The 214664-nt window shown below is 42.1% G+C and overlaps 2 protein-coding genes across 2 annotated transcripts; one reads left to right on the plus strand and one right to left on the minus strand.

The window, feature by feature from the left end:
• Positions 1 to 22310: 22310 nt before the first annotated feature.
• On the plus strand, positions 22311 to 162349 carry PHLPP1 (PH domain and leucine rich repeat protein phosphatase 1). Its single transcript, XM_075744901.1, has 17 exons — positions 22311 to 23734; positions 98531 to 98727; positions 100666 to 100791; positions 115403 to 115569; positions 126889 to 127035; positions 127569 to 127799; positions 128837 to 129039; positions 130647 to 130707; positions 132616 to 132711; positions 136538 to 136693; positions 145565 to 145765; positions 146776 to 146938; positions 151688 to 151818; positions 155336 to 155440; positions 156376 to 156570; positions 158743 to 158971; positions 160932 to 162349. The coding sequence occupies exons 1-17, from the start codon at positions 22363 to 22365 to the stop codon at positions 162063 to 162065; spliced, it is 4914 nt and encodes a 1637-aa protein (XP_075601016.1). The 5' UTR covers positions 22311 to 22362; the 3' UTR covers positions 162066 to 162349.
• Positions 162350 to 173304: 10955 nt separating this feature from the next.
• Positions 173305 to 194385, minus strand: LOC104644005 (MARVEL domain-containing protein 3). The gene is made up of 4 exons (XM_075744902.1): positions 194342 to 194385; positions 192954 to 193106; positions 189365 to 189534; positions 173305 to 175610 (listed from the first exon to the last, which is right to left on the minus strand). Exons 2-4 carry the CDS (start codon positions 193064 to 193066, stop codon positions 174904 to 174906), a joined length of 990 nt encoding a protein of 329 aa, XP_075601017.1. The 5' UTR covers positions 193067 to 193106; positions 194342 to 194385; the 3' UTR covers positions 173305 to 174903.
• Positions 194386 to 214664: the final 20279 nt, after the last annotated feature.

Consider the following 214664-nt stretch of genomic DNA (forward strand, 5'->3'; position numbering starts at 1 on the left):
GGCCAGAGGCTCCATGCATCCTGGGCATAGACTACCTCCGGAAAGGGTATTTCAAAGACCCAAAAGGTTACAGGTGGGCTTTTGGAATAGCTGCCTTAGAAGCGGAGGAAATTGAACCATTGTCTAGTTTGCCTGGTCTCTCGGAGGACCCTTCTGTTGTAGGGTTGCTGAAGGTTGAAGAGCAACAGGTGCCGATTGCTACTACAACTGTGCACCGGCGGCAATACCGCACCAACAGAGACTCCCTGGTTCCCATCCACAAACTAATTCATCAACTGGAGGGTCAGGGAGTGATCAGCAGAACCCACTCACCCTTTAACAGTCCCATATGGCCAGTGCGGAAGTCCAATGGCGAGTGGAGGCTGACGGTAGACTATCGTGGCCTGAATGAAGTCACACCGCCCATGAGCGCTGCTGTGCCGGATATGCTGGAACTTCAATATGAACTGGAGTCAAAGGCAGCCAAATGGTATGCCACAATTGATATAGCTAATGCATTTTTCTCGATCCCTTTGGCAGCAGAGTGCAGGCCGCAGTTTGCCTTCACTTGGAGGGGCGTCCAGTACACCTGGAATCGATTGCCCCAGGGGTGGAAACACAGCCCCACAATTTGCCATGGACTGATCCAGACCGCACTGGAAAAGGGTGAAGCCCCAGAGCACCTGCAATACATTGATGATATCATTGTATGGGGTAACTCAGCAGAGGAAGTTTCTGAGAAAGGGAAAAAAATAATCCAAATCCTGCTGCAGGCTGGCTTTGCCATAAAACGAAGTAAGGTGAAGGGGCCTGCGCAGGAAATCCAATTTTTAGGCATAAGGTGGCATGATGGGCGGCGTCAAATCCCAATGGATATTATCAACAAAATAGCAGCCATGTCCCCACCAACCAACAAAAAGGAGACACAGGCCTTCTTAGGTGTTGTGGGTTTCTGGCGAATGCACATTCCGAATTACAGTTTGATAGTAAGCCCTCTCTACCATGTAACCCGGAAGAAGAATGATTTTAAATGGGGCCCTGAGCAACGACAAGCTTTCGAACAGATTAAACAAGAAATAGTTCATGCTGTAGCTCTTGGGCCAGTCCGGGCAGGACCAGATGTAAAAAATGTGCTGTACACCGCAGCCGGGGAGAATGGCCCTACCTGGAGTCTCTGGCAGAAAGCACCAGGGGAGACTCGAGGTCGACCCCTGGGGTTTTGGAGCCGGGGATATAGAGGATCCGAGGCCCGCTACACTCCAACAGAAAAGGAGATATTGGCAGCCTACGAAGGGGTTCGAGCTGCTTCAGAGGTGATTGGCACTGAAGCACAGCTCCTCTTGGCACCCCGACTCCCAGTGCTGGGTTGGATGTTCAAAGAGAGGGCTCCTTCTACACATCATGCAACCGATGCTACGTGGAGTAAGTGGGTTGCGCTGATCACACAACGGGCTAGAATAGGAAGCCCCAATCGTCCAGGGATTCTGGAAGTGATCACAGACTGGCCAGAAGGGAAAGATTTCGGAATGTCGCCAGAGGAGGAGGTGACACGTGCTGAAGAAGCCCCACCGTATAATAAACTAACAGAAGATGAGAAGCCATATGCCCTCTTCACTGATGGGTCCTGTCGCATTGTGGGAAAGCATCGAAGGTGGAAGGCCGCTGTATGGAGTCCTACACGGCGAGTTGCAGAAGCTGCTGAAGGAGAAGGTGAATCGAGCCAGTTTGCAGAGGTGAAAGCCATCCAGCTGGCTTTAGATATTGCTGAAAGAGAAAAGTGGCCAACGCTGTACCTCTACACTGACTCATGGATGGTGGCCAATGCCCTGTGGGGGTGGTTACAGCAGTGGAAGCGGAGCAACTGGCAGCGTAGAGGCAAACCCATCTGGGCTGCCCCACTGTGGCAAGATATTGCTGCCCGGCTAGAGAAGCTGGTTGTAAAGGTACGTCATGTAGATGCCCACGTACCCAAGAGTCGGGCCACTGAGGAACATCAGAACAACCAGCAGGTAGATCAGGCTGCCAAGATTGAAGTGGCTCAGGTGGATTTGGACTGGCAGCGTAAGGGTGAATTATTTCTAGCTCGGTGGGCCCATGACACTTCAGGTCATCAAGGAAGAGATGCGACATATAGATGGGCCCGTGATCGAGGGGTGGACTTGAGCATGGACGCCATCTCACAGGTCATCCATCAATGTGAAACGTGTGCCGCAATCAAGCAAGCCAAGCGGGTAAAGCCTCTGTGGTATGGAGGCCGATGGCTGAAATATAAATATGGGGAAGCATGGCAAATCGACTACATCACGCTCCCACAAACCCGCCAAGGCAAGCGTTATGTCCTCACAATGGTGGAAGCAACCACTGGGTGGCTAGAAACATACCCTGTGCCCCATGCCACTGCCCGGAACACTATTCTGGGTCTTGAAAAGCAAGTCCTGTGGCGACATGGCACCCCAGAGAGAATTGAGTCAGACAATGGGACTCATTTTCGGAACAACCTCATAGACACCTGGGCCAAAGAGCATGGTATTGAGTGGGTGTATCACATCCCCTACCACGCACCAGCCTCTGGGAAAGTTGAAAGGTGTAATGGGCTGCTAAAAACCACCCTGAGGGCAATGGGTGGTGGGACTCTCAAACACTGGGATACGCATTTAGCAAAGGCCACCTGGTTAGTTAACACTAGGGGATCTGCCAATCGAGCTGGCCCTGCCCAGTCAAAATTCCCACGCCCAGTAGAAGGAGATAAAGTTCCTGTAGTGCACATGAAAAATATGTTGGGTAAAACAGTTTGGGTTATCCCTGCTTCAGGCAAAGGCAAGCCCATCTGCGGGATTGCTTTTGCTCAGGGACCAGGGTGCACTTGGTGGGTGATGAGAAAAGATGGGGAAGTCCGGTGTGTACCCCAAGGGGATTTGATTTTGGGTGAAAATAGCCAATAAATTAAATTGCATGATATTAATAGTGATCTACTGTATCAATGGTATGACCATAAGAATCACCCAAAACTAATGAAGGATGGACTTTGAAACTGAGCAAAGTGCCACGATGATGGAACTAGAACTGCCTTCAACTGGTGCCCAGAAACTTCATCGAAAAATCACATCTTTGGCATCCAGACTGTGAGCATGGACCATACCAGATACACCGGCTGTGGAGACTCCGGATGCAGCGTGTAACAATCCAGCTGCACGCACCATTGCTCCTGCTCTGAGAGACTGTAATGGCAGATGGAACCCAAAACCCTGGACTAAATGAACTCGACAGACATTTTAGAGCAATAGCCCATAGAGTAAGGCAATGAGTTCTGTAAAATAATCTGGGCATGACGTAGATGGTATGGAATAAGGGGTGGATAATGTCCTGGTTCTGGCAAGGATAGAGTTAATTTCCCAAGGAGCCAGGACAGGTGAGCCAAGCTGGCCGGGGGCTATTCCATACCATGTGACATCATGCTCACCATAAAAGGGGGCCAGTCGGGCAGGGGCGGGTTCGGCGTGTCGGCGTGGCTCCGGGACGGGTCGAGCGTCCGGTCGGTCGGTCGTTGGATCGGTAAAATCGTTCTCTGTTATCACCCATTGTTACTATCTGTTACCAGCACTGTTGTTGATTGTTCTCCCTCTCCCTTGCTGTCCCAGTAAACTGCCCTTATCCCAACCCTCGAGGCTTTGCCCTTGTTTTTCCGTTCTCCTCCCCATCCCGCCGGGGGAGGGGTGAGCGAGCGGCTGGGGCTAAACCACGTCAGAGGAAAAAAATAGATTAAGGAAAGAGTGGAATAAACAAGAGGAAATGCACTGACTGTTTTATAGTAAGAGCTTATGAAGGTTTACCAGCCCGCGGCACAGCCAAGGCGAGCGGGGGGCCGACTGCTGGGCTTCCGCTTGCGCGAGGCTGCGGGCACCTTGGAACAGGAGCAAAGCCCTCTTCCAAACCTGGCTTTGCTGTTTGGGGAAAGACGGTCCCATGCGCCATGCAAAATGTAGGTCAGGGCCACAGGTAAGTCCTGGGGTGCCCTGCAGGGACTTGTCTGCTGAGGACACCCCCGAGAAACTAACCAGGTTGTGCAAAGCAAAACCGCATCAAGATCCCATATAGCTGACCTCCGTTTGTATCGCTTATTAAATATTTGATGAATGTTAACTGCCTAACCTACTTTAGCCCTTTCGCCTACCACGGTGTTGACTGGCTTCTCCGTTTTTCTCTATTATTGATGCATTTTGAGGAAGACGGTGTCTCGCAACAAAACAATGATCTTAGATCTGAGGAATGAAAAAAAATAAAAAATAAAAAGAGATACAAAAAAAAGAATATAAAACAGAGGCAGGTCTGGAAAGAGCAAAGTGATATGCGGGCAAAGGAAAATATAAATTGAGTAGCAGGACTCTATCAGTAATTTACTGTAGAGAGGAAACCAGCAATGTCTGGGGATGAAAGTGCATGGAGAATCATGTTAATTTTCTATCCCCTCCTAAAATAAAAATCAGATTTCACCCTGGGAATTGCACACGCATGAGTTTTATTGATACAAATATATGGAAGAATTACAGAGGAACTTCATTTTATATGAAATTGTTCATTGTCAAAATTTAAAAATTTCATACTAATTCAGAGTATATCTAGTTTTACTGCCATAAATATCCATGAAGGAGGAAGAAAAGGGGTGTAGGTAGGACCCCAGATGGCAGGAGGGTTTTTATGTTGCAGGGACCCCAGTAAGGTCAGTCGATGCAAGGTTCCCTTTGTACCATTATGAGCAGAGATCGCTGAGCCAAGGTGCTCTCTGGCCTTATCAAAATCAGAGAAAACAGATGAGGAGCAATAAAAAATAATCCACAGTTCTGTTAGACGAAGCCTCACAGCCCTCGATCCGGTATTTCGGAAGTCAGGGTTCAGTTTAATCAAGTGTAGATCTCCTGAGCGGTGTCGCTCACGACATGTAGCTGTGGCTCCGTGAGCCGTTTTTCTTCCCTTCATTATTAACGAAACATAGCGTTGTGGGAGACGTTTTTTGTCAGCCAAAGAGAAGAAAGAAAGAAACAGTGGGTAAGTGGCAAAGAGCAGACACTGGCCTTTACCAAAGATGTTCACAAATACCTGTACGTCAGCATTCCCGTCGCCCACTCCCCACCTCTCCCTGCGCTGCCTCGGGGTGTCCCTGCTCCCCGGATCAAAGGGGCACCACAGCTCCAGCGTCGGTCATACAGCTGAGCGCCACGTTTCCTTAGGGATGATTTACGCTGCCCTAGAAGAGCGTTTTTCATTCTGAACCAACTCCTTTCAATGCAAACAGCCCTGTGAAAAATTGGCCTTGTGGGTCCCGCGAGCTAGGGTGGGCATCGCACCTCTGAGACGACCACATTCGTGCGGATCCGAGGACACCTGCGTCTGTGGTGCTGGCTCTGCGAGCAAAGCCCGGGCCGTGGTGCTTCTGTGAGCCCCCCCATTGATTGCTTTATTTTATTTATAGTGACAGGACCCAGGGCACAATTCACTTATTTGCTCTCTAAAAGCTCCACCTTTTATTCTTTAATTGTTGTCATCTTCCATCCCAGCACGAGAGGGAAGCACCCGGGAAGAGAAGACTTGGCAAGCCAACGGGCAGCGCGTACAAAGCATCGCCCCGGCACGCATGGACAAGAAAGGGCCACGGCGCAAGCTGAGATGGGATTAGCAAGGGACACCAGGGAGGCCAGGTATCCTTCTGTTCTACTCATTGAAATATGAAAGCTTTCATCACTTTCCTTTCTGTAGGAACACCTTTTAGTTTCTGTTTCTCTTCCCCAAAACACCGGTTGCGTGTGGGTGGATAACGCAAACGTCAGCAGTGGCAAAAGGGTAAGATAGGTGCCTCTAATAAGGAAGGGACAGGGCAAAGAGTTCATGCAGAAGTTAATTATTTGCAAATTGGCAGCTATACTTCGACCTCAGATACTTGAAGACCTGGCTAATGACACCTCTGGGCCATGAGTAGTTCCCTGTAAGACTTGATGGAGGATGAGTCAAACTGTGACAGTTGAGAAGGACAAACAGGGTGGCTGCCTTTAAAACTGGGGGGGGAAGGAGAAGGGAATTAAGGACTAGCCAACTTCATTTCAATGCCCAGGAAAATATTGGAGCAAATAGTCAGACTAGCTCCCACTCGATGATAAGAGGAATGAGCACTAAATGAGCGAGAGCAAATTTATTTCCTTTTCCAGCCAGTGACCAGTCTCACAGAGTGGAGAGAGGCCATAAATATCATGTGTCTTGGCTTCCGAGTACTTTTGACAGTGTATCTGATGTCATAAGTAAGCTCAAAAGAGAGATTTACGAGAGAGTGAGACAAAGCTTGTAGGAAAACCATAGCAAGAGGGTGAGCGGCAGCGGGCGCGGTGGTAAGACATACCAGGAACAACAGGGCAGGCTGGCGCCAGGGCTGGCACCGCTCAGCATCGTCGCTGGTGCCACCGAGGGCGGCAGGGATGCCGCGCTGGTCTGCATGCCCACCCTGTGCGGTGGGACAGGCAGGAACAGACGCTGCAGTTCAGAGCAGGGACAAGTTCGTTACGAGCTGGTGCTGTCAGGCAGGAACGATGGACAAATCCAGCCAGGCAATAGCTGAGCTGGACGGCCGGGCAGGATCCCGGCTCACCAGCTAAAGCCTGGGAACACGGTGTTTCTGAGACACAGGCAGACGCCATGCTGGGATGTACAAATGAGAATATAGCTTGCAAGGCATGGGCAGGAGCCCTTTTCCTCTACCCCACAGGGACAGAACTGCAGCTGGAGGTTAGGCAGTTGGTTTTGGGGTATGGCAGCCTGAGAAGGAGTGTGTCCAGACACAGCGTGGGGGCAGCCACGGGGCTGACAGGGGGCCTGGAGATCATCACCTATGAGGAAAGATCAAATGCACAGCAGTTGTTCTGCCTGAAGAAGGAAAGAAGAGTATTTATTTCAACATGTGGGGATGCAAAGCAGAAGGGAATTACTCTACTCTCTGCCTGTAGGGCAGCAAGGAAGTTTCTGGTTAGTCATTGGGAAATAATTATAGCTGGTAAGGGCAGCGAGGCTGGGGACAGATGACAGCGAAGGAGGCAATGGAGCCTCCATTACTGCATATCTTCAAAGACAAACATTCTGTTAGAACAATGTGGGTGCAATTTATATATCATTATTTGCATTATAGTATAAGCAATATTTTTACATGGTATGTATAATACCCTAAGTCAGTAAGAGACAGTAAACAGCCCAGTGAGGTCCTTTCCAGCCTGTATTCTTTACCGAGCACAGCTCAGGTTGAAATTCTACACATTACACGTCATTTGTAGGAGAAAAATCACCCATGCAGAGTGCAGCGTGAGCACCAAGTGGGAAGCATCCCCCACTGCAGTGCATTAGCCTGTGCTGTCCAGGCCATGGGACACATCCAGCTTTGGGGTGTCTGTCGGAGGCTCCAGCAAGTCAAGATCTGTAGAGAGTGAACTGCAGCAAGGCAAAATCTGAACCACCCCTGAGTACTAAAGCAGCACAGGCCAGGAACCCTGCAGAGAGATCTGCCTATGGATCAGGGAGGTAGCAAAACCGGTATCGTTTCGGGTTTGGAGCTCTTAGGGCAAGCTTTGCACGTGGAATTTAGGTCCTTACCTAATCACAGGACTCCAGGAGCTGGAGCTTTAAGAGAAACAAAGTAATCTGTGACTTGTGCCATAGCTGTGGCTGCTGGATGTGTCTGTGGTTGTCTCTTCTCCTGCCTGTGTGCCTGGGGCAGCCCAAATTTGAAACTTGATTTGGAGGGTGGCCTTAGATGCTCCAGTTTGCTTCTAAGGGGCTGCTGGCAAGAAGAAATAAACTGAGAATCTTTTTAGCTGTGGGTGCATAGCTGGCCTGTGCCGCTCTGATTTGTACGCCACTACAAACAGCAAATTTCATTCTCAGAATTACGCTTTGAGCGTTAACGTTTTCACCAGCTAATGAAAGGCATTTTGAAAATTATGTCAAGCATAAGGGAAACATCTCTATAGTTACTCAGTAACTAAGATACTTTGTCAACACAGAAGTGACGGGGTCCTTATTGCCTAGTTAGTTACTAAGAAAATCTGAACTATTTACAACAGAGGCATTCAATATATTGTATTTGCTATGCTGCATTTCAGTGGCACGGCCATGGAAATCAAGACTCCTTAATAGCCTAGCGTTTGTCGCGTTTGAATCACATGGAGTCCCTTTAAAAAAAAATGCTTGCAGGGAACATTTCATATGTGTAAAGGGTATTGTATGGGATGGAGAATTCAGTTGACTTAGTGAATCAGAGGACACCGATATTGTAAAGTTTCTGATCTTCAGCTCCCAATTTATTTCTAAAGACATGCACCGCTGTGCAAGAGCCTACTCCCTCAGGGGCATTTGAAGGCCTCTGAGTTTATTCAAGTCAGGGCAAAAAAGAAATCTCTGGTAAACAGGGCAGAAGAAAGAGTAAAGGTTATTCACAGAGGCCACCTTCTGTCTGCGGATCGGCAAAGTCACCCCCTCCTAGAGCAATAAGAAAATGAAAGCTGAGCTGTGAGAAAACAGCTATTTAGCAGGATCCTTTTAAACATGGATGCTGGCACATTGCTGGGAGGTTGGCTCTTTTCAGTGTTTCTCTATTGGCTTTTAATTTATTATACGTACGGTTCTCTCTGCCCTTATTTTTCAAAACGAATGAAAGAGATTAGCTGTGACAAGCAGTACAGGGAACGCATGCACGAAAGAGGTGAACCTTTAAAGTATGAAATAAACCACACTATTTGATAGTCCGCAGTTGGATTTAATTAGAATAATTGTTGCTCTCCTGCAAGAGGACTGAAGTGTGCAAAGCCACGGGCCAAATACGAGTGGCTTGATGGGGCTGGAGGGAGGGGGAGGAAGCCACTGGCTACGCCATGGGCTGGCGAGGAGAGCTCCCCTCGCCGCGGAGGGCGGCATAAACCATCGCTGCCTTGGCGCAGCTCGCCATAACCGCACGCTCCTCGTGCCAGCCTGCCGCGCCGGGCCTGGCCTGCGGCTTCCGAGCGTGCACACGCCTTCCTCTGCCCCAGCGGCTCCCGAATCGCGGCCACTGGCCACCCGTCCCAGCGGCAGCTCGCCTCTTCAGAGGGACGAGACGGGGGGGCTCCCTTCATTAAAACTCCCTTTAATTGGGAGCAAGCACAGAGTATTATGCAAACAATTTTCACTGAAAAGGGGAAAAAGAGGAAACCGTAGGAAAAGAAGTGACAAGATCCCCTGCTTCTTGGAAGCAATTCCCTTGCTCTTTCTAAAGTAGGCTGCATAAATATTGATCTAGCCGGGATATGCCCTACACTCATTTGCACAGGCATTACAAATGTGCTTAAGAATGAGAAATCAATCTTGTTTTCCTGTGCGGTAAACATCTACAGCCAAGAACGTGCACAGATAATGCAAAATCACGGCTCTCAGGCTTGCCACTTGAACACTGAGTTGGAAAAGATGTTCTTGGGGAAGGCACGAGAAAAAGATCTTCTTACCTATTTGCTTATTTTCAGGTATTTCCATTAGTCGCTATACAGACCATTTAAATCCCACTGGCACTCCAATTCTACTTCTAATCTATCATCTAACTAGTTTCCTGTATTTTGCCTGCTGAATTTGTTTTTCAAAACCTTCTCCGAGCAAGGCATGGTATAACCTTAGGCATCCCTATACCTTTATCACTCCCTCTGCCATTAGCCTTCCATCTAGTTGAGCACTGCAACACCGCAACTGGGAAAATCATATCATTAGGTTGCAAAAGCAGTAGAGTTCCTGCACGAGAGAGCCACGGGGTGGCTTCTGAATCACCGGGTGATTAATAATTAATACGTAATTGTTGGATAATCTGTTTAGACAGTCACAGTGTAGGAAATTTATTAGCATTTTCTCTGGAGAACACTGCTACTAAAATAATAAAATTTTAACCAGTCCCCTCTCATTATAATCCTACTGAATTACTGAAACAGGGCAAAGCTACCTCGTCTTGCTATACATTGTAGTGAAGGATTCTGCCTTTTTACCAAGCAAAGTATACGTGCGTATATAAAGTGTAGGAAGCAGAAGACGTTGCAGATATGTTAGGTGACAGAGGTAAGGATTTGCGTGTTTAGCTGGATTTTAAAAGAAAATGATTCAGCTCTTTTTTAAGTGTTTGATTTACCTTGTTTGAGCTACCATTTGGCCAATTCCTCTGCCAGTTTTATTGGCTTGACTCATTATTTTCAGTTATTTTTTACTTCATTTACGCATTCTAAATTATATATGCTCTTCGGAAAGTGTTCAAAATGTTTCTGTTGTTGCAAAGAGAAAAAAACCTTTAAATTAAAAATGCAGAGTCCCTTTACATAAACATAACTCCAGCACAAGGTGACGCAGTAAATGAACGGAGTAGGCTTTAGACGGTGAAAACGGTATGTTTAAAGACTTGGCAAAGACAGGAAGAAAAAATGAGTCAAGTGATCCCTATTTCTTATAATCACTCGCCACACTGACAGAGCTCGTCACCGTTGGCCTCGAAATGAAATAATTGTCTTGCTGCATTTCAAGGCTGTGATTCAGGAGCTGCGGGATGCGTCTTTCTGTTTTACAACGTTGTTATTTAGGGAGATACTCACCTGTAGTGTGAGCATGCTGAACCTAGAATATTCCTGCGTTACACAAGTGTGGTTTATTTGAACACTGGCCGAAATATGCAGGCCTTGATAATTTATCAATTTACTCTTGGTGACTAATGATCCTGTGTTAAAATGCTGGATATTCTTATAATGGGCAGAGACTCCATATTATAAAACATGTTTTGTTCAGCCGGATCTTAATGTGATTTGTGGCTATGCTGCAGAAACAATCCCAAAAGATAAATTTGCTTACTGAAGGTAGCTGCCAGGCTCTACTACATGGAGGAGCAGAAGCACCAGCTTCCAGAAAGCAGCGTCTTCCAAAACAACAGTTTCAGCCAAAGAAATGGAGCTTAGAGAATAATGCAGTGTTACAGCTGAAGTACCAGGATAATTGAGCCTGTAACATCTGCTCAAATGCAGTGACACCAAAAATAAGCACTTCTGTCCGTGTGTTATTCCTTGTTAAAGCAGAGTGTAAACATGTGACATGACCCCGGCACACCAGGGAGTTTGGGAACAGAAGGATCTTGCGATCGCAGTTACCTTTCCCCTGCCAAAGAAAGAACTTTCCCAGCAAAACTTTAATGAAGACATTGTTTGGATTGCTTTCCAACAACTTTTAGAAGAAGGAAAAAGGACCATGTACTTAATTAGCCCCTTTAATAAGGGGTGTTCTTGTGTCTGTTTTACAAATGGAACAAAGGGTTAGGGTTAGGCTGCTTGCTTAATTTTTGCCTTGTAGTAAGAAATTGTATTGAATCCTTCCTGGAAGGAAAATAGTGAGAGAAGAAAACAGAAACAAATCTTTGATGTGTTATAAGGACTAACTTTCCCAAGAAATTGTTCAAGATTTTCCTTCTGTTGCAAATTACTGTTGAGTTTGATTAACCAGAACCCTTAATTTGCTGCTCCTACCCTGTCGTGATTTCCCCTGGTTTGAAGCCAGCTGGGAAGCCGGTCCTAGCCCCTGTCCAGCAAATCTGCTCATAAATACGTGCTGCTAGTTCTCCTTCCACAATATAAACACAAGGGAATATTCAAATAAGTTGAAAAGGAAGACCTTTAAAACTGATAAAAAAGAAGTACATTTTTTGCACAACATGCAATTACCCAGTCGAATCCCTTCCTTCCTAGTATCATCACAACCAAAATCTTAGCAGGAGTCAAAAGAGGTAATACATGCATAAAAATAAACAAGACCTTTGGAAGGGATTTACACTCTCCTGCTTCTGTGGGGAGGCCAGCATCCAGCCACTGCCATTTTGGGAGGGGTTTCTGAGGCTGGTTATCCCACACCATCTACCATTACGCTCCTTGCATCTTTCCTTGAAGAGTGTGGTAACAACCGCTTTGCAGCAGGACTCTATCTAGAAGGACCTGTGGTTTAATCCACTTATATTCCTGAAAAGATGTAGGTAGGAAATCTTACAAATTATTTACGAATCATTTCTATACATCAACTCTCGCAAAAAAAGAGCCGTTGGTTAGGTATCTGACAATCTGTCGTTACGCTCGTTCGACAGCAACCACATCAACAACCAATTTCTTGCCGTGTGACTCAGACTGCTAATTTCAGCCTGTCAAGTCTTGCCTCCCTTAGGTTTTGTGTAGGACGAGGGCCTGGGTGATGTGATCTCACTTTGACCTTCGCCCTGCTCCGAGAAGGATGATCTCCAGAGGAGGTCCAGAGGTCATCCACCTTAACGCACCTTACTTATCAATACTTGCCCTCCGCAATGAGATGTGTTCCTTGTAAGCCTCATATAGAGGCTTTCTGAATTCCTTGGCTCCCTTCAGCCCATGCATCCCTTGAGGGCTACACATTGGCCGTGGAGCAGCGTGCCTTTCTACCTACCTGACCTCCGTCACTCCATGGTGCCTCCAGCGCAGTGTGACTGCTTCCCTTCGAAGCTGGTCCATGCCTCCGAGGACAGGAGGCGAGTCAGCAGAGCCTTTCTCGTCGCTGCTTTCTGCATGTCCCTGCACAGCTCCCCTGAGAGCTCCTGAGTCTGGCTGCTGGTTTTGGAGAGCTACGTGGTCTGCCTGATTTGGAAGAGCGTTTGTTCTCAGAGTATGCGACGAAGAGCAGGCATACCTGAAGGTAAATGCTCCCTCAAGGCAGCAGAGCTCTGGCTAAAGCACCTGAAAACAAAGCCTCGCACACTGAGAATAAGGATACTTGCTGCGAGCAATACCACCATGTGGGGTATGATGTGTTGAACGGTTTTCCACCAGTCACCTATGGATCCACTGCAGGTTCCTTGTACACCGCGGCATCTGATGTGGAGAAAGTACAAAAGAGCAGCCAAGAATGGTAGGACACAAAATATTTGGCTATCGCACAGAAATGCATGCAGCCCAGCCGTGCTAAGTCATGATGGATGTGAGCCCTGCCAGCAGCCCGTCTGCAAATGCTGTGGGGAAGAGCTCTATGGCTAGCTCTTATTTGCTAGAGACCAACCGCATGGAGAAAACATCACCGCTGTTGGTGGGTTTTTTTAAAAGCCTGATTGCTCACAGTCATAGATACCAAGCTAGCTGCCTCCCGCTGCCTCTTCAACTCTGCAAGGAAAACCTTCACCGCGTGCTCCAGGCGTCAACTTTGTCAGAAAACACACACTTGGAAGCTTCAGGTCCCGGCAGTATTGAATCCCAGACCCACTACTGGCGCGGGACTGATCTGTTTGGTGAGGCAAAGAAACGTGTCAGGTAGGTGGAAGCTGAAGTTTGCGATACTATTATGAAAACAGCTTATCGCTATCTGTTGGCAGAAGCAATGTTCCTAAAAACCCAGCTGACTTTCAGAGCATGGCATTTCCCAGCTGCATGGGGACCACTGATCGGTTTCCACATGTTCATCGCCTATCTTCTCAAGAGGTCAATGAATATTTTAACCACAAAACACATCTTGATCTGTGGAACAGGTAGGTCACAGGCACCGAATATCTGGGAGACCGTGCTACCGGTCGCAGTGCCTTGGTATTTATGTGCGTGGAAAAACTAAGACCTTATTCTGCCCTAGCAATGAGAATTCACCTCAGTTTGGAGACCCTGGTTTATCCTTGCTCTGACTGCAGTAGGTGGAGTCTCACAGAGCATGCAGCAGTTCTTGGCACTTACAGAACAGCAGAGGACACACCTTTAGAAAGCTGAAAGAAGGATGATGCTGCCTCTGAAACAGTTTGGATACCAAATAAATACACGTGACTGTAGTTTGCTGTGCCCTGGCCAACATCTGTAAAGCTAACGGCACAGGTTTTGACCTCGGCGAAATCTGGATGCTAAAATATTAGCTGTTCCCCCTTTCCTATGGCTTCCCTTGCGCCCGGTCCCAGGGTAGCTTCTGCACAGACTGACAGAGAGCATGGAGCAGGGCCTTACAGTGACCTGTGTTATTGCGTGAGGAGCCGTACCACCTATCGGCTAAATGGCAGCCTCATTTTCCTGGAAATTTTGTTTACACTCATCCATGAATACCGGGATCATTCCCATCATTCCAGCTATTACTAAGCGCAATCTTAATCTCATGCAACAGCACAGTCCAGCCCTATGACTACGCAGTCATAGCTGAAATGGCCAAGCAAGTGAGCAGGGGAGGGATGGAGATGTTAAGCCGAGGCACCTTTGGTAGGCACGCTCACGTGCTGCTGACATGGCACCGGAGGTCGATTCCGCGCACAGGTACGTACCTGCCCGCATAGAAATCAACGGGCATTTTGTCACTGTAGTAGCCAGAGAAAAAAAAAATCCCACTTTCCTAGATTTAAGTCCTTCTGGTCCTGTTCATCAGAGCGCAGATGTGTTGTTCCCTACCGATTTCCTGAAAGCCTTTCTGAGAGAGCTGCTGGGGAACTGCAGATGTGACAGTGAGTTATTCTAGTATTAACTTCTAGGTTGATCCTGCAGGTATTTTAATTGTTTAAGGCTTTATTTAATTAATCTCCTTGGAGGATATCTATGTTTACTCTTAACAAGATACACCTTTGGTGTTGAAGAAATAGTTAAAACAGCTCCTTCAAAGGGCATAATGTGCATCTTTGTTTATACTTCCAGTAAATTACTGTAGATGCAACTGTTGCTAGCACTCTGTACTAGGATAAACCATCAGTAATACATATTTTGAGAGTTTAGCTTCCACTATGCTATTCTCATTTCAGTGCTTATGCCATTCACAAATAAATAACGTGTATTTGTGTGATATTTGTGTATCTTACTGTATTAAAAGCAATACCTGAGATTCTTAAGTGTAATTCATTTTACTGCAGAGCATTTCCATTACCCGGCTGACAGTGCAGCTCCAGTCATACCAGCACACCGGAGTGGGCAACCCACCATGCAGAAATGGCAAATGCAAGTGAATACGGGTATGAACTTCCTAAACCAACTTTGTTGCCCAACCTGCTGTATGGTGGAAACATATCCTCAGTCTTGCATGAAAGGCCTTTATGTACAGCCTTTTAACAGCAGACAGTACCCTCTGAGATATTTACAGGGGAATTAATGGGAGATGACTAACCTCATGAAAAGCTGATACCAAAAATGTCTGAATCTCCTGGGTCACTTCAAATGTGCCGGTCATGCTATTTACGGCTATATATTATGTAAAACCATTGCATTCAACTCACTGTGTTGGCTGCAGCTTAATGAATCCACATTAATCCATCTCTATCGGTAGTGAGGAATACTGTAGCTTGAGGAGTTGTGGGGCTCTAAAACAAAAAGGACTTAAGATGCCATATGAGCATGAAAGATAAAAAGAAATAATTACAAGGGAAGATTTATAAAGTTCTGGAGCAGAATCTTTTAGTGCATTAATATCTAACAAGCAATGAAACTCTTATTCTTTTAAAGAAAAAGCAAACAAAACACATAGCTTAAAACGGAAGAGCTGAAGACACAGTAAGAGGATTAGTGTATAGGGGTTGCTGAGTCTACTGGCAATTACAAGGTCTGGCTTTGCAATTAGTATCAACACAAATTAAAAACAAAATCTGTAAAATACTGCTTTAATTTTAATACAGTATTTAATATGACTCTAGAATATATAACACAGACCTGTAATCAATCCGGGTAACAAAGCTGGTGTTTCTTTTTCTCAAATTTGTCTCCCTGTGTGTGGCTTTCAGCCATATGGTTAACTAGGTGTCAGCTGCTCATTACCTTGAACAGCAATGGAGAAGCTGCTATTTACTTCTGTAAATTGCCTTCCTACGTGATGGGAACAAGAAGTTTGTGCTGGAGAAGAAATTCCAAAATTTGCTAACGAAGCTGTACCTCCCAGCTGTTTAACTGCGATGCTAACACAACTCAGCCTGTGCGTGTCGTAACAGGAAACATTTGTGTAATCGAAGGATCTCCACATCACGCCGCTGATGATGGCTTAGGAAAACCTTACCTTCCTGGAAACAGTACAGGTTAGCTCTACGAGAAACTGAAATTCAAATGGCCACGTACTGCTAGCAAGTTAATGCTGCGTGTCAGTCAAACCACTTAACAGCGGGATTCTGCACCCAGAAGAAGCTGGGACAGGACTTTCGTTCAGCAAGAAAGGAGCTTCACAGCCTGGTGTTCCACTTTTGGGACACGGAGACCTGACCTCTGCCCATCTCCTCCAGAGGGGTTTAATGCGCAGCCAAGAAGGTACTTGCCTCTTTTCTCTTCTCTTGCTGTTACAGAAATAATTATATTTACCCACATTTGCGAAGTACTTTGAGGTGCACTGCTGAAGAACATTTAGTAGTGTCGATATTACCTGTATGGAAGTGGTTTTGGATTCAGAAATGCAGATCAACCCTTGCTGAAAATTATTTAGGGGGCTGTAGGTACAAATAACCTTCCAGGCAATGCCACTCCAGGGTTCCTGAATATATAAACGCAAGTGTAACCCGTAAGATAATTTACAGCCTAATTCTATTTCAGGCATCAATTAATGGCAACTTCCCAGATCAAGAATGGTCCTTAATCCTATGCTCAATCTAAGAACACATTAAAATTAAGAGTTTCCTTGAATAAGCACCATCTTAAATGCTTTACTACACGGAAGGCTTTACATGCCAAGTTAAGCGCAACTAGCACAGAACATTGTGCTCACAGCTGGAGCAGCAATCAACATAAATTTTCAGTTATCTGCATATCCAATTTGCTCTTGCAGTTGTGACAATTGCCCATATGGATGAGGGATACAGGTGCATACCTAGCATTTTAAAAAATTAAATTCATCCCTACTGATAAAATTAAGCATGATTTTGAGAACAGTTTCCATATGATGACATTCAGTTTCTCTTTAAAAAGAAAGATATTATTATATTGTTTAATCTGAAATGGTTCCTTTGGTCATCCATCTCCTGTCTTTGAATTATTTTTACAGTGGCAAATGTTTTGTCTTTGGCTTCAGCATTTTGACATTGAAATAAGTCTCCTGCTTCCTCATCTGTAGGGAAATTCTCCCTTACTAGAAAAACAGGCTACTAAAGAAGGGAGCTGAGTAAGCTCCTTAACATTTTGCAGGGTTGAAGGACATTAAATTCCTTCTTTCTAAGCCCGCTCCTCACCTTCGCGTTAACTGGAATCACTGAAGTGATTCATACCTTCTTAAAACACAGATGAACATTTAACAGCACCATTGATCATGACTTAGAACAGAGAAAGTATAAATATAATCTTTCCCACACTAGTATTCCTCAGCGCTCATCAACTTTTGCTCCAGAACTGACTTGTCAGTCAAGTTTTCTGTAGTCAAGGATTGGGGATTAAGCAATTCCTGTTCAATGAGGGCACACTATTCTGAAATATCTTTGACAACAAAAATCAAACTGGGTAATCATTGCATATTTGATATAATTAAAAAATTCTCTTTAAGTATAATTCATGATAAAACTCATTCTACAAAGGCTGTGTGCTGTTTGTACTATCCCATGGCAACAGACATTTTAGAAAAATTAGACGGTACCAATAAGCTCTCGTTGAATTGCCCAGCAAAATATTAATTGCAGCTAAACCAAAGGGTTACACAAAGTCAAGTGGTATAATGTTGATAAAGATCAGAACAGAACTGGCAGTAATATGAACTGAAGCTGGACCTGGTCCTCTCTTCTACATTCACAATGAAAGAGTAGGGAAAACTACAGTCATCAGCTGATGCCCATAATCTGCCCCTTCTCTTGTAGAAAACAGCTAATCAACAGCACAGCATATCCCCGCGGGTTTTAGAGGAATTTGTGAGAATCGGGGGAGGCAGATTTCAGCAGCAGCTGAACAGGAGTTAACATACTCCAAGCACCACTGCAGTTATTCAGTCAGCTCCGCGGCTGGGTACAGCAGCCTGATGCCTCCTGCCGTAGCTGTAGCAGCTGCCGGCAGAGGTGCAGGCAGTAAAGATCACAACAGCTCCATCCTCTGCGAGGATTTCGGCTCAGCTTTGGTCTGCTTTGTTGCTCAGGAGACCCTTTGGCTCTGGTAAGTCTGGATGTAACATCATCCACAAAAGTAATTTTGTAGTTGCAAGACCTTCTGGCATTTTCCTGCCACTGTCTCTGGGTGTGTATAATCTGTTCATTCAGTATAAAGCATTTTGGTATGGAGTCATTTATAGTAATCTGCAATAAGTTACTTTTTATCCCCTCATTTTTTGTTGACAACTCCTATAATCAGAAAACTCTTCTTCAAGATTGCCGGATTCTGGTTGGAAAACTGCAGATTGCAAACCATCCTGTTTCATTTTACCTGTCTTCCAAACAGCCATCATCAATCAAACTTCAGAAAAGGGAAGTGTGTATTTCACCCTTCCACTTCCTCCTGACAAACATCAATTTCATAAGCTCTGTTCCCACGTCTCACAACAGCAGTAAATCCCTATCAAAATACACAATTCCAGGAGAGTTTGAGAGTATCTATCAGTACTGGGAAATGGAGAAGAGCCTTGTTTTCTCATAAGCCTGAGAGTTCAATTTAAATACGCATATACTTACAGATTTCAAGCGTACTTCCCTACATAAAGCAAAAATAACCAGGCTTGATACGATTAACATTTCGAGATGCTGGGTCACTACAGAAACTGCCATCTTCACACTCAGGAAACTATGCGGAGCTACAGTGCGGTCCCTTTTTACCTCATTGTGCAACTCAGGGCTTCACAGGATGCTGGGAACCTCATTGCAGCCTTCTGCTCCTCAACAAATTTCACAGGGCAGTGATAAATCCAACAATTTTTCCATCCTCGGGCCTTCAGTACCACTATTTTGTTCTTTAATTGCATAAAGGCCTTTCATTAGCAAGGCCGCTGGCAGTGGCAAGTTAGCCTGGCGAGAGGGAGAGTGAGGTCAGCTCAGTCCCTGGCCGCTTCTCCAAGTTGTATCGCAGATGGCGGCTGCTCTGTGTGGGCTGACAAAGCTGCGGCATAAATCCAGAGCTGGAGCCGTACCAGTCAACCCCACTGAGGATCGGAGACCCAAGGCTATTTAAATGACCTTAACTCCATGTTCCTACACAATATGGACTATCTTACCAAAGGAGACAAAAAGGGCTTGTTTAGTCTAGCAAAGACAGAGAGAATAGGAAGTGTGCCAGGGGACACAGTTGCTGCCTCTAAGTACCTTGGGGCTAAACACTCTGGAGGTAGAAAAAAAAAAAAGTGCTATTTAAGTCAAAGGGCAACGCTGGCATGTGAGCAAATGGGTATAGACTACCCATGTGTAAACGGAGACTGAAAATTGGAAGAAGTTCCCAACAGCGAGGGCAGGGTGGCTCTGGGACAGTCTTCCAGTTAGAGCTGAGGACAAATCAGCTCAGCTCATTTCAAAATGATGTTCAACTTGTTTATCTACCATGTTAGGAGGGGCTCACTAACAAGCAGCACTGTAGGATGCGGTATCTCCAGCCACAAGGGACAAAACTGGATGTCCCAGGAGACCTCACTTCAGTTCCGTGTTCCTAAGGAACATTCGAGAATCTCTGTGTTCTGGATTTTTTCTGTGTGTGTGTGTGCATGAACATTCAGGTCTTTGAACAATTTGAGAAAAGCAGAGCTTCTCTCTCCCTGCTCCCTCCAAAAGAGATAAGGTCTGGAAACTGTTTTCTAGAAACTCTTTTATTTCAAGTATTACTGTTAACAATAACGTCCCTAGAGCTTGCTATCTCCTTCTTCTGAGCGTGTCTCTGTGCGCGTGTGTTTGCACGTTGACTATCTCTCTCACACATTTAAATCAGGAGACCTGAAGTAACCTTCGTGAAGTAGGTGGCGTGAGGGTGATGCAAAACAGTAGAAATAATTAAACCGGAAGGTACGAAGGAGCCAGAACCCGACCACAATATACTCAGTGCTGCACTTCTTCTGTGCTGCTACTGTCAAATGAGTTTTTGGGCACCAGGTTAAGCATTCAATGACCAAGCGCTGCCATCATCTTCTGTCAGCCCATGCTCTGGACGTGGTCCTGGCTCTCTCGCGCAGCAGGAATTCCAAAGACGCTCTTGCTGGTGATTGCAACTCCAGATACGGGCCAGCGAACTGCACAGTCAGACCGTAATTAATTTACAGATTGTTCTGTTCAGAAAGTGGGTGCTTTCCATATAAAGGTAAAACATCAGCTTCGTTGTTATAAAGCCTTTTAAAAAGGTAGTCACATATTTCCATTGCAAGTTCCTTGGGGAACACTTTTGTTTTCTGCGATGCGTTTCACCTGCTTGTACAGGGTATGAAGATAATAATGTGGAAGTTTGGAGAAGTGTTTTATTAGGAGAGGTAAACTTTAGTTTTATGATGTTTCTGGTTTCTTTATGGTTCATATACTAAATGTATGCACTAAAAAACCCCACCAACTAAAAATACTGTTTCACTAAAAGTTTATCTCGGGGTTCTCAGTGATGATTTATCTCCCCTAACATTGACGTAACTGGTTAATTGCCCAGAACTCCCACTTTATTGCTGTCTGTAGCATTTTTGATGAATATCTGGCAAGACGTTTCACTGTGATTTTACAAGATGTATCAAAAAAGGAAAGATCTCAGGCAGTCATAGCCCTATCCAACTGGCATTACTCAGCTAAACCATCCCAGGAGCATAAGAGATTTCTCTGAATAAACATGATAGTATGGTGTCCTTACAGTATGGAAACTCACGCTTTCACACTGCTAATTGAACTTATCTGATTGTAATTTTCCTTTTCAGACATTCATTTAAAATCACATTTGAGGGGAAAAATGTTGCTATTTAATGGCTGTTTCTAAGCAATTTTCAAGAAGTATTTTCAGTAATTTCAGTCGCTGAAATACAGTGACAGACTAATAGCCCAGAAACTTTCTCTGTGAGTCTACGCACAAAGCAGCTCTTTCTTGGTATTTGTGTATGTATAAATAGATTTGTATTTCCCACCCACATTTCCATGTCTCTCTCCATCTTGGATCTGAAGAGATCATCTTGCTCCTCGGATGAGAAGGTTGCTCAAGCTCAGTGCTTGGGTTCTGTGCTGAGACAGCCAATGGGGACAACACGTCAGATTGGAAAGAGTGGAACAGGTACGGTCGCTGAACCTGTAAAATCGTTTCATGTATGCTGCCAGGTGGCTATTAGCCAGCAATTACTGCTAAGCACCGACGTTCCTAGTGAGGCGCAGCACAAGGGTGACTGCGCACAGGTCTCATTATCAGCGCTCCAGGCCATACGGTTTCCCTTCATCAGCTGTTTCTGTAAAACCTTCTGATAACACTTAAGGGATATAACCATCCAGCACAGGACAAAGTCCTGGAATAATTTTAAAAAGGAATCAGCCCCGTGCCGTAAAGGGTGACGGCACGCTACGCCTCCCCGGCCTCAGCGAAGGGAAGCGGTGTAACTTCCAGCATGCTCCGGGCTCCCGCCTTCACGCTCGGCCGGTCAGCGGGCCCTGGCACCGGAGGCCGCAGGGCCCTGGCAGGCGGCAGGGAGGGGGAAGGGACGCTGGCCGGCGGATCAGGGGCAGGGCCGTAAGAACCACGGGGCACAGGCCGCGCGGAGCTGCCCGCAGGGCCTCCTCACCAGCGCGGGCGGCGGCCGTCACGGCGGGACGGCGCGGCGCTGCCCGCTCGGACGGCCAACCCCACCGTGCGGGGGCGGGCGGGCCTCAGACACGCAGAGCAGCGACGGCCCCGCCTGCTTTCAGTGAAAGAGCCGGGGGCCGGCCGCGCCGGGGGCGCCCGTCTGAGGAAGGGAAGGCAGCCCGCCCTCTCCCCGCCCGCCCCGGCCAACAGCAGAACCGCCCGGCGCGGCGGGAAGCTGCTCGGCACGGCGCAGAGGCTGCCGGGACCTGCGGTGGGTGGCCGGCCAGTCGGGCGGCTCGGGACTACACTTCCCAGCGGCCCCCGCGCTCCCCCGCCACCGCCCCCTTCCCAGCCCCGGGCGCGGTCACGTTGTGTTTATCGGAGAGGTCCCGCCCTGCCGCGCGAGCGGTGGCGTCACCCTCGCGAGCCTCCCTTGCGCGGCGGCCCTTGGCAGCAACGAGGCGGGGGCTGCTTAATATTCATGAGGCGCGGGGAGCGGGCGGGCGCGCGCGGAGCGACGGCTGGCTCACTCGCTCTCTGCCTCCCTAATGGCGCTCGCGACAGCTGGGGAGCGGGGCTGAGCCGGGCGTGCGGCGCGAGGGCACCGGCGGAATGCTCCCCGCTGCTACGTAATCCCCTCCGGGACCCGGCGCCGCGCTCCGCACGGCCCCCCCCGCGCCGCGCCGGGCCGCCGAGCGGCGCTCCCAGCAGGGCGGCGGCGGCGGCATCCCTGGCCCCGCGGGCAATGGAGCCCGCGCAACAGCGAGCGAGAGAAGCCCCGGCGGCGGCGGGCGGCGGGCGGGGAGAGCCCGAGAGCGGCTCCCCGGGCAGGAGGAGTCAGGCAGCGCCCGGCGCGGAGAGCGGCGTGGAGCCGTCGGGAGGCGGTGGGCAGCTGGACGGCAAAGGAGCCGGCGGCCAGCGGCGGAGGCGAGGGGTAGCGGGCGGCTTCGCTCCCCCCGCGGCGCTGGCGGCCGGCGGGACTCCGGCGGCCCCCGGCGGGGCCGGCAACGCCAACTCCCTGCTCCTGCGGCGGGGGAGGCTGAAGAGGAACCTCTCCGCCGCCTCCTCCTCGCCCGCCGCTGCCCCCGGCGCCTCGCTGGGTACCCGCAGCTTGGACAGAAAAGCGCTGCTGCTGAAGCCTCCCCGGCAGCTGCAGCCCCTACAGCCCCCGGAGCGGGACTGGGTGCGGCGGGACCTGCAGCGGGGCTGCGTCCACGTCTACGAGCGCCACATGAACTGCTACCTGCGCCCGGTGCTCTGCACCTTGGAGACCACGGCGGCGGAGGTGGCCGCCCGGCTGCAACAGCTCGGCCACCGGGGCGGCAGCAGCGTGGTGCGGGTGCTGGGCAAGGCGGGCGTGCCGCCGCAGCCCCCGCCTGAGCCGGCGGCGGCTCCCGCCGAGGCGCCGCCCGAGCCCGCGGGGGAGGGTCAGCGGCCGGAGCCGGAGGAGAGACCGAGGAGCCGGCGGGGGACGCGGAGCGGGCTGGCCGGAGGAGACTGCGGGGAAGCGGCGCGGCCCGGCCGCTTGCCGCTGGGCGGCAGCGCCGAGGAGACTGACTTGGCCGGCGGCCGGCCGAGCCCGGCGCCCTCCGACTTTAGCCCCGGGGCGCCGCCGGCCGAGCTGTACCTGGCGGGGCCGCCGCTCTCCTGCCCTTCCCTCCTGGGGGAACTGGGGCCGGCCGGCTCCGACGCCGAGAGCTTCAGCCCCAGCGCCGAGAGCGTCTCCGACCGGCTGGATCCCTACAGCAGCGGCGGCGGCTGCGGCTCGTCCTCCTCGGAGGAGCTGGAGGTGGAGCCGGTGCCCCCCGACGGGGTGGAAGCAGGTGCGGGGCCGGGCCGGGGCCCCCCGTGCCCAGGGGAGCTGCCCCCAGGGCGGGCGGGGGGGGCGCCGGCGGGCGCGGCCGGCGGGCGGGAGCTGCCGGCGGGGGCCACGCCGCCGGGGCCGCCCGCCCTGTACGTGCAGCTCCACGGGGAGACCAGCCGGCGGCTGGAGGCCCACGAAAAGCCGCTGCAGATCCAGAACGACTACCTCTCCCAGCTGGGCTTCCGGGACCTGTGGCGGGTGCAGGAGGAGGGCATGGACTCGGAGACCGGCTGCCTCATCCGCTTCTACGCCGGTGAGCGGGGCGGCGGCCGGGGGGGAGACCGTTTGGGGCGGCGGGGTGAGGGGATGGGCGGGCGTCTGGGCGCTGCCTCTCCGCCGGCGCCGGGGCTGCCTCCTCTCACGGGGAAGGTGGCCGGCGGGTGTCTCCGCGCCGGGGAGGGGCCGTGCGGGGAGGTCCCCGGCCGCGGCGGGCAGGGCTGCCCCGAGCCGGCTGCTCTGTGGGAAGCCGGGGTGATAGCGGCGCTCGGAAGCTGCGGGCTGCCCCAAAGCTGACGCTGTGCCGGGGTAGCCTCCTCTCCCTTCAACGCGTGGTTAATGGAGGTCGTTCTTGCGGTGTTTTCCGTTTCCAGCAGCGGCACCGGGCGTTGGAGGTTAAATCAGCCTTAATCTACTGCTTTCCCTAGTGACGAGAAACGCATCGGTGCCGCTGCTGGGGACGGAAGGTCGAAGGCTGTTTGAAGTGTTTGCAGGGTGCCGGCAGCTCAGTCACGGTTTAGTGGAGCCGTGTGCCCCGCCGTGCTCCCAGACCGCCTCGTAACGGCGCCGAGGGCAGGGCGGGCTTCTTCACAAGGGGAAACCTCCGCGCAGTTTTTGCTCCTGAAATAGGTTGCAACTGTGCTGGGGTGCGCAGATTTGCTGAGCTGAGAACGGTGCATCCCTGCAAACAAAATCCTGTACTTAGTTTTCCGTGTCCTGAGCGCTTGCGAACTATTTTCCCGTCTGTTAGAGTAGCGGGACTGCACTGAGAGGCTGAGGCAGTAAGCGAGGAAAGTACCCAAGTACAGGACGTAGCCTTTGAATACAAGGTAGTCAGAACCTTTGTAATGGAAAGGCAGAAGCTTTTTAATGCAGCTTTGCTGTTACAACTTGCAGTACAGAATTTGGGGAGTGTTGCGTGGAAAAGTTAGCTCCCACGTTGTAATTATGCAGCCTTCTGCAGGTTGAGAGAGGTTTAAAAATACCTTGTGTGTCAGTTGAATTGGTTTGTATAAAATACTTACTGTAATTTTGGAATTCCTTGGGTTTTAACTGTGCTGTCAGTATCTCTGAGGAGGAGAAATTTTTTAATGTCCAAGTAAACATTGAAACACCTAGTAAGTTTTCCTGTGAAGCAGGTAAATGTAGTATCCAGAGGTAAGATCATGCTAGCAAAGCAGTGAATGCCATCCATCCCCTTGCCTGGTTGGCTGAGCGGAGTGGTCCTTCACTGAACCGTGAGAATTCAGTGCTTGAACTCCCTGAAAAATACAGAGATTCTTCTCTTGAGTGAATTCCACTGAATGTCAAATAGAGGCGGTAATGGCAGGGTGGGAACGAGAGCAGTACACTAGATAAGTGCCCTGCTTTATTTGAAAGAGAATGTGGGAGTGGTGGTGAGTGGTCAGTTCAGCTTTTCTTCAGATTTCTTGATCAGTTGTGTAATGACCCCAGCATAATGAGTGCAGAAGTAGTATTCGTTCAAGGGATTGACAGAAATAGGTTAGATATGTTTGGGTCAGAAAAGATCTAAAATATTTTTTTAGGTGAGGATGGTGGTCTGCGTGTTTCTCCTCTGTGCTGTTGAGGGTGGAAGTCAGCAGGTGATGCTGGAAGGGATGTTGCTTCCTTTATTTTCAGTCTCACCGTTAAATGGGGATGCACAGACTCATTTTAAAATGGGACAACCATGTGCCTCCTTTTCTGACAGGATATATTTTAAAGAAAACACAATCAGGAAACGTAGTTAAGTCTTACACACAGTTAAGCCTGTTTGCATGTAGGTTTTATGCATTAAGTGATTAATTCTGTGTTAAATGCAGATGTTCAACTCTGTTTTAGTTCAGTGTCTCAACTTGATTGCTAACATAGCTCACACGTTCTGGACTTCCTTGTTCAAAACTACTGAATACAAATGTGTTTCTAGAAGCATACATAGGATTAAATTAATGCAAATTTCTTACGCAAGTTCATATGCTAAGAAGTATGCCTCTGTACTTCAAAAGTGCAGTGTTTTTTGAAATCCTTATCTCTTTGACGGGATCTGTGATCAACATCTGAAGCACCCGTGATCAGGTGCTTGTAGCAGAATGGCTGCAGCATCTGATGTATCAGACCAGCCAAAAACAGCTAAGAAAATATTACTGACATGTAATCATACTGATTTTATGTAACCATCTTGGCAACTTGTCTCAGTTTCCTTATTTTATCCCTTCCCCCCCCCCCGAAGATGAAAGGGAGGGAAGGAGGGACACTTAAAAATAATACACATCAAATTAAACTGGAAGGGGGAGTGGGTTTTGGTCCCAAAGTTAGGTTTTTTTGCTTAGGAGAAGTACCTTTTTCATAAATGATCCTCCAGGATCATACCCTGAGGAAAGCTTTAAAACAGTGATTTCCTGTTTGCCTGGGACTTCATTGGTTTAAGCAGCCTGCCTTGTCCCAATGGATAGAGAACCACTAGCATCTCTATCCCTGTAATTTCCTGCAAGCTGTCTCAGTAGGATTTGGCCATCCTGGTCTTGTACTGATGTAAAATGGCACAAACTTAGGCTGGATTTATTGCGTTGCTTCTAAAAAGAATTCTTTCACCTAATCCCCTTGGAGTGGGCAGAGAAGACGAGAACACAGTGGTGACTTTTGGGCTTTTTTTTATTTCTGAGGAGAGACGGTTTTAAGACTGGAAGATTACTGTATTGAAACTTAATGTTACAAATTCCAAATAACTTGATATAGCCAACAATTTTATTGGTTACTGTAGGTTGATAATTTCTCTAGTTGTGCAATCTGGAAAATACATACATTTAAAAAAAAAATTGCTAGGAGAACTGCAGAGGATCAGGATTTTTCACTGTGACAAAAAAGCTGTTTTAATAAGTAAGCAGTTCACAAACATTCTGTAAATGGAATATCTGCTCTTTAAATGCAGAGTTCCAAATGTAGAAGTTCCCAAAATCAAAATGTGGCACTAAGAAGGAAAAGTGCTTCATGTACGTTGCCTTGGTTCATTTCCAAATGTAGTTAGTGCATCTTTATTCCGATATCTCCTCTCCTTTTCTTACTCAGAGTAAGTGAGTGTGGGTGATTTCTTCAATCTCTTGACTCTGAGCATTAAACAGATAACACCGTTGCTAAAACAAAATCCCTTATAGCTTTAAGAGTCTGATCCTATTCCCTGTAACATCAATTAGAGCAGAATTGGGTATTAGTGACTGGTCATGCATGTCAACTTTCCTCTCTGTTGAAATTTATCTCAACAAAAGATACTGTCCTCAAAGTTTGAAATACTTAATCTCTATTTAAAAGGATAGGGTTGAATAGTTTTCTGCTGAGATATTACGTTACTGGGTTATGGAACTGTATAAGAATCCATCGTGCAATTACAGTCATGATATTGTCGCTGGGAGACCGATTAGGTCAGACTTACTAAACTATTTCTAAAACCATAAGAGTGGCTGTGATCCAGAGGGTTTCTTGCAAACAAGTAATAGTATTTCTTATTGCTCTGTAAAAATAATTTTTGTAAAACATAAGTTGTCCCAGTGGCCTTGACTTCTCTATAATTTGCATGTAGAAGGAAAAAAATAGACTAATACACCAATCTTGTAATTTAAAAACTGCAAAACAGCTTATTTGTTTTGAGACTTTAGATCGAAAATAAGCATGGAATCATATTCAGTGCTGTGTTCTGGAGCATGGCAAGGAGCACGAGTAACATGATCTTGGTCTTGAAGGCTGGTTCAGTACAATGGATGTTTGAGGCTTTTTTGTTGTACTACTGAAAGGTGATGTTATTTGTGATTCTGGTACTTGGCCACCATTAAATTCTCTGCTCTTTGATGTGACTTAGGGCTTCTGCACCTGCCGGTGTCATCAAATATATCACTTTTCAGTAGATGATTGAGTATAGGCCGAATACTAAGAAATGCCAGATGTAATTAGGGGTGTTAATTTTGCAACTGGCTGCCAGATTTTACTTGGGAAGAGATGCTTCTTGCTCCTGTGACCTTTTAGAAAGCTGTGAGGAGAAATGAATCCAGCTTTGTCTTAAAGTTCATTACAAAAAATGTTGTATGAAGATAATGAATGAATGATACTGAATGCAGTATGAAGATAAGAGTGGAAAGATCTAGTGTGACGATCTAAGCAATTGTTTGGTTGGTTTTTTGTTTTTTTTTTTTTTTAAAGTACACTTGGTAGCTGGGGTCACGCTAAGACTTCAGCTGTATGGATGGAAACATGGGTTTAGATACTTACTCTTACATGATACTTACTCCCTTTTTCAGGGAGTGTAGGTGACAGGACAAGGGGTAATGGGTTTAAGCTGAAGGAGGGTCGATTTAGATGAGATGTTAGAAAGAAATTCTTTACTGTGAGAGTGGTGAGACACTCTAACAGGTTGCCCAGAGAGGTTGTGGATGCCCCATGCCTGGAAGTGTTTAAGACCAGGTTGGATGAGGCTTTGGGCAACCTGGTCTAGTGGAGGGTGTCCCTGCCTATGGCAGGGGGGTTGGAACTAGGTGATCTTTGAGGTCCCTTCCAACCCAAACCATTCTGTGATTCTATGAAAACACTGTAGTCCTGGCAGTGCTGAGCATTGAGGAATGTGACGTGTATTGAATCACTAGCTGCTTCTTGGGCTACTTAGTGAATAACTCTGTTCAGCTATTTAATACATTGGTAAACTCAATTTAAGATGAGTAAGTGCTATTTAAGGGGAGAAAATGTGCCAAAGACAGACCTGCTTCTTAACTGAGGGTAGGAGAACAGCGGTGCCACGAAGAGTTTCTGCCTTTGGAGCATTGACTTAGTTCTGAAATCCAGTATTGTGTATAACATGAAAGAAATTAATTAACGTTAATGTGAATGGATGTATTTTTACAAATGTCTCTATAAACTTGTCTGAATCCAAAAGGAAAAACAACCTCTGCCTAGGGCTGCCGTGATCTTGATTTTTTTTTTTTTTTCTTCCCAATGTGACTTGGATGTATGTTCTTTTACCTTGTAATCATTTGTGTTGGCATCTCCTGCAAAGAGAAGTAATAGCTAAAACTTGCTGCTTTGGGAAACACTCACGTTCAGTTACATAGTATGTTTAAATCCCGGCTTGGTCCTTGGTGGGACCCAAGTGGTGAAATTTCTAGTTATGTTCTGCAGGAAAACTTAAAACGGCTGCGGTGCTGTTGGCTTGCCCCACCTGTCTGCGTGCAAAGCCATTTGCTTATCTCCTTGCAGTTGGAATGGGGTCTTTCTAAGGTAGGCAGCTTTCGGGGGGCTCTGAGGGCGCAGCAGCCTCTCCTCCTGCGCAGGAGGAGCTGTGCAGATAATGCTGGAATGCTGGCGAAACCGCAGCTGAGCTTCGGTATGTGACAGCTGTTAAGTACAATGGGCTTTGCAACTTAAATTCTGTTGCACTCATGGCTAGCATCCATAATTTAAGTACGTGTGAAGTACCAACATGGGAGATTTCAGTGTGATGTACATAAGAGTTACTATATATACTAAAAACATAGTACCTAAATTGGTACATCCAGGAGCTGAATTTTCTCGCTGCCGCAGCACAGAATGCAGCATTCTTTTTTATTTTTTATTTTCTGTGTATGTATTTTTGATACTATCCATCTTTCCATATCTCACCAGCTATTTCCTTCTTTTTTTTTTTGCTTTGTTTTTGAAAATGTGCATAAATATCTTCTTCACGATGGAACTGCTGATACACCTAAAAGCCCTTGTGCAGTTAAAACATCCATCTGTTCTGTCAGGACGCTGACAGACTGCTATGCATCTAAAGCACTACGTGGTTCTTGGTAAGATACTACTTAATAGTACAAAAAAAAGAAACATTAATTCAAAACAGTGTTAGAACTGGAATGTGCTTAACTACCAAAAACTACTTTGTAGTTTTATAAAACAATAGAAAGAGAGATTTCTTCATTATCTAAGTGATCATCTGGAAGAGAAGCAAGTACAAAACGCCGTGTCTGAGAAGGTCAGTTTGGAAACTATATGCATACAGAATTCTGTAGAATAGAAGCTTAGAGATAGAAATCCTGAAGAGTTGTTGTTACACTCAGCTTTTTCACTTGGAGGGAACCTGTAACTCACATGCTTACAGCTGTATTTCCCTCTGGGTTTAAGGGATGGTAATTTTGAATTAACTGTCTAAGCTATTAGTATCTTGATTCAGGAAAAAAAAAAATCAAAGACTGATTTTCTATTTGCCTTAGACAGTAGAAGCAAAGACACTTTAACTTAGTCTTCAGTGTTTCATTATTTCACTGCTTGTGGAATGGGGCACACTGGCATTTTTAGATTGGATAAAGCTGCGCGTGTACTTGTTTTCAGCCTCCCTTGACTCAATTTTATTGCTTTATTTTAGAACTTTTGCTTAAATGAGGATTTGCACTCTGGGAAGCTGTATGTCTGAAATAGCCCTGTAATAACTTTATTCTTTGACCCAGAGAACTGAATATTGCGTTTACCTTTGAGGCTTTTTTGGTCAGGTGTCTCTTTTTTTGTGTGTGTGTGGATTCAAATGGAATAGACTTTGGTTGGAGTCAGTTGCAGTTTGTGTGGGGAAACTAACTGAAGTAAAAGGGATGGGATGTACTGAAGTCTCTTTTGTTTTGTAAGCTTCACTGTCTTGGCCATGCAATTCCAGCTTATTTTTTCCTTCTCAAAGATGTTTAAGAAAAATGCAACCAATCTTTGTAAACAGCTAAAAAGTTTTAAACTCACTAAAAACTGAATGCGTCTTAACTTCTTCTAGATTTGGCTCTAAGACAGGAATTCTGAAACACTAAGCTCTTGACAAGATATTTAAGAAACTTCACAGGAAGACAATGTCCTCACTTTTAAAATAATGTCTTGCTTACGGTAATAATCTGTGAGATTGGAAACCTAAGTTAAAATTCCAATTGATAGCGTTGTGTATAGATTTGCGGTAGTTAAGCTCTACAAATTTTATGTCAGAAAGTTTCTGTGAAAAGTCTAGATTTGCAGCTTCATGCTTCACTCACAAGTGCCTCGTTTTATTCTTTCTGTAACTTTTGTCCTTCAAATAGCTTTTCTGGGCAGTTCAGTAAGCCACAGCATTACATTTTTAGAGAGAATAATTTTTACATTTTTCACTATAAAATAACTGGTATTTGCTGTAGAATAATTTTTTTCCAATTAGACTGGCATTTGTCCAGTATGCTACGCTAACATAGATATCATTTTCCAAAAATAACTAGTGGCAAATTCTAATTTGAAGTTTCCATCTGATTGTTGTTAAATACTGAAGCCATCTTGGGTATTGGAGAATTTTAAACTTAAGTTTTTTTGTTTTTGTTTTTTAATTTATTATACGTTTTAATTGACTGTCAATTTACTTTCATATATGTGTACTATATGATAAAATGTTACATACAAAGAATAGACATCACTTGCTTGTTGGAATGCAGCAGCTGTCCTAACAGCACAGAGGGACGTATGTGGGTTGTAAATGAATAACAATATTGTGTCCTGCTGAAATTCTATTCAGGATTTCAGGTAGGCAAAATTAATAGTAAAACCAGTTTTCTGTGGTGTCCATGCTGACACACCCACTTTAGTGTTAGCTTTTTTAAAAAAAAAACCCACAAAAAACCCAACGCTGGCAATAATAACCACTTGGAGTCCTGTCTGTAAGTCACCCCCCTCCATACCCTTGACCACTGTCACATAAAATCATTTAGTTACGTAAGTTGATAGTCCAAATTCTTTATGCCAGTTGCCACAATCAGGATTCCTCTTGCTTCCCTGTTTAGCTAACTAGCTAGTCCTGACCCTTTTTGTCTGTCTCATGGCTGAGACTTTTTCAGCTCCTGTGGTTGTGGTTAGAATATGTGGAAGAATGGGAATGTTGCGGAATCTCTTGGGGGTTTTTGGCCCCCCATTATTTAAGGGACAAAAATTACTCTTTGAAGAATGTTGCATTTAAAAATGACAACTGTTAAATCAGGAAGAAAGACCTCCTGGAGTGAAGACTCATTTAATTTCACAACATAAGCATACTATTCTTTGAAGCTTTTTCTGTCGATGGGGAAGTAAAATTTCTTCCAGCTGGCTTTGACTTATTTGGAGGGATGCTGAAAATACTCATTGCCCAACCAACTGTGTTCCTCGATTTGACAGCTAAGAATAACTATTTACATATTGATGTAAAATACTGAGTTTCAGGGGATTTTTCTCTCCAGTTTTATCTAGCTTAGTTCTTGGTGTAGAAGGAAAATGAAATTGTATAAGTGGAGATTTTTGAAGTCGTAACTCAACCTTTTTTTGGGCCAGAGGTAAATTTGGCCCTTTGCAGGGTATTAATTGTTCCTGGTCTTGTCCAATGGCAATGACGATCTTCAGACCAACTTCACTAGGCTCTGGATTGTATTCGTAATTCTCAAAACCCCATAATAGCAGCATGAACCGGTTCCTCTCATCTGCAAGCACTCCAAGTGCTGTGCCAACTTATTTAAATAAAGACAAAACAATGGGCCTTGGTCCAAGGGGTAACGAGGAGCTGGAATGCCTTTGAAGTTCAGGACCCTAGGCTGTAGGTGTGATTTACATAAACCTCATTATGTAGTCTGAATGCAGTTTCTCTTCCTGTTTGTTCAATTTATGAAGCTTTGTGTCCAAAGAGAAAGAGATAGTAAGACCTGTAATTAAGATAAGTAGCAGGCCACTCCTTTTCTGAATGTGTGCTCTGGTGAGGAGAGAATTTTAGATGCAGCATTAAGGATAGAACAAAACCTGTGATTCAGGCACCTTCAGTTGATGAGAATAATACCAATCCTTCCCTTTGAAAAAGCTGCATGCTTCTTTAAACAATATCTATGCCTAGTTCAACCTATTATTTGCTTTGAAATAAATGGTACAGAAAAGCTTAAAGTTCCTACCAGCAACGATTTTGCTTTTGTATAAGCCACAAATGGTCTTTATCTAAGCAGCTCTCATCAGTTTTAAAGCTACCTTGAAATGAGTAAGTTTGGAAGTGGACAGTGTGTTTTCTGATCAGAATTGCATACAATGGCATTTTGTTGTTCTCAATCAAACATTTGCTTTTTCTTCCTGTCTGATCCTCTCTAACCTTTTTTTTTTTTTTTTTTTTTCAAAAAGCAGATAATAAGTAGTAGTACTGGCTTTGCGATAAGAGTCCTGCCAGCAGCAAAGTTAACTATATATGCGGTCTGCTTGCTCATAAGATGACTGGTCAGATCTACGACTGACTTCTTATCACTAGTTATTTTATGAGTATTGACTCAAATTGTAAGTGATGGAGGAACGTATATTTCCTTCCACTGTGTGTTACTTAGTGGGGCAGACAGACCTCTAGGGGACAACAGTCTCTGTTAGCAGTCATTTTATTTATGAAACTTAATTATGTCCGAGAGAACCTAATACTGGATGTCACTGTTGGCTTTCTGCATCTATGTATATTTGCTTTCATGCTATGAAGCTTACCTGTTGGAATAAAAAAGCTAATGACAAAAACTGTTACGAATGAAGTGGTGGAACACCTGGAAAAAGGCTAGTGTGCATAGTGTGCTGAAGTTAACAGAGCAGGAGCTCTTGGTTTCCTCTGGTACCAGTATTATGTGACTACAAAGACAAAGGCAAGATAGCTTGCAGGTTGCAAACGGGATGCTTCTCAAAGTGAAGTTAATCACATGTGTGGGAGATGCAATTTAATGTTTCAGAAATACCAACAGGGGCTTGTTGAAAGCTGTGTTATATGTAATTATATGAAAGGGTTTTTTCCCCCTGTTTCAGTCCTAGAGTTGAGGATTTTTAATGTACTATCTTGGTAAAATCACGGAGCTCATAATGTGGTTGTGCAGATTAAAATTTCAATGGTTAGAAGCAGACCTGAGTCTATATGCTTTCAGAGCAAACAGTTAACTTTTTTTTTCCTTGGGTGTCCTAGCTAATAAAAGAAAGGACTGGCTGAAAATGGGAATCTGAACTCTTTGAAGTGTCCAAGCTCTGTGAAGTGGCTGTGGACATGTCTTATCTATTGAGGTTTTTTTGGGTGGATTTTTTTTTGTGGCAGGAAAATCATGTCCCCATATCAACTGAAATAGAAGCTGTGGTCTGTATATTCCCTGTGAATAAACCAAAGATTAATGTGGTACATTTCAGACTATTAAATACAGAAAGCAGTTCCATTTCATAACTGCCAGAACAATGGTATCATCTGTATAAGTATATTCACTCCCCTTAAGATTAGACTATAGTACTGAGAACTGCTTGGTTTGTGTCTTTTTAATCTTCTTAATCAAATGACAACTTTAATTCCTTCTAATACAAGAAGAGTACATTAAATTATTTTACTTCATTTTGCTTTACAGATTCCATCTTGGAAGTGTCTCTTGTAAGAAAAATGTTTCAGAATGTTTCTTTTCTGAATCCATGTGATAAAAGATGTAGTTTATTTTTTTTAAATTTCCATCTTTTTACTTCATAATTGAAACCTAGAACCAAAACATGTTGATCAGTATTGCTAGATATTGTAGTACAAAGATTAAGAGGCTTTGTAGCCTGTAGTGGACTGAACATATTCCTTCTGTCAGCGTCAGAATGAGTGTTGCTCTGGAGAAAATGGTTTACTAGAGCCTGGGGTGTATATATATATTCAGTTTGCAACACTCTTTGAGGTGTGATCCTTTGTATAGTGCTCCACTGGAGTGTGAGCAGTTTCAGCACCTCTTGCTGCTTCAGTTTTCCATTAATAGGAGGTGTATTTTGAGTTCCTGGCAAATAACTGGTATTACTTATTTACACTGTGGAAATAGGGGAATGCAGATTTGTCGCCTTAGTTATGAACAGCACTGTCCTAAGACTGTCAACAGATCACAATGCATAGATCAACTGTAGATCCTTTTAGCCTAGAGTATGCAGCTAAACTCTTCCCCTCCCTCCCTTTTTTTTAATTTGTGATCCCTTCTCCCTTTTTTTTTTCATTTGTGGTCCCCTTTTATTACTTTCTATCCCCCCCCCCTTCTTTTTTAAAAAACATAAATTGCCCTTTTTACTCCTCTTTTTTCTCCAGGAAGTTTTTGGGCATTGTTGGCTGCATTTGCCAACTCGCCCATTTTATACAATCTTCTTGAAGATTTTAGGGGATTTCTCTGCAATGCTGATTTATCAGTACGACTCTGTGTGTGTTCCTTCCACACACCCCCCCCCCCATATCTACAAGGCTATCTGTGAAACAGTACCACTATGTTACTGGTGGTGAAGAGCATTCATTCTAGCATAGCTAACACAGGGCTGCAAAAATAAATAAGCAAAATTCCCTCCAGAAAGTCACAGCACATAGCTACAACGAATAGCTGTGCCTGTGCATGTTAACAATGTAGGATCAGGCTACGATGTAGTCAAGAGAGCTAAAAAGCGGAGCCTTAAAGGGGTTTAAGGTGTATTGCACCGTTGTATTACAGAAACAAGCGTGTGAAGATTTTTGGGGTGGGTTTTTGTTTAAATAAAAAATCCTGTGTCACATGTATGTTCTTGACCCAGCAGTGCATCTCTTGCAAATGTAGGATTTTAAGAGGCAAAGGTTGTAGTTTGCATAATGATCTCAAAGTGCTTGTCTGTAAGAAGAATTTGTAAACTGGTTTATGACAGAAAGAAAAAAGGCTAGTCTTGCATAGTAAGAATTATGGCTGACAGTAGAAGAGTTCATGCTGTTACAGCCTTTGAATCTAAAAATGGATGTACTCAATCTTTAACATTAGACTGACTTGTAAACAGTGGTATCACACGTGGCACATCCGTAAGGCTTATGCTTTTTAGGAATGTGTACAGCAAACGAGGAGGAGATGCAGCATTTGGCACTGTTCTCTCACTTGCTGTCACCAGGTAAGCTAAACATGATCAACTGGTCAAGTTAAAACAAAAATTAAAAAAATGCAGTTAGCAATCGTTGTCCTTTCTGAATTGTGAAGGAAGACGCTTCTAAGGAGTATAGCACCGGGCAAGTCTAGTCTCCTCTTGTAGTTCTGAAAAAGAATGTATTCCTGGTAAGCGGGTTCTGGGAACTCAGCCTGCAGAGTTCTGTCCAGAAGATTGCATGTGTGTACTCATCACTGGCAAATGCAGGAACAGCTGTAATTTTGATAGGGACACACTGTTCTTGTGCCTATAAGTTGTCTTTATTCTGTGAGGTTCTTAACCGTATTGTGCTTAAAGAATTGGTGAATTGCCTTTCCAGATGTGATATTGTTACTTCAAGTTTGTTCAGATGCTATGCATATTAGCAGGCCTTAATCAGAGATGTTATTTGACGCTCCCTTCGATAGGTCCTTTGGTTGCTGTGCTGTGGCACTCTCTGGGTTTTTGGTGGCACTGGCTTTTTTCACATTCTGGTTTCACTTTTGCTCAGCTCTTTGTTGCTCGTATCCACTAATTTTTCTAAATGTGTAGGGCGTGTTGTTATTTGAAAATCCTGTGAGCCTTTCTCTGCAGACATGGCTATACTGCTTTGCAGCAAAATGTGTAGTTGTTGAAAGATGATTGGAGACTAGCGTCTAACCTTCATACCTAATGTAGATGCTGTCCATACCGAAATAAATGGTATGGCATAAAGTTAATACCTACTAACCTTTTCACAGCAGAAATGCGTGAATATAACGGTGTCTTCATCCACAGTAGCAGGGAAATAGCACAATATCCTTATTTCCCTAACAAAAGATTAGGTAACCCTTGTCTTATCATTTATACATAAACATTCCATTTTGTCTTTTTGGATTCTCCTGAGCATTTGCTTCTCCACACTGGAATTACTGTTGTCCTTTTGGCAACTCCCACTTAGGAGAATATACCCCTGTGGGACTGTCTGCAGGCAAGCATGCCTGGCTTCTTTGCTCTGAATGTGAATATTTGTTTTCTTCCCTTCTTGTTAGTGAAAAGCATGGTGGTAGCTAGTTACGAGTCTCATTAAGCCATGTCGGCATGGCCACTAATCCAAACGTTTCACTGTGATTTGAATTGATGGAGGGCTGTCACCTTTCTGGCAAGGTACAAGGATGAGGTAGGTGCTGGTATCAGTAGAGGTGTCATGCGTAACGGGTTCAGTTCCCGAATCGTCAGCAGGGCTAGCTTAACTGTAAAAATGAGCACGCTGTGCTGTGGGTTACTTTAATCTTTCCCACTTGGTGCTATTCTCGCTTTCTCCATTTTCTTCCATGTATGTGAGGCTGTTGAGAGATTTGGTGAGCTGGAGAGCTCTCAATAAGAGGAAGCTGCTTTGATTTTGTTTGCTAATGACCTGTGAGGCAAATTGCTGAGTGCATTCATTCCTTGCTAGTTGTAAAGGGAGGAAAGATAGCACATGATTGGAAAAAAGTAGAGGTTTTGTCATCTTGTTGTTTGCTAGCTGTAGTTACTCTTATTAATGTGTGTGCTTTAATTTTTAGCGAAGGCAGTTGAAGTGAGATGAGCATTTGAATGCTGACATGGGAGCGCACCTAGTCAGGGATTGAAGGTACAGTGGTAAATACAGTTGTGGCTTGCTTGCTGGTGATCGAAGAGCAAAGGTAAAAAACGTGGGGTGGTAAAGGAGCACGGTTCGTCAGCAAACTAGCTGGTGAGGACTCTTGCCCGCAGGTAGAGCGAGCAGTGCTGTGGCACCATCGCCAGCTCTGCTGGAGGCTGGCTGAAGCGTGGTGGTGACATCACCCCGAGGAAAGGGAGAAGGTTAGGCAGAGTCACTGGGGCTGCTTGTTCTGCGCAGGCACTCGGCAAAGGGTTTCTTTCGTATGCTGTCTAATAGATTCAGCCTTTTATTTTATAATATAATTAAATAACCAAGCCTTTGTGAGGCTCCTGAATTCCTTTAATTTAGCGGCAGCACAGAAGCTGAATTCAGAGCATTCATGGGCCTGTACTATCTCCCTGACTACTTGCCAGGTCTATTCATGCTGTTCTGAGCGCAGGAAGTTCTCACATTCATTCAGGGGTGGGGGGGGGGGTGGGGGTGGAAGGCGTTGTGTCGGTGGCTTTTTTTTTTTTTTTAAAGTAAGGGAAATGGTTATAAGGAAAATTCTTCAGCGATTCCCTGGGACCAATTTACCAACTGTTAATCTGTGAGTAAATAATGGGAACAGTTTATACACTTGGCAGCTCTTGAGAAAGAGCAAAGAATCATGAGAAGTTCACAGTCCACAGCCCCAAGATAGCTGAATACTTTGGTATGTTAGGATTTGTCTGAACAGGGCTAGACGAGTACTTTTTTGTTAGCATATGTAATCTTACATATTCTAAAGTACTGAGTTTGATGAGGAAAACTTTACTCTGGCATGTCGGTAGCTGGCTGCGTATACTTAACTTGCTCAAGTAATTCTTTCTCTACTCAAGTTTTAATGTTCTAGCCAACACGTTTGTTGTCTTTTACAGAGTGTTACTAATGCTCCCTCGAGGACCAGATGAGGGAAGTGTATTTGCTGCCTGAGGAGGGGGAAGCTAGTGACAGTGGCTTTCCTTTGGTTCAAGGGAAGGGTAGAGGGAGAGAGGACATGAAGGTGAAACAAAACTGAGAAAGCAATGACTAAATCAAAGTGAGTAGACAGGAAGTACAAAATGCTTTGCAAACTGAAGCATTCATTTCGCTTCCCAGGAACTGTCCCACATCTCTCATCTGTGGTATCTAATCTTTATAACTAGATACCACAGTGATAGGCGTAACTGACATGTGTCAAGCGCATGGGCGAAAGGAAAGTGACTTGTCAGGGTTTTCTGCTGGTGCAACTGACGCGTTGTGGGCAGGACGCAGCTAGCTAGCATCAGTATAGCAGCTAATGCACAAGGTGCATTTTCACCAAAGCAAACAGAACTGGGGTAGTACAGACTCTCCTGCAGGGTTGGCATTCACTTGTAAACTTCTGTGTCTGGATCCTCTGTTGCAAAATGGAAAGAAAAGTCGTTGACAGAACAGTGTGTATACACCATTTGGTAACTGTGAATAAGCAGGAAAGTCCATAGCTGAAAACCTTTCTGTAGACAGAGTGAGCTATATCTAACATGTTCCATCTGGAAACTGAATTGGAGAAGGGGAACCCAAAGTTTGTCCCTCTGTCTCACAGGATGCCTTGAAGTACATGTTTTTTGTGCTGGGATATAAAACTTGCAAGCCGATGTACCCCTACAAATAATATTTTAAACTTAATTACCTTAAGGCTAAGTAATCACCTTTGTAAGATTCCTCCTTTATTGGACTCCTGGTGTGCACAGGACTTAACGATTCTCTTGTTATGAGACTTAATTTGCTACTGTGATGTTGTCCTACGGCTTTCTGTTCTCCTGAAAACTGAAATGGGTTTTTCAGTTGCATTCCTTTCCTGTGTAATTTCTATAAGGAAAAGCATTGCTCTTATATTCTAACAGGTAGTATTTGGGCTCTTTTTGTCCTTTTCCCTTTCCATCCTTTAGCTTGCAAGTTTTAGAGATCAGTCTGAATTCCTCTTAATGAGAATAAAAGTGTTGTGGATGAAGTAGCTGTCTTAAGGTGCCGTAGTTTCTGGAATCGTAGTCTGTTGAGAACATTTACGTATGGATTATGGCACATGTTACCGCATGTGCAACTGTGTTAAAGTAATACCAAATGTCTGGATTGTTCTAGCAAAAACAAGGAAGCATGGAGTGTAAAATTACTGCCATTGGATAGCCTCTTCATATTGCTCTTTTTTTTTCTTTGCTTTAGAACTATGCGTTTTGATTTCTGTTTTGCATTACAAGTAATGGTGCTGAATATCTGTGGCAGCTTTTTCCTTTTAAAACAGCTTACCATTTTAAGCTGTAAAAGTACTGTGACAGCTTTACTTTTTTACAGATTTATATTAAAAACCTTCTGCTTGCCTATATGTATAAAATTATATATTGTATATGTTTTTAATCTCTTCAGAGTTTATAAGGTCATTACTTAAACTTGTTTTGTGAACCCAGTTTCATAACAAGATTTAAAAGTATGTAGAAGCACACATTTGCTTCAAGGTTGGTTTTCTGGTATTTTTTTAACAGCTTGTGAAAGTCTTTAGCAAAACGAAGATAAATAGCATCAGCTATTCCACACGTTCTTGAGTAGTGGAGGGGAGTATGTCAGTTGGGGGAAGGTTTACAAGTTAAAACTCCTGTTGCCAGGCAGCCCAAGAAATGAGCTGGCATAACTCGGAAATGAGAGCAAATTATGGGTTGGTATTGGAGCAGAGTGGACAATGGAGAAATAGAGAAAATGAAGAGAAACTTGACTGTTTTTAAATTGGCTGGTTTCTGCTTCCGGAATACAAAATATTAAAGAGAAGGTAACTGTCTTTAAAAGTCTAACTGTATTGTGAATAAGGCGAGAGCTGGGCTACGCTGGAAGTGTAATTCCCTTCCCTTTTTTATTATAGCATGTTATGGTGAATTAATGACTGCTGTTACAAAACGGGGTGTTCAAACATGAGTAATTATACTATTGCTCCTCCTAGCTGTAAGAGTTGTGAGTAGATGAATTCTCGAGAGTCACCCTTTCTCCTGTAATGCGAAGTCTTTTTGTTTAGCTTCTGGCTTATATAAGCGAGTTGAGTCTTTGCCACAAGATGCTTCACGCAAGATAGTACCACTTGTGAGTACCGGTCTCCATAGGATTGTGTTTCCTCTGCTTTTCTAATCTGGTATTAGGGACCCATCACACAGGTAAACTACCAGTCAAAGATTTACTCTGTGGATGAGCTGTACACATAAAAATGTCTTGTTTTTCAATGAAAGCCACTTCTTACATGTCTCCTTTCCACCACCATCAGTGGTGTAGGATTTGCTCTTGTTGAAACACATACCTTTGTAACAGTAAACTTGTCAGTGTGTGTGTGTTTAGTGGAATGTTGTAAGATAGTAATTAATGCTGTAGACATCATGTGAATGGAAAATATTTCTGCACACATGTCTATATATCTAGATACTTAAGAGGATAAAATTAGGCTTTGGAATTTCCCTCTGGTCCTGTTTAACTTAGTCAACTCTTAGACACGCTTTTATGATGATGATAATGGTTATCTGCCATTGTTTTACTTTTAATGTCAATGTTGCACTGTCCTTTACAAGTGTGTAATGTTCAAGCCAGTAGCAGTTGGTGCAAATCAGGACAGTCAGATGGAGGTTATGCCGTTATGTTCTGTCGTCTGGCAAGTTTGTCATTTCTTCAGTTTCCTTGTGAGTTGAAAAACTGTTGTGATTGTTGTGTAGCACCTTTCTTGAAAATGTTTAAATATTTCTACTTCAAACCTTGGAAGTTGGAAAGTATAGTATTACAGGCATACATTCATTCATGGGTCTTCAGTGTTTGCATTTTATAATGAGTATAAAAGGCATTGATTTAGCTGGAACTCTTAACTTCTACTACCAATCTTGTGTCCATACAGGATAAAACTTGGTTGTATAATCTTACTGACACAACAGTACTGTCGTCGTCTTTTCGTGTAGGCAACTCTAGTGGATGTACCATGTTGTCTGCTTTTTTTTTTTTTTTTTTTTTTAAAAATTTAACTTTTGCTTAAGTATCTTGAAAAATTATTTAGGAAGGCTTTGGGCTAGATGGCAAAATTTGTGGTGCCTGGTCCTTTCCCCTCCATATTGCTGAAAATTGTGAGCAATGTTGTTTTAGCACACACATTTCTTCCATAGTTCTGATCTTAAAACTATGGGGTGGGGGAAGGAAATGGTGAATTGCCTTTTTTTTTTCCCCCTCTTCCCTTTAATTTGTTATTTAATATCTAGCAGTAAGCATTCCTCAAAATAAGAGAGGTAACGCTATCTTCTTGAGCAATTGAATAGTAGAAAAAATGAGGTGACAAGGTAGTGTTTTTCAATGGCTGCCTATGAAAGAGGAAACATGATGGTTTGACAGAGCAGTGGCAGCCACAAGCAAGGTTGGTTCCAGATGGTGTTGGTAAAGCATGTGTGCCATGAGAGAATAGTCTCTCTAGGCTATACACGCTGTTCAACTTTGCTGCAAATATAGGCACTGAAATCCTTTGTGCACTCGAGTGCAAAGTTCACTCTGTAGTGAAGCTTTTCACCCAACGTATCTATGATGTGTCTTTCCTTATCTAGTACGAGGATTCCTGCAAGTCACAGGAACGCTAACAGAAAGTGGACTTCCTCACTGCATGTAAAAAGGAGAAAAATATGTAGTAGAAGCATGTTACTCCTCATCTGACTTGCCCTTTGCAAGCAGTATGTGCATGAGGGGGGGTCTTTTTGTCATGTTCAGTGCAGCTGCCTGAACATGCTCCTGAACGGCTCCTGCTGCCCCAGACCTCTCCTGGCTGGGGTTTTCTGTAGCGCATTCGGAAACCTCTGGGCTCACGTCCTTTTCTTGGGAGTTCTGTCTTGGAAGTTGGGGGAGCAAACGCTTGTGAGGTGGAGATTTTTCTTTTCTTTTCCACCCCTCCTCACCGTGGTATGACACTGACATAACAACGGGAAGTCATGAGAGCAGCAGCCTTTTGGTTTCTGCAGTGCATGGGCCGGCAATGCTTGCAAGCAACAGCGTTCACCTACCTGCCGAGGAAACCTTCCAACAAATTGGCTGGGCGCTGTGCCGTGCTACTGCACGGCTGTCTAAAGCAGTCAAATGTTCTTCCCTTTTTAACTGACCTCTGTCCAGAGCTGCATTCAGGTTGTGAGTATTGACACAGATGTTTGATGTGGCCCTGATGTTGGAAATTATAATAGTTTGCACTAGGAGGTTGCTAGTCTGAATCATCTCAAACTTCAGTGGCTGCAAATCTCTTGTTTCAATAAAACCTCCTGTGAGCTTCTAATCCAGTGTGCGATTAGTTGTAAGAAATCATTGGAGTGCTTTTCCAGAGTCTTTTAATTTGCTGAGGAATCAAGTTGTGGCTTGAAAGACTCAGCTCTTCCTTTCCCTTCACTTCTGCCTGGGGGGGGTGGGGGGTGGAGAGTTTAGATTTGGGAACTTAAAGATGGTAAATGTAAAATTTAGAAGAAAAAATGGAGGAGTGGGAGGGGTTTGAAAGGCAGAAATTGATTCAGGTCTCTAATAAACTGGAAAGAAAGTAAGTCTTTTTAACATCTTTAAGCTTTATTTTTGCCTAGCTTCATAACAGGCTAGGTAAACACTATTGATGAAGTATGTTATTTTAATTTTTGTAAACTTTAAACCTTAATCAGACTTCAGAGTGTTGCTTTCAAGCTCAGAGGCAATTATCTAGATTATTGAGATTAAATATTTGTGATTGTTGGAGTTTTACCACAGCTTTTTTTGGCTGTATGTACTTTCTACTGCAGATGAAAAAAATGCAGTCATAGGCAAGGGCATTGCCATTGTGGTGGCTGTAGGGACAGACAAGGGGGAATGCAGAGAGCAAATACAGAACTTCCTGGGGGGGAGGCGGTGTGGGCTGCTCTGCCATCTCGATTACCCTATTGCCTGTTAAAAATGACTTATTTTTAATTAAATAGAAGAACAGCTCATATTTTTTTTTTTTTTTTAAATAATGCAGCTCAGCTTACAGCAAGGGAATGGTTCTTGATTGTTTTGTTTTTTAATTGTTTCTGAAGAGATGTGGTGTGCTGTGCTGAACTGCTGCTCTTGGAGTCTCTGGGGAGTCTGTCACTGTTTGCACAGCTTCGGGGAAATCTGACCCTCGAGTGCAAAGGGCTGGTCTGTGCTCAGTGAGAACCAAATCTGTGTCCTTTCAAGGGATTTCTGTACTGAAGACAGTGCTCTGTTACATTGCTTCTAGAAAACTTCTTGAAGCAGCTGCTTTCCGAAGGCCTGGGTTTAGGTGGGGTTTTTTTGCTCAGCTCTTCCGGATATCCATTAAAAGGAGAACATGCTATCTTGTGCTTGCTAGGCTGCTGGGAATGGTTAAATAAAATGTATGTGATCTATGACTGGAAGAATCTTGTTACTGTTTGTTATTTCTTTCATCCTGTAGAAATACACAGGAATGGGATAAGCCTTCTGGAAGAGGGATCTTGCTTTGTCTGTGTGGGTGTATGTGGTGATGCTGGCTTAGTTTTTACTGTGGTGGTGTATGTAACAATTCTGTGCTCTGTTAGCAAAGTCTTTTTTTCCTCCCCACTGTGAACTGATATGCAGTATTTTTTTTTCTGAGATTGGCCACTCTTTATGATGGATGACACCAGAATTTTGTATCAAGGAATCTTTCTTTTTTTTTGGGGGGGGGGGGGGGGGCTGTGTTTTGTTTTGGTGTGGGGTGGTTTTTTGTTTTTTGCTTTATTCCTTGTCTTCAGCTGCAGTAACAAGACCTTGGTTTGGAATTGCCTAGAAGTGGTGCCTGTTGTTGAGCTTGGTGCAGTCGATCTTAGGTGTTTCTGTGGGCCTGATGCTACTCACTAGGGCATGCCACTTGTAGGGTTGCCTGTCATAGGCAAGTTCTTCTATCCTAACATCTGTAAGACACTGAGTCCGAAAAGCATGTGATTGGGCAGTGAGATGTGTAGTGTTCAGCAGGCAGTACTTCTCATCATCTCTTTTTTGCAATATTGGTACTTGAGGGCTACAGAGAAGTCTTAAAATAAGGTAAATGAGTGTCAGTACCGTTACCTGTGCTTGTGGACATCTTTTGTGTAGCTGAACAAGGAGTTGTGTCTAACTGCGCCTTCTTGCGCGTGTGCGTTTTGTTATTGAAAAGGCTCTATATAATGGGCACCATGAATCAGATGGTACTGATGTGACATTGTTTTTAAAATGTCTTAAAAAAATCTTGAAATATCTTCAGTGAGGGATTTGCCTCTATCTCTAGCAGTTATTGAAATCTTACAGGCTTCTAACTGAAGCCTTCTTAAAAATAAATGTGTAAATATTTACATGATACCTTTTCTCAGTGAGTGTCCTCCCACATCTTCTGCTGCATACCATCCAGTCCATGTATTACAGGCTATAGTTAGTAATATATTGAACCTGTGCAGTTATTCTATATTAAGTGTGATAATGTGATTTTAGCACTAATAAATCAAACCCGTTAAAGGCCAGGCTCTTTCACCTTTGTTAATTTTAATATCCGAATGCTGAAAAAACCCAAGTTGCATGCAGTTCAGTGACTAACTCTTGTAGGAATACAAAGGGCCAAAGCTAGAACACAAAATTCATGGTGTCTGCTTCTTGAAGTTTGAGACCCTTCTGTCAGCCAGGTCTTTTTGGTATAGAAATCATAAAACGTGTATAAAGGTTGCACACATAAAACTTCCTTTCTAGAGCAAAGGTTCAGTATTATGGGTAAAATGAGCTTGTCTTCCTATTTTTAAGAAACTCATCAGGGAGAAAATTGATCTTCTCTTTCTTTCTCCTTCCAGGTGCTGGGTTGTCACCTGTACCAGAAGGTTTGCTAGTTGTATAATTAGTGTTTTGAAATATGTTTAACTGCAGAAGGCTTTCTTACTATAGAGTATTGCATGATATGTTACAGCTAAAGAAAACATTTTCAAAATTTTTACATGACAATTAAAAATGAACCAGTGGTGTGGAAGAATTTGAAATAAAGACGACTGCACTTCTGAACACAAAAATTGAAGGTTAAGCCTGGATGCCCTAACTTGCATAACTTTTAAAGACTTGAGCTCCAGGCATAAACAAAACAATCCATCCTGCTCTTCTCCAATGTAGCAGATTAGAGAATTGCTTTAGGGTAACTCGCACAGTAGTGGTAGTATCATGTTGACATATCTACTGGCATCCTCTGGATCCAGAGTTCAGCAGCAAAGACTCAAAGGTAGGAGAAACTGGTATGATACTAGGAGGTTGATTAAAACTAAGCATTTTGCACTGCTACTGGTACTTGGTTTTTTTCTCCACTGTGCAGATGGCCAAAATGTTTGGAGGATGTCCTTTTGCTTTGTGGTGTGTGTTTTTCCTAGGAGACCCTTTGAGGAAAAAAGTTCTCCTGGCCTGCCTTGCTGAAAAAGGAAGCAGAGCACCAGATAGGAAATTTTTCTCCAGGAAGTCATCTGTGTTAAATTTTTTGGAGTTCCATATTTCAGCTAGGCATCTGGGTGGTTTTTGTGGCATGGGCATTTTTTTGGACAGGCAGTAAAAGAACCATATTTTGGTCGGTATTACCTTGCTGAAGTTTATCTACAATTCATTGGCTTGTGTAAGTTGACTGGTTACTGAGTAGTGGTGTTGTATAAAATAATGATGTAACCCCTTTTGCAGCAGTTTTGTTGACATGCAGATGAAATGCTCCCACAGAGAGTTGACTTCCAGAGTAGAAAGTGTTGGCTGTCAAATGCAAATTTTTAAAACACAAATTAAAAATGGGTGGTGTTTATACTAATCAGATGCGCTTGCTCAAATTTAAGGCAGATGTATCCTGAGAGATTTAAGAAGGTTTTTCTTTTTTCTCTGTCTGCATGGTAGTGCGAAATATGTTGGGGTACTTATATGAGCTCTTCTGGATATATTCTGTGCTGTGTGTTCTCCCAGAAGCACGGTTAGATAGAGAACAGCCTACTTGGTAACAGGGAAACTGAGTAGCTTGGGCAGCTATTTTAATAGGATTGTATGTATTCAGGCGCTGTTGAAAGAAGCTGGGCTGCTTAAAGCATTACTCCAGAACTTCATTGCCCTCCCTGAAACTCACCTTCAGACTGTAACCAAAATTAATTGGTGGCTGTTACCTGTTTGTTCTTATGCTAAGAAGGAAAAATGTTTAAGCATAAAGATCTGGGTGTGGGGAGAGAGAAAAATGGATGTGTGTGTTATGTGGTCCCTTTATCCTCACTCATCTCCATCATGAGCTCTATTGCAAAGACTAGAAGGAAATGCTCTCCTAAGACAGTGCTGGTTAAGGTGTTTACGTATAATAGGGGAAAAGAAATATGTTGTACTGATCTATTCAAAGTACTGTGTATAGTGCTAGTTGTGGGTCCTTCTCCTTGAGAGTGATTACGGTAGAAAAGGAATGCTTCAGGTAATTGAGAAAGGAATTTACAGAGTTGGTGGGGGGTTACTTTGGATGCTAGCAAAACGGAGGTTGGGGAGGATTTGATCTAAACCGAAATGCTTGGAGTTGAATACAATCCAAAAATTAGTGCTTTCATCCCATCTAACACAATGTTGTTTCAGCCATCCTGAACTGTGAACTGAACTGAAACATAAGCAAAACAAATGTGATTTCACTCTGATGTAAGTGAACATTTGTTAGGTGTATGTCTGTCTCAAAGTTTCTCAGTTACTACTTGTAATGAGATTTTCAGAATTAGCCTGTCTTGGAGACAAATGAGCTGTGCAGGAGAAAAGCAGACATTAGTTTGAGCATGTTACACTCTCTAGTAGATGCTAATGTCCTCTGTGCTGCACTACTTCTTAGCATTTAAGATCTTTCCCATTTAAAAACATGGTTTTCAAGTTTTTTCCTGTTGTTACTCTGCTGTCAGTCGAATGAGTTTTACCCCATTAAATGTAGCTTGATTATCAGGTGTGGATTAGCAAACTGTTTCTTGAAGAAAGTCTTTTCTTCAGAGGAGGACATCCTTTCTGTGCCAAGCACAGGAGTCAGATACCTCTACAGTGAAGACTGAAGCAAAGGCATTGGGGCATAGGCTACCTCAGCCTCATCTTTGTACTCCTGCTGATTCACCTCCTCTCTTCAGCCATGGGCCCACATTTTCCTGGTCAGTCTTTTGCGAATTGCGTAGCACTACAACTGTGGTGTTTGCCCTTGATGTCCCTTGCAACCTCAATTCCAGTTGAGCTTTTGCTTTTTCTAAGACCATCCCTACAAGCCTGGGCAATGTTTCTGAATTCTTCCTTTGGAGCTTTGTTCAGGACTTCCTTGCTTAAACACATTCCCCCCCCCCCCCCCCTTATCCTCACCTGTCCCCCCTTTTTATTTTTTAATGTCTACTTGTTTTCCTGACTATGGGAATGGACTGTGCTTGGGCTTGGAGGGTACTGCTGTTAAAGCCCTGCCAGCTTTCCTGAGCTCCGCTGCCCTTCAGAGCTGCCTGCTAGGGGATTCCACCTACTGGCTTCCTGAATAAGCCGAAGTTTCCTTTCATGAAGTCCAGGGTCTGTACTCTGCTGCTCTCCTTCCTTGCTCCCTTCAGGATCTTGAACTCCCGTGTTTGAACCGTCCCTGGAGTGACTGAGCCTGGAAAGTCAGATTTCATATCTGAGTTCTTTTGTGGGTGTTTCTGATGTCCCTGTTTGAAGAAACAGCACTGAAAGCATTACAATATCAGATTTGCTTGTAGAATATTTCTCTTTAACTTCCAGCTACTGTTGTAGATTTACTACGCGCATTTAGTAGTTTACTTCTGCTCTGTTTCTTTTTGCCATATCTACAGGAAGTAATTGGTGACTAATTTCATGTTTTGCTTACTCCTCTCTCCCCTATCCCCCAGTGTAGTTTGCCTCTTGTGTAACAGTGTTTTTTGGTGTGTGGATTTTTTAAATTTTTTTTAAACCCGTTGATTGTGATTAGCTTGAAAACTTTGTTCAGCCTTTTCATTTTGAACGGTTGGGGGAGTAGGAAGGCAGTGTACAAAATGTCTTAACAGGTGAGTGTTATGGCGGTAAAAAGCTCGATGCTGTCTACTGTATTGGTATCAGTAGCAGGGTTTTGGTTTCTTATACAATGTCTAAAGCCATTAAAGTGCACCAGAACTGTCCTTGGAGGGAGAACTGAGTGACTTCCTCAAATTTAGTAATAGAGGGGGAATGTGTAGCACCCTGCCACTCTATTTAAAAAGAATAGATAAATAAAAAATGTGTGCATATAGATATATGTTTATGGAGGAGTGAAAATACAAATATAAAACTACAATGTTAAAATCTGATAAATTTGGTTGCCTTACTAATGCTTAGGTTTCTGACCTTTTTGAGGTACCCAGGAACACATTCTTCTGTTGCTGCAGGGAAGGACTGTTATGAGGAATAAGTTATCTATATAAGGAGGAACTTGGGATACCTGGGATGTTAGACTTACAGTGAGGGTACACAGAGACCTTTTCTTTAGCAAAAAGGGACAAAGATTCATTTTCATAAATACTTATATAGGTGTTAATAGTACTTTGTGGTTTCTGGCTTTTATTTTATACTACGGTTTGTCTAGTTTCTTTTACCTTTTTTTGCTATCTGTAGAGGGTAATAGGTTTGGTGACATAGACAAATATGTTGTCTATGCAGAGCATTATTTCTCTTGTGAACAAAGGTGAAGGTTCAATTTTCTCAGGCTGACGCAGAAGAGAAAGGGCTTAACTCAGGGAATGAAGCAATGCCAGGCCAGGATCTTCAGATCATGTGTGGCATCAAACTGGCTTAGCAAAGCTGAAAGGGCTTTCTAGACTCAATTTCACTTTCCCTTCTCTCTTCTTTTTCTGTCCTGTGTTTTGTGGTGATTCAAGCACTTAACAGCATCAGGGTTTATGTATCATCATTGTCATGGTTTAACTCGGCAGGCAGCTAAAACAACCCCACTGCCGTTTGCCCACTCCCCCCTGTAGTGGGATGGGGGAGAGAATCGAAAAGAAAGAGGTAAAACTCATGGGTTGAGATAAAGACAGTTTAATAGGACAGAAAAGGAAGAGAAGAATAATAATAGTGATGATAAAAAAAATAAATAAATATAGAAACCAGCACAATTTCTCACCCACCCGGAGCCAATACTCAGCTAGTTCCTGAGCTGATCTGCCTGCTGGCCAACCCCCCAGTTATATACGGAGCACAACATCATATGGTATGGAATTTCCCTTTGGCCAGTTTGGGTCAGCTGTCCTGGCTGTGTCCCGTCTCAGCTTCTTGTGCACCTCCCACCTTCTTGTTGGCAGGCCAGTATAAGAAGCTGAAAAGTCCTGGACTTTGTCAAGCAGTTGTTGTGCTTACACTACAACTACAAACGTCAGTGCGTTATCAACATTATTCTCATCCTAAATCCAAAACACAGCACTATACCAGTTGCTAGAAGGAAAATCGACTCTGTCCCAGCTGAAACCAGGACAATCATGCAGAATGTTCTCTGTCTTTTTTCTTTCAAGCTAGTTGAGGACTAAGTTCTTCCTTCCTCTGGAAACTTGTTTCTTTTTAACCTGGATGTTCCAGATGCTTGTTGGAGGAATATATCCTGGCAGAGGCTATTTGTAAGTGTAGAAAATGGTGTGCTGCAAGAAGGCAAGACTCTAGAAAACCAAAAGAAGTCTTTATATAGCAGTGGATTTTCCCTGTTCTCATGAGCCAGGTCAGCTTTGTTTTGTGGGCTAACTGTGCCTTTCTAGTTGTTTTTGAACAGAGGTTACATAGGTGCTTTATCACTTGTTAGCATTAAACTTGTGTTTCTTTCATTAGGACTAAGCTGGCTCTTTTTTTTTTGCTGATCTCAAAGGCTTCATTCAGTATGAGTCTGTATTTCTGTAGTGCTGTGAACATAGTGCCTGAACTTTGTGTATCTTAGCTGGGGAAGCCGGACAGGCTTTGGGACTTTGGATCTTCCAGCAAGGGTCACCTCTTGCCTTAAAGTCTTGCCTGCAGAAAAGATGTCCAGGGTTGTTTCAGTCCTCTTGTCTGCCCAGAGTCATGGTGGTGGGTGGGGATAGCGCCTGGATACTCTCCTAGAAAGATAAAATAATCTGAAAGGCTTTTAAGGATCTCTGGGTAGTTAGAGGTACAGTTGCAGCTAGCAGATACCTTGCAGTAAATATCTTTCTAATGACGCTCTTGAATTTTTGTTCAAAGATGGAATAAAGTGAAATACATTCTACTGTCTTGTTTTTGCTGGGTTCATTTGATGCTTAAAGTGCTATCCTTTGTTACCACTGTGACAGGACAGATGTGTACTTGAGGCTATCGGTTCAGGTGTAGACTCAGAAATGTTCCCAACTGGATTCTAAATTTCATAAAAGATTATTTTAAGAGGGACGAAACTAAATGGTGGAAGAGTGACTGCTTTGGCCAGCTGAAGGGATGAGTTTACTGTGTGGAGGCTGCATGAAAAGCTCAGGAGTTGGAAGGACGTTGTTCTAATCAAAGTTATATAGAAGGGGTCCTACACAGCAAAAGCAAATGGGTATGATACTTGAGTTTTTGAAAATAGAATGACTTCTCAACTGACTCCTCACAAATGAGCTGTGTGTGTATATGGAAGCTGGCTGAATATAGTGCAGAAAGAATTGGAGACAGAATTGGACAGACTGTTTTGAGGCTCTTCCAAGAATAGAAAGCAAGAGGAATACCATTTGTATGTGTGGAGCTGAGGGAAAATGGGATGCTGAATTAAGCAGATCTAGCTACAAGGTGTCCTTAGACTTCTAAGTAGTACTGGCCAGTGGTGGGGCTTCTACCACGGTTTATACGTGTAAGTGCTATCTAATAATAAAAAGAAAATTCTTAACTTAGATTGTGAAAGCTGCGTGTTAGAAAGAAAAAATGTCTTGTATTGCTGAAAAATGTTTGTATTGCTGAATTGGAAATTAAGCCTCTTGTGAATTAGAAGTTAAGATTCATTAGCATTTCTGCACGGAAATGTATTTTCTTGTCCAAGTTAGTACATATGTGTTTGTGCAAATTTTCTTTCAAGCTGTTTTAAGCAAAACTTTCTATGTTAGTAGATTCATTTCTTGATATTTTTAGGATATGGTGTTCTGCCTTTAAAAGAAATTAACTATTTCAGAGTTGAAGAACAAGTATCCCAAAGAGATTTGAAATAACTTTGTGGAACATTGGCAAACCATGCAAAAACATTCTGCTGCTTTTGCAGCAATAGTTCGAGCTGCAGGGTTCATTTTGCCAGCACACAACTGTTGTAGGTCCTCTCTTATTCTGCAGCTGTTTTACTGAAGTAAGGGAGTTGAGAGGTATGTGGTGAGTCATTTGTATATTGAATTTCACCATGGCTTTATCCGTAGCAGCATCTCCTGTAGAGCTCTTGTTCTCCATTTTTACTACTTAAATATACACAGGAGATAGGTTTTAATAGCAGAAGCTTCAACTGGAGAATCTAGACAAGTAACTTTGCATTCTCACAGAAAGCACTACATCTGACATGACTGCTCTAGATGACCCTGTTCAGAGATACTTTTTAATACATAAGATTAGTAGGGAATTGCCATTTATTTTGATGATTTTCAATTCTGCGAGTAGTATCCTTGTCAGAAATGGAGATTAAATCAGTATGGACTGAGATTATAGTATCTGTTTCCTTCCAACTAGTTACCCTTTGTTTTCACTTGCAAATGTTCTGTATATTCTTTAAAACAGCTTACACAACTCGTAATAAGGGATTGTTTAATCTTTATAAGGACCTGTCTAGGATTTATCTTACCTTGGATAGCATGAGTAAGCACAATCTTCTCAGTGAGCTCAGTGGTAATTAAATCTTAGATAAACCTGTCGTGTTTTCATCAGTTTACAAAATAAGATATTCACTGCAATAAAAACGATACTGGCTGTACATTGACAGTTTTGATAGTAATAATGTTTAATCTAAATACAGGTGAATTCAGTCTTTATTTGCAAGAAACCCTCCAATACTTGAAAATGCATAGCTTGAAGGGCTTATGTGCCTGCTTTCTCTAGCTAAAGAGCTGGCCCAAAAATATGCCTTGCTGTATCAGTTGTCTGGCAGTGCACATGACTGACTTCACATCTGTGGTGTTGTGTTAGGAAACACTCTAAGATTGGTGCTGACTTCTGTGACTGAACAAAAATCTATTTTAATTGTGATGCATGCCCAAGTACAGAAATCTATCTTTAATTTGGCTTTTTAATTTATTTTCTGGGTAAGGATAGCCTGTGTATCCCGTCTGAAGAATTACAAAAGAGTGCCACCTAATGAAAGCCACTTAACATTCTGTTGCAGTGGTTTGATTCAATTTGTAGCTATATTCCAAAGTAATGAGACAATATTACAGCAAACATGGAAGATTAACCTCTAAAATACTACAAATCAATTGAATTTACAGTATTAATACTTGTCTTTATACACGTGATTAAAATCTTCTTTTTAAATGGGACTCTAAGATGATGATTGTTTGCTACTTGAATTTCCTAATGTCTTAGCAAAGGCTTAGTTGTCAGTTTTATCTGATGCTGCCTTAAACCAAAATTACTCCCTCAGAAACCTACTGTGAACTTAACATAGGGAGTCCCAGCTGCCTGGCCCTCATGGCTTGAACCTTGAATGTCCTTCACTGGTTTGTGAGCTCAGGAATTTCCAGGAAGAGAAGAGATTGAATCAAAGTGTTCTTCTTTATTTAAAAAAAGAAGAACAAACAGTATTTTGAAGGTGTCATTGTACAAATCTTAAGCTCTTGAGAGAATACTTAAGCTTGTCTGTTTAGTGGTGAACATAATTGATTCACCTTCTCATTGCGCAAAACATAACTCAATTATGGTAGGAACAAACAGTGTCTCCAGAGATGCAAGCTTCAGTGGATATATGAGATCCTGGCCTCCATCCAGCAAATGATGCCATGACTTCTCTTACTTCTGGTGCTTAAAATCTTATACTAGAGCCCTTCTGTGGGAATTAATGCGAACAGAGGGGAGGGGAAACTGAACTGGTATCTGTTCAGTTTTAGCTGCCTCGATAAGACATTGCTGTCAGTTTAAAATGTAACATAGAAACTTGTTTTTATCTGTGCCCTTTCAGGATGCTTGCTTATCTCTGTTGGATATGCAGACAGTCAAGGGTGGGGTTTTTTTTTTTTTTGCTTTTATGCATGAACTCTGTTTTGGGACCTTGCTGGTGTTGGGCCTTGACTGCAAACCAGGTTCTCTCTCTTTTTTTATTCTTCACAATCTAAGTATATTTAACATACATTTAACAAAATGGGCTTGTTGCAAGAGTCCAATAATGAACTTAGTACTATCTCTCCTGTCAGCCCTTCAGTTGCAGGTGTGTGTGGATGAGGTGTTTGGGGATTTTGTTCGGGATTTTTTTTGTTGTTGTTAGCCCCTACTAGGAACCAAGTTGTGAGATTCTTGACTTAAAAATACAATATTAAGGCTTGTTTCAGAATGACTTGTGAATCTTTTAAGCAGAACAATTACTTTCCTTTTCTACAGTACTACTTTTTCTGTTGTGGTTGTTCTTCTGTTTTAGTGTGACCTAAAGCAAACCCAGGCTGCAACAGACCTTTTGTTTTTATTTACTAAAAAAAACAAGCAAAGAAGATATAATGGAAACATGGAATAACTTAGGTGAGAAGGGACCTCTGGGACTCAGCCAGTCCCACTTCCCACTCAGAGCAGGCCAGGTTCAGTTGGATCAGGTTGTTCAAGGTTTTGCCTAGTGAAATTTGGAATTATTTCCATGGAAATGGTACAATTTGCACTTGAACTTTGTACCACTGATCACAAGTCTGGAGCCTGGTGGTATTGTCCACTTCATCCATATCTCACCAAACTAAGAATACCACGGGGAGAGCAAATCCACGGCTTTCCTAAAACTACAATAAAAACATCCACTGTTCTCTCTGTATTTGCCTGTACAGACCCTCCTCATGTCCTAGAATACAGTCAGGTTTGTTGGGTCCGGTCTAACCTCATGATGGCCATTCCTAGGCACGTCCTTGTCCTTCACCCGCCCAGAAATGGCTTCCAGGAGGGTTGGCTCTGTAATGGTTTGGGTTCTGCTGACTGACCCCAGATCTTGCTTCTTGCTGATGGGCATGATATTTGCCATCCAAAGAGGATGGTGGGGCTAATGACCTCCAAAGCTCTGCCCCAACCAATGTGTCTGTGATCTTACACCAGGAGGATTGCCAGTGAACCTGGGATTGCCTACTGCAATTCATGCCACTGGCACCTAGAACTTCCGAAGAAGTGGCCTTGCCAGCCTCCAGATCTGAGGATTATTTCACGTGTGCGGTGCCTTACTTGGGTTCTTTTTTTCGGCTTAGGTTGTTTAATCTGAGAACTGAATCCAGAGTAGCAGAAGTCTTGTCTTAGGCATCTAATCTTAACAACGTTTTGGTTCACTGCGGAGGTAAACCTTGCACAGATTTAGTATGGAACCATAGGTTTCTCATAAAACTTCTGGAGCTGAATTATTGCTAAGTACAGAAGTAGTTTGTTTTGAACCTACACTAAAGCATATAGAGAGTGGACTTGATTTAAGACCTTTTATATTTGTATACTGCTGCAAACTTGTCCTAGATTCAAGTTCAATATGGAAATTGTACCTGGTTTGCGGAAGGTTTTAGTAAGAGATGTAGCTGTAAGTGGTTTGGCTCTTAAGTATTTCTTTATAGGAAGAACCAAAATACAGACAGTTATCTCCTGAAGCTATGCATGTTCTCTGGCAGAAGGTTGTGAGAGGAGAGCGCTATGAGATCCTGAGATTTTTGCAGGAGGGGAACTCGCTGGGGGAGTCTGACTTCTGCTTAGAAAATAAAATACATTTTTAGTGATGCAGGTAAAATGGAATAATTGTCCGTTAGTGATGCAGTTGTTATAGTAGTTTATTGAGAAATATAAGCACTGGAAAGGGAAATAGAGCTTTTTTTCCTATGCCTGAGGTAAAACTTTTGAGATGGAGAAATTAGCCTTGACTAAAGGGACTGATTTATTCAGAATTTGTAAGCTTGCTTAAACTTGTGTTTATATTTCTGACTGTTAGGAAAAATTGGTTCTGCTTTGTGAATGCAATTCTGGCTTCACGGGTCAAAATTTCAAAGTTGAGCATGAGTAACTTGAACAGTGCTTGTTTAGTCTATTTGTGCTCTTATGGTTGTGCTTGTAATTACACGTTCAATCCAGTGTGCCCTTCTGGAAAAGTATGAGCAAGAGTCCAAACAAGTATTTGTATTCAGCTGATTACATTCCTTCAGCCAATGGGCAATCTTTAAAATAAAAATTAGAGACTTAAATACACTCGCTACAGTAAATTCAGTAGAACACTTAGTCTCCTCGTTTGGAGCAGAACATGTTTAGAAAAATGCTTATGAATGTTATGCATGTTTCTGTAATAAAGGGTGAAGTATTTATTGATGTTGTTTGTTACGAGTTTCTTACTATCTCAGGGTGGGAGGCTACCCAGGGATGTATAGAGTAAATATTTTTGAAATCCTGTTATTTCTGTTGTCCTCTGAAGATGGGACAGGAATCTCTGCAGCATGGGATAGATGCTGGTTTTTCGTATTTCCCATGCAGTATCTCAATGTTGTAGGAGTGCTCCTTTGCAGAAGCTTAGGCGTGCAAGTAGCAAGGGGACTGGTGGCTCAGGCCAGTCTAACTAGCGTTCTTCCCATAAACAAGGTAGCTTTTAAAATGCTACGCGCTGTTTTAGAAGATTGAGTCTGATGCTTTCTAAAATCCTGTCTGGCAATGTCGGATAACGGTTTTCTCAATTTTAACTCTAGTGTAGGTGAATCTGGTGGTGTTTTTAAAATAAAAATGGACGTTGGGGCAGGATGTGTGTGAGTGGGTGAAAGTCTAACTTGGCACTGTATTGGTAGGATGCAGGGGAGTAAAGCAAGCTGAACTTCTCACCTGGGAAGGCAATACTTCGTGCTTTTTTTTAAAATTTGAGACTAGGCTTCAAGGTGGAGGTGTTCATGAGGTACCAGAGCAGAAAAAAAATATTCTCATGTAAATGCAGACTTTTACATCTTCATCTCTGTTGGTTATGGACTTCCGAGTTCATAACAACTTTTTTGTAATGATAAACATGTAGGGCACTCCTCCTCTTCACCAAGCCTGTGCCTCATCTGTCAGATGCGGCTTTCCTTACTGACAGTAGATTACGATGATTTAAATATTTTTCTGCTACTTATTCTTTGACATACCTAATGCTTCTTAGATAAAGCTTGGGTAAATGTATGCTCAATAGATAGATTCCTGGGTGGTTAAATTGTGAGTTGTGGGCCAAGCCTCAGTCCTGGTGCTTGTTGTTTTGTTCTTACGGATTGTACTTTGCGTTCTGTCTTCAGTGGTTTTGCAATGTCTGTTCTGTGTGTGATAGGCTTAGATAAATGCTAGATTGTAACATGTATGGTAACAAACAGCTATTGTACTCTGCTCTCCAGAATGAATGTCTGCTGTGTTCTGTAATTACTGGGGTAAAAGAGGACACTCGAGTTTGTAAAGTAAGCCATTTTCTGCTGCTTTCCTGGATAAGTCATCCAGGCCTGAGAGAGTGCTTGTGTTGTCACTTGACACAGAAGAGTATGATACAGGTTTATTCCAGTCTAGTCCTCTCAGTTTGCTTAGCAGAGACCTTCATGTGTTTGGACCTCATGCAAGTTTGTGTTTTATTGTTGGTTTTTTTGGGGGGAAGTGGCATGTAACATGCCATAAGAAAGCTGTATTTTAACTCCTGCTGTGGCCTGGGACTGGTCAAGTGCATGTTCCTGTCTGAATTAATTATCCTGTCCCTGTGTCTTCCTTATTGATGTGTGGTTTCATCTGGAAGAGTTCTGCATCAGGACAGTTGAGCATCAAGACTTTGGGGTCTTGATCTTCAATGGATACTGCTAGTCCCTATTTCCTCAGTAACTCTGTGCAACAGCATGATGGATCTGTCTTGCCAGAAGCAGTCAAGGTATTTAGTACATACATTCCTTTGTTACCTTAAATCTTGGGCAGTCATTTATGTACTACTTTGAGTTGAAAGATAGCAAGTGTGATGTGGGGGGAGGAGGGGAATGATTCTCGATAACTTTCACAACAGCTAGGTAATAGCTGGGAATTTGGGTTTCTCTGCACCAGTGCTGTTTTTTTCCTTAGCTGTTACTCTGTGAGAGAACTAATGGGCGTCCAGATGGCATGACGGATGCCTTACACAGACCAGAAATGAATATTTCATCACGCCTCCCAAAAGATAATGTGTAGTCTACTAAGCAGCTTTTTTACAGCAAGTAGCTCAGCTTCCTGAGAATATCACAGCTTCCAAGTGTTTGTCTCTTGGAGGGAGGGAGGGCTTGGGCTTCAGAATCTGCAGCTGACAACCTGGAGTAATCTGGTTCTTGCTTACCAGTCTGGCGTGGTCAAGATAAGATGTTGGTCCGATTCTAAAATGATGCTGGGGATATCTAACCTTACTGTTTAGGGGGTTTATATTCATTATTTGTAGGCTGTGGCAACCTAGCAGCTTAATTTAGAGGCAAATGAGGTTTGTTGTGGTAGGGCTTTTTTTTTTTTTTTGGTGTTAGTTTACTTGGTGGGGGTTTTTCTTGGGGGGTGTTGTTTTTTGTTTGTTTGGGTGAAATGTTCCTGGAAATATGTAAATAACATCTTCCTTGTCAGACTCCTTTGTGACAGGGTGAAAACACTGAGAGTGCACTCCCTCACTGTGGTTTCTAATTACAGCAGCACTGAAGTGTGCCAATTAGTTATACTGAGAAGTTGTTACTGACCATAGGGTTGGAAACCCTTTTTCTTGAGGAATGGATGCAGTTTTAGCAAAGAAGGGTTAAAATAATTTCTGATCTCCACTAGTAGGGGATTTGAAGGCTTACAAAACTAGACTGTTTCAATAGGTGGTCATAGACCCTCAAGCCAGTCCTCTGGTTCTTCAGAATATTTTCTTATGCCTTCCTTCTCAAGCAGGGGAAATGCAAGGATTGACAGGGACAGTAATTTTTTTTGACAAGGCTCATTTTTTTTTTTATACACGGGTCCCTACTTTCTCCAGATGTCCAAGTGCAGGGAGGCATCACAGCTCTCCTATGAGGGTGCTGACAGGAACAGGCACTGCAGAGTGTTCTCCCTGTCATGGAGCACTGAAAGAGCCGTGATGGAGAGTGTTGGGGGACAGTGCTGGATACGGTCTGTTCCCTTCCTATGGGCTGGCACTGTTGAGTTGTTTGAAGTCCCTTCTGAGAGGAGCAGAGTGTGTTGTGTTAGGGCAGTTCTGTTCTGAGCTCTCCTGGTGCTACTCAGCTTTTTCATGATTATTGTTAGAGGCAGCTGAGATGTTCAGTAGTGGTACTGGTGAATATGAGCTGCAATTGCTGTCTCTAAAGATGCTTCTGCTTTTATTTTAGGTAGTTAAAGGCTGACCCTCTCTTTAGGGCATATGATTCATAAGTATTTTGTTCTGTTTTGATTGATTTCATCCTGTAAGTTAAGAAATGGAGAAGGCTTTTTTAATAACACACAGACCACGATGTCTGGACTTACATTCTCTGCAGCAAATAGCTAAGGTGGCAAGGAAAAAAAATGAGGTCTTTGAAGCAATTAAAGGACTGAAACTTTTCCATTTTATGGTTTGTACAATACAGTCAAAACTGGTAGTGATCCTGCATTTGTTTGTCAGACAGCTTTCCACTATAAGAGAGAGTGGTACAGTTGCTGGTAAGATGTCCATACTGTTTGGGCTTATATTTTTCCATACAGAGTGTCTGCTTTATTCTGAATTATTTTTAGAAAACCTCAAGAAAAATATTTAAAACTACTTTCAGGAAAGATTAAGGCAATTAAATTTTGTTCCTGTGGAAGCGGTAGGGCGGTATGTGCGTATGCTGAGGGGAGGAGTGATAACAGTTTTAGCACTTCTGTATTCTGGGGAAATAAAATTTGCTGGACAGTGTGTATTTTACTTTTTCAGTGAAAATCTTCAAACTTCTGTATCTCTTTTCAAGCAACTGAAAATCTTACTGTACACATACTTGGAGGAAATGTAGTTTGGAAACTGCGTTCTTGGAAGATAGCAGCAGTGTGAAACGTTGAGTTTCTGGCCTCCCTGAGATGTTAAGAGGATTTCTCCAACTACATATAGGATACAAAAAGTGCTGCTTTTGTACAGGATGCAAGTGAAAACAAGGATATCCTCTTCTTTTTTTAAAAAAAAAAACACCAAACCCCAAACTTTTCAAAGGCAATATTGGAAGTTACAAGTTTGACTTGCAAAAGGGAATGAGAAACCATCTTGGTATCACCTCTAAATTAGAGGCTTTTTAGACATACATTATATTTCTGTGGCTGGTGTTTCATTGCTGGACTGTTCGACGGGTTGTAGATCTTATTTTTCCAAATGTATATGTCCCGTCCCTGTATTTTCATCTTTATTTGAGTGTTCAGCAAATACTTTGAGGTGTAAACAATTTCCTTGGATGAAATGTGTTCAGTGCTGTATTTTGCCCATATTGGAATCTCATTAACTTTCATGCATATTTTAGGAAATGACTTATGATTCATGCAGGCTTCAAACGGTGTGCCAGTGATAAACCCTTTCTCATCCTACAGCTGTTGGGCTCGGTAGAGTAACGGATGTTTCATCCTAAAACAAGAGGAGGAGTTGCTGTGTGATTTCTGGCCAAATACTTAATGCAGTCTTACAAAATGAGTGAGCTTGACATGTGTTTATTGTGGGAGAGCCTACCCTGGTATTTATTACTAAAAACTGGAATTTAATGCTAGTTTTCTTCACCACAAAAAAAAAAAAAGTCAGTTGCAGGCTTCAGATGAATGAGTTTTTAGCAAGATTTTTCTCATAAATTAGGCTGTTTCAGCTAGGGTATTCTTGAGTTTTTATTGCTGCTGCAGTTTCAAATTGAGACCATTTATATCTAAAGAATATCCTGTAGAGATTTTTAGATTGTGAAAGTGTCTTAAGATTTGGAGGGAAGAGGAGGAATTGTCTCACTGTCTCAAATCTTACAAACAAATTTGACAATTCAGGCATGGAGCTGTTGATTCCAGCCATCTGTAAGACAGGTGGGCCTGATGAGCATATAGTGTGGGTTTTCTGTATTGTTTATAGCATAGTACTCAGCAGAACTTCCGTAAGTAATTTTCTTTGTACACAAACCTGGAAAAATAGTAGTGTCTTAACCACAGAGTGAGTGGATTACACATTCAGAATGTAACTGCACTCTCCATGACATGCAAAATGAACAGATTATGTGGTTCTGTTTTTGTTAAATAGTTGTGTGGTTTCTCTTCAGATGTAGCTCCTATAATTTAAAAAATGGAATAGGATTTCTTTGAGAAATGGAGTTGTGAAATCATGGAAAAGAGAAGGAATGCAGGGAAAAATCACTCCTTTCAGCTTCTTTGCAGCTCTTCAGTGAGAAAAGAATGGTATTTGATGTCCCTGGGAATTCTTACTAGTGCATACTCTTGCTACGTTAGTAGTATATAGAATAATGGGGAATTCTAGTAATTGGTACCTTTCCTATTTAGGCTTGCAAAGACTGATGACAGATTTTTAAATTCAATTGCAAACCCACGTCTAAATGTTCTTAAAGATCTCATAAGTGCCACGAGTTGCTGGAATAGTGGTTCCTCTTGTACAAAATGAAGTTTTGCCAACAATGACGTCTTGACTGCTATGCAGAGAGTGCTCAAGATTGTGTTGTATGGGGAGGGTGAGAGAAATTTGGATGGGTCTCAGCAAAATCTTTAGCAGGGAGTGGAGAAAATCTGAGAGAACTCCTAATTTGCTCCTTGTTGTTACATTTAAGATCAATTTTCATTCCATATCGAATAGTTGCTTCAGCATTTGTTATGACACAATATGAAGACCAGATTTTACTGAACTTGCCAACATAACTAAGCCGATACTGGGCAAATTCTTAAGCTGCTTCTTCATTTGTTTTCTGTTACTTACTGGGGAGACAGCTGATACTGAGAAGGAAAAAAACTATAGCGAGCTGACCAGGGTTGAAAAGTTGAAAGAATAACTTTTTTCAGGCCTGAAAATGTTGGAACTTAGATGCATATAATTATAAAGTGAAAGAGGAATACCAAGTATATTTCACTTATAGACAGAAGGGATGATTAAAATATGCCAGAGCTTGCTGTTCTAACAGAACTCTGCTTTTGTCCAAAAAAAAAAAAACAAAAAAACCCCCCATTAAGTTCTTATTTTTAAAACTTCAAGCTTCTTCAGTATGGTGAAGAAACACTGTGAAGGTGGGAGATTGTGCTGTTTGCTAGTCCTCTTCTAGTTGTACACAGTTTTTCAGATGCAGTGGTTAAAGATGACTTTCTGTCATTCAAGCCATAGAGTTCATAGGTTCATTGTGCAGCTAAGCTTTATTTTCTATATGCCTCTTCATTCAGTATTCAGCCCAGCCGTCATTTGCTGGAACTGATTGTTACATCTTGCCGAACGATTGCTCGAAGCAGGTGACAAGAGGTGAGAGAGACCTTTTCTTGCTTTGAATTATTCAATAGTGGGTCTCTAGTTGACATTTCTAATATTAGCTTTTAATAGAGGCTTCTGTCCTCTGGTAATCCATCTGGATTGCTTGATTGGGTGACAGATTTTTTTTTTTTCCATGTAAGTTATGAAATCAGTTAGTAGGAAACCTTCTGCAGCCTTCTGTAAAAGGCTTCAGTCTGAATGTCACCTAGTCAGTCTTAAAGTAATGTAGCACATAGATTTTCGTAATTGTAAAACTGGCACTAGCATGGGGCAGGGAGACTTGGAATGGTCACCAGCCTTTCAAGGGGACAGTATGAAGTGACTACTAGTGGTATTTACTAATCTGGGGAGTCTCCTCTTCATCGGCCCACACCCCTCAGAGCAGTTTTCATCTGGGATCCTAGAGTCGCAAAGTTTCGATTACTTCTACAGAACTCCCTCTTGGTGAGGAGCAGGCTGATTAGCATTACCACCCTGGCTTTCTGTGCAGGGCTGGGTTGGCTTTTTGGTAAATAGGAAGAGATGTGTTTCTCTGCGTGTGTGTTTGCACGCTTGAGTTGTGATGTAGCTTCATGGGCAAAGCTGAGGGGAAGAAAGAAACTCCTTAATACTGCCATCAGCCCTCTGGGAAATTGGGACTGGTATGCCCGCTGTGTCTTGTAGGGCAGCTTTTAATGAAGGAAAACCTTAATAAGCTGTATATAAAGGCAAATCAGTATTGGAGCAATGCAGCTGACACTTTGTGTAGCTTGCTTGCTTATAAACACATATTGTTATTTCCAACAGATGAAGTCAAACTAACTTCTGTGTTAGAGAAGTAGCAGGAGTCTCAAGTCAAACTAGTCTGTAAGAAGATCAACATTCTTTAGTGCACAGGGTGCTGTGCCGAGAGCAGATGGGGAAAACAAAGGTTGACAGTCATAGCTGGAAGACTAGGGTAGCTTCTGGTGTTTCTCTCATAGCAGCTGGGACTCTAGAAAGCAGGAAAGCTGCAATGAAAGGTATGGAAGAGAACAGACAGGAAAGATGAAAGGGAAAATATGCCTAAGTATACAAGTTGCTGAGAGGCTGCTACCTCGTTTTTTGTTTGGTCCCCCCGCCCCACACTCAACTTGCACAATTCTCATAGCACAGGAGCCTCAGAGACTATCAAAACAACTGTTACTATTTCAAGGCAGTATTTATTAATACTGTTTTAATTTAGCTTGTCATTTGCCCCATCTAAGTTGCAATATTTTGCTTTATGAGGAAAATAGATAAAGCCTTTCTCCTCTTACTCTGGAGACAATGGAAGCAGTTGTTACTTATTTTTGACTCTGTTGCTTCTAGAGGGAAGTAGTCCAGTGTGCACTGCTTTAAATATTGTGTATGATATCCCCTTTAAGCACCACTTCGATAGCTGCCAGCAGGACAGTCTGATGCTGATGAATTCCTACCATGGAGAGTGCAGTTTAAAATGGACCAGCCAAAGTCTGCAGCTGAAAGGACTCTTGCTATTCCTGTCAGCAGAGACGTTGCACTGTGTCAGGGTAGCTTATAAAGTCTGAGCCACATCAAAGCTGTAAATCGGTTGGCAAAAGATCTAGTGCTACATCAATACTGCAAGCCTTGTCAACCTAGTCATATGCAAAGCAAATGACATCTTAATGTGTGTCAGAGTGTCATCTTTGAAGAGTTGAAAGCAGGTTTTTTTTCAATAATAGCATATTTTACATTTTTAAAAAGAAAACTTTATTTTAAATGTGTGATGTTATCTAGAGCTAGGCTTTGCTGCTTTGTTTTTTAGTTGCCTGTTTCTCCACTGCAAATGAATTATAGAGGTGCAAGAACTGCAGAAGCAGACTTGCATTTAAATTGTCACCAAGTCCTGAAATGCCCAAGTTTCATCCAGTTATTACATCAGTTATACTAAAAATAATACTGTTGCTGTCAGCACGTGGAAAACTGAAAGGGAAGGTAATACTAATTTTTGTGGGGTGTGTGTGCTTTCTGATTGTCCACCTTTTACAGGCAGCATAGAAGACTTTCTGTGCGCAAATCAGGCTTTTGAAGTCAAGGGTACAGTTCGTTGGGTTGATGCTTTAATTGTGATAGAAGTTAGAGATGCAGTGACAGCTAAAGCTGGGACTGCAGGCAAGAGAGTGGCTTTGTAGTTAGCTTCATAGGAACAAATTCTTTTATAGCCTTATTTTCTATCAAGGCACTTACCGAGTTACTTAAACCACAATTTTTTGCAGTTGTTTGTTTCTTGCTTTCTAGATCTTTCTTTTTAAGTAGATGCACTTCAGCAAGTCAATCAATTCTTAAGACAGTGGGAGTAGTAAAACTTCACTATCTGAAGGAAGGAGCTGAGGAATGAGAGATGAGATCCTGCTTCTACCACTGACTCATCGTGGCCTGAGGCAAGGCTGTCTCTCATCTTAACCATCTGCAGAATGATGAAGATGATACTTTTCTCATGGTGATAATTGGTAGCATGTGAGACAGTTAACGTGGTCTTGGAGAAATGAAGTGTTCGGTGCATCTGAGGAGTAAATAAGGCAGAGGCTGCTAACTGGAAGAAAAAATGATTTGTCTCATTTCCAGAGCAAGATCCCCCTTTTCTGAGGTTAGTGCTTTACACAAGTAAAGGAGTGAATGCTCTTTTGCAGAGTGGAAGACTCTTGCGGTGCAGCCTCTCTTTTCTAATCTCTCCCTTGTGTACTTGCATTAAGTTTTAGCTGATAATTCTAAGAACTTTGAAGGCCTGACGATGCAGCCTCAATGTGTTAACTACCACTTGGTATAGCATGTGACTTTTTTTAATTTGAGAGTTCACGGCAATATTTGCAAGTCAGGTGACTTCTGTTGATACTTAGCAAAGCTTGTGAGCAAGCTTGAGCTTGTAAGCTCTCATGGAGCACATAGCACAGTAAGATGGTTGAATAGTTGGAGATGACAGGACGGCTATAATGCCTGTGAAAGGAAGGAACCATATGCCACATGCAAGGCATGGTTAGAAGAGCCTTACTATTTCTTCATATACTGAGTCCTCCTGACAGCTAGGTAGTACAAAACTTTTACCTTGCAGTTGCTGTTAGTATTGGCAGAGTTGGTCTAGAAAATCTTTTGAGTGGCTGCTGTTTGACATTCTCATTACAATGCTCTGACCAGAAATTAAAATGAATGTGTTCAAAATTGTTTTCAGGGAGTCAAGTAACTGATGATAGACAGTAGACTACACCAGGTTCCTAACATATTCCTAATATGAATCCAACTTCCAGATCCTAAGAAAGGCAACTAATTTTTTCCAAGATATCTTCCTTAGCATATTCAGAAAGTTGTAGTTGTTGGGAAGAAGTCTTGTTTTCTGAGAACATGTGAAAAGGTGGACAACGCTTGCATGTAACATAGTGGGAAGTGTGAAACGGGATGTGTGCTTCCCTTCCACTCTGGATTTCTCTGAGTTTATTTGGAGTGTGGTTGAGGTCAGAGGGTATAAAAACAGTAACTACAAACTAGATTCATTGTGTCTGACAATTAATTTCTTAGTTGTGTTATGCACAAATATCCAAGTTTGTCATGTTCTTTATGGGAACGTGGAGGCACTCAGGGAAAAGGTTGGGACAGGCTTATGTTTTGTGTGTGCACTTGAGTTTTTTGTTTTTGTGGGTGTAAGTTTGCTGCCTGTATTTAGATACCATCTAGCATAGTGGGTTCCTGTGCTGTGACAAGGATTCCTAGGTGTTACAAAGTGAAATAAGTACATAGAAACAGTTGAAGCAGATGGCTTAGGTGAGAACTGTTGGGAACAGAGGAGGCATCAGCAATGTGGTGGGAGCACAGTGGATAAGAGTAGTGAAATATCTTTAGTCAGATCTTGCTAGCGTGTGGCTTTTTCCTTTTTTTTGCTTCTCTAAAGAGATCAAAAGAGTTCTGAGCTGGTCTGCAATGACTCATTTGAAGCCATTTAATTCTCTGGGATTCAGGTGTAGAATCCTAAACCCTATTGACCTTCCTTTTACAACCACAGCAGCTTTCAAGAATGGCCTATCCACCTAAAAAAAATCAATGGGTTTTTTTTTAGTCCCTGTGGCAAAGAGTGTTGTTTCTTAGCTTCACAAAACCAAATGGAAAGGTGTGAGACTTCCCTTGAGCTGTTTTGGGTTTCTTTGAGGTTCCTGGCATTCTTGCATGCTCTTAGCTTACAACATACTTGAAATAAGGAGGGGAGACTGAACAAAAGTTCCGTGAGGGTAAGGGAAGGTAATACACTAATTTTGAATTAGTTGTTACCTAGAATGTTCTGTGATGGCTGATGGCAGCTTCACCACTACTTGCACATTGTCTGGGTTACTTGGCTCTTCTGCTCTGTTTTTCTCTGCTTGGTAAGACTGTTCCTCCCTTTCCAATTCGTATTCTCAAAAAGTAAAAGGGAGTCTGTCTGGGACCCTGCTCCCCCACAATGTCCTTCACTTGAAAAAATAAAGGAAAACCCTGCTTTGCTGTTAGCTGGAATGGACTGGGTTTGTTCTTGCAGCAGTCCAGTCTGGTATGAAAGCTGAGGGGATACTGCTATCTTTTGCTTGCTGGAGCAAGAAACAGAAAGGGCACTGTATGCTGCTTCGATAAGAAGTTTGAAAAGGAGATTAAGTCTTTTAAATTCTAATAACATACCTCTGTGTGTTATCGTGTCCATAAAGATTTTGATCTGTATATTTTTTTAAAAAAACTGGAAGGGGAAAACATTAAAAATTTGCTATCAGCTTTTTATTTAGGCAGACTATTAAGTTCAAATCAGAGTGTGTGTGGGGAGAAATTTTGAAGTGCAAAATCAGAATCAGCCATGCAGGTAGGACAGATACCATAAACTGTTTCCAAATTTCAGAATGACCTCCTAGATTGCTTCCTTTCAGTTGCTTTAGGTGATATCTGACCACTGTTGTCCTTACAATGGTGTAGATTCCTGAAAGGAAATGCTTATTAGCAAAGCACATCTGGATTCATCTACTTCTGAAGTTGTTAGAACAACCTGATGCTTTGGTGTTAAGACATTACACACCTGGGAGAATGCACATGTCTATGCAGTAAGTCTTTTTAGGATCTGTGTTAGAAATCATTGTAACAACTTCCACTGTTACTTTGTTTGGTAATGACTTTTAGGTTGAGATGTTTGTGTTTGGTTGTTGTGTGGTTGGGTTTTTTTGGGGGGGGGGGGGGGGAGAGTTATGCAGTTTTTTTTGTGTGAGTTGAGACCCTAGCCTTTGAAGATCTGCAGAGCACCTGGACTTGAACACCACATTTGTTTTAACAGGATTTCACATATTTTCAGCTCCCTCCTGATAAACAAGGTTCTCTGCTGTGAGACTGCAAGAACAAATGATCCACTGCATGGCAGAAGGAACGAGTTTAGCTTCTTGTTTAAGCTGTACTACTTGTTTATATGAAGTTTTGTTGGGATAGACTGTATCTTTTAGAAAAGTTCCTAATACCCAATCAAAAATTGCTGTGAGTGTGTGTGGAAAATGTCTTCCATAGGATTCTTAGGGGAATTGAAAATAATTTCACCACTAACAAAGGACATATTTTGTATTGTCTTACAGCCCAAATATGCATAACTTCAATTTCCATCACTGCATATTGTTATATATTTCCCAGACTGGAAGATAGTTCTTGAATTTTTCATCTAGCATAGAGGAGACTTGAAGACTGAGTTGCCCCTTTTGCCTTTTAATAGGCTGAGTAGATCAAACTGTTCATGAATTTCACTTGAGGGTGGATCTTTAGTCTTTTTATTCTTGCATTTTTTTTGTCTTGAATCAGATCTCACTGAGCTATGGATTTCAGATCTGGCCCTAGTATTTCGCTAGCAGTTGCACCAGTAATACAACACTTTTAATCCTATTTGCCGTTGTCTATTTATATTCTCAAGGATAAAGTCAGCCCCTTTGACCTAGCAGGACGGAGCTTTTCTGATTCAGGTGGGAAAACAGACCAGAACCATGTCCCTAAAATTGTTACACAGGGTTGTCAAGTGTGACCCGTTGTCAAGACCACCATGTGTCTCTGAGGTTAGCTACTGAAAGTGTGTTCTGTGTGGGTTTGTTTCCCCAGCTGTCTGGAAGTAAATCAAGGTCTTTCTGAATTGAATAGCTTCTAAGTATTTTACGTACTGGCTGATGGCTGCCCATCCTTCCTTAGCCAAAAAGATAAGAATTTCATCTAGGCCTGTTAATAGTTTTCTGGAAGCCAGGATCTGTTTTATTTGCAGAACTATCTTTTACAATAACTTGTAAACTTACCCTACTAGAAGCAATTCTTCCCCCCCCCCCCCCCTTTACCCTCCATTCATAGTCTCCACTTGATAAGATCTTCCACTGGCACCACATACCTCTCTTTAGCTGAACTCTCTTCAGGTCTTTAGTGGATCACTTTCCTTATGCCTCTCTGTGGATTTATAGTGATTTTCCATTAGAAACACCACCCACAAGACTGGCAGTAACCAGCTGAGGTAGCGGTAGTAGTTGCTGGGAAAGTAATCACCTACAAGTTAACCAGATGCATTACGGTTGTCCTTGGTACACTGGGCTCTGATGCCTGTCAAAGCACTCAGCTGGTTTGTCACCTGAATCTGCATGATTGTTTATGGCTTCACCTTTTACTCATTTTCAGCCATACAGTTTTGTCCTCTGCAGGTAATCCACTTGACTCTGTATTGATGACGAGTCTTTTTGGTTATTTGCTACCCCTTCTGACTTCTCTTACTCTGGTCACTGAAACCACCCCTGCCAGCCCTCACTAGACTTATTCACCTTGAGTTTTCTGCATCTTTTATGGCTGCCTGACAAGGTGATTTGATACTGTCTTACTGCACAGTATGAAGAAACTATCAAAAGCCGGCTGAAAGTCTTACTTTAGCAGAATTACCATTTTAAACTATACTTGCAAAGGATCAGTGTCTCTAGTGGGATGAGTTTACATCTATTTTGATTAAAAACGTGTTGATTTGGTATGAATGGGCTTATTTTGCCATTTCCTAAAACAGTATGTTTGGAGACTGTTTCAGCCTAGGCGGCCTTAAATACCTGGTTCACTTGGGTAAAAGCATGGCTTTCTTCCAGTGTCGCAGAGCTTTTCTGATTTTTTTTTTTCATTTATTCTGATTCAGTAGCATTGAAATAAGCAATAGCTGCAAGATGGGAGTTAGGTGGAAGAACCTTCAGAGCAAGGATGTTAATTTTTTGGTGGAGAAAAGGTGTGTGGGTTTTTTGGCATGGTGGGGTTTTTCATGATTTTGGGGATGGGGGGTGTTGGGTTTTTTCTTTTTCTTTCTATCTTTTTTTTTTTTTAAGCTTCACAATAGTAAGCTGGCTTCTTCAATAACTAGAATCAGAAATGTTGCTTCTGCCGAACTGTTAATAGCAATAAAATTGGTACATAGGGAAGCTGACATTTAATAACATATGCTACAGAAGGGCTTGTGAGTAATTGGGATTGGGTTCCCGCAATGTAAGGCATTGTACAAAATATTAATTCCTGCCCTTGAGATCTTTGTAATGGCAAGACAAACCCAAGGTAGTTCAAGCAAGCATAAACAAGCAGAGTGGTAAATGTAGTGGGGCAGGCATGTTTGTTAGCTGCTTTGTTTTCTGGTCATGATTTAGCGTGGATTAACTGGATGGAAAGAGGTGAAGGACAGTTGCAGGGGGGAGCAGGAGGGAAGGGTGGGAGTAACCTTGCAATCTGTTACGGAGGAGCTCGATTTGGAAAGAGTGAGGCAGAAATCCCATCTGGCATGAAGAACCAAGCCATAGCCTCTCGGTCTGTTAGAGGGAGGGCTGGAGGAGGAAGGGGAGTGCGGTACCAGGCTCACTCCTGAGGCCGGTGACTTCCTCGCAGTCTGAAGTGACTGTACTAGAAGATGCACTCCTTCTGTCCTTTGGACTGTGAGAGCTGTTTCCCCAGCTTTGTTTACTCATCAGTGCGAGCTGTGGCAATAAAAATATTTGCAGTAATTAGAAAAATTAATCCTTTATGAGAAGCAGAGGCAGTGATTATACCACTTACAAGTTGTCCTTATGCACTTCCTGGTGTGATGAAAAGCAATTGTTTATTCGTGTGGTTCTCCCTCAACCCTTTCTCCATTCCCTTGTTCTTTGATATTTGAAAAATAAATGCCTTCTCCCCTGCCTATGTTACAAGTGGTTGCTTAGTGGCAAGGATATTTCTGAAGAACTTGCTTTAACTGAGAGAGGTTGATCAATACGATGTGTAGAAGGATGAGAAATTGAGTTTTCCCTCCCTCCTGGCTTGCCACCTAGCTCCCACGCTGCCAGCAGTGAACCTGCTCTGTAGAACATGGAGATTCCCCTGGAGCGTCCTTTCTTTTAGGGGGCCTACATCTGAATCACAGTTGTCCCTCTTGTGGTACCTGTGAATCATTATTGCCTTCCTAATGATGGAACACTGGTCTCCTGTGGTTTACTGTAATAAGATGAGTCACTGAAATGTTGTCTAATCACTGTTGAAATGTTTTAAGATAACTTTCTTATTTAATTTATTTATTCTAAAAGTGATGCTAATATTTGTCATCTGTAACTTAGCTTATATCTAGTTCTACAGAATCACTTGCCGTAGGTGCAGATGCCATGAACTTCAGAGGAATGAAGCCTGCCTGCTCTGACTGTGTTGGGCTCTAACAGCCAAAGTCTATTTCCTTTAACTGAGGTAACTGTTCAGAGTACCCAGAATAATTAAAGTGTCGGTTGCTTTTCTGTAGGTTAGGTTTGTAGGTCCAGCATGATGCTTCTCTCTCTTTGTGGATATGGTATGTACACACTTCTCTTGGGAGGTGAAGTTGGAGCCTTTATAATGCTCAGGGGCAAGAAGGTGATTGTAAATTGAGGATGTCTCAGACGGAGGAATTCAAGGTCTGCCTCCAGTGATAGCATCTATCGGTATCCTAAAGATGACAGACTTCTTGCCACATATCCTTGTGACCCTTATTTTCCCCCCAAAATGGGAGATTATGAATGCTACTGGTTGCATTTAAAGCAGAGTTTGAAATTGGTACCTTGAATGTGACTGCCATTTCTTGTTTGGATTTGATGCCTAAGAAATGAGACAAAGAATACACAGGGAGCTTTTCCTAAGTTGTCAGCCTCTCCTCTTGGTTTGACATAATTTTTCTGTGTCCTAGGCTTACTCTCATTCTAAAACTAGTGGGAATGGGTGAGGTTCCAGGATGAATTTCACTGGTGTTGGAGGGCAAAGGTGATGAAATAATCTCTAAAGAACTTTCTTCCTAGCTGGTGGAATGATTTTAGTGTAGACACAGTGAGGTAATTAAATATTTTCAGCTCAGAACTGATTGAGAAGTACCTGGTCCATGTTTTATTGCTTCTGGGAGAAATACCTTTTCTTGTTCCACTGTGTAGTGGATGGAGCAGGCTGCTATGTGTAACCTCACAGTCCTGCAATTTTTATATCTTGTATTCTGTGTTTCAGTTGTATCATCTTTTCTTGATCAGTGATGGAACAAAGAAGGCAGTTTCAAACACTCTATAGTTGTTCAAAATATACTACAAATGCTATAGGTAGCAGCGTAGCACTGAGAAGAAGCAAGGGCCTTAGCTATCAAAGCTGTGAATCTTACAGCCTTGGTAGTTTTGGGGGGGGGGGGTTCTTGTTCATAACTTAGGATGGGAGGGTAGGGGCTATGAACAGTGAACAAGTATGTGGTTGGATGAGAGGGGTTTTGGAGGGATATTGTCTTCAGGGATAGTACCAAATTGGGTTCACCTCCCTCTTGCAGCACAGAAGCGTTTTGTGGCTCTACTAAAGCAGGATTGCTGCAGGGTAGAAAAGCGTTGTAACCAATGCTGTAAGCCTTCAGTGCGTGAAGGATACCTGAGTCTCTGGCAGGGAAAACGCTGCTAAGCCTGGTACAATATTCTTGCTTTTCTTCACTCTTGTTTTCTGTCTATGCCCCTTGGAAGAGGTTATAGGAGTGTAATTGGCCCAAGACTAACTGCAACTGTGAAGCAATCTTCGGTGTGTTGTGCCATTGGCAGGCTAAATATTAAAAAGTGAGCTTAACCAAGAATGAGATGTACCACTAGGGAGCTGTGACTGTTCCATCTGACTCCTTGAATTAATTCTAGAGCTTAAAGAAGTTTGAGAGCGAGCAGCCTGGGGGCTCAAACAATAGATTGCAAATTGAGAAGTGATATTTTAAGAATTTTGTGAGCACTGGGGTAAGGGAGTTACATGCTAGAGGCATGCTAGTGTGGATGAAAGCCTAGCTTTTCTGTGGATAGTGGTTTTAATGTTTGTTTGTTTGTTTTTTTTTTTTTTTAATTTTAAATTTTTTGACACCTTGTCATTGGGTTGGGGGACAATTTTAAAATTTTGTCTGAATCCAGTGAATTTTTCCCATAATCCCAGCAATTTGACAAAGGAGTTTTTAAGTGAAAAAGCAAGCCTTCATTTGGATTTTCAAGGACACCTTGTCAGATGTCATGGTTTTGTAGCCTGTATGGAAGAGAGGGAGCACTTGTTCCAGATGTTGTGAGATTTAAAAGGGGAAAAAACCACCAGTAAACATGATGAATTGGAATAATGCTTGCATTCATTTATTTATAGATGACATTCAAATGTCCAAAACCTTTGGAATCTTACTTACATCTTTTAAAAGGTTCTGTAAACTAATTGATGCAGAATACTGAACAGACAGTAAGGTGAGTGTACCAATGGAGGAAGTCCTCAAGGCTTCATCTGTACTTAATTTCCATGACAACTCTTATCACCTAGCCACTCAGGTGAGAATAAGGAAACCATTTTGGGGTCACAGGAAAAATAAGGAATCTAATATTTCTGCTGTTCTTTTTCTGCTCTTTGTTAGCCTTTCTCTTTCCCATGTGAGAGGATCACAGGATATCGCAACACACCTAGCACAACGTGTTTCCAGATTGTGAAAACTGGACTCAAACACATGTAGGAAACTTGCCTCTGTTCCTTCTCTTGAGCCTGGAGCTAAAACCAGTTTTAGCTTGCTAAAAAGAATTGCAGACTGTATAGTTTGCCCTGCATGACTTTAATAAATATTTTTTAAAAAACAAACAACAAAACAAAAACAACCAAACAAAAAAACCCAAGGTCAGACCTACAGTGCAAGGTTTCTGTCATTTTGGGGGCTGCTGCACAATGAAATCCAACTGCTACTTTTTTTCCTTGCATCAGTTTCTGTGCTGAGACCAGTAAGCTCTAAACTCTTTGCAAGGTATTTAAAACAAAAGCCAACTTGGAGCAAATTTAGAAGAGAAACAAATGGACCAGGGGGTGCAGAGGTGCTGCCGCTGACCCCGCAGGTGGAATGGAATGTGTCTGTTTACAGGAGCGTAAAAATAACCGTGCCAGGACACGTGTTGCCTAGGCAGGAATATCTGAGCGACTCTCTCCTCCTACTTTTTATCATTCTTAAGTGGACAATACAACATTTATCTGTAAATCTGTGTGCTTATTAATCCAGTATAAACTGAATTTTAAATATGTGATGCTTACCCAAAAGAGCCAAATGGTGTCAGACTGCTGTGAAGTATCTGATGGAGATGCTGTTATATTCAACTTCCATGACCTTGCTTTTCAGTGACTTTTCTAGCTGTTGTTGTGTTTTCTGCTTGTCAGTTAATACAATAGCACACTTTGCTGGCACGGCATTTGTCAGGGCACTAAACCTATGGGCAGGGAGCCCGTAGAGCATTCAAAAAGCAGGGCATGAGCTCCTTTTAGCACATTCATGTAATGTAACTTTCTGCGTTGCTGTTTGCTTGATCAGAGTGGCCTCTTGGCTCAGCAGCCTTTCTACTTCAGAGAATGATTTGATGCAGATTTAAATAGCCAAGCTATGGTGGAGTGTAACAGCTGGGAGGGTTGGTTGTTTGAAAGGAGTAATACAGAGACTTTTATTGCTAAGGAATAGAGACCTGCATTGGAATCGAGGTCTGGAATGTGCTAGCTTTAATGCTGCTACATTCATTGATGCCTTGTTTCATAGGCAAACATCTTGTTGAACAAGTTTTCCCAAATAAATACAACCTATAATATAATGAAGACTTGTGGTTGATTTCTTCCTTTTTGAAACACTATCTCCTGTAGGCTTTGTGATCCTCTTTTATAGATAAGTCATTTTAATCTAAAATGTCTTTTGTGGAAGTGCTTGGGAGTTTCCCTAGCTGTAGTTTGGAGACCAGTGCGTGCTTCATACATGCCCTAAGCGGTGTTTTGGCATGGGAAAGATTCAGATTTAGCCCACACGGTTTGGATACGTTGCATGCAACTGGTTGTTACTCTCTACCTTTTCTGAGTTTGTTCCCAGATCTTAAAGATTACTTCAGCTGTAGAAGACTGTGATTTGGATGTTGACATGCAAATGAATGTATGACTGATCACACATAGCTCCAGAACTTTTTGCTCGAGTATTTTCCGGCTACATGCCTGGTTAATGGAAACGTCTCCTCTGTCTTCTCCTAGTGTTGCAACTTAAACCCACACATTTACCATTGCTTCTGCAGACTGATTGTAGCGTGATTAATTTTGTTTGGTGGGAGGGATGGAATGAAACTTTGTGTAGTGATTATGGTTTTTTGGGGATTTAGATCAAAAGTATTAGTTCATGAGATTGCCACCTGACCTATTGTTATGTATCTCAATTTTTACGTGTGGAGGAAGTCACCTGTAAACTAGCAGGCGTGGAAATTACTGGATGGGAAGGAGGTGAGCAAAGTGTTGGATTGTAAAAGGATTCAATGAGCAATAGCAATAGAAAAACTCAAAAGAGAAGGACATTTTGTAGCTGGGTAATTTCATGGTCTGACCAACTGCATGTTCCCACAATCAAGTGTACTGTCACGGCTGTGGGTGGTAAAGGAAAGGAAGACTGGAAATAAACTGCAGAAACAGGGGTAGAAAGGATGAGAAAGCATCAAGATGATCCTGATGCTGGACAGGACACATGATGTTATGAAACGGTGGTCTGAGGAGGAATCCTAAAGGGAATGCTTGGTGTCTTGTATCCAGAGTACAGAGTCAGTGTGTAAGATGGTTGTATAGGGAGGGAATTGACAGAATGGTTTTTGGTTGGTTTTTGGTTTGTGGTTTGTTTGGGGTTTTGGGTTTTTTTTTTGTTAGTGCTCCTTCTGTTTCAGTATTGCTAAAGTTAACCATTCCCTTCACACTTTTGACTGTTGGTAAATATCGTGCAGCTGATGGCTGAGCATTTCATGGAGGGATCAGAGATGAGTAGAGGAGCAACCACTCAGCAATCCTTTCTGACAGGAGGGAGGGAGAGGGAAAGTGTTTCACAGGTGAGTTTGGGAGATAGTAACCCTGTGGTGAAACAATTTAAAGGGTTTGTATGAGAGAGAGAGCACCAGACATAAGTCACCTCTCTGCGGAGCCCATGTGACTCGGCTTGCCTGGATGTAAAGACCAGTGGCTGCAGCAATTTCCAAAACTCATGTTACCATTGTTGATGCTGCTCTACTGAGACCTAGCTTACATGCTTCACTGTTGAAATACTATTAAAAGATTAATATAATGCTTCATTGTTGTTGACAAAACAGCCCCATAGCAGTGACAGAGAAACCTAGATTGCCTAATGCATGCAACAGCACGAACATACACTGTTTCTTCCTAGGATGCGAGAAGTACATTGTGCAGAGTAACTAGCATACTTTGTGTTCTGTCTGGTCTAGCTGATGGTGAACATATCACATGCTTATCCCTGCTAAGACTTTTAAGAGTGGCTTTCCTATATGTTGTATTAACATAAAACTGAAAAATATGAAACATGAAAATATTAGTTGCCTCGTTCGAAAGTTGTCTTCAAAGTTGCATGAGCATGTCAGTTCTAAAATAACTTCTTCCCTTACATATGAAGATAAATTAGATTGACTATGCTGTAGAAATTTCTTAGGCTGCTACGTGGATAATTCATTATCAGCCACACAGATTTTTAATTCTTTCTTCCCTTCCCACCCCCACTTAGTGGAAGTGCCTTTCAGTTCAAGGGAGATAGTATTGTGGCTTGTGGTGCAAGCTCTTGTATGGATGTGGAGAAATGCTGGCATAATCCTAAGCATGCATGATCTATTGCAGTTTTAATTAGAAAAAATGAGACTCGGGAAAGTTGACAGCCCTTGGAAATCAAATGGACAAACTCAATTGGCAGAGTGCAAAAAGCAAGAAACTTGTACTTTTTTTTTTTTTTTTTAGAGACTTAAAAAGTTTAGCAGTTTTAAGTGTCAAAGGAGAACAACTGCTTAAGACCAGCTGTTGAGCAGTGGTTTTTTTTGGTTTTGGTAGTTGGAATAATAAATATCTAATTTATACCTTATACTTTTCTACTTTATCCTGTAGCCACTTACTGCATTTTCTGTAGGTTTGCAGTTTATATGACAAGACAGAATAAACTTTTTCCTTTAAGTAAGGAATGCAGTATTGCGATTCTCTTCTTGTTGTTCTAGAACCATTTATGAAATAAAATTCAGAAAGAGTTTTTTCTCTTCCCATTGTAATTTGGCTAACCCTTGCTAAATCTACTGAGACCATGATACTTGTTCACGAAGCGCACCTGACTTTCTCACCTTGCACATGAAGGGCGTCTCACTGGTACTGTTGTTTCTGATCTCTGCCTCCGTGTAATGGCACTGATTTGGTGTGAGTTGGTGTCACTTGTGTAGAGTTACTGCTGTCTGCATTCCTCAATGGGAGTTGTGGAAGAAGAGTGAAGAAAAGATATGTGTAATCTTTCATGTGGCAGGTCTTTGGTAGGAAGGTATGTGGTGTGAATAGGACCCCTAATGTCCTTGCATGCAGTAGCCCTTTTGTTGCTTTAATAACAAAGCCTAAGAAATCTAAGAGATTTAATTTTCAAGCTGTCCTCTGATCATGGCATTTCACTCTTGGATTTAGACTGTAAAAAGGAAACAGACTATGGGGCTTGGGTGGGATTTCATGTCATTTGAAAACAGCATCTAAGTCTCTTCAGTCCATGAAAGCTACATTCTCTTTATCATCAAACTCAATATTAAAGTTAAGCTGATGTTGGTGTGAAATACCTGAGTTACTGAGGAAGGATGCCTAAGACACAACAAATGGGTGGCAGCAAAAACCCAAACACAACAAAGTTTTAGTTATATTTGCTTCTGAGTAGCCTATTTCCCAATGTGTAGTTGGGACATAAATGAGGATCGTATGTATTCTAACTTGTGTCATCTTTGGCTGCAATAGATGTTAATTCAAGTGTGATTTTTGAGAAGCAATATTGCCATGTCTGCTAAGCTGAGAGCTCTGCTTCCTCTGCTGCTGAGTGGATCAGCTATTTCTGCGTGGGCAATGTTCGCTGATGCCACTTCTAAGGTGGCTTTGAAAATAGTGAACATCAGCAGCATTCAACTTTTGAGTTTGGTTTTTTCTCCCTTTTAAGGTGGTGAAGTTGATCACCCCTTTGAAGTTGCCAGCAGAGTTTTAGGAATTTTGTTTTAAGTTACAGCTATGACTCATTATTCTTTTTCTGGCTCAAGAATGTACAGGGATTTTGGGACAAAATGATGGTTTATGAGTGTTACAGAAGAACATTGTCTCTAGGAAACCATAGACAAAAATTTTTATTTGGAATACTTCAGATTTGCAGGTGGTTCCTTTTTCTGGTGTTTTACTGAATAAATTTGGTTTTATGTTGGAACTAAAATAGCTTTATTTATCTAGTCCTTAATAAAATACTGTACTCCAAGCTTTGAGACTGTGCTCTTATATAATCCCTAAACTTGGAGATGAGTTGGGCCATGCCCCTTTTTAATCAAAACTGTGCACTAAACATAGGCTGTTCTTAGCTAAGGAGATACGATTTATTTTTATTTTTTATAAAGCTACTTTGAAGTTCTGTTGCAAGCATACTTCATACTAAACTTTGAGGTAGCTTACTTAAGAAACATTATCTCAGCTGGATTGTTGGCTGCAGAAGTTTGTCAGCATCAAGGCCCTTAAGACAGGCTTATCTGTCTCCAAGTGACAGATTTGCTTTCTGTTCCTCAAAACCACAAGATATGCTGTGGAATCTCATCCATGTTGTCTGAAGTAAAGACATCTTTCATCTCAGCATGGAGCTATTTTCTTTAATGCTTCTGTCTCTCACTGGTATTTCTAGAGCAAGTAGAAAAGTGTGTAAGATGTAGGAGCTGTTCCCTTGTGTTTCCTGCTCGAGAAATGAATGTGGGCAAACTGAATGTAGCTTTGCGTAATTTTGTCTTTTTGTGTCAGCTTTGCAAGATACTTAGGCAATCAGTCTCAAGGAGAACTTTATCCTGAAGCAGGTGACTTCTCATTTTCTTACCTGCTTGTAAGAGTTCAATACCTACTTCCATACGCTTGAAGAATCAAGTAAGACATTAGTATGCCACAAAGAGCAGAGTCTGCAAATGGGTCTTCATCTGTATGCTTTTCTGATAGCTGCAATGCTGTGGGTGTTGTCTGAGTGCCAATGCTCTCATCATGGCGTGCATCTCCCATTGTGCTTGGTGGAGGATTGCTGGCTCCTTCACTCCTAAGAATGAGCTTTGTAGCTTTGTGCCCTCCTGGTGATCTTTGCAGGACCTCATGTAAACCATATATAGAGAAACTTGACAAACACTTTCCAATCTGAAGCAGTATCCTTAGAATAGATCTACCTTGAGCATCTTATAGCCGTGACAGCCATATGATACTTTACACTGAGGTTGCTGACCTTGGAAATTCATGTTAGTGCTAGGAAAATAGAAAAAAGGCAACAGAGGGAGACCGTGGTGAGGAAGGGTCTATGGCATTGTCATTAGTATTGGTGTAATAGTACTTTTTTTTGGTCTTGCTATCATGTGGCCTGGCATATAGCATTTGTATTCCAGGTGCTAGGCTCTGTCCCATGGCATGTGGAAAATAGTTTCATGTGGTTGTGAGAATAGAAGATACCAAAAGGAGTGATCCAGAAATAGCCAGGCTGGTCAGAGAATTGGTATTTAAGATGCCTGGTGTATGTCTGTCCCTTTTATTTACAAAAAAAAAAAAAAGTGGGGGGTGTTTCAGGGTTTTGTTTGTTTTGAGGTTTGGAGTGGGGCTTTTTGGAGTTTGTTTTTGTTTTTCTTCTTGCTATGTTCAGCAACCTGGCTAAAGTTACTGAATTGACAGAGTCTGTACATGGGTGTATTTAAGTTGGGGAATCTCATGCTCTAATGGAAGGATGGAAAATTTATGCAAGTTGTGAAATGAAATAGTACTCAGCCCTGTAGTCCTGATTCCCTGTCCAGCAAAATCTGATGCTACCTCTTCTCTCCCCAAGTTCTTAATCCTACATGAAAAGAACAAGCAGTATGGGATCCCATTTCCGGTTTTAATGTCACAGGAAGGAAATTCCTGAAACTGCATGGCTTGCCTTTTATGGATTTGGTCCTTTTTTAAAAAAGAAGCCCAGGGATGCCAAATGGAGAGACAGAATTGGGGGTAGGACCTTACTTCCAGGGGGTTTTGAGGGCCAGTGACTCGCACGTTTAGGCACCTCTGTCCCTGTTGTTTGTATAGATGATGGTGGGAGCAGCTCTTAGTGCCTCAAGGGATGGGCACCCCTAGAAGAGCATTGCTTTGTTCTAAAATGTGATTTACCGTTAGCTGTTCACTAGCCTTGTCTCTTGAACACCATTTTCTTTCTCCAGTAAGAACTGTAGTGGGAGGAATTACTTTCCTGAGTACTGGAACAAGAGTGGAACTATCTCCTCTACCACTGCCAGGGATTCTTTGGGGAAAGTATGTCTTTACTGACAGTGCAGACTCTTGTCTGTTTCTGCATCTACCAAAAAAGCATCATGGTCTTGATACAGGGACTTGCTAAGGATACTTCCTGTGCAACTAATGCAGTAGACTTCAGGGAGTTTTTCTGATAAGCAGCACATATTCCTGCTCAAATACAAACTGACATGGCAACTTCTGCACAGTTCTGCAAACCCCTTCTTTGAACTTAAATATGCGCAAATATGTATGCGAGAATCTCTTACAATAATCATGTTTAAGAAGGCCTATAAGCAGGTAAGTGGGCTCAGGCCAGGTTTGGTGCCCCAGTTGTCTTTGAGAGTCTCATTGTGGAAGAGTGTGAGTGAGCTGGTGTGCGGGGCGTGCAGGGCAGCAGGGACAGGCATCCGGGCTCCATCACTGTTGCCCGGCTCGTGCTGACATTATGAATCAGAAATTTTAGTCACCTTGAAAATACTGTTTGCTTCACAAATGGGCAGGGATGGGAATGAGTTGGCTAAATTTGTCAGTGTAGTCTGGTGCAGAGCCATGCATTTTCTTAACTGGTTGCAGGAACATATTTTCCTCTTTACAATTACCAGGTAGGGAAACAGCCACAAAGCTAATTTGCCATTTACTTATTGTGAGAGATTTTATATATATATATAGAGAGAGAGAGAGAGAGAGAGCGCGCGCTAATATATAGATATTTCTCTCTGTCAATAAAATCTGTAGTGAGCTATGGGACCCAGGTTTCGGATCCCAGATATGATACTATCACCCCATAAGCAATAATGCATTTCCCCCCCTACCCCCAGTAACAGTCTTCAAGTTCTGTCTGGTCTACATACTGCACCTTGCTAACTGCACATCCATAACCTGTGTGTTTTCTCACAGCAAACAAGTCCAGAGGCTAACTTGTTGCTTGTTTTCTGTGGAAAACTTTCCATCTTAAATAGGTAAATTGAAAATGATTCTCAACAGAAAAGCTCTGAGAATGTACTTAGTAGCTCGGGGAAGCTGCTTGCTTTCTTCAAATCCAAACAAAGAGCAGACAGTGTATATTTGAAAGCCTTTTTGTCATGATTCAGATCACTTGTCCTAGTTTCCAGAGGACGACTCAATAACGTCAGCTTGAGATTTACAATGGGATATGTCAGTATTTATTCTACCTCTTCTCCACTTCATAACATCCTAGTCCCATTATTTCATCCCTGCTCTCCTCCCATTGTTAAATAGCTTGATTCTGTCAGGTTGAATAAATATCTAAATTCTGTTATCTGGAAAATGGCTCGGTTTCATCAGCAGATATAAATGACCCACAATGTCTAGAAAATGGAGCAGTACATTGTTACTGCCTCTGTCTGTCTGTAGGCTATCCCTCTGCATAAACCCACTAAAACTGAGGTGAAGTGATGAGAACTACAGCTCCTGGTCTCCATGGGTTCTACCTTTTGTGCTCTAAGTGAGCAGGCAGTTGTGTGAGCCTAGCACCCGTGGGCTATACTTTGGCCACCCATGTGTTCATATATCATGGATGATGGTAAAAGAAATTGTTTTAACTGCTGATTGCTGCAGACATGCTGAAGTAGCATGTTGCATTTTGTAAATATGATTTGGAGCTAATGAAGCAGATCAGAGAGAAGTAGCCTTTTACATAATGCTATTGCATCAGCACTAATATGACTAATCTATTTGGACAAGTAACGATGAACTTCTGAATGGCTTATTGCAGGATGCTTGAGTAACTCGGTTAGAAACAACAACCTTTGTACTGGCATGATAATCTTTTTATAAGAACAAGTTGGTAGGTTCTCTTCAGAAGTTGTACTATTATTGTTTCAGAGCAGCGGGATGACAAGTCTTGGGGCAATACATAAGTAAAAAAAAAAGGGAAAAAATCTACTGAACTTCATTGTAATTACAGGCTGGAGAACGTTATTTGGATCATCATCTGTGGATACAGAATAGAGGCGAGAATGGGAGTGGGGATGCACAGCAACACAGGACGCCTGTTGGGGGACAGATAAAACGGCTTATGGCCGCCTATAGAAAGTTTGCACCTTTCGCTTGAAAAAAAAGTTTGAGTATTTCATAATTTAGCCCTAAACTAAGGAATTAATTAAGAAAGCCCTAAGTTTCAGTGTACTTGGGTTTTCTCAGGCTCTAGACAAATCTGCATTAGTTCCAGGTTGAGGGATCTGGTGGCTGAGTATTTTTGTATTTGGTAGATTCACAGGCTCCTTTTACCTTTCTGAGCATGTACTTCTGGTACTATTCTCCTAGCGCAGCACATAACATAGAAGAGTGAATCTCTAATGATACTTAGACTGAATGCACTTTTTTCCTCCACAAGTTGATGTAATGCTCTTGGCTTGTCAGCTTTAAAATGCTACTTCTGACGTGCTGTCCTGCAGCGCTGGCTAACTCTCAAAGAGAGGAGGCAATAAATCAAATAGGTTGTATATTTATATAAAGTATGGGAGTTGGTCAATCTATATAATTTTAATAAATAGAAGCTGCCTTTTCTCAGTAAGAGTGGTATTCTTGCTTTATGCTTCTTCTGTTGAAGCTGGGTAGATTTTTTTTAAACCTCATAAGACGACAGTAGACCAGAGGCAGACATCCTGGTTAGGTCGGAAGCGTGGAACAGCAATGGAGCTTGCAGCGTTCCCTGTTTTTCCAGCCTGATACAGCCTTTGTTTTTGTTAGCAGTACATCTGCAGCAAGAAGCTATCTATGCTATGCTGGATAACTCTTGTACTCAATAGCATCTTTTATCTTTCAGTAATATACCTCAGAGAAATATGTCTTAAATGTGTTTTGTTCCTCTTTTGTTTTCATAAAAAAGTAAATTTAGTAATGTCTTGGAGCATTACTGTCCCTTAGCCTAAGGAGGAAGTTAGAAGAGTACACCAAATAATGGCCTTATTCAACAGAAATCTTATTATTTGCTTAAGAGTTGTGTAGATAAAGCTGAAGGTGATGTGATGCTTTGAAAGCACAGATTTCCTGAACGCACTTTTTTTCATCATTGTGATCTTTTGGGCAGGTCTCTCTCTAAGACTGTTGCTGTCACATTTTTACCTTTCAGCAGGCTTCCTTTACAGAAGAGTTATGAGCCTGTCTGATGCATCTCTGGGAAGATTATATTTAGTGGGGAAACTATCTGTTGCAACTATTTCCAAGAAATGTAAGAGTAGTCCTGAGCTACTGTACTAAGGTTATCATTGTGACACTACCTAGTTAGGACTATGAAGTTTGCAAATAGGTTTTGAAGAAAGTCTGACTTGGTGTGTTGAATTGTATTTATTTTGCTCTGAAATTTTTCCCTGAATGAGAGTTGAATGAACACAGCTGCTCTGCTTGCAGCTTGCACAGAAAGTTTTAAAAGTCATTTTGTCTGTGTGCTTTTTTATTTCCCTTTTTTTTTCCTTCCCTGAAATGATAAGCAAAGCATTAAAATTTAAAAAGCAAGAAAAGCTGGGGATAGAAGTTTGCATTTCAGTCCAGTATCCTGAGGCCTAGCACAGTGCTGTCAGATCATTTCCATGTTCTCCGCAAGGAAACTTTACTGAGGGAACACGAGAATTTCCTTTCCATGTGTCCAATCATATGTGGTGAAAACTTTAATACCACGTGTGGATTCAGAATGTCTTTTTGCATTACCTTAAAAAGTCTTGGAAAAGAGTACCTTCGTGTTTGTTACTAAGTAACTGCTTCTAGGAAAAAAAATTAATCCCTGTGCAATTTTTTCAGACATGGTCTACGTTCTTATTTTAAAATCACTAAGTGATGCAGATTTGACTGTTTCAATTTGAGCTGATGAGACCAGTATCTCAGTCAGCTTAGGTTTTGAAGACGACAGTTTCTTAATAAGAAGCAAAGAAGTTCATCCAAAAAGTTCTGTTTCCTCTAATGATCAAGTTCTGATGAACAGATGAGTTTATTTTTCAAAGATACTCAAAGGATTTTGAAACTACATGAAGTCCTTGGACTCTACGTCATGATATAGTAAGAGATGACCTCAGTGACAGCTGCTAACTCATCACCTCCTTGCAGCTGAAATCACCAAGTTGGAAGTTCAGACAAAGCCCATTTTTTGGAGAAGAGTGGCTGGTTTGACTCGTAGCAAGTTCTGGCTGGCTTGCTGTGTGTATTTCAGAGTATTGGAATATGCTAGCCAGCTTTTCTCAGAGGTGCCTTACAAATATGAAAACCTTTTGTCCAAAGCTTGTGATGACAAGCCTTCAATTGTTTATTTAAAATTTAGAAATCTGTCAAGCCTCCGTGACTGATATGGCACTCTTGGTTTGTGGTTGAGCATTGGTCTAATAATGTACCATACATTTAAGGTAGCTTCAGGAAAACAATCTCTGCCATGTTAAGTAACTGTGATCTTGGTTTACGTGATAAGCCTTTCTAACAGGACTATGGTCTCTTCTTCCTTGGGAAACACATGAATTGCTACTGAAGTCAGCTTGCAGAGACAGCGGTGAATTGTGCCCTGGAAGTAACAAAACCTGAGGTAAAGGAATAGCAAAAACATTTCAAGGAGGAGAGGGGGAACAGTATTAACTAACAGACTGTAGGAAAAAGATTTCATTCTTCCTAAGATAAAAGGCCCAGGAAACTTGTGGGAATGATTTTTGTCGAAATGCTGAGTTGTATAAATGTTTGAGTGCAGCTACTATGCTTGCTCAAAGCCTCTCTGTTTATGAACAGTCAAAACAATGTATGCTTTTGTAGGAAAAAGACAAATAATTAAAGTAAATGTGAACCAAAATGTTTTTAAACTCACCTCGTGAGTTTTCACATTGTGTTAACAATTCTAATGACAAATAGTTCAGTGGAGCAGCAAGAGAAAGTATGTCTGAACAGCTTTTTATGCTATGCGTTAATATGCAAAATGCAAATTGGATGAGGTAAACTACACAGTTCTGTTCCCTTAATTACATTCCAGGTCACTGGATTGCGTTGCTTCAAAAGCCAGTGGGAGGCCACTACAAAAACTTGGATTTGAGTAGGACTTTGAGCAAGACAACCCGGAACAATCACAGGAAACGCTTCACTTTCCTGCCTTGGAGGGGCAATTCTCCCCGTCATCCCTACTTTCCGTTAGACGTTTGCAGACATTCCCCTGGTGTCTTACACCATCATAAGCCTTCCTCTCACCATCTAGGTTTGATAGCAAAACTGAAGTACTGCTGCCGGTGTCCCCTGAAGCTGAAAGCAGTTGTTGATGACCATGATTGCCTCTTTCCTTGGTTCCCCAAGCTCTCGGAGAGGTGCTTCGGCTGGTGGTACAGCAGAGATTCCCTGCTCAGTGCCCCAGCCTGAGGAACCCTGCTTTCAGGGCCTTGTCCTTCTCCCCATACACACGCACGTGCACAAGCACACAGGCAGACGTGCACACGCAGCCCCGTGTGACGATGACAACAGGAGTTCCCAGCTCAGCTACAACAGAGCACAGATTCAGTTATTTGGGCAGCAATAGCTGACTGAGCAGCTGTGCCCCTTTCTCTTTGGGGAACTGGCATTGGCAGCGGGGGGATTCGGCAAACTTGACCTGTTCCAGTTGTGTTTATAAACACTAACTTAGCTTTGTTTCTTGTGTGGGCAGAGTGATGAACCCGCTTTGGGGACTTATGTGAGTCCACTGTGTCCTGCAGAGTGCCATGAGTTTTATCAGCTGTCGAACAGACTTGATTTTAAATTGATGCTGATAAATCATTATGTCCGATTCCTGTTCTTGCAGCATCCTTTCCTAGAGTGCCATCTCCTCGTGTATGCCTTCACACTTAATATGACAGCCAGTGTATGACCTTAAGTGTTCTCTTCTCTTCCTTCTTGGTTTTGCTTAAGATTTAAGGGAAGCTGTTTTCAAGCATGTATCCTTAATTTTTAGGTTTGTGCATATCCAGAGTATAAATTAAATATAGGAGAAAATAATTCTGATTGCTTTCTTCATCTTTTATTATTTTTGGTAAAAACATTCCATTGAATAATGTCATGGTGTTTCAGCTTAGGTGTCATTGTCCTTTACATAGCTGAATGTGATCTAAGCTATCTAGAAATCTTACACTACTTTAAAATGCCTAGAGAATATATATTAAATTAGTTAACTTGGCAATACTGTATATGAAACTTACATTTAAAAAAATAAATCATCAATATGAGTACTACTGATCTGAAGTATAATGGAATTACATCAGTTTGGAGGTTGGTAACATTTGGCATTTTGTACCCAACACGCTTCCCTTGTGCAAAGTAAATAGTTCAGTTGTAATTAAAATTAATGATTGTTTTGCTCCTAATAATAAATTTCACTGAACAAATTTTTGTTTGTGCAATATAATAAATGAAACTAAAGTGCTGACAGTTCACAAAGGATTAAAAACCAGCTTGCAGGTATAATATATCCTTGACCTCTTCCTTCCCTTTCTTGCTGGGGTGGAGATGAAGATACTTGGAACAGAAATAGATAGTGTCAAAAAAAAAAAAATCTTCAGGAGTCTCAGTTCTCCCTCAAGGGAGGATGAGTGGGCAGAGGAATCAAAAAGATAGTATTTTGGGAAGGTTTCTTTTAAAAATCTATCCAAATGCTTTTAAAACTTAATCCTGTGAACATTTGTGAATGAGAGAGCATTATGAACTTTTCCTGTGGTTTTTCTGACAATGAGGTATCATACATGTTTTAGATCAGCTCTAGCAGTGATCTCTAACGAGTGCCTTTATGTTGCAGACGTATTGCTGTGTTGGGTCGTGCAGTAGGTCTGTGGGAAGGGGAAGCCAAGGAGGGGATTCTGACCCACCTTCTCTTCTTGTTCCTTCTTTCCATTCAGTTAAGCGGTCGGTGAGATAGCACAGGAGAGAGGATTTCTGCCATTAGGGTACGTGGATGTAAAGTCCGGGCCATTTGCGTTCTCCTGCGTGGAGGTGACTTGTGAAATGGCTTTCAGAAGAACAAATGTGGTGTGATCCCTTCCTTTGTGAGGACCCAGGCACTTGAGACAATTGGTCAGTTAGAGTGGGTGGATCAACATGGAGAGCCTGCTTAAATAAGATCTTATGTGTTTTAGATTCCCCCCTGATTACAGGGTGGAGGGTTCAATACAATTTTAATAAGATATGCTGAACTTCAAAATTATGTGCATTGGAGGGGAGGGGGTTTGTTTTTGTTGGGGTTTTTGGTTTGTTTTGAGATGCTAATATTGGACGTGGATGGAGGGTGAACAGTTTGACTTGCTCTGCTTTTTTCGAAGTAAGCAGTTTAAATACAATGTCTCTATAGCCACAATATGTTTTCTGATGGTCAAGTATTCATTTCTGTGGCAGGAAAATGAAATAACTGCTATGGTCTTACCACAATCAATATACTTCAACAGACTTTCTTGTCCTGTGTATTATACTGAACGCTATTCAGCTGGACTGCTCTTCTCTCTTGATGTATTGAAAGGTCTTGGGTTCAAATACCAGTAAAGAAGATGCTCGACTCTCAGGATGAGGTCCTTAGATATGCGTAGGAGCTTCAGCCTCTTCTGGCTATTTTCATCAAGAGGAAAAAGCTTTGACAAGTAGCCCCAGCTTCAAGTTGATCCTACCAGTGTTGTACAAAGTACTCATGATGAGTATTTACGGATCCCTTTCTAAAATTATCATGAACTAGAGCTAAAGTGGTGCTCTGATGAATTTTCAAGTTCCTGGGGTTGTTTTTAGCACGCTCACTTTCCTGTTGAAGCTGAATTTACGAACTTGTTTTGATTTCTCCTAGATAACTTCCTGACTTTAAAAGAGGCTTTAGGAGCTCTAAATCAGACTGTGTACTTGTAAAACTGGACCTTTGCACAGGCTTTTTCTCCTCTTGCTATGGGTGTGGAAATTTTAAACATTTTTCGTGCAGGGATGTGTAGCATGAAACAAGAAACATTAGAGTGTAGTCAGCCTTAGGAGCTAGCACTTGTGCTTGTCCTTTCGCAGACCCTTGGAGTGCTTTAGACAGAAAACTGATGGTTTTGGGGATGACTCAGATGTGTGATAGTTGATTTAATTTAAAAAGGGAATGGAAAAAGCCACTCTCTTCTGTTTTTTTTCCTCTCCTTTGTAATAAAACCGTATGATGTGCACTCCTAGACAATTCCCATATGCTATCCAGTTACTTCTAGTCTCTGTGGTAGAAAAGAGAAGAAACAGTGTCAAACTCACTATCTGTGGGCAGGCGATAAATCTTCTCTGCCTCTGTTTCCAAGGGTAGAAAGGCATTGGGAAAATGTTCCCTTTCACGTTTCTTCGTGATACGTATCTCTATTCCCTACTGTTTCCTTCTTCTCACTTTATAAAATCAGCTTTCCTTCCCATGTCTTTTTACTGTTTTCACCTCCAGGAATGAGGTCTGAACTACAGAGTTCTGATACAAGTTGCCTTTTACTGCTGCATATTTTCATGTGTTGACATACAAGTTTAATGTATGTCAACATAATCCAACCTTTGTCATGTAAATTAGAAAAAGCAAGCACTTGAATGACACAAGTTGATTTAGAGCAAATCAAAGGGTGCGTGTTCTTCAGCAACAAAACAAGGTTGTTGGCTATAAGCAGATAAATAAGGGTAGTGAAGTTTTCCGAGGGTGGCTGCTGATCCTGTCTCTCCTTTTCCATCATCCAGCTTTCTGTGTGATTCTTTGAAGCTGCTCTTGCTGATAAGGGAGAAGTGAAAAAGAAGGGCTGTTAGGGGTTGTGTTAGGAACAGTTTCTAGCTGCTGAATCATAAGAGCGATGGGGAAAGGCAACCAAAGAGAGTCCTCCTGGCTTATTGCAGCTCTCACTTTCAGCTGAAGATGTACTTTGTCCCTTTTACAGAACTCAAAGCTGCAAACCAAAAAGGTTTTTGCTTTGACTAGCTATTTGCAAAAAAGGTTTGTATAAACATACTACATAAAATCACATGCACACACAAATATTGGCTACTGTTGTGTGGGGAAAGCAGCCAAGGTATAGACACAAAATGTATGAACGAAGCTTACCTAGCAAGTTATGAGCAGACTGGCTGACAGGATGGAGTAAGATTGGCTTTTAGGGACATTGCCCAGCCAGAATTCCTTCTAGTCATAGCGTGGAAATCTCATGTTAATGAAGCTGAATTTGAAATGTTTGGTGTTTAAGACTGACAGATAATTCTCTCTGACTAATGTGCTTGTGCTGTTTCTTACGGGTTTTGTATTTTTCTGTCTTTGTGCAGCTTAAAGCAGTCACTCAATTTTTACCTACTAGCTCCTTTATTATTATTATTTATTAGGTAATGCAGCTTTTGATTGTAGGTGTTGACAATTCCAAATCCAGCATTCTGGCCTTCTTTTTACAGAGCTAAACTTTGGAGGGACTTGTCCAGACAGCATATACATCTATAAGTATTGTTCCATATCACAATTATTTGGGATTTTTTTAAACTACACCTAATTGAGATATACTAGTAATTGCCTTGCAATACTGTACAGAATTGTTTTGACATAAGCTGCTTATCAGCTGGGTCCTATGATAAAACTTGAGTTTAGATTTTGAGCTATACAATAATGCTGGTACAGTAGTCTATTGTAGGAAGTGTCATACTTAAAATGCTTTTCCTTTACAAGGATTTAGATTACCACATGCTTTTAGGTGTGTTACAGAATACCTGGCTTGTTTCTTCTGATGAAAGAGCAAGGAGAAAATCATTGTGCTTGGAACTTGAATACATTTAACACACAAAATAGTTTAGTCATCTTGCGGTTGGTGGAATTTTGGTATAGAACACATTGAAAGATGGCATTTGTGTTAGATGCAAAGTTCATATATGAAACAATCTTTGACCTAGCATGTCCTTGTTCCTCTGTAGCTTTTTTTTAAACGTTTGACTACCCACATCTTCCATCCTCACGGCAAGGTAGGTAGATGCAGGCGTGCGTGGGGGTTTGCTCAACTTTTGCTGGTAAGGAGCACGAGTTTCTATCTTTCTGTCGTAGTAGTAAGACATACAGATGAACTTCTGCCAGGGGCTGTCATTGTTCCTTCTCAGAGGAGTGTGCGTTCAAGTAGTTATTTTGAGCTTACGTTGCTGTGCTTCTCGTTGAGCATCTAACACTGATAAAACCTGAAAGCCGCTGTTAATTTCAGTGGAGTCATCAGAGCAATTTTGCTCTTGAATTCCATCAAGACTCCAGCTTTGCCTAAAACAGTTGGTTAGCTCAGAGCTTTTGCCAATACAGCAATTGCTTTAGACAGGGTAAGTATCCTTTGGGATGCCAGGGTTTTTACTGTGCTTGTGGCTTTATTGTGCATTGGGAGTATAACAAGTAGAATTCAATTTTGCATGACTTCACAAAAATAAATGTGCATTTCCAGCGTTCTGTTCAGCTGTGCTTTATGGGGGCTGAGTTTGGGAGAAAGGGGGAAGATCAGTTGAGCCATCATTGAGTCCCATCCTACAGAAGCTGTACATGCTCTTGCACAAGTTGTGGTACTTCCGGCAAGTTTGTAAAGTTTAGCTTTTTGTCCCTATCTGTTCAATTTTCACCTCTTCAATATCAGTGCATACAATTGTAAAACTTCAGAAAGCTGAGTCTCCTGAGGCCCTCTTAATAAGGGATGATTTGAAATATGTTGCTAAAGTATTCTTTTTTAAGAAATATGTGTAAGGGATGTGATCAGATACTAGCACAAGTCTTCTCAATATAAGACTAATTCTATTTTAAATTTACTTGGAAAAAAAATACTTGGTAGAAGATCTTGCTGAAGAACTTCTTCAGTAGCTTCCTTAAATGAATCCGAAGTTCAAGATGAGAAAGTTGCTTTAGATAGTACTTCCTGGAAGGCTCTAGACCGATATTGCAGCTTCGTACAGCTTTGTCATCTTCCTCCTGTGCTTTAACATTTTTTCTTGATGGTTCCTTCTCAGAATATTTCAGGTTTTTTCCTTGCAGAGGTGGCATATGGTGCTTTCCTAAAGAAATTTGTATTGAGTTTTGCTACTAAAGAGCAGGCGACACTCTCCCATTTCTGAGCTTTCTTCAAAATGAAGTATTTGGACATAACAGAATTCAACCTACACCCCACTGTATTGCTAATGCAAGCAGAAGTTGGGACATCAAGGGTGCCTTGAGTGCCTCATTGTTTTGCTGCAATAAACAAACCTGCCTGCATCTAACATGCTTGAATTTCCTGCAGACAGGCAGGTGGGAATGAGTAGGGCTGCGAGTGTGAATGTGAAGGACCTGTATTTCATCTGCAGGAGTAGTCTGTAGGGAGAGATGGGGTGAAGAGTTAAAGAACCAAGTGGCTTTTCAATTTTTTTTGGGAGGATGGTGGTGTGGTTTCGGGGTTTTGCTTACACGTGCTGTACTCAACTGTAAAACCTATCAAAATACATTGGAGCAGCTAGATCTGGAATTCACTTGTTACGGTCAGAACAATTGGATTCTAAGGCTTTGGGTTTGCTGCCTCAACATAGTAATCCAGATGAACTTCCACTGTGCTTGCTTGCTTTAATTGCAAGTAGCATCCTGTTCACCACTACATACCCTACTTTAGCCTGTTGCCTTTATTAAGTCATCCTAGTGTAGAAGTCGTGCTGGTTAACAATGACTCTTAAATGAATTCTGCTGAATCACTGTTACGTTTTTCTTCTGAAGCTTTTGACTTTTGACAGTAAAGCTATCGCAGCCATTTTCCACTGATAATTATGTAACACTTGATAAAAATACTTAAAAAAAAAAAAGTCATTTTTGTTAAATTTTGCCAACAGTATCTTTTTAAGTGTCGACACCATGGTTTTAGGGCTCTTGTATGGGGTGGTGAGTCTTGTGAGAGCAAGATACAGGGAATGATCAAGTGAACAATCATTGAACTCTGTCTCAGTGGGGAATAAGACAGGGATGTTTTCTGCATTATGAAATTCATGCAAACCTTTCCTCCAGTGAGGATTTAATATAAGTGGAAGGCAGGATTATTGCTATAAAACTAGTAACTCTGTTTTATTGTATCACATCATATAGCGATAATGCTTGTCTTTAAGGATGCTTTTCCTGTAAAGTGGGAATATGTTTCACAAAGACTAAAGGCTTGTCTATCTTCTACTCTGCCAGTTTTGTTTCACAGTGACTGTTTCTTTAAAGAAAAAGACAAGACAGTTCAATAAAAAACAACATTTGTGGTCAGGTTTCTCAGGTGAAAAGGTAGTGGTCTTCAAGTAGTAGAGCTTGAACTGCTATTTCCTAAAAGAAACTTAACCACTTCAGAACTTCCCCTAGCCTCTATTAATACAGGGTGCAGCAAAATGAGGAGTATAATGCGTAAACTCAATGCTAATAGTTACGTGCCCATAACAGCAGCGTAATGGTGACTGTGTCCCTCTTCCACAGGGCAATACAGAATCAATCATCAGCCTTGTGTTAAATCTTAGAGGAATTTTTAAGAGTCTAAGTAGATTTGAGTGCAAAAAATCAACTGCTGGTTTTAGAATAGTTTGCCAGGTGAAATTTTTATGTATATACACACACACAAACATACACACTTGGTCTGCTACCTTTGCAAAAGCATTGTTGGTTGGTTGCTGGTAGAGACTATGAAGTGAATCCTTGGTTTTAGCTAAACATAAAGCCTGCTAATTCTGTGCCTTTGTTCATAAATTATGACAGTGTGGACCTTCACAAGGAAAAATACTTCTAATACTGTAAGTAGGCTTCCTTCATAAGTTTAAAATAAAAATGAGAGCGGTACAGTAGTTTGAGTTTTTACTTGTGCTTTTCTGCTTCCTTCCCCCCTCTTTTTTTTTTTTTTTTTAATCCAACTTGCTGCTTTATTTTTAAACACCTCATTGTGCTGGGCCTTGCCTGAAGTCATCACTGCTGTCCTTAGTTTGACAAGAGCGCAAGGGGGGAAGCAGCCTTAAATGACTGAGAAGCTTCAAAAACATTGCAGGCAGTAGCTTTATCTGTGTTTAATGAAAGGGTTTGGGCAAAAGTAGAAATCTGTATAAAGATCTGGCAGTAAGGGTTCAGCAACGGCTGTTGCGGCACAGTTTCCCAAAGGGCAGGCAAAGACACTCAGGGCTTTCAGGGTTTTGAGGTAATTGAGGCCTCTTTGCACTTATATTTAGACGAGAGTGGTGCTGTGCCTGGGTTTGCAGGTTTGCAGGCAAGGTGGGTGTGAGGTGTTCCTGATTTCGGTGCAGAGGGATGGTGGGGAATGGTGCTCCAGGTGTGAACTGAGGAGCTGCTGCCTGCCCCGCTGATTTCACCTGGTCAGCTAGGAAACACTCCAGCTTTCCTTCGTGGATTCAGACTGAAGTCTTCAAAACTGACCGGTGGTTTTTGGGTTTGTGTGTTTTTTTTTTTTTTTTTTGTCTCCAATGCATACAAGAATTGATGTTCACAGAGTGTTAGCATGTGAAATATCTTACTTCTGAAATGGCTTGTTGAAAGCCGTGGGTGGGTTTAATTACATATCCTCTCTAGCAGCAGCCACCGTGTTACAGCTCTGGCCCCTACGTGCCATTCCTCCGCTCTCCGCGCTGAACTACTCACCATGAGCTGTCCCTAAGGGCTCAGTCAAAGAGAGGCAAGAAATTAAAGCAGCCTGTTTTGTCTGAAAGGGCTTAGGGACAGCTTACGGCAAGCAGCTGATGCAGTAGGGTTGATGCAATACTGGCCTCAGGCCAGGGGCCTGACTGTGCAGATGAGGATGACGACCTCTGTAGCTGGCCCAGCTGTGTAGCAGGAAAAGGACATCCCTAAATTAGGCACCCAGTTTTTCACTTCTGAAAAGCCTCAAACTTAGACATTATTCCCACTGAATAGCTAAGCTGCTCTTACCGCCGGTGAATACCCAAGATGGCTCAGGGCGGGCAGTCTTTCCAGCTGGCTGGGCTGGCTGTGCCACACAGGTCTCAGGGAATTTTTAGTTTTCATTCCATCAGACCAATATTAGTAATAAAAATAAGATCCGCTGCACAGAAGTGAGTGCGTTTCTTATGTCAACACTTTTCCTTGCTCTTATTTTGGTAATGTCTTAAATCGTTCTTTAGAGGCAGACTTTATTGGCTGTACTTTTCAAACAGAGGGGAATAATAAGTACTTGCAACTTAATCGGCCGTATAGCTGCAGAGAGGGTTTTTTTTTTCCCCGAGTACTTTTATGTCCCATAATGAGCTGGTATTTTATAACTTCTGATGGTAATGTATTCCACATGCCTTCCATCACTAGGATAAAGAGCTTTACTCCAGAATCCAAAGCAAGTGGCTGTGGGTATTTATTTAATAAGTTTAGAAGTCTTTGCACTAGGCGGGATGGCAGTATGTTGCATACCTGGAGCTTCCTCAGGCTGCTCAGGGTGAGGTCTTAGGCCGTTAACATCATGGAAAGATCACTGGTGTCCCAGCCATGCTTCCCATGGAGCAGTGTAGGGTTCATGGTTCCAGTCTCACCATTTCAGTCAAATTCCCTGCTTTTTTCTGTCCTTGTTCTAAATACCACTAGTTTTCCTCCAGGACCTGGGACAAGCTAAAACTGATAGGAAATCAACCATGAATGTCAAGATAGCTGAATGAGTGGTCTGCTCATAATTCCTTGAGGCATCTCCTGTAATGCCTCATGCAGAACAACAGTCCTGTTGTGGGGTGCTTAGGATTTGCTGTAGTCTTGGAGTTCTGACAGGAATGAAAAATAATCTTTTTTTATGGTTTCTTGTTAAAATACTCAAACTGCTCTGGTTGGGCTTAGCATTTGAAAAACATGTTCTGGTATGTGACTCTTCTAGATGTTCCGGCATATTTGTCTCCACTCTGATCAAGGCACCAATAATTATCGTGTAAGTTTTTGCAAGGATTCAGATTTGTCTGTCGGATCATGAAGGATCATCGTTATCATTTTACCTGCACGGCTTCAGTATAATATCACAGGCCCCTGTGAAAACTCACTTGCTCCCTTTGGGTATAGTTAAAACTGAAGAAAAATCTGAATGTGAGTCTCATGCAGTCTTCTAAATCTCAAACAGGAGGTCTGTGAGACTGACTGAGGAATGTTATTTCAGTAACTGCTGATGCTTTTACTGAAAACGGTGCTTTCACTGGCACTGGTAGGTTACCTCAAAACCAACTCATTTTTGATGGTGATGCTATGGTGGTGCCATAATTTGTGGTCTTTGATCCTTAGCTTAAAGGCAAGTCCAAATTGTCCTATCCCTCCTGTAAACTAGGAAGAAAATGCTCGTTTGCCCCGACTATTGTTATCTTCTGATTTGGTTATTTCCCAGGCTGCAAAAAAAGGCAGGTACATTTATGAGGCTTTTCCTTGTCCTCCGCTCCCCAGCGTGTTGGGGATGAGCCCTCTTGCAGGAGCTGTGCCATGTTAGGATCACTTCACACTGTTTCCAAGTCCCATCCGGCTTCTGTTGTGGCAGAGCTCACTGTCATTTAAACCTTCCTGCTTTTATGCTCTCCTGGCAGCAAATATCTGAGCTCTTTAAAGCTGCAGTCTGTCCAAGCTTAGCTTCCGGTAGGCAAGGCTGCTTCTTGTCAAACAGCTTTTGCTTGCAGTTACCTGCAAAACTTCTGTGGATTTAGGGATCTGGTTCCATGACTAGTTGGTATGTCCTTGAGTAACCTCTACTTTAAAATAAGCCAGTGGCTTTTGACTTTTTTGTTCCCCCCATTTGTGTGATAATAGAACGCTGCGATACTATCAAGTCTCAATGATTACAAACCTTTAGCAGGAAGAAAACTGAATGATATATGAGCAGATTGCATCTCAGGCAACAATGTGCGATCCAATAAAACATGGGTTTTTCAAGTTACAGAATCCTAGATTTGTGGAAGAGCCCAGGTTGGAAGGGACCTCAGAAGATCATCTGGTCCAACCAGATGGTTGGTTATGTAGTGAAGTAGACAAGAATAGGAAAAGAGAAACCATTTGCTTTAGTGAAATAGGTCCAGTATTTTATTTCTGTATGTTGTAATCAGGAATATTCTAGCTTTCATGTAGCAAGGGGCAGTACTTGCTGGGAAGAAACACCGTAAATTCTTCAGAGAGTTCGAAAGGGCTGTTGTTTATCTATATATAAAAATTTAGTTTTTATATACATACCTATATCTATCTATGTGCCTCTGTAGGAATAACTGAAGTTTCTTACCCTGGTAATTTTCCTATCAAATCCAAAGTTTGAGAGAGAATGTATGGTTCATAGCTAGCATGAATACTTCTAGTGATACCTTGTTCTGGCTTTTCTAGTAAACATTTACTGATGGTACTAATTGTTACTGTGACTTGTGACTTACAATCTTTGTGAATTTCTATGAAATTTGAAGAACCACCTTTTTAGAGACTTCTGAGTAGTTTTACAGGTTGGGCTATGCCTAACTTCACGTAGCTAGTCCAAGAGAGTCTGGTCCTAGGAAGAGGGTTTCTCAGACTTCTGATTTCACCCCCTGCCCCGTAACTTCTCTGAAGACTAATTTTTCAGCGCCCAGTGCAGTAGTCATTTTACCACAAGACTAGGCAGGGCAACATTACTTCTCTATTGCTCCTGAATGCTGTCGTGTTTCCTGCCAAGCTTCTTGGCCACAGCACTGTAGCGGGAGCTCATCCTCTTTGTTATCCACCATAATCCCTGAGAACTTCTGAGGTTTAGCGTTTTCCAGGACACAAGTCTGCCCGTATTAAGTGTGAGTTACGCCCTTTGTTCCTGGATGGGTAAAGTTGCACTGGGTGATACTAAAATGCATGTTGCTAAATGAGCGTGGCTTCCCGAGGGATTGAGGTTGTGCTTTACAATCCTAAGGGGTTCAGTCAGCAGTGGGTTGTGCTTTGCCAGTGAAGTTAGAGAGCATACAGCCAGAAACAGGTCCTAGAAAATGACTGTAAAATGTCACTTTTGAGGTGAAACTCCCCACAGCCCTGACAACTATTCCTTGTGTATCCATACTATTAGTACTTGCCAGGCACTTTTTACTCCGTTACAGAGATTTTATTGTTTCTGTGTGTGGTTAATCCTTTAATCAATGCTTTGTAGCATGGAGTCCATCATTCTGCACGAGCTGGGTAAATTATCAGTTACTTTAGCAACCACACTTTTCGTACTCCAAATGTAAAGTTTGATTCAGCTTTTGTGTTTAATTAAGGCTGAGTTGCTCTATTTTACTCACTTGTATTCCCTGTCAGTCTTTCTGTAGCTTTGTGTAGAATGGATGTCCCCTGTGCCTGTCTATTCTGTTGGGCAAAATGTTTATCCATAGCTTCTGTTGTTGGATTTGAATTTGCTTGGCAGTGAAATTACTGCTTTCTTGGGGCACCTATTTTTGTATTAGATGCCGATACCCTGCACGCATTAAAGTTTCAGCCTTTTAGCTTCAAGCAACAGTGATGTTTGTGTGGATCCAAACTGGCAGACATGGGTAGCCTAAATGCTAGTGTTTATTAGAGCAGAGCAAGGCTTGAGGGTGACTGTGCCAAATCTTGGCTCATTAAACCAGCAGGGAGATTCAAGAAGGCTGCTTTTAAAGATAAGGGCAAGAATTGGCGCAGGGTAGGCAGGGGTGAGAGAATGGCAGTGGTTGGTGTCTTCTATCTTCCCATAGATAATTTGAAGGGAAGAGCAGACTCATTCAGACAAATGAGCTGTCATACAAGCAGGAGTAATAGCAAGTTGGAGTAATAGTGTGCAGCAGTTGTCACTGCCACAGTTTAATTGGCACTGGTCTGAAACATCAGGATTGGAAGACAGGATCGACTCTCTGCTTTTCTCGAGTCCTAACTAGTTACTGATGCCTTGATTTTTAAGAATCTTGGTAAAGATTAGTGTAGGAAAATGAGTGATTTATCATGATGGGGAACCTACTTGGAATTAACATAGTCTTTGGTTTGCTTATCCAGGGGAGCACTCTTCCACAAAATTTCACCCACGCTGGTATTCTTCCAGAAATTTAACTGGTTTAACTTGAACGTGATTACCTCTTGTATGTGTTTGCAGAAGACTTAGTATATTTGGATGACTCAGATCTGGGCTGGGATGCTTAAGGTTTGATAAGGTAACTTGATGTGGATCAATAATTCAGATTAGAATGAACAAATTGTGCTTCTTCCCATTTATCTCTTAAAAAACCATGATCCTGTAAGAGCAGATACAAGAGATGCTTGGTTTTGTGTTGCCATTGTTAATGATGGTTTCTATAGAGTAGAATCTTATTAATAGATTAGATTAGTAGAATCCGAGCCATTTAAAGTAATTTAACACATTTGGTCTAATTGGTAGTCTTGCTAATAATCTGAATTATTGTAAATAGTGAATTCATTGCAATACAGACAAAAGAACTTTACTATTTCCAAAGCTCTGCTCAGACTGAAGCAGGGTCTTTGAGTGATTTCATCTAGGTTGCATCCATTTACGTTGTGGCTGAGTGTACTAGCTCTGCTGTGGGATGTGGACTGAACAGGGTGGGCTGGAGAGGGTACAAACTGTATTCTTTGGGAAGCTATTGAAGCTATTCAAACCATGACCTTAAGGATGCCCAGAAAAGATATGGAAACCCAAAGGTGTGGGTCAGCATGCAGTACATCACCCCTTTTTGCAGTTACCAACAGTTGAGTTCGCGTTGGCTGTTAAACAATTAATTACTGTTGAGGATGAACATTTGATTTCCAGATCCCATAGAGAAGACTGGTACCGTTAATTGGTACTTCTGTGACTATTGCAGATCACTTCATGTACTGCACAACCATGGTCTGCTCTCCGTGATACCAACCTGTCATATACCTCTACCTATGAAAGAAGCCTGTCCTGAAGCTGATATTAAATTACCTGCTTGCATGGTTTTGAAGCTGTGTTTTGTTTGTCGCGCTGCAGTCTGTAGCTTGAAAACATGCTGATGAAGTCTCAGGATGACTTGAGTGAAAGAGGCAAAGATTTTCCGTGATTAAGTGGATGCTTTTGTTTCTATTTCAGGAAAGCCCCACAGCATTGGCAGCTCCGAACGGATTCAGCTCTCAGGAATGTACAATGTTCGAAAAGGGAAAATACATTTGCCAGTCAACAGATGGACAAGACGCCAAGCTATCCTTTGTGGAACATGCCTAATTGTCTCATCAGTAAAAGAAAGCCAGACTGGGAAGATGCATGTCCTCCCTTTAATTGGTGGAAAAGTAAGATATTTTATTTTATGTTTTATTTGCTTGTTTAACCTCTATCTCTTTTATGCAGAGAGGACTGCATTAAATTATGATGATTCTTATGCCCTCTAAAGCTTGTTTCTGTAAATGGGCTTATCAAAGTATATAAATGACTTTTGACTATTCTCTGAGTCATATTTAACAACTTACAGCATTTGGTTTAAGATGCTAAAGAAAAGCAAGGGAAACATGTTCAGTTTCCTTTCACATGTGCAGGTGTTAAATGTTTTATACATGCAATAGTACACAGCCAAAGGATACATGCAACCGTATTGTGTATGATCTGTGCCATGCCTCTTCATTCAGCTTTTATCCTTGCTGGGTTATGCTAAGATCTGAAAATTAACCAATAAGGGCATGGGCTTATTTTCAATATTAGGGGTTTTTTTGAGTGTTCAGCATTGTATGAGTAGTGGTCTAACATTACCTAACAGCAACAAATGTTTTTTGCTTGTGAAAAGCTGAAACTGGCCTTTTTTTTCTGATTGATTATATCTGAAACACAGGAGGTCCAGTCTGAACACAAGGAAAATGTGGGGGTTTTTTTCACTGTGAGGATGACTGAGCACTGGCACAGGTTGCCCAGAGTTCCTGCTTGAGTGGGGGAGTTGGACCAGCTGGCCTTCAGAGGTCCCTTCCCACCTCAACTGTGCTGTGATTCTGTGAAAATTTAGTGAAGACAGTAAGGTTCAGAACACCGTTATTGGCTTGATTAGCCAAGATAATGGGAGGAGAATAATTAGCTTGAGGATGAATTTACACGTGAAATAATGCTCTTTTGCCTTGCATACAGGTAGGTTTGATTCTTAGTAGTCATTGGGAGAAAAACAAGCTTCACAATGTTTTATGTGCAGACTAAAGTTGATTCATTAATATTCTATACTAGCACTGTGGAAAGAAGTCCCTTCTTCTAGGAGCTGTTTTTCCTAACTCCTTTCATGATTCTTCATATGATTCTTCAGATCTTCCCTGGAGGTACTGAAGTAGAGACATTTTCCCTTTAGAAGCAGTGGGTGAACTCTGGCAGTGAATTGTATTCCTGCCTATAGCTCACTGGAGAGGACAGGATTCAGGTCCCCATTGGCCTTCTCTTTGACATGAAAACGATTATTTTTATTTTTTTTAAAATTTAAAAAGATAAGAGATTGTGTACCTCTTTTTAATTGCTTAACATGGAATTTCTAGGTTGTTTTTGCACAGAAATTCCTCGTGTAATATAAAACATGCAGACTGTGTTAAGAAAAAAGTTGACAACAAATTTTAAAAGAAAAGGAGAACTAAGCTGAGAAAAATGTACTGAGGGCTTCTGCTGACAAAGCTTGGGAGGAGGATGCTTGGCAAAGAACTAAGTGTTTTTTAAATTATCACTCAAAAATATTCTTCCTCAACCCCATAAATACTCTGCACTTCCTGGTTTGCAAAGGCTTTCCAGAATGCGATGCTGAGACATTGAGACCATAAGTTGTGTGGGACTTCTCGTGTATGGTAGCAGAATGATGTATTCTGGGTGTTTTTTAGCAAGTTGAGAAATGCCAGAGAATTTAATTGGGCTGTAAGAGAAGCATTTTGTTAAGCCTGTTTTTAATAACCAGGAGTATGAATAGTACTTCTTTAGATTGTAGAAAGACAGCATTAAATATGTTTCACTGGGAAACCTTTTATGGTGCTCAGTATCTCTTAAAATGTAGATGTTCTTTGTGGTTTTCTCATTTGGTTCCTTTGTCCTTCTCTTCTCATTCCTTGGTTGTGTAGATTTCATGATTATTTGACAGCCAAGATCCAGCTTGAGTGCTTGAGAGGGTTAGTGCAACTCAAAGAGCTTCTCTTGAGCACACTTTAACTTTGCCCTGCGGAGTTCTACAAAGAGGCTTTTGATTCTTGTTCACTAACAATTTTGTTTCTCTACCTTAGGTGGAGGAAGTGAAAAAGCACCAGCACTGTTTAGCATTTAGCTCCTCTGGACCTCAAAGCCAGACCTACTACATTTGTTTCGATAACTTCACTGAATACTTGCGATGGCTTCGACAAGCATCAAAGGTGAGCATAGTGCTAATTCCTGCCTGAATGGGTTGTTTGCAGCGTTTCCCCCAGTTCTGTCTTCTCCATGCAGCAATATAGTCCCTCTTCTGGGTTCATTATCACAAACTGCTGCTGCTATTAGTGGTGCAAAAAAACCCCCTCAGTTTGGGAGCTCTTAATAACAAGCAATAGGGGAGTGAATTTTTATGCATTTATACTGAGACTTCTTTCTACCATGGTTGTATAAGTAAAGTGCTGTGCTGTGCTTTCTCTTTTTTTCTCACCTTGATCCAGCTGGACAGGAGGAGTGAGATCATTAAAACAAAATGGATGACAAATATAAGGGTCAAAATTTCAGTTTAAAAAGCTTTGTTTCCGTGTTAATAAAACCTAAAGTAGAGTTGGATTTTTTTAATTTGTTCTATACACAGAGCCTAAAGATTAAACTGCTAGAATTAAGGATTATTTTTTTTCTTGCTTGGAAATGTTGCTGAATCTATCTTATAAAATTATTTGATTCTTATTTTTTTAATAAGAAATCATTTTATGTCAGTAAAAAAAAATTAACTGAAGGCTTCATAAACTAAATTTTATACTGTGTTTAGACCACAATTTATTATGGGAATTTAGGTCCTGCATTATTTTGACTCTTCAGTTCCACTTCATGTTGTTGAAAGGTTGTTTTTGCAATTAGCTGTTTTATCTCATAATCCCTCCCACTTTTTTTGATAAATCCTCTCTAAAGTAATTTACATATCTTGAACTGCTGATTTTTTGTTTTTAACACAAAAGTTCTTTTGCTCTGCTGTCAACACTCCCTCTTTCGTTTTCTACTTGGGCCTAAACTGTCCATTAGTTTTAAACTTCATAGGGCTGTCTGTTCATACTCTTTGCTATGTTAAAGCAGCTTGGTTTTATGTAGTACTACTTAAAGAAATTTATGGCGCACTAGATCTGTTCTGTCTTTTTAGATTGCAGTAATGTATTATCCAGCATATTGCCAGTGGTACAGCCTGGGTTGTGGGGTTTTTTTAAGAGGTTTGATTATTATAGCAAACTTTCTTTGAGCAGTAACTATTGCACCTCCCAGCGCATGCATAATTTAAAATGTCCTTTATATTTTTCCTAGTAAATTTTAAAATTATCTTTAAAGATGCTGTTCTGGCATCCCTGCTCAGGTCTGTTAAGCCTCAAGGTAAAAATCCCCAAGGCATGTTTTATGAAACGGTGAGGCATGGTCTGTCAGGTTTTTGAGTTCTTGCCGTTTTGTGGCTCTCTGGGAGTAGTGCCCTTTCATCTCCAGAGGCTTTGACATCAGATAAACGAAAGGCAAATCTAATGAGTGAGAAAAACACGGGAAAACAATGAACTTCAGAAGTAGAGATAAATGGCCAGAAAGCCCCTCTGAATTACTGGCAACGTAAGCCTGTTCTGTGCCATGCTGTGCTTCTCTCTTTCTCTCTGCTTCACCCAAATGACTAACAGCATTGGGACGATAGCCAGCATGAGAACATATCCCCATGCACTCATGATATCCTCCCATTTTCCTTATGTAAGAGAAAGAAACACATAGTCTGAAGTGTCTTTTCAGACTGTCAGAACTGAGGAAACTTACTATGCTATTTTTTTTGTCTGTAAAACATGCTTCGAGGGGAAAAATTATGTTTTGTTTTTCCCAGCTCTCCACCACCCAGCCCCAAAACCTGAGACTTGGCCTTCTGGTTTCATGGATTTTGAAACAGTATTTTGCCGCCTCAAGTTGCTTTTTTACTGTTTGGGTTTTCTATCCTTAGACTGAAAAACAGAGACAAGCATGATTGGATGCAAGGCAGTTGTGTGGGATGTACTGTGCAGTAACACTGTTTCTGAAGAACAGAAACAGAGAAACTAGGAATTCTGCAAAAGTAACTCAAATTTCCTCCAGCTGATGCAGTTGGTGTCCAAGAGCACAGTTGTAAAGTGCCTCATCCCTGATTTACATGTACAAATAAATGAGAAAAGGTTTCATCTTCAGCTCTGTAGTTCAGACAAGCTAGTGTTCTCATGCAGTAAAGAACCCAACATTCATATAAGGTAATCTGCCGCAGGTGTTTGGAAGCTACCGAAGTTCAAAGAAGTTGAAATATTATTGCTAACCAAGAAAATACTGCATAAAGCATTGTATGTCTAAAGGCAGCAAATGTAGGAAGGGAGAAGTTATGGCTCTATCTTTGAGCTTCTAGTTGTTTCTTACGGGGTAGGTCACATGATGCTTACAGATTCTTCTTTAATCGTGGTGGTGTATATAGTACTTGCACTTTTGTGAATTATTATGAATAATACTTAAGACTGTATTTTAAATATAGATGTTATTTAATGGCATTTGTTTTGAAACTGACATTCGTGTTGTGTTCAGTTTTTCTGCAGTCCTTCAAGCTTCTGATGCATGCTGCTGAAAAGTGAGGTTTCTGATACTTACAAGTGTAAATGAAAGCTTTAATTATAAATTTGAATGCGGAAGGAGATCCCTGGTAAAATCTTTCATTAAAATTGCTCAATTCAGTTTAACTATGGAAAAAAAAAATTGTCTGTCTTCTGCATACTTCAAAAGAGCTAGAAGATGATGTTATTTTAACTTTTAAATAACAAGCTTAATCTTGAAAGGAGACTTTGCAAAGAATGCTTGCTCTGCAGTCTTTCTCCCCACAGAATATTGGCAATGTTGACTTTTTAGTGATGTTCCAGAATGAGACAAATCGTAACGCATCACTCCTGCAATAAGTGTATATATATGCTAGAGAACATTTGAATTCATGTTTGCAGAGACTTGGGCTGAATTTAATTAAAAATGAACATCGCTCCTGTATGATCTGATTCATTCTAACAGTGAAATCTATCTTAGCTGAGACAGCTCTCATGCTCTGCCCCAGTAAATTTTTGGAAGGGGTTTGTGAATAGGTGTTAGGATTGGTTTTCCTGTATGTGTGTGTCCTGAGGTGAACAGAAGTCCTGTTTTCAGGACAGACTGGAATTATTGCACAAATACTGACCTAAATATCAAATTTGGTGACATACTTACTCCAAATAGGTCACTTTTAGATATGCTGATTTAGCCTCAAACAGAATATTTTTAAAAGCTGGAACTGTGGCTTGGTTGTTAATATTGATAATTCTATACGACAGTGCATTTCTTTCCTTTTACTTCCCAAATACTGGAGTCCTAATTAAGGAAGCTCAAAAGGAAAACAACAAATAATTTGGTCCTTTGTGATCTAATATGTTCATTCTGTTGCCAAATGTTGAAAAAATAGGCTTATGCAACGGGGAGGGGGAGTGGTGGGGGAAGAAAGGGATATCTTCATGGTTTTAAAGAATTTTGTCTGCGTGAAGTTGGCATGATGGTTCTGGAACCCACACAAATACTTACAGAGCAATTCTGATCTGCCACTGTTTACTACTTGAATGTCAAATGCAGAAGAATGGGTGAAGAATGTGCGGTTAGCAGCGAAGAGGACATGATGAGGGCTTTCCTCATTTGCCACTTCAAAAACCCAAAAAACTGCACCCTTCATGTAGCAGGAGAGGTTTTATGTATAAGGTGTTACTGAGTGGTGGAACTGGCTGTTGTAGAGTCTTCTGTTTCGGGTGTGGTGGCGAGCTCCTGCTGTTTGACACTTCTAACAGCTAAACTTAGTTTAACATTTTTCAACATGTGAAGTTGCTGTGTAAGTGTTGACTACTATACAACTCATGATGTGGATGGTTTGGCTAGAGTAAAAAAGGCTTATCAGTCCTCCATGTTCCAAGGCATACAATTAAAATGGAATGCCAACATCTGCCTCAGAAATTAAGTACTGCAGAGCTTAGGCAGGGACATAGTACAGAATTTTATGTTCTTGGGAATAGCATGCATCACTGGGCGTGCTGAGACGGGTTATCTGACCCCACAGAACTTCTCCCCTCTTGGCTTTAGGAGAGCAGGAAATGTGTCGGCAGCTTCGTGCGACAATTGTTTCCTGCTTTAGTGCTCGGTTCAACTGGGCAAGTAGAGGAAGAGAGGTGATGAAAGGCAAGGATTATAAATAATGCATGACTGCCTCACGTAGACTGCTTGTGCATGGCGATGCTATACATGTGGAGAGGTAGAGATGTACAGGCACGCAGCTGTGTGTGTGTGTGCACACCATCGACGGCTACCCAGGCTGAGTTGCAGAGCTGTGCTGTAGTGATAGCGTGTTCGGTGGGGGAGAAGCTGTTGTGTGGGCCTTAGGTGCCGGGGTGGATTTGTGCCTATACACAAAAGAACTCTGCTGCTTAAAATATGAGAAATATCCAAAAAGAGATCTTTGATTTAAAAACTGTCAAACTTAAGAGTTTTCTCCTGCTTGCCTTTGTATTTTCCCTTCCCTATTTTCAGTCACCTTTGTCTTCAAGTCTTCAGTGGAAATGTGTGTGGTGTTCCAGATGACCCTAGCCTGCTGTGAAAAAGGAGAGACTAAATTATGATGTCAGTGCATGTTATGTTTAAAAAGTGCTAAACATAGCAAGAATAGCAAATTAAAGGAGGAAGAGCGTGCTGCCATATTGGTCTTACTCCTTTCATGTCAGTGCAGAATGCTCTCTTCATTTATTTGCACCATGAAACTAACAGAAAATAACAACAGATTTAGTTTATGCTATACAAGTAAGTAATGCAGGAGCCTCTACGGCATTAGTGTCCATCTTTTCTCAATTTTTGTAGGGACCTACCTGAAGCAGCAGTGCAAAATTAACTTTTTAGCTTTTTTTTCCTCTAAAGTAACCTAGTTCTGACTGACTGTCTCAGTCTTCTAGCTATTTTTTCAGCACAAGTTTGCTGATCGTGTTCAGAGACTATGTTCTAAAGTTGGAACCGTGGGAAGAGGACGAAGCTGATCTATGACTCTAGTAATATGATTTTTATTTCTGCTGAGGATAAAAGGTCTTGAGTTCTGACTGCACACAAGCTTGGTGTTACAGACCATATTTATATAAACAAATTCTATAGAATTTAAAAATTAATTCCTGAACTTGATTGCAGTTCTGCAAATATATTTCTAAAATAGGAGACCAGGATGATCAGTTTGTGCGAGTGTTTTACAGGAACGGTGCTGAGGAAATTCAGGGAGCAACAATTGAGTGTTACTGCTAAAGGTGTACCTGCTTTTCAGCTGTACTTCATCCACCTTTGAGCTAGTGAAAGATAAATCAAGTGCAGGACTGCCTTTTCCTTCAGCACAGAGGATTCTGCTCATTAATTAAAGTGACAGGTAATAAGCCATATCCACTTGTGCCTATAGCTTCATCTTTATTTCTGATATGGTCAGATGCTAACATATGACGTTCTCATATCAGGCATAGTCAACCAGGAGAAAGACTAAAGTGCAGATTCCAACATCAGTGTGGAACACAGACTTTGCAGAGCTTTTTAATACAAAATACGGCCTTCAGCCTGTAAAGAAGGCTTGAAGCCACTAGTCTCATGGTTAAATTAGCCATACACTGTATTTGTCTTGGCTTGCCCACTAGCCGATTGACCTGTTTCATATGTGTTTCTAGATACTATAATGAGCTGTAACGTCTTTACAGAGTTCATCATTGCAGGGATTTTTATTACCAAACCTCAGTTTTCTCTGGAGTCCTTACAGAATCACAGAATTATTTAGGTTGGAAAAGACCTTTAGGATCATCAAGTCCAACCATTAACCGTTAACCTAGCACTGCCAAGTCCACCACTAAACCATGTCCCTAAGCACCACATCTACACGTCTTTTAAATACCTCCAGGGATGGCGACTCAACCACTTCCCTGGGCAGCCTGTTCCAGGGCTTGACAACCCTTTCGGTGAAGGAATTTTTCCTAATACCCAATCTAAAACTCCTCTGGCACAACTTGAGGCTATTTCCTCTGGAAAGACAGGCTTTTCTAACGCTTACTGGTCAGAACCAACTCAGAGTACCTTTTCCCAAAGCCTTGATTACAGAGCAGTGCCAATGGCAAATGTAGGGAAAAATCATATGCAAGGATAAAGTAGTTTATTTTAAGTTATTTGGGATGTTACTCGTTGTAGTACTGCCAACTTATACTTTAGAGCCACTGGGTGCAGTATCTCCTCTCCAGATGTCTGTTTAGTCTCCTAAGCAATGGATATCTCTCTTCTGGAGGAAAACTATGGAGAACTTCACCTTAGTTTCCATGAGATCTGAATTTCTAGATGAGTATTTTTGCTTTTACCTTTGGCTATTGTTTGTTACCTTTGGCAATTCTACAGACAATTGTTGTGTGCAACAAACACACTGTTTGTGTCACAGTTACGAGTTTCTGACACTTTCTTACAACTTTGTAGTCTTTGTCCATGTGCTTGAATGTACCATTGTGATTCTGGGCTACCATGTTTATGGGTGTGTTAGCAATAAGTTGGAGGTCAGGGATGTGCTGGTTGCTGAGAGGGTGATCGTGCAGTAGTTGGTTTGTTTCTTATGCCAGTAGCCCTTGGAGGCTGAAAATGAGTCTCTATACTAGTACGACCTAAAAATGAGTTTAGTGTAATGCCAGCATCAGCGGCATCTTTTGAAAATAGCCTCTAACCAAATCCAAGGCTCTACGAAAAGCTTGAGTTTTTTGAGGATAATTATCCAAGTTTCTTTACATTTGTGAGACTAAGAAGCACCATTGGCCTGTTTGCAACTGTTGATGCAACGTCTAGTGAAGAAGAAAAAGAACTGTGAAAGATTTTCTCATTTTTCAGTGTTGGTTTTTTGGGGTTTTTTTTTTTAAGCTGATCCTTACTTACAGGAAACGTGATCACTCTAAGTTTAGTACAAGGAAACCATTTTTTCCTCTAATACCATAGAATGACAATATTGAGATAATGCTTTTTCTAAAAATAGATCCCTAAAAATAAACCCACAGCTTCCTTTTGGCAGTGATTACAAGTATTCAAACATAAACAAACCTCTGGTTTCCACGCAGAACTTGACTTCCTTTTTTTCTTGTGTGTGTGTGAAATCTTCAATATTTGCAGCCTTTGCTCTGCAGTCATATCTGGTCATTCTTGCTGTGGGTGATTTCTTGTCCTCTCAAGTCTGAAAGCAGAAGATTGGGCTTGAAAGCCAGTTTTGTTTCTCTTTTGATGGTAGCACTTGAAAGTGTTCCTCCTCCTCTTTCCCCGCAAAACCTATTATTTTGTGCCTTTTGTTGTTTGAGGTTAGTTGATGTTTTGGAAATGAACTTCTGAGTGGTTTAGGTGTAGTCTCGGTCTCAATGGTTTGGGAGGGAAACTTGGTGTTTTGGCTCAGCTGGTTAGTTTTCCATGTCAGAATAGTTCAGCTGATTCCAAAGTGGTGTAATTGGTGTCTTTAAGCTTTTCTCTTCATTTCTGTTCTAGAGAAACTGTAGCTTCACTATTTTAATTCTTTTCTTTTTCCGTACTGAAACTTAGAGAGTCTGTGGTCCTTGTTTTGGACTTGCTGCCTTCAGTTAATAATAGAGTAGTTATTGAAGTATTGCAGCCAAGAGTGAGAATGGAAAACCAGGTATCACCCACGCATCTGGAATAGCTTTCAAGTAACATCTTTTGAAGCCTCTAAATCAGTTCTGATATTATTTAAGCTGAATTTGTGCGGCTCTTGCATAAATACAGGAAAGCATCGCTGTGGCTTACAGCTAGAAGCTCAGTGAGGTGCTGCAGATGTTCCCTTTTAAGGTGTGTTCAATCCAGGAGGATCCTAAAGTGTTTTTGGTAATCGCTGGGGCTAGTGGGGTGGGACGGAGCGGGGGAATGTAACTTTGCTCTTAATGAAGCTCAGGGGAGCTAAGTGTCTGTGGTGAGCAGGTCCCGTGAGACAAGAGGGGGTTGCAGGGACTGACATACTGCACAGTACTTCAGTATGTATAAGGTGATAACTGAATGGCTGTAACACTGACAGCCTTTCCAGGCAAAGTCTAGCAGGGAGGAAAAACGGAGAGGAATTATTAGCAAAAACTAATTTTAGGGACGTTTGGTCTCCTTAGGCTTCTTCTGTAGTCAGTGGAGAAGGAGGAAGGTCTCCAAGGAAAAGGGGGAATGAGTCTTGGAGACCAGTTTTAGGCCCCAGGCCAGTAGAGCTATATTCATGATTGTATTATAAAACACTTGGGTCAGAAGGCCTTTCTGAGTTACTGTGAAATAATGGCATGAAAAGACTTCATCTCACTGTAGAATTAATCCATATGATGCAGCTGTGTAAGAGAGCCTAGGTCAGAAACTGAGGACCTAGCATAACCTCTTATTTAAAACAAACAAACAAAACCCCACAACCTTGTCCATGTGGGACTGGGGAGACTCAGACAAGTGAACATCTTTCGGAAGTGTCACTGGCAAGAGTCTGAAATCTATAGTAAATGCTGAAAGAATCTCTTTGCTGGAGGGCTGCTCATTGCAAAGTCCGCCTGCTGGCAGTACAGCAGTTTGTCTTGTTTTAGACTTAGTTTTCAACCAAGTTGTAAGAAGACAAAGGGGTGTTCCTCCATTTTTGCGAGACTGTCACCTGTTTTGCAATATTTACAGTTGAATTGTTTTCAGTCAAGCTGTTTTAAGGATGTTAATATTCCTCGCACCACCAAATGGAGATTCATGTGTCTGAATTATAAGTAGCTTAATGCTACAGCTAACTACTGTCCCTTAACTCCAAGTTGCATCTTAAGCCTTGTCCTTGCAGGGATCTTATCGGTGGGAACATCCCAGCGTGACTGCCACCAAGGTAACAAGGTTGCTGTTGCTCTCTGTATAATATTGCTACTAGTACCTGATCTCTAAAAGAGCACTTTTCCTCCTGGAGGAACAAAAATACTCATGTTCTGGTAATGACTTCTGATAGTACCAAACATTTCCAAATGACAGGTGACAAATGCCACTTTTTTGACAAATTCTCACTTTCCAGATCTCGATGCTAAACTTGTGACACTGACTTTCACGTCTGTGAGATTTCTTCTGGACTCCTGTCATGAAGGGTAAAGGAGCGCAGCTTCTGCTTCATTACCTCCACATTTCCCCCTCCCCACACACATTTGCTACTACAGTTTTCACTTAAGTTGCTACAGATTTGCACAAGGGCCAAAGTGGTAGTGAGCTATTTCTGCGTTTCAGAGCTAAGGGGAGGAGAGCAGCGACAAGCTAAATAATCTTTGTGCCCTAGAGTCTCGCTGGCATCAGATGTTTGTACCAGGGGCTTTTGGCTGCATCACCTGTGGAGGAGAGATGGGGTGAGAAGTGTGTGCCCTGTGAATGCTGCCATGCCAGCATGTGCTCCTGCCTGTCGTGGTAGGCAATTTACAGCTCTTACCTACGGCATTGCCTCTTGGGTTTGTGAATCTGTGACATGCTTTCGAGCCTCTGCTGAGTTTTGTCTTTTCTTAGCTTGAGTTAATGTGCATCTAATTTAATGTCTGAAAGAAAATGAAAAGGAGGGGCCGGAAAAGCCATTACTTTTTCACCCTTTGGACTGTGCCCATTTTAAAAGCTGTCATATAAAAATATATGGCACTTTTAAAAATTATTATTATTTATTTCTTCCTCCCTTTCATTAAGGTTTTTGGCATTAGCTTGTTTACCAGTCTGAACATTTGCTCAGCTCTTGGCTGTGGCTGAGGGCACCGATGTGTTTCCTGGCTGCAGAGGGAGGCACCTCTGCCGAGCGGCGCTTTGATGTTCGAATAGAAAGGAGGATTAGGATTTGAAGCGAGGTTAGCTCTGAGGTGAGGAGGACTTCGTTGCTCTAAGCAGTTAGTTTAAATATTTCAAGTGTATGTGTCACTGTTTAGTTAAGCCTTATGCAGGCATTGGTGGGATGTGATGATTATCAAACTATTTAAAAACAAATCCTAAAGGAGAAAAATTACACTGCCTTTGCATTAGCATGTCTACAGCAGGTGTACTTTAACATCGTCAACTCAGTTCAAACAGACTGGGAATTTGGCTGCCTGTACAGTGTGGGCTGTTTAGTTATTTTGTCTTCTGTTGAAGTCCTAAATAGTAATCTCTTATCTGAATAGAGCTATAGGGAATGGGATGACAGTAAACAGGAAAAAGACATAATTACGTTGGTTTAAATTCGCACCACAGGTCGCACCAAAAGATGTCCTTGTGTAAACAAGGCTTGTGTTTGTCCATACAGCTGGGTTCAGCTGTGTCCATTGCTGACATCCATTGTCAGCAACAGATCATTTTTGTAGTATAGCCAAGGCTTTAAAACAAAGACGGTAATCAGTCTTGTTGCATAGCTCGGTGACAGAGGTGGCATTATACTGATGGACAAAGCAAAGTGGTTTTTTTCGCCTTTTTGCCAAGAGGCAAGAATATTGGTTAATACAAGTATTTTTGTTGCCAGCTGCCAGCTGTTGCAGTGCACCCATACCATACTTTCCCTAGTCTTGAAATACTGTTTTCTTTTTAAAAAAAAAAATAAAAAAATAAAAATCGAAACATACTGGCAAAACCTTTTATTATTTAAGGTACTGCTGGCTTTTCTGAATCATTTATACTTGTAAGTACTATTGTGTCACAAGTAACACATGTTTAAAAGTGAGTTTTCATATTTGGGAGACTCCTAGTTCTTTGCCATGTGTGCAGCTCTTAGGTGGGGAGTAGCAGAAGGCGTACTGCCCGAGGGAGGGAGAGAGCACTCCGGCAGCATTATTTGTGGTGGTATTCACAGAATAAAGCTGCGTTTTATTGCTGCTGGGGAAAAATTAAAAGCACGATGACAGCTGTTTGGTGTTTGCAGTGAGTAGATCCAGGCCTCTTTGTAGTACATGTGCTGTAGTGGTATGCCACTTCCTTGAAACTGCATTTCAGTATGCCACATTCACATGGAGACCAAAAAAAAAAAAGGCAACTTAAAAGCTGTAGGCCAGGGCTGTGTAACTGAGGTTGCAACAATAACTGGAGAAAAAAAGTCTTCACTGGATGTTGGCGTTTGATGTGCAAAGTGGCATTTGGCCTCACTCGTCTGGTATTGCAATGGGAGATGTTACAATACTGCGATTGGCCATAAAGTGTTTAAAAAATCATATTCAGGGAATGAAGAAGGCCACGTGTTTCATCTTGTTTCTTTGTGTTTGCGATGATTAAAAATCCCAACTGAAAAGTACTTCAAAAAGGACAAGTAATCTTGCTAAATGTTTGAGCTACACTGCTGTCCAAGTGTTGTGTGTCTTGCGTCTCTGGCAAAGACGGGCATTGACTCTACAGCGTATGCTGTAGCTACAATAGCTGAGGGGGTGTCATACGCTGTCTTCCAAGAAGGTTGTTACCCCAGCCATTTCCCTGTATTACTAGTACTGGAAATGCAACGGCTTTCATGTGACAAGTGTTAAGGATGTGAGGAAAAGAGATTCTAGAGGGGTTGTGGTGGGCAATGGTGGCTTCTGCCTCGGGAGTCATGAACTGTGCTGCTTGTTTTTTGGTTTTAGATATATACACAAAGCATATGAACCAGTTATACTTCTAAGTTTTCCAGCAGAACACACCAAATAAGTCATAATAAGTACTTAATGCGGTTCCATATATATCTAGAAAGACTCTCCCTCTAGTGTTGCTGCCACACTGGCTCTTCTGTATTTTTATTGGAGCACAGGTCTGTTGAACCCAGCCCAGATAACCTGGGGTTATTTTTTGGGGGTATTTATTTACAGTGGAATGTCTTGGGGGTTTTTTGGTGTTTTTTTTTAAATTTATTCCTATTCTAGTGGAAACCCTGCTTTCTGCAGATAATGTCCCTTCCTCTGGATGCTTTTTATTCTTTGACTATAAGGAATATCTAGTCAGCATTTTCTTACCCTTTATCAGCATATCTCTGCAGTGATTTCCCACAGCGAGTCAAGGAAACCTGTTGCTTTATTAAAACCTGTATCATCTTTTAGAAAAATACTTTGCTTTTAATAAACAATAGTAAACACACACATGCACAGTCATACTGCATTTAAGTCAATTGAAGACGATTGCAAGATTGAAATACTCCTTTATTGTTCAATTTGGGAACAACGTAATTTCAGAATTTCAATATGCAACTTCAAAATAACTGATGAAAGTTTCTGGTGACCCAAAGAAAGTATTGTTAAGATGTTGTTCTCTTTTGTCACTCATCTTTGTTTTTCATCTTGTTCCTCTATTCTCTAGGAATTTGTTACAGAACAGTATTGAGCAACGAAAAGAGAAAAGTCTTTATCCCTGCCTATGAGAATAACTGTGTGTGTTTATATGAGTATTCCTTGTAACAATTCAGAAGTTAATTCTTGGAGTACTGTTTTGCTAACAAAAAAGACTTCAGTAAAATTACAGTTGATTCCAGAACTAATGCCTTTTAAAATGTGGTTTTAACTTTTACTGTTGTCTCTGTGGTAGAGGCATCATTCAGTATATGTCAATTGCATTAAAATCTTAATTACTTCTTCATATAACAAAGTGATTCCTTTAAAAACAAACAAAAAAAACCCCAGAACATACAACTTGTAAAAACAAAATCACTTTTAACTGCTTTTTTTTTTTTCATAGACCTTGATGATATTAAGAAAACATTTGCATCTGTTTTTTGAGATGAGTAGAATTTGGATTTGTTTGACTGCTTTATTCTGGTTCACACTCAGTTACCAGTTCTGGTACTTTAGATATTTTTAGAGCAATATGCCTTGCTAAGCTCTGCTGGGTTGCTTATTGTGATTGATATCACATTCCAAACAAGTAGTTGGAGCAACAGTGTATGTAAGCATTACACCTGTAATTACACATTCTCCTTTCTAATTTAACGGGTGTCAGCACTTTTTCATCTCTTGTGTTTTCATTGTGATGAGAACTATACTGTACCAGGCAGGTTCTGGCACCGTAAACAGGCTGAATACCTAGCTTTCAGAAATGACTGCTCAGAATAGCCTATGGGTAAGTTTTGTCTAATACTACAAGGGGAAGAAAAATAGCAGCTAAAGTAACAAAAGGACTGAACTAATTGAGTAACAGAAATTTGAGCGTTTTAATGGATGTGGGAGGACGGGATTATTAATGGTCACATTAGAGAAAAACACTGCACCGTCTGTTCCTCTCGAAGCTTATGGCTGTGTGTTTATAATAGACACCACTTATCCTGAGGCCTGCGTAGCTTGCATTGGAGAGGGAAAAAAAAGGAAGAAAAATCTTGTTGTCCTTCCTTTCAGTGGCAAGTTACTTCACTTAAGCTAGGAAAACCTGATGTCTCTAGGTTCAGGGTACCTTATGGTGAGGGCTATATCTCTGCCCAGAAGGTTGGCTAGTGTCTCTCAGAAGCTCTTACAGACTGTCACTGGACATTGATTACGAGTTGTTGGGTTTTTTCCTCTCTTTGTCCCTTAAATGTGGTGTTTGTACTTCCAGAATCCTAGCATGTGAGGCCTGTAAAAGTCCCAATGACAAAATGAAATTGTTGCTTCCCTTGCAATGAGTAGCTGACAGAACATGTAGCCCTTTGAGCACTGTCCGTGCAATCCGGGAAGTCTAAAATTGCAGTGGTTTGCTTCTCCTCCTTTGATACAGGCTGTGCCTGCTCCAAAACTGCCTCTCATCCTTCTAGCCTTTGACCCCTTCCCCACCATCTGCACTGCCTTGTACTGCTGTGTGGTGGTGCTTTGTCATGTAGCTAGCTCCACAGCTCTGTGTTGTGAAAGGATATTTTTAGTAGTATAGGACAGAAAATACAAGAATTCTACACTGCAGTGTTATGTTTGGGGTTTTTGGTTGGTTTTTTTTTTAGGGGGTGGTGTTTTTGGGGTCTTTTTTTTTTTATAAAGACTAGTAAATAAGTAAAGCATCAGGATGTAGTTCACCCGGCTGTATCCTAGAGACTTCATAAGGGGCAGAGTTGCTGTTACTTGAATTTATTGCCTGTAGGTCTCTGTGGAACGATGCTAGCTCTATGTAGTGCTAGGTGGTTTGATTTCCTTAGCCTCTATAGACAGTTTGTTTTACCTTCCCCTTTCTAGAAAACAGTGTTAAACCTCCAAATCTCACTTTTGTTTTTGTCGCATTTTTATTGCTCTTGCCAGTTTTCTAATCCATTGAGAAGAGATGAGTGCTCGCTGCTTTGCTACTGCTGCTGTGACTTTTTTTCTCTCCAGTAAGATGTAAATGGGCTAACTCCTTCTGCCATTTAATATCTGCTTTTGACCCTTGAAACTGAGATAGGGTGATGACTGTTACCCCTTGGCTCCACTCAGCTGGGTGTAGTGACAGTCATGCAGCAATATAGAAGACTTCTGTGCTATGTTTTTGGTGCTGTTACTTGCTAACTAAAGGACTAAGCTAAAGTTTGTCAAGTCTCTTATCTTTTTTTTTCTGATCATAAAGTATTGCATAACTTCATTGATGAAAATGAATCCATTTCACTTACTAATTTGACAAACCTTTGTGCTTTTCCCCCTGCTAGCCATCTGTGGTTTTAGTACTGAGGCAAAGCAAGAGATCGTGGCATAACTTGCAGCAATGATGTAAACCGTGTTAGATCAGCTACGTATGCAGACACTGGCTTCTGCTGTGTTTAAAAACAATTTATCTTGTGCTAGTAGGGGTGAAGGAAATGTTATTGTTTTATTACAGTATTAACATATTGGTGTACCTCTTGACTTTCAGGTTGCGTCGCAACGCATAAGCTCAGTGGATCTTTCATGCTGCAGCCTGGAGCACCTGCCTGCCAACCTGTTTTATAGCCAAGACCTCACTCATCTCAATTTAAAGCAGAACTTCCTGAGGCTAAACCCTAGCCCATCCACAAGTAGAGCGCTTAATGAATTACAAAGGTAAAGTGATATGGTTCTACTGGTCTTCCTCTGCCCTTGGAGCCAAGTGACCACTGATCTGCAGGAACTTTCCTAAAAAATTACTACTTCCTCTTGTGGAGGACTGGCCTGACTATAATGCTTCAGAAATTGGTTAACTCTGTGTGTTAGAAACAGACTAGCTTTCATAAGAAACTTAATGTTTTTCTTGTAAGTAGAAGGCTATTTTCAATCCAAAATGCAATTTTCAGAATGTGTTGGTTATATCTACCTACTGAGGCCAGACTGTAATTCCTCAATCTTTGGCTCATGTGAGTGAACGAGTCGGTGAGCTACCCGTTGAAGGGCTACATCCTCGGTCCGAACAGTACTGCATGTGACTTAGAAGCTTTTTTTGTTACACACTCTGTCCCCCCAAGCAAAGAAACCCCTGATTTAATAAATTCAGCTGGATTCCTGTCCTCTTTCTACTCTACTCAACCCTAATTCTTCTTTCCTAGTAACTGTGACCTTCCAGTTGTTCTTTCCACTGCAGCTCGTCTGAGAATGTAGCAAATGGGTAGACAGCAGCACGATCAGTGATCTGAATGATTTAATGTGTTTGTCCCAGAACTGTGGAATCAGCAGGCTTTCTTTATTCAGAAAGATGAATGTTTCCATACTGAATATAAAACTGTGATTTTAATTTCAGTACTCTGTGAATTGTGGAGTACCTCAAGAATTATATTTGTGGATGGTCCTGTTCAAACAAAATGTTTTAAACCACATTTCTAAATCCCTTTCTCTTTGAAAAAAGCCTGAAAAATACAAGATGCATTATGCAGGCTGTTGTATTTTTATATAATTCCAATTTTCTTCTGGAAAAACAAAAAATTTGGCATAACAGAAGATGAATGAACCCAGCAGGTCTGCTTCACAAACAAAGGCAGTGATTCCAAGAGCTTATGAACACAGTCTGGAGAGAAATAACTGGATTAAATGTTCTGTGAATGTCAGTATAGGTCTCCAAGTGGAATTTTAGCATAAGTTAGGTGATGAACATAGACAGATAACGAATGTCTCTTTTGTAATGAATTTTTACAGTTTTTCCTTTTTAAATATCAGAAGCTGTACAGGAGATACTTGATTACGTTTTGTCTATCTACATATAGCTAATTCTGTCAGGGATTAGAAAGCATTTATAAATAATGTGATGGGCAATCTTCATTGTCTGTTTAATGTTCTTTTGGAGCTGCAGTTGTAGGAATGGCTGAAGAGTCTTGCTGAAAGCTAATAAACTGTTAAAATTTTTCTCACTAATGTGGACCTGAACGTGCAAGAGTGAAAGAGTTCAGGTGACCAAATAAAACTCTCCTGTTTTCTGAGATTCTGCATCAGGAAAATCTGGAGAAGTGGCATATACCTGCAGTGGTGCAGAACTGATTTAAGTGTCTTGTTCTTCTGAGAGCTGGTCCTATTCTGTCAGTGAAAGATCGTCTGCTCTGCCTCCATTCCTTTGATCTTGCCAAGATGGCACAGGAAGGTCTGTGAACTTCTGGAGGAGGGGGGAAAAAAGAGCATTATAAGAAAGGTTACACCGCACTGTTTCAGTGCCTCGTGAGCTCCTGCCCCTTGGTGCTGACCTTCCCTCTGCTACTGCTGATGTCTTCCAGCCTTATCTTCATCCAGTGCAGGTGGCATCGCCCAGGCAGTGAGTAGCTGGAAGCTGCTGCCACCATTGCTGTGCCGGTGGAAAGAGTCATGCGAGGTGGCAAGTACTGCTGGGGGCAGGAAGATCCGTGCCCCATCCGTTCTCTTATGCCTCCCAGCAGCACCAAAAGCACAAGCCTGGCCCTGGAGTGCTCTCCCAAGCCATGCTCCTTTCAGCCCTAAGAAACACCGTGCTGACTTCTCCTTAGGGTGGGAAAATTTGAGGTTTACTTTTGCTGCCAAAACAGCCTGAGCCAGTTTGACTGCTACTGTAGGTCTGATTTTCTGTAGTGAGTAAATACACAAATATCTAGCAAGAAGGGAACACTGAATATTTTTGAAATTATTAGTGAATCCCAGTATGAAAGCATGTGCAAAGCAAGGGAAGCTCAGTCATTCCTGGGAACACAAGTTGTTATTTGCCTATTTTTTTTCTTTTTAATCCAATTTCATAAAACCATTTTTAGATCTTTTGAGGGTTACACGAGGTAAAACTTGACTGGATAAACTAAAAGTCTTTTTTTGGGGGTGGTGGTGGGGTGGGGTGTTTTTTTTGTTTACCCGTATTATTTCAAACTACTGCAAAGCAAGTACAAAATCTCTGCTGTTCTGATTTGGTACTGTTGGCTTTTATACCAAATTCTCAATTGCTAAATTGTAGCCGCACACAGGGCACAGCACCAGTGAATCAAGCCCAGAAGTATTTAAGGCTCCAAAATAACCATGTGCTTGGATGTTGTGAACAGAATGCATTGGCATTTTTATACCTACCCTTCCTGGTACAATTTTCAATTAAAATCCGGTTAGCAAGCAGTCTTGAAAAATTTGTGTTGCTATAAGCAGCTCTTGGTGCTAGCTGTTCCTCTTAATAAATCACTTCAGGTGGTAATTTAACAAAAGCTTGTGAATGCTGGATTTCAAAACAAGAGGTATGTCAAAGGCAGAAGAAAATACCAACTTTTCAGCTACCCACTGAGTAGACTTACAAGCAGCTGGGTCATAGTAATGAGATGCCGACTTATGCACTGACTTGGCAGGTACAGTCAGGAACGGATTGGGGAAAAAACCAAGAATTCCTACTTATGCAGTTACTTCTTTCAGTTGTTAACATAATATAATATTACATTTCTGAATAAAATATTTAGTCCTGCTCAGTACATGGCATAAGTGAAAAATCTCCATCTCAGGAAGTAAATTACTGGTAGCATGTGAAGGTTTACAGAGGTATAGATACACTCATTTTCCCAGTAGTTACGTTTTTCACTTGCTTTATTGTCCACTTAAAGTTCTGTTGCTGTAGATAGTCTGCAGCTGTGAACTTCTGTAACTGAACTGTTTGAATGTTGAAAGGTATGTACAGCTACTTGTATTTTTTTCCCCTGCTTTTTCCAGGGAATATGTATTTCCGGGGAATACGTATTCATACATGTATAAAAGTAGGCAGTCTGAAAATTCATCTGTGTTGAAAAAAAACACAGCAAATGTTGGTATTTGTTCTCCCTCACAGAAGCTTTTTTAAAATGATAGGAAAGGGTGTTTTTCTTTTGGGGGAAGAGAAGAGATTCCCCACTTGAAAGATTGCCCAGCTGTTGCAGTATTAGAAGCGGCTGACAGGTCTTGTGATAATATCCCCATCGAGTCAAAATTTGCCTTAAAGCCCTTGGTCTTTTAGCTCCTGTACACTGCAAATGGAGTGATTGAAGACACTCTGTTGTCTTTAAGTTGTCACAAATTTTATTGCTTACACTAGGTTGGTGGATTTTTTTTCTTTTAAACCATAAAGTTGAGATTTATATGCACACTGTGTTCCCAAACCTCACTTTCCCCTTATCTACAATGCAGCTTCACAGCTTTTGTTCTGAAATGCAAACGCAAGTTCAGGCTTACTAGTTTTGCAGAGGACTATTGCTCTAGGTTTGAAGCAAATGAATAAACCGTACTCTTTATTCACTGTTGCTCTGCTTCACTGGGCTAAGCATGCTTTGTATTTATATATAATTGTTTCAGTCAGTGCTGTTGGAAAAAACCTGTTGGCATGAAGAATACTGTTTGCTGGTTAATATCGAAAAGTAAGTTGTCAGTATGTGGATTTTTAATATAAGCCTGTTGCAGATTTAAAAAAAAAAAAAAAGGGGGGGAGGATGTAATAAGCCAGAAAGTTTGTTTTAACGATAAACAAAGCTATGCTTGCCAGTTTTATCTGAAGAACAAGTTGTTATTCTGAAAGTGGCTGTTAATTATTAACAGTGATTATATGGATTGTTATCTTCAGATCTGGGAAAGAAAAGATACCAACAGATCTTTTGGTATCTTTTCTTTCCCTCTTTAGACATGAATTGTCTTCTCAGGCATCTCAGCAGAAACTCTTCTGGGCTAGTGGCAGTAACTTGAAGTTGCATCTATAGGGTACAAGAAGGCTAGAGGACTCTTGAGATATTGATGTGTTTCTGAAATCCCTTGCTACTTCCAAGTCTAGGATAGCTGTTTTTATCTGAAAGCTCAGAATTTGGGGGGTCTTCAAGCTAAACCCTCCTTAGAAACCCACTGGGCAATAAGTAGGTACTTCAAAATGCAATCATTGGTCAGAGAACACTTAGGTTCCTAGATGGTGAGGGGGAAAACAGTATTAGCGACCCAACTGCTGTGAACCCAGCAGACAAGCTTGCTAGAAGTCGAGGTGAGATGTAGCTTTATCCTAGCTTACCTCTAGAGGTTGAGGAGCAGGGAAGAAAGCCTCCAGCCTACCACTTGATTGGTCTCAAAGTGCACTGAAGTGCTCCTTCTGATTGTTGCTTTTAGTATATGAAACTGAGGTTAGTGAAGAAAGTCAGATGGATTAATGACATGGCAAATAGACATCCTCCCCCTTGCCAGGCCACGCAAGGCACTGCTGGTAGCCGCACTGAAAAAGATTTGAGCTTTCTTTTTTTTGTTGTTTTCTTTTCTTTTGTTTGTTTCTTTTTAGGATGCTCTTCTGGAAAGGAATTTGCTTTAAAATGTATGCATTTATTGAAGTTATTCAAATGAATCCAGCTAACGTGGGGAGTGTACTACCGCAAGGAGTGGAATGCCATTGCATGCTCCACGGTGTGGGAAGATGCTGTGAGCTTTCTCTCACACTCTGATGGTCTCAGAGCCAGGGAACCTTACTTTTATACTTGTTTCTCCTCTTTAAATTGAAGCTGAAAACCGAAGCGTAGCCATCTAAAGCAGTAGGGCAAGAAGAAGTTGGTGTGATACTGACAACCAGAGGTCTGCATGTAACAAACTCCATCCAGTGTTTGCTGTATTCTGGTGCTACATTTATTTTCTCAGCTCTGTAGCCTTGAAATTGGGTTTGGTTTGGGTTTTTTTGTTGGTTTTTTTTGCTATTTACAATACTAAAGAAGGCACTTGGAATCTGTTATTTATGTAACTTCATTGCTTTTGTTTTATTCAGCTTGTAAACACATTGAAGGAAGAGTTTGATTTTTGTTAGTGCATTTTCCAAATCTTCATGACTGGTTGTGTTCTATGTAGCTCCTGTATACGTTTCTGAACTCAAAGTACCCTCATGTGAATACTCAGCAAAAATCAAAGACATTTGATTAAAAAAAATAAATTGCAAAATCAAGTTGCTACAAGTGACTAAGTGGAGAAGATTGCAAAATTGGGTTAATGCCTGAAACACATGGGATTTTTTGGATTGTTTAAATTGGGAACAGTGAATTCCTTAATATTGGTAGAAGAAAAATAGATGGCACTAAGAATATGCAATGAAATAGCATTTTTTAAAATAGTGTAGTCTAAAAGTAGAAAATGTAGTTGTTAATTGGATTCAGTTTAGTGTAACTATTAGCCTAATTACAGCAGTATCTCTTCCAAATAATGCTTCAAAACGTGAACATATTTATTGAATCCAGTTACTGTGTATCAACCTACTCTGATTTACTTGTCTATTGCTTTCTGATATGGCTTTCAAAGTAAGGGGTTTTTTTTCATGTATTTAAACATGTTTCAATTTGGAAGCCCACTCCTAGCTAATGCTTTTGTATTTCAGATATAAATTTCCAATATAGAGAAGGAGAGTATATTTTCACTGTTTTTCTAGGAATTTTTTTCTTCCTCTGAGGATAGTCTTTCCCTCCAATGAAGCAGTGTGTGCTAGGTATGTGCAGAAGTTGAGAACTGCAAAGTACAATAATGTAGGTTCAGATTGTTTCCACTAACAAAACATATATTTTGTTTTTCTTGTCTTTATGGTCACCTTACCAACTATGCAATAGAATAGAAATTTTATTGTTGTCTTAAGTTTGAAGGTAGTCTGAATTTGACTTGACATCTGTGATAATTTATAGTGATAGGACAAGGGGTAATGGCCTTAAGCTGAAGGAGGATAGATTTAGATGAGATGTTAGGAAGAAACTCTTCACTATGAGAGTGGTGAGGCACTGGAACAGGTTGCCCAGGGAGGTTGTGGCTGCCCCCTCCCTGGAAGTGTTCAAGGCCAGGCTGGATGAGGCTTTGGGCAACCTGGTCTGGTGGAGGGCGTCCCTGCCCATGAACAGGGGGTTGGAACTGGATGATCTCTAAGGTCCCTTCCAACCCAAACCATTCTATGATTCTATAATTTGCGTATTTTGAAAAATAACTGCCTAGAGTTAACATTATTCCTTTTTGTGCAGTGCAATCTGTTTTCTTCATTATTTTTTAATACAATCTACCAAATAATTTTGGCATATAGACTCAAGTCGGTATGCCAGAATGATTGTGCCTTTTATAGTTTTAAATGCGAGTAGGGGGCAGAAATATCAGGATGACTGTACATGGTGTGCTGGCATAAAGGGTAGTGAAGATAGCAAAATTGTAGCTTTTATCTTTCTTTTTCTTTTTCCCCAATGGGGTTTAAGAAAGGAGGAAGGAAATAAAAATTCAGATAAAACTATGTTTTCATTTATTCATTCAGCTAATGGAGAAATTGATAATTAATGTGTCAGTTTGAGGGCAAAGATTGATTCTTGTCAGGTCAGAAGACACTTGAACTAAGTGACCCTCTTTCCTGAGATGACTTTACTCCATCTGTTTTTGTGTGGCGTGATGTGAACTACTCTCTTTCTGGATGTACAGGAGTCTCGTCCAGAGAAATGGAGTGGAAAATACCATCAGAGCTGCTGATTCCTCCTCTCTCTATATTACCTATTGAAAACTTTTCTGTGCCCAAGCTGGGGAGGGGCTGCATTGACCTCAGTTAGGCAAAGCCTTCACCTGCAGCATGCAAGTGAATCTCCCTAGCTGTTGCAGGAACAGTCTACCTCTACTTAGTTGTCTAGACAAATTTAACAGGGCAAGAGGGCTGGAATAGTTCATTTTAATTGTCTACCTAATTGAAGGCTTTTACAACGACACCTTTCTGGGAATGGAAATGCTATGGCAGTATTACAGCACTAGGTTAGCAGCTCCCTTAGGCAATAAGGCTATAGATGGACGAATCTGACGCAGCTGCAAAAAGGCAGTAAATGGACCATTTATTTTCAAGGAGGAAATCAGTGCATCAGTTTTACGTGGAAATTCTCTTTGTGATTAAGTTAGTGGCCAAAGTGGCAGGCATTCACGAAGGTAGCAAGTTGTAGTGCAGTTCCAAAACTTGCCACAGTGCATCAATCTGCTCAGAATTGGTGCTGGAGCTGCGGGATAGTAGTGCTGTTCCTCAAAATGATGATGTTCAACTGGAACCACAGCATAGTCATGAGACAGCCCAAATACTGGAGGTAGGATTGGGAACATGATTGTTTTCTTTAAGCTGAGTCCCTTACTAAGCCATGTCTTCTGTTTTGGGTATAGAAAAATACTGCTTTTTAATTGCTTTTGGGAAGAGTAGGGCAAGACTGGTTTTGTCAGATGAGTCTGTTATGGAGTCTTTTCAATGAGGGTGTATGGCCAACTCGAATATACTATTCCCTTCCTCCAAACACAGTGGAACACAAATGCAGTACTGTGCAATGGAAATTCCTCTGCTGTGCACGTCGGGTAGATCTGAATTTGAAATTGGCATGTCAGTTCATTGCTTTGCCGTGGTACAAACTTCTCTTGTTCGTCCCTCTCCTCATTTTGCTTATGTCAAACTAAAACCACTCCTGAAGTGGCAGCTTCAGGATTAAGTGGGCATTTTTTGGCTCAATTATGGCAATTAGTGTTTAGTCATATTGCATGTTTAAACTCAAGGGTTGACAGATCAACATTTTGCTCTAGCTTAAAGTAGGACTATTTTGGTGAGAGAAGTGAATGTTTATATATTGGTCACTACAATAGAAAGCTTAGTAGGCAAAGTGAACATAGTGTCTTGAAAGATGCTGATCTTCAAGGTGACTTTTTTTAACAGATAACAAAGTCTAGAACCAGGGAAGGAGAGAGAAGAGGAAGGAAAGCATATGTATGGAGTTGATATGAGGTTATTACACTGTCATGCCTCAAACGTCATGCCTTTTCTTCTCTCTACTAATGCCATGGGGGCAGCATCGATGAGTGTCCCTGCTTCTGGTGGGAGTAAACATTTGGGTGTGAGAAAACAGCAAAGATGTTGCTGTGTGAAATCTATTTAAAGCCTGACACTGTGCAAACTCAGCAACAGAAAACTTGAGTCTGTAAAACATTTCTCTCCTACCTTATTTATATTGATGCTACAAGTACTTCTGGTGCTGCTGACTGTAAATCTATCTACGTATAAGAAGCGCTATAAACAATTCAGCATTTTAAATGTGCAGCATGGTAGTGCTCCGTAATGGAAGTGCCCCAACCCATTTGCGATGTGGATAGTGAGAAGTGAGCGGCCGAAGATGAGACAAGTAGACTTGGATCTTAACTTTGAGCAAATGCCTGCTAGTTTAGCTTAGTAACGTTGTGTACTTGTCAGTGCTCCATGAGGAGAAATGCAACGTTAGCATTTTGTAAATGAACGTGTTTACAAAGGAGGAAGAAAATATCTCTTTCCTGCCAGTTGTCCTAAATTAATCTCCTAACTTTAAGCTTATGGTGTCTTTCAGCTTCTCTTTAAATGTGAGTTAACAATGAACTCTCCTTTGTGGATTATTTGACATAGACTTACGTGTGTATTTTCAGCTTCTATCTTCCCTTACATACAATATAGACCTGTAAACCAGTTCAGCTTGTGTCCTTAGTAATTACTCACAGAAGACCCTTAATAAACACACGTTAAACCATACATGAGGGTAGTAGAGATGTAATCCAGATACATTGGGGGGGGGGGGGGAGGTAGGGAGGTGTGATTCCGCCCCCCCTCCCTCCTTTGACCTAGGACAATTATACAAAAGAATGTGTGCAGAAAATCTTGAAGCTGAACACTGCATTGGAGTTAGTTGATGTATTTCTTAGCTTCCTTCACCACCACTCCCTCCCCTCACAACCCTGCTCAAGTCCTCTTTATTCTGTGTATTAACTTGATTTTCTGTAATCTTATCTCAAGATTGTATTTGGGGTCTTCTAGTAGATTGTAGTTTTCACTTGTTCAGTGAACAAAAGCCCTGAGACTGTTCTGAGACTCCAGAGCAGCACAGGTAAAGGCTGTAACCTTGGTGTTGATTATTAAATGAGTTGATTCTTTTTTCATGGTTGACTTAAAACTTGGAATGGTTGTGTTTTGGTGTTTCTCCAGCAGCCTAGTTGACTTAATCTTCCTGTCTTCACTACTATTTTTGCACTTACCTAAATACTGAAAAAAATGTAATTTCTAAAGGCCCTGGAGTCTGCTACTTGGAGCACTCTTGTTTGTATTTGCAGTTGACTTGGAGGAAGATACGGGACAGCTGTTCCACCACAGAATCACCCCAAATTTCAAGGCAGTATATCTGTGGCCTAAATCTACAGTTATCTTCAAGATAAATGCAGGATTGTGGGTTTCAGTTCTAGGATCAAGATTTTTTGAACCCTTTCTGTCACAATAAAGGAATAGGAGGGTATAGTCTTAAAAATGTGCATTTTTTTTCTGGCTAGCAGCCCTCATTAACATCAGCTAGCTTACCCTAGCCTTCTTTTTATTTTACAGTTCTTCCTCTAGAGATACATTAGTCATTGTTTCTGCACAGTAGCTTTTTTTTTTCCCCTGCAGCAGTAATTTGATTGCAAGATTTCATTTAGTCTTCATCTAACTGTTCCAAACTTCTTCTCCCTCCAGCATGGTGCTGGGTGTTCAAAATCTGTGATGACTCTGGCCATGATTTTTCTTTTTTTTTCTTCTACCATCTTTGCACCAAAATACCAATAGAGATCACAGGATTCCCTTGCTTGCTGTAAGCTCTTGTAAACGTTAAGTGTATTTGTAAACTTTAAATGCATTTATACCCTGTCTTTTGGGGTAAAATCCACACTTCACTTAAAACCCCCATTGAAATATGATACGAAGGCACTACTTACGTTTTCACGTTGAGTTTTAGTCCGTGGGATTAGTTTGATTTACTAAATACTAAAGGTGCATGCCACCATCCTTAGCTGGTAGGGATTTCTAAGAGGTTTTTGGTATTAAAACTTTTTAACCTGTATAATGCTTGGTATGTTTTCTGGTTGGGGAAGGACAAAGTGCTTTGAGGTAAAAATGTGCTGGGCCAATGTGAAGGCTGTGGATGCACTGGCACATGCTGTTGGAGATTACTTTTCACGTGGAATAGTAGCGTTCGTAGGTGCAGTTTTGCTTCCATTGCTGTGTTATATAAAAGCCTGCTCACACAAATAAAGGACTTGAGCCTTAATGAAGGGAAAACGAACTCCAAATGAAATGTCCTGGCGTAAACCATGCCAGAAAAGAAACTTCCTCCCATCTATCGGAATCTGACACAGATCTTTTCATTCATCCTTTTACTTGCCTTTAGGCATACCTCCCAGTGGTTGTTAGGCAACCATGATAATGTTGCTGAACATGCAGGCTGCCTAATTGGATTGTCCCCTTCTTGGGCTTTTTGTTCAAACAGTCTTGGTCATCTTTAATAAGGCAAGCACATGCAAGTTGCTTCATTGGCTGATGTGATAAACCAACGGGCTTTTAAGAATTCCATGAGACATCAAGGACAAAATTTTGAAATCTATGCGAGCTTTGACATCATACTTAATTGAGAGCACAAGAATTTGCCTTTGTCAATACAGAAGTCTTGCTAAATGCTGTTTTAATTCAGCACGTTTCCCAGTTGTATTCAAACTAGCCTATTCTAATGAGACTTTTTGGTTGAAAGGCAGTATCTACTTACAAGTGGAGCTGAGCTGCACCACAAAAATTTAGTGTTCAAATATGCTGAGAATTTCCTGTGCCTTGTAACCAATGCCACTTAGAGTAGTCTTACTAGCAAGAGATGCGTTCAGAAGAATAGCGATGCTTTAGTACAGGATAAGATGCCACAGAAGAAATGACATATACAAATGGCAAGGGTTTTGTTCTTTGTTACGCTTGTAGGAAAATATATTTAGCACGTGGTTCAGGAAGGCCTCTGTCTATATATGTTAGCTTAACATGAGCAAACTCTTGCAAGTGGTGTTGGCTGTGAGTGTCTAGTAGTGTTTTTACCTAACCAAACTTACCTTGTATTAATTATTGCAAGGCAACTTTGTGTGGTTTATGCTCCACTTATTTGTCTCCTTCATTTGTTTTTATTTTTTCTTATCTTATTGTAGATTCACCAAGTTGAAGAGCCTTAACCTTTCCAATAATAATTTAGGAGACTTTCCGCTGGCAGTCTGCAGTATCCCAACACTAACTGAACTCAACGTGTCCTGCAATGCCCTCAGAAGTGTTCCAGCAGTTGTAGGCGAGATGCACAAGCAAGTACTTTCTTAAAACTTAACGTACTCAGACTGGTAATATAGACAACAGGTAGTTTCATGACATAATCTTGCTATGAGAAACAGTTTAAACCTACTGGGTTTTGGCAGAGCGAACTGGCTTGTAGATCTGTATGAAAGCAGTTGTGAGCTGCAGGTGGATGGGAAGTACCCTTTGCATCTCAAAACTCTTCCAGTCCCCAGTATTTGACAGAAGGGTCACCTTCATGGTGAAGATAATCTTTAAACCCCCTTGCTTATGTGCTTCAGCCATCACACAACTCACAGTTCTGGGATGTTTGAAGATACGATACAACTGTCTAGCAGACAGCCTGCATTTCATAGGTGCAAGGCTTTTAGTTGATATCTTCTATAGCAGATGTTAAAGTGTTATTCCTTAACATTTTTTTTCTTCTGTCCTTTTGTATGTTATATTTCACTGTAACTGCAGCAGATTTGTGTGTTTTTAGGAAGGAAATGTGATTCAACAGGTCACTCACTTCCTTCACTCTCCCCTCCCCTGCCTTTAATAGCTTGCAGACATTTTTGCTGGATGGCAACTTTCTCCAGTCCCTTCCTGATGAATTGGAGCATATGCATCAGCTCAGCTACGTCAGTCTGTCCTTCAATGAGTTCACCGACATTCCAGGGGTGCTGGAGAAGCTGACTGCCATGGATAAGCTCTGTATGTCAGGAAACTGCATGGACACCCTGAACCTGCAGGTGTTAAAAAGGATGCCTCACATTAAACATGTGGATCTAAGGTAGGTATTTGAAAAAGGGGAAAAACAAGTGGGTCTAAATTATTGGTGTTGAAACAGCTTCTCTTTGGTTGCCAGAGTAGTCCCCCAGTATGAATCTGTTGTGTTAGTCCATTGAACCATGTTTCTGGCAGTATTATGCAATTCACAGCACTTGCTGTGAATTAGCACTCTTCTTTGAGGAAGAAGTAGCATTTAGGGACATCAATAGCAAGAGTAACAACAAAACTGCAGGTGTATGCCCGTATCCTCACTAGGGAGGCTCAGTGGGCCGAGAGAAGTTACTTTTGGTGTTCTGGTGAGAGCTGAGAATTTGAAACTGATCTCTTTGGAGTGCTCTGCCATCTCAAACACTGCTGGGTTGTAGATAATCTTATTTCAGTTGTAACTTCTGGGGAAGTTGCTGAGTATTGGCAGCGTCAATGCACTACAGTGAAGATGTGATAAAGCCTGTTCTCCTTATCTGACAGACTCACTCATCTTCGGGTTTTGCTTTGTTTTCTTTCAACACCCATTTTCAGGCCTCTGAATTTGCTTGCTGTGGAACATGGCAAAGTGAGAGGCAAATACGGGAATTCATAAATCTCAATTTGGCCTTTCAGTAAGGCAAGAGATTCCAATATCTGCAGGTTACTCATGTCTGCCGGGCTTTTCCAGCAGATGCTCATGATAGGCCAGCAGGAACTGTAGAGGTTTTGTTCTTTTTCCAAACTATTGGGCACAAATAACAGCCAGATCATCTTCTATTTTTATAGACACAATAGCTGTAATACTTATGTTCTTGCAGAGCTTTTTGTCAGTAGTTTTCAAAGTAGTTTAGAAAGGAACTTGGTGTCATCATTCCTTTGTCGTGATGGATAAAACAGACTCGATCCATCCTGCTTTTAAAATACTGTGACAAAGGGGAAAATACTTAAAATCAACCTTGATCAGAACCTGGAGGCTAGTTTAATCCAGCACAACCGATTGTAGAGTGAGCATTGGTTTGTCAGCAGGAGCCTGCCACGTGACTACACTTAATGTCCTTTTTTGTCTGCAAGATTGAATTCAATTAGGAGAGTGGAGGCCAATGAAATAGATTTTCTGCATCATGTGACCCAACTGGACCTCAGAGACAACAAACTTGGTGAGCTGGATGCAACAGTTTTTAACAACGTCGAAGTGTTACACTGTGAACGGAATCAACTGGTAACCCTCAAAATCAGTGGATATTTTCTCAAAGCACTGTATGCTTCTTCAAATGGTAAGTGTGTTTTCAGGGCAGCTGTGGTGGTGTCATCTGACTTCTGGGTTTCATACCTGGTTCTTTGTGGGATGCTTATGGAGCGCAGTGACATGACCCTTGGATAAAAGGGTTTCACATGTGCAGTGTCATGCTACTGCCAATTCCGAGCTTAGAAGTGACTTTGAAATAACACCGGGCTACTGATTTGGAGCTTTCAAAACTGTGAAAATCTTAAAATTTGGGCTGAAATTCCTTTCTGTCAGCAGGGAGGGCTCTTGAAGTTGTCAGTTCTTTAGGCTGTATTAATGTGTTGCTTTACCAAGGCAAATAGGGAATTTATTGCTTTTCCCCAGAGTTGAGAAAGTTTGTACAAGTGGCCATTTGTGAGACACGCTAAAACAATATATATTTTGCTACTACCTCTAGCTGCTTACTCTGGCCAGAAAGCTACAAAATCTATAATGAGTAACTTCGTTTATATTCAATAATAAAAATAATGCAGCATTTTCCAGTTGAATAACTCCTGTGTTCCATGAATAGGATTTGTTTGATCTGTCTCTGGAAGCTGTTATTACTTAAAATACTGAGTTTCCACCACTATTGTTTGGAGTAGTTTGGTATGGAATAAACAAAACGTAAGCTCGCAGAGCTGTGAATTTGCTGAACAGTCTGCACTGCCTTTAAAGGTTGTAATCTTAATGATATCCAAGCCTGTGCCTTCATTAAGTATTCATGCCAGGATCTTTGTAGCTGAGAAAAGTTAACAATCTGAGCATGTGCTGTGCAATGTGAGCTGAGAACCCAAGTCAACCTGTATCTTGCAATCAACTGCCTATTTGGTCTTGCTGTTCCTCCTGGCTATCCTGTCTTTGCACCTGCACCCACCTTCTTTTAGTCTCATCTTCCAAAGGAACTGTGATGCTTGTTACGTTGTTTTACTTTAGTGGATTTTCTGTAGGCTTTAATAAATGTCTGCTGGTTTTGTTTCAACCTTAATGCTAAGCATCAGCTACCTAAAATCCTTAGAATATGAAATATTATTGAAGCAATCAAAATATAACATTACTAGCGGTAGTTGAGATGCTATGAACGATCTGTAAGGTTGCATGAACCAGGAGCACCACAGGGGATGCAAAGGCTCGTGTAATGTGTTGAAAATACTCTGCATCTTGCCATGACCTGGAGGACTCTGAAGTATTTTGTAGCTTGCTGTTGCAGACTGGGGAGTCTCCCTTCCCTGCCTGTACCATTAGTGAGCAGTGAAAAAATGTAGAGCAGGTTTGTGACGGACTATTCTGGGCAGAGAATGGCCGAGGTGAAGTTACAACTCTGGGACAAAAATGGAAAAATGAGATTTTGCCATGAAACTTTGAAACCAGATTCTCATCTCTGATCAGCTATACAGTATCTGTCATAGCAAGTACAATTTAATGTGGCAAATGTACTCAAACATAATAAAGAAACAATTCTCAATTCACAGAGGTCCATGTCCTCAGAAGTTTTTTAGGTTGCTGACTTGTTCTGAAATCTCAGGGTGTTAGCTGCTTAAAATAACGCTTATGGAACAGCCATTTAAGTGCAAATCTTTATCACCACTTCTGTTTTTATTTATTTTTTCCCCCTAGAACTTGTTCACCTTGATGTGTATCCAGTTCCTAATTGCCTGGCTTATATGGATATTTCTAGGTAAGTATGCTTTTTCTTGGGCCTGTAAAATATATATCAATGAGGCTTATGGAAAAATGACCTTCACTGGTATTTCACTGGGAGGGAGTGGGAGCAGGAATTGGACCTTGAGATATGAGAAGACTGATTTTCAGGGTTACAGGATGGGCTTTTTTTCTACTGGACAGTTCTTCCCTGTTTCCTTTTCATAGATTTACTTTCTTTATGGGTGTGGGGTTTTTTTTAGTGCCAAAAGCAAAATGTGCCTTTAAAGGGAAAGAGTTTCCCTGATTTAAAAATTTACTATCTTGTAGAGGTACAACACAATGATTCAAATGTGCACCAATATGAGACATGTACAGAAATTCCTTTCTGGATACATCTGTGTCACAAGCCCAGCGTAGGTGACGGTTCGATAGTTTACTCATCAGTACGGCAGCTCCTGCAGCTCATCGTGGTTCTCTGCAGCCCTAGCTGCTGGAAAGATGTCTGCAGTTGCCATTTGAATGCATCCATAAATCTCACCTTAATGAGCGAGGTGGGATAAGGAAAGAAATGGAGAAAGGGATGTTTTAGTTTACAATTTTTAGTTTACAGTTTAAGGACTGAATCAGGAAAACACTTTACACATGTGCTTAAGGCCTGTCTTATTTAAGGAATTACTCTTCTGCATGTTGAAGTGATAATCTCATTCATTAAAAAGCCTGCTTAAAGCACTCTTAAGCTGTTGAGGGTGATCATAACAGTGAATTAACCTGGGTGAGTGGCCATCAACCTCAAAGTTTCATCAACCACGAGTCACTCCCATTGTGCACCTCAATGTAACACACAGGTGTGGCTAAATAAGTGTGATTTATTGGAAAGCTTTGTAAAGCTGTGTTCTCAATTTAGCTGTAAATGAAATCGGTGCAAGATGCATGATTTTGATCACAAAACCCTTTTTGTGCGTCAGTTCAGTGATGGCATTGTAATTAAATGGGTAGGGTGTCTTTAGCTTTTTGGCTCGCTTGGAATTTGGGGAATCTGTTTGAGAAGGAAGCTATCTGAGGATAAGAGGGGTTGGTTTGCTATAGCGTATTTTGGTAAAAGGCTATTGCATGGATAAACTATAGGATACAAGTACGTGAATGAGCATGAACATTGCATTATGTTCATGCTGTGGAAGGGTCCTATTCCTGAATTTCAAGTCTGCGAGTGCCTGAATATTATTTGATACCCAGTTTTGCATCTGTGTATGCTAACTGAAATAGTAGTTCTGTGAATGCACATGCACACAATCTCCTCCATGTATTTTGTGCTGCTAATTTTTGTCTTTGAGGCAGGATACATGGGTGCCCCACTGTGCCCAGCATGTTTTCAGTGCGATATTTGGAAAAACTTACTTTGTAGAATGTAATTTTTAGAAGGGCTAGTTTCTGTGAAGACAAATGCCAGAAAAGCAAAATGCTTGACTTTAAAGATACGCACACAAAAAAGATTTTGCTCTATTCAGTGAGATAGCTGAAGAGTGATAGAGTGGGTTTCAGAATTGAATTTATGGGGGATCGAAGAGGTGTGTTTCAACTGTGTAAGATGTGAATATTTTCTGAGCAATATCTCAAAAATTTTCTTCTCCATGCAGAGACTTCTTCATTCTTAATACTCTGATACTTTTAACTCTTCTTGCCTGATAATTTGGAAGCAGCTTTTTCCATTTTCTTAGTGGCTGCACGTCTAGGGACGTGCGGTTAGTTTTATTTCCCCTTCACTCAGGACCTTACTGCACTGGTAGTGCCCTTAGAGAAGGAGGAGTGATACAATCTCATAGGAAACATATTATGTAGCAGATTTATTTCCTGCAGGTATCTGTATCTCTCTTGAGGCTGCGTTCTTAATAGTCTTTACATCTTGATTATCATTTAGTTATACCTTACTGTTCTTTATTCATAGAAATCACCTGGAAAACCTGCCTGAGTGGGTGTGTGACAGCAGGAAACTGGAAGTGTTGGATGTTGGCCACAATCAGATACGTGAGCTGCCTGCCCGGTGAGTCTTGCAGACCAGTTGCACAATGTGGAACAGGATAAGCAATTCAGAAATAATTGCTGATTCAGTGTTTAGCCTGTTCCATTGGCTGTCAGGCCCATTTTATCTTTTGTTTGATTTTATTTTTACCTTGTGGGGTGTCGTCATGCCTCAAGCTTCCACCCAGCCTTTCTTCTTCTACTTTCATGCAGAGAAAGCAATGCCTTTGAACTCCAGGTGGAAGTTTTGAAGCTGTTCATGTGGCAGTTCAGGCAGGAAAGCCCTTCATTTTTAATACTGAATATTAAATATTTACAGCCATAACTTTGCATGACAATTTAGAGATCCAGAACTTGTAGCTTAGTTTCAGTGGTGCCCAGAGACTCCAGTTCACAGCCCTGTTTGAATGAAAAAGGGCTGAAAGGAGAAGGTAAAGCCTCATCAAACAAGTAGAGCAATCACCTTCACTACAAAGATGATCTCTTTTCCAAGTGTCTAAACTTAAAATTGATAAATACAAGTGACAGGAAAGCAAGTGAACAGGAAGGAAAACAGGAGTTGAGTTTAAATAATGAATGGCTCTTACTATTTTTTTCTAGAGAGACCTGTTTCAAGTGAGTATACTGGTCAGGTGCTGGCATTGAGAATTTTTAGCTCCCTGACCTCACTGAAGAGAGCTGTCATTCTTGGCTGCTCTGTACACTTCAAAAGAGATGTTATGAAAGGGAGAACATACTGGGCTCAATGGGTGAAATTGCATGGGGATGTGCAGAGCCATTGAAGATTGCAGACAGCTAGTACCTGATGAGCTATTAATTATTTTCCTTACGGAGCTGTACAGCACAGAAGAGCATCAGAAACCAAAAACGATAGTTTTGTCTGGGTCAGATGAATGTGCCATATGGTGTAAAGTGGTAGTTTTAGTGTCATAAATGGGAAGAGAATAGATTTCAGAAACATAGACAGAAAAGGATATGTGGGGATTTACACAGCAAACTAACAGACTAACACGCAGACTATTAATCCCTCTGTTCTTTCACACAAAGTGAAACTGTGCCTACTCAGAAGGTGGAGGGCGGGAGCAAAAGTTCATTTGCCTTTCATTTGCACTTCATAACAGCAAGGAGTATCAAGGCATACCGGATATCTTTTGGGAGATTAATGATTAGCTGAAATTAGGTACAGTCAACATCTCACTTGTCTCTCCTGCCATCTTATCATTAACCCCAGGAAATAGTTTATCTTTGAAAGCTCTTCTTTGTAGTATGTGTCTAGATAGCTTAGCTCCTAATAAGTCAGCTCAGTTTTAAGGCCCAGTTCAAAACACAGGCTTTGAAGGTCTGTTAAACTTCAGGGAAAATTGGGTGTGGATTCAAATGCAAATGGCTCAGGCCTACTGTTAAGTATCAGGTAAGTACTAGTGCCCAGTAAGTGTGTTCATGTGCACTGCTGTTTGCACGGCCTTCTACATAGACTAGCTCTCTGAAAAGCTGTGAAGTGAGTGAGCAAGAGTCTCCTAGGAGGATGCTTGCAACTCCAACCAGAAATGTTCAAGCCTTGACTGACCACCAGTTTCCTAGAAGCCTGAAGGTTGCACCTAATCTAAACAAACTACAGTTGAGCTAATTGTGTTTGCCTCTTGAAACAGAAAAACAATCCTTGAAGACAAAGGGCTGTGTACTGGGGTTTGTCTCAATTAAAGAAAATGGGAACAATGTACACTGGGCTGTAACGCAGCCATTTCTGCTTTAAAAGTACTGAAAAATAACAGAAAGGGTACTTAGTCTTAGCTATGCAGGACAAATTGTTTGTCATAAAACTGACATTGCAAAAGATTCCCCAAAGAAAATGGAAGTGCTTCATTTAACAGTTGCCAAAATGACCATGCTGCCACCACTAAACAAGATGTCTGTATGTATTTTTTCCTTTTTTTTTTTTACTTTTTTGTCTTTTTTTTTTTAAAGATCCATTTGTATTCAACATTGTGTTGTCTGGAACAGTTCCTTACTAAAGGAATTGTTTGAATGATGCTTTCACCAAACCATGTTTTCTCAGAAGATGCCGAGCACCATGCTTATCCTTAATCCTTTTTGATCCAATCAAAACTTCCAGAGGGAGTTGGGCAAGTGGGAAAGGTGCCCATAGGGAAGAGCAGTCCCAGTGTCCTGGTTCCCCACCCAGCTTGAGAACCAGTGTCCCAGGCTCATCAGGAGCTTGCTTAGTTAAATGCTGGTAGTTTAATCTCTCTTCAGGCAGCCCAGTTCCTTTGGTGTTTGTAGAACTTGGAAAATAAGAGAAAAAATAAAATCCCAAAGGCTTACTCAGTTCTTCTGAATTATTTATTTTATTGAAAAGCTAATTGCTAAGATTTTTGCCATGATTTCAATTCTTTTATTTTAAAATGTCACTGACCCAACCTATCCAAAAAAATCCCAAATTGATAAATTTTTTTGGAGACGTTGTCAACCAATTCTGCTTTTTCCTGTAATGTTTGGTGTTGATTGATACTGGCCTGTCTTGGTTAGGAAAGGGCGTAGAATAGAAAGGCAAATCTGTAAGCAAGAGAGATTTTCAAGTAAAAGTGGAGTGACACAAAAATGGTTAAATGATGAAAACACGATAGATATGCTTATCACTGTGTAAGTCCTTTCACCCTATGTTGAGCCTTCTGGAATGATACAGTTGGCTGTTGACTTGTATCCATGGTCATAATGCAGACGATCCAGCCAACTGAGATAACTGTTAACACTGGCACGCAGATACGGAGTATGACTGTATCTGTCAAGGGGAAAATACTCACCATACTTCATTGATTATTTTGGCACAATAATCCGCTGACCTGATGTTTTGTAGGGAAGGGGGGCGGGAGGAGGCTCTTTATGTGTATTTGGGTCATTGTAACAGAGGGAAGATTTTTGCTTTAATGCTGAGTAATTTGAGAGTCTTTGATCGAAACAGGTCAGCATGATGCACAGGCTCACCAGATTAAACAGTATGGTAGCGGGAATGTAAGGCAGGTGGCAGATGAAGAATAATCTTTTTTTTTTTTAATTTGCTGAAAGTGGTTCCCAGTCAAAATTGAGAGTTGCTCCATTTTTGAGGTCTTCAGGTGCAGATTTTAAACTCCTTATTACATTGCTTATACTGCAAATTTTAGTTTTACTATTTGATCAAAACAGTTGTTTGTTCTTGTCTCTGCATTGCCCTCTTCTCCCCCTCCCATTCTCCCTCAGCCCCCCCAACAATGGAGCAGGGGGATGGGACCTCCAGGTCATCTATCGCTTGTAAAAGCTCAAGAAAGTAAAGCCGATTAGATAAATTTCATTCGCTGTAGAACTGGAAAGGAGGCTTTGTGTTAGTCTGGTATTAACAGAAAAGGAAAATGGGGGGTGGGGAATTGTATTGGATTATGAGTCAGCACATGATGAATAGAGCACTATCAAGCTTGTGGGGTGACTGGTTATTTCACCCACACTTCTGAAGTTCTTCCATTAGCTTGGGGGATCCCACAAGTGCAGTTTTCTGTAGCCATTGTTAGTAATTACCTCCTTCACTGTTGTGCTTCTATATTGGTGTATTATACAGTGCAATACGATAACACTTTCTCACTACTTTCACTCCTGAATCATCCTTAAACCTCCTTCCCTGTCTCTGAACAATGTTTTTAAGAAGTTGATGGAGTGGGAAGACATTCTTGGATCTGTGCGTAATTAATACCATGTCTGCTAATCAGTTGGCTGAATCACTTTCTTGTATTGAACTGTGATATCGTACCTAAATTCTCAAAGCAACTCTTCGGTTTAGATTTATCTCATTTTGTTGTTTTTTTTTTTTCCATTTCTCTAAGGTTGTTTTACAATAGTAGCTTGCGTAAGCTGCTGGCAGGACATAACATGTTAGGAAGGCTACCAGATCGGCTCGAGCGAATGCAAGTGGAGGTCCTGGACGTGCAACACAACCAGCTCCTTGAACTGCCATCTAACCTGCTTTTGAAAGCAGACAGGTAAATATAAAGAAATTTGATCTCGACTTGTGTGTGAGGAACCTTGTTTTGTGTGTTACTTCCTAGCTGAAAGGGTAATCTGAGGTTCCCCTAATTTGAAAGTTGCCAAGCCTTGTGTGGCAAGAACAGATGTCTGCCCAACTCACCAAAACACATTCTTTTTATTCTGGTTTTGTTGCCTTATATGGTTGCTTCTTTTTCCCCACCAAGCTCCTGATGAACACCTACTTCTTGAAATCTAGCTGTAAAGTGAAGCACATGCTATTTTCTACTACATACACTGAGATGGGTTAGTGGCAGTTTCTTTAAATACATATTTCTTAGGCTTGTTTGATGAAGTGTGAAAGCTTTTTTTCCCCCTTCAGTCAGAAGCTAGAACTTATTTATACCCGTCAAACAAAACAAAATCTGTGCATAAGGCTGTCAGAATAACTCAGTTATTCCCCTGTCCTTGCTTTGTGAATTTTTTATGCCTTTCAGATGTTGGTTGCTAATTTAGCTGTTGTCACCACTTGATCTGCTTTCTGGATTCTTGTTTTTATGCTGCTGTTTCCTTAGTCTCAGAGTCTTCATAATCTTTTTTCCCGGGTATGAACATACCCTGTAAAGTGGCTGTGACTGAAATACAGGAGTTTGGCAGCCTAGTCTAGGGATGGTTGGATGGGCTTGTCCCGCTTGGTGTCATTGTTCCTTGCACCTCTGTGCTTCCCCAGATAGTCATGGGATTTCTGGCTGTTCAACCCATGCAAAATTTAACAGTGAGATTGTGTGCTGTGGGGTTTTATTTCTGATCCTAACTGTGACAAAAAGAACGTATAGCTCCTGGGTTTCTTGAGCAGTGGAGAAGCAAAAGGAGTGATGATATCACTGTCAACAGCTCCTCACCCAATTAAGAGCATTGCGAAACCCCTACTTGTGTGTACTGCTCATTTTGTCATGGGCCTCTGGTTAAATATCCTGGGATTCACAGTGTTGGGAGTTGGAGAATTAAGTTTGCGGTTGCGATAATTTCTAAATAAACTCTTAACTTCACTTACTCTTGAACAGTAATGTTCTGAGGAACTTATCATTAGGTTAAAAACTATCTTTCAAAAGGTGGACTTTACTAGGACAGGGTTTTGGTTCTGGGAACCAGTGCGTGATTCATTTCAGCCTTGATTTGCTTTAAAGAACCTTTAAAATAATTTTTGCACTTTTTTTTTTTAACACCACAACTGCATACCTGTCCACATTGCAGCCTGTGTAGGGTACCACCTTTGGAACAAATTGATTATCAGCAGTTATTCTGATGTTAATTTACTGTTTCAGTTGAGAGTTTACATAAAAGTGCAGTCAAAGCATTGAAACTTAGCAATGTTGCTTCTGTAATAATTGGGATTATCTGGCACATTTCTGTTTAAAAGTGGTGAAACTCATTGCTTGTTCATGTGGCAAGGATGTTTCACATCAGCAGCTGTAATTGTCTTGCAGATAACTTTTTTCCAACTATTGCACATAAGAGATTGTATGAACTTCAGAAATGAAACCTTGTAAAAAGCTTTTTTCACAGGAAGTTGCAAAATTAGGTCAATAAAAAAAATCCTATTTACAGCTCCCAAGTTGAAATTCTACCTGTTAACTTGGAAAGGAAAGAATCCTCTAACTTAGTTTGAGAAAGCTACAAGCATCTTTGAAAGCAAAGGGAGAAATAATTTTGTAAAATTTGTATTAAAACCAGGTTGTATGTCTAGGATGTAGATTAGGGTAATTTTGGCAGTGAGGGAGAAGCTGAATAAGTTTTTAAATGCAACTCATCTTTTTAAACTGAGCTACAAAACTGCAGACAGCTCTCATTATTTTTTTGCAATGCCAGAATGAACAAGTACAGGCTAAAACCAGAATTGGGGGTAGATTTCCAGAAGTAGCTAAATGTGTACTGAAGAGGTAGAATGGAAAAATACATTGAATAACAGCATGAAATGGCTGACTGGGACCTGGGGATTCTTCCCCTCTGCACCTTTCCAGTAGTACAGGGCATGTGTTTTCAGTGTCTTCTACGGGTATTAACAAAGTTACGTACCATTGCAGGAGATGAACAGAGCTTAACCATTCTGGCATCTCATCACCACTGTGACCTGCCTGGTTTGTGAGGGTAATGGAAGCAGTTGGCTTCGGTGGGGTTTCCCCCTTGTTCCCTATGCCTTTACTGGTTTAGGTGACTTGGCTTGCAAATGCTGGTGCTCCTATGACTGCTGCAGAAGTGATAACCGTGAAGGAAAACAGCAGTGCAGATTAGTGCATGAAGTCTGAGCTTTAAGTTTGGAATTTCCTACAGGAAACATCTTTTTTTTTATTTTGTTTTCAAATGTTTGCATCTGTCAGCAGCTAAGTGTCAACAGAAATGGATCTGGGCCAGGGAAAGGTGTTCAGGGGTTTGTTTTGTTTTAAAGAGGTAAAATGCTTCTCTTCTCCAAGCATTCCCTGGGAAGCACAATCTGTACTGCCAGACGTGCCAAGAGAACTGGGTTTCCTGAGTGGTCTGCCATGGTCCCTACCCATCGTGTAATGTTGGACAAATCACTTTACCTTACAGAACCTTTATCTCTCCATAAAATGACTTACCTTTTGCAGCTTTGAAAAGATTAGTTTGTTTTTTTGGAAAGGTACTCGGGTCTGTGCCACTGACAGATGATATCTTGTCTGGATATGAAGTCTCATGCTGTGAATTATAAATGCTTTCTCCTTCTCAATCTCGAATATTTGACAAAGTGGGTGTGAAATGCCCTGGGCAAACTTCAGTACAAGCACTGGTGGGCTTTGACATCTAGAACATCTGAGGAAGGGAGGGAAATCAGTGCATTGGTGCACGAAGAGACAATATTGCTTTCACCCCAAAAAAAAAAAAAAAAGGAGAAAAATACTGAAAAAAACCTCTGTTCTCTTAATAGAACAATCAATGAACATCAATTTTGTGCCTTAATCCTTCAAAAACCAATGAAAAGGTGTCAGTCTGTGCTGAAGAGTATAATTTAGTGATATTTTGTTGGTCTGCTTTTTAACTAATTTTCTATTTTAAACTGTTACTTGAGGAGAAATTGAGGACTAGCCTATGAAACATTTCTCTGACCAAGACAGAACTTGGTTCTGTTTATTGCACTGAAAGTATGCACATCTTGATCACGTTAGCAAGGATTTTTCTTCTAGGGCGGGGATTTTCTTGGCAAGATGAGTGCCACAGAGGCAGCCAAATTATCCCTTCATTTCTCATTACCAGATGCTGCAAAAACACAGAATTCGTGCAAGTGCTATGGCTGATGGGGAAAACTCCCAAGCTGAGTCCTGAACCTTTTTTTCGTGTACCTGCATTTCTGCTGCCTTTCATTTCTATCCATTGCTTTGTCTGTTGTGATGCCTTTCCCGCTCTCATACGACTTTTTACTGCCTTCCTTGACCAGTTTGCAGCAAACTACCATTTAATGTCATGAAAACAGTTCTACAAAATGCTCTTCAGATAAGATGGACAAGCATTCAAGAGATTTAGGCGGATTATCATAGAAAAACAAGGGAGGGGTTTAAAAATGGAGACACGGTGGTGAAAGGTGTGCGTTTGCCTCTTGCCTAAGCTTCGTTTCAAGTTAAGATGAATTTTTTTGGTGTAAACCCTTAAACCGCCCATCAGACTATTTAAAGCAGTTGTGTGGTGAAGATGTGTAGCTGTGCTGTGCACAGCTTAAACCTTGGGCTTTCTAGTGTCTGGAAGTAGCCAGCTGTGGTGGCTAAGCCAACGTCAGCTGTTTGGAGCCTATCTGTGCTCTCATCTGCGTGATTCTTGTTTTCAGCTTTGTTCATCTGTTCTTATCTGTTTTGATTTTTTTGTTTGTTTTGATTTAATTTAACTTGTTTTGTGGTGATGTTTTAGGGGGGGGAGGGTGTTTGGATTTTTGTTTGGTTTTTTTTTCCTGGAGTTCTGGAAGGAGACCCAGTTAAACTTACTCTTGTTTGATATTTGCCATTTCCACCCACTGTGACTGCTGCTTTTTGATGCAAGCATTCAATCTTATCATGGATGGGGGAGAAGTGAGGGAGGAAACAAATTCCAATGAGCGCAAAGAACCATTTGAGTGTTTGATGCACATACTTTTGTTGCAGAAAGCTTAGCTGCATTTGTTTCTTTGCTGGTAGGTTAGGGTTTGCAAGCAGCTATATTAGAAAGTGGGGAAATCCCAGTTAATTAAACAGCTAAAGATGGGTTAGAAAGTAAGAGCTGAGGAGACAACGGCAGTTAAGTGGTTTTTTTGGCAGCCCACCAACAGGAAGGGGATTCACTTGAATGTTTCCGTCCTTTCATTTTTGTTTTTGGGTTTTTTTGTTGTTGTTTGGTTTTGTGTTTTGGTTTTTTTAAAGGAGCAGAAATATCCTCTTTTGCATGGGCTGGCAAAACTGCCTTGATTGCACCCCCTCACACCTTCCCCCCACCCCCCCCCAGACATGCTTAGCTTGCAGGATTCTTCCTCACACACCTGCTACCACAATCATGAATTATTTTAGGATTAGGTGATCAGAAATTGAGGGCATGTCTCTGCAGAAGGGACTGAAGAAGAAATTTTGTATTTTGATTTCTCTGTGCTGATGGAGATCTTGGGGCACAGGCCAAACTGGAGATTTTGATTTCTCTTTTTGCAGCTGCAGTATTCTTTCCAACTCTTATCAGTACTTTCAAGCTAAGCACAGTGGTTTTGATTTGCTGCTGCTTCGCCATTGGATGCAGTTATCTATGTTGCTCCTTTTAATGTTGAACATTCCTAAGGTTTTTGGAAGGCTTACATTTTTCAGTGGTGGCTGTGTCTTACCAGCAAGCCAAGTTTGCCAAACTGCCTCAGAAAATGGTGAGGAATTGGGAGATGCTGTATTCTCGCGGTTGTCTATGTTCACCTTTTGTATGTGCTAGAGGTAGGCATTGGTGTTAAAAAAATTCAAACCTTTTGCAGTTTTCAGTAGAAAATTTTCTTCATCTGCTTTTGGAAGTTGAAATTCAGATCACAATCTTCCTGGTTTAAATAGGGGATGCGTGCAACTGTGTATTAGGGCTGTTTTGTTGAATTAGACCTATGTCCTTGATTCTAGCCTATTGTTTGGGACAGTCTTTTTTTTTGTTTGTTTTTCTGTTTTCTCTCTTGGAGAAGTGAAATCCAGCAAGGGATTGTACTTTAATACCCCATAAAACTGAAGGTGACTTATTCCAGCCAGAGATCAGTGTTTATATTATTACCTCAAAAGAGAATTTGCACCTTGTCAAAGCTGAAGAATTCTGGCATCTCCCTGCCAGCGCCTTCGTTTCTTTCTTAATCTCCAACACTCTTTTAGTACTTGTTAATTCATGCTCCCCTCACTATATTATACTCTGGTATGTGCGCGGGCTGCTGAATTCAGGTTTTTGTAGTGATGCTGTACTTTTTTCATGAGCTTGTGGTATAGTGTGTGGGTGGAATTGGAAAGGGAAACAATTAATTTTGGACTGAGCTTTAATACTTGACATTCTGCTTCCATCTGATAAGCAATATGAGTGGGATATCTTCAAGGAACATGAATCAGTTTAAGTCCATGCACAAGAGAGATGGGAACAGTTGTGCCCAAGTAAATTTCCACTCCTCTGGAGGGCATTTGTAAGATGTGCCTTCTAAGGTAGCAGCTGGCACATTGCACAAGGATGGAAAAATAGGGGAGTGGAAATAACCTGGAGGAGGACTTCTGTGTTAAATCAGCGTGAGGGAAAACCTGATGGGCAAGTACAGATTTCCTTTTTTTTTCTTTTTTTTCTTTTTACATAACTTTATAGCACAGAATTGATAAAGCTTTGGCAGTAGCAATCTGCTGGTTTGTGCTGTTCTCTGCCCAAAGAATGGTGTCCCTTTTGTGGTGGTTTTTTTTTTTTTTTTAAAATCCAGATAATATCTTGAAATAATTGCCATTTGAGAATATTTTTACCATTTTAATGTAACAGCTGGTGAAAAGGAACATGTAAATAAGCAGCATACTCTTTTCTAAAAAGTTAATTTAATTATAATGATGTCAACTACAGACACAAGACATGACCATCCTGAACCTGACTGCTGAGTGCTACCCAGCCGTGAGTTATTACCTATGGGGTAGGTGAGAAACCCTGCTACCACAGGGTTGCCATTCTAGACCGTTAGCAAGATTTTGCTAGCCACCCACACCTTGTTCACATCAAGGCACTTAAGTGTAGGCCAGGATGATGGGATTTATCTCCATATTGTCATATCGCTCTCTGGAAGATTTGGCAAAAGGGCAGGGGATACAGAACGACAGCTCTTCTCTCTCCCCATTGGAAAATATAGGCATCAAAACCTACTTTTGGCTGAATATGCACATTCTGGCCACTTTTAATACCAGTGAGGGAATAGCTTGAAATTTCTTGTTATATTCCACTAATGTTGAAAGTTTATTAAAAACAGAACAACTTTTGTTTGATTTATTTTTCTTTTTAATTTAAAATAGCTTCAGTATAGTAGACAATAATCAGAGCAATGTACCTTTTCTTCCTCGAAGCTTTCAGCTGTGTTTTGGGCTAGCTGTACTTGAGCAAACTTAAGTTCTTCTGAACTTCATAGCGATAGGATGCTCTCTAGGTTATCTGTCTGGCTCTGGTTATTACAAGAAGGTACCTGTGAAACATGCCAGGTTATTCTGCTGCAGCTTGCAAGAATATTAGTAAAACAGATTCCCCTTCAGGGGTAGTGGAACGTGCCCTTTCTTGGGAGATGTTTTGCTGCCACCTCCTCATCCCTGTCATATTCCTGTGGAAGTTCACTTTTCCCAGCAGCCTTAAACCTTTTTATTACTTAAGCCTTTCCAGGCTCAGCTGAAGACAAACATTGTGTACTGAATGGTACAAAAGATATTGTGGCTTTAATGTTGATCAGAGTGCCTTTTTTTTTTTTTGTGGAAAGAGACTATCATGCCTATCAGATTGAAGTTGCTAAAGTAATAGTTGTCTGTACTTGGGCAATAGATGTGCTTACTGGTGTTTAAGTAAGTACAGGAACCGTTGATGTGGTATGCTTCAGTTTAATAATCCAATCCACCTTTGAATGAGTGTAATATATTTCTAGTTTATAGCTAAAGGGTGAAATTGAGCAGCATCTTTTTAGAATAAATAATTTTTAAATCCCTTTCAGCTGCTTATTCCCTTCTCTCTATTAATCCTCCCTCTTCTCCCTTCCTCCTCTGGAGTTTTACCACCCTTGTGAATAATGAATGAGCGTGAGGATTAAACTGTGTTTCTCTGAAGTGGACTCCTCTGTCTCTGTAAAACAGCTAACCTAGTTTCAGTTCTGCGCAGTGCTGAGAGATTTTTGCTCTTAATGGAAACAGTGGGTTTTTTAATCCTTTGGCATCCCATGTGACTCCTCTGTAGCATATCTGACCCTTATTTGCTGCTGAGCAAGTTTCAACCAGCTGCAACCCTTGCAAATCCATTTCATTCATTAATAGACCTTAAAGGTCAGGGTGGATTCCTGCATGCTTGGGAGAATTCTATTGATACTTTATCGCTTTCTCTTAAGATCGATGGCAGGAGTGCACCTACCTTTTGTGTGTTGATCAGTGGCTTTGTAGGCTTCAGCCAGCTCATTTCTGAGTCTTGTTTCTTGAATGCAACTTTACCCATTGCAACTACCCATTCCCATTAGTTGGTATTTCCAGTACAGCCTGGTTTGAACACAGTCGCTGCAGACTGGCAGGCACAAGTTCTCTAAGGCAGCCTTTTCTGAAAAGGGGAGGAAGGTAGAGAGAGGTGTCTTATTTCTGTTGGAAAGGCATGGTTGTGTCAGAGTTGGTTACTAAAGGATAAATAGCTTTATTTTTCCATTTCATTGGAATTGCTTGTGTGAATTCTAGCCCTCAAGATGCCTACAGTGTGTATTCCTCTAGTGCTGCTGCGATCACCAAACTCCCCTAAAGAAACATGAATCTTCTGCCCACAGAACGTGACTGGCAGTGCCTGTACCACAACAGGGCTGTTTCCATCCTTGAAAAAAAATCCTTTGAGGGAGAAAGAATGACTTCATCTCTGTGCTGCTTCAGTCCTTGCTGCTTGTGGTAGGACTGCAGAAAATATTGACAAGGGCTTCTGCTACTTTGGAGAGTAGGGGAAGGGCATTCAGGAGCTATGCAGAGATCTGGCTGTCTTGTTGCATACATCAGCAAGCAAGTATATAACTTTTTTATTTAATTTACTATTGGCACTGTCTCTCTTTAAAATCTAAAAGGCAAATTACTGCTTGGTCTCAGGGTGGTTTTTGTGATTGGTGCATCTTTAGTTACCCAAACATTCAAAGAGTACTTTTTCGTAGTTTGTAGTTGCTTTCCAGGCTTGCAGGTTTAAACAAAATACTGTCTGCACCCTAGCCAGTATTTAAACTACTGAAAAATTGGCTGACTTTGTTAGCGGTGACTTCTTTTAGTCACTTGAAGGGCAGCTATACTCTCATGATTCGTTGGTGATGAATTCAGAATTCATTTTTATGTGGGAAGAATATGGAAATGATGTGATTTGTTACTGCTTTTACCTGTAGATACATCTGTAGTAATGTTGGAGGTACTGAGGCCTTATAAGGGGGTAGAGGCATTTTAACATACTCGTTTTGCTGATGTTTTGTTTGTACAAATGTGTTCATTTAAAAATGTGATCAGAAGTTTTGTTCATCTAATACTAGACTTCTGGTCTTTCTGTCCATTGGTGTGAACTTGTTGCTTCTGACCTTTGCTTTATAACTATCTTAACTCTTAAAACCAGAGATTTTTATTTATACTTCTAGACAAAACTTGCAGGATGTTTCAGTGAACTCCCTTTTGCAACTTCTTTTGCAGCCTGAGATTTCTTAATGCCTCTGCCAACAAACTGGAAATGCTTCCTCCAGCCACTCTTTCTGAAGAAACCCATAGCATCTTACAGGAGTTGTATTTGACCAGTAACAACCTCACAGATAAATGCGTCCCCTTGTTAACAGGCCATCCGCACCTGAAAATCTTGCACATGGCTTACAATCGCCTACAGAGCTTCCCTGCGAGGTAAGTAACTGCTTTCACTGCCTCTGGCCCACCGGTGGGTGGGCATCGTGAAACATTTTCACAGCGAGAGCTAAATCGCACAGAAATGTGGTGGTGCAGGCTGTATTTTGAATGTGGTGATAGTGCAGTGGGTGGATTCACCTGCAGTGCCCTCTTGCACGTTGCTACCCTCTCTTGCATTATGCAGACAAGTGAGCGCTGCCTGTTAGTTGGTGTGTTTCGATTGCGCTTGAAATTCTTTTCAACTGGGCTAATTCAGCATGACCTCAGTATACTTTTGAAGTTAAGCAAGGAAGTCTTCTGTTTTCCCTGGCTTGGTCACTTTGCTTAAACCTGGTGGGCTTCTCCTTACAAGAGATTTGTGAGTATAACAGTCTGGAAATGTCCTCTGGAAGTGGACTAAACTCCACTGGCAAAAAGTCCTCTCACTCCAGAAGGAGATTCTGCCTTGGCAGCAATTTCTGTGCTTTCAATTCACTCTGTTTTAATCGGAAATCTTTCAAGTGTAAGATGTGCTGTAAAGCTGATGGGGTACAACCTTGGAAAAGAGATGCCAATAAATAAAAGAAGAGACATCTCTGTCCTTGACTGATGTTCTGAGCAGCTGGGCTTCACCGGCAAGGGGGAGGGAGATGAATTAGGGGGAAGGGGCTGAGTGGGATGTGATAAGATGGAAGGGAAAATTTGGGGTGAAGGGAGAAACTAGGATTGAAAGAAGGGGGAAGGAGGGAAGAAAAAGAGTGGAAGTGAACTGGTGAGCAGGGAGAATGTAAGCAAAATAAGTCACTTGAAAAGTAGCTTTAACAAAACATTGACTGAAAAAGCACACGTTTTGTTGCACAACTGTGTTAGCGTCTGATGTGAGGAGAGGTGACAGTGCTGTGAACAAGGACAAAAGTCTGCGATCTTATTTTCTTAAAATAATGAAAACCACTGCTCTTAGCACCACTTCAAAATAAAATACACGTGTCTATTAAAAGAAAAAAATTCTCAAACTCCTGTTTTCATAGCAAAATGGCCAAGCTGGAAGAGTTGGAGGAAATTGATATTAGTGGGAACAAACTGAAAGCCATTCCAACAACTATCATGAACTGCAGACGTATGCATACTGTAATTGCTCACTCCAACTGCATCGAAGTCTTCCCAGAAGTCATGCAGCTTTCTGAAATAAAGGTAAGGAATGAATGTGCTTCGGAAGAAACTACTATAATGCGACTTTACCAATTCTATTCTCCCCTCAAGTCTCTGATTGATACAGGGTAGTATAGGCTCAGAAATTACAGAGATATGACAGCTGCTTTCTCCTCTGAGGTCATATGCAAAATATTCGCCCCTGTGCTGCCTTAGACTGGAAGGGAAGAAGAGCCTCAAAATCTTGATTTTTTTTTTTTTATGCTCACCTGCACCAGATCCTATCTTCTCTGCCAAATAAGTGTTAATTGTCTTCCTGTGACAGTCTGTTATAATACGACTTAAACATTTGGCAAGAACTATGCATAATTAACTCTTGCTGCCTTGGTTGATTGTGTAGGAATGGACTTTGTTTAGAGCATGTGTTAAAAACCGCTAAAGCTGCAAAATACGATAGGCCTTGGGGACAGAGATAAATTCCAGGAGCACAGGATTTGAGTAGTCAGGCAAGCTACTTTAATTTTCCTAATTGCAGTCATATTTTGCAGAACCGGAGGAATGCTTAATCTGTCTCTTGTATGTGTTTCCAGAAGTAATTCTGTACTTTTCTTGACACATCTTTTTGTGGGACGCACTGTTTTCTTGACCATGCTGAAGAGCGCTACTGCTTACCTTTGTGAATCAAGTTCCTGCTTCTCACCTGGCTGTAGAGCAGAATATTTTGTTTTTGCTGGTCAGAGCTGGGAGGGACAGTTAACTCGCAGCATACAAATCTTGTGATATGACAGAAAATCTGTTGTTCTCTGAGGTTGAGAGCTGGTTACCTATCCACGGGCTCAAAACAACCAAAGTGTCCTTTGGGCGCTCTGTAAAGTCAAAAGGCTGAGTTCCCAGCCTGCCGTGTGTGCCTCAGTGTCTGGGGTCAGGCAAAGCAGTGGGAGCAATAATTCTGTTGGACAAGCGAGTGCACATAAAGATGAGCATTGTGGTTTTAGCCAGGAAATCTCAAAGAAACTTGTGGGTTTTTGAATACTCCTCCCTCTTTGGAACAATGGCCAGAGGAAGCGGAGGGCCATTTAGAATCAATCAGAAGCAAAGCCTTTTTACTTTGAGGAAGAATTGGGGTGGGGGAGCGAGGCTCTGCGCAGTAAACATTTCTTTAAAAGTATGAGGGTGGTATCAACCATAAAAAACAAGATGAGGGTAATGTAAACATGCTGATAGGGAACAATCAACCTTTTCCTTTTGTTCATGTGTTTTGGGGAAAGCTGAATGTTTTATAAAAGTGTCTGTATTTGAAGTGCTACTCTGCCACAATGCTTAGCAGAAAAACACTCTTGGAAGACCCGGCAGTTTCTTCCTGCTGGTTCCCTATGGTTACTTAATTCACTTTAGCAGAAGAAAGGGGCATGGACATCACTAACTGGTTTGGGACTGCAGCGATAGCATGTGTGACTTCATCTAAGAGGACAGAGTGTTCTAGGACTCCACCTTTGTGGAAAGAAAACGCCTGGTCAGTACTCAAGCCTAGTTTTGACTGAGGTGAGATGAGTTCATGTAATTGCCAGATGGGAAGATGCCTTTTTGGGCATAGAGTTTCTTCTGGCCTCTCAGTGATTTCTCTAGGTCAGGGTTGGTGTTTGTTAGTTTGGGGGTCAAGCTTGCGCTGCCTGGCTGTATCTGTTCCTTACCTTAACTGGAGCTCTTTCTTAGGTATGTGAGAGCATTGAAAATGTGCCAAAGTAAGTTCAGAATTTATTGTTTATGGATTTGGTTGCTTGGTGAAATAAGCTTGCTTGTGGCAAAGCACCAAGTTGTATAGTCTTATGTCACCTCTGGTTATATCATATTTGATGGTTAATTCTAACTGAGGTGGTATTCAAATGTTCTGAACTTCTTGGGGAAACTCTGTTACCTGAGGTAATGGCTGTTCAGCTTTTGTATTTAATGAGCCTGAGAGGCTGACATGTTATGTTTTTGGAGTAAGCGATACTGGAACAGATAATAGCAGCAGTTACTATGCTGTCTAAAGTAATTCCAGAAGGAAAGCTAGTATAAATGAAGGTGCTTTAGCACTTGCAGTAACTCCAGGATTTCCAAACATAAGATCATTTTAGTGATACAATTGTTTCTAAGCCTTTTTTACACGCTACAGTCAAGGCTACAAAAGTTACATGTTGTCTTCTGTGTTAAAGGGCCCAGTGGATGTCTCGGAGATATCTTATACAATACATTTTTTTATGGGTTTTATTGTATTTTATGACAGTTATTTATGCTTTCAGAGTTAGGTTTATCTGAGCACACTGAAATGTCTTCTGCAAATGGCCGAGCAGCTGGAAGCACACACACCTGAGTCAATGCCCCAGCAGACTCTTCCTTGCAGCCATTGTTTGACTTCAGCTTCCTTGCCTTACAAAATAAAAAAGGACATTTTTTAGACAGTTATCCAGCATCCTGGTGTTCTTATGCAGTGAAACAATTGAGTATTCCTTACTGCTTGAACAGAGCTCAGCAACCCAGGCTTGCTTTTCCCATCTGGGACCTGGCTTTACTTCATCATCCAGTTTTTGTTGGCTGATGAGTTGCTTCTCTCTTGTGGTTTTCTTGCTGGGCTGCCGTGGTGAGGGTAATACGGAGGTTTCTTGTCGCAATTTTTGGTCAAGCTTATCTTTCACAGGAGCGTTACCTTGAGATCGAAAATAAGTGAAGATCTAGTAGCAGTATCATCTTGAAGACAAAACTCTCAGTCTTTTGGTAGTTTTTCTTCTAGTTACATAGATTAGTATGGGTATGGCCACCTTCAGTCACAACTGGAGATAAGCCTTGGACAAAACAGTTACAAAGCTGTAAATGCAGCGTAAGCAAGTGCTGACTATTAAACCCTGTCTTCCAGCTGGCCCATCCAGTGCCAAATCCTGTGTGCAGTTGCAGGAGTTGTTCTTCTGGTGCTGCATGGGTGGGGCTAAACTAGCTTACATTAAAATAATGCATAAGGAAATTGAAATCAGTTAGGAAATATGCTTTCCTGCTTGCCTGGGGAGTAAAATAAGGACTAAATTTAACACAGATATGCAGAAAGTCCCTCTTAGCCTGTTCTTCAAATAGTACAAATAAAATCTAAGAAATCCTAACCTGATAAATAAGCGATCTTCACTAGTGCCTAGGGACCAAGGACCGTGCTGTAGAGTGTCACTACCTTTGGCGTATTGGGCATTTAATGAGAACAATGAAATTACTTTACCGATTTTTGTACTTGTTATTGTAGCATGCTCTTCTATCGAATTTGTAATGGCATTGAGGTGTTGAACACAGCAAGGCCTGCTGGCAGCTTCTGTAATCTGCAAAGTAATTACTGGCTCTCTGGAAGCAGCAAGGCATTGCATAGAGGAAAAAAGCTCCCTGGAGTAACCGTTCTGTTAAGCTGTCTACTATTTTGTTTGTGACAGATTTAAACTCTGATTTCCTTATCAGGCTTAGATAACGTCAGCCATTTGTTCTTTGTAGATAATAAGGCATCCATATTAGACAACCTCAGGATTCATGATTTGGGTCAGAAATTCATTATTTCCATTCCATATATTTAATAAAGTGTTAGGAAATCTTTCTTTTCCAGTTTTTACTAGGTTATCTTATGCCTTCCAGCTCAGGACCCAATTTCTTTGAATATACCTGCAAAAATAGAAGTGTCTCGCTTGTATCAATGGAAATTACTTAATGGTCAAAATGTGCAGCTAGGAAAAAGCCTCCCCCTGCCCCTTTCAGCTTTATGGTTTATTAAAGTTTTTGCAGTCTTTCTCTTTTTGCAGGTTGAAAGTAGAAAACAGTTTTTCTGAAAGATGTGGATAGTTCTTCTATCTCCTAAATACCAGCCTGCTCTGTCCTTCCCCCCCCCCCCCCTCCAATTTTTGGTGCATGCTACACTGATGGTCCTGTAATAGGGTTTGGAGTGTTGATTTTGTTCTAAAAGGCCATACTTTCCCCTGTATATTGACTTTCATCTGGATATGCAGCTTTAAATGACATTTGTTTGAGGATTTTGTCATTCTAGTGCACTTGTTCTAGCTAATTTGTGCTTAGCTGGTGGATAGCCAGCAAGTTTGTCTGCTGTTTTGTGTCACATTTTTTCTGAAATATTTAAGCTTTAATTTTTTTCCACTCATTTTATTGACTTCGTATTTAAGTAGGAATCCATTGAAGATGACACAAATTAAAACCATGTTTAAAACTGCTCTAATATTCTTTTTTCCTTTCCCCCTCTACTCCTGCCCTCCACATGCATTCATAACCCTACTTATTTTAATATCCCTCAGTAAATATTGAATTCCTGAGAGCGTGCTTGTACTCATGCTGGTTTAAACTGATTTCAGGGAAGGGACTGCCATGCCAGTGGCTTAGAAACCCCAACTGTATTTATCTCCATTTCCTTTATCCATTAAAAAAACTGGCAACTGTTTTCATCAGTCACATTTTTTCTTAAATACTTGAAAATACACTGACCATCTTTGTCTCTGTGAAGAGCAGACAAAGCTTACCACTTTCCTAACAGGATGACACTTGGCCAGAGATGAAAATGGTGGGCAACACATTTCTAGGTGTCCTAGGCATCTGGGAAGATGGCTAACTGCCATATGAAAGTCATTGTGTAAGAACCACTTCCCTAAATGAATGGTCTTAGGTCTCAGTTGCAGCCTTTTTTGTTCCTGAAACATGCCTTACTACATTTAATCAAAATTTGTATGATCTTGATGACAGCTGAATTCTCTTGCTTACTTGGCTGCTTTCCTTTTGCAGTGTGTGGACCTAAGCTGCAATGAACTGAGTGAAATCACATTGCCTGAAAACCTGCCGCCAAAACTACAAGAGCTGGACCTGACTGGAAATCCCAGATTAGCCTTGGATCACAAAACCCTGGAGCTGCTGAAGTAAGTGACCTTACAGAGCGGGGAAGGGGCAGAGCAGCTCCTGTCACTAGGATGTGACAAAACCACAATACGCAGAAGCATAAATCTCTTCAAGGAGTACAGCTCCCTATTGTCAGTGGATCAGAAAGTAACTGGTTGTATGGGTAGTTCAGAAATTAATACTTCATTGAAGAAGATTACCCACTTCAGTGCAATTGCTTTCAGCTGTAACTCCTGAAGGGGTCTGGTGGGCTGGTATAACCACTGTTGGGCCAGTTTGATCTCCATTTTACTTCTGACATTAGGTGCAACCAAAATACTTGTTTTATTCCACTGTTGAGATGCCAGTAGCTATTTACTACGTTTTTTTCTCATGTTCATCTGCTTGGGTCTGTCTTTGTCATTGTGCTCGTTTTTACCTGTTCACATACCATTTCTTGTTACCTTTCATCCCTCTCTGCCTTTGTCCTATAAATATTTTTTTATGCTGCTGCTGAAGACTGTCATCTCCCACTCCACTTGCAGCAAAGCTAGTTACCTTGCTTTGGGACCCTCAAATTTTTTTTCCTGTCTACTTATATGTTTCCTGCCCTGGGACTTACCATCCATACCTGAAATTTGCCAAGTGCCTCGTGCCTCCTTCTGCTGTGTGTTGGGAAATGTTGCACTAAAACAGATCAGATGTGGACAGTGGTGCTATCTTGAGCTTTTCTTATGTCCTGAAGGGAAATGCACCAGCTCAGAGGTTCCTTCTAAGTCTCTTTGATCCTTAAATATTGCAAGATTCCAAGAAGGGTTGATTTGCTCTTTAAGGGTTGAGCAGTTGCTTCGTATGGTTTGCTTTTAAACAGTTAAGATCAGACACTGGAGTAGTAAACCTCATCTGTTGTGCAAGCAAGGGAAACTTAGCAAACTGAGTTTGCTTTTAGCTTGAATCAGCGGATTTTATCAAATTTAAATGGAAATTTGAATAATAATGAGTTTTCAGAGATAAAAACAAGAGTTCATGTTCTGCAGCAGACAGCAAAAATAGAGGGTTCCTCTATTTTAAGAGATGCTTTATTGTATACAGGAAACTTTCCTGAAGCAGCAGTGTGTAATGTTGTTCTGGTTCATAGGAAAAAAAATAAATTGTTTATATATATATATATAACACAAAGCTAATTGAGTTGTGTTGAAACTGAAAGTGAAAGATCAGCTTTTCTTGTGTATAACCCAGCAGACAAGATGGACAAGCCGATCTCTTGCCACTTGAGTATTCAGGCATCGCGCCCTATAGCAGTAGTATACACATTTAAGTCCTAAGTAGTAGAAGAGTAGTACAGCCCAGTTACACACCGTATTTTCACCGGCATATCCGTTCTCTTTAATTCATAGAAAATTTGCTTCCTCTTGTGTGTGCATTTTGTTTGGTTATTTGGGGTTTTTTTAATTAATTATTCTCAACACCTCAGGTCTGTTGTCTTCCCTAATATTCATTAGCCACAGTCAGGTGTTTCAGGCCTCCTGAGGGGCTTCTTAGCATCTCTACTGATATACCACACTGACTTGATGGTATACTGCTATAATTGACTGTGAGGGAGGAGGTGCTCCTTTCACTTGTTTTTTGTGGCAGGCACGAAAATACTTGTGCACTTGGTGCTTTTTATATCTTCCTTCGCATGTGAAAGGCAGCTCTCCATCTGTGCCCTGGCAGGATTCAAGCAGGTAGTAGGTTAATATGTATTCTCAGTGCTGGTGAGAAGTCCTGTCGTGCATGCTTGCTTTTTTAATATGTATGGAGGCTTGCGTGCTTAGGACTGTGTTGCCAAGTGATTTATTCGATGTAAGAATTTTCAGTAGCAATTAAAATGAAAAAAGACAAAAATGCTGCTAGTCTTATTTTTAGGAAAGAGCATTTAGTTCAATTGTAGCAGTCAAATTAAAGGCAAAATAAACCGTGCTGTCCGGAGGCTTTAGCCTATCTTCCCTGCATAGGATGCACTGCTGGATATCATTCCTTCCCAGGCACGTGGTCTATTTGTAGTGGTGCCACTGAGGAAGCTGAAGGCAATGCATCGATGCGACTTTTTTTTCACCACTGCTGGGAAGCCTTGAGGTCCTTGACCTGCCCAGGAACCAGGGGTCAGTCGACTCAGTTAAAAAAGAAACAAACAGAAAATCCCTTTTGATCCAAGTTCCTCTGCCCTGGGAGATAACTGTCTTGTGTGAGAAGTCTGTGAGGAAAGTGCGTGTGCTCGTGTGTGTAGTGGTTTGCAGGTGGAGACAGAATTAAAATCTTTGCTACTTTGGAAGAGACCCAGGTTTCCAGTTTGATTTGAGGTCAGATAATCTTTTCTAATGTTTGTGGCGCGATGTTTGCCTCCTGTTTGTCACGCAGAGGGCTGCAAAACCAAGGGCTTAAAACACCGGTGGTTCTAACGTTCTTTATGTAATTTGTTTGCTTTTCATCTGCCCTCGCTGAGGTACATCCTGACTATTAGCGTAAAAAGAAATCGAACTGGATGTGACAGTACTTCGGGTTATTTGAGGAGGGCTGTGCAATGCTGAAAAGATTTTTCTGTGTGTTCAGGTCAGGTGGGGGTTTGGATAGAGAGAAATGAATGCTCAGAGTGAACAGTTAGACCTTTCTGCTTGTGTCCTTTTATGATTCATTTGGTTCATGAAAGGTTCGGGTGCCTTTGAAGTGTCTGCAGCGTGTGGGGAGCTGGCTTTCCCTGCCTTTGGAAGAGAGCAGTAGGGAGCAGGGAGGAGGTCATCTCTCCCCAGCAAAGCAGGGCTATGAAGAGAAGAGTATAAACAGAGAGGGCTGGGCCCTTTTTAAGTCTTTACTACGCTGCGTGAAATAGTTGAACTTCAGGCTAAAGGCTATGTTGGTAGTAAATTGGAGGGTAGAGGATCAAGGGCCTAAGTAAAAATTGGGGAAGACAGAAGGACTGTGCTCGCTGTTGGGACTGCAGGCTGGCTCTTGCAGGTTGATGCAGGACAAGGATGGAGGAGATTTCTGTGTTTGGGCATTTTCATGGAAGGCTGTTACTAGATGTTACTGTTTCTAAAGAAATTTTTTTTTCCTCTTTTTTCTTCATTTAGGGGATGAGGTGGGTCATACAGGAGGCTTCATCTGAGTACAATGAAAAGAGCCCAGAGACTACTTGTTAAAATGGGTGGGAAAGATGTAGAAGTTAAAAAATCACTCCCCTGTACTGGCTTTCATCAAGCTAGTGAAAAATTTGCCTTGTATTCCTACTGGGCCAGGTTTGATACAAATAGCTCAGGGATGAGGGCAGGGAAAGAAAAGTTGGCTAAGCAAAACACCGCAGCTGACACCCTCATAGAGGCCGAGTTATTTACTGCTTTTTTGTTCTTTGTATACAGACACGTAAAAGTAACCACTTCAGATGTCCTGCTTCATTTTCTTCTTTTAAATGTATTACTAAGAACTGAGGGAGGGAAAAAAAGGTGTTATCTTCACATTTTAAACTGGATCACACCAGCGCTTCAATCCATTGCGTCTTTCCCCTTTCCTTTCTCTTTGCAGCAATATCCGTTGCTTCAAGATCGACCAGCCCTCGGCCGGTGATGCTTCAGGAGCGCCGGCAGTGTGGAGCCATGGTTACACAGAAGCATCGGGCGTTAAGAACAAGTACGACCTGGTGTGGTTTATATTATACGAGCATCCTAGCAGCAGAGCACCTCTGTGCTGATACAAAGAAATCCTTTTTTCAGTGAAAGTTTCGGGGACTTTTGGGCTTCACAAAGGCAGAGGCCATGCCATGACTCTATATTTGTATACTGGGCCCCTGCCCAGCTCTCCACATTGGTCTTTGTTAGGGAAGTTGCTAAGATACAAGGGTAACCAACGCATTTTGCCTATGCAAGAGACTGGTGTTTGCAAAAGATCTGAGTGTTTAGAAGCATTTTCCTCTTTGCAAAGCTGCTTTATCTTCAACCAAAGGATGTTTACCAAGCAAATCAGAGATACTAAAGGAAGAGGCAGAATGGCCAAAACTCTGAATATTCATAGTGTGCGGAGCTCCTGTGACTAAGGCAGCACTTGACAAATAATGTACCAAGAGTCTGCTAGTCTCTGTGTTGCTGGCAATGTGATGAATCTTTCTTTGTTCCTTAAATACCTTTTTAGAAATCTTCTGCTACCTAGGTTTCCGTAGCAAGTGCCAGCAAGCCTTTACTTACTGTTAACTGATTTAAGGCACAACTTGGTCATCGGCATGTTAAATCACAAGGATGGCTTTCAGAGGGGCAAGTGCGGTTTCAAGTGATGTTGTTTCAGGCCTATTTTTTCCCCATATTTCTATAAATAAGGGACCTGTTCACATGCTGAAAAGGAGGAAGAATCCTTAGGGCTTGGCTTGAACTTTCAGTATAGTTCTGTCCACATCTTAGCACTAGTGATGGGCCTGACTCTTCTCCACAGCTCAGAAAGCAGTCCTGAGATGCTTGTGAACAGAGGTGGTTAAAACTAGCTCTTGGACTGCATCTTTCTGGTCAGAATGACAAGATGAGAAACTATTAGTGGGTAACCACTTTGATGTTCTCCCGCTTTTGTTTTTTCACTAGGCTGTGTGTGGCAGCGCTTTCAGCCAATAACTTCTGTGACAACCGGGAGGCACTTTATGGTGTGTTTGATGGTGACCGCAACGTGGAAGTGCCATATCTGCTGCAGTGCACAATGAGCGACATCTTAGCAGAAGAGCTGCAGAAAACAAAAAATGAGGAAGAATACATGATCAACACTTTCATTGTTATGCAGAGGTGAGTCTTGGATCTGAAGCCTTTTTTACCTTGTGCATTGCTCACTGGACAGTTTTTTTTCACCTTCATATCAGACACTTGCTCTTTTCTTGCTTCAAAAAAATGCAAGGGGGGGGGAAAAAAAGCCTTGATATCTGGCTGCAATGTTTTCTTTTACTGTTTATTTTGTGAATATTGTCCTCTGTTCCTTTCAGGTGTGGGGAGAGAAACCCCAACACCCCTCACCCAAACAAACAAACAAATCAACCCACCTGCAAAGTTACTAAATGATCATGCCTAAGTAGTGATTGGAGGTTTACTCTTTTCTGATATCTTCTTTAAGTCTTATGATTCACAGTTGGCCATAACCAAGTCAGTGGTATGAATCTCTTGATCATCTTTTAAACTTCATTCTGGCTGCAAAGCCTGGGCTGATCTTTTCTGTTTCTGTGTACCAATTCAGGTTATTTAAGGCTACACAAATATTTAAAACATGTAGTCTGACTCTTCAGAAATGTCTGTTTCCTGTCATCCCTTTCGCCGTAGAATATGATTTGAGCAGGACCCATCCAAAGAGGTTGTGATACGATAGCTGAGTGTGTAATAGTAGCTCTGTGTAGTGGTTTGGAAACCTATGTGCGTGCTGTTCTTGAGAGAAGAAGGAACTGTGCCTGGGGAGGCACTGAGCGAAGGAGGAGTACGAAGGGAATGCAACAAAGGAGAAAGCAAATATGCAGCTTAGAGACTGAGGAAATGGGTCAAATGAAAAGTAGCATTGCGTATCGTTCAATTGCTGCACCTTTGGAAAGGAAAAATACTGGATTTCTGGTATCGAGAAAGATATGGAAGTAGTAGGGTGGCATTGAACCTTACAAACATGAGAGAAAATGCTTCCTTCCCATAATTGCTTTTAACAGTGCCTTGGACCAGTAGCTGAGAAGGTGGTTACCATACGCTTTATTCAAAAATAATAACAAATTTGAGGATCGAAACTACTTATTAAGTGGTTTTGTTTACTACTAATGTGATTTCACAGGAATGTGGCATTCCTACAAAAAGCTCCTTTTTTTTTTCTTTTTTTTTTTTTTTTTTGGTCTCAAGTCAAAATAAGCTAACCAGTTCTTTGGAGAACCAGAACTAGTATTCATTCCAGTTGCATTTAACCATTCATTGAGATGATTACAGATGATATGCAACACTCCTGAAGTGAATTTTTAAAAAAAAAAAAGCACATTGTAGCTTGGTTACAAATTTAGTTGTGCATTCTCTCCCCAAGATTTTGAATCAAAAGTTCTTGCCAGATGTACGTAGCCTTAATATAAATTTTAGTAACCTCTGTAATTAGCTTTCTAATTACTATAACTCCTAATTACTATAGGAGAAGGCCCTGATAAACAAGATACTGGGAAGGATGGATGTTTTTTTTTCCACGGTCTAGTATTGAAATGATCTACCTTCTAACGACAGGATTCTGAAAACTTCAGTTTTATCCATGGTGGGGTTTTTTTCCCCACTATGATCTCTGCTAAAACAGCAGGCTTAAATACTTCTAAGAACCTATTTAACATATTAGTAACTGACAGGATAAATGAAAAGTGTGCCTTCTTACAGTGGACTTTACAGCCACTGTGCTTTTGGTCATCATTTGATACTTTAAGAGCATTATTCTGAAGACATCACAATACAGTGAACTTCTGGTTTTGCTCAAAAGTAGTGTTTTTACAGTTAGAATTATTTTATATTAAAACCTGTAGGTTCAGAAGCTGAAGAACCAGATGGATAATATGAACCCCCTTTTTAAGGTCTACCTGTACTCCTTTAATAGTTGTCAGTACCTTTCTAACCCTCTCTGTTTCCCTTGATGTGACCTTTAAAACAAACTTAAGATGTAGAGGAAGACACAACTGTGCAACTCTTAAATGTGCGAAGATGGGGGTTTTTTGCTCTAAAATTGAGCAGATTTGTGTATCTACATATGTATAAATAACACACTGCCCGGGAGTTGCACGTGATTTCTCTGCAATGCTGCCATAGTGTCACAGTCTTCAGTGGAGACTTTTGTTTCTGTCCCAGTGATCCAATACAGTCAATGCCCTGAGTGCTTGTGGTTGCACGACAGCAGCTGTTTCTCTGTAGTACCCATAACACTTCTTTTCCAATTAAAGAACAATCACTGTTTTGTTTCAATTCCAGGAAACTTGGAACAGCTGGACAAAAACTTGGAGGCTCTGCTGTCCTTTGCCACATAAAACATGATCCCATGGACCCTGGTGGATGCTTCACGCTAACCTCAGCGAACGTGGGGAAGTGCCAAACTGTTCTCTGCCGGAATGGGAAACCTCTGCCTTTGTCCAGGTGTTACATGATGAGTTGTGAAGAAGAGCTGAAGAGGATTAAGCAGCATAAGGCCATTATCACAGAGGTTAGAGAATGGTTAGGGACTGTTGCAGCTTGCAGCTTCCTTGGAGAGTATTTGCACAGCAGTGTGTGAAATTACATGTCGATATTAGTAACTTCTAAGAGCTGCTGTTAATGGTACGGGTTCCAGGGTTGCACTTTACCTTTCAAGGTGATTCATGTCATGCAATCAAGTTGCTTTACCATCCCATTGCCATGCTGGATTTTGGTTAGCTTCAGAGAGCAAGCAACTGTGAGCGTGTTGTGTTGAAACGGGAAAGCAGACATCCCCCTTCTGATGGGGAGAGGAATTTCTGCATTAGAGCTGTCATGAAGAGCCTCTCCAATTGAAAAGGATGAGAGGGCAGAGCACTTGGAGCGATGCCATTCTTCCCTTAGGAGACTCCTTGCTCCTGGCAGGCTGACTTTGCTGTCTGAGCTCCTATGCTCCCAGAGCTGCCCTTTGACATGCAGCTCTTGAAGAGAGCACTTGCCCAAAAGGAAAACCCATCCTGTGCTCGGCTGAACCACGAGAGAGGAGAAGACTATTTGTTCCCTTCTTACAAACTTGAAGCCACAGCTGTCAGTTTTGCTTTGCCGTGTGTGACACATGCATAAGAATAGATAACTATTGAATCCTCTTAATGGTGAAGGAAAGGGCAGAAAACTCACTGCTGTACGCCCGTGAGCAGGGTGTTTGTATGCGTGTGTGTAGGGGGGTGTGTGTGGAATAAGATATGTGCCTATTGATCTTGCCAGGGAAAGGTGATGACCGGGATCTCAAACGTGACAAGTTGGGAGTCACTCCAACGTAGTGTGCATCACTGAGGCACGCTCCTTGTGTTGTTCCTTAGAGGAGAAGGGAAATTTCTGCACTGAATCTTAAGATGACTCACTGATTTCATGCATGTTGATGGCTTATCACTGCTGTCAGCCTTCTAATGGGGAAGTTAACAAGCCAACAAGTTTTGGTTTTTTTCTTCTGAGTGGTTTTAAAGGGGAAGCTTTTTTTTAGTCTTGGTTCACTTTTCTATGGTTATCTGCTTTATAATAACCACCGCAGTCATCAGCTGGACCAAATGAGTGTAAATCCTTACCTTTGTTGTTCTTCTTGAACACGCAATTAGCAGGGTGCAGCTATCCCCAGCAGGCTGACAGAAAGCCAGGCTTGCGGTTTCAGACACTTGCTCTGCTTATTCTGGCAGCTTGGATTCTAATCAGGACGGGATCCTGGGATTTGGACGTGCATGGGAGTTATTTCTCAAATACGTCCATCTTTACTGATGTTTTCCCTTCAGATATTACTCCTCCTCCCCTTGGAAATGTCATATCTAAGTAGTGGAAACGTAGTAAGTAATTGGGGCGTGTAAAACATTTCACTACAATTCAGCTGACTGAGAAATGCAGGCTTGCTCTCTGCTGCATTTGACTTGCATGCTTTGTTTAAAGTTTTGTTGTTTTATTTTTTTTAAATGAACTTTTGTTCCAAAGTGATGAGCCAAGATGAAACATACAATTGTTACAGCTGCAAGAGAGAGGAGAGTCATAACTGAATGACCTGCCCCTATATCAAATGGAGCTGTGTGTGGCTTCTTTGCTCTGTATAAAGCCAGATATCGTGGGTGGAGGAGGGATAAGTCTGACTCACTGGTAAAACATTAGTCCAGTTGGCTCTTGCAGCTGCAGGAGCAGAATAGATGGCTCTTTGTTGCAGACTTCTGCTTTGTTGGTCTGTGCATAGGTGATGCTGATGACAAATCAGTAGGGTGTAGGAGGCATAGCGCAGGATTGGAAACCAGCCATCGCTGTGCTCCAATCCCAGCTCTGTCACCTCCTTGCAAGTCATTTTGCTTTTCTGTCTTCTGGTTTGTAAATGGCAGTGTTGGGGGGACTGCAAAAACAGCCATTGGTAAAAGGCAAGGAGATGCAGGTGCTGTGTATCCGTGTCTGCTTTGTTTCCAATTTCCTGCCCTTTCTCATTTCAGGATGGCAAAGTGAACGGTGTGACGGATTCAACAAGAATCTTGGGGTACACCTTCCTTCACCCAAGTGTTGTGCCGCGTCCTCACGTCCAGTCCATCACCTTAACTCCGCAAGATGAGTTCTTCATTCTGGGGAGCAAGGGGCTGTGGGACAGCCTCTCAATGGATGAAGCAGTAGAGGCAGTCAGGAACGTGCCTGATGCACTGGCAGCCGCGAAGAAGCTTTGCACTTTGGCCCAGAGTTATGGCTGTAATGACAGTATCAGCGCTGTCGTGGTTCAGCTCAACGTGACAGAGGACAGCTTCTGCTGCTGTGAACTTAATGGGGTCCCACCCCCCAGCCCAGGCATTTTCCCCCAGTCTGTCAACGTGGTCATCAAGGACAGGCCAACAGATGCGCTTGGGATGCCATCTTCGAGCAGCGGCATGGCTTCAGAGATCAGCAGTGAGATCTCCACCTCTGAAATGAGCAGCGAGGTGGGTTCCACGGCCTCCGATGAGCCTCCCCAGGTAGCCATGAATGAGAACAGCCCGGCCTACCCGGGGGAGCAGCGCTGCATGCTGCACCCCGTCTGCCTTTCTAATTCTTTCCAACGTCAGCTCTCCAGCGCCACGTTTTCCAGCGCCTTCTCCGACAACGGGCTTGACAGCGACGATGAGGAGCCAATTGAGGGGGTGTTCACCAATGGCAGCCGTGTGGAAGTGGAGGTGGATATCCACTGCAGCCGAGCAAAGGAGAAGCAGCTTCTCCAAGTGCCGGTGGAAGCCAGTGACGAAGGTATCGTCATCAGTGCCAACGAAGACGAGCCCGGCCTTCCCAGGAAAGCTGAATATTCTGCCACGGGCACAATAGGGCGCCGGCGGGGCAACGGTTCTGTGGCACCACAAGAGAGGAGCCATAACTTAATTGAAGTTGCAACGGACGCGCCGCTCAGAAAAACAGGGGGCTACTTCGCTGCTCCAGCACAACCCGATCCCGACGACCAGTTCATCATCCCACCAGAGCTTGAAGAAGAAGTCAAGGAGATTATGAAGCAGCACCAGGAACAACAACAACAGCAGCAGCAGCAACAGCAGCAGCAGCAGCGGCAGTATCCAATGGACCACCTGGCAGACTATTATGATACACCACTATGACCCACTCTATTTACTGCTCAGAAATAAACTAACAAATAAGGAGACTTGAGTGCGGGACCCAGTGGGCTCACATTACAGCAGGGGTTTTCCTTATCCTTTTCATTTATATACTTCCTTTTCCTTATCCTGCCACTACAGATAACTGCAGCTTTTCAGTTTGTTAGGTTTAATATTCATCAACTTTCTTCTAGAGACGCTTGACCGGTAAAGTTTAAAATAGTTAACCTTCCCTTAACATATCAAGTGTAAAAACAAAAAACGAAAAATAATAAAAAAATAAAAAGGTTTAATATATTGTTGAGAAACAGATGATGATGTAATATTTTTTAAAATGGCTTGTTTGTTTTGTTTGAAAAGCAGGGCAGTAGCCAGTGCTAAATGATTTAAGTAATATTGTAATACTGTATTTCTTTGAGAGAAAAGGCTTTTTTTGGTCTTGAAAATGATAGACATTTGTAGAATATGGAGACTAACTCCTAGGAGTTGCTTTACTCTTTCAGGTGACTTAAGTCACTGAGATTCACTAATTTTCTCTGAGAGAACAGTTGATTGGGAAATTCCTGTAAATAGCTCAGTGTTGTATAGTGATGCTTACATGTTTTGTAGCCTTGGCATTAAGGACACAACCTGAAAAACTGACCTTTTTTTCTTAAGCGACTCTTTAGGCCATGGTCATTGAGCGTAACGGACTGAGTGGCTGCGTACAAGTTAGCTAGAGCCGAGATGGTGTAGACCATTTAAAGAAACCCACTTTTTCCTCTGGTGTCTTTCTTTCCTTACTTTCACAGACACGTTTTGTTTGTGTTCCTTACTGCTGCCACAACCAGCATGATTGTATAGAGCTCATTTGCTGTAGAACATTTACATACCAAGAGTTATATTAAAGCCGAATGCACAAATGAACATGTCATAATTTTTGTTATAATAAATATGAAATTTACACCCGATGTCTGCTTTTATGTCTGAATAGCCCAGCAGCAGCTTTCAAGTAGTGGCTTGCTGCGGTTCATCAGCCTACTGCCCAGTTCAAACCAAGAAGTGTTGAAACTTTCGGCTCAATCACATTTTTACGCTAGCTGCAGAAGTTCATGTGTACCTTTAGAATTTAAAAGGGCACGCAAAATGGCCTTTAAAAGATAGGAAAAAACTCTGTGAGGAATTGACCTGTTTCTTTTTTTTCCCCTCTCTCAGTACTAATTCAGCACTATCGATTTGCCCTTTGCCACAGTATTGACAGTGCCGGAAGACTGAAGAGGAGCGCTGCTCTGGCTCTATCCCGCTGGGACTGAGTAACTGAAGATAGAAGTGATGAAGGGATAATGCGGGCTAAGGAAAGGGAGAAAGAAAACAGTGGATACGGAGAGAAGAAGGAAAATATAAGGAGAAGGTGGAAAAGTGAACTCTAAGCTCCCTGTGTAAACTCGGATTTGCTCAGATGCGTTGAACAAACATGAGTTCAGTGGTAGTTTGGTAGCAAAAGGGCATTTTTTTTTGGTGATTCCTGTGGGAAAGGAGCAACACTCTTTTTTCAATACTGCCTCCAACTAACGGCTCTGTTATACTTGTCGCTCTTTAAACACTGAATTACTGTGTGATCATGACAGTGTCTTGTTCCTGCTTAACATCTGGTCTGTATTTTGGGAGAGGACTGTGGTACAGGCTGTTGTCCTTATTCTGTTCTGGGGTGAATTAGCCGAGTTAGGACAGGGTTGCTGTTAACATGAGACTTTTGAGTTTCTTTTCCTTAAATAGTAACAGCAGCAGCAGAGGAGCAAACATGAAAATACCTGGTTTGATAAATGTTTATAGCACTGTCTACTGTAGGTCTAGAAGATTGTACTTTATTGTAATTTAGGCTTCAAAATATTTCTTTCTTAAAGAAAACTCATTAAATAATGCATTTAAACAAAAAAAAGTTTATGGTTTATTGGCTAGTAACTCATAGGTGTTCTTTGGCAAATGGTTTGTATATTTCAAATTTTGTCGAACGATTAACTTTCCTTAGTGTCCTTGGAAAGTGGATTTTTTTTTGTTTTCTGTTCAGATGTTGCTTGAGGCTGAAGGTGGTAACTAGCAAGGACACTACCATGGCCGAGACAAGTGATTGCAAGTTTAGGGTTTCCTGAGCAAGCTGGAAAATTCTCTGTACCTTGGGGTGGGGGGAGAGACAATTCTCTTCCACGTAGCACCCACAGCTAGTGGAGGAGAAATCATGCTGCCACCATGTGTGGTCTCTGATCATGCCGAGGTGCCTCTGGTGTGCTGTACGTGCAGTACTCCGGAGAGAAAAACTGCGGTCAGAGTAGGAATGGAAAAGGAACCATTTCACATGAGCTAAACTTTGGCCTGGCACTGAGAACTGATGGGCTCCGCTGTGCCCTTGTCTCATGTGAACAGGAGTATATGCACGTGGGCTTCATAAGTACTTTCCCTTCCCTTCATTTGAAGGAGAGAGTCCGAGACCTTGCCAGCCCCTGTGGCATTAGCAGCTTATAGGCATCAATGCGGTTTCTCTCCTTACGCCCTTACCTTGAATCATAGGCGGTCAAGCCTGACAGCCCACCAAAGCCTGCCGCTTTCAGCATGGGGCCTTCTGTAGAGTTGGCGACGGCGTCCTGGAGTCAGGGCTTCTGTAGCATCGAAGTGACAGGATTTTGGCTGAGGAGCTGTAGCTTTGCCTTTCTGGTCTGCCTGAAGAAGACATTTGCATTCATAGCCTGTCTTAAGTTGTAATGCGAAGGATTGATGCGTTCACAGGGAGTTGTTCATCCCTCTACTGCGCTTTCCATAACGTGCTCAACTAGATCAGTAGGTTGGATAGCTGGGAGCATCTTTGCAAAGTTTAGCAGTTATTTTTAAATAAGGGCAAAGGGTATTTTGTTCTGGCGTTAAACTGGAACTTGGAAAACAAGGTACAACTTGTAACTTTTCTGAACATCGCTGTCGTCTTTCATAAAAGGGGATTATTGTGCTCTTGCCTAGTGAAGATTGAAACTGAAGTAATTGATTTCATCTAGGTGTATTACTGTTGTACGTGATTTCATGATTATGTGCACGGTGTATTTTACACAACTTTGATCTACCAGGAAGTATCTGACTCAAGAGAAGTGGGTTTGTTTGCAGAACTTCACGGCTGCAGCATGGGCAAAGATTGAGGACTGAAAATAAAGGAAGGCTTTCGTCTGGGGAAAATGTAGGGCCCTGTTACCTTTATAATCAAACCTTTTGTGTCCTTTGAAACTTGCTGATAGCCATATCTGAGGCAAGCAGAAATGCATGAACAGGAGGAGGTAGATGGCTGCTGGCAGAAAAATGAGCATATTTACATTATTTTCTGGAAGATAACTTTAAATAGATAACTTTCTGGCACAGTGCTCTGGCACAACACATTTTTGTTGTGCATGAGCAACCTGTTGACGTTCTGCTTGCGCATTCAGCACGTGGCACACTTGTTGGTAACCAGTGCTGTGGTGGCATTGCCTTCCTCTGGCTTACTGCTCTTGGAGTGAGCCAACTAGGTCCATGTAGGTTGGCTCCCTCGCTCCTAGGAGAACGTTGTGCTGTGACTGCAGCACCCTGTGTATTACCCTTTAAGTAGTCTCTTTGTAGTGATCTCAACCCAATCACTAGCCATTGTGCTTACAACTCGTGTATGTAACTTTCTAAAAAACTAAATGCATTTTTTTTAAGTATAACTTTGCCACTTTGGAAGCACATTCAGGTGGGGGTGGGTGTTCATGAAGTGTCGTGCACACCTTTGGAGGTAATACGTGCATCTGCCCCACTCATGGATGATCTCCTTTGGATTCTAGGCTTGCAAATGTTGGTTGGTTGGTTGGGATAACCTAGAGAACAGCTTACCGGTCTGGGCTTGAATGGATTAAAGCAGGGCAGTAGAATTCAAAGGAGCAAACAGAGCAGTAGCTTCAGCCTGCTCAGCCTGATTTCCCTGGACGCTGCGTGCCGCTCTGTGAAGAGATGAGCTTTTTGAAGAGGAGAGCGCCCTCAAGTCTTAAAGTGGGCAGTTCTCCACAGTGCTGTAGGGTCAGGTCCCTGAGAGCTTTGGCTGCAGGGCGAGTGGTGCGGCCAGTAGTTGGTAACCAAAAAAAAATAATAATCTCTTAGGCTCATCTGGAACCAGGACATCTCGGTGTCTGTTAAATGACTCCACGGTTACGTTTTTTCTGTTAACCTGCTTTACTGTCCTGCTTTATTCAATTGACTTGCTTCAGGGCCAACTTAGTGCACTATTGTTGGATTAATTGATTTGTTTCTTACCGATTTGTTACCTGCATGCTTGCGCTGCTTGCAGTGAGGATTTCATGGGGTGCTGCATGAACCAATGTGTTTCTCCTGATGGCCTGTGTTTTGGTGAGGGGTACGCTGCGTCCTATGCGGATGGTGTAAATGTTCAAACACCGAACCGAACAAGACTACTGCTTCTATGGAAAGATGAAAGTTAAATTTCATCTGCTGCCTGAGAACAAGTAAAACTTTTCACAGCCATTTCAAACAAAAGGTGGGGGTGGAAAAACCTTAAATATTTCATGGATTAACAGCAGAACCAGGTCAGAATCAGTATACCATTTATCTAGGACATCAGTGGGGGAAAAAAATTCCTTGTTTGCCCCAAGTCCTTGGTTTAAATGATTGGTCCCTACTTTTCCCCAGACTTTATTTGTTTATTCTATTCCTGTTGAGTTCAACAGTTCATCCTTTAGATCATCCTTTCTCAGGCTGACAAGTTGGCATTCACCTGCGGTTGACTCGGATACCTTATCCTACATTTTATTTCCCACAATGAGCTAAGCTTGCCCTCTAGGTTATGACTGAGGCAGGATCTGAACAGGGCAGACGCTACCTCATCTCTTTCTCTATTTTCTTAATATTGTAAGGTGGAGACGCTTAACCTGCAAGAGCCGGTCAGGACCTTGACGGCACTGCAGCAGTGAGGAAGCTGTCGTGTAACAACTGCAACATGACAGAGAGCTGGGACAGGCAGGGCTGGTCCGTTCCCCGGGGGGGAGACCCAGCAATGGATGAGGAGAACCAGAGAGCCTGGATTCCTGCACCTCAGGCTGGGGGAAGAGGATGAAATTGGCAGTACCACAGTCAGGAGGTCATGCCTGCTGGTGGGTGAGCTTTAGCTGGTTCTTCCTGCCCCAGCCCCCATTAAGGTCTCAATTCCAGTGTCCTGTTGCTCGGCACAGCCCCAGGCGCCTGGTTCACATTTTCATCTGAGCTTGTTCTTCTCTGTCACTTGCCAAAACTTCAGCAAACCACCAGAAAAAGGGATGTTTTACCAGTGGTTCTGTGGAAAGTGCCTTCAGAGGTGACTTAGGAGTCCCAGGGGCCAGCCCTGGCCAGGGATGGGGCTGTTGGAGGCCTTTGGGAGCCCCCCGGTGCCAGCTGGGCTGCAGCCTGCAATGGGAACCTGGGCACTAGACATGATGCTCTGAGCACAGCAGGCTCTTTTCCCCCCCTGTCAGATTAAGCACAGCTGCACCGGGACAAATACGTGTATTTTAACAGTAAAGTTGTCAGTATTGACTCACAGAACAGATGGAATTGTTTTGCTAATTAAATGTATGCTGTTGAATGCTTTAAATAAAATTGGGATGCAGAACTATGTAGGAAGGCTGGTGTAGCAGAAGTATGCAAGTCAGTGACTTGTGAATAAGATGCTTTTGCATTGTAATCCCTCCTAAGGGGAGAGATGCCAACATTGTGTACCAAAAAAAAAAAATAATTTAAAAAATCTTGCAGTAGGTGCACTTGCAGTTAGTACTTATCTTGGTCCTGAAAACCAGAATATATAAGTAGAATTATAGAATATACAGTGACATATTATGCACAAAATAGTGCCTAGAATATATAGTGAAGTACTCCGCTCACATGTATTTAAAATCAGGTGGCAAGGGAGAGCAAAAACTGGTGAGTCTTTATGAAGTGGCCAAAGCTGTCCCCCTGAAAGCAGGAAAGCTGCCCCAAAGCAGGCTTCGTGAGCCCTATGGACACATCACCCACAGCAGAGTCATTTAACGGGGGATAAAGAGATTATCCCATTCTCTCATTTCTGTTGGCCAAAATTTGACCACAGAGCTATTCAGAATCAGCTTGGGTACCAGCAAAGTCTTTCCCCGGCGTTCTTGGAGTGCCTTGAAATGACAAATTAGATGAGAACATGGAGAAACGAGGCTGAGGTCCATCCTGGCCTCTCTTCAGAAACAGGGACCCGTGGGGAGAGGATCCATAGTGAGTGACTTTCCCCTCTCCTAGTGATCTGTGGCTTGCATTTCTTTGAATCAGAAGCAGTCTCTTGTGAAGAAGATAAGAAATGGCTTTCAGGCCTCCTGTTTTTTTTTCTGATTAGGAGCTGAGCCTTTCTGTTTGGGGTAGAAAAAGGCGTATTGCTGCTGTTTCTGTTAATTGAAAACTGCAAGGGCTCCCCCTCGTGTTACCGCAGGACAGGACCCAGGACTGCTGCATCTTCATCCTTGGATGGCGCCAGTGAAACGAGCGCATCTTACACTCTTCTGTACACCACGGCGTGAAAATCGTGCAGGAACACCAGTGGCCTGGAGAAGCCTTCCTTCTGCTGAGCACAGGGCAGCGACGCTGACGTTAGCAGGTAGCGGCTTCATACAGGCCAAACACTGAAGCCACCTAAGTCTTAGAAGTGACCGCTGCAAGTCTAAATGAGGATGCGAGGGCTGGAGAAGCTAGACCTGCTACAGCTGAGTAGGGCATCTGCAATGCTGCCAGGTAAGAAGGTGGACTTAGTGAGCTCTCAAGTGGTGTTAGTGAAAGGGCAATGGGATCTTGATCAGAGCATGCCTTATTTATTTAGACCAATAAATTGCCTAGTCTTCACCATCAGAGCTGATCGACAACAGTGTAGAAATTTGATTCTCCTTTAAGTTCCTCAGCAACAATAAGGCCATTTTGTTGGGGAGTTATTTTTGTAATCTGAAGGAAGGAAAACGCCCTTTTTAGTGTTTGTAACCCCCCCCTTCCCCCCGCCCCCCAGTGACTAGGAACACTAGCTAACCTCCGCTTAGAAAGTCTTAAACTCATTTTCTGTTACCAGCTCTTCCAGTGTCCCGTGGCTTCCATTGTTCTGTGCTGAAAATCCTCCCCTAAAATACTCAGTATTTAGAAGTCACTGTGGCAAGTCCTTCATGCTTGCAGATATGGGCTGCTGTGGTGTGGGCGAGAAGTGGTGTGGGTGTGCAGATGATAGTGCAGAGCTATGCTTAAGTCTATAAATCTGGGTATGGTGGGAAGCCTGTGAGTAATGTATATGCACGCACATAGTGTCTTCACAGCTGATGAAATTCTAATTTTCACTAAACAGCTGGGCAAATTCTGGCCTCCTTTTGTCCTCCTGCGCTTCCGTTATCCATATTTATCTTGGAAGTCAGTACAGGATAGCAAAATTCAAACTTTTCATATACCTATAAATGCCTAAACACCTCACAGATTGGTAGGGGTTGGAAGGGACCTCTGGAGATCATCTAGTCCAACCTCCCTGCTAGAGCAGGTTCACTTGGAGCAGGTTGCACAGGATCATGTCCAAGCAGGTTTTGAATCTCTCCAGAGAAGGACACTCCACAACCTCTCTGGGCAGCCTGTTCCAGTGCTCTGTCACCCTCAAAGTAAAGAATTTTTCCTCGTACGCAGATGGAACTTCTGTGTTCTAGTTTATGCCCGTTGCCCCTTGTCCTGTCACTGGATGCCACTGAGAAGAGTCTGGTCCCTTCCTCTAGACATCCACCCTTTAGATATTTATAAGCATTAATAAGATCCTCCCTCAGTCTTCTCTTCTCCAGGCTAAACAGACCCAGCTCTCTCAGCCTTTCCTCATACGAGAGATGCTCCAGTCCCCTCATCATGTCTGTACCCCTCTGCTGGACTCTGTCCAGTAGTTCCCTGTCTTTCTTGAACTGGGGAGCCCAGAACTGGACACAATATTCCAGAAGTGGCCTCAGCAGGGCAGAGTAGAGGGAGGGGGATAACCTCCCTTGACCTTGTGGCCATGTTTTTCTTGATGCACCCCAGGATACCACTCTCCTTGGCCACAAGGGCACACTGCTGGCTCATGGAGAGCTTGTTGTCTACCACAACTCCCAGGTCCTTCCCCACAGTGCTGCTTCCCAGCAGGTCAACCCCTAACCTGTGCTGGTTACCTGGAGTTATTCCTGCCTAGGTGCAGGACCCTACACTTGCCCTTGTTGAATTTCATATGGTTCCTCTTCACCCAGCTCTCCAGCCTGTCCAGATCTGACTGAATGGCAGCACAACCTTCTGGTGTATCAGCCACTCCTCCCAGTTTTCTATCAGCAGCAAATTTGCTGAGGGTACACTCTGTCCCCTCATCCAGGTCATTGATGAACACCTCCATTATACAGTTTCTCTTGTAGTATTGAAAGTAATATATCTGAACCATAAATGAGTTTTCTAACACCTGTTTAAAATATATAATGCTTATTTGTGTGCATCTGTCTCATGAGCCTTTCTACATCCTTTTGAATAGCTAATTACCTGTAAGATGCACGCACGCGTTTCCCATGTTGAGCTCTCCAACATGTCCTGAGAGTTTTGGGAAGTGCAGGAGCAGGTGCGGGTCTGTGTGCGAACGGTACGGCTGGAAATCAATAGACCATTTGTAGCAATGAAGGGCATCCTGTGACTTGCCCATTTTGCACTGTCACATGCCAAAACCAATTACATCGAATGCCCTGACAAGCCGCGGACCTTGCAAGGAGTCTCATGTTTTATTTATGATGGATGATGGTGAGCATCTGTGACACTTTTTATGCTGTGCTGGCATTAGGCTGCCGCAATACACCGAGCGCCACCTTTTCTTGGAGATGGATGTTGAGGAAGAGATGAGCAATGACAAATGTCACAGCTGTCACAAACAACGTGGTCATAGTCCCCTTCAATGACTTATCTGAGTCTTGAAAAAGAAAAGGAGACGGGCAAATTCTGCAAATGTAATTAAGTTCAGAGTTACCGAAGGTCTGTGTTGTATTTATAGCTTAACTTACGGTGAATGTAAGTTGTGGTGGAAAATTACCAGAGTAACTTTAATGAACATAAATCTGTACTGGGACTAAAATACCTGGATTACAAAAGAATAATTTCCATTCAGACTGTTCTTTGGTACTCTAATCCCTGTATGTATTCTCATCACTTTAAAGCTGTTTCTCATGTAAACTGAGATGCCGGCTTTTCTTAGCGCTAAACCTTGAATTCAGTTTCTGCTGTTGCACAACCGGTTTGTGTCCCTAGTTGCTTCTCCACATCAGATACACTCAAACTCCTCTGAAGAACTAAGGGGAAGAGCTTAAATTGTGATTAAAATTTAATATATTCTAGGAATGTTTTCTTAAACTCATTAAGAAAATAGGAAAACTTGTTGTTTGTGCTTACCTGAAGATTTCCTTTCTGTGGATGGGTACAAAGGTCCCTCGTCCTTCCAGCAGGTCAGCAGCAGGAGGGCAATGCCCTAACACGTGCAGCTCTTCCAGCAGTGACAGATTTACAGTTCCAGATAACTGAATTATTTGTAAATGCAAAAGTTATGTTAAGCCTATTGGGAGGAGTAAATAGCCTCTCTCCTCTCTGGCCTCACCCCCCACAATTTTGCCTTTTACATTGAAACAAGATGCCCATGTCTTTGGATGCCGATTTGCTCTGTCCTGGTCAAGGTTTCCCCCAGACTGAACTACTTTCATGAACCATTATTTGGATAAAGGAGATACTCAGGAAAATGGGTGCTCAAAGGTACACAGTCCAGCACGACGAAATCTTCATGGCAGTTTACTCAGCAGTGGGATGCAGAATCAGGGAGGGGGTGGATTTTTTGTTTTTATCTTTCTCTGTTTTCTTCTTCCTTCTTCTGTTTTCTTTTTTTTTTTTAATTTAATATAGTCTTCCAAAATATCTTATGCCCTTTGTTTCCCTCTCAGAATTAGGGTATGGAGAGACATTTTGCCAGAGAGATTGTTTTTCTCCGAGGCTCTTCTGTGAGGAGTGGGTCCCTTTGTGGATAGTTAATGGCTGGTGAGCTCAGCTGGAGGTTTTGATCTCAGAGTGACTAAAGCTGTTTGCTCCCGTGTTGAAGGAGACCAGTGCAAATTGATGGTTCAGATCCAAAGGGGCTGGCTGGGACTCTCACAGGTAACTCTGAGAAAAATGAGCTACTTGACTCACCCTGGCACCATGCACTTTTCCTCTGTCAGGCAGCTCCAGTTCACCCTGAACCTGCATCCGCTCCTTAGCATCGCCAGGGAACGGGATGGTGGCCATTTTATTGCTCTTCTTGAAGGTTCAGAATAAGCTTGGCGTGCCGGAAGGCTTCCTACTGCACCAGTGGAAGGCTTTTAGGTTGAGAGAGGCCATATCGTCTACCCACAAGACAGCCTCTCAGACTTGACCTTCACTATCAGAGTGATGAGCTGACAGTGGTCACAGTGGGCAAGCTGGATACGCACTGAGAAGCCCTCACACCAAAGAGGGGCTGAGGGAGACGCCGGTGTGCTGTCCTTTGGTTGCAGGTAAAACCGGGCTGCCAGGGGCTGCTTCAAAGCAGCACGGACAAAACAAGTGAGTTTATCTTCAGTGCTGACCCTGAAGGTTGCGCGCAGGAGGGGCGTGCACGCACAGGGCGGGCAGCAGGGAAAGGCTAAAAGAAATGATAGGGCTGGTAGAAGCCATTTGCCCTGCTTTTGTTTACCACTCCAAACACGGATTATTGTCCCACGCTAACTTGCAGTCACTGCGGAGAGGTGACGGAGGGGCAGAGCCACCGGCAGCAGGAGGTGGGAAGGCTGATCTGCCCCGCAGGGTAGGACGACAGCCTGTTGCAGCCTTAGTCCTACGCACGTGCCAGAAAAACTCTGAGCATTTTTTTCTGAAGACTGAACTACCTTGCAACAAATGAGGCCTTTACCACACACACAAGGAAAAAAGATGCTCACAGAGGACTGTTGCTGTTGCATGGTGCTGGCAGGCAAACATTCAAAAATGAATGGGGCAGAGTAGGAAGCCCTGACATTAAAATTCCTATTGCACATGTATATAAGGACAGAGTTAAGATTTATACATTCTTACCTGCGGCCTTTTCTAATCTTTCGAATGTATAACTTCAAGGTGCTGCTTTTTGTTGTTTGTAGAAGTTAGTGCGTCATCACGTAACTAAGCCTGCATTCAAAATGTGCAAGATGTGGAGGTAGCGCAGAACAAGCGTGCAGGCAGAAATGGCTAACAAGTGGTTAGCTGTGGCTTTAGCTGCGTGCCAGACGCCCCTGTGACAGACCTTCCAGCCGGTCACAGCATACCAGTGGAGGTCTGGGTTTGGGCAAAGAGCTAGAAATCAAAGTCTCGGTTTCATGACTCTGTCACTAGTGTGACTCACGGCAAGTTTTTCCAAACCCTTCACTCGTGTCTCCTCATAAGCATAGTAACACTATGAAGCTTGTTGATGCTCAGAGTTTTAAAAAGATGGTTAAGGTATTGTATAAATAACAACTACTTATTGTAAAGGCTCATCTAATCACTTCTAATCAGAACCATAACATTTTCTTGTTTGGCTTATATTACCGCAAGCGTCATCCTTTGAGATCTATGTGCATATATATGTAGTATACAATAAATAAGCTCCACTATGGTTCAAAAGAGCCTCATCTGGGCAATGACTCCGAGCCAGGCAAAACTGAAAAGAGTGAGCACAGCCAGAATCAAAATAGCCTCTTCCCTCCTCTCAAGCCGACAAATCTTAAGTACTTCAAGAGCAGCCTTTTTTTCTTGCTCCCTCATCTAGGAAGACCAGTGATCTATTTCATCTGCCTCAAACAAAGGACTCTGGAAAGATGTTCTTAAATTTATTTTCTCAACCCTGGGGGCATACAATTACTGCTGTTCACTCATGCTTTGCATGTTTAGATATTGGAAGGACGCATGTACTTTCTGTCACTGTTAGAGCATTTCCACAGCAAACTCCAGGGCAGCCAGCGTGTTCCCAACTTGGGCTGTGCCCACAACTGGCTGTGGAGTTGGCGAGCCAAAACCTCATTTAGGTGGTTACAGAAGCAGGCAGTACCTTTACCAAGCTGACAGCCGACCAACGTGCTGCCCCTCGGGTTCTGATCTGTGCTCAGTGAGGTGGGGGAAACGCAGCAGGGAACGGGAGGAGGACCCAGCCGCTGCCTTCAAAATTGCGGCTAGTTCCTCCCAGCGGCATTCCTCGGGGAGCATATGATTGGCATGTGTCAGCCCCCGTGGCTCAAAAGATAAAACGCTTCACTAGCCCAAGCGAAACAGGTCACAAGCGTAGCTTTGGCTGTGATTCAGAAAAGCACCCGAGCATCCTTTGCTTTGTGAGCGGTGTGGCGTAAGGCAACAGGATGCATCGACAGGCACAGGATCCGATGAGGGCGACCCATCCTAGCTGTGCATTCCATTCCCTGCGTCATGGGAGCGGAAAGGAAGTGGTTGTTAGCGCGAGTTTGGCAGCACTGCGGTTGCAACCTGTTAACAGCCCACTGCTGTTTGGATTTGCTCTGTGCAGGATAAAAACGTTGCAATCAAACACATTTTAAGTGCAGGAGTCCAGCTTGAGAAACTGAAGCAAAAAAACCCGCAACTTGTTAAAACATCTGCTCAATGTCAATTTTATTACATTATATTATAGCAGTATGGTGATTTGACACACACTTCCAGCACCTTGTAGGACACTACATTATGGACTGCTTCACCTGTTTAGCATGTAAAGTTAGGTGTCTGTTCCTCGCTGAAGCTCCAGCTCTCTGGGGCAGTCCCAGAGCTGACTTCACACTAACGTGGCAAGAGCCTGCACGTTGTGGGAGCTTTCAGAGGTCCTGTGGACGGCATGGTGGTTTCTGACGCTTCTGTCTCTAACGCTGCTTTTGGGGCTGTGCTGAGCCTTGGCCGCGTGGCTCTGGAAGGCCCGGACGGTTCGAATAGCAAGGATGCAGACCACAAAGCTGGCAAAGTACAAACAGGCAGCAGTGACGCCAAAAAGGGCGACGGCCGCGTCACCGCCCTGGACCACGCAGTTCATGGAGGTATAACCGCGGCGTGCATACAGCCTCTCGCGCCTCTTGCAAACTTCCGTCGAGTTCACCTGGCTGACAAAATGCAGGTAGAGGCCGACCGCCACGCCGTACGCCACGCCGGCCAGCAGGTTGAAGGCACATTCGCCCGCCAGCAGCCGAATCCTGAGCTGCTGGATGGGTTTTGCCCCCACAACAAGGAAGACGAGGGTAAGTACTGCTGCTGTTAGGCTGAAGGCTACTCCGCCATACACGCAGGGGGCTCTCATCTGCGTGAACTGCATGTCCAGATCCCTCACCTCCTGGAGCTCCGTGCCCTCAAAGGGGCTATAGGCCGAATTCAGGCTAAAGGATCCGGTGCCGAAGCCGCCAAGGGAGGTGAAGCCTGCAACAGAGGCTTGGGCAGCACCCACGCAAATCAGCACCAGGAGGTTAACCGTGATTTCCACAAACTTCAAAATGCCTATAAGGAGCAGAAAGATGGGAACAGGCATCAAAGTCATGTCTTGTGCAAACTGGGGGTGACAGAAGTACACCAAAACCAGAGACAGAGAGCACTATCACTGAGATAGTCCTCTTGGCTATGGCTACAGAAGAGCGCTGTTTTAAAAAAAAAAAAAAAAGCGAGCTCTCGTGGGTACATTTTGGAGGTTGAGCAAATTACTTTTTTTAATTTGTCAGTGTGCTTGATAAATGGATCTTCATGCAGGGAAAGAAATCCATAAAAATTTTACTGTGCTTGTGTTATTGCCAAGGCAAGCTCACAGTGATTGTATTTTGGCCTGTAACTACTTGGCATAAACACGCTGAGCAAGAAATATCCAGTATGAACAAAATACTGAAGTTAAAGCTGAGAAAAACCTAGAAGCTTCTAATGGCTTAAAAAATTGTGCAAGTTACTTAGGTCCTTTAAAATGCCTTTACTGCTTTTAACTTACGCTTTTTTTTTTCTTTCTAGGTGTTCGTTAATTTAGACTTATGATCTAACCAGATGCAACTCCTACTTCATCTCCTTCAGTATAAAAATCTCTTCATAAATGTTAAGAAGCAGTTCCCAATTGCACAAAAAAAAAGGAGGAGGGGAAGGAGGCAAAACCCACCTCATTTGCAGAGGTAAGATAAATGAATTTGATACCAGGTCATGCGTTCTCTTCTACACCCCCACCTTCAGAAGAAAGCCTTATGACTTCTGAGCTGACTCTTTATTTTCTTATATTATGCTACTTATAAAGGTAATCAAGCTTTTTTTTTTTGGGGGGGGGGGGGGGGGAAGTGCATAAATTACCTCTTTTTGTGGTAGCTGCCTGTCAGGAAGGTGCAGCATCTGTTAGATAAATCTGATTATTCTGTGACAGCTCACTAGGGGTCAGACTAAGATTAGTAAACATGACGGATGTTGAAGTGTAGCATAGCTAGAGTTGCCTATTTGGGAAACGAAAACCTCTAGTGTATCAGGCGTGTTGCTTCTCTAGTTCTGAAGTTAATTACTGAATTGTGAATTTTACTATTCCATTGCAGTCTGACAGCCAAGAACGTAAGATGCTTGACACAGTGGTCCCATATCTGTCTTTAAAACGTGGCAGGATCTCCAGCTCACGTACAGATTTTCATTTTATGCTGCTAACATTGATCAGCATGGCATTTTCCTCTTGAGCAATGGCTCAGCTGCTGTCAAGGCTGTACGGGCTTGAAAAGAAAGGGCTGAAGCAGCACACAAGGGAATTAGGCAAATTCCTCTCTTGTGTTGCCAGATGTTTCTAACCAAAGCAAGCCAGTGACAGCCACCATGAAGGATTATCGGATACTCCTATTCTGCTCCTTCTGTTCCCTCCACAGAGGCCTGAAGTAACGGGCGTCTTCCTGCTGCCCCTCGCTCTTCACTGGAAGGTGCTTGTGATGGTTTGACAAGGGCCTTTGGCCTCTTCAGGAGTTCCTGCTCCCCCCTGTACCCAGCCTGGGCCCCTCACTTCTGGCAATGCAGGTGTAGGTGGGTACGGAGCCCATTGACACTGTGGCCCTGCAAACCATCCCAGAAGCACAAGGGGGAGCAGTGGTAATGGTGGTAATACCTGGGAATGGAGAGGCTCAGCATGTTCTGGTTTGTGTGCGTAATGTGCATGTGTGTATATACACACACACACACACACAAAGTGCATACATATACAGATTTCATATCCTAAAAAGAATTAGGCAGAACAGGCAAAGAAGACAAAGTGTTCTTGCTGAGGAGGAGCTAAGCTGCAGTTGTATGTATGTGCTGCTCAGAGGTGATGCTGATTTCTGCATGACAACATGCCTTTTCCTTGACCCTTTCGCACAACTGTTTCTGTGAAGCAGGACAATAACCATGCTGGTTACCAAATCTGTTCAGGAGGCTTCAAATATTTCAAAGGAAATGCTTGTGAAGCTAAATGTAAAGAGAAATTTACATTTTCGTTCATGAGACAGGATTTAGGACCCCTTGTACCAAATTCAAACAGTGTAGCCAAAAGACTCACAGTTTTTAATGGGTATATAGTTATCACTTTACCAGACTGTTCAAAATATTTTGAAAGAGTAATAGTTGTACAGAACATTCATTGGAACTGGATCAGAAGTCTGCTCAGTTGAGCTGTACAATATGCTTTCCAAATAGAGGGAGTCAACTTGGGACCTCAGGGCCCTTGGACAGTGTTGAAGGCATAAGGCCACTTCCCTTTTTAAGGGCTGACTACTGATTTCATAGATGCTCCATCAGGAAGCAGTTCTTACAAGTCTACAGGGAGGAAAGACCATTTGATTAAGGGAAACATAAATTTTAACTATGTTTGGGAACTTGGAAGTTGGGAATTCATGACCAGTCAGCTTTCTTCTAACGCTGTCTTCAGAATTTCCTTTTTGCCTATAACTGGCGAGGCACTCTGACCCTCTGAGGATCACCTCGCTGAGCTTTAGAAAAGGCAATTTTTCTCTTGTCAAAGTAGCCAGCACCTGCTGCATACCTCTCCACATTTACAACCGACCCTAATCCTCAGTGACACTGCTCCAAAACTTCTTACGTATTCACACAAATTCTGTATGCAACCCCTTAACTTCACTGAGCTGATTGCTGGTAGCACAGTACTCTTTGTTGATGGGATGACAAATATGATCATTGTAGGTCTACGGTATTTTTAATTGTGGCAGTAGATGCTTTAATGGTATGCTTGAAAAATTTCCTTAGACAGGGCATTCAGGTTGGACAGGTTTTGTATGTACCTGTACAGGTTTCACACATGCCTGCTGTAGAATTGATCAGAGTAACAAAACAGTGGAGAGAAGTTCATTAGCAGTTACTCCACTAGTTATTTGCAACATGTGGATTAACTTTAAAAAAAAAAAAAAGGTGCAATAACAAAGCCTCCTGTATTAAAGAAAATCCTAAAATGATGAGCAGTACGTAGAGTGAAACTGTGAATTACAAGTCCACGATGACAGCCAGCAGGGTTTGTGAAAGTAGCAGACAGTTACTGGAAATCCCTAAGGCCTTGTACAATCATCAGGGCTTTGATGGAAATATTTAGCCTGACAGTGTGTTCAGATTTTCACCTGGGCACCCCAAAAGCCTCATGCAACCTTGATCTGTAACAGTTACAAGCTGATACCCAATCTACTACGCTAGTATAAACAGGATAGACTTGAGAAATAAGGAATGAAAGGACAGTTAAGTTTTGAATCTTAGCTCTGTCAAGGTATGCTAACACACACACACGCTAGCAGTGACCTGTGCCAAGGGCTGACCCCAAAGCCCCGCTTCTGAGTCTACGCTGCCATTCCCGCTTTCACGGGCCGGTTAGCTACATCATCTTAGAGTTACAGCTGCAGAAACTAGACTGCCAAAAGGCCTTTCTACGGGGAAGTTACTTATCTCTTCAACTATTCCCCAATCCCATGCAACAATGAACGCATTGCAAGACTTGGGTGTAAAATGACAGGAGGTCTGAAAATCTCAGAACTCCACTGGTTTGATTCCTTTCTTGAGTTCAAAATCTTGGGATCTATCTAAAATACTACTGACTGACTTGTATTAAAATTAGCACAGTGAACAGCTGGCTTTGGGAACTAACCCTCTCCATACGGGGAAGTAATGAGACTCAAGCCTGGGCTCCTGGATTTCCACTTCCTTTCCCATGCTTCTGTCCTGCGCTGCTTTTCAGCACTGAAGGTGAGGAGAACGACTGCAATCTAAAAGACAGCGGGCCTTGCCGGAGCTTTCCAGAGAATTGTTTCATTCATTCCATAAAATTTAAATCTGCAGTGGATAGTAACTTCAATGTATCATACTTGTTAACTTTGAATGCAATCTTTTTTGCTGTGAGTAGGCTTCCTGCTATAACAAACTGCAGCGTTCCAATTTATACTATTAATCTACTATTCACTTTTTCTTTCCCTTCTATCCCAGGTGCACAGTGGGCTATTGCCATGGTATTAACCCACTAGTCAATGATTTTGTCTTCTATCAAATGGTGGGCTCAAACGTCCAGCGAAGCAGCCAGGCAGCCTGGTAAGGGTGCAGACCTACAGGCAGCTGACCTTACTCTAACAGCTCCTACCCCTGGCTGGACAATCACCACTTTTCTCCTCTGTTCAGTAATAACTCAGCCTAGCATTGGGCCCTTCCAAGAGCTGTTTTAATAAATTGAAATAGCAGGAAACGATTCAACTCTTTTCTTGTGTGCTACTGTTTTTTCCTGCAACTTTAGCAACCTGAAGTGACTCACAGAGTATCTATCTGATGAGCAATGTGCTGGCATGAGTTTAGCAGGGGAAATAACACAGCCAGGGCCAGAGAAGGACCAGAAACTCTCCTTTTCAGGTGAGGTGAGCTGTTAAATCTGCATGCTCTGCCTCATAAAACCACACTGTGGCTGACTGCGTGGTACCCAGTAACTCAATTGCGTGCTCAAGTCTCATTCGTTGGAAGCTGTGAGGAGGCTTTTCCATTCAGGCAGTGTAGCAGGATGGCCCCAGTGTTCAGGTGTCAGGATCACAGTGTGTACATAAAGTGAAATGGTCAGTCCATATTTGTTCCCTACGTTTCTGACCCTGACAAGAATCAATTTGTAGGACAGTCGGTTCTGGCTGTTTCTGCTGAATTCCCTCTGACCCCACGAGGGCCTGACTAATAGAGGAGACCTACAAAGTGTCTCCCTCCACTGCATCTTGGCACAGTAGTCATCTTTTTTCCTCTGTTGACTGCACATGGACTCTTTCTCCTGTCTCTTTTGGTATCGTTCTCTCCTCTTGAGTTAACATCCCTGCATACTTCTAAGATATTTAATGTTTGGCTTTCTCCATTCTGGCTCGCTTTCTCCCTCTGCTTCCTTTGCAGGCCACGTAGCACCGGGACCGGGGTACCCTGCTAGGTGCCCTGGGGGGGGTCCTGGCTGCCCCTTGGACACCTGGACCCCAGCGGCAGGGCAGCAGCGCTAGGAGCCGTACAGGTCAGTGGTGCCTGTGTCACGTCCCATTAGGGGTCACTCTAGGAGAAGGGAAGAGGGGAGTTAGAAGCTACAAAACAAGCATTAAAAATCTTTCTCCCAACCTTTCTCACTGACAGTTGTCTTTTTGGTTTTTTTCCCAGTTTGGGTAGCTTTCTGTGTCTCAGAGGTAACTTTGTTTTTTTCTAAAGGAGCAGACAAGTATTTTGACCATATATAGTGACTTACAAAAGCAGCAGTCAGTCCTGAAAAGGATCTCAAATGCTGAACTTCTCTCGCCAGTGCAGGTTTGGCATTCCCCAGAGAGTAAAGGCACAGCTCAACGCGCAGCTTTGGTCACCTCTCTGCTAAACTCAGTGGTGAGAGGAAAACGTAAGGGGGAAAGAGGAGAAAACATCAAAGGAAAGAGGGCGTTTGTTCTGCTTTTGGAAGGGGATAAAAATGTGACAGAAGTAGGGAGGAACCAAAATAGTAGAGGAGAACTGAACAAGGGAAATGAAATGGAGACAGCAGTCACAACAGATTAAAAATATTAAATCTAGATGCAAAGTATTAAAACATTTTGCTAACGGTATTATTCCCCTTATGTATACCAGTACAAAGCAAGATCTTACTGGAACCAGTAAGAGGAACTGAACCAACCCCACTGATGCAGGATCAGGGCAATACACAGTTTTGTCATAAACAAACAAATCCCCCCCAAGCCCCCACCCCACCATTGTTTTTGTAGGTCTCTGTTCTTCAGCCAGTGGTAGGATTGAGCTTTCACTGAGTTATGCTAAAATCTCCCTAATGGAGTAATGTTCAAAGGCGGAAAAAACCACAACCCAACCCTAAAACACAAGAGTTAGGCAATGTAACACCAACAGTTATTCACAGAATCTTGGCTTTTCAAAGGACCCAGGGGAACTACATACACAGAGCCAACTGTATTTAAATGGCACGTAAGCGCCCAACACATTTATGCTCATTTGAGGTATCCATCTTACTGGAAATCAATGGAAAAGTAGTTAAAAATTGGGAAAACTAAATGATTTATGTGCTCTAGAAAGAAGCATTATTATTATCTTTTAATAAGTTGTCCCTCTTTAGTCAAGATAATCGCTCCATTAGGAAATCTCAAAGTATGACCAGGCTTGTTTTTAATGATTCAGAGAAGCCTTGCATTCACAAGCAGAGTGCTCAAATCTAAATGTATTGTCCTGTCTTTTCTGTGTATCATCTTCCCTTAAAGAAGATGCTCTTTTCCTTCTGCTTAATACCCTCCCATCCTCTAAACAGTGCTGTCCAATTTTCACAGGAAAGGGTGGACTTAATTTGTAGAACTACTGCCTCAGCCTCTATCCCCATACCGTTTCTCACCACTGTATGACACTAAGATTTATTTGCCATCAAGACATAGTTTCAGTACAACCCAGCCCCTGCCTGGGAACAACAGCTCTGGTTTACTTGTTCCCAGTAGTTCCTTAAAGCATCACTTCTAGCATGTTCCTGATTTCTCTCCTGTTAACAAGCGTGAGTCATCTTCCACAATTTTGGAAAGGGTGGGAAGCAAAAGGTCTTGCATTAGACTGTAGCACTTGGCAATAGTGATTTAAATACAACGGCTGTAAAAGGCTGTACATGTATTTGTAGCGCTGATAGGTCTCTCCACAGTCACCTCATGTTCTGCATTTCAGGAAATAGCCTTTTTTTTTCTTAATGTACCCATAGTTCTTTCAAGTAGCAAACAAATATCTTAGTACTGAAACAAACTTGCAGGAGGGTGTTGTTTTTTTTTTAAAGAGTTTAGAAAACAATGAAGTACTCTTGTTCCTTATGCCAACTTTCCATAGCCACTCCCTCCGTTTGAACAGAAACTGAGCTGCCTTTAGAAAGTACAAAGATTGGGGTGTTATTGCTCTCTATGTAATCACGGTCTGACTGACGGTAGGTCAGGTTGGAGCCACCTGTGAACCTGAGCTTCTCATTCACTTTACCAACTGTGGGTTGTCACACCTGGTGAGCAACATTCCTGACTGGGTGGATGTTTTGCCTTTAACTGAGCTAAGATCACCTGCTCAAGAAATACAGCTACATTCAATATGTAGTCAGTCGGCTGGATCAATTAGCTTTGAGAGCCTCTTCTTAAAGAAAAAGGGTTTCTTTCTTGGTTCACAGAATTTGGGTCAGATGCGGGGACGACAAACCCAGCGGTCTTACAAGCAAGATGGTGCAACTCCTGTTCTATACTGGTTGAGGGCAGACTTAACTAACATTTCCCAGTAGGGAAGCACAGACTAGAACGTAACACATACCTAACAGCTAACATCAACTTTGCCAGTAACTTTCCCTGCCAACTTAGGCGAGTCTTCTCAGTTGTAGTTCTCCCCCCTCTAAAAACAATAGCATACACATGAGCACAGTGCCACAAGGTGGATGAAAAAAATTTGCTATAAAGATGTGGGCAGAGTGAAGTCCCATATGTTGGCAGGGCAACAGTTTGCTAAAGGTAACATTTGGCATCTGCCACTAGCGTAGCTCCCTGCGTGTTTTTATAGAGGTAACTGCTCATGGCTGTTTGTGTTTCATGGCAATCAGGACTTACCTCCAAGTGAAATACGTGAACTTCAGAACAGGAAGGTTACCTGCAGCTCTGCCACTGTATCTTGTTACTGTGCAATTTTAATTAAGCATTTTGAATAACTGGGATTATTTTAATCTGTCCAGCTCTGTCCAATTCCCACTACTAATATCCTCTGTCTTCGCAATTACAAGATTAAAAAAACTTGACAGCAAATTCAGTCTGTTAGTCACGCTGTATTTAAAATAGACTTTGTAACAGATAGGAGGGGGAAGCCATCTAATTACAAATGAGACTACAGGGGACCTTAGTGCTCCTTTCTTACAGCAGAAATATGTTGAAATTAACTGCCACAGGAACAGTATATGACAGCTTTGAGCGCAATTTAAAGGAGCGACGCATGGCAGACTGTAGGGGCAAAATGTGAAGATGGCGACTTTAAAGTATAGCAGTTACTACTTGTATTGGGTCCCTCCACAGAAACGTAGGTATCCTGCTGACCGCTGCTGCAAACATCTAATGTACTTGTCAAATGCTTCTTTTCATCCATAGAGTTACCTGCATTATGCACATTTAATGACACTTCAGTGTTTTTGAACATATGTAACTGAAGCCACAAAAGGTCTTTTACTTCAGCCCAGTGCCTCTTGCAGGCCACTGTTCCTCCCCCAACATCTCCACAGCACTGGAAGGGATACAAGTGCTCTGCAAAATATTGCTCCCCTCCTGCTCCCACGTCTGACTCCAGGAAGAACAGTATCAGGACAGAACAGAACAACACAACAGCAGCAGTATAATGGTTATGAACAATGGCATAACTCAAACCAAGTGTCTACTAGTTTGAACCCTGGGTTTAAGGGTGACTTTTCATCTCAGTATTTTTTCCAGTCTATGAGTATTTGCCAGCATGCATAGCTACAGGAAAAAGAAAATGGACTGTGTTTTTTAAAAACAAAAGCTTATAGATGTTTACATATGAATTAATGCTGGCTTGCTAATGCATGAATATGTCCTGGAGAAAGTCATTGTTACTCCCTAATTCTATTTCCTCCTCCAAATAAATTCAGTTTGATATTTCCTCCTGGCTATGCCTGAAATTGGAGACTTTTCATGTTGTTACAAACCATAATGCTGTCTTTTTCTGAGAGGAAATTGGTCTGAAGGTTTTAACAATTGTGGATGTTAGAATGTAGGCTAAAGGCATGATTGTTTGGAAGCGCCTACAATATGCTTAAGAAATCTGACACTATTCATGGCTCCTCTTTAAGCTGTATTCATGACAGCAAAGAACAGGGATTCAATTATACTTGCTGCCCCACAAACTGTTTTCTAACCTTTTTAGTGCTGCCTCCCTTAAAGGCCAAGTGAGTTGAAGAATTAAAAAAAAAAAAAAATTACTTAGCTCAGAAATTATGACCAGCACAGTACAATTCTATACAAGGCAAAAGTGCAGGTATTTCCTGAGCTGCATATTGACTGAAGATGGGAGAAACTTAGTTTACCTTCACTGTTTAAGTAAAACTAAAGGAAGCATTAACCTGGAATTGCATTGCTCCACCTCTTTCACACCAATATACATACTAAAAAGGAAATTAAAGGTTTTCAAAGTCAAGTGACCAAATATCTACAACCAACTTAAGATCAGCAATTAACTCTTGGGTTTGACTCAGATTTTGCTCTCTGTAAGGTGAAGGAAGCAGCATAGCAGCCAGCCTTGAACACTTTGCTCATTCCCTCTAGAAACCAAAAGCACTGAATCTTGTTATATTTTCAAAGGACCCGAGGGGGGGTCCTTTGAAAAGCAAATATGATTACTAATTAAGTTTTTCTACACAGAAGAGAGAACTACAGAAATTTTACCTGCACTGTGAAAAGCAAGTTGAATGTTTTCTTCTGAAAGAATTCCAGCTCTAAACATCCCCAGGCCAAAAACTCTTGTTGTTTTCAATGTGTTTCAGCTGCTTTAAATGGCACGTGCTATTGTGCATAAGTTGTAAGAAATGGTTATTGCAAGCAGTAATACATTAGTTGATGAAAGGTTTGTCTTTATGAGGAATGGTTTCTTTCCAATTCCCATATAATTACACAGAGCATCTAGATGGCTTGACATCAGCCTATAAGCTGTTCTTTAAGTCTCCTTCACTACTATAGAAACAGAAGGTGGCAGACTTCTGTGTTTCAATTGCCTTTTGAATCTATAATCTGCAGATCTGCAAGTGTGACGTCCCTATGAAAAACATATAGAAACTAGACATAAAGATAGCATAGCAGGGAAGAGGCAAAAGATGTTGAGAAGGAAGTCATTCGAAAGAATTAGCACATATATGAAGAAAGGCAATCCATGTGGCAGTGCTCTTAAATGACACAAGCTCCTGTGAGATAAAACAGAAGTGTTTAAGGCCAGGTTGGACGGGACTTTGGGCAACCTGGTCTAGTGGAGGGTGTCCCTGCCCATGGCAGGGGAGTTGGAACTAGATGATCTTTGAGGTCACTTCCAACCCAAACCATTCTATGATGCTCTCACAGGTTAGTAGTGGTCGAAAGAAAATGAAGACTAAGAGGAAACAACCGGTTTTCAAACATACAGAGTTAAGGAGAAATCTTTGTTTTGTGCTGCTTGTCACTAGTTATGCCCACGTTACAAGTGCAATGGGAGCGGATCTGTAGAGTGAACCAGTTGGAGCTGAAGTCCTACAAGCTACGTGACAGACATTTTCTGGGGACAGAGAAGTACTTTATTCTAGCTCTAGTTCGGTCCAAAGGACAGAGTGCCTGCTAGTAGTCACAGCTCACCTTCTCATTTAGTTTTATCTGAAGGAAATACAGTTTGTGCATCCTGAGACTGCTCTGCAATGTGACCCAAAAAGCTGTAACTGGGAGCTCCAAAGAGTTTCAGCTGAAAAGTGCACAACAAAAACCTATAGCAGATGGACAGGGTAATGATTTGATAAAACTGAATAGTGAGATTATGAAGTATGTTTTAATAATAACCACACAAAATTCTTCCATGATTGCCATCTGTAAAATTGGTAGGCTGCTTGAGAGTTCAAGCTTCTGAACGACAAATTAATTAAATCAGCATTTAATAAGCAACTTTGCATTTCATGCATGTACTCAAACACCCTCTCGTCTGCAGAGCACACAGATGGGCTCTAAACAAATCATTTCAGGTACGCATACACCCTGTACAGGGCTGACAGGCTACCCAGAAATGGAAAGAATTCACTCTTGATAAGGACAGAACTGACTGTTCTTCACTCTGTGAAGAAGTGATACGAGCACAGTGACAGGGAGGAAGGGAAGACTTCACTCTAAAATCATAAATATCAGGGAGAAGGTCAATATATGAGACTACCATTAGGTATTTTGAATACCACCAGAATCAGGGACACCTTCTTTAAAATGTTTTAAGGAACAAAACAGTACTTCTTCAATTGGCACAAAGAAACTGTGGAACTCCTTGTTGTAAGATAATATGGAGGCCAAACATATTCAAAAGGGGATTCAGAAAAGGATTAAACAAATTTGATAGGTCTGTAAAGAGGTATTAAGCATAGTAGAAGCAAATATACAGTCTTCCAGTTCAGAAAATTCCACCAGTGTCAAGTCTGGAGAGCATTCCAGAGGACACCTCACTCTCTACTGGTCCAAACTCTGACGGTCCTCTGAAACTTGCACTCCAGTACACTGTTTGAGAGGATGCGTCATCAGGTGCCTCGTATGATCCAGTATTGCTAGCCACATGATCCTCCTACCTGAATGGCTTTGAACAGGTGTTGCTCATAAAACGTTTTAACAGACTTTTTTTCCTTTTGTTTTCGAGATGAAAGGAATAAAAAGGAGCAGAATGTTTTGAAGTTTCTTAGATGGTATCTAAAATGGTATCTTAGATGGTTTTGCCCTATGGGCAAAAAGGGTCAGTATCAGTTGTTTCTTCCATTATATATGGGTTGGGTTTATTGTCTTAATGCAGTTGTAGGGGAAAAAAAGAGGGTGAAGATTAGGGAGGGAAGGTGGGAATAACAAAGATAGGAGAATGCTGCTGCTTGCAGTTAAGATGTTCGAATCATCACTGCAAAAATAGCTGTCTGTTCCTGAAACACAACTTTAGCTTTTTGGGATGTTGGTGGTGAAAAGCATGGACGAAGAGGGCAGTATCTGCGTGAAGAAAATAGTTTTCAGAGCTCTGGTGGTTTAGAATTCCTCTCTAGTTTGCCAAACAGGTCAATGTGCACAAAGAGCCTAAGTATATTTGCTGGGAAGGGAAAAAAACCAAAAAACAAAACCATAGTGAAAGTAGAGTGATGCATGATCAGAAACTAAGGTTCACATTTCAGTTGTTGCTTTGGAAAAGACTATGGTACATTACTTGATTTCCTGGCCTCGTTTGATACTAGTTTATTTTACAATTACAATGATTAGGAAGGGGGAATTTCACCAGAGTGCTGATAAATCATTGGCAAAAGAAAGAGATGGTTAAGAAGCATTTACAGGAACTTTTCATGTTGTAAGAAGTTGTAGCTCACATGCACTGACTTCTTAGTAAACAATTCGTGTAGCTTTTCTTTTTTAACATTTACCATGACTGCAGGGAATTCGGAATTCTGCAAAACAGTTCTAGGAAATTCTGCTAAATCTTGGTACTTTCAAAAATTAAACAGGGGAGTAACATTCTCATAATCTTATCAACCTCCAATATCTTTTCATTTTCTGAAGTAAAACTGCTAATAAAAGGGTTTATTTTCTACATGATCTCTTTTCCCTCCTCCACTGCAAGCTCAGACAATAAATTTTTGGAAAATACTGAGCAATACCTGGGGGAGGGGTGGGAGGGAAATCATCATCGTCAACTGATGCATCCAAAACTAGGACATTTTGAAAATGTTAATGATGTTTAATGCACTGAAATAATGAGAAGCAAATGCGGGTCAAAAAAACCCCAGCAAGTCACATTAAGCTATCCGTGAGTCTAAACCACCACTGAAACTGAAAACTAAAAATAACTCGCCACTTCATTTTTCTAAAGCTGTGATAAAATAAGGCATGGAGTTTTCTAGAGTTTCTCAGACAACTTAAAATAATTTAGTACTGATGAAAAAGAAACTGCTGATACAATTTTATCAGGGATAAAATATCAGTATGGGTCTGTATCATTACATATACTTTACTAACTGTTGGAGTTTCATCTCCTCGAGATGAAAAACTAACTGCACACAAATACACAGAACATATAAGAGAAAATAGTTCAGCTCACTCTTAAAATTGTCCACATATTCGCATAAAGAGAAATATTAGGAGCAAATTGAGTGTGTTATTTAACTTTCCCTCATGGAGTGAGGAAATAATCTAACATTATGTAATTGACTTCCAACAACTAAACTCTTCTATTTGCATCTCTACTGGAGGACACTGAAAGGTTGCTTATAGACTTTGACCAAAGACTTTGCACCTAGCTGCAAGTTCAAACTCAGACTGCAGTGGGCCTTTCCTACAAACAAGGTGAGAAAGCTCATTGTCCTGGAAGAGGGAAAACTTCAAAGGAGTAATGATATTTTAGCGCCTTTTTTTTTTCTTCAGTTTACGGGAATGAGTTTACTAAGTGTTAAGGCTGATTTCCTCCCACATTAATCCTCATTTCTCTGCTTGTTGTAGTCACTTTCTAGCTATGAAAAAACCCAAGTTATTTCTTAAGAGCTGTTTTATTGGATTCATGTCCAAAAATAGTTTTGTCTCCCACAATGTTGCTTTATAAAGATGTATCAGTGATGACTGGATTAAATCCAGAGTTGATAAAAAGTCTGAGAAGAACGTGTCAGAAATAAATTACCATCAAAGCTTCAACAGCCATCTTTAAATTGCCTAGAGATGTAAATATCTATTTTATTCTTAAATCCCAAAGGTTAACTCTTGCTGCACAACCTGAATGATTATGCATGTGACCCACTCAGATGCTCTGTATGCATACTCCGGAGATGCTATCTAAATATCTCTATAAATCCTGCCTTTAGATGGCTAAAACGTGCTAGTAACCTGCAGTTACGCCATTCATTAACTTTCACTCTCACTGGTTGTTTTTGGTTTTGTTTTCAAATATTCCTCTAGCTTTACTTTGTGTTTGCTAAACACAGAAACCAAAACCAACAGAAGTCCTTGCAAGGAGAGGAGTGGATGGCAGACAATAAGAATCTCACATACCTCTTGTTGTGCATACCTTTGAACACTTCATTGAGAAGGTCTCCTTGGGAGGATAATATTCTGGTGGTGGGCCAAAATATTCCTGTGCTGTTCGTGAGGTTTTAAGGTAAGGGTCTGAGCAAACAGTGGAAGTCCTTGAGTGCTGGGCACTTCGGATGACTTCTGTTGATCTACAATGGAGTAAATAATTAATGTATATTATTTAGATCGTGCTCACCCCTGAACATTAGGACATGAGAAACTGGCAGACACTCCTGTTATTGGAACCAGCCAGCCTGCTTCATAGGTATCTGATCTGTTTTGCTTGCGTGTTTTCAAAGCAAATATCCCACATACTTGCATAAATCCGTGTTCACAAGAATATTTGCACTTGATTGTTGTTATTTTGGTAAACTGTGTACTCACTGAGAAGGCTGACTGAATTGTTTAGGTTACCCCCAAAAGGTAGCAAGGAGGAAGGTGTGGGGAGATTTCCTGTTCCCATAAAAATGAGTAACAGCTTTTTCATGAAAAACAAACATTTTTAGCTAATCTGTAGCAGCCCAGAGAATAAAAATAAGAAATATTTTCACATAATAAATGTGTAAAGTAGTACAACTATTTCATGGTAAGCATTTTGTCAAGTTTGTACTTCCAATTACCATGTCTCGCAAAGATGCCTTTTAAAAGAATGAAAGCTATTAAAAGAAACACATAAAGATTTTAAAGTGGGGGAAAAAAATTGCCTATTTAAATTTTTTTGAGGTCTTTGATGATATTTTAAGAGGAATTGAAAATTGACCCAAAAAATCAATTTCTCATGTCTCCGAATAGACTTTTCATTTGTATACTTCAAAATGGAATTGTTCACTTTGCTGCAATGACATACAGCTCCACATCTGAAGCCTGATGATTTTTAAGGTTGGTGAGATTTACATTATTCTATAGGAAATGTGCAATTTGCTCTTTTTTAACAGAGCTAACACTCAGGTTAGAAGAAACATTGGCTATAAATTGTTTTGTAAGTGTCTGGTCTAATCTACATGGTCTCCCTCATCTGAAGAAGAATTGGAGCTTGCCTTTTTCAAGGTACAGCTGGATAATTTTGTTATTAAAGGGTATTTTAAGTCTCAGTCAGCATTATTATTGTTAAAAATCTTCTTCCTATTCAGTTTTTATCTTGAATTTCTTATCCACAGATCAGCATTTTCAACTGTAGTTTTGCTTCCTAGTATCACTGCACTTCACTAAGGTTTATCTTCATCTAATTCCAGACTCAACTTACAAATATTATCTCATTCATCTATATTAAATCATGTTCTTTGTAGTTTTTACATTTTAATTAAGACATTCAATAACAAGACCAATGCTAACATCTCCATGTGTAGTTGCCAACAGCTCTATTTGGCTGAAACATTTCTGATTTTTCTGACCTTTGTCCTGTGTCTTGTGCAACCACCAAAGCATCCTGCGCAGCTGTGTCACATAAATTAAATAAGCTGTGTGATTTATAAGACTTCCAGTTAACTTGAAAGCAATCCCTTTGGTACTTCTGATGCAGCTGCTTCTCTCTATTGTATCCTGCTACTTGCCAGAAAACAAAACAAAACAAAACAAAAACCAAACAACCCCCCCAAGTTTCAGCAACAGAGTACAATTAGGAAAAAAAAAAAAATTCTTTCTTTTAGATGCTTTTTTTTCTCACAATGGCCTTTTCTGGCCACCTTTACTCCTGTTTTCCTTCAGGACTTTCCAGTTCAGGATAATGCAACTCTTTCTCCTCAGCAAGGTCAGGAAGCTTGCTATAGGAGTTTCCGACAGAAATGCGTTTGGAAATAGAAATACTCAGGCTAGAAACTCTTACTCATAAGGGATGAAAGCATTAGGCACCCAAATAACAGTTTCCATGAAATCTTCCCATGTATTTCATTATCATATCTGGACGTTTTCTGGTTCATCAGCCTAAGTCTTCACCAAAATACTGAAGTTTCCTTACAAAAGCAGCTGGTTCTGTCATGAGAGTAAAGCCAAACTACACCAAAACAACTGATGGAAAAGTTCTTCGATTAGTTGTAGTGAGGGTTGGTGCCTCCCAGATTCTCCACTTGACTCTAAGAATTATCTCCATGGCTATTACAGATCTGTAGCTGCCACTTCCCTTCCTCTAATCCCCAGCGGATACAGGGATGGTCTGTTGGCCTTTACGGTCCTTCCACCAATTTTCAGTCTACGTGTGCAGTCATTTAAAACTAACAACAAAACCGAGAAGTCCACAGAAGCGCTTCACTAAGCGGTGGTTTAATTTATAGCTATCCTTTCACACATTGCTTTTATTATGCTATATATGAAAAAACAAAACAAAGCTCCAGCCCTTTTTTTTTTTTCTCTCCACAGTGCAATTAACACATTCCTGGCATTTGCTGCTCTCACTTCTAATAGGTTTAAGATAATTTAACTATATCCCCTCCTGATCTCTGCTTTTACTAAGGACAGTCATTCAGCCTCTGAGGATGATTCTTAGGCTGACCTTTGATCCCATTTCTCTCCAATTTTTCATGATTTAAGAGAGACAGAGGAAAAATTCATTAGCTATTTTCATAATACAATAGGATTACCAGCATCCAAATGTTTTATACTTAGCCATAAGTAGTCCTTCTAGTCCACACAGTTTTTATTCTCATCCTGTTTTTCTTGCTAAAATGCAGATTATCACGGAGTACTTCGGTACTTCAGCTTCTCAATAATCTTAATTATACTTATTTCCTCTCCTTCTTTGCCTTTATTCTTAAACTGCCCTACAATCATGCCCCCAGAGACTAAACAAGAGTGATGAACACCTTATTGCCATGGCCAATTTGCCAGTGTTATTTAGAGCTACAGACCTCTCTCTTACAATGCAGTCACTGGCATGCACTCACAGCAAAACAGCATAAGCTCACTTCCACTATGCTGTAGCCTAGCCAGGTGGGAAGAAGTGTAAGATCCTACAAGTTTATTTGTCACTGCAAACCTTCTACTAGTTGATTTGCTTATTGTATTTACAGGGGCTGGCCCGCTATCAAGTGCTGCAAACAGCTTTAGATACTTAACTACTCATTTATTGACTGCGACTATTGAAATTAATTTTATTTTGGATCAATACAAACTTGTTCACAGCTGAACTAGAGCAACCTGAGAGTTCAGTAAGTCCCTATGCTGGTCAAGTAACATTCTCATTTAAGCTATGCGTATTTGGCAAGCCTTGGGCTTGCTGTCACCTGCTGACCAGCCTCTTCAGGAACTGTAACTAACACACATGGTCACATTTCACCTACTTGTGACCCAACTTGATCCAGATAGCCCCATGAAATTCACATCTCCGACTGTGCCACACAGCCTATCTTTCTCCCCCATCTCAAGTTCAGTACAAAGAAGGCGGCTAAAAATTATTTAAAATTTCTAAGTGTTTCTAAGCTCCCCGATTCTGGATGTGGCATGCTCATGCTTCATGATTTCAAGACTGAGTAAATGTTTTCTCTACCACTGTAATATGAAGGTATTTAAAAGCAATCAAACAAGATGACAGATGTTAGACTTGCTGTGATATGTTTCTTTAAGGTAATAGACATACCTTCCATTATACGGGTATGGGTTTTTCGCTCTTCTGTCTTCATATCTATCAGATCCATGACTCTCATGGTGCCTGTATTGCTTATCTTGGTATCGTCTCCCGGCATGAGACATCTTGTTTCTTACATGTATTCTTTCTTTCTAAAATAACTTCCTGAGCCAAAGAAATAAAACTGGTTCATTTTATAGCTCTACTTAAAGTTATTCATTGACCAGCAGTCACATCCATTTCATGCTGATTCAAGACTTAGTACAGACTTCCTTAAGAAGCAAAGGAAGTAAAACCCTTTAAACTACAAGTAGAGCGTTCCTTTCATCAAAGAAGGAAGTTTTTCTTTATATTTTCCTACTCATCAAGTAATTGTAATATTTCTATATTCAAGACTTATTGCACTTGGCTTATTTACTAGGTCTGCTCTTTCTTTCCTACCTTTGCCGCAAGGACAAGGCACGATGTCCATTAAGAGCATGAATCTTTGTTTCTCTAACGCTGTCTCTTACATGAAGTGTTAAACCCAGCCAAGACCAGCGCATTCCGCGAGCGGGATACAGCTGCCAGCGGCGGAAGGGCAAACCTGACAACGCAGGCTGTGACCTTTGTCCTGCAAGTTTCTAAGAGGAGGGCACCCATGGGTGCCAACAGGCGCAGCACCAAACGTCACCTGTGAATTGGGTAAGCGTTAGGTACGGACAAAGCTGTGCTGGGCCGAAAATAAGTTTGCAGGAAGATACCTCCTTGATCATTAAATATTACAGGGATGTTATCTCCTGAAAGTGTCTTTACACTTTGAAGTGTGGCACACTTAAGCCCAAGCCTGTAAAACATGGAAACACACAGTTTAAACATGTCGGCAATCTATTTTCATTTGCCTTCGCTACAGACCTTCAGCTTTACTGCAGACATGCCTACAGTCGATTTAATTTTGTCCGATCAAGTTGAAGACTTGCTTAAGGACTTCCCTTCCACCTCCTTCGGGTGTCACCAAAGAAATAATTTTTATTTGTTTACAGTTAACAAAGAGCCAGTGCCATCCCCCGGGGGAGCTCAGCTCCTCCGCTCTGGGCATAAGCCATTTAGCAAGCAGCAGCCCTACACCTCTCCCCCGGGCCGGTACCGGTCCCGTCGCCTCAGCGCCAGGACAGCCAGCCGCAGCCCCACGGACCCTGCCGGCGGGGGCCCGGCCTGAAGCCCGCTCGCCCGCGCAGCTGAGGCCGTGGGCGCTGCCGGCACCTCCCCACGCCCGCCCGGGGACGGCGTCGTGCCCTTCGCCATCCGCCCGGGGGCCACAACGGCCCCGCGCCTCCCCTCCGCCTGCTCCTCTGAGGCCTCCCCGTCCCTCGGCGCCCCGGGGGCGAAGGCCAGCGGCCCCCGCCCCTGCCGCCCCTCACCTATGGGAGCGCCGAGCTCCGGCCCGCCCAGCACCAGCTCCCGGGAGCAGTCGGGTCCGCCCTGCCCTTCCCCGACCGCCCACCTCCGCCGCACCTCCCTCCTGCGGCGGCCCGGCCCCCCGGCGCAGGTGCTGCCCTGCCCGCCGGATCACCTCGCCGGCGGGGTCTGCTCTCTCTCCTTCCTGAGGGACCATCGCTGCGGGGAGAAGGAGGAGGGATGCTGCCTCCTGCCCGGTCGTGGGGGAGAGCTGGTGTGTGGGAGCGTGGGACAACCTGGGCTTTTGTTTAATTTAATAAAATGAGGTCCCCGTGCACCATGGTGCTGAGGAAGAATCTGGTAAGCGGGGCCCTGAGCGGATGTAAAACTTGAAGGTTAATAAAGTTAAAATTCAAGGGTCCCACCGGTTGCCTTTAAAAAAAAAAAAAAAAAAAAAAAAAAAAGCCAGCTTCATTGCCTTGCAGTGCTCAGGGCGGGAAGCCCTGCAGGACGGGGTGTACGGAGGATAGAAGGCAAAAAAAAAAAAGGGCAAAACTTGTCCCAAGAAGCAAGTGGGTGAGAACAGGTTGTGTTACACTGGACGGGTTGCAAAGGGAGGTAAGCAACTCTGGTGTAAAGCTGCATTTTAGATAACTGACTGTTTGAATGCGTGCAGTCTCGTTTCTTAGTGCTCTGCCGAAAACCCTCCCAGTGGTGGATCTCCGGGGGCTTTGTCTCCCCACTGCCAGCCTGTGATGTTTCCCGTACAGAGGAGCGATGTGCTGGTCCCCTTGGGATGCTTTCTGTTGGGGATAGATCTGCTTTTTGTACAGAGCGTGGGGCAGACCCATGAACCCCCACTGCAGCGTGCCCACTGCAGTCCTGCACACAAAACCAATCCATGTCTGAGAAGCAGGACGGTGGTGTTAACATGGCACTGTGCCCAGCTAATCTTGAGTCTTGGAAAGCTTCCCTACGCCGTGGCGCTACCCTGCACAAGAGCTGGGACCAGAAAATCCCTTTCCTTCCCGGGGCTTACACAGCAGCACGCTTGGGGTACCAGTGCCTCTGGAATTTGGGCTTAAAATACGCAACTGTTAGTACAGTCCTTTGCTGGGGCTAAATCCAAAGTCCCCTTTAACACAGGGGTATCAGAGGAACTGCTGTCCCTGAAATGAGGAGGTATCTACAGGAACTGAATACTTAAGACATGCAGTAGGACTGTGATTCCCTGCTCTATTTGAGCTGTGTTAACAGCTTCTTTTGCTGTTTACCATTCTCACCTCACTTAGACCTCTGCTGTTCCTAATTTCAGCTGTATGGTTCTTCTTCTCTCTGTCTTGCGCCAACCCTACTGCTTGCTTGATCACGTAGTAAACCAATTCAGCTTGCTTTCCAGCCAAAACCAATTCACTTTCTGCTGTTTTAGTGAGTTGAATTGGCTTTGCACTGCAATCAAATGTGCGCTGGAGCAAGGGCTTGGCAGAAGCACGTGTCCCACAGCGAAGAAACTGGGGGAGGAATGGGGGGAGAGGGCTACCTCCCTTGGCAGCATCGAGTGGTGAATATAACCGAAGTCTTAACATGAAGTTGCAGTTTGAGACACTGTTACCTATCAGTTAGTCGCTACGCCTTCTCAGTTTGGGGCTGTCATCCTGCTAGCAAAGGCAGTCTAACAGCAGGAGTGTTTTACTGCTCCATAGTTCTGCTTGTTTCAAATTCTTACTGTTTCTAATTACAGGTAGTTTAGGTTAGTTTGGCAGATTTTACCCTGAAGAAGATTAGGGTGCCCGCATGAATTCTGTTCTCCTGTCTAGGTGATAAACCTTTGGGAAAAACATTCTTCACTTGCACCCAGCAGAGGATGTCTGCTCTTGATGGGTGGTATAAGGGGTTCCAGCTCCCTTCAGGTAGGCAGGTTTCATGCAAACAGGAGAAAAATCACAAGGAGACATGGCTGGAAACAACAGACTGTTTTTTGGGAGGCTGAAATATGAAAGTACCTTGACAGCCGTTGTCTACAGTACTAACTAGTGGTTTTGTTAAAGCATTTCTCTTTTATGGGCTGAAAGGGTTAGGGTGTTGCCATTTGAGTTTGATGGAAAACTAGGTGGAAGTGAGGGGATATGATTATGGACTGGGTAAAATTCAGTGAAGCTGCCAGGCAAGGTAAGTAAAAAATGGTTAAAGTCATTATGGAACCAAGCAGCTGAAATAACGAGGCCACAATGGACCCAGAATTACATGGTGAGATCTACATTAAAAACTTAACGACATCACCAAGGGGTTTTCCCTGGGAACTCATAAAGCAAACACAAGACGCTGAGTTAGTGATTGCTGGAGTTGCCTATATACGACATAAGAACCAGTGAAACAGCCTACAGAAAATGGTGCTCATTAGGGAGAAACAGCCAGAGGTAGCAGCAGGAATATGTCTCTAAGGAAAAAAAGGTAGAAAGAGCTCATGGAGGGATTGGATATGGTACTGGCTGAATTTGGGTAAGAACCATCAAGGAAAAAGATCTCATCGTTTGTTCTTACCTTGTGTCAGGTAAAAGGATTCTGTGTTGTACGTGAGCACACAGTTTTGTATCAAAGATACACTTGATTCTGTCATCAGTTTCTCATTTCAATAGAAGTAACTTCTGGGACTGAATTGTGGCTAGCTGCTGAAGTCCGGAGGGACTAATTGGCAGAAAATGAAGTGTGACCTTTTTTTTTCCTGGTAATTTACCTGAGTAGGTCACATCTGTGTCTTGTATCAACGCAGTCCTGGAGACTTGCTCCAAAGTAACAAAACAAAAGCCCTCTAAAACCCAATCTAGGTATAGGGTACCAAGGTGCCGAAAATAGACCTCCAGGTTCAGATTTCTCCAGCCAGCAAGGTGGCAGGGCACCACTGGAGTCTGTTCAGTCTGACAGGAACACTAAGCTCCTGAGATCAGCAGGACTAAAATTAGCTTTGGAACATTTTTTTTTTTTTCTACCCGCTTGATGTAGCTTTTACATGAAATCTGTTGTTTATTGTTATAAACAGCAAGAAAAGAATTTGGGTTGAAGGCTTCCTTTTATTTCTTTTTCTAATTTCTTTTTTTTTTTTTTTCTTTTCTTAAAGAGATTTTGAAATCTCCGGTCTTTGGAATGGGAGGTAAATTGAGTTTGGGAACTAAAAGCAATTCATTATGTGTTGGTCATTTTTTTTCTGTCCTAGTAGGAAAAAACCTATCACAACATCAAATACTGCTTCAGCAAAAGAAATGTAAGCAATCATGACTGATTTAATATCAATATTGTATCCTTAGTGTGTGCTATTACAAATACTTGTTTTTAAAAGCAATGGAAACCATCCTTAGGCTTCTTTTACTGTTGTCCTTGGTACCGTGTGACTTGGTTGGTTGGTGGTTGTTTCTTTTCCAAAGCTGATGCCTTCCCAGCATCTTCTGAGCAATTGCCTAGTTCTGATTTAAAGATCTTACAACACAGTTTTCTGAAAAGCGGGATTTTGTCACGCTGAATCTAGACTCTGGCTGGGGAATGCCTGGCTTCTGGGACACATCCAAAACAGGCTGAAGGCAGTGAGGATGTTTCTATTGAAGCCTTGAATCCTGAAAAACTGTTATCTGTGGGCCCCCTTGTATTTATATCAACTTGAAGTATGGAGCTGTAACACCAGCCTCGGTAATGCTCTGCATCACCACAGCTGTCACTTTCATGCTGACTTTCCTCGAGTCCTGCTGTTGCTGGCCACCCAAGCTGTATCTGAAACCTTATCATTCATTTTCTTTTCCCCTGTTCGTAAGCGAAGTTGTAGTAGGCTGAAGCCGTTTTTCCCCTTCAAAAATGATGAGCAAAACCAAAATGGCTTTTGAAATCTGAGAAACTGTTAGCATTAAAATTTCTCCCTCGTTTCTTAATAGTCCTTTCTCACAAATTCTGTGTTGTGCTGAACTTGGGGGGCAACCCATGTCTGAGTAAGTCCTGGAGACTATCTGCAATCCCATACTTAGTTTTCTATAATCATTTGCCACTTAAATGTAAAAATATTTCAGGACTGAAGTTTGCTTTCAGAGGACATTTAGATCCTGTGCAGATCTTTGCAGTCTGACCTGCTCTAAAATTCACGCTCGTGGACCTTTGTGAGCTGCCTTTGTCTTGACTGACCTGGAGGTCTCAGTAGTTCTGGGCTTATGATTCTGGGTGCCAGCTTGCAAATTGCACAAAATTGCAGCAAGAGGAGCTATCTGGGAGCTCACACCACTTCCCTGTCTCCTGGCATGAATACATTGCATTCCATTTTATATTAGTAAAATATTTATGAAGTTTTATTAACATGGTAGGAGCTCTTGCCTCTTTTACAAGAGGTAGGAATTACGAGCAGTCTGCCTTCTCTCTTATTTAATCTACTCTCCCATCTAGTGTTTTTCTTTTCTCATCTGGACATAGATAAAATCCAATAACAGAGCATACTTGTCTTGTGGTCAAAACTATCAGGGTTGGAGTCAACACTCCTGGCAGTCATTGGAAAGATTTCTTGTGCATAGAAAATTTATGAACACACAGAGATGTTGGGTTCAGTAATCTAGCCTTAAAAGGTATCCAAACATTTTGTTCCTGATCAAAACACTGTGGAAATCTGAGCTATTTGCATCTAGTCAGTCTGTCTGGGACTGTAACGTTTGGCGATTTTATGCGTTAAGAAGGGAAAAGAGGTATTAAATTTAGGTGTCCAGTTCATGCAAACGATTTGTCGCAGTTTCTTTTGACCTCCTGAAAAAGAAATGCAACAGTGGCATCCTGTGGCCCACAGAGTTCATGACAGGTGGGTCTGGTGTAGGGCAGAATCTGCCACCGAGGTCTTCCCACACATGGATCGAATTATCTCTAAGTAAGTTTACAAAAGAAATCCATAGCATTTCAACCCAGTGCACGTTTTCAACCTGAAGTACAAAGCTGCTATCTATTTTTCAACAGGAGCTTTCCACCAACTTATCTTATATTCTGCTGCTTATTTTCCTACCAAACACCTTGGTGTTTGGGAAAGAGAGGATGACTTCAGTTCCCCACCACAGAGACAGGACTTCGTGTTGCTGTCTTTGTGCTGCTGAAGATTTCCTCAGAAAAGAAGAATGGAGAGACTGAGAGTGTCCTGTTTTCAACTAACCCACAGTTTCATGAGGCATGCTTGGTCTAAAAATGAATGTTTCAGGAAAGTCCGACAAAGAGAAGACTAATAAGAGTTGTTTTCCCTTGCACCTACATCATACCCGAGTGCTCACTCCCACACACTGTGTGTGTGCTTGTGTGTGTCTCTTGAGTTTTTCAAAGTCCTGGCCTTTACTTGTTTAACTTGGACCAACCGTGATTTGCTTACCTCCGCACCAGCAGATATTGGCAGCCGTGACCACCAGGCTCTCTAAAAGCTTGCAGGCATGCCAGAAGGCACGTTAATGAGGAACATACGTGCTCACCTGCACTCCTGTGGGCAATTGTCAGGGAGGCTGCTGATGGCCTCGTTTTTCCCTCTTCTCTCCCAGTTTTATGGTGACTTCTTTTCGGTAAGAGAGGAGATATTACGGCGGTGTCTTTTAAAGCCTCTTCCTTCCTACTTCTTACCTTCATACGTAGAGCTGTAAGTGCTATTGAAGGCTCAGCATCAGGAAGGAGCGTGGGGGAAATGAAACAACTTTGTTCATTTTGATTTTGCTTTTGCTTGTATCCAGAAGGCTCTGCATGTTTTTGGTCATCTGCCTTGAGAATTGGAAAAGCAGAGTAAGGTCAAGGTTGTCCCCTGCTGCTTGTGCATGGAAGAACTTGTGAGCGTCGAGTTTTCTGTTGTGCGGGAAAGTCACCACCATGATCCCCTTTTTGGGAAGGCTGAAGTAGGAGACAGGGGAACAAAACCAGCAGCAGGCAGGGGCTTAATTGCTGCCTTTAATAACGAGTGAGTACTCTTAAGATTTTTGTGATATTGCTTAACTGAGCTTGCACCACCGTTTCTTGCCAGTATTAATCCCTGGGCCACCTCTTAAAACACGCGCATGCATGAAAACAAACAAATGTTTTGACTGGCTGTGGCTCCAGTGATGTTAACCCGTGCTCCTTTTTGTCAGTTAAACTGACAACCAAGATAAGAAGAGCCGGTGTTGGTATCGTCTCTTGCATAACAAACCACTCTTGACAAAAGAAGCAGCCTCCTGTCAAACGAATTTCCTTTACAACTGCCGAGGGGACTATTTTTAGTTTCATCTGCCATTCTCTGCTCCTTAATCATCTGGTTCACTTTTTTCAATTTTTCTCTCTTTTTTTTTTTTTCCCCTTCCCCACCAGCTCCGATACCAGGTACTGCTGATAATCTGCAGAGGAAGAGGAGGAGGGCACCGGGCTCTCGGCCATTCCCCCTTAGCACATGTCCACACCGGAATGCCATCGGCCTCACCACGTCCAGCCCAGCTCTGGTGTGTGAAGGGAAGGAGCCTTCAGAGAAAGGCAGATAGACCGCCCTGAATCTAGACAAGGAATGTCAAAGACCAACAAATAAATTACATCAGTTCTTGACAGGAAAGGATTTTTGCTAAGGCTGTGTTCAGAAAACGTGTTTTAAGTTGCAGGAGGGAAGCTACAAATGTCCAGCGTTGAAGCAACATCACAGGCATACTGCCTCAGGCAGCGAACTCTTCATATGCCATTAGCAAAGCAAGGCCAAGCCTGGCTTTTCCACTGGAGATAAAATTTAAGTGCTTTAGGAATGACGGTGTTTATTCCATAGGTCTTGACTCTATGGTACTGGCTGCCTTCCCTTTTGGTCTGTTTGACCCACTGCATGTTTTTAGCCCGTTGAGCAGCAGAATGATTCTTGTCTTCTGACTGAGATATAAAACAGAAGTCCTGCACGTCTGTAATCCATTAGAGATTTTGTGGTGCTATTTGCAAGGGTAAGAGTGTTTTAAGGCTTTGGTTGTTCAGGAAATAACACTGCTTTGCTCAGTTGCCCATCATAGTTCAGTCAAGTCCATCATCCTCTGCAGCATCTTTCTAAAGCCTAATGCATGTGGGTTATTTTCTATTCCTTTCCCCTCCACGATATACAAGAACTTCACAACAGTTAGTGGCTTTATGCCCATAGTGCTTCTGTAAGGTACAAGTTGCTATAATACCTGTTTCGTAGCTGGATTTGAGGAGCACAGAGGCAAAGTGAATACTGCCAAGTCAAGAGGGAAGTCTCTGGCAGCAGAGGGAATTGTGACTCTGTCACCTAAGCGAACGTAACAGTCCTGAAGTTAGCGTACTAACTAACATTTTCCCGGGAAGTGCCACAATTCTCATGAAGAAGGAATCACTAGAAATGGTCAAAAGTTTTAACCATCACTATTTTCTTAACAAACATGAGTTTTCAAATGACACAAAATGTTCAAAGAAAATGCTTGTGTTTTGAGAAAGTGAAGTAAAATTTGTTGGATTCAAATCAAAATGAATTAGGTTGAAAATGTAAATGTTCCAATTGATCTTTTTTTTCCCCAGTGGAAAAAAAAGGAAGAAAACCTTCTGAGGGGGAAAGCAAAAAAGGGGACCTGGTTTCTCAAATAGAATGAGAATACAAATGTATTGTCGATGGAAAAATAAAAACTACATTGCATCTTTTCTTCAGGCTTTCCCCTCCCCAGTCTTAGTCTTTTCTTTTAGTCTTCTGAGTGTAACTGACTAGTGCAAGAGTGACCAGTGTCCTTAACCCTAAAAACGGTGCACTAGCACTTTGAACAACAATCCTTAGCCAAAGAAAGTTAGAGAGAATTGGGAAGAGGGCTTGTAGCTGACAACAGTGGCTCCTTAGGTCTTTGGCTGCTTTACTGTTTGGTAGGATCGAACAGGAATCTCCTTAGCAGTTTTTGCTGGCTCACCTCCCTCCACTGCTTGGGTTTGGATTGCGCGGTAGCCCCCAGATTCGTGCACCCGTGCTGGGAGTCACCTGGTTAATCTCAGTCTATGCATAGCAGAATTATTTCTGTGCTTCTCAGGGGTTATAGTGCTGGGTACCCCTGCTGCAGCATACGCCGCTGTGCAACCTACGGGCTGACAGAAAAGCGGTCCTGCTTTTCTCTTCCCCTTTATTCCATTGCTTTTGGCAGTGTAACGTTTCAGTTTATCTCAATTTTATCGGGGCGTTGGTGGGCTCTATTTATGATTCTTCTCTTTTCAAGCCCCTGAATTAGATTTTGGGTTGGGAGCTGGAAGTGTGGGAAGCACTAGAAGCAAGGTTGGGTTTGTATTTTTGAAGATGCTTGAAAGTCTGCCAGCGAGCTGTCAAGTTAGTGATGGCTTGTGACATATCAAAGCAGACAAGCGAGGGTTCGTAATAATTGAAGATCTGTTGAAAACCGGATTGAAGGATGGCTAGCAGTGAGGGCTTTTTAAAGAGAAAATTATTATTGTGGATGTTCAGACTCGTAAGTGTATTTCATCCCTTGCTGTGGAAAGAACCTCTCATATTAGCTTCATGTGCATCCTTTGGATTTTGCCTCTTTTGCTCAGATTTTCAGTGTTTGCATCCCAGTTCATCTGTCACATCCCTTGCCCAGGTGCCTGGCAGGGGGACACAACCCTTACGTGTCTACACACGTGAACTCCCAGTTTCCCTGCTGCCTGTGCACATCGAGCCTTTCTTTCAGTCATTTATTCATTTATGCCTTTGCTCAATAGTCCCGTTTCCTGCCTGCGTAGGCTTTTGTGACTCTACAAAAAGGAGCAGTTGCATCTTCTCCTGAATCAGTGGCATGAGAAGTAGCAAGAAATTTCTTGGCGGAGAGCCTAGTAAAAATTCATTTAGGTTCCACTGGCTGAAGAGGGTCTGGCACGGTAAGAGGTTTTGGGCAAAGATGTCAGAAAGAAATGAGAACTGTTCTTTCAAAATGGATACGAAATGAGACAGCCAAAGAAAAAAGCAAATTTCCCTCTTGCACTGTGTAAAGGGCCTCTATGCTGAAGGTATCACCAGCTGAATGTATATAAGAAGTCGCCAGCGATCATTAAGCTCAATTAATCTTATTCTTGAGCCCATGATAACATCTGTGGATTATTTAAACAAAGCAATGGTGGGCAAGCAGGAGAGGAGAATTAAAGAAAAGAGGTTCTGCTGTGAACACTCGTACCACAGTCACCCAAGCGACGCTGTAATATAGAAACTGGGTCAGAGACACCCTTCCCCCTCCACGCTGTCAAAGTTATTTGAGCGTCTATTGAAACCCTCACAATAGAAGAGTTTGGCTCTTGCATTCGCTAAGCAAAACTGATTTGTGTTTCTTGGTTCAGGAAAAGCTGCTGGGTAATTTTCCATGCAAGTACAATGGGGCAGTTCAGCTGATCCCTGAAAGCTGATTTCTTGGTGATTTGCCTTTCGTTTACTAAGGCACTACTGCTTTTATTTAGCGTTTCTAACTTCGCATGCTGAATCTGTGTTTAGATGCCTTAAACCTGTCTCTTGCCTGTATTAGTTTTAGGAGCTGTACTAGTAGATTTCATTCAAAGTTCAGAAGATTGCTGTAAGTCTCTTGAGATGTCACTCACTCTGTTGTCTTAGTGAGGATATAAATCTAAGTTAATTAGTTTATTTGCTTCTAGGATAATTGAATTAAAATATATTAGTTCAGAAGTATGGCTTGGACAGATTCAAGCACAGGTCTTCTGGACTCTTCCCACTGCCCTGTTTAATCCCGTATTTGAGTCTTTCATCCTTGTTTACAGCTGTCCCATTAGCAGCCTCAGCCTTCTGGTGTGCTCTGTCTGCTCTGGATTTTTTTTCATCTTGTTTTTCTGGCTTCTTTCAAGGTTTCCAAGTGGCTCCACCTTGTCCTGAAAAGAAAACCAAGCTACGCTTCATACTCACCATGACAGTCTGCACAGGTTGTCAGCAAGCACAGAACCTGGGAGTTAGGCTATCCGGAGTGACGTCATTTGGCAGTGGTCGTCAGCACTTATTGCAACGGAGACACAAGTGAAGCGAAATAGCAGGGTCCGGAATTCAAACCTGTTTTCTACTATTCTCTAATTTCACTTCCCCTCCCCGCTGCCCTCAGCATGCACTTTCACAGAGTGAGCACGTGCCCTCTCACACTTTTTTCTCCTTGCATAAATTGTCATTTGTTTCTTGAAAATTGCCTGACTTGATGGACAGTGTTGCCTGGAGGTGTCTGGGGGACCCACTTGGCCACAGAGCCAAGACTGGCTGTTTGGGCCATGGCTGCTGGGAGTCGCACACCCTAAGTAGCTGTAGCGTAGTGTGTTAAGGAGGCATGTGTGGGGGTGACTGAGGAGGAGGAACATCTTTTCCTTGCTTCCTCCATAGCTTAGTCCACTCTCTGGACAAGGTACTTCTCAAGCAACAGTGAGAAGCCCATTCATATCTGGCTCCGTTCTGATTTTTCGTCTTACTGTGTGTTAAAACAAAAAATAAAAAATAAAAAAATAGCCCAGTTTGTGTGTTAGTTTCAACAGTAAACATCGCTTGAGCTACCTCTCTTGAACAGGCACACAACTGTCATGTCAACGTGTCTTCTATGGATCCTCACTACCAAGAAGAAGAAATTCTTGCCATTCCACCCCATTGCCCAAGTTTTGGGAAGAACTCAAGAAGGGAAGCCATTTGCACCCTGAAGTTTGATGGTAGAATGACTTCTGTTGTTAACAAGGCTAATCACTTTCCAGCCCTGTCTCTGGCAAATACTCTATCTGTAATAATCAAGTCAGTGCATATGACATAGTTTTTTGACAGGACAATATTTCTTAATAATTTAGTAGCATCGCAAACACACACAAAAATAGTTATAATTAGCTCTCTTCCCTAAAGTTGGAAGAGCTTTTCAGTTGGAGGCTGCTGGCCAATTCTCTTATCTAATTGGATGAAGTTCCTACTTCTCCCATTTGTATGATGTCTGCTTTTACACAAACTCATTAAGTGCAGCTGTACTCAAAGTTTATAACAACAGCCCCACTGAAGACTAGGCAGAAGTTTAATAGCCGTTCTGTTCTCTCTTTTTCATCTGATCTCAATCCATTTTGGTGGTTGATGTGTGCCCAAACATCTTTCCCTAGCACCTAATTCTCCCTCCCTCCAGCTTTTTATTATGAATTATCTTAATAATTAGAAACCAGACAAATTGCATAAGATTCATCTGTCTATTTTGAAACTGGAGAGCTTACAGTTTGCTTTCAAGGAAGATGGATTTAAAGCAATTACTTGTTTCTGTGAGGCATACAGAAGTGATTTTTCCCTTCATTTTAAAGCTGGCATTAAGGTGCAATCACATAATTGCTACACTATTCTTTAAATCTTCAGAGCATTAAGCTGATTATACAGGTAGAATAGCAGCACCATAGTTAACATTACATTACGCTTTTGCATGTAGATGGAATTTTTGGCAAATTAAATACCTTTTTAAAAAAACCCCTTTTGTAGAGTATGACTGCTTTTTTCTCATATTCTTGTGTATAATTTTGAATTTCTACTTAGTAGAGTATATATAATAATAGAAAGTCTTCATTTGCCAGAACTTGAATTTGTCTTACTGTATTGCTTACATATATTCAAATCACATTTACAAAGAAAGATTCACCACGTACTTCCTGCAATACAGATATATCACTTTTAGGAGTGATTTTATAATTTCCATGGATGTTTTTCTTCCACTGGAGAACTATTCCAAGGTTTCCTGGGGAACTTCCAGCTGTACGATTTCCTTCCCTTACCATGTTCCATCTTCCCATCAAACAAGGTCAAGGAGGCTGGAGGAGAGAGGGAAATTCAGGGAAAAAGTTTCTCACAACATTCATTATTTCGTAAGGGCACTTACCTGTGGCAGTCGGCACTCTCTGTATAGCTCAGTGGTGGGGAGACCTGTCTGACAGTAAGGAGGACGTTCATCGGTGCTGGGGTCTTAAGTTACATCTATATACGTGCACAGGTCTTCAGCGCAGAAGAGGGGAGACAGCAAAGGAGCAGAGTGAGACACCAGTGGGGGGATTCAAAGGGACTCCCTCCTAAGCCAAATTCCAGTCAGGAGGGAAATTTCCTTCTGCTGGTGCCCCACCTCCTGGCATCGATATTCCCTCCAGGTTGTAGTGCTCTCCGGGCTCTGAAGGTCACCAAAGGCTTGACCCTTATGAGGTTCACAGCACCCTTAGCTCCGTCTAGGATTTAAAGATGCAAACATCTTGCAAAATCTAAAGCCCGATATGAGTAGGGCGGATCTACTGAATCCTACTTGAATGTGCTCTACCTTATAATCCTCCCTCAGTTGAAGTAATCATAAAGAGGTACCAGAGCTGAATATTTTTGTTTCTGTTCCTGTGAGAGTATGAAAAATGAGCAGCGTTGTAACCAAGTCCCTGGTTATTGCTGTCAATAGACCTTTACAGCAAAGTTCATGTGTGCAAGTTGATTACCAGTCTTCCCAATGATGACACAAACAGGTGGTTTAATTGATTGTTCTAATATAAAACTGAATCTCAGCATGAGTCATAAGTAGTTTTGACTGATAAAAGTCTTTACTCAAAAAATGAAATCTGCTAACATCTTCTGTTTTCAGATAGTTGGCTCCATCTGTAGACGTGTTCCATCATGTGCTCAGCTCCTGTTTAGACAACTATGAAATACAGGCATTCTTCTTGTTAGAGTCCTGTAGCTTTTGTTGTTTCCATTTGGGGCTGCTGCCCCATGTGTGCATAAGATGAGCTTGCCTGACATTCATAAGCGAGAACATTTAAGTCTCTTCTACCCAGTAAAGACAATTTTTATAATTGACTTCTACCACCCTGTTGTCTTTTAAGTATGCAAGCTTATTTTTATAGGAAATACTTTATGTATTGAGAGGGCTCATATAACTCTGGAACATTTGCTTTGCCAGCTACAGTCATCACGGGCATGTCATTAAAATTACAATGGTAGCCGCTCTGTGCTGTCTAATTTTGTAATGTTTTGACAGAATTTAAGACATAAATGTATGTTTGTGCAGCTAGTCATTGGTGAATCATACCACTTAATTGGATGGGTCAACAAGATAAATAGATGTGGTCTTTGGGAAATAATAATGGCTTCTTTCATTTGTGACTGAATTTGTTTGTACACTGCTTTTGTTGGAAGTAGCGTTAGTTGATGGAGATTATGGAAAAAGCAGTGACTTATTTTCTTAACACTTGAGTGAGTGGTGATAGTTGTTGGAGGATGTGATGACAGAATAAAAGCGGGTTTTAATTTTGGTTTTGAAGTGGGTGGGGCTGGGCAAATGGATACTCAAGACACATTTAATGAAGTTATGTTGACAACTGTTAAGTGTGAAGTCTGTCATGTATGTCATTGCAATGAATGTGTCTTTATGAGCAAACAGCATTGGAGACATCTGTGCAATTGTCAGCTGTAATTAAAGAAAAGGATGATTCGGCAGTGGACATACAGTTGAAAATGAAGGACAGGTGGTTTTTTTTTTTACGTGGGTGTGTATACTTCTGTTTGCCAAAAATGACATATTTTTTGACTAGTTAATTCTTTCCAAGTAACTACTAAATTGAAAAAAATGAATTGAACCAGGGACTTTTTTTGTTGGTGGTGGTGGTAGGTTTTTTTGGTTTGGGTTTTGTTTTTATTAAATTGTCTCCTGTAGGAGAGAATTTGAACATTTTAGGGTAAGCGAATGGAGACTTTTTGATCGCGTCCTTGTTGGTGGCATTCTGAAAATGCATAGAGAAATTACTTCCAGAAAGACTTGGGAAAGTATGAGGTAAAATGTCACTTGTCAAGCATGGAAAATAAGCAAAGAAACCGATACCGCTTAGACCAGGGTACATCTGTGTTTGCACGTGTTGTGCTCACTTGTGATACATGTCGCAGCTGTGTGTCATGTTCCATTTTCCTAATACCTTTCTGACTGTATCACGGGTTTTGGTGTTGCTTTCAAAGATGCTTGCAAATATTGTAAAGGGACAGCTGGGGTTTTGTCCTCAAAAGGGATGAGCAGTACTTGGGATGGCTCTCTGACCTTTTTCCAGCTGCAAAGCTTCCCACTACAATCAACTTGAACTTAAAAAAAGTACAGATATTTGAAGAAAGAACCACGCTTTTCTCGGGTAGTTGAATAACCTCATGTAGCAGTTAAAGCTGTTCTGCAGCTATCAATGGCTCCACTTCCAGTGCAAGTACTAAAACACCTCCTTGTAGCTCCAGCTGATATCAGTGGGAGTTTCCCGATGGACGGTGATGGGAGTAGTTCTCGAGTTGGTAGCAGCATGCTTTGAAAAGTGTGTGATGTGAAGAGGAGCCTAGACCTATCTGAACCTCAGATGCTGTCTCATCTCTTGTTGGAGGTAGCTGTATAGGTTTTTTTTTTTTTCCTTTTATACTTCTTGAATATCTTTTATGACCTCTGGACTGGCCTTCCTTTCCCCCTCCATCTTGGCAGAAAACAAGGGAGCAGCCGCAAAGTAACAGGATTGACGTCTAATTCCAGAACTGGAAGCTATGACTTGGATATAACTGGAAGCAGTGCTATTTGTCCTTGGTTAAAGATTGATTTTTATGTCCCTAATGAAAACACTGGGACAATTCATCGTGCTGGTTTAGGTGGTCGGCGGCTAGAGTGAAGGGCTTATTAGATACTTTGTCTGTGAGGCGAAGGAGTGAGGAGGAGCTGAAAATGAGCACCTTTGTTTAAAATACATCTGTTTCTTTTCCATGGCCACGTTTTTTAAGTGTAAAATGTATCAGCTTCTTTTAGAACTGTGTGTTCGAGGAAGCTGTGCCTGCTGCTTAGCAGTAAATGAGTTACTTAATGGGAAGAGTGTTTGCAGAGCCTGGAGAGAAATAACAGCTGCTTTTTCAAGTGCAAAAAAACCCCTATAACATTTCAAAACTGTAGCAAGATCAGGGATTTTTTTTTTTTTTAAAGGCCTGGATGAAAGGAAATTAGTAATGTGTAGGGGGTGCTGAGTGGCCCAGGCATCTCACCTGTTTTATTCCTAGCTGTAGAGGGAATTTGAAGTTCGACACCAGATGGAAAGCAAACCCACAGCCACATGAACTACTAGCCAGTTTCCTTCAGCAACATTAATTTACAGTCTCATGAGAGAACACCTTGGTTTGCTGCCAGTTTTGGCTTCAAGCGAAATTATTGGAGGACAGAGCAGTGCAGGCAGCGGTCCCTTTCAGGCCACGCCGTGCCGGCGGTGGAGCAGATGGCACAGGCTGCTGGCTGGGCTCTGCCGAAAGCATTACAGAGCACGTCTGCGCCCCGGCTCCCCGCTGAAAAGCAACATTAATTATACTGCAGCACTGTGGCTTCTCCCCCGCCTGCTGGGCGTATTATAGGGTGCTGGCATCTTTACGCTACGAAAGTGGGCTTGCCAAAACTTGCGTTTGAGGTTGGTTGACGTGTTTTGCATTGCTGGGTCCTGCTAGTGGGTTCCTCGGTGGTTTGGTGGGAGGGGGGCAATGGATGTGGCACAGGTCAGGAAGAGGGGCTGTTTAGCCAAAGTCACTTTGCTTTGCCATTTGCAGTGCTGTGGGATCACATACTAACAGGCATGGAGGTGTGATGCCTCTCAGCCTTTTCCTGTGATGTTGTCTCGAATGAAGTGCATTTCCAAACTGCTTTGTTGCCTGTTAGGGTTTCTCACGTGGCTCATGGATTCACTTTCCAATCTTTTGCTGTTTTCTTTCCAAACTATCCAGGAACCATAGTGTCACATTTTTTTTTAATTATTTTTTCTTTTATGGTCCTGAGGTGCTGTTAAGATTTGAGATGTGTAAGATTGTGACAGGACAAGGGGCGATGGTTCAAACTGAAAGAGGGTAGGTTTAGATTGGACATAAGGAAGACATTTTTTATGGTGAGGGTGGCGAGGCACTGGAACAGGTTGCCCAGAGAAGCTGTGGATGCCCCCTCCATGGAAGTGTTCAAGGCCAGGTTGGATGGGGCTTTGGGCAACATGGTCTAGTGGAGGGTGTCCCTGCCCATGGCAAGGGGGTTGGAGTAGATGGTCTTTGAAGGTCCCACCCACCCCAAACCATTCTCTGAGTCTATGAAATGCTGCACAGTTTGAATGTTGCTAAGCATGCTCAGACAACTAGAGGTATGTGCTGTCACACACGTGTCTTGGAGGGCTGAACCCCAGAAGAGAGCAAGAGGTTTTTTGACAAGTGAGTTATTTTCATTTTTTTCATATAAGCTTGTATTAAATAATGGATGATTATTTCCACTGCAGCAACAATGTACAGGGTAGTTTTTTGTTTGTTTTAGTGCTGAACGCAGCATTTTCTCCTTTCACAATTTCTGATGTACTTGCCCCAGCAAAAACAAAGATTAACGCTCTGTCAAAGCTCTTGCTACCTCAGTGTGAATAAGTTTGTGGCCTTAGTCAGTGATCAGTAATAGACTGTATGCATTGACTTTTTATGTGTTTGCATCAGATGTGCTTGTCAATTCAAGTGTATAAGACTGGAAGCTCTGTGCATGGAGAAATTTCTTATTCTATTTCAGTGGTACAATAAATCCAATTTTGGGATTCACGATACTGGACAGAAAGAGCAGTTTTTGAAAGCATATGAAGTAGTTGCATGGCATGTGTTTACATAAATGCATTACACGAAGTGCTGTTCCACCGTAACCCCTGCTAGGTCAAGTTGACCAAATTATTTTTTTTTTCCCTCTTGTAAGTTAACTTTCTGCCACAGGTGAATGGTGAAAGGAACAAAGCTTGTTTGTGCCATTCTAACTAGATGATGCCGGAGTCATTCATCCCCCTATAGCCAGAGTAAACACCTTAGCTTGGGCTGTGGCTGCTTTGACAGAAATGACATCAGGTGTCTCTTCATCATCTGCATGAAACGAGCACAGCCACCACCATGGTGCTTATGATCACAGTAGCGTAGCCTGAGGTAGGCACATTGGGCATTATTGTTAATAATCCACTAATAGTATCATCCACATATATTACACGTTATCTGCCAAAGGGTCATTAGTGGTCCCAGAGAGGTGAGGACAGATATTCTGGAAGGCACAGGTAGGAAAGGGAAAAGTTTGCTTACTGGATATATTAAGGATCAGTAATCTTTTCAGAGTGGGAATATATAGGTGGGGAGAGATTTAAACCTGCATGAAACTCCAGGTGACCTCAAGAAAATTACTAAGTAGAGTGTTAGACACCATCTCTGACCATGTAGGCTGGTAAGTGTCTGTAGCTTATCAGGCAGACAAAGAAAGGGAAGGAGGTTCCTTTTCCATTTCATCTCCAAATAAATAGATTTGCTGTCTTTTATTTCTGTCACCTGTGGTTTTATAAAGCTTTGCATCAGTACTCTCTGCTCCAGTTGCACATTTTTAACTGCATGACCAGGACCTTGTCTGAGTTAGTGCTGATTTCAGACCTTCTCACTATAATCAAGGCATTGCATTCCCACTGTTGTGGTCACGCTTGTAAGGGGAGTTCTGGAGGATGCACGCAGAAGAGGGCACACCAATACATTTATCTAGGATATCCAAGAGGCAACTTTATACATTTTAAATGAGTTGCACACGTCAGTACCAGAGCAGGTATCCCTATCGGAGAGGAAAAGGCATCTTCTGGCCAAACTCAGCCAGAAACACTTTTGAGTATATGGCAGGATAGCAAGGAGTGTGCCAGCACCTTGAGAAGTCCTGAAAAAATTAAATACCGGTGGGTTTTACTGACTTGTGTTTTTATCCCTTTGAGGTTTGAGAGAGCCATTCTGAATGTTTTCAGTACTCATGCTCAATTGTAGTGAGGTGCAGTAAACTAAGAACTAGGATGGGATGCTTCAAGAGCTGTTTTGTTGTTGTCCACCTGTGCGAGTCAGTTTCTTGCAGTGTACAAATCTTGTCTACTTGGTCTTTTGTCCTAAGACCTCCTCAGAGGCAGTTCTTGATATCAAAAAGTTAGTTACGAGCAGAAAGCTAACTCCTCTTAGGGTCAGGAGTTATGTGAAACTTAAATGGCATGCAGTTGTTATCTGGCCATTCATACTGGAATAAATTTCACTTTGTGTCATTTGCAATCTCTCGTTAAATATTTAATAAGCTAGAGGGACAACAGCAGGAGCTACAGGTACTGCGGGACAGAGAGCCTGCTGCCGCAGAGGGACTGCAGTGCACTGCCAGCAGTGCAGCTTCTGTGGAGACTTACAGTGTTTGAAACCATTTGAGTATAATTTGAGAAGGGAGCTTTATGATTTTGGCCCAGCAAAACTTGTTTTAAAGGTGCTCCTACCTAATTTTCAGATAGCCAAAACCCACCTTGGTTACCAGGTCTATCATTCATTTTGTCTTTATCCAGACCTCTTCTGTTCTCCCCATCTGTTTGCTCTGCTTTGTCCCAGTGGTAAGGTAGGCATTTAATCATGGGTGCTAATCTGTTACCTTTTTAGAGAAACCGGAGACATCTGGCCAGGCAGAAAGAGGGGAATCACTGAAGTAATTTACCTGGTTTTGCTGAACTCAGTTTGCCTCCTAGAGAAATTTAATCCCATCTTCTTTTGTTAGGTCTTAGCCAGAAAAAAAGACAGTGCTGAGGCTACTTCCCTCCAAGCCCTTTTCTTCTTTTTTCAATCGCACAGAATAATGGGGGCCGTGGGGGAATGGCAGTACTTGGAGAACTGCAAATCTGCTTACCTTCTGCCTTGCAAAGGATTCAGTAACCTTGTTCTCTGCTGGACGGTTCAATCCGAGAGCCCAGAGGACAGTCAATTAGTTGTGTTCCGCTGCTGTTGCTTCTTTCAGTTGCTTCTTCCCCCACCTTCTCTGCCTTCAGGGACACAGACATCGGGGTGCGTGTTTTGTACATGTGTCTGAATGGTCCTTGAAAGGCATCAGACTATTAACTCTGGGCGCTCACAAGTGCATCCATGACAGTACACTGCACACGCTCGGCTGCAAAACCCACTCAAGAAGTTGGGTAAATTCTTAGGGCAGTTAAATACTCATTGCCTGAGCTAATTTAGCTACGTTCTACATGAACTAAAGCCACAGAAGGTATGTGGCAACAACTGTAATTTGAGAGCCAGTTAATATGAGCCTTTAAGAAGCAAAACACCTAAATACTTGACGGAAACCAATCATAGCTGTAACAAACCTTCAACAGTAATAAGAATACTTCTTTTTCTCCTGCTGAAACTTGCTAATATGCTTTCCCAGCTCCTTTCTACTAGGATGAAAAGTAGTTTTAGCAAATAAATAGAAGAGCCTCGCTGCACTTTCCACAAGACATCAGACGTATGGGACAGCAGAATAGGTGACACTGTCCTCAGGTCCTGGAGCGTAAGGTACACCTGTGGACTGTATTTCACACAGCAGCAGTTTATCAAACCTGGGTTATTGCATCTCCATGCACGGAGACCTTTGAAGAAAGCTAGGGAATACTGATTCTTTGATTGCAGCCTTTTCTGAAGGTTTCCACTCTAGAGAATCAATCCAGAGTGGAGCTCTTTGGGGTTATGTCCGTAGACGTGATTCTGGCTGCTCTTCTGGAGGGATCCAGAGAAAGAAGAAATGCAGTAACAGAACATAAGCGTTTGAATGTAAGCTATGTGCCGTCCTTTGTTAGCTGCCGGCAGCACAGATACTTCTTATGCATGGCTTTAGTGCCAAATTCACATTGTATTTATAGAAAGTTCCTATTGGGCCTCTTCCATGTACTGGACGTAGTAAGTCCTGCTTAGAAGTGATTTTTTTTTTTCCCATTTGGAGCGCGCAGTACTCAACGAACCTACTTGGAAAGAGTGACATGTGAGTTGAAGGACTTACTAAATCTGTGATCCTAGGCAGTGGGAGCTGTGGTAAGAGATGCTTAGACTAAACCAGGGTCTTCAACCAATCTCACTTGAGGTGTTGGCTTGCAGACCTTCAGCTCTGACAGTTGTAGTGAGCATGATGGGGTGCTGTGAGAGGGAGGTACACTATGAAATGTTAAGCACCTGATTAATCAGTCTCCTAACAGTCAAAGCAAGGAGCAAACTCTTCCATCTTCGGTCGTCATGGTCCAGACAGACCAAGAACCCACCTTATCTACTCTATCACCTCAACCCTGGCCTGATGAGCAGCCTGTGGAGACTGATCTGTTAGACGCTCAAAGATGAATTTTATAAATACGTTCTTGCACAGAGCCCCTTTGGTTTAATAAGAATGTGGTATGAGTGCAAGTCACCACCCACATCTTTTACGCATATTGATATTAGCTTGAAAAATATCACAAAATTAAAAAAAATCATACATGTAAAACTTTATGTGCCTCTGTTGCATAAACCTCAAAGATGTGAGGGTTTTTTAAAGCATCTCTACCACCATGAAGTTTAGA

This window comes from Balearica regulorum, chromosome 2, assembly GCF_011004875.1.
Source record: "Balearica regulorum gibbericeps isolate bBalReg1 chromosome 2, bBalReg1.pri, whole genome shotgun sequence".
NCBI lineage: Eukaryota > Metazoa > Chordata > Aves > Gruiformes > Gruidae > Balearica > Balearica regulorum.

Excerpts from the sequence above, each read along its gene's own strand:
- PHLPP1 (XM_075744901.1), top strand. The coding sequence starts at position 22,363 with ATGGAGCCCGCGCAACAGCGAGCGAGAGAAGCCCCGGCGGCGGCGGGC. Across the intron at positions 115,570-126,888 it reads GCGCTTAATGAATTACAAAG|ATTCACCAAGTTGAAGAGCC; the intron begins GTAAAGTGATAT and ends ATCTTATTGTAG. Across the intron at positions 158,972-160,931 it reads ATAAGGCCATTATCACAGAG|GATGGCAAAGTGAACGGTGT; the intron begins GTTAGAGAATGG and ends TTCTCATTTCAG.
- LOC104644005 (XM_075744902.1), bottom strand. The coding sequence starts at position 193,066 with ATGTCTCATGCCGGGAGACGATACCAAGATAAGCAATACAGGCACCAT. Across the intron at positions 189,535-192,953 it reads CCATACCCGTATAATGGAAG|ATCAACAGAAGTCATCCGAA; the intron begins GTATGTCTATTA and ends ACTCCATTGTAG. Across the intron at positions 175,611-189,364 it reads AAAGGTATGCACAACAAGAG|GCATTTTGAAGTTTGTGGAA; the intron begins GTATGTGAGATT and ends TGCTCCTTATAG.